The sequence below is a fragment of the Nycticebus coucang genome, chromosome 7 (genome assembly GCF_027406575.1).
Source record: "Nycticebus coucang isolate mNycCou1 chromosome 7, mNycCou1.pri, whole genome shotgun sequence".
Taxonomy (NCBI): domain Eukaryota; kingdom Metazoa; phylum Chordata; class Mammalia; order Primates; family Lorisidae; genus Nycticebus; species Nycticebus coucang.
In genome coordinates, this window is record NC_069786.1 from 71,127,202 (window position 1) to 71,413,004 (window position 285,803).

Consider the following 285,803-nt stretch of genomic DNA (forward strand, 5'->3'; position numbering starts at 1 on the left):
AAAAAAAAAATTGGGCGGCACCTGTGGCTCAGTGAGTAGGGCGCCAGCCCCATATACCGAGGGTGGCGGGTTCAAACCCGGCCCCGGCCAAATTGCAACCAAAAAATAGCCGGGCGTTGTGGCGGGCGCCTGTAGTCCCAGCTACTCGGGAGGCTGAGGCAAGAGAATCGCTTAAGCCCAGTAGCTGGAGGTTGCTGTGAGCTGTGTGATGCCACGGCACTCTACGGAGGGCCATAAAGTGAGACTCTGTCTCTACAAAAAAAAAAAAAAAAAATTAATAAGAAAAAAAGTATTGAGGACAAAGTCAGCCTTTAGGTCAGAAACTAGAAGGTGACTTTGAAGAGAGTGGGAGCTTCCCTTCAGCCAATTTTATTGACTGTATTTTCCTATTTTCTGTATTCTTGATATTCTAGCATTTGGGCCTTGGCCCTGGAGAGACTGCCACTCCCTGAGATAGCTAATTCCTAGATAAGGAAGAACATCCCATTGAGGGCACCTTGATACACAACCAATCTAGAGCCCACACCCCCATCTGTCTATCTTCTTTATCGAACTCTCACACACCAGCCATTATTCCCCCTGCCCTAAATCACCCCAGGGCCAGGTAGCATATAGCCCAGGGCCCACTGGACTTGTTCCAACTAGCCAATCCTAAGTGACTGTGCATTGCCACTGCCTCCCTACAGCCCCCTGTAAGGTGGTGGGCTGCACCCTACTCCCCTTCTGCCTCCTGACCGACCGGTCCTTGCCCACATGGCCCTGCCTAGCTGTGGTGCCTCCTGATTCTAGCATCTGAGTAGGAACTTCCTCCTTTGTGGCAGTCATCTCCGTGGCTGCTGTCTCACTGCATGCCTGATTAAAACAAATCCCATGAACATTTTAAGATACTAACAGGAAATGAAGCTGAACATAGTCAGCACAGTGGGGACCCATTAGCATCTGCCCCCAGAAGGGCTGACGGGTTTGGCCTGCAGCAAGGACTCAGGCGGTCAAGAAACACTGGGTCAGAGGTTTCCAAAGTGTGATTCTGGGACCAGCAGCAGCAACATCACAGGAAGCTTGGGAATGCACAGTCTCGGCCCCTCCCTGCTCTTCTTATTCAGAAATCCCAGAGGTGGGCCCTGCAAACTGCCTCATCGGTTCTCCAGGAGATTCTGAAAACAGCACTGAGCTACAGCAGGGTGGGCTCAGAGGAGCAGGGCCTGGGGCCTTTACTTTGCTGGCTTTGGTTCCTGCTGCTGGTTCCTGCTGCAGCCCAAGAGCTTCTTCTTGGGAAAGCTGGGACAAAAACACTGGTGCTGATTGTATTTGAACTTAACCTTCCTTCTATATGTTCGTATCGTCTCCTCCTCACATAAGTTTGGATGTAGTTTTTAAAAACTTGAAGAAATTGGCTTGGTGTCTGTAGCACAGTGGTTACGGTGCTGGCCATGTGCACCAGGCTGGTGGGTTTGAACCCAGCCTGGGCCTGGTAAACACAATGACAACTGCAACAAAAAAATAGCCGTGGGCAGTGCCTGTGGCTCAAAGGAGTAGGGCGCTAGCCCCATTTGCCGGAGGTGGTGGATTCAGACCCAGACCCGGCCAAAAACGGCAAAAAAAAAATAGCCAGGCATTGTGGCGGGCACCTTTAGTCCCAGCCACTTTGGGATGCTGAGGCAAGAGAGTCACTTAAGCCCAAGAGTTCGAGGTTGCTGTGAGCTGTGATGCTATAGTGCTCTACAGAGGGCGACACAGACTCTGTCTCAAAAAATAAAACTTGAAGAAATTATTCTCCACCATTATGTATTTTCCTTGGTAAGAATAAAACCTGTCTTAGGAAAATGTCATAGAGGGGCACTCAAATATCAGGCGGGGGCTTGATTATTTTGCACAGACAAGCTGAGGATTGTGTCTGTACTCACATCAGGTGAGACAAACTGGTGGAAGCTTGATCCAAGGGCAAGGGGTTTTTTGTTGTAAGAAATTTCCAACTTTATGGCATTTTACCTCTAGAAGACTCTTTTCCCTAATTTTCTCCACTGAGCCAATCTTTCAAACATTACCATTCTGCTTTTGTGTCTTGCCGTAGTGGCATAGGGAGCTAAGTGGTTATGCTTCAGAATTAGAAAAATGTCCTAAGATTTCTAGCTTCACATGCTGACATTTCCAGCTACAATGTGATTGTGAGTGGATCTGAAAACAATAAAATCCCCAGCTCTTCCGAGAGTTCACCAGAACTCCCAACCCCAGCTTGGCAACATGATGTTTGCACCCCTTGGTGGTGGTTTGTGCCACTGAGTTGCATAAGCCACAAAGGAAAACATTTATGTGTGAAACACCATGGCTAGAAAACTGTATTAAAATCTCTCGAGCAGAGAACAAGAAAACTCATAACTCGGGAATTCCTTACAATGAGTGGTGATGAACCATAATTTTTAAGCTTAGCTCTGTCTTAATTTGGTTTCAATATGTATAAACAGCAATTGAGTCAAGATCCCTGTATGAAATACAGAACTAGTGAAATGTAAATACTTTAAAAATTATTTAAGTATATGTTGAGAGGCGCTAATGATTTTCATAAGGCAGAAGAACAGTGCTGAAACCAACAAATGTTTGAATCTGTATAACAGTATTAATACAACTTTCATTAATAAAATTGCTAAGGGATTTGGTGATTTAGTTATAACTTAAGTCCTTGATTATGTACAAAATCATGGGAAAACAGCAAATTTAGGTTTTTTCCTTCATTACGATTTAGAAAATGTGAAGAGTGTTTAGATAATAGTGAGTGGGGTCTTTTTATTCACAACACCTCTGAAACGATGAAATGTATGAGAGTTTATCACATCAACTTCTCTGACTGTCCAGACACCAGCGGGGTGTCCTGTACGTCCAATTCTGACGTTATCTACCTGGAGTGTCAGATCCTACAATTACAGGACTCTGTCCCACAACACTGCCCGCATGTCAGTTCCAGTAAAAGTCCCTGGAGAACCACCCATACTTCTGATAGTCTCTACTGGGGACTCTACAACCTTCTCAGGTTTCATAATTTGCTACAGTGGTTCACAGAACTCAGAAAAATACTCAAGTTTACCAGTTTGTTATGAAGGATACAAGTCAGGAAGGGCAAAATACAGACACATGGGGCAAGGTGGGTGTGGGGAGATGCTCCACTGCCCGGTCTGGGTATGTGCTCCTCCCAGCACTTCCATTGATATATCCACCAACCCAAAAGCTCATGACCTTAATCTCCAGGCCTCTCCTCCCCTTCCCACAGGTCAGTGAGTGGGGCTAAAAGTTCCAACCTCTAATCATATGGTCTTTCCTACATCTGCCCCAAGCTGAGGCTATCTAGGGGTCCAACCCTAAGTCATCTCGTTAGCATAAATTCCGGTGTGATCCAAAGAAGTTCATTATGAATAACAAAAGATGCTACTATCACCCAGGAAATTTCAAGGGTTTTAGGAGCTTAATGCTCTGAGCTGGGGACAGAGACCAATACATTTCTTTAAACCACAGGAAGATTTTGAGCTGTGAGGTTGAGAACATCCCTTGTTTCAGAATGACCACCATCTGTGCATGGAATTGGTTAAAATGAGGGGAGATTTCAGGCTATAGTTGCACTGACAGCAGCACCACCTAGCCTCAGCTCACGGAGGGAAACGAGGGAGGGACCACGGGGTCCTTGGCAAAGGATGAGTGTGTAAAGAGCACTCCTACTTCAGCTCAGGGGAGGAAGGGCCTCCACAAAGACAGATGTGAATGCTATATGGCTGTCATAGGCAAGTCAAATTATAAAATCACTTAAGAGATTTCCACAAGAAGTTAACTTTCCAATGACTAAAATAGTTGGGAGAAGAGTTTTGGGTGCCCGGATTTTCCAAAGTGCATTTAAAAAACTTTTGGCTTTTTAAGATAACTCACCAATAATATCTAATGAGCTTTAGGATGATAAACTCTAAAATATTTTGTTTAAAATGATGACTAAAACCTTGAAGCTAATTTATTCAGAGGCTTTCCCTTGAGATCAAGTAACCAGAAACATTTTGATAATTATCCATTCTTCCAATTCTGGGAAGATGACTATCTTCCTCTGGTCAGACTGACGGTATCACTGGCATTTAAAAACTAACAAGGGGAGGGAGGGGGGAGGATAGGCGGAGGGAGGGTGATTGGTGGGATTACACCTGCGGTGCATCTTACAAGGGTGTGTGAAATTTAGTAAATGTAGAATGTAAATGTCTTAACACAGTAACTAAGAAAATGCCAGGAAGGCTATGTTAACCAGTGTGATGAAAATGTGTCAAACGGTCTATAAAACCAGTGTATAGTGCCCCATGATCGCATTAATGTACACAGCTATTATTTAATAATAAAAAAAATAAAAACAACGAAAAATGTGGGAAGGAAAAATCTTTGATTTCCTGATCTCTTTGAAACTGTATTCAGGAAATGGAGAAGACACAGACATTTGCATGCAGGGCAGAGCGTGTGCTGTGCTGCCAAGTCTGCGGGGATCGCCGAGGTTCAGGGGCCACTCCTTCCCCTGAGCTGTGGTAGGAATAGAAACCTCTGCCTCAGCATCAAAGGGCCTGACTTAAGAAATCTTCCATGGGTCTTAGAGAGATGTGTATAAAACATTCTGGTAAATTATAAGCAGAAGCCTTTCTGAGTGGGAACTGTTTCTTCATTTTGAGTAAGGGTCACCCAACAGACCAAGTGTGTTCCCAGATGAGGTAGCTCGGTTACTGGTATCTGCACATTCCAAGGATAAAAACATGCCAAGCATATTAACTCTCTTAAGAGCTGGTAAACAATTACCTTGTCTGAAGACACGCTTAGAACTTTCTCTAAAGATCTGCCTAGTATTTACTGAGACTGGGGGTGGCACTGGTGTTTCTGGAGACATTGCTTCTGCTGAGACCCGGCTCTAATTCTACTAAGTGCCTGCATTAACATAGCTGCTGCTTATAGGAACAAAAAAAAAGTGAATACATTTTAATAAAACATATTCCTTTGCAACTCAATTTCTCCTTTAAAAGTAAGACTTTGTAGAAAATGGACTTCAGCCGTGAACACAGCAGTTCAGTTTACTTAATCTAGGGATATGTTGATTTGTTTGACTAGATTTCTCAATAAATGTACTGTTATTTCATGGGTCAAAAGCCTGGCCTTAATGTTGAGTGCCTTTTAATAGCCTCCATTAAAAACAATTTCCATATTATATAAAGTGAGTTTCTGTATTTTATCAATCTATGTATTTGACCCTGAGTAGGGCCAGGGCACTTTTCATAGGAAACTTAAGAGTGCCGTGATGGAGTGTCTCCTGAATGACCACACTTTTCTCAATATAAAGATTAATGAGGCTCGGCGGCTTTAGCACAGTGGTTATGGTGCCAGCCACATACACCCAGGGTGGCGGGTTTGAACCCAGCCTGGGTCAGCTAGACAAACAGTGACAGCTGCAACAAAAAATAGCTGGGCATTGTGGTGGGCCCTGTAGTCCCAGCTATCTGGGAGGCTGAGGCAAGAGAATGGCTTAAGCCTAAGAGTCAGAGGTTGCTGTGAGCTGTGACGCCATGGCACTCTACCAAGGGCCTGATATAGACAGATATTGTCTCCCCCTCCCCCCAAAAGATTAATGAATGCATCTGTCGACTTGCTACTGTACCCTAGGGGCAAAACATGGAAAAAATTCCCCCTTTTCATCAGTTCTCAATATCAATGAGATAATCTTGGAAAGTTTGGAAATGTCTTCTATTATTATCTTACTTTTTAAAGCAGGATAGAATTTTATTTCTAAAAGGGTGCTTGTTTGACAGGCCAGGAAACAGGCTCTGGAAGATCATCCGGTCCAAGCTACACAGTGGCCAGTGACAGTGCTAGGCTCAGAACCTGGGCTCCTGGCATCCGGTTGCAACCCTCCTTCTTCTAGCCACCAGGCTGCTCTCTGGGACCCATCTCAGGCAGTGCTGTCAGCTCAAATTAAGTCAACACTGTACACTTCTGATAAACCAAATATTTAGAAAAAAACACCTTTTTTACTTAGCGTTTTTATTTCTGATAGCTCTAGAGCAGGGGTCCTCAAACTGCAGCCCGCGGGCCACATGCGCCCCGCAGAGGACATTTATCCGGCCCGTGGGGTGTTTTTGCCACAGCTGCCTGTCCTGCTTAGTAGCCGACTTGTCCTGCCCGGGCAGCAGTGCGCATGTGTGGAATGTGCGCCAACTCTCCGACTCTGTTTCTTCTGTCTTTCCCCTCCAGGTGTTATTGCCATCCTGGTTAGCAACCCACTGTCCAGGCCACAGTGCCCATGTGTGGAATGTGCCCCACACTCTCCAATTCCCCTCCTACTCTCCAACTCCACTCCTTCTCACACTCTCGACTCCTCATCTCAGTCTCTGGTGTAATGAGAGGTCACCAGGTCGCCTGTGCAGAGCCTGCTGCTGCCTAAGGACCGAGGTAAGAACAAGTTAGGATTATTATTTTTTTTAAGTTAGGAGGTCTTTTTTTTTTTTTTTCATTTTGCAGTTAGTAGGGCCTTTTTTTTTTTTTTTGCAGTTAAGGGGGGGGCTTTTTTTTCTGAAGTTAGAAGGTTTTTTTTTGCGCAGATAGGGGGCACCTTTTTTGAAGTTAGAAGAGCCTTTTTTTGAAGTTAGGAAAGCCTTTTTTTTATAAGTTGGTTAGTTGGTTGGGGGTAGTTTCTAGGGGGGTTGCATCACAGTGATAACACAAATAGCGCTCAGTGCTAATGCAAATTGTTAGTGCTCAGTGTTATTGCAAATTGTCAGTAGTCAGTGTTATTGCAAATGGTCAGTGCTCAATGTTATCGCATGGGGGCCCCAAACTGATAATCTGCCTAGCGCCCCATGGGAACTTAATCTGGCTCTGCAGACAGCCGAGGAGTCAGAAACCCAATTTAATTGCCAGTAAGTGCATTTATATTCTCATTGCTATTCAGTTGTGTATGATGTTGTATGTTGTGTGCCGTGTAAGCCCCAGTTCACACTGTTGTAATCTCTGAGCAGTACGAGTTCAACCATATGCTTGTATAGCTGAATTTGCATTAGATTTGGAAAAAAAAAGGTGTATGTGCCTTCTTTTTTTCTGCAGTGGAATCTGATCGCATGGGTCTTCTCACCCATGCGATCAGATTCCTCTGTGAGTTCACAGATTGCAGTGCGGTTTGCACAGGGTAGTGTGAACTGGAACGGTGGTGGAGGAACCGGCTCTGTAATCATGCCTGTTCCCGCACCACACCAGTGTGAGCCTGAGGTAAAAACGGAGTTCCACCATATGGGCACTGGCGAGGCTGAAATGATGTGGACTGCATTGATGGACACAAATCAGACTGCATTGATGGGCAGTGCAGTCTATATGTCTTTGTGTGGGCAAAGTTATTGCTGGTATATTGTTTTTGGAGCGCTGTGTATATATACTGGTATTTTACTAATAGCAATTTGGAATCTCTAGGAAACAATGATATCAAGAAAGAAAAAAATTGACTCGGAGTGTAGGATATTCAAAGAACAGTGGACTTATGATTACTTTTTCATACAGTACAAGGAAAGAGCTGTGTTTGATATGCCAGAATATAGCGTCTGTGTTGACATTATCAAACTCAACATAAAGATAAATATGATAGTTTGGTCGGAGAAGTGAGAAAAGATAAAATATTAAAACTGAAATATACATCGACAACTCAGCAAAATACTTTTGTGAAGCAGAAACAGCTAAATACTTCATCACTGTGAACAAGTTTTCAAGTTGCCAAGATAATAGCGTGCACTGGCAGACCATTCATGGAGGGAGAATTTGTTAAAGAATGCCTTCTTTCTGTTGCCAAAGAGATGTGTCCAGAGAAGGCCGATTTATTTAGTACAGTGAGTCTTTCAGGATCCTCAATTACACGAAGCATTGAAGAAATGGGAGACAATTTGCATCAGCATTTGCAAAACTCCACAAAAAAACCTTTCCTATTTTTCCTTGGCCCTTGACGAAAGTAATGTTCGTGATTCTGCACAACTTCTAATTTTTATTCGTGGTACGAATGACTATTTCAAAGTCACAGAAGAGCTTGCTGCACTGCAAAGCATCAAAGGAACAACTATAGGAGAGGATATTTATGAAAAGGTTTGCCAAACTGTGAATAGTTTGGAGCTGGATTGGGCAAAATTAGCCAGTGTGACAACTGATTGTGCTCCTAGCATGGTGGGGTCTAAGAAAGGAGTAATTGCTCACATTAACCAAGAGATGGACAAACATAACCATTCTCACCTAATAGCCATACACTGCCTCATCCACCAACAAGCGCTATGTAGTAAATCACTGAAGTGGGACTCTGTTATGAAAACTGTGGTATCTTGTGTTAACTTCATTAGAGGTAATACACTAAACCACAGACAATTTCAGGAATTTCTGTTTGAGCTAAATGTCGCCTGTGAAGATGTTCCATACCACACAGAAGTCCATTGGCTGAGTCAAGGAAGAATTTTGAAACATTTCTATGACCTACTTCCACAGATTACAGCTTTTCTGCTTTCAAAAAACAAGTACCAGAGCTCAATGATGCAGAATGGAAATGGCACCTTGCCTTTCTGATAGATGTAACAGAGCTACTCAACAATTTCAATGTGCAACTTCAAGGAAAGGGAAAACTCATCTGTGATATGCAATCACATGTGAAAGCATTTGAAGTAAAATTAGGCCTCCTCATCAAACAAGTGAAAGAGGAAAATTTCTGCCATCTCCACACAATTCAAAATCTGTTAGCGGAAAATCCATTGGTTGCATTCTCAAATAAAACATGTGTGGATTCACTGGAAAAGTTGCAAAAGGAGTTCCAATTTAGATTTAAAGAGCTTCATCTCCATGAACAGGACATACAACTTTTCTGTAACCCATTTTCTATTGACATTGAAAATGTGGATACGATTTACCAAATGGAACTGGCTGAACTGCAGAATTGCGACTCTCTGAAAGATGCATTCAAGTCAAGCAGCCTTCCTAATTTCTATGCATCTCTCCCCTCTGAGAGATATTCTAATCTCAGGAACCATGCACTCAAAATGGCAACCATCTTTGGTAGCACTTGTGTCTGTGAACAGACCTTTTCCAGAATAAAACATCTGAAATCTCCAACCAGATCTAGACTAACTGATGCACGCTTGCATCACTTGTCATGACTAGCAGTGACAAATATGGAACCGGACATTGACCATCTCATTAGCCAAAAGCAGGCCCATAGTTCCCATTGAAATACTGGTAAGTTTGTTGATTTAACTTTACTTGTTCTTCATTTTAAATATTGTATTTGTTCCCATTTTGTTTTTTTACTTCAAAATAAGATATGTGCAGTGTGCATAGGAATTTGTTCATAGTTTTTTTTTTTTTTTAAACTATAGTCTGGCCCTCCAATGGTCTAAGGGACAGTGATCTGGCCCCCTGTTTAAAAAGTTTGAGGACCCCTGCTCTAGAGGGAACTCCTACCCATCCCCCATTAAAAAACAAGTTGACAAAATATTTCAGATTTCTATCAGAGTAACATAGAAAGAAAAATGAATCTGATGAATGAATATTCTAATTTTAAATAGTTTTAAATTAGGCCAGCTGTGGTGGATCATGCCTGTAATCCTAGCCCTCTGGGAGGCCAAGGCTGGTGGACTGCTTGAGCTCACAAGTTCAAGACCAGCCTGAACAAGAGCGGGACTCTATCTCTACAGCCGGGTGTTTTGGTGGGTGCCTATAGTCCCAGCTACATGGGAGGATGAAGCAAGAGGATCACTTGAGCCTAAGAGTTTGAGGTTGCTGTGAGCTTTGTTGCTACGGCACTCTACCCGGGGTGACAAAAATAAATAAATAAATAAATAAATAAAAATAGTTTTAAGTTATTATTTTAGGAGGTTACCACAAAACTTTTAATAATAAACAAGAGGTTTTTCCCCCTCTTCAGAATGGTCCAGCATTTGACATAGTTTTACTGTTGTAGCCTTTCCTACAACACAGCCTCTAAAAAACCCAGGCTGTCCTGAACCTATGGTAAAGAACTGTTTACCTTTCCACCAAGGTTGAGAAGGCACCAAAACCTGCATGTAGGCATGTACCCAGGCAGACTCTGAGGGGTTCATGCTGTGAACCCTACAGTTCTTAATAGATCTAAAACAAAAAGTATGTCAGCAGGGCCTGTGGGGGTTCTGTGTGTGCTGAATGTGTGGGTGACAGGATCAACTGTGCCCTCCTAATCCAAGAGCAAAAATCACTGTGAAATGTTGAAGGAACAAGCACAGAGTCAGAAAGCTAAAAGCTGTTTTGAGTAATAAAAATTATAAGGCTTAAAAAAATAATAAACAAGACGTGAGAGAAAATAGCATTAAACAAATGGCCAAATACGTTGTTCCAAATATTCTCACTCATGAGAAAGAAGTTATCAATAACTTTGATTTCTAAAAGCCAAATTTAATAAATTAATAAATACATGCCAGATAAAAATACAAAATTACAACTGAAAACCAATAATGATTTAACAGAAAATGCTCTGTTGTACATTTTTATTGGTTTGGATAACTTATTAAGGTAACAAATTTGAGAACACATTTTGCTTTTGTTGGGGAGAAAGTACGATGTTAGAGAAGAACTAAGAGAGCAGAAACAAACCATTTGCTAACAGAAGGCGGATGAGCTAGCTCACGTGATGCCACAGCCAGAGGCGCTGTGCTATTCATTCGTGTGTGCAAGTTTGTACAAGCGTCAGAAACCAATGACAGAGACCCCCAGAGCAAAGTCACAACAGGCTTACTCTGTGAAACATGCTGGGTCACAACCACAGACTACCCGGGGTGCGGGGGCAGTGCAGGTGCAGGTTTGCCATTTCTTTTGAATGGGGTTTCCTTGCCAAGTAGGGGGCTAATCATGCAATAGCTTGAATTTTCCTTAACATGATAAACACCCAGTATTACTAGAACCGGAAAGCGTGTGTTCACTGTTTTACAAGGACAGCTGAGCGGTGCTACGAAAACAACAGAAAGTTCCTTCATTTTATCTGGTTAGATGCTCAAACCTCTAATCAAGAAATAATTCAGCTATAGGAGCCAATTAAATTACTGTAAAACATTCCTTCATCTGTAAAACATTTCTTTACCCCTCAAATTAAAAACTTAAAATAAAATGTCTTCATTTTTGATAAGCAGCTCCACCACCAGTCTCTGATATCGTATATCGTTCAATGCAGCCATGGCATCTAGTTCCGGAGATCTCATGAGGGTTGGGCCAAAGACAATGCCAAGGTTCTCTGCATTCATAAGGTTCTCCTTCTCATGGAGGGTCACTCTGAAAAATGCAAGTAAAGGAATAAAGGACTTCACGTAAACCCTGGGTCCTTCGCTGTGCTTGAACATTGAAACAAAGACAAGATTCACAAAAGTCTGTGTCCACTTACCAAATGTTTTGCTAGATTATTTCTCCATATTTCTTCTTAATTCCAACGTACTGATTTTCCTTAAAATACTGTTTATAAATAATTGATCACTGAGGCTGGGCCTGAGTTAGTGTGCTGGCCCGTATGGGTTCAGTTCTACTTGTGCATTCTTTTGCCTCAGCCTAGAGCCTACAGACACAAACCTACATTTGCAAATAGTAGCAAAGGGACTGGGTCGCCTTGACTATTCCGTCCACCCTCCCCCCACTTTGGCTATCTTGATTCCTACAGTGTTCTGCAAGCCAGGCAGTTTATTGTCTGAGGAGAGAATAGCAGCAATATAATAGGAAATGGCTCCGGGGAAGCAAGGCCATCGGGGAGTGTAAGTGTTTATATTGTCTTTACTACTACAGCAGTAACAGAGACTATAATTTGAGTTATTCCTTTGTTTTAGTGTGGAACACTTCATTACAGGCAAGCGCGAAGTAAATGACTTTATAAGTGAAGCTGTAAGCATATTAAACGAAGGTTTTTAACTCGAGAGGGAAAATATAAACATCTATGAATGACTAAAATATCATTTCTGGATAACTCATGCCTTCAGGCATTCAAAGTGCATTGTTTCTGGCTGGTTTCATATTTTGACCCCAAAACCAATAAAACTTAGTCATATAATTTTGAAAACTTTCCTTCCACTGGTAGAGACTAAGAGTGACTGGGCTGGGAAATGAAGCTGTGTCACCATCAATCACTGGAACACATCCCACCAGAACTAACTGCAGTAGTTTGTTTTCCACTCCTCCTTTTACCCCTTTATGCCATCACTTTTTATACAAGTTTTCAGTATTGGTAACATTAATTCAATAATCTAAAATCCCATCACCAAGTCTGAAGTGCTTATTTTGAAACAAGAAGATATAAAAGTGACGTGTTGGGGGCGGCGCCTGTGGCTCAGTGGGCAGGGCACTGGCCCCATACACAGAGGGTGGCGGGTTCAAACCCAGCCCCCGCCAAACTGCAACAAAAAAATAGCTGGGTGTTGTGGCGGGCGCCTGTAGTCCCAGCTACTTGGGAGGCTAAGGCAAGAGAATTGTCTAAGTCCAAGAGCCAGAGGTTGCTGTGAGTTGTGACGCCACAGCACTCTACTGAGGGCAACAAAGTGAGACTGTCTGTAAAAAGAAAAAAAAAAGCGATGTGCCATCCAAGGTGCTTTGCTTCTGCTTTATTATACTGGTATCTTTCCAGCACAACCTTTTCCCTTTCCACAAAATTGAACACGTCTGTAGTAGAATATTGTTATTTCTACCATATTTGTAAACACACTGGAATTGCAAATATATTTATGTAAGAATCAGAGCCACGTGTGGTGGCTCATGCCTGTAATCCCAGCACCTTTGCAGGCTGAAGTGGGAAGACTGCTTGAACCCAGGAGTTTGAGACTAGCCTGGGCCATACAGTCAGACTGCATCTCTACAAAAAGTTAGTCCAGCATGGTGGTGTATGCCTAGAGTTCCAGCTAATCAGGCGGTTAGGGCAGGAAGATCTCATGAACCCTGGCATTTGGGTTATAGTGAGCTGTGCAACAGAGACTCTGTCTCAAAAAAAAAAGTCTGCACTCAGCACTGTAGTGCAGAGTACTTTTAGCATTCCTTCTCAACTACTCAATGAATGCAATTTCATACAAGAAAACTATATCGCTATACATTTATTTACTCAATAGACCATCTGTCCATCCTTTCATCTTCTGTCCCACTTTATTGTTTTTTTTTTTTTTATTGAGACACAGTCTCACTTTGTCACCCTCAGCAGAATGCCGTAGCATCACAGCTCACAGCAACCTCAAACTCTTGAGCTTAAGTGATTCTCTTGCCTCAGCCACCCACCGCAACATCTGGATTTTTTTGTTTGTTTGTTTAGTAGGCCCAGGCTGGGTCTGAACCCACTAGCCCTGAAGCATGTGGCCAGTGCCCTAAACAATGAACTACAGACGCCCAACCACATCCCACTTTCTTCTTAAACTCTGAGTGCAATGCAAATGTGAGCCTCCAGGTCTATCACTTGCCTCTTTAGATGTGCCATGAGGTACCGGAGGGTCTCGCAGTGAGCAGGCGGCAGGAGCTTCAGGGCCTCATGAAGGTTTTCCAGTTGCTCATCAGGATCCATAATTTCTGAAATAGCAAGTTAAATACCAATGAAAAGAACATTAACAGGAAACTGGTACAAATGGTTCACGGAATTCTATTCTGTGGGAATCTTCTAAAGTTGGTAAGAAATGCTTTTTCACAGATCCCTGCCCACAGCTTTGGAAAATATTTTTGAGGTTCACGTTCCAGATTTCCAAAGGCTCTTCATTTCAATGTGGCAACACTATTCACAGGCAGTCTCTAGGTTTCAAATGACATAGGTTCTGTAGGCTTGTTCTTAAGTTGAATTTGTATATAAGTTTGAATAGGTGCATTTACCTATTTACCTGTGATAGCCTCCATTTCTAAGTGTGAATTGTACATAAGTTGGATATTTGTAACTTGGGGACTGCATGTACTTGGAGGTTTGAGAGGAGTGTCTATTTAATTTTCACTTGAGAGTCCTGGGGTCTGGCAACTTTGGGAACTGGACATTAGAATCACAGGATGTAACTATGAAGTCATTCAGACATACATGTAGACATATATAAGAAGTTACACATTCAAATGAAGTCATCTTAGAACGTAACAGATATACTTAACGGGATGGTGCACTGTCCAAAATATTTTGAAAACCCTCATTCGGCAATGGTATATAAGATACATCACACCATTGCCCTATTGCCCCATGCGGCCCCTGGCAAGATCCTACTGATACATTCTTTTTTCTTTTTAAACCAAGAAATGTATTACCCATTTATTTGCTTTATTCCTTAGACTTAGTTTTATATTACTTTGCGTCACATAAAAAAAAAAAAAATCAAACATATCCTCAAAGCACAAGCATGTTCTATGGCGACACGATCCCTGAAATAAATGTGACACTTCCAAAGGTGTAAAAGTTGAAGGCGACCATTTTCATTTGGTTATTTTAGTTCTGCTGTGTTGGCCAAAAACACCAGCACATTCCTTTGAGGTCAAATTGTGTTCAATTCATCAATCAATTCTATAATTAAAAACAATAGACATCTTTGGAATTCTGTGTTCTCAAAAAAAGAATACCACAGCACATTCCTGCTTCTCCCCAAATGTCAAGAAGACGGGGTGCCTTTAAATGTTCAGTTTTAGAGTTACGGCAATGCAGCCCCACACTGCCGAGTCCTAATTAGGACAGCAGCCTCACAATTCTGGGAAGACCAGAATGCAACATTTAAGACATCAGACCAAAAATCCTAGTCTTTCTACTTTATAAAACAAATCTGCTCAATTATCATGTATAGGAGTCAGGTAAAATTGGTATAAGATAAATGTGGAAAGTTTCTAGCACTGACAGAAGCAGCTTTGATGAATCTTTGTGAACAATGGTCAAGGCTTTTTAATACAAAGAAACTCTGACCATCTTACATCTCTGCCCAAAGCTTCTTCACAGTTCTTAGTTTATTTCTGAGTATGGAACATATCTGCTTTAGCCATGATAAATAATGTGTGGTCTCTGAACCTTGTGACCTTTAAAGAATGCCAATTCATAACACCAGTATCAGCTCAGATACTGAAATTCAATCATTTAATTTTTAGAATTAAGAGAAGATTCCATTCACTATGGAAAACTACCACTTAGTTTTTACCATGGAACTAGTTACTTTGAAACTACATGATTCTGGAAATTGGGAAAAAAGTAATTTAGTTTTCTTTTAACTTCAGTTAATCTTTGTAGGGTGAGAATGCAAAATTAGGGACAAGTGTTGGCGGCCTAGCAAACAAAATTCTCTGCTCATGGGAGCTAACTAATTTTCTCCTGTGGGTGACTGACAATGAACAATGAATACAACACTGTTTATTGGACATTAGAATGAGGGAAATGTTATGGAAAAAATGGGATAAGAAGTACTGGAAGTGTTGTGGGGTCATAATTTTAAGTGGGCGGTGAGGGCAGACTTCAATGAGAAAGGAGGTTTTGAGTAATGACCCTGAGGAGTGACGGGTGCGCTGTGTGAGATGAGGGGGAAGAAGGGTGTGGGCGGAGAAGCAGCGAGAGAAGACCTCGAGGGGAGAGGAGGCCTGCAGTATTTGGGGAAACACGGGGGAGCCAAACGTGGCTGCAGAGAGTGAGCAGGGAGGAAAGTCAGGGATGGAAGGCTCCTCTAAGGATTTAGCATTTACTGAGAGAAGTGTGAAAGTTACAAGGTGTCACCATCTGACACGTATTCTTCACAGGTATCTCTCCTGCAGCTACCCTATGGAAACAGACTATGGAAAGGCAAGAAAAAAAGCAGAAAGCCCATTCCAGTAATCATTACAAAAGTCTGTAGCTCAGCGGTTAGGGTGCCGGCCACAAACACTGAGGCTGGCGGGTTCGAACCCAGCCTGGGCCTGCCAAACAACGACAAGTACAACAACAACAAAAAATAGCCAGGCATTGTGGAAGGTGCCTGTAGTCCCAGCTACTTGGGAAGCTGAGGCAAGAGAATTGCTTAAGCCTGAGAGTTTGAGGTTGCTGTGAGCTGTGACACCATGGCACTCCACTGAGGGTAACATAATGAGACTCTGTCTCAAAAAAAAAAAAAAAAAGTCTAGGTGAAAAATGACAAGAGCTTGGAGTAGGTGGTGGCAGGGAAGGTGATAAGAAGTTGTTGGATTCTGGGTTTATTTTGAAGGTCACAGGATTCCTGATGTAGACATATGAGAAAGAAAAGAATCTGAGGCAACTGGGAGGCTGGAGGTCTGTTAACTGAGATGGGAGGGACTATGGGTGGAGGAGGCTGGTAGGGAAGATTAAGAGTTCCATCTGAGCTGCTCTCAGACGTCCCAGTGAGCAAGCATGCTGACTGTGGACTAATCTGGAGATAGAAATTTTGGAGGACAGGACAAAATACATTGAATATGTTGATACCAAATTGACAGAAATTCTTCCCTGGAACTCATTTCTCCTATTCTTTCACTTACAAAAGTACTACACCCATTGCCAATATTTTAGAGAACACAATTCTTTAGCCATAAGAAGCATAGTTTGAGGAAAACAGATAAAATGGAATGTATTCAGAGATAAACGAATGTCACCAGTTACTGTCAAATATTCGCCACACATGCATGTGGAAGAGCATGATGCCAAGACCACTGCCAATGGGAAGGAGATAAAAGCAGACAGATTTCTGCTGAACACCAGTAGGGCTTTGCAACCACTGCATTTGTGGGTATTTCAGAAGGATGCGTTACAGAAGGAAGTTTAGATCCCTTAGAATATCTGCGAACTCTAAGACGCTAGGGTTCTCAATATAAAATTATGTTTATTATTTATTCAACAAGTATTTACTGTACCTACTATGTACATAGGGGACTGTCACAGGCACTGTGGAAAAACAAACTATCCCCGCCTTTTAAGGGGATAGTAAGTAGGGAAGACAAAATATAACTATCACCTCCTGGCATGAAGTAAAGAGGCTACAAAGGGGTCCAGAGCACAGGTGGGATTAGAAGGCCTGGAAGGATCTGGAAAACATGGACAGTGTAGGGGCGGGAAATAAGCGCTCTGAATCTGTATTAAGAGCTCATTAAAAGCTTGTCTATGGTATGTCTTGTTCACTTTTTGTAGGGAACTCAAGTACAAGAAAAAACCTCAGCTAACCAAAAGGGATGACTCAGTGACAGAATTGAGGAAAACTTACCAAGTTCTCCTGCCGGGCTTCTCTTCAGAGAATTTTAAGTTGCTTTGGGACCAAGAACTCTGGGTTTTACTTGCGTTTGTCTGACTCACTCAAGGTTATACACTCAGTCATGTAGTTTTTCTAAGATCTTCGGGGAACAGAGGTTTCTACACTCATTCCCACCAAGAGCTCAACTGCTGTAGTGCTGTTCCCATCGTGAAAAGCATAAGTGAATGCCGGGTATTGGGGAGACCTGTGGGAAGCAGCTGTATTCTAGGCCTTTGTGTTCTAGGGCAGCAATGCCTTAATTGGTGGGGAGGGAAAGGGAGGAAGGGGTGGGTAGACTCAGATTTCATGTGGGTTCCTAAAGGAGTTTCCAGGGGGTACTGGAGGATTTAAGCCTTTACACGGGATGAACTTGGCTGCCTCCACCTGTCAGTTCGTTTGTCCTTTCCTGCAAATGACTCCCTACCAACTTTCAAGCTGCAGGTTCACCAAGGGAGGCTGCAACAGCAGAGCTGAAGTAGCTTCTGCAAAAATAAGTTTCAATATAAATTCTGATTTTTGTTGGCAAAGGATGCAAATAAATGGCAGAGGCATATTTAGAGGCTGCATTCGGAAGGGTCCTCTGACCCTGTCCTTCATTTGGAAGGGGTTTCTCCCCTTCCATCTTCCCTTGTATGAGCGAGGCAGAGTGGAGAGAGCAAAGGCTTTAACCTTAAGACAGATGTAGGTGTGAGTGTCACCTCGTCTAGGGAGTGATGTAACCTTGGACAATTTACTTATGCTTACAGATATAAAGTGCTTAGCATAATTCATGGTGCCTTGTAAAGGCGATATAAATGTTAATTTCTCTCACCTTTCTTTTAAGAGAATGGCTATATCTACATGTCCAAAGAATGAGACAGACTATACTGCTGGAAAAGACACATATAAGGACGCACCGTTCCTCAAACGACATCACCATCACACAGGCGCAGTGAACAGGAATGCTGGTTCAGAAACAAACCCTACAACAATAAATGGTTTCAAAGAATAACAAGGGGAGATTTTCCTCACCAGCTGGGATAGATGTGGGGAAAGGTGAGGTTAATTTGGAACTGTAGGGTCGAAGGCCTTGAAATCCAAGAAGAGGCTTGGTTTTACTACCTAGCAAAGGTGGTCTCATGGAGTTTAGAACTTGGGTTTGAATCGTGGCTTTATCCTCTGCTAATCAAATGTTCTTGGGTTGGGTACAGAGACGAATTTCAGCTCTAATTCCAGGCAACTCGGGATGGGCCACTCATCCGGGCCACTCCCAGTATTGTTCTGGGGATCACAGCAAACGGGTGACTGAGCGGCCCTTCACGATGTTAACTGTGTGTGAAGTGCTTCCAAATTAGTGGCGATCAGGCTTATCTGTCTGGTAAGGCAACTCTATCCCAAAGTGGTTTCAACTTTCATGGTCAGCAATGAGGCCATAAGAGGCCTAGAATCTTTCATGTTTTCCAATATAATTCTCAAAAAAAAAAAAAAAATCATTCTAATTCTTGTGGTTGCTCTCTACATGGGAGCTTGAGCTGACCCACAAGAAATCAGAGCTCCATGGAACTAACCACAAAAATTCTCAACAAAAGCTCTGAGGGAAAACTAAATATTAGAATAAAGAAAGTTTATACTTCATGATATTTCTAAGTCAAAAAGCAAATTAGTGTTACTAAGGAAGATGTTATCATTTAAAGATCAAGACAACATATGGTTTTAAAAAGAGAAAAGCAAAACAACAGAAATAGACTATCTTTTCTAAAAAAAAAAAACAAAAAAAAAACTAATGCCAACACTCAAAATTATCCGTTAAGAATTCCTTTCTTTGAAAAATGAAGTGTGAATTACAGGTATGATTTTTATAGAATAAATAAGATTTGGCAAATCTTTGCTTTTTCTCATTTTCTTTTTTTTTTTTTAATTTTTTTTTTTAACTTTTTTTTTTTTTTTGTAGAGACAGAGTCTCACTTTATTGCCCTCCGTAGAGTGCCATGGCGTCACACGGCTCACAGCAACCTCCAGCTCTTGGGCTTACATGATTCTCTTGCCTCAGCCTCCCGAGTAGCTGGGACTACAGGCGCCCGCCACAACGCCTGGCTATTTTTTTTTGTTGTTGCAGTTTGGCCGGGGCTGGGTTTGAACCCGCCACCCTCGGCATATGGGGCCGGCGCCCTACTCACTGAGCCACAGGCACCGCCCGCTTTTTCTCATTTTCATTTCAGGTAGAATTAAAAAAATAACTACTTGATTTAAAAATAACTATGATCTCCAGATCAGTGCCAGTTTATAAACTGTTAATGGTCTGTATTAACCTACACAGGATAAGTATAGAAGTTGAGAAACTTCTAAAGTATAGAATTTAGAAACTTTAATAGTGATCTGACAGTAATTTTTATGTTTGCTGAATCTAATGCCAAAGTAGTTGGTCTTGCTTTTTAATTTTATTTTTCTAGGTATTCATTTTAATTTTAATTTACAAAAGTGCTGGTCCACATCTAAGGAACACTGATAAAAGCATTTTTTTTTTTTTTTGGAAAATAAGGTTTAGCATAGAATGAAGAAGATTCTAATGGAAGTCATAATTGAACTATGTTAGAAAAGGACGCCAAATGCTTGTGAGCAGTTAACTATGCAGAGAGGAAAAATGACAAAAAATGCATTCAAAATTGCCTGAAAACCAGGAAAAATGATTACCAAGAGGAGGCAGTGTGTCAGTTTATTTGGAATACATGCATTCATACTTACTGGCAGAGTCTATAAACTTAGGGTAGGCATCGTATGTGATGAGTGGAATTGGCAAATCCCTGAAGTACAGTTTAAGCGCACCAGTGATAATGTTGATATCTTCATACATGTTCACAGAAATATCTGCTTTCTCACCATCTTTTAAGGATGTTAAAAGAAACAGAAGTAAATATCTGGATTCACAGCACTGTTTTAATAAATGACATTTTTGCATACAATCAGAATTTAAAGATTAGCAATGCTTCAGTTCTTAACATAAATTCAGTGTGTTACATGATCGATATTAATGATTGATTTTCAGTGAAAGAGCAAAATTAATACTTTTTGAATTGGGAAAGCAGGAGAGGACTGAAATCAACAGAAACATCTTGCAACTTTGTGCTATTTGAGACTCCCCAAGGGAATTTTCCTTTTTTAAAAGGAAAATTAGTTAGTTGCTGTGAAAACTAACAACAGAGGCACTCCCAGCTTACAGAAGACCCCTGGCTTGAAAGGTCCACTTTCATAATATTGGATCATGCCTCAGGGGTAAAGGAAGTAGTGAGAAGTAAAAAAGCAAAATAAAACAAAAATAACAAGAAGAAAAGAGATTATAAAATGGAGGAATATTCTAGAGGTGCTGGGCCCTAAGATTCTCAACCTAAGATTCTCTTCTTCAGAATGGCCTTTTCGTGCAGCAACTTGGATAGAACTGGAGGGTATTATCCTAAGGGAAGTAACCCAGGAGTAGAAAACCAAGTACCACATGTCCTCACTTACATGTGTGAGGTAAGCTATTGGTCTTCATGGTCATACAGATGACATGATAGACACTGGTGACTTGGGAGGAGGAGGAGAGGAGGGGGGTGAGGGATGAGGAATTACCTATTACGTACCAATAGAGTACAACGTACACTATTCTGGTGATAGATACACTAAAAAACCAGACTTTACCACTATATAATTCGTCCATGTAACAAAAAACCCACATGTATCTCCTAAATCTATTGAGATGATAATTTAAAAAGGCCTCTTCTGCACTTCCCTGCATTACGTACTTTACTTCGTTAAAATATCTAAATTTGCATTTACTGAAGATTTAATTATAGCCTACTCTGAGCTAGACCTTATACTAGATGGCTTTTATTCCACATGGTCTATGAACGATTTCTTTTTTTTTTTTTTTTGTAGAGACAGAGTCTCACTGTACCGCCCTTAGGTAGAGTGCCGTGGCATCACACGGCTCACAGCAACCTCTAACTCTTGGGCTTACGCGATTCTCTTGCCTTAGCCTCCCGAGCAGCTGGGACTACAGGCGCCCACCACAATGCCCGGCTATTTTTCTGTTGCAGTTTGGCCAGGGCTGGGTCCGAACCCGCCACCCTTGGCATATGGGGCCGGCGCCCTACTCACTGAGCCACAGGCACCACCCGTATGAACGATTTCTATGGATTAAGAATCAGCCTCTTCATGCACAGCTACTGGGATAGATGAAATGTAAAACACCAACTATATCGAATGCTGGCAAGGACATGGAGCACTAGGAACTCTCTTTCATTGCTGATTGGAATGCAAAGTGGTACAGTCACTTTGGAAGACAGGCAGTTTCTTACAAAGTTAAACATAGTCTTACCATAAAATCCAGCAATCAACTCCTGGTTATTTGCCAAAATGAGTTGAAAACTTATGTCCACATAAAAACCTGCCCACAATTGTTTATAGCAACTTTATTTATAACTGCCAAAATATTGGAAGCAACCAAAATATTCTTAAATGGGTGAATAAATTGTAGGATATCCATACTGTAGAATAATATCCAGAAATACAGAGAAATGAACTATTAAGTCATAAAAATATATGCAGTAACTTTAAATACATATTGCTAAGCAAAAGATGTTGGCTTCATAATATTAATTCCAACTGTGACATTCTGAAAAAGGCAAGCCTACTCTGGTGACAGTAAAAAGATCAGTGGTTGCTAAAAGTTTAGGGAGAAGAAGGGAGGGTTTATGAGCTAGAACACAGGGTAGTAAAACTATTCTGTATGATACCGTAATGGTAAATATATGACATTATGCATGTGTAAAAACCCGTAGAACTGTACACATACAGAGTGAACCCTAATGTAGTCAACCATGGATTTTAGTTAACAATAATGCATCACATCAGTTACAAGAAATGTATCCCACTAATGCATGATGTTAATAACAGGGGAGACTGGGGTGGAGGTGGGGTTATTATTAGAGATCTCTGTACTTTCTGCTCAACTCTTGTAAATCTAGAACTATTCCAAAGTCCACTAAAAGAATTCTCTTTTAAAATGTAAATAACTGTAAAAAAAACTATAAAATGTAAATAACTCGGCGATCAGTTGTGAAAGCGATCATCAGGGTCTGTCTTTCATACTTGGCTAAAATCACATGCAGTGGGAGCACAAACTGGGATAGATGGACTTCTGGAACAAAAAGGCAATGTAGATTCTTTCATTGGGAGGCTTTAGGGAAGTGTGGAGACGCCGATGACAAACTGACCTAGAGAAGGGGATGAGATCCAAATGGAAGGTAGAAGAATGACAAAGACAAGTATCCCCTCTATCAAAATTCTTACTCAGCAAAAAGAAAGACTAAGTTTCCCTTTCTTCTGCCACATGGCTCCTGTTTTCAATAGCTATTTGTTATTTTTCTGTTAGCACCCAGATTTCAAATATCCTGTTCCCACTATAGTTACACACCCAATCTTGGGTTTGGAAAATAAATAACTATAATTCTTATAGTTTAGCTATATATGGAATAAACAGAATTCATTTCAGGTAACTCTTTCTATGGTAAGTTGTGTTACTATCGTACCTCCTAGGGCCTTGGCAAGGTAAAGACTCAGGATCACTGCACAGACCTTGCTGTTGCCAAGGCCTTCAAGTAGCTGTCATTTTTTACTACTCATCCCATGTATAACTATTGTTCATCCTTTAAGATGTAGCATCAGTGCATAAATATTTCTTTCTTTCTTGCAGTTTATGGCTGGGGCTTGAACCCGCCACCTCCGGCATATGGGGCCAGCGCCCTACTCCTTTCAGCCTCAGGTGCTGCCCAGTGCATAAATATTTCCTCTGTGGGGAAGCCACTGCAGATCTCCAGTACCTCTTCGCCTTTCCCACTGAACCAGTTTAAGCTTCCCAGTTATTAATATTCCTCTCCACGACCTTTATTATAATAAAATAAATAATCATGATGTGATTATTATTTAATGTGAGCCCTCCACGAGTGCAAGGACCAAGAGTACATGGCTAACAATTTTTATGTAAAATAAAAACCATGGTGCCTGGCATATAGTAGCCGGTTAATATTTTTGAGTTACTGATTCAATAGAAAATAGATTTAAGCTAGAAGCCTAAAGTATCAACGCTCTGGGACTTAATATGTGTATTACTATTAATTTTTTTTTTTTCTATTCAGTAACCATCTCCTAAGCTAGGGAAGAATTTACCAAACCTGCCTGTTTGCCTTGCTGTTGAACTAAACGAGTGAATTCTAGCATTCTATGGGTCCTTATCTTTATTGGACTTCATTATTTGAGAATTAAGCCTCTCAGAAGTGATCACCCTTAATTACTTCACATCTACTTTGTTCTGTTTATTTGGTAGCATATTCCTTTGAATATTTCCAGGTTTGGGCAGCACTATGTAAAGAACTTATTTAAATGATCTGAGCCACTGGCTTCTTTCACAACCTTGTTAAAATTCCTTGTGTAATTCCTACAGATCCTGCAGGTGACTGCTGGTGCATATCCTTTGGGAGGTCAAAGACTGGCCTCCAAAGATGAGGCTATATGGAGCCAAGATAATGCTCATGAATTTAAAAATCTGTTATTGATGTTTTTGGGTCACAAAAAGGTTGTCTCATATTTTACGAGAGAGGAAACTGTGTCATTTGCTTTCTGGGGCTGAGGCTCAAGGGAACATTCAGTTTCTTTGTCAGTGTTGACTTATTTTCAAGAATCATGGCCAGAGGCTGGTAACTCAGTTGTTACCTTCCAGAGTAAAGAGAAGCCTCTTACCGTACAACCAGCACGGATTCAGGACTGCTGTTCTTGATGCTTACCTGGACCTAATACACCACTACTTCATCTCACCTTCTTTGCTCTTATCTTACACACTTTGGCTGCCCTAGATTTCTTCGTATCAGGTTGGTATTTAATAAGAGTTAACTTATTCTTGTCTTCTGCCTCAGTTGGCTGTAACAGGTTTGTAAATGGGAGAGGTTTGTGTGATAGAACTGGAATATATTATTTGCAAATAAAAGTGGCTCTTTGAAAGATCACTGAATTTGTATTCTTTTACTTCTTGTATTCAAGGCTACAGTTCTTTGGTACCATCTCATTCCTTAAAATACTTAAAGCAACAACAAATTAGGGAACCATGGAAACAAATCTTAATTTAAATATCAGTTTAAAAAAATTAGGCTCAACTGGGCTTTGCTTTTCTGGACCCTTTTGCAGAAGGTCCTCAGCCTCCCTCGGCTTTCTGGCCCTAATAAAGGAGCTGGCACTTGAGTCTCAGCTCAGTCAAGGATGGTGAAGAGGATGCCTGCAAGGCATGGTTGACAGGCAGAGCCAGGTGGGCTGACCTACGCCTGGCAAATCTGAGCTCTAGAAGGATTTAGGTTCTACACCCCTACTGTTTTCTCTATGGTGTTTGGTAAATTTAACTGCTCTGTATGTATTCTGGTGTACATAGATCAGCCCTGGATACTCAAATACAAACATTATGCTTCCTTCTCACTCTGAAATCTGACAGTTTTATATTTAAAACTAATGACAAAAATATATAAACTAAGTTTTTTTATTTGGTATAATAATCAATGATTTAGAAAAACAATATAAAAATATCATAAGAAATTGTGTTTTGGGAAAAAGAATCATTGTCCTAAGTTATTGAACATGCCAAAAAACATACCTCTGTCAAAAGCCATTTTGACATCTTCAATTAGGTCACTAAATCCTGATACTCGGTACAATCCTTCAGAATTAAGACCTGGAGAAATAAAGGTAATTAGTTTCTTCGTATAATAATTATGCCTTTTCTTGTTGTTAAATTTTAACAACTTCTCATACTTAGGCCAGAGAAGTAATGTGTCAGAAAGAATGATAATGTGTCAGAAAGAATGTGTCAGAAAGAATACACATTTAGAAAACTTTCACACTTTTAAAATAAAACCATTTCACTCACAGTTCTTCAACACTGACCTATTGTCACCTGAATATAATATAATCTGGCTCATCACTTTGTCTAAATGGGTCAAATATATTAAGTCTTAAGGGAAATAATTTATCACTCAATTACACCATAAATTTTTTACATAACAGAAGACTAAAAGATAAACTGTATTAATAGGCCTGTAGCAGTTTTTCCCAAGTGTAAACGAGTAATTAGGGTGCAGCTCTGTTTTTTGGCCTTGGATAGTTTCAACAGAGCATTTACACCTTTGCTTCTTGGACCTAAGAAAAAAATATAAAAACTAAAAATGAATTTGTCTCTACATGTCAGCTTTTTCAAAAGATGGAAGCATTATCTATAAATATTTTTATAGCGTACTTATTATTTTTTATACCTGGTTAAATATATCTTGAAATCAAGCTGTTTAAATACTTGTTAAATGAATTCATTTCAGACTTTGAAACCCTTTGACTTCTGAAACCAATCCTCTCCAAATCATAGAAAACAACTGCATTGTGCAATGAGGCAGCCAGAAAGGCCGTGGGACTGCCCTGTGATGAACGGAGACCAGCGCAGCCCCGCAGGGACGCCTCACCTCTAGACTCGATCTCTCTGACGCACATGTCCACCACCATGGGCCTCTTTGTGGTGTGTGCTTTCACAAGTGTCGTGAGGTCACAGCTGTACACCTTCTTAACATGCTTCAAGTCTGGCTTACAGTCATTTGGAACCATCTTGGAACACTGCTTATGAACATTCAAACCACAATCTAAGAAAGGAAAAATCCATTATGATTTTCAGAGTTTAAATTCTGTCTATAAGCCAGAAGACCAGAATTCTACCTCATGCTTCATTATTTACTTGCTATATAATCTCAGGAGGATATATAAGGAAAAATAATCAAAATTAATAATAAGGGTTTAACTAAATGTCTATAGAGTGTGTATTATGACAAATAGCCAACTAAAAAATTAACCTGTTTCTTTAGTGTTACATAAAAATTATATTTAATGTGGGATATAACTGTATTTTATACAGTAGAACCTCCATAGTTGACTCCCTACATTGACCAGCTCCTGGACATGCACCACATGTACGTATCAGTATAGCAGGCCTACTTCCTTATGTTGACCACCTCCATATGTTGACCAGTTTGTCACAGTATCCTTTGGTGGTCAACTTACCGAAGTTTTACTGTATTTGATATGAAGTGGAATTAGACCTCCAAAAGTAGGAGTATCTAGGGCTCTCTTAAGGTGGTGCTCATATTTATATCTGCTCATAATCCTTTCTATACGTGTGATAACTAATATATAATTCACCTAGTACACAGAGCTGAAAGTGGCTGTAACTATTATCTATTGCTCCTAATATCATCAGCTAACATTTATTGAGGGCTTACTAGTGCCAGGCACTGTTCCAAAGTGCTTTACATTTATTGTTTCATTTAAACTTACGAAGTTCTGTGAAATACTTTCTCTTTTCATTTTATAACTGAGAGAACCAAGGACATAGGTGTTAAGTAGTTTACTCAAGGTCATGTAGTACGTAGTGGAGCAGAATCTAAGCCTAAGAATGATTCTAGAGTCCGCATTTTTAAAAAAAGTTTACTGGAGCAATCACTCTGTGACTTCTCCCCATGCATATTGTAAATAAATCTTTTCTCTTGGAAAAAAAGTTTATTATTTTGTTATCAAGAAAGGTACTAAGAAAAGATACGGAAGAAGACCTCTGTAGGGTGAGTTATGGGGGAATGAATGTAGAATTTCCATGTAGTACCCTCCAGAAGCCCCCACAATAGCGTTCAGCTATCTAGAAGCTTCTGGAGTACACAATTTTAACTAATATACACATATTGCCTTTACTGAAGTTATTTCTTTGCTTTGCAATTTTACTGGATTTTAACTTCTTAGATGTTAGAATCCAAATATTTTCTAGCTAAATATTTTGAGATAATTATTTTTCAACAAGAAGAGTATAGGCGATGCCCATAGCTCAGTGGGTAAGGCACCGGCCACACACATCAAAGCTTGTGGGTTCGAACCCGGCCGGGGCCAGCTAAAACAACAATGACAACTGCAACAACAACAAAAAAGTAGCTGGGTGTTGTGGCAGGTACCTGTAGTCCCAGCTACTTGGGAGGCTAAGGCAAGAGAATTGCTTAAGCCCAGGAGTTTGAGGTTGCTGTGAGCTGTGACGCCATGGCACTCTACCCAGGGTGACAGCTTGAGACTCTGTCTCAAAAAAAAAAAAAAAAAAAGACTATAATGGCTGGGCATGGTGGCTCATGCCTTAATCCTAGCACTCTGGGAGGCGAGGCAAGAGGATCACTTGAGCTCAGAAGTTCAAGACCAGCCTGAGCAAGACAGAGTACCTATGTCTACTGAAAAAAAAAATTAGCCAGGCATTGTGGTGGGTACCTGTAGTCCCAATTACTTGGGAGGCTGAGGCAGGAGAATTACTAGAACCTAGGAGTTTGAGTCCATGAGATTCCAGCCTGGGGCAACAGAGTGAAACTCGGTTTCAAAAAATAAACAAACAATGCTGCACAGTAAAATTTTTAGAAGAAACAGAGAAGAATTAGACTGGAGAGTGATATACCACAGCTGAATAATTCAATTTAAATAAATGTCGGTCCAGGCACAGTGGCTCACGCCTGTAATTCATAGTACATTGGGAGGCCAAGGTGGGAGGATTCCTTGAGGTTAGGGGTTTGAGATCAGCCTTGAGGAAGAGTGAGACCCTGTTTCTACAAAAAAATAGGAAACTTAGGCGGGTATGGTAGAGTATGCCTATAGTCCCACCTACTTGGGTGGGGAGGCAGGAGATTATCTGAGGCTGGGTATTTGAGGTTGCAGGGATGATGTCACTGCACTCTAGCCAGGGAGACTGAAAGATAGTTTCTCAAAAAAGTCATCTTTATGTTTTAAAAACATAATCTGTTTGTTTTTAAGTCCATGAAAACTTGACGTTGACCTTTTAAAATCCAGTCCAAATGGGGTATATACAGTTTACAGCCATATCTCAATGAAACCAATTTAAAATCATACAATGCCATTTAGTTTGCTTGCTGTCTTCGGCAGAAAGGGAAGCATAATATTCACCTCACAAAATTGTTATGAGAATTAATGAACCAATGCATTCAGATGCTTTGCATGTTGTAAAATGCTAGACAGATGCTGGTGATCATTATTATGACTTTTGTCAAAGTTAGTAGCTGTGATCTAGTTATATATGGTGTAACAATTAACAGAGACAAGGAGAATTAGCCAAAACTGATAAATGAAACTGTTGTTTCATTAAATGTGTAGACACTGCCAAAATGAAGTAAAAAGTTAAGGCACGTGGCATCCTTCAGGAAGGAATTCATACATACTAGGCACATCCCATATGCAAAGAGGGGCGAGGTGTAGAGGGAAGCTGGGACAGCACTGAAGATGGCATCACAGGGCTGACAGCGTCCAAACATTATCACTACTAGAGAACAGCAGCGTCACTAATGACAGAAAGGCCTCCAGGGCAAAGAGCTCAGTCTAAACTATCTGAAGAAATGACCCAACACTATTCTGGATAAATTATGTCCAAATGACTTCATAACCAAAACCCAAATTCCTCTTTTCTTCTGTATTAGATAATTTATAAGATTTCTGACTCAAATACAGACAAATCAATAGCAAAACATCCACTTAAATAATACCTCCCGTCTTTGGGTAACTGCTGTACCTTGGAGTTCAGTCTAGAATCTATTAGTTGTGTGATTTTGAGTGAGTTGCTCAAACTTTCTGTGCATCAGTTATGTCAAATGGAAATAATAGTGTTTATTAAGATTCATGTGAGGCTTGAATGTTAATATATGTAAAGTGCTTACATGTAATAATTGTTTTCACCATGACTATGTTTTTATTTAGAAGAATGAAACATTTTGAGAGGCCTTTTGTATTTAGTATCCAAGACTGTCATAAACAGCTTAAAGTCAGAAGCTAAGTTGAAATCAAGGCCAAGTCTGTTTGTCAGATGTGAAAGCCAGCTCCCGAAAAGGACTAGAACAACTGGGATTATAGATGCTGTCACTTCCACACTCTTCTTCTTTTTTTTTAATTAAATCATAGCTGTGTACGTTAATTCTACACTGTTCTTAATGTATTTCATTTAAATAAAATTATCGCCAAGTAAGAAATGCATCAATTCTCTTTAACTGTTTTCACCACATTTGGAGAGTTTTCAGCTATCTTTTCAGCCTCTGTCTTTATCCTCTTCTGGGATTCCAAATCCTACATCTTTTGTTATTTATTGTCCCACACGTCTCTGAGCTTTGTTCACTTTTAAAAATCTGTTTCTTCGCTTTTGTTTGAACTGGATAATTTCTACTGCAACCACTTCAAATTCACCAACTCCTTCCTCAAGTGCTGTCTGTGCTGACATCGAGTCCATATTTCAGTCATTACATTTTTTTAGTTCTGAAACTTCTATCTGGTTCTTCTATATATTTCTTTTCTGATATTTCCAATTTTTTCATTTGTTTCGAGACTGTTCATAATTGGTTGTTGTAACGTTTTTATGATGCCTGCCTTTCTTATGTGGTTATTCCAAAATCTGTATCATCTTGATGTTGGTGTCTATCAATTGTCTTTTTTCACTGAGTTCAGATTTTCCTAGTTTTTGATATAATGAGTAATTTGACTGTTATCTTGAATATTTTGAGTGTTTATAAGATTGTGGTTCTCATTTAAATCTTCAAATGTAGCAGGTAGTTTAGATTTAGAATGAACTTTTGTAGACTGGTTCCAACGTCACCCTTGTTTACAAAGCCTTTATAATGCTACTGCAGTGCTATTTTGCTTGCCACAATTGTATGTTACCCAAATGGCAGGACTCCACTCCACATTCTCTGTGGCAATGGGTGGAGGGAGAGGGCCACCACCTAGGAATTGCAGTAGGGTGGAGGCTGGGGCTGTGTCCATACACTGTTTACATGCAATTGCAGGGCAGGCATGGAAGACAGAGTCTGATCATGGCCTCGGTTGCCCGATTACTGCAGGTCAGGGATAAAGACAGAGCTCTGCCCACAGACTTGGGTAGAGAAGTATTGCTTCTATGGTATGGTGCAGAAGAAAGTGAGGGTCCCCTCACAGGCTCAGCCACTTTCCTGCTGCAAGGTAGAGATGCTAGGGCTCCACTCATGGATTTGCAGGACAGGAACACACCTGTGCTACTGCAGGGTGGTGGGAAACAGGGCTGTACCTGGGGACTCTGCTGCTGCAATGTGGCTTTTTTCAAGGGGTTTATGTAGGGCAGTAGGGATGGCTGAAAGCTTTTTGTCCTGCTGGGCTGTCCTAAAGCCAGTGCCCTGGCTAGGGAAAGAAGGCTTTTGTTGGGATTATTTTGGGGTTTCTGCCTGTTGGCATTTATGGGTTATGGGCTGCTACAGTGCCCAGGTTGGGATACCTAGGATGTTAGAACAGACAAGAAGTACCACCAGAGAACTTGCTGCTGGGCTGTCCCTCAAGTCCTGAGTGTGCCTTCCCACTTTCAGAATATTCTAAAACTTGATGCATATATTTTGTTCAGGGCTTTTTGTTATAATTATTGGAAGGAATAAAATGAAACATATTTACCTGTCTTTCCAGAACTGGAAGAATTTTTTTTTTTGAGACAGAGTCGTACTCTGTTGCCCTTGGTAGAGTGCTATGGCATCACAGCTCACAGCAACCTCAAACTCTTGGGCTTAAGTGATTCTCTTGCCTCAGCCTCCCAAGTAGCTAGGACTACAGGAACCCGCCACAATGCCCGGCTATTTTCTCGTTGCAGTTGTCATTGTTGTTTAGCTGGCCCAGGCTGGGTTTGAACCCACCAGTCTCAGTGTACGTGGCTGGTGCCGTAACCACTGTGCTACCAGTGCCAAGCCAGAACTGGAAGAACTCTTACATAGTGTTTTAAAAAGTAAAAAATTCAGCAAAATTTTATAATCTAATAATAGTGCGGATGTACCTCATACTTTAGGTGTATAACATAGGTCACAGAGTGAGTGAGAAAGAGATCTTGGTAAAAACCTATCCCAATATCTTCATTTCAAGACGAAGACAACGAGGCTTAGGGAGGCTGAATGACTCATCCAAGTTGCTCCACCAGAAAGTGGCAGAACTGAGATTTAAGTCTGGATTGCTGATTCTCGGCCCAGGCTCTTCCCACTGAGTCAAACTGAGCACTTTCACCATGAACACCATATAGTACACCTTGTACTCTGAGCAAGTTTTTCAGCTGGAAGATGAATTTGCTATTTCATCTTTTCTCTAAAAATGTATACTTTACCCATTAGTAGTTATATACACTTGAGTTTAAAAAACACTGCTGTATTTTATCCAAATGATAAAATTAAGCAAACAAGTCGCTTAAAGATACCTGTATGTGACTGATCTGGTAGGACTTTTAAAAGCAGTAATAAAGCTTCTTTTGTCATATTCTTTCCTAATATATAAACTCTAACAAAAATCCAGTAGAAAGCAAAAGATTAAAATCTTTTGAATCACTCACATTAGACCTGAATGGCACTAACGGTCTGACATCAGCATTAACTGTTTTCCTTGAAATATTTGGAGTCACCTCCCATTTTGAACCTCAGCAGGCTTCTAAGCTTACTTGTGACTCAGTGAAAACTATATAAAGTGATGACTCAGCTCAGATTTAGGTATTTAAAGAAAAGGAAAATGTTTTCTAAACTGACATTCTCTCTTCTGTTTGAGTAAGAGAAAACTTACGGGAAAATACATTATGGTTAATTTTAGCAATATATCTCAAAGGCCAAACTTTTGGCAGGACTGGATATGAAGTCCTTTATAAGACCAAAGGATAGGGCAAAGTCATTAAATAAAATGTCTTTTCATATCTTTAAGTTCACAGGGCAAGACAAGCAGCCCTGAGCTTGCTATGAAAATTGCTGCTTCAGGGACTAGCAGTATATCAACATTTCGGTTTGCCATTAAGACTTTATTCGCTTTTCATACTTATTTATTAAAGTCATATAACTCCTATATAGTTTCATTTCTCCCAGGAAAACTATGTGCTACAAATAATCATAATAAAAAAGTCCATAAAAGATTTCATTTGTTGCGTCTCTTGCTTTGGTAGGTTACTTTTATGTTACGATTAAACCACATTTCCCCTTTCCAATTTCTCAAGTTAATAAGCATATGAAAGGAGAGATTAAAAATTCAAATCACATTTTACTCTGTCCTTTCACAATAAAATATTTCTATTACTTTAAGACTATTAACTTTAGGCTACTCTCACATTCTCTGAGACTCAATTTTGGTAAAACAAGTATAATTTGCATATAGAAAGTATATAAAAATCTGTTTTCTGAAACAGCTGATATTACTTACATTCTATTGGTAGGATTAAGGGTTACTATAATTATGCTATTATGTTTTGAAAATAAAGATAATCGTTCATTCTTTTCTAGGAGTGTTCATATTTTAAATAATTGCAAGTAAGTTTTGTTTTTAAACCTAACTCTTAGTTTTTTCCCCCAAGGAAAGTGTAGTAGCTTGCATTCTAATGTGCATCAGAGGTTGTTTCTTTTTTTTTTCTTTTAGAGACAGTCTCACTTTATCACCCTTGGTAGAGTGCCGTGGCGTCACAGCAACGTTCAACTCCTGGGCTTAGGTGATTCTCTTGCCTCAGCCTCCAGAGTAGCTGGGAGCCTGGCTATTTTTTGTTGCAGTTTGGCGGGGGCCGGGTTCGAACCCGCCACCCTTGGTATATGGGGCCGGGGCCCTACCCACTGAGCCACAGGTGCTGCGCAAGGCCATTTCTTTCATAAGCAAAATTAAGAAGGATATCTTGTACTTTAGATTACCGATGACAATATTACTTTCAATTAAAAGGGGTTCCATGAGACTTTAGAGCAAATTTTCCCAATTTCTCTCTGGGTTACAAGGACAAACATACTTTCAAGGTACACCCAATCAAAACAGAAATGAAAATAAAAGATATTACTTCCACTTCTTTTCTTCAACAGAAAACTTAAGTGCTTGTGTACTTGAAGTAACAAATGCCTGTATTTTATTATTAAGAAAGAAACTGCTGTCATTTCCTTTTGGAGGCAGCAATGATGATACCCTGGATATATGAAGACATTTTAATAAGCAACTAATATTAAACTGACATGTCTAATTTAAAATAATTATTAACCTTAACCTCTTAGAATATTCTGGTAAGGCTAAAATGAAAACAACTCAGGAATGCTGGTGAAATGATGCTCTTTTTTCTATGGAGGGATGTATGGCAATGTCAACGATTATATTATAAGAGATTAACTTATAAGCTTAAGTTTCATAAGAAAAAACTATTTGAAGATACTATATAAGTGAATAATGACCATCCTTTCCTTTGAATGTTACTTTTAAATCTTTCAGCAGGAAGAGAAGCAGTCCCAAGCTGCAGTTCGCTGTTCCCTTGCAGGATCACTTCCCTTATTTCTTAGAGGTTAGAGTCAGGGAGACTCTGGTGGATGTCCTAACCTTTTGCCTAGGATGTCCCCTGGACTGCCTGCTTCTGAATGGCTCCTGGAAGGTAATACCGGGCATTCTGGGATTGTCCCTGCTACTAGTCCTCTGCTGTTCCCGTTGGCGGTGGTGTGTCTAGCAGCAAGCTTTGTGCTTTTTGTCCTGAAGGGTAGCTTGCGTGGCATCAGCTGGATTGAGTCTGACTCCTACAGCAACACTGCCAGCCTGGTGTTTGGAACACCAGCACAGCAACTCATACTTTCACATGGTGTAAGAAAAAAGTAGGTTGGGAAGGATACAAAATTGCCACTTTGGGCAAACACTTAAACATTCTTGACAAGCTCTCTTCTGCCTGGGTGGATTTTTGAAAAAAGCAGCCAAAACAAAGCAAGCTGTCCTAGAGATCAAAAGCAGATAAATGTATCTTTTTTTTCTGACAGTCAGCCTGCCATTTTTCTTTGGAAATAATGTCTTTAAGGTTTAGTGGCTATTAGTCTACAGTTGCTGCTTGAAACTTGCAGCTTAACAGTGATTTATTATAGCACAGTTCTGGAGGTCAAAAATCCAAAATCAATTTCACTGGGTTAAAATCAAGATGTCAGCAGGTCTGCGTTCCTTCTGGAGGCTGCAGGAGAAAGGGCCACCTGCATTCCTCAGCTCGTGGCTGCTCCTCCATCTGCAGAGCCAGCAGTCATTCCTTCTGACTTCTGCTTCTGGCCTTACAATGACTTTTCGCTGACTCGATTTCCTGCCTCCCTTTTATAAAGAACCTTGTAATTGTGATTCATCTGAGTCCACCATGAGTATCTAGCGTAATCTCCCTGCTGTGGTTTGAAAGTGTTCTCTCCAAAATTCAGGGGTTGCCAATATGATAGTATCAAGAGATGGGGGCTTTAAGAGGTGATTAAGCCATGAGGGATTTTTTCCTCATGAATGTGACTTGGTGCTCTTATACGGGGCTTGACAGAGGGAGTTGGTCCCTTTCTTGCCCCTCTGCTTTCTGCCACATGAAGACACAGTGTTCCTCCTCTCCAGAGGACACAGCCTTTAAGGAGCCATCTTGGAAGTAGAGACTGAACCCTCCAACAGACAATGAACCTGCCAGCCCTCTAATCTTGGACTTTCTAGCCTCTAGAATTTTGAGATACATATTTCTGTTCTTCATAAGTTACTTAGTTCGTGGTATTTTGTTAAAACAGCCAAGACAACCCTCTCAATATCCATAATTTAACCACATCTGCAAAGTTCCTTGTGCTATGAAAGGCAACTAAACGCAGAGGTTCCAGGGATTAGAAAGTGGACATCTTTGTGGAGCTGCTAGTGTGAGCTCTTTAAATTCTTAATTCTTTGCATTCAAGTTTAGATAAAAGTGAATGTTAAAAGGCCAGATGAACTTTAGACCTAAGAATCCCACTGTCTGTATGCTTTAGCTGTTGTAGCCCTTGGTGTGCAGAAGCATTTTAGTTTAATCATATCCCATTCCTTTGTTTTTGGTGTTGCTGAGATATTTGCCTGCTATGAATCTAACAAAGGGCTGATAACGAGAATCTACTGAGAACTCAAACTAATCAATAAGAGCAAACGATCCCATCTATAACTAGATAAAAGATATGAACAGAACCTTCTCTGAAGACAAATGGCAAAAACAAACAAAAAAACGCACGAAAAAATGTTCATTGTCCCTAATCAGCAGAGAAATGAAAACCAAAACCACTCTCAGATATCATCTAACCCCAGTGAGAACAGCCTGAATCACAAAGTCCCTAAGGTGCAGATGCTGGCATGGATGTGGAGAGAAGAGAACATTTGTACACTGCTGATAGGAAAAAGGATGAAGAATCCTCAAAGAGCTAAAAGTAGACCTTCCATTTGATCCCTTAATCCCATTACTAGGTATCTATCCAGAAAAAAAAAAAAAAAATCATTGTGCCATAAGGACATTTGCACTACAATGTTCATCACAGCTCAATTCACAATTGCCAAGATGTGGAATCAACCCAAATGCCCATCAACTCATGGATGAATAAAGAGTGGTATATGTACACCATGGAATACCATTCAGCCGTAAGAAAGATGGAGACTTTACATCTTTTGTATTTACCTGGTTGAAGAACATTCTTCTTAGTAAAGCATCACAGGAGTGGAAAAGCAAGTATCCAGTGTATGCAACACTAATATGAAGCCAACAGATAAACAACTACAGCTCCACATGAGAAAAACACAATTAAATTCAAATGGAATTGGTAGGCTCTCACCTAATGGGCACAATGTAGAACATCCCCTGGGTGAAGGGCCCAACTACAACTCGAACTTTACCTAATAAACACAAAGTACGTAACCTAATGATTTGTTTTGTTAGGCTGAATCCCATTATTAATCCAAATGTAATTAGCTGCCACAGAAAACAGAACTAATTTGAACCCCAACTTTATACATTTTTCAAATGGGTTGGCTTATGCTTATATCACATACATTAACATGGTTCAAGTAATATAGAGCATAATGCTTTTAAGGATAAGATATAATAAAAAATGAAATATCTCCTGGCTTTTCTTTCAGTTCCTGACCTTTACTCATCACCAGAGGTGGGGCTCTCTGTAGGTGGCCACAGGGACACAGGGAACAGTTTTCTTTTTCCTTTGTTCCATATTACACCAGTAAATGTTCCAAAACATTTCTTTCAAATGTAGACTGTAGCATATTAAGATTATTCAACAACACAGGTGTTGTACCTATACTCTGTTTAATAGCTGAATTCATATGGAAGATGTTCTTTACTCTTTCAAAATGAATGATACCACATATCATTACTCTCTTAAAGAAAAACTTTTAAGTCAGTTTAGTTTCATAAAATGTTTAAGAAACTGTTTCAGTGTCAGCTGGTCAAGATCGTCTCATTAATGGAAACCAGGCTTATTGATACCATTATTTTTGAGCAGGTAATTTGTGCTCTGGAGAGAGTATCCTTTTGACTTTGAAAAGGCACAATGTAGACTGTCTTCATGCCCCTATCAATACTTTCCATCCCACCTTGTTCCCTTCCAGTTCAAAGGCACAACTACAACCTTTTTTATTTTAATTTTATTTGAGACAGAGTTTCACTATGTCACCCTGGGTAGAGTGCTGTGGTGTCACAGCTCAGAGCAACCTCAAACTCTTAGGCTTACGTGATTCTCTTGCCTCAGCCTCCTAAATATCTGGGACTACAGGTACCTGCCAGAATGCCCAGCTATTATGTTGTTGTTATTGTTGTTGCAGTTGTCATTGTTGTATTTTAGCTGGCCTGGGCTGGGCTCAAACCTGCCAGCCTTGTTGCATGTGGCCAGTACCCCACCCACGGAGCTACTGTCACCGCCAACTACAACCTTCTTAATGACGGTTCCTCACCCTGACTCTGCATAATCACCAGCCATAACAAAAATGTTTTCTTCATTTACTCAGACTGCACTCTGAGCTCAGCCTCTCCTTGACAAACACCTCTGCATAGTTCAAGGCCCATAGTTGTGAATTATTATTCCACTTCCTGCAGCAGGAAGGTCCTTGAATAGTGATATATGCTTGGAAACTTATTATACCTTAATGATATATGGAAAGGAAGGTAAGGAAATAATGGTGAAAGAAAATGACTTGGAACATTCCCATGGGATGTGTATTGTATCCTGCTATTAAAAAAAATGCAATTTAGAAATAAGAAAAATCAGACCCCAGAAATTTCTGCGCATAATGGACAACAAAAATATTCCATTTAAAATCAAAATCATGCCACAAAAGAAATGAGAATGTTTACAGTGATAAATTTGACAGTTACTATAGTTACCATTTTGAAATACTTTCCCTTAGAATACATTTTTAGTGTAAAGCTTCATGCTAAAAGACATGTAAGAAGACATTTTTAAGTTTCATAACTTAAACAGCAGAAAGAATCTTTCATGACCAAATACTATACAATCAGAATTTAGATAATTATTTTTAAGTGCATGCCAGAATTTAGAGTCGTTTGAATAGGTGGTCAGTACTCAGTACAGTTGTTCTATGTGGTTTCACATGATAAGTCTTATTTATTTCATAAAGTATCTCAGTAAATCCCCGTTATTTCATTATGTGTAAATCTTAAAGTTTCTAAATATCGTGGTCATATTTTACAAAAAGAATTTGGTACGTTCAAAGTTTCAAAAATTCACAAAAAATATTAGTGACTAAGTGGTTTTTTTCAGAATTGATAACAATCTTTGAAGATAAATTCACAAATCTTTAAAGCTTCAATATGATTTCGCAAAAATTTAGTAAGGACAATCCAGCTTAACAAGTTGTCTTTAAAATTCAGTTTCCAAGGCAACAATCATAGGTCCCTGTACATTGCTTTTTTTTAAAAAAATCATTTTATAAATTTAGTTACTGAAACATCAAAGGCAAGTATTAAATATAACTTCCTTACTTTTATCTCCTTTTATCAGACTTTTTGAAAAAGCTGATTCTTTCTTTTCACTGGATTAATGCCAGATCCCTGGTCTGCTGCCCTTCAAGTCCAAGAAGGTTAAGGGCAGATAAAATATCATTTCCAAAGCAACTGCTTGAAAATTCAGCCTACTGCATGTGCACAGAGCAAACTAGGATCCAGCCTACTGCACAAACACGGCAGCAAACCTCCTTACACCATATTCCTAACAGCTTCATGACTGACTCACTCAGGGGACGGGGGAAGAACGCTTACCTGCACATTTCACTCCCTGAGCAATGAGACCCCACATGAAGTTGGCACAGTACTCACACCAGTGTGGCCCTCTGAACGTGTGGACCTGGTAGAAACAGGGGCAAAGTGGGGACAGGGGAAACAAATGAATGAGATTATTCCACATCAAGGTACTAACATAAAAGCCACAGTTAGAAGTGGCGAGGCATATGGCTACATTTAGAAGAAAGTTGGTTAAGTGGAAGTGACAAACTGCCAACATTTTTTTCAGAATTTGATTTCTTTTTTGTTTTAACAGTGATAAATCAAACCAATATTCTGCGATTTACTATTGAAAACCATTCCTTCAGTGGAGTTTTCCCAGGATATCCCCAGGTGCAAGCAGCCTTATCAGTGTGTTACACAAATCCTGGCATTTCTACATGAAATGGAGATAAGGAAAGTATTACCACACGAAAAAGGATAAGAAGCAACACAGAGTCTATATTGGGCCTGTAAGGAGTTTTTCAGATAATCCACCTTTGGTGACCAGAGGTAGATGTTAAAGGTGACACTTATGGTCAAAACGGGATCACCAAAAGGGCCAATTTCTGTGCAAAACATTTGATACTTATTATCTTAGAAAAGAGAATTAATGTATTTTAGAACCTGCAGAAGCTGTAAGTAATTGGAAACCATGTTTGAATATAGTAAGCAAAGTATTCACTAAGCATTCTAGCTCGTTAATAGGCTTTATAGCATTTAATTCCTTCTTCCCTGAGAAAGGGAAAGGGACCTGCAAAGAAGAAAGGATTTAGATGCAAAGAGCCCATGACTTTTATATACATAGGAAAGAGAAAATACTCTCGCTTAACTCAAATAAAAACATACTGGTAGAACACAGATGCAATGAATCCAAACCCCAAATGTTAAAGAATAAAAGAAGGAAAACTTTTACTCTTAACAATAATAATTTAAGATTTCTGGGGAAATACTGGCTGAAGATACACTTAAGAAATGAGTTAAAAAGGTAGAAGGTATTAGGAAGGCATTGCTCTCTATCAAATTAGACTTACTTGAGATTATTTCTTATATATATGATTTTGTCTTACAGAAACCATAAAACAAAAGTGAAAACTATAAACTGTCACAATTTGATGCCAACACAAATACCCTCTTAACAGAAGCAATTAATGAAATTCACATCTAAGATTATAATTTTGAGAATTGCTATATTAATGTATTACTAGGTCTTAGAAACCAAGTACATTTTTAAGATATACATATAAAACTTCTTCATATTTAAGATGCATTAATGTAAGACATACCATTATAAATGGTCCATTTAGAAAAACCATGCCACAGCTTATCATCAAAAAAGTCATACATCATGATCAAGTAGGTTTCATCCCAGGGATGCAAGGCTGGTTTAACATATGCAAGTCCATAAATGTTATCCACCATATTAACAGAAGCAAAAATAAAGACCATATGATACTCTCAATAGATGTAGAAAGAGCATTCGATAAAATCCAGCATCCTTTTCTAATTAGAACACTGAAGAGTATAGGCATAGGTGGCACATTTCTGAAAATGATTGACGCTACCTATGACAAACCCACAGCTAATATTTTAGTGAATGGAGTAAAACTGAAAGCCTTTCCTCTTAAAACTGGAACCAGACAAGGTTGTCCTCTGTCACCTTTACTTTTCAACATAGTGCTGGAAATTCTAGCCAATACAATTAGGCAAGACAAGGAAATAAAGGGAATCCAAATGGGAGCAGAGGAGGTCAAACTCTCCCTCTTTGCTGACAACATGATCTTATACTTAGAAAACCCCAAAGACTCAACCACAAGACTCCTAGAAGTCATCAAAAAATACAGTAATGTCTCAGGATATAAAATCAATGTCCATAAGTCAGTTGCCTTTGTATAAGCCAATAACAGTCAAGATGAGAAGCTAATTAAGGACACAACTCCCTTCACCATAGCTTCAAAGAAAATGAAATACCTAAGAATATATCTAACGAAGGAGGTGAAGGACCTCTATAAAGAAAATGATGAAATCCTAAGAAAGGAAATAGCAGAGGATATTAACAAATGAAGAACATACCATGCTCATGGATGGGAAGAATCAACATTGTTAAAATGTCTATACTTCCAAGACATGATTGCAAGAGGGACTTTACCTAACAATTGCAATCAGTGTAACCTGGCTTATTGTACCCTCAATGAATCCCCAACAATAAAAAAAAAAAAAAAAGTCTATACTTCGCAAAGCAATCTACTGATTCAATGCCATTCCTATTAAAATACCAACATCGTACTTTCAAGATTTGGAAAAATGGATTGTGCATTTTGTATGGAACCAGAAAAGCCCCCGTATAGCTAAGGCAGTTCTTAGTAATAAAAACAAAGCTGGTGGCATCACCATACCAGATTTTAGGCTGTACTACAAAGCCATAGTGGTTAAGACAGCATGGTACTGGCACAAAAATAGAGACATAGCCATTTGGAATTGAACAGAAAACCAGGAAATGAAACTAACATCTTACAACCACCTAATCTTCAATAAACCAAATAAGAACTTACCTTGGGAGAAAGAGTCCCTATTCAATAAATGGTGCTGGGAGAACTGGATATCCACATGTAAAAGACTGAAACTGAACCCACACCTTTCTCCACTCACAAAAATTAATTCAAGATGGATAAAGGACTTAAATTTAAGGCATGAAACAATAAAAATCCTCAAAGAAAGCATAGGAAAAACACTGGAAGATATTGGCCTGGGGAAATACTTCACGAAGACTGCCTTGGCAACTGCAACAACAACAAAAATAAACAAATGGGACTCAATTAAACTGAAAAGCTTCCGTACAGCTAAGGAGACAACTAAAGCTAACAGACAACCTACACAATGGGAAAGGATATTTGCATATTTTGAATGAGACAAAAGCTTGATAACTAGAATCTAAAGAGAACTCAAATTAATCCATGTGAGAAAAGCCAACAATCCCATATATCAATGGGCAAGAGACATGAATAGAACCTTCTCTAAAGAAGACAGATGAATGACTAACAAACATACGAATAAATGCTCATCATCCATATTTATTAGACAAATGCAAATCAAAACCACCCTGAGATACCATCTAACCCCAGCGAGAATGGCCCACGTCACAATATCTCAAAACTTCAGATGCTAGTGTGGATGTGGAGAGAAGGGAACACTTTTACACTGCTGGTGGGACTGCAAACTAGTACAACCTTTCTGGAAGGAAGTATGGAGAAACCTCAAAGCACTCAAGCTAGACCTCCCATTTGATCCTGCAATCCCATTACTGGGCATCTACCCAGAAGGCAAAAAAATCCTTTTATCATAAGGACACTTGTACTAGACTGTTTATTGCAGCTCAATTTTACAATCGCCAAAATGTGGAAACTGCCTAAATGCCCACCAACCCAGGAATGGATTAACAAGCTGTGGTATATGTACACCATGGAATACTATTCAGCCATTTTAAAAAAATAGAGACTTTACATCCCTTTGTATTAACCTGGATGGAAGTGGAAGACATTATTCTTAGTGAAGCATCACAAGAATGGAGAAGCATGAATCCTACATACTCGATTTTGATATAAGGACAATTGATGACAATTAAGGATGCGGTGGGGGTGGGGGAAGGGGAGAGCAGAGAGAGAAATAAGGAGGGAGGGGTGGAGAAAGGAAGAGCAGAGAGAGGGAAGGAGGGAGGGGGTGGGGCTTTGGTGTGTGCCACACCTTTCGGGGGCAAGACACAATTGTAAGAGGGACTTTACCTAACAAATGCAATCAGTGTAACCTGGTTTCTTGTACCCTCAATGAATTCCCAACAATTAAAAAAAAAAAAAAAGTAAGAAAAACCATGCCAATTTAGTTACGATAAGCCATTGACTGTAAACCCCAAGAGACATTAAAATACAAAATAAAATGTACATTTAGGAATCAATGAAATATGGTATGTAAGAATTCAAAATATTAAATTGGCCAAAATAGCCAAGCTGCAACGGGCCCAGGGTTTATTCAAAGTAGGTATGCGCTTGTGACTCTTGGTTGTTGCCAAGGGAGCTTGAGCACAAAATTTTATGTTGATTTTGAAAACCAGGCCACAATCCCTGCTATGTCTTTATGGAAAAGGGTCAGGAATGCAGACACAGTTGTTTCTGGGTTATTAAAGATGTTCAGAGCCTGTAAATTGAAAGCATTTCCTGAAGTTGCTGAAGCAGAGCCCAAGATCAACATTCAGACATTCTGTGACATCCTTGTGTTCCTCAGAGTGAAGAAAATGGGATGAAGTATGTGATCTTGCTTTGCTCTGATGGGAACAAGTGAAATACTGTGTAGATGGCACTGATTCATAAAGAAAAGTATATAATCATGAATTGTGAAGTTACTTTTAGAGAAAAGTATATAATCATGAATTGTGAAGTTACTTTTAGAGAAAAGTCTCTGCACACAAACTGGCTAATCAGTTGCCAGAGATCAGGATAACCAGTACTACTTACTTGGTAAAGTGAATAAAAATGGAACGAAAGTATAAAGTAAGTCTCAGAAATTATTTGGTACCCACCAGTTATCTCATGAAAAAGTGTTTGAAAATTACATTGGGAAAACAAAAACAGAGTGGATGATGTTTAGTTTGTTATTAAACAAAAACTCAGGGCAAACAGCACTGAGTACTGAGATATTACAATAGAACCAATCCTTTCCTCACCTTCCTAAAAGCAGCAGCAAATGTGCTTTGATAGGCCTGGGGCATTGCTTCCTATTACATGTGCCAAAGAGGGAGCTGCAACTGTCCAAGCAGGCCCCATGTGCTCCAATTAAAGGATCACACATATACCTCAGAAAGCAGTCTTTAGGAAACTGTTATTTACATATTTCATTCTTGGACAGCTTTTTTTATAAAAACATCCTGAGCCATTTGGGGCTTTAAAAAAATCATTTAGAAGGTAGCTTATATGGCTCTCCACGAAACTGCTCTAGAAATAGGCCTTGCAGCACCAACAGCTTACTAAACTTCTATTTGTGTAACAGGGTTTAACTGAATTCCCTTTTGAATTTTTAGATCTAAAATTCATATTTCTTAAATTTCCTTTGCTCTGTGACCTCAGACTCCGTAATATTGGATTGCGTTTGTAAAAAAGGTGATTATCGCAGCCTTTTGGTCTTTTATAGTCCTCTAGAGGTCATCAAAAACGAACATTGATTTTATTCATTACTTAATCATTTTTATTTACTCATAAAACATTTGTTAAATGATGATGTATACAGATTGAAAGGACACGAATTGCAGGAATTCATGGTGGAATGAAGTCTCCTATTAAACAGGTGGAGATGCTCTAATGACAGTGTTTGGGAAGTGTGAGGGAAGCTGCGGGGCAGCTTGAGATGCACCCCATGAGCCAAGTCCTCAGCCTGGGGAGCGGATCAGGCTTGTGGGGCAGAGTGGGTGAGTGTGGGGCCGGGGTGTGGGGAACAGAGTGCATCGGAAACGCTGTTCCAAGAATATCAAAGGCACAAGGCCTGAGAGAAATAATGTGGTGTTCAGAGAATGGCAGGGTAGACAGATCAGCCTGAGCTGGCCTGGCAGGAGACAGGAGAGAGGCAGACAGGACCTTTTTCCATGCTTATAAATTTACACCCTTCGTGGTGAGCAGTGCAGGGCCACTGTAGATTGTTAAGGAACGTGACACTGTCAACGGGGCAAGACTGGAGGAAGACAGACTAGGTAGGATACTATGGCAGAAGCCCAGGTAACAACGTGGATCTGAACAGGGACAAACTAGAGTTATTTTCGGGGGCAGAAATCAACAGGGCTTCGTAATTAACTGAATCAAAGGTAAAGAACCTGGTCTGTCAGGGTTTGGGATCAGGTAATGGTGCGGGGAGGAGAACTGCATTCACAGGCTGCAAAAGCAGAGTAGTCGGTTTGGAAGTGAGGTGGAGTGGGAAGCAGCGGAAGGGAGCGGAAGGGCTGATTCGTGGGGAAGAGGAGTCCCTGGTGGCAGCTCCAAGGGGCCAAATGGAGACAGAAGCCAAGGAAGATCAGCTGTCTGTGAACAAGAGGAAAATCGCTTTTCTCCCCGCCTGAGCTGGGAGAGAAGAGGGTAAGGGGGACAGGATGGTTGTGCAGGAGTGTATCTGGGATCAGAAGCTAAGGGAGTTCAGCTATGAAGCACATCAGCAGTGTAGAGAAGTGGAGAATAGGAACGGAGCTGGCCAGGAATTCAGAGAAGAGCTGCTGGACTTGAAGGCACGTTTCTTTCCTAGATGACACTAAAATCAGACAATACCAGCTAGTGTCAACCACACTAATAAAAAGTGATTACATTTAAATGAGTGATTGTGCTATGTTTTACAATATCAGTGATGTTTATATCAAATACTTCACCAATTCAGAAAAAGACATCTTTAAAAAACCAATTGTACTCAGGAGTTCGAGACCAGCCTGAGCAAGAGGGAGACCCTGTCTCTACTAAAAATAGAAAAACTAGCTGGGCATGGTCGTGCACACCTATAGTCCCAGCTACTAGGGAGGCTGAGGAAAGAGGATTGCTTGAACCCAGGAGTTTGAGATTGCTGTGAGCTACGATGATGCCACAGCACGCTATCCCTGGTGTCAGAGCAAGACTCGGTCTCAGAAAATACAAAAAAACAATTATAGAAATTATGCAACCTAGAATAGCTCTACAGTTGTACTGCTCCATCGAGGCTGATGGATATAGGTGCTGCTTCCTGCAGACAAGACCTAGCAGGCACTGACATCTGTAGACAGTTTTGTTACCTAGATATGTTTATATTTTAATTATCTGTTTAAAAATGATTAAATAAGAATGCAATGGACATTCAAAACATAATTAAAAGGTCAGAAGATCTAACGTGAAGAGTCTTTCTGCTCAGGAGGATGCCAAAAAAGAACTAGGTGGAATAAAGAGGAAAGGAGGCCTGGAGTGGTCACAAGGGGTCCAGCCAGGGGCCTAGGACAGAGCCCTGCATTGTTGTAACAGAGCAACTTTTGCCTGGAGTACCCTGCACGTAGTACATTCCCTTGGAGATCTGCGATGGATTCTCGTGGGAATGGCGTTTTCGTAAGACACAATGCTAAAGAGCAATCAGCTTCCGCATGTAACATCATTTGTGAAGTCAGAGATGGTCCCAAGAAGAGCAACCTTTTTAAGAGGGCCACAGATACTTTTTCTAGGCCACCTCCAAAACTTTTAGTCCATCTTGACAATGAAAGTGACAGAGTGCATGGCATGAATTACTTAATGAACAAAGGACATAATCACCTAGCTTTCAAGCCCTCTTCTCTTTTGCAACCTGAAAAAAGACAACTATATTGCCATGGCATTTAGGATTGGTTTTAACCTGTGAGGAACTCCTTTCCCATTAATTTGTTAAAGCAAAGATGACTGACTGGATTAATGAATGGACTTCCTCCCACTAGGTAGGATACTATGGCAGAAGCCCAGGTAACAACGTGGATGTGTAATGTGGTGAGCACAGCTGGTCAGAAGCAGGCTGAAAAGGGACACACAGGGCAGGGGATAATAAAGGGCCCATGGGGTGCAGGCCAAGTATCATGTATCTCCCGGACACTGAACAGAGGTAAAAACGAAAACCATTCTCAGTGGGGCCTGGCAGTATATGGCATAGAAGCCCGGCTACTGGAAGGAAACAAACATGCCTGCTTCTCATCATGCTCACAGCATTCACATCTCCAGTTCACTGGTAATATAAACAGTGGAAAATAAACCCATGCTATGGGAAGGTAAAAATTCACCATTATCTTCATAATCCTTTCCGAACCAAAATGCTACCTTTAGAAATAAGCATGAATGCCAACAGCCAAGGAGCATGCCCGCAAAGCCTACTGCAAATGTAAACCATGTTGGAGGTGGTAAGAACATTAAGGGAAATGAAATTTTGCTTGGGAAAGTGAAGATGATATTTTAGCTACAGCTTTTCATTTAAGAGGCTGTGATGAGTCAGTTCTCCAGTATGGTACTGGGTGATGAGGGGACAGAACAGATGATCAAAATCAAAATGAAAGGAAGGTAGGCAGGCAAGCAGCTGGGCAGGAAAGGCTTTTTCTCCTTTTTTTGGTGTTTTTTTTTTTTGCATTTTTTAGCTTTAGAGCAATTAGAATGTACTCTTTTGAGTGACCAATGTTGGTCTCACCAAGAAGATGTTCTTAAACTTTTTGATTTCTATGATACAAAATTTAGAATGTTAGCCCTAATTTTAGCACCTCAGTTAAAGGACCTTGCTTTATACTATGAAGCCATGAAAAGAATGCATAACACTGTATATGATCATTAGCAGTAAATACATAAAATCATGCCGTGGTTCCCTGCAATGAAAGGCGGGGAGAGGTGCTTAAAACAAGAGTAGAGGATCAAGGCAACCCACCTGCCTTTTGTTCAGTTAAATCTAGTCAAAACTACTGACTACTCTGTAACTTGTGAGGAAAAATCTATAGCCAGTAGTGAGTTGTGGGTATAGGTAAGCCAGAAACATGGTCAGTAAGCTGGCCATTTCTAGTCTTCTTGTCCAGATGGAAAGGATGTGTAATGTGGTGAGCACAGCAGAAAAGGCAGAAGAAACACACCAGGCACTTGCTGAAGCATAGCTTTAAGCAATGGCTGGAGCTGGTAAGTGCCTGGAATAGGAGCGGCCTGCCCACTGGCCAGCAGCAGACGGAAGTGCAGGAGGCACCGCATGGCTGCTTAAGGGGGCCAGGTGCTAACAGCCTCTGCATCTAGCTGTTACATAAGATGATCACATGGGGGTGAATTTTTAGGGCCACTGAGAGGCACAGCTTAACCACACAAGCAGTTAATATAGTCTGAAACATCCCTTTGAATAGAAAGACCAATGACAGAATACTGGTGACCTAATTTCAAAACTATTCAAAATTGAGGGAAATACCATTAAAGCCTACTAGACACACATCGACTATGCCACAAATAAATGATTTCCCTTTACATATGAGCAATAAGTACAGGAAAAAGCTGATGTAATATGGGCAGATTATAACCACACTAGGACAATTACTAGGCAGGGGTGGGGGACCTGTGGCCTTCTAGGTCCTAAAGTATGGCCTTTTGACTGAGTCCAAATTTTATTTATTTATTTACAAACCCTTTTATTTTTTTTAAATACATTTTGTTCATCTTTTATATTTTTATTTTTATTAATATATTTAAAATACCAAAGAATTAAATTAAGTTTCAACAAAATAATCTTCCCAGATTGACCAGCAGAATTAGAATATTATTAGTAAGTCGTAAGGACTAAACTGGTGGCTGCTACGCTCATGATTTAGTTCTAACTTCCCTTGTCTTACTTGTGCCACTATTGTGCCTTGTATGAGGCTGTTTGGTGAGAGTTCATGGTGGCCAAGGAGGCCAGTCTGTTACCAGCTCTTGACAATGGTGCATTGTGTTTCTGTTTTAGGTGGAATTTGTGAACAGTTGTATAGTTCGACATTTATTTTTTAATTCTGTCTGCTTACCAGCCCATGATGTCAAAGAAGACCAAAAGAACACTAACGGAAGAAAACAGACTTTTAAATGAGGACTGGGAATTGGATTATCTTGTTTTTGCTAAAGATAAACTCATTTGGAAATTCAATGCTCACCAGCATTGTAACCTTCATAAGGATCACAAGTATTCTAAATTAGATGGAGAGGCACAAAAGGTTGTATTGCAGAAATTAAAAGATGAGAAGTAAAAGCAAAGACAATTGTGTCAAGTAGCAATAAGACCTGGGAACAATGACACTTACAGCAACTTACAAAGTAGCGTACATAACTCAGGAAAAAAGGGAAGCCATTCAGTGATAAAGAAATTACGAAGAATGCATTGTCAAAGTTGTAGGATGCTTAGACCCCAATAACATCTCAAAGTACAAACAATTGCCTCTTTCCAGGAGAACCACAACTGATGAGCAGCATGAATTACCCTTCAATTTAACAGAACAACTTCATGCGATACTTACAGGAAAATACATATTATCCAATTGCTTTTGATCAATCAACTGATACCATGGACCTGGTGCAGGATTTAAAATCCATTCGGGTCAGAGCAGAAGATTTTCTTTTCTATGAAGAGTTACTCGTTTTAGGCACTCTTATGAACAGACACTGGGAATAAATATCTTCAACAACTTTCAAGATAAATGTCATGAAGTTAGACTGAATTTGGCAACTACAGACAGTGTTCCTTCCATGACAGGAAAATACAAAGGGTTTGTTGTGCAGATAAAAAAGTATTAACAGATCCAGATGCTCTCATTTCTTTTCATTATTATCTTGCATCAGGAAAATATCTGTGCTAAAGCTACTATTCAAGTTGACACTTTGCAACAAGTTACAAGTATTGTTAACTTGTATTATACTCCTGCAAATGCAACGTGACATGTCATTTTCCTAACAAACTAAAGTGGAATGATGAGGTATTTAGCGTGGATGTGCCGTACCATTCTGAAGTGTGTTGGCTATCCTGGATATCATAGGGACAAGTGCTAGCCAAAATTTTATCTCTGTGAGAATGAAAATTAAATGTTACGAAAAACAGAATCAGCAATGTGAATTATTAAAAGAATTCTATAGGAATGTAGCATTTCTGTGTGGTATCATGTCAAATCAAAATGACTTGAATATTTCTTTGCAAGGTGAAAACTAAGTCTATATATGATAAGTACATATCTGTCAAAAAAAAATCCAAGCATTTTGAAAAAAGATATCTTTTTCAAAGCATTTCTTCAAAATAAATTTTGGATGAATATTTTGCCCAGTTTGCAAAGGTCACTGGTGAGCAGGATAATATATGCAAACCATTTGAAGATTATGCAGCTGTTACAGACCTATTAACTGGAGGTTAGTGAAAGGATCACTTCTTCTTTTCTTTTTTTTGGAGAAAAAGTCTCATTCTGTTGCCCAGGCTAGAGTGCCATGGCATCAGTCCAGCTCATAGCAACCTTTAACTCCTGGGTTCAAGTGATCCTCCTGCCTCAGCCTCCAGAGTAGCTGAGACTATAGGCACCTGGCATAACACCTGGCTAATTTTTTGTATTTTTAGTAGAGATGGGGGGCTCTTTCCTCCTCAGGGTGGTCTTGAATTCCTGAGCTTAAGGAAGCCACCCACCTCGGCCTCCCAGAGTGCTAGGATTGTAAGTGTGAGCCCCTGCGCCCACCACAGTTCACTTCTTTTGAGAATCATGACATCACACTCAAGTTACCATTATAGCCTCACCTAGTTGGTATCACCAAGGTACTTAAAAACTAGATGGAATTGATTGAGCTCCCAGTAGGTGACATTTTAAACTCATTGTTGATGCTAAGAAAAATCCAATTAAAGTATAGAAAAACGAGTAGAGTACAGCTTTAGCAACAGGCCCGAAAGATGCTTTCTTACTTTTGACATTCTTCTACTTAACCCAAATCAAGACACCCTTAAGGTTGGGAATGACCAATAACACATCTAGAGTATTAACTCAAACTGCAGAACTCTATGCTTCAACCAAACACAGCAGAAGCTCCGTAGCTGACCTCTTCCCTACACTGACCACCCTCTGAAGTTGACCTCATTTTCATAGACCAGACACAAGTCACATTTAGGTGTCAGTACAGTAGGCCTAATTCCTAACGTTGGCCACTTCCATGTGTTGACCAGTTTATTACAGTTCCTTGGATGGTCAGCTTACAGTGGTTTTACTGTATTCAAATGCTTTCCAACAAAAAGTAGACACAAAGTCATTAGAAGGTTAACTTTAAAATAAACAGTTTTCATTTATTAATACTGTTAAGTTACAATAGTTAGAGTTTTACAAAACAGTGTACATTTTAAGTACATCTCATTGAGGTTTCTTGAATGTAGCCGTATTTGATTACAGCTACATTAATGTGGCCTTCCAACATGAAAAGGTTCCCCACTTCTGTACTAGGGAAATATAGTAATTTAGCTCTGTTCACATATTTAGAACATTATAAAAATGGTTTTTATTAATTTGTGTACAAAATAATACTTTCAACATGTGCATAAAATATAATGAATTATTATCAGTTCCACTCATAAAAATACATTTGCTATAATTCACTTTAGGGCCTTATTAAAAAAGTTTAAATTTCTTTCTTTTTTTTTTTTTTGTGGTTTTTGGCCGGGGCTGGGTTTGAATCTGCCACCTCCGGCATATTGAGCCATGGGCGCCACCCAAGAGTTTAAATTTCTTCATGGCTTTCCTCAAGATCTCTACCCATTCCCACCCAATCACAACTATGCCTCTGAGTGGTAAATACCTCTAAAGTCACATCTGAGTTAACACAGAACTTGCATGGAATCATATACAACCAGATTAATGATAGAACACAAACACAATTTCTGGTGTCAACATTCTAGTCTAAGCAAAAGAGTGGCCCCTTAGAACCATCAGTTTGAAACCCAGGAAGCAGTAAGTAGAAATATCAAAGTTCTCAAAGCAATTCTTTTATTTGTTGATCATGCTAAACAGTATAGATTGTATCAATATAATAAATAAAAATATTATAATTCAAATACATTTTCCATTTCAAAATATGGATAAGCTATCATAAAACTTAAAATTTTAGTCTTTTTAAGCTTCAGAAATGTTAAATGAAAAACCTGAAACAAATTAAACTGAACAGAGTTTAATTGAGGAAAGAATGATTCATGAATCGGGCAGCCCTACCACCAGAATAGGTTTGGAGAGATCCCAGTGCTTCCACATGTTTGAAGATTTATGGACAGAAAAAGTAACGAAACAGACAGAAAATGAAAGTGAGGTACAGAAACAGCCAGATTGGTTATAGCCCAGCATTTGCCTTATTTGAACACAGTTTGAACAGCTGGGTGCCTCTGATTGGCCAAAACTCGGTGATTGGCACAAGAGTAGGTTAGTGTCTGTTTACACATCCAGGTAGGTTACAGTTCACTGTGCACAGAGATACCTGTAGGCTAAACGTAAAATAACTAAGGAGACAGCTTTAGACCAAATTTAACAGAAGCAATTTTCTTTTTAATTTCATTTCCGCTGATAACTGTCTCTCTAAACTGAATCATGCTAAGGATTAAAAAGTGTCAAATGCCATAACCTAAAGCACTTCTTTTGAAAGTTAGCTTCATTACTTTAGATGAATGAATTTGCATCCAAATGTCAGTAGTGAAAAAAAACAACAGTGAATTAGTACTTCAAAATATCAGTCTCCGCAAGTTATATTATATAGGTATAATAGGAAAAGAAAATAAATGAACCAATTAGGTTGGGCAATAAAAACCACTTACAATCGATTACTGAGTGACAGAAAACTCTCTATATCCACATTGTATATAGGTAAGCTGACAGTGAGACAAAAATCCTTAGACCAGTCCATGTGATCTTGTAATCCACAAATTCCTTGAAGCCAAATCTGCAGTAATGTAACATTTCCATACAAGTAGGTTTCAATTTCTCTTTGGCTTGGTTGTCAGAGTGTCATTTAAAGGAGTATTATTAACGCTCACTACAATGTAAGTGGAAGCATTCCTATAGTATACTAGGAAAAAGGTTTCACTAAAAGGCACAGGAAGCTGTTAAACTATTTGGCTAAAATCTTTTTTTTTTGAAGCTAGAGTCTCACTATGCAGCCCTCGGTAGAGTGCTGTGGCGTCGCAGCTCACAGCAACATCGATTGATTCTTTTGCCTCAGCCTCCCAAGCAGCTGAGACTACAGGCACCCTCCACAATGCCCAGCTGTTTTTTGTTGCAGTTGTCATTGTTGTTTAGCTGGCCCAGACTGGGTTTGAACCTACCAGCCTAGGTGTATGTGGCTGATGCCGTAACCACTGTGCTATGGGTGCCGAGCCTAAAACCTCTTTTAAAGCCCTGATTGCCACTCTTAACTTTAATATTGCCTCCCTTCTAGTATTTGGTCTGACTAGATCTTCTTTTTCTTGTTTTTTTTTTTTTTTTTTAAGGGGAAAGCCTACTTTGTTAATTTAAGACCACCCCCATACCCTTCTTAAATATATGCATTTAATGGAATTAATGTCCCTATAATCACTAATATTGACCACATTCCATGAATTTTGGTATGCTGTATTTTTCAAAATATTCAAAGTATTTTCTAATGTATCTTGTGATTTCTTCTTTAATGCATGAATTATTTAGCATTATGTTGTTTAATTTCTAAGTATTGTGAGAAATTTTTCAGATGTGTTACTGATTTCAAATTTAACTGTTATAGTAAGAGGATATGCTTTGTATGATTTCAACTCTTTCACATTTACTGATACAGCTATGCGCCACTTAACAACTATGAGTAGGCAAACATTAGAGTATATTACACAAATCCAGATTGTATGGGCCTACCACAAACCTAGGCTGTATGTATGTCCTATTGCTCCTGGGCTATACCTGTACATTATGTTACTGTACTGAATAACATATGTAATTGTAACATAGTGGTATTTGTTATTTCACAAACATAGAAAAAGCACAGTAAAAATACAGTATTGTATTGTTACGGGACCACCGTCACAAATGCATATTGGTTGACTGAAATGTAGTTATGTTGTGTGTAGCTGAACTTGTTTTCTGGCCTAAAATATTGTCTATTTTGGTAAATCTTCCATGTTCACTTAAAAAGTATCAATATTCTGCTGTTGTTGAGTGGAGTACTCTATAAATCTCAATTAGGTCAAATCTAATTGATAACTATTGTTCAAGTCTATTATACCCTTTCCTATTCATTCTATCACTGAGAGAGAAGGGTTGAAACCTCTAACTTTAACACTAAATTTATGTTTCACTTTCAGTTCAGTTATTGCTTTATGTATTTTGAACCTGTTATTAAGTACATATCAATTTTAAATTGTTTTGTCCTCTTGATGAATTTTACCCTTTTATATTTTTATTAAATCATAGCTGTGTACAATAATGCAATGATGAGGTACAATGTACTGATTCCATATGAATTTTACCCTTTTTATTCCCAATATGTATTCCTTGTTCTGAAAACTACTATGTTTAACTCTTAATTTCTTTGAAGTACTGTCTGCACGGTATATCTTTTTCTTTTTATTTCTTTCTACACTTTATATCTAAGGTGGATTTCCTATGGATAGCATATAATTGAATCTTGCTTTTAAATGAAATGTTTGGGCCCTTTCCATTTAATGTAGCTATCAATATGGTTGGGCTTAAATCTGCCTTCTTGCTGTTTGTTTTCCATATATTCCATTTGCCCTTTATTCCTTTTTTCTTTTTTGTAGAGACAGAGTCTCACTTTATGGCCCTCAGTAGAGTGCCGTGGCGTCACATGGCTCACAGAAACCTCCAACTCCTGGGCTTAAGCGATTCTCTTGCCTCAGCCTCCCGAGTAGCTGGGACTACAGGCGCCCACCACAACGCCCAGCTATTTTTTTGGTTGCAGTTCAGCTGGGGCCAGGTTTGAACCCGCCACCCTCGGTATATGGGGCCGGTGCCTTACCGACTGAGCCACAGGCGCCGCCCACCTTTTTTCTTTTTTCTTACATGTTCCGGTTAAGTGCATACTTTTTTGATTCCATTTTGTCTCCCTTGTTAGCATGTTAACTATACTTACTTCATTTTTTAGAATTTGCTCTAAGGTCTACCATATACATCTTGAACTTAAGCCTACCTTCAAATGATATTACCATTTCACATACAGCAAAAGAATCCTCTGGTAGTAGGACTTCTACTCCTCTACCCCACATTCTGTGTTACGGGCATAAAATATGATTGTACAGACTTCATAATACATCATTATCATTTTCCTTCTGACCGAAAAACCTCCTTTAATGTTCTTGTAGTATAGGTCTCCTGGTAATGAATTCACTCAGCCTTTAATTGTTTAAAAAACAATCTTTATTTCGTCTTCATCTGTAAAAGATACACTGCCCTCTATATAATTATAAGTGGATGTATTTCTTTTTGGTCAGGCCTTAGAAGATGTCATTCCACTGTCTTGCATAGTTTCTGATAAGAATTTTGCTGTCATTTTTTATTCATCTTTATGTAATATGTATTCTTATCAGCTGCTTTTTTTAATTAAAAAAACTGTAAGATATAATGAAAGTAAAAAAGGAAAATAACTTTTGTTCTAAGATGACATATTTGTCCTACTCTGAAATAATATTCAAAGATATTAATAAAGAAAATCATAGTATAAACATTATTTCTTTTGCTTTTTAAAAAAAAACCTACATTGTATTCCTGGTGTGAGCATGCATATTTAAGATCCTATGAAACCATAAAACTACAAACACATAAAGATAAAATGTGAAGATAAAATATAAGAGAAACAGAACATACTTTTTTTCTAGATCCTAGGGACATCCTCCAAACATTATGTGAGGGATGAACAAAATCATTTTTCAGGTTCAAGCAAGATACAGATTCTCTTCTGACTTATGACAGGGTTACATCCCAATAAACCCAGTGTTAAGCCAAAAGTATTGTGGTGGTGAAAGTGTTTTCTACTTATGATACTTCCAATTTACAAGGGGTTTATCTGGATGTAACCCAATCGTAAATCAAGGAATGTGCCAAATACGTATCACCTACATATCCTCATAAAGTCAAAACCTTGTAAACCAAACAATATAAGTCGAGAATCATCTGCACCACTTTAGGGTGAAAACTATTCTTTCCCCTAACTGGATTTTCTCTCTGGTTGCTTTCACAATTTTCTCTTTAACACTGGTTTTCAGCAGTTTGATTATTTTGTGCCTTGATGTTCTATTTTTTTTTCAATGTTAAGTGTTCACTAAACTTTCAGAATTTGTGGATTTTCATCAAATTTATAAATGTTTTGGTCATTACAGCTTGAAATAAACTTTCTGTCTCCTGATCTCCCTGTACTGTTACTTCCGTGACTTGAATTGCACTTTTCTTAGATTACTTGATGTTCCATTTGTCACTGATGCTCGTGTTCACATTTTCGTTAACTCTCTGTCCTTCATTTTGGATATTTTCTATTGCTGTATCTTCTGTTTTACTAATCTTTTCTTCTGTAGTGTCTGATACACCTTATTTTTTATTTTTAGAGACAGAGTCTCTTTATCACCCTCAGTAAAGTGCCGTGGCGTCACAGCTCACAGCAACCTCTAACTTCTGGGCTTAGGGGATTCTCTTGCTTCAGCCTCCCGAGCAGCCGGGACTACAGGTGCCCACCACACGCCTGGCTATTTTTTTGTTGCAGTTTGGCCGGGACCGGGTTTGAACCTGCCACCCTCAGTATATGGGGCCGGCGCTCTACCCACTGAGCCACAGGTGCCACCTGTGATATGCTTTTCATATAATGCAGTGTATTTTTCATTTCAGATATATTTTTCATCACTAGAGATTCAATTTGGATTTATTTATTTATTTAGGGACAGGGTTTCACTCTGTTTCCTGGTATAGAGTAAAGAGGAGTTATCACAGCAGACTGTAACATCAACTCTTGGGTTCAGGTGGTCCTCCTGCCTCAGACTCCCAAAGTTATAGGATTACAGGTAGGGGCCACTGCACTTGGACTCACTTTGGATTCTTTTAAACAGAGTCCATGTTTTTCTTCACTGTAGGCTTTAGTCTACTGTTAATTTTGGTCACTCTACTATGATGATACCCTCTTGAGGACTCTTAGCCAATGCTACATGTTTTATGAAGTCTTTCTGCTCCTACCAGTGGGCAGAATGAGTCACAGCCTTCACTGTGTTTCAGCCACTGTTGAGCAATTGCTTTTTCCTGGTTTCCTGATAGTTTCCTTTCATACATGTGCAGATAAATCCTCTGCAAAACACTCTTTCACGAAGACTCCTCTGCAGACCTCCAGAGTACTTCCTGGGTGCAGCTCTGTCTCTCGGGTACTCTGACTACACATTTGAGCTGTTTTGCCTCCCCAAACTCCAATTTCCTTGTCCTCAACTAATGCAAACAACTGGACTCTTCTAAGATTGCACCTCCATGTACTGTGGCTTGGAAACTGCCTCTAGGTAGTGAGCTAGAGCCACTTGCTTCTTTCAGCTATTACAGTCCTGTACTGCCTATAGCGCAATGTCTGTTGTTTTATGTGCTTTTTCTGGTTTGCTAGTTTTTTATGATGGGAAGGTAAATCTCATTCTCCTGTCATGGCTGAAAGGAGACATTCAGTTTTTGTTTTTGGTTCTACTCATTTGATCTTTCATGTGAGCTTGAACCAGGGACCTCTCCAGGTTTCAAATTCTACACATGTAAAATACCATTAACTTAATCAGTAATTCTGAACATCCTTCATACAGATTGAACTGTTTCAGGATTCTTCTGCCATCTATGTCCTATAAGCACATTTCATCTAGCAAAGTGTTCTATTAGCGTTGTTGTATTCAGTAGATTGTATACCAGGATCTTGCAATTGGTGGTTTTGTCATTTAATGTTGTGGGATGCATTTCTTATTTTGTAGCCACGTAGAATAAATTTGTTTTTAGATAACAACCCTCAATCCATGTGAATTATATGGAGCTCACCTCATCCTCAGCTCCAGGGGAGAGTAAGCCAATCAGCACAGTCCATTCTCCTGACTAGAGCTACTGGTGCAGAGATGAGCATATGAAGGTCAGACAGTGAAGTTCAAGAGCTCATCCCAGGGCTTGGCACCTGTAGCTCACAGGCTAAGGCAGCAGCCATCTATACTGGGGCTGGCGGGTTAGAACCTGGCCTGGGCCTGCCAAACAGCAATAACAACAACAAAATAGCTAGGTGTTGTGGCAGGCACCTGTAGTCCCAGCTACCTGGGAGGCTGAGGCAAGAGAATTGCTTAAGCCCAATAGTTTGAGGTAGCTGTGAGCTGTGATACCACAGCATTCTACCAAGGGTGATTTAGTGCTTTGTCTCAAAAAAAAAAAAAAAAAAAAGGCGGCACCTGTTGCTCAGTGAGTAGGGCGCCGGCCCCCATACCGAGGGTGGTAGGTTTGAACCCGGCCCTGGCCAAACTGCAACAAAAAATATCCAGGCGTTGTAGTGGGCGCCTGTAGTCCCAGCTACTCGGGAGGCTGAGGCAAGAGAATTGCCTAAGCCCAAGAGCTGAAGGTAGTTGTGAGCTGTGACGCCATCACATTCTACTGAAAGTGACAAAGTGAGACTCTGTCTCAAAAAAAAAAAACAACAAACAAAACTCAACCTAGAAAAAGTGCTACACATCTCATTTTTGAATAATCACCTTCAAAGTACTCCCCTTGGGAAGCTATGCACTGATGCCAGGGCCTAGTCCACCTTTCCAAGTAATTTTGAAACTCTTTTTCTGGAATGAGAGCTTTCATTGCATGAGGTTTGACAATTAAGTTTACAAACTTGCCACCATGCTTACCATCATTAGTAACACTGTACAACTTGGTAAGGTTTCATAACCTTGGTAAATCAGTGTCTCACAGTGTGTCTGCATTAATGTGTGGTGGTGTCTGGCTGAGTCATTATTGTTTTTACATGTTTTTGTGTGCTGCAGGATGACAGCTCTGATGATCATTCCAGAAAAAGTATTTTAAAATTGTTTTTAAAGGTAGACTAGGTGCTGGCATCAGTGCATAGTTTCCCAAGGGGACTACTTCAAAGATGATTGTAGTGATATTGAGCAATGAGATAAGTAGCACTTTTTCTGGGATGAGTTCATGAACTTAATTGTCAGATCCTGTACAACCAATGAATGACTTCTATGTCTAGACCCTTTGTCCAGGCTCTTTGCAGCTGACTAGAATCTGGAAACACAGTAAGTTGGAACCTCTGCCAGCCATTTTAGTATAGAGGAGCCTAAAAATGAAGACAGAGTTGGGAGGCAGGGTTCTGGTGGCAGTTAGAGCCCTTTGGTCAAACAGTATTTTAATTAATTCTGGGCTTTTTCAACTATGTAAAAAAGTAGATTTCCTATTTGCCTCAACCTGTGTGGGTTGGGCTTTCTGATACTGATACTTACTGATACTAACTGTCTACAAACTGTTTCATCAAGTGGTAAATATATTCATAGGATCCAAATGGAGTTTAAAAAAAACAATGAAGTAATACAATTATGGACTAATGAGCTATAACAGTAGCCATCAAAGTAAACTATTAAAGGCCATTAAATATGAAGTGTCTGATATCAAATAAAAAATTCAGTTTATTTTATCTCAAGCAAGCAGTACAATGAATGAAAGTATGTACCCGAACTATCAACACAGTTTTGACATTTTAATGGTAGTTTGCTTATACCAGCAGCAAAAACGCCAAGGGAGTCAATGGTGATGAAATCAAGAAAGTCACTTTATACAGGTTGTTGAGAATTGAATATTTTTCCCTGTGAGAAGTGGCCCAAAGCTTGGAAGCGGCAGTCAGTTGGTGTAAGGTCTCTTGAACATGGTAAATGACAAAGAGTTCCCAAGTCTAGCCTCTATAATTTGAGCAGTGATGTTTGTGCAACATGTGGTCGACCACTGCTCTTCCAAGAGGACTGGCCTGTCTCTATTGACCAATCATGGCTGCTTAATCACAAGTATCCTCGACATTGTGTGCAATGGTTGTAGTAGACATCCGCTATAATCAGTTGACCAGGTTTCATGAAGCTGAACCACCCAATAGATATAATTATCTTTTTTTTTTGACGAATATTTGGTATTGGACTATGACTCAGCACTTCATCTTTACCCAACCATTGTGCTGAATGCTTGCAATTGTCAAAAAGGACCCATTTTCTTTATCATATGTAACTATATGGTATAGAAAAGGTTTGTCTTTATGTCATGACAGCAAAGACAGGCAACCTTCAAGATGATTTCTCTTCTGATGGTTGTTTAATTCATGTGGAATCCATCCATCCAGCTGATTTGTTTCAAATGGCCCTGTGTTGTTGGAATAGTAATGCCAAATCTTGCTGCTAATTCACATGTAGGTTGAAATGGAGTCACTTCCACTACAGATTTTAGCTCATCATTATCCACGTTGGTCTCAGGTTGCGCATGTAGCTCATTTTCAAGATTAAAATCACCCGAGTGGAACTTTCTCAAACCATCAACATACTGGGCATTCATTAGCCATATCCTTCCCAAATATGTCATTGATATTTTGAGCTGTCTGCGCTGCACTGGTTCCATTACAGAATACATATTTGAAAAGAACATGAATTTTTTTACTTACAAATTTTTTTCATAAAAATTGCTCTAAAACTTTTTTTGAAAGGTAATCAAAAGCCAAAACTTTCTCTTGAAAGAATGAGGATGTACCTTCACAATAAAAATAAAACAATAAGTGTCAAAGTGAAATTGCAGAGATACCAACTGTTAAACTTAGTACTTAAGGAAAGCAGACATTTCATACTTAAAAACCTAAGCCATGCCTAGCAGGCCTCTTATCTCTGTATAAACAAGAGTATGTGTACCATGTGGACCCATAAGTAGAGATCAGGGCTGTGCCATAAGTAACAGGTAGACCTCCAAAGAAAGATATTATTATTATTTTTTTTTTGAAACAAAGTCTTTAGCTGTCACCCTGGGTAGAGTGCCATGGCATCATCATAGCTCACAGCAACCTCCAACTCTTGGGCTCAAGCAATCCTCTGGCCTCAGTTTTTCTATTTTTAGTATAGACAGGGTCTCTTTCTTGCTCAGGCTGGTCTCGAACTCATGAGCTCAAGCCTAGGCTTCCCAGCAGGCTAGAATTACAGGCATGAGCCACAGTGCCTGGCCTAAACAGAGGTATTTTACAAAAGAGAAAGAGTGAATATGACTTCTAGGCCTGATTTGGGCAAATCCATTCACAGGGATAGCCAAAATGTCATTTCTAATACAATAGACTGGAGAATATCACCCAGTATGACAATATTACCTCTGACTCCCATGATCTAAAAATAGATAAAATTCTTTTTATTTTCCTGAGATGGGCTTTCACTCTGTTGCCCAGGCTGGAATGCAATGGTTTGATCACCATTCACTGTAGGCTCAAACTCCTGGGCTCAAGTCATTCTCCCCCCTCAGGCTCCCAACTCTCTGGGACTACAGATGGATGACACCATGCCCAGTTAATGTTTTTATTTTTGGTAGAGATGAGGTCTCACTATGTTGTCCAGGCTAGAGGCAAACTCTTGGTCTGCATAATACCTCCTAAAATACACCAGTTTTAGTTTTGCTCCCAGAACTTCAAAATATAGAAAATAAGTAGCTGACCGTGTTCTTCAGAAGTATAGCACTGCTGGCCTGTTGGCCTTCCCCTTTATAGTTCTCCTACTTTGCAACTAGAAGAATCTTAAGATAAGTTAAGAAGGAGAATTTGAAAACCTGAAAAAAATATATTGGTATGGTGCTTATAAAAAACATAATTTATAGTTTTTTTTTCCAGCTACCAGCAGTTCTTCTGTGGTAAACTATTTAAAAAAGAAAACTCATTATTTTTGCATGTATTCTCATTTAGTTTTTAACCTGTATTCTACTTCCTTTGGTGTAGATGCATGACTTTTTCTTATCTCTGCCTTTCATGAAGGCAGTAATATTTTTGTGTCGTGTACTATAACATAAAAAATGATGAATGCCAACTAACAATGATAATAAATTTACTGGGATGTAGGAAACCTGATGATACAGACAACAGCTAAGGTAAGGCGTTATGGAATGTGTATGTTTTTCAGGCATATGCTTTGACCAACTTATTAAAGAAACATGCTAAGCCTCACTCCTAATAAGACTCAGGGTCGCTACGTCATGTTGACATAATAAGTCACAAAAAAGATGAATTATGACAGTATAATCTGTTCATCAAACAAGGTCTGAAAATAGAGATGTGAAATATTACGTATGTATTTCCCTCACTAACTTACTTAACACCTTTCAAGTACCAACACGTGCCAAACGTGGGGGAAAAAACAATCCCTGAAGATTATTGTGTGGACACGTAAACTAAAGTATTCAGAAAGCATAATTCTAGAAGAGGTGATTTTTAAAAAATTGATTCAATTATAGACAAATAAAAATTATATTGTATACAACATGATGTTTTGAAATATACATTGTGGAATGGTTAAATTGAGCTAATTTACATACATTTTACCACTTTGTGGTGAGAACACTTTAAATCTGCCCTCAGAGAGTTTAAGAATACAGCACATTGTTATTAGCTATAGGAAGTGCCTTTTAAAAAATTGTGTCTTCTTCCTATGGGTTTACATCCTTAACTTGTCATATGTTAGAAGTCACATGCCAGGCTTGTTCTCTAATTTGGGATAAATTGTGGAGACACTAAATTTTCTAAAATGTCAAGTCAGCAGATGGACACAGATGCTATAAATTCATCAATACTGTATTAGATGTAGTTGTGTGCCAGAGGGTCTCCAATTAGGATCCTGGGAACAAGAATCAGGATTGCTTCTGCTGACAGAGAGCCAAGCTTCCTTTTAAGGTGTTTAAAAGTGGCAACGCTACATCTTGTTTTCAAAGGCAGCCCTGATGTTCTTTCTCCCTCAAGTGTTTGCTTTGTTTTCTAGTTCTATAAAACAAATAGGACATTAATAAGTTCCACTAACAGTCTCCTAGTAAGAAAGACAAGCATGCAAATCTCTGCCCAATCTTTAAAGCAACAAAAGCAAAAATAGGTGGAACGACACCAAATTAAAAAACTTCTGCATAGCAAGGAAACAGACTGAAAAGGCACCTACAGAATGGGAGAAAAGATTTGCAAGGCATATATGTGAGAAGGGGTTAATATCCAAAACATATAGGCCACTCCTACAACTCAACAGCAGAAAGTCCAAATGCCCCTTGGGCAAAGAACTTGAATAAACATTTCTCCAAAAATGATATACAAATGGCCAACCACTATATGAAACAACTAGTCATCATCACCCACTAGTCATCAGAGAAATGCAAATAAAACCCTAACAGTATATCATCTCATACTTAGAAAGGGTATTATCAAAAAACAAAAGATGGCCAGGCGTGGTGGATCACCTGTAATCCTAGCACTCTGGGAGGCTGAGGCTGGTGGACTGCCTGAGCTCAAGAGTTTGGGACCAGCCTGAGCAAAAGTGAGATCCCTGTCTCTCCTAAAATTAAAAAAAAAAAAAAGGAAGAGAAAAGAAAAACTTGTGGTTGCCTGTAGTCCCAGCTACTTGGGAAGCTAAAGCAAAAGGTTCACTTGAGTCCAAGAGTTTGAGGTTGCTGTGAGCTATGACACCTCAACACTCTACCCAGGGCAACAGAGTGAAACAAAACAAAACAATAACAGAAAAGATAAATGTGGTAAAACTGGAATCAGAGTAAACTGTGGGAACAATACAGCTGCTATGGAAAACAGCATGGAGGTGTCTCAAAAATTTGAAACAGAAACTACCATAGCATCCAGGAATCCCACTTCTGGGCATTCAGTATATCCAAAATAACTTAAATCAGGATCTTGAAGAAGTATCTGCATTTCTATGTTTATTGCAACATTATTCATAATAGCCAAGATATGGAAAGAACCTAAATGTTCACTGATACATTAATAAGGTGTGGTATATGCCTACAACAGAAAATTTGGCTTTATAAAACAAAAAAAATTGTGCCGTATGTGACAACCTGGATAAATCCAGAAGACATGATGTTAAGTGAAAAAGCCAGGCACACAAGGACAAATGCTGCATGATTCCATTATAAAAGCTATCTAAAATAGTCAAACTCACAGAAACAGAGAGTAGTTGTCAGGCTGAGGAAGAGAAGTAATGAGGATTAACTGCTCAACTTGCATAAAGTTTCAGTTACATAAAATGAGTAAGTTCTAGAGCTAGGCTATGCGACGTGGTATCTTTAGTTAACAATGCTGCGTTGTACACTTAACATGAGATCTACTCTCTTAAACTAAGTGTTCTATCACACACAAAAGATCTCTCCCTAGATTTTAACCTACTCTATTATTTCAAATTATGCTTTGGTGTCAAGCTATTTTAGGTAGAGATGTCATTTTACATAACCCCTTCACATATTTACATACACGATATAGAATCACGAGGAATATGGCATCATTATACATGACACATAAAAGAATTTTAATTGCCACTGCTCGCGCATAAAACCCTTCTTACATTCTCATCCTTCTCATACTGACATATGCTTTCTTTCAATTAATATATATACATCCAAAGTCAAGGATCATATATAGAACTGTATCCCTTCCGTGTGTAAGAGTGGTGTGCACGTAATTGTTGCTTAATACATACTTCAGGGATGAGTGATGGGGAAATGTACACATAGAAGTGAGGAAACCCTAAATAGCCTTGGTTTAGATTAGAGAAATAATGTGGTCAAGATGTTTCAACACTATTAATGGTGCAATTTTTTTCTTTGAAAAGATTTAGTTAGTTCACCAGTAACTTATCACACATGTATTAAAAGAACCAGTCTTTTCTGGGCCCACATGAAGACACAGTGGGGACGTCTACTAAAGACCAAGAGGCTGGAAAGGGAGCTGTTTCCCAGACATGACTCCGCCACTCAAAACATTTTTAAAATGATATACTAAAGAACTTGAATGGAAGAAATTGAATATAGTTTCAGAAATGATAATTTGTATCAGAGGCAGTATAACAGAGAGAAGCAACATTCTGGAATTTTAGGAATAAAGACAAATCATCAAACGTCTTGAGAATAAAGGGTCATGGTCTATGAGAATAATATACCATGGGTTTCTCTTGAATTAAGTGTAGCAATTTAAATTCCATAGCCTCATGAAATGGCTTTGGAGAAGTATATGCAACTATGTGCAAAACAACAAGAACACTGAAATGTTTCTTTCAGTAATGGCAGGCAGTAACCTTTCCAATGACTCTAATGATCTAGATTTGCACTCAAGGTATAACAAGTTCCAGGCTCAGCATTACAAACTGTAAGCAGAGCGGGCAGGGTAAGGTTGAGAGGCCACCACCGCGCTGAGGGCAGTGCAGAGCCCAGGGGAGCGTGCAGTCTCCAAGGTCCTCCTTGCCATCGGCAGAGGCAGAAGTAAAAAGCAGAGTGCTGGCTGACGTTTCTGGCTTTCACAGGCTCTGATGAGTACCACACCAGTTTACAGCGACCTTAGAGACGGTCTTGTCCAATCGCCAGTTTTTCCTCAGTCTTCTCCATGTCTGACTGTACGAGGCAGAGAGAACCCAAGCTACGCACTGAGCTTTGCTATTTTTGTCTTCTCTTGCCAGTGGCCCACATTCAGAACTGCAGGAAGAGTGTGTGTGTGCACGCGCATAAGAAAAAAATATATAATTCCGTTTACTCTCTTACTTGGATAAAAACATTATTATTCCTGTAAAATGTTTATGTTGGATAATCCATGTTCATATCCATAGGAAAAACGAAGATAAGCCACGTTACTGTACAAACTCAGTAAGGCATTCCAGGTCGCTGTTCTATTTTGTCATGTCGGATTTACCTTCATTTACATTACTGTTAGTTCAAAGTATATTCAAATTCCTGAGCATTTAAAATGTGTACACAGTATCCCTAGTCCCACAGAGATAACATGACATCTTAGGTTTTATTTCATTTTTAAAACTTAGGTAAATCTGATTAAAAGAAACACTGTTAAAATACAGATCTTGAGGTCATCAGAAGAAACTATTTTTGTGTTGAAATTTTCTGCTGTCATGTTTGAAACTAACAAAAGGTCCCCCATGTCATACTGTGTACACATTTATTTAATCATTTAACAAAGCCTTCTGGAGCATCAGCGTGTTACAGGCATTTTACTAGCCACGGGGCCAGGGAAAGAAGGGAGGGAGGCTGGTGTTGTGAAGGTTGGTGGGCATAACACAAAAGTGGCGACTAGGTAGTGTCTTTGAATATCACATTTTTAACTAGTTTTAAAAAATATTCTTTCACGTATAGCTAATTTTAGTTCCTTTTTAAATCAACATAATGAAAATTTACATGGACTTCAATAACAACATTTTAATAATGAAAAAAGAGAACATCATAATAATAATCTAATGCTTTTCAATACAGTATAATTCAATCAGAGAATTTTAGATCATGTAGTTCCTCTAAAACTGTATTTGTTGGTTCATTTTGTATTTATTCTCAAGTGTGAATCAAATGAAAGACTAGAGGAGGCCTGGATTTGCCAGCGTCCTTGGAAGGAAAGGACAGACCACCGTCAGCAGGTGGGCCAGGCACTGCCACTCTTCAGTTCACCAAGCGGCAGGACTGCTAGGGTCCCTATTATCTTTTTGACTCAGTAATTTCATTAAATAATCTAAGGTCCATGTAATAGTGTTATTTTTATTATGGTATTGATTCACATTTCAGAATTTATTGCTTGCATATTATTTTAGCAACATATAACCTATTAATATCCCATATCTTTCCTTTGTATGAAGAATGCAAGTATCTGAAACTAAAATCAACCACTCACCACTTCAAGGCCATCTTAAAAGAGAACTAAACTCATATTTTAAAGTATCTACTTAGTCTAATTCTTAATGTTGTTTTAATTACTTAATTTACTATAATGTTATATCTAATCTTGATTTTATTTTATAGAGTTACCTGAATTAAACAACAAGGCACATGAAACATTTAGTAGTTTAAGGAGTAAAAGAAAAATAGAGGATTTCGCTGTATTCTAAATGCAACTACTCTTATGTAACATCTAACTCTGCCTGGGAGCTAAGAAAGAAGCAAGAGCTTTCTTTAGTCCCCACAATCATGCTAAGGTTCTCAATTGAATCATGACCTCTGCAACTGGGCAAGAAAAACAAGATTCAGATGAACATTTAAGTATAAATAAATGTCTTGGTAAAGACTCAGAAAAGTACCCATGTAGGGGTAATTTTTAATAACAAAAATAGTGGTTAACTCAAATTCAATTTTTCTGATGTAGAAACAGAACATTAGCGAGATTAAGCAAGCTCCTAAGGGCAACAGGTGGGTTGTATTTTTCATGCCTTCTGGACAGTCTCAGAATGTAGGATGCGGTCATTCCTGGTGGGGTGCCTGTATTTTAATTTTAATGTTTGAGTTTATTTCCCCTTCTCTTGCTGTATTGCATTAGGATGGGGAAGTTCTTGAAATGAGAGGTGGAGCTAGGGAACAGTTAAAATTATTTCTACTCTAATTTATGTTAATTTGTAGGATAATTGTTTTTAAAGAATGTAGTGCATTTATCTCTAAAATGATAACCTCCCTAAGAGATATAACTATCCTTCTTGTGATAGATTCTTTATCAAATTCTTGTAAGTAACAACAAGAAAAAAGAGAGACCATGTTACATAACACAGCAAAATGGAAGCCCTTCTGTTTTATTCTATTAAAATAAGTAAATAAAAAGCTCACAAAACAAACAAACAAAAAACCTGTGTGTAGTCAGGCCCTCTTGATTTGTCTGGCTTTCCCCAAAGGTAGGGGCACTTACTTTTGCTTCCTCCTCTGAAATGACATGTGACAGCTGTTCAACACCACAGAGCAGTATTACATAACAAGGCAGTTCACGAAACAAAAAAGAAAACTATACTGAAAATGGGGCTTTGGTGAGTGGGCTTGGAGTTGGACAGTATATACTTTTACCACCACAGAAAACAGTCAATGGCAAGGACATGGCAATGATTACCACCACTGAAATGCTCAGTTTTCCCCACAGTAAATTTCTGAATCATACATACCGTACATACATACATATGTATGTCTCAAGCAGTGACATGCTACGTGAGTGTCTGTGTGGGAGAGAACTGCCCTTACCACAGAGTCTGAATTCTTTTGGGAGAATGTTCTTAGAAGTCAAGTATGATTCCTCCCCCGCTTCTTTCTTTTCTCTCTTTTTTTAATAATGCCACCCCAATGGAAACATTTTTTAAATAACAAAGTAATTTCAATTACTTTGAAAAGGTCAATTCTGAGACTTCTGATCTTATTAGCAACTATAAAAAATATGTAATGCAACTCACTCAGATGAGCTTAACTTTCTTGAGCTTAAATATGTTTTTTTAAAGAGCAAGTCCAAGCTGGATTTGACTTCTTAGCTCCAGAGAAGAAAGAAACTTTCTACTTTTTTACAGGCTTCAAAAATAAAAAACAAAATAGGTATCTTTAAGGCAGATCAATCACAACTGATCCCACAGTCAGCGCTTTTTGGTTGTACAGAATTTGTTCATTAAAGTCATGTTAGAATTGAGAAATAAGTGGAAGATACAAACAAGAAAAAAAGAAAAAGAATATGCTTGTTTATGCAAATCCTTGAGCAGACCTACTATTTGGTTTCAATTAATATTGATAAAAAAGCAGGAACAATGAACTTGAACTTGACTCAAATGGCATTCTTAATAGGTCAATTTGTTTCTCCTGAACAAGTCAGAGGCATCTTTGGAGATATTAGTTTAAAATCTCAGCCATTTCTAAATAGTGTGCATCTAATTTCTTGTTGAGAATCTACATGGCTATTTTTGTAACCTAATTTTATATATGCAAAAGGTTTCATTTGGTATCATTTTCCTGTTAAAAAATTCTGTAAGACCTTGGGCGGCGCCTGTAGCTAAAGGGGAAGGGCACCGGTCCCATATGCCGGAGGTGGTGGGTTCAAACCTGGCCCCGGCCAAAAACCAAAAAAAAAAAAAAAAAAATTCTGTAAGACCAGTTGTACATCATGCAGAAAAGAAACTGAGGCCTAGGAACCTGCATGGATTCTTCAGGTCTGTAAATTGAGGATGTGGTTAAAACTAGATGCATGTATGATTTCTGTTTTCAAGGGGGGTGGGGTGGGAGGGATTGCCTCTGTTTCATTTTAAATCAAAGATATTGTTTAAAAGGTAAGGTCCTTAATATGTGTAAAGAAAAAGACGAAAATGCTAATTTGCCTTGAACAATTAGCAATCTTTATAAAGCTCATATATCTTAGAAGCATATTTTTACTAAGTAATTTCTCTTTTATCCCAAAATGATCTGAAGATCACAAAAATCTAATTCTTACTATGGAAAATGCACAGTATAGTAGGGCTTGGCTTTAGCATTTGAGTAAAATACTGCTGTTAAAAAATCAGGAAGAACTGCAAATTTGAAATGAAATTACCTAGTATAGAACCTGGTGCCTTCTATGCTGAGCAAATAAATAAATAAACGTAGAGTAAACTAATAAATAAATGGAAGGTCAGGGTATCTAGCTTCATCACCTTTTGAAACCAAATCATTGTCTAATAATATTTTCTCTAAACTAAAAATATTCATGTCTCAAGAACTGTCTGTATCGTAAAGTTGTCTAACTATTGAGAAGTTACCACAGAAATACCAATGCATCTGCCTATTACATGTAACTGGTTCTCCTATGACTGACCTCACGTTGTTTAGTGAATTAGATTGCAAAGGACAGAACTTGAAGGCCTTATATCATGGTATGGAAAGATCTACATATAGCCCAAATGAACACACCTTATCATCTCGAAAGAAGATTCAAGTACAGCTGATAAACCATATTAACACAATTAAAAACTACCTACATACACATACAAGGTGAAAGCAAACACTCAGGAAGTGGAGAGAAGCTGCTAGTGTCAGCAGCATTGACAGTGCCAGGGTAGCCACCCTCCTTCCATCATGGTCAATTCATTAACAGAGGAGAAAAGACAGAAACTATGGGAAATGCAGACCAGCTGCTTGATCCAGATGCAACAGCACAAGCCTTTATATCCAAAGCTTTTTAACAGGGATAATATCTAATCCTCTCATAAAATATCCAACAAAGGTACTTAGACATATTTGCATCACAAATAAAAATAATGCCAAAATCATTATTAAATGAGATCTTTTTAGTGTAAGTCAAGAATTTTACCAGTTAGTACACAATGATTAAACAGAATATTATAACAGCACTAGAGAAAATAGGGTTGGACTTCCTTCCATTAGCTTTATTCAGCTATTCCTTAAATAAAATCAGATATAAAACATAAAAATATCTTAAGTAGCAAGAACATTTTAGTCAAGTCATCCTAGTTTTAAAAAGTCATCAGAAAATACTCCTTTAACATTGTATACTTCAAGTAATGTGCATTTCTCATAAGAAAAGGCTAAAAACAGATATTCTTACCTTGAAATTATGAACCTTTTCATATTTTGGAATTTGCTCGTTTTCTTTCAGAGTTGCTCTTCTAACAAGTGATGTCAACTGCGAATAAGCAAAGAGTTTCAGAGGTTGCCAGATTGTTACAGACGACTTTGGAGAACCCAGTTTCATTCCCAAGGCTGCAATCAATAAATCTTGCTGACGGCCCTCTTGTTTTGATTTGTGAACTGCAGCTCTATTAGTTTTCCTCCCCGACCAAGACTCTTTGGATGGCATTTTGGAATTCACAGGAAAGAAAGAAAACCTGTATTGATCTCTGTCTGTTGATGTAGTCTATTCAGCTAACACACGAGCATTCTGCCAGGCAGCACAGAACCCCTAACCTACAGAGAGCTGCAGAGAAACACCACGGAGAGGTGGAGGAGGAGGATGAAGCTCTTCATAAACAGAGGTTGGCTAACCAGGAAAATTCTTCTTTCTTCTTTTTTTTTCTTAAAGGGATCTATATTTAAGCTTCCAAAAACTTGAGTCTGAACAGAAATAAAAAGAGTCGATGCTAACGTACAAAACACTTGGCATCTCTCTTTATCCCTCTTTAAAAGCCATGCAATTTTGACAAATGATACATTTCTAAAAGCTTTATTCTCTGTTCAATATATTAATGTCCATTCTGAATGAAAGATGCCTACATACTGCCTGCAATCAGTTTCCAGCAGCAATCTGTGAAGCCCCTAGCAGGGAGGGTGGAGGAGAGGAGGGATCTGACAGGGAAGGCTGGATTAGACTGGCCACTGTAAAAAAGGAGATAGCCAATGAAAATCAAGCAACAGTATTTAAGAACTGTATTCCTCAATTCACTGTCTCTCTGTTTCTCCCTCCTCTCATCTAAGATTTTCTTGCTAGCTCAAGACAAAAAAAAAAAAACAAAAAACAGTGAGAAGATAATGAGCAATGAATGAGTCATGCATTATTACAAAATGGAATTTTTTTAAACCTATTAAAAGCAGAGGAAAATTAACATACAGCACTAGGTTTTCAGGGTAATGAGCCACTGCCAGTAAATTACAAAAGGCTGATCTGTATGTATCCTTTGCATATGATGGACTGAAGTTAGTTAACCAAAACCCAATTTTATTAAATATAGCAAAACCTGTTAAGTATTTTGATGAAAAAGAAAGGAGTTTAGCTATCATACTATTTTCATGTGGAACAAGGAGCATGTATACAACATTGCTAATACCGCAGAATGGCCAGTTTTGTCTAGGTCCTATGAGGAGTTTTGTTGTGGATCACACTTTAATAACGAAACCATTATTTAAATTCTCTACTCTTGAGATTTTTTTCTTGAGATTCTTCCAGTTGGGAATAATTTCTCATTTATATCATTTCCAGATACAATTGTGCTCCAGGACCCTTGGATATGTATGTGTATATATACAAAGGGGGCTGCTAGATAAGAGACTCAAACGTGCTCTATTTAGGGCAGTTGCTGCATTTTTTGGTAAGGTACTGTAAGAGGCTTAAGTTTCTCATTTTGTTCCCTAACAATCTCCCTTCTGTTTCTTCATGCTAAGGTAATTAAGTGTAGTCCATTATGATTCTAATGCTACACTGTATTTAAGGAATCCAAAATTAGGTGGTTTCAGTACATTTGCTGGTGTAAATAATTAATCTCAGATTTCATCATCAATAGGGGCTATTTGCCCTGTAAATATTCTAGTTTAGTTAGGGCACAAACTGGTTGTGACCCTATGCCAGATATTGGAAATAATGATTGATTGATTTTCTATACATTCCCAAATTATTTCTATTTACTTGAGTCTATAGTCCCCTTTATTCTTTTAAAAACATTTCTAAAAAAAAAACACCAAGTTATAGTTTTAACTACAGAAGTTTTAATTTCATAAATTCATACTGTTAGTTAGTACAGACATAAAATGCTCCCATTTCAAGGGAGACTGCAATGGTAAAAAGCTTTCTTGCCTAACCTCAATTACTTTTTGGTTTACACCTACATATTTTGTCATGTGATGACTAAAAATATAAAGGCCAATCAATGCTTCAGACATGTACAGCCTAAAATAAAGTTTATCCAGTTCTCGGCAGTCACTAGAAAAAACAACAAGACTCAAAAGGCAAGTTGAACAGCAATTTTTTTCTTCACCAATGTTTAACACCAAGTTACTAAAGAAAACAATCACATGTGCAACCCAGGTAGCATTTTTTTCCTGGGTATTTTTGATCAAGGTGTTATACTGAAATTCAACCAAGGATGAAAATATTCATGGTAGTTATTCAGAAAATTTACGGCTGGGTAAAAGTGAACATTCTCTTACTGAGAGTGAAAGTCTACTGTTGACTCTGCAGAATTTTATAATCTTTCCTGAGTAATTATTCTATGTAATCAAGAAACACCGGATTAACTGCAATTTGGGCAGCTAACTAGGGCAGCAAGGAAATAGAAAACAACTTAGTATTAAAAAGGTCTTAATTACTTTCAAATAGCTAGGATTTGGTCACCATTATGCTTTCAACCTGGTAGCAACAGAACTTTGGCATTAATTTTGGGGAAGAGCTTGCAAGTCACAAAAACTACTAACTCCAAAATTAAGAACCAATACCAATGTCCTAATGTTTCAGACAAATGTACATCACTCCTTACATACCTAGTTATCAAATCTATTAATTATGACCATGATTTATTATAGAGTACTTATATTCCAGGAACCCAGCTTAGCACTTTATACAAAGAATCCCATCAAATCCACAGATAAGCCCTCTGAGGCATTATTAAAATTATCCTAATTTTATAGCTGAGAGAACCAAGGCCACAGAAATTAACTACTCCCCCAAATGGCACAGCTATTAGGTGGTGAGGCTGGGCTCTCAAACACCATGCTACATCCACACAGGTGATAAAATGAGAAAAAACAATGGAATCTAGGGGTACCTGTTTCTTCTCTTTGGTTCTATTCAAATGGTTTCTCTAGTTACTATTTCCTTTCAATTCTGAAGAGAAGCAATAGATTGTAAGATGGAGCAACACTCAGATGCACCTGGTAGTTTCTGCCAATCCTCCAGATCCCCTTGGCGAGTCTTCAAACAGTCAAACACAGGGAGGAACTGGCATGCAGGAACAGGCACCTACACAGGCAGACGTCTAAGACAAGGTCTGGATATTGAAATGTGCTTGTGGACCTCAGGAAGAGAGGAATTTACCCAATGCATACAGATGTCTTTTTCAGTGTAAGAATAACTCCAGAAAGCCAGAGATGCTTGCTTTCCAGTGGAAGAAATCAAACATGGGAACTGCAATTCAGTCACCTACAGCCAGTTTAATGCACACCAAGAACCAACAGTATCCCCAGGAATCCAGTCATATGGATTCCTTTTTTAACTTTCAGTCTTCTGTACTAGTTCATGTTATAGCCCTAGTGTACATATATGAAAGGGGATGGAGGCAGGGAACACTTGAACCTATACTCTAAGTCCTACCTTACTAGAGAAAAAAGAGCCCTCGTTCTCATCCCAATTTTATTATCAGCAGCCATAGCTGGATCTGTGGCACTTGGTGCTACCTCACTAGCCTTAAAAGACAGTAATTTTAGGGCAGCACCTGTGGCTCAAAGGAGTAGGGTGCCAGCCTCATATGCTGGGGGTGGTGGGTTCAAACCCAGCTCCGGCAAAAAAAAAAAAAGTAAGTTTAAATATCTCAGCAACAGGGTGCTGGAGATTTAGGATTGTTAGAAAGTTCTATTTCTTGCTTAAAAAACTAACTAAACTCCTTAGTTGAAGTAGTTTTATAGAACTGCAGAGGCCTAGACTGCCTCTTCGTGAAAGAAGGAGGGCTATGTGCAGCCCTAGGAGAAAATTGCTGCTTCTATGGAAATCAATTTAGAGAAACTCCTTCCTTAGTCTGTAAAGATTTAAAAAATACATATTACCATCAAGAAGAGCAGCAAATTGGTACAAATCTCTCTTTTCCTGGTCACCATGCCTTACAACCTTAATTAGTGCCATAGCAGGACCCCTCATCCTTTTTATTATCTTCTTAACTATGGGACCCTAAATTTTAAATCAAATCACAGTTTGTGTTTAAAAAAAAGGGACAAGTGCTGTCAAACATATGACAGTCAAACGTCAGTATGACCCTCTTCCCACTAAGGAGTCACTGATGAAACTCCCGCAGAAAGTTTGTTAAGGTGATCTTCATGCCATCTGTATATCATGTATGAATGGTATAAGAGCAAGTTTGACTCCAGTTTACTGTTTACTCCTTTTCTGTTATGTTCCATTACCTTCAAAACTGGTTCCTCTTATTTGCCCTCCCATTATATAACTGTGAATGCATTCAACTAAAATTGTTAGTGATGTAAGTTACTGACTGCACTCATGACTATATCCTTGGTGATTATCACTTTTTATGATCATGTTGTTTCTGACCCTCACCAGCCTTTCCTACTCCCTACATCACCTTAGGAGATTGTAGATTGTATTTGTTTTGTGAAAATGAATTACTAAGTGCTCTTGTGATCATAGCCTTATAAACTGACTAAGCCATAAGAAACAAACAAACAAACAAAAAAAGATGGAACAACAAAGGACAGTAAGAAAAGGTAATACAGCAGTAACTAATATCTGAAGAGCTCAAGCATGAAGTACATGTAGCAGGAAATGCGGACCCCAAGGCTCAGTTCAAATACCCCTCTTTCATGAAGGCTTTGAGGATCTGTGCCAATTAGATGTGATCTTGCTGACCTATGAAACTTCAGAGTCTTTTACTGGTTCATTAATTATGAGACATATCGTGTTCTACCTCATATCAGTTACCTATGTAGCTGGTTATACAGAATTGGGTTTCATACATCTTTGTATAAACCTTGAATCTGAAATAGTAGCTTAAACAAATAAAGGTTCAATATATATTTGGTTAAAAAAAATGAAACCAAATGAAAGTAGCTATTTTTATTGGAGGGCAGTGTGGTATAATAAACGAGATTTGAAATCAGAGAAAGTAATGTTTGAATATTGACCTTGAGAAATTTGGTTGGTGCCTCAATTACCGTTTTTATATAATACCTACCTTATAGATTACTGGGAAGTTTAAAGAAGATGACACATAAAGAGATGAAAAGATTGTCTGCAGACAGTAAATGCTCCATGAATGATAACATTATAAGGGTGCTCTACCAAATATTAGCTGACAGGTGTACTGTGTAAGTATAAGGCACAGGTTCTGGTCTTTAAGGAGTCTGTAATCTGCTTTTAGTCAATACCACATGAGCATGCCTGGAGACTCTTGCCTTTCCTTTTGTATTATGGCCTCTACTCAATTTCATACATTCTGGCTCTCATCTAATTTTCAAAAGTCATATAATGACATGCATGTTAACTGAGGAAACAGGGTTGGGAGGGAAGTGAAGAGTGGCAAGGAAAGGGGATTCTCCTTACTTGTTAAGGAGCCAGGAATGCCGTTTGACATTTCACACAATTGTCCTATGTGTTGTTCACTACCATCCTGGGAGGTATGCTGCATAACATCACTTTATAGACAAAAAACTGGGGCTCACACAGTGACTTGCTCAAGGTCACACAGTCAGGAAGTGGAAAGTCGGAGATCAGAATCCCTATCTTTTGTCTCCAGAGCCTGACAACAACTCTTTCTGCTACTTTATGAGCAGATAAACACTAGGTGTCAAGGACAAAGTGCCTTTCACATTCTGGCTCTACAAAACAGACAAAAATGGCGAAACCAGGTGGGGCTATAAATTGGCAGGGCACATATCCTACAAGGTCGGCAGAAACACCAGTGGGATCCAGCTTTTTATTTTGACTGGCAATCTATGGCTTGTCTTCAATCATGACTCTGCCCATCCTCGACACTGATGTTATTTCCATAGGTTCATATGAATGAAGGAGACTGGCCTGGAAACAGAGAAGGGCAGTGGGCGGATTCCCCAGTCCTCTGGGTATCTACCTTTGTCCATACCATCTACAACAGAGGACTAGATAAATGGTCGGGGTGGGGCAGTGAGGTGTGACGAGTAAGGAGGTGAAATAAGTGACCTTGAAAAAGAATAGTCACTCTTTTTCAAATAAAGAAATTCCCACTGACCCTACTACTCTGTTGTTTGTTCGGTAATAATACTAGATTTGTGCTGAACCAGGCTCTCATTTTCACCAAGTACAGTAAAACAGGACATTTGGGCTCTGGGGCCTGAAAAAAGTGCTTCCTTTAACCCTTTCATTTATTAGCTGTGAGATGTCTTTAGTCAAGTTACTATTTTAGTCTTTGTTTATGTGTAAAATGGATTAAAATACTACATAGATTTATTAAGAATTCAGTGAGATAATGTGCAGCAAATGTTTTGCATTTTTTCTAGCACAGAAAATATGAAAGTTTCCCCTCCTTTCCTTTTGTATCCAAGGACCTGTATTTGCAAGATCAGGGTTAGTGTAATGTGTGACTATAATATGGATTAAAGACCCTAAAACACTATCTTTTGCAATGTGAGCTTCAGATCAGATTATAACCCATTGTTTAGACACATTGTAAGCATCACTGTTCTGCAATTCTTGCCTTATGCTGTTCATGGAATTTTATAGTTAAGAGAACTTCTATGCTCAAACTGAGCATCAAATCTAGTTTACAAAAAAGGATCTTACCAAGCTATTCAAAATGACTGATTATCAGTTCTTTGCTGTAAGGTATACTATAGGACCAAGACTTAAGCCAAAGGAATAAATCTCCAACTACTGAATATAAGGACTTATTTATAGAAAGAGGGTTCTCTAGGCAACTGGAAGTACCTCATGTAACATGAACAGCCGTCTCCTTTGCAACATTATGGTGATACCATGGACTCATTACCATAACGCTCTGGTTAACTAAACTAAGTCAACAGTCTTTCCAAAAAGTACTACAGAGGAATATGCTGGCTGGCATGGCCTGGAGGTTTGGGAAGGTACTGAATAACAAAATTTACTCCTGGGTAATTAGGGTTTCTAGTTCAGGTTTAGTGAAATCTGCAATTTCTATATAAAATTCAGGTAAAAGCAACATAGATTTCCGGAAATATCCAGGACCAAGCTATAACGTAAAGGTTTGTGAATTCAAGCAAACCTTACTCTTTGTCCCCTGACTTATAATTTGTAACCTAATTATTCTCCTTTACAGCCAACAGTGGAATATACCCATTAACTAACTGACAACTGCATGGCATTGCAATACTAAATGCTTTACATGTATAAGCTGTCAAAAACAAATAAGGTAGATACATAATTCTCCCTTTATAGATGAAGAAACAGCAGCTCAGAGAAATTAAGTATCTTGCCTAAATGGTTACCTAACTAATATCTGGTGAAAATAGGACTTAAACCTAGGTCTACCCAACTTCAAAATCTGTATCTTTCTTTTAGACTATTCTGCCTCTCATATTATCTATTGTTAACATGCAACTGTGAAAGCTTATCATTTGAATCAATTCCTGGATCATTTATATTCTAATACCCCTCAGATCACTAGGCCTTTTAGTACTGCTATGTTTGAATTTATATTTGAAATAAAATTTCAAATGCATTTTAAGTCAAACATAAAAGACTTCTGTATCAGAACTCTATAAATTCCTTACGTTATAATGGGATAAATAAACTTTTATGTTGCATAGAAAATGCTTAACATTCTGCCAGGGCTATAAATTTTTATGCTACTGACAACAAACACATCATAATGCCTAACTCAGTCTTTAATACATAGCTTTTCTAATATTATATAATATCTATCTAAGCAGTTAACAATAGGCACATCAATGCATTCACTTCAGTGCATAATAAATTTAAATTACACTATACTAACATTGTCATTACCAAATGTTGTACACTCTAATATGTTCCCTAACAGACTCCCGTGTAATAATACTTGAACATAGGACATCTGAAAACACAATGCAAACAAAAGATCCTCATTTCTGTCATGAAACAACAGAAATCTGAGAGATTCTCCAGGAGCCAGTTGTGAGACACTTCTTCACTCTCCATGAAGAACACCCAGGCCCAGAGAGGAGGCGGTGGTGTGGCACACAGCCTGGCTTCCAAGCCTGGTTCTTACTGACATCAGCCAAGTTACTCAACTTTTCTAAATCTCAGCTACACTAAATGAACTCTATGGTTTTCTCAATATTTTTAATAGAAATTCACAAGGAAAGAGGGATGTGCTGATAAATTGAGGATCACTACACGGGAAAGTCCTGCATTTTGAGATATCTTCACACAGTTATCTCTAGAAACAAAAATAAAAAAATCAGAAAGTTGGTAAGAATGGAATCAAAGTAAGTAGAATGAATTAGATGAACTGAATATTTAAGGCACTGAGTTAAGACATCTGCTGCTTCCTCCGCAGTTAGGTCACCTTGCCAATACTCAGTGTCACTTAGTGGGGCTACCTTCCCTTAGGTCAGTGCTTGGATGAACCTAAGAACTTCTACCTCTTTGAGTCTCCTTTTTAGGCGTTTTTCTTTATGATTTTGCATGTCTCTACCCAGATATCTTAGGTGATGATCTTAAAGTTAATTCATAAAACAGTCTTATTTTTTTATTTACAAGTTCTTAAGAGGGTGGTAGATTCTAGCCCTGATGTACTGATAACAATTTATAGAATAAGTGCTTTAGGGAGAAAATAAAATAAATGAAAGATGTTCCTATTCTGAATTATGTAACCACATTAACATAAAGTTACATAACAAGAGTAAAATATCCTAATCTAACACTCTCCAATATGTGGCCACTGGCAGTGATGACTGTATAGTGATAATTGTAACAGTCTTAAGCCTGGCTCTTCCTAATGTAAAGCTGAAATTTCATCTTAATCTGCCCATCTCCACCCCTGCTATTAACCTGAGGGGCTACTTGGGGAAATGTATCATTATATTTTAATTTTTAATACCTATTAACCTGCAAAACTTAAACAATATTATTGTTCTCTAATAGAGAAGGTAAAATTAGAGAAGCTCAAATACTTTATCAACAATTGAAGACTTTAAATCCAGTGCAGCCTCTTGAATCATCAATGTTTTCACTTTTTCAAAATGTTTTTAGATGTAATATACATAAAGAAAATACCACACACAACTAAAAAGCAGATTCATGTTGTCATCATTAGAAGTGTTTATAGATTTTAAACTGTCACATGAGGTGATCTCCAGTTACTGCACCTCAGTGAACATTCTGTACTAGGGGTCCTCAAACTTTTTAAACAGGGGGCCAGATCACTGTTCCTCAGACCTTTGGAGGGCCGGACTATAGTTTAAAAAAGAAAACTATGAACAAATTCCTATGCACATTGCACATATCTTATTTTGAATTAAAAAAACAAAACGGGAACAAATACAATATTTAAAATGAAGAACAACTAAAGTTAAATCAACAAACTTACCAGTATTTCAATGGGAACTATGGACCTGCTTTTGGCTAATGAGATGGTCAATGTCTGGTTCCATACTTGTCACTGCTAGTCGTAACAAGTGATGCAAATGTGTATCAGTTAGTCCTCAGACTGAAAGGAAGAGTTGAGAGACAGAGAGAAAGAGGGGACGGAGGGTGAGGCGCACATTCCACACATGCGCACTGTAGCAGGACAGGCAGCGGTGGCAAAAACACCCTGAGGGCCGGATCAATGTCCTCGTGGGCCGCATGTGGCCCGTGGGCTGTAGTTTGAGGACCCCTGCTCTGTACTTTCTAATTTAACAGAGGCAATACAGCATATGAGAATGAAAGCTAAGTGTTGCATTTTTAGTTTTCTCATTCTTCTTCTAGTGACTTCTGTTGATTAAGCTAGGATGAAGCCTGAGTTATTTTAAAAAGGCCCTATTATAGGCTTAAACTTCCTAAAAACAGGAAAAAAAAATCCTACAGTTTGATTAGAATATTTCGATTGTTATTTATACAAAAATATTCATTTTAAGACTCAATAAAGGTAAATGTTAATTCATAGCATGAAGTAGATTTGTGATTTCTGATGTTCAAATATACTTCTGAAAACCTGTTTTCTTTCTTTTTTTTTTTTGGTTGCAGTTTTTGGCTGGGGCTGGGTTTGAACCCACCACCTCTGGTATATGGGGCTGGCACCCTTCTCCTTGAGCCATAGGCACCACCCTGAAAGCCTGTTTTCTTATTTGAAAATGACAATAGTGGCCTGAAGGCAGAAGATTTAACTTTCACAAGTAATTGCCCTGGGAAGACGTGTAAGCATGAACATAGTTCACAGATGTGTTAATTGACCATGTCACTGTTATACATTAGGGTTTTTTTTGTAATGACATTGCTACATTGCAGGTTTTACAAGATAATGATGTTAAAAAAGTAAAAATATCTTGTCTGTAGGCATTTTATAAAGCTTTTGGTATCATGTCCATATTAATTCATTTTATGAAATTCCTGTTAGTTCAAAGGATCCTAATGAAATTAATAGAGAACTTCAACAACCTCTAACTTGGATACTCTTCAGATAAGAGATAATCATTAAAGCCTTATTTTTATGAATACTATGTGCCATGTGGAACTTGATATCTTAAAGAGTGATCTGAGGCATCTAGATAAGGCCCGCAATTGATCGATATGTCGGAAAAAAAAAAGAAAACACAACCCACAGAAAGTCAGAATGCAACAACTGGCTCTTATGAGGATGAAGGAAAGATTAAAGGATGATTTATTTTCTTTTAGCGACATTCTCATTGAGAGAGAAGAATCTACCCCACTGATTTCCTCCTCCACAAAGGAAAGGTTAAAGGGAGACAGCCTAACAAAGCAACTGAAGATGTGTGAGGTAACTGGCTTAAGAATCCTCTTCTAATCTTATTTTAATTGTTACAGTCTGACAATCTGGTTAAAAAAAAAAATCCAGGCCTGCTTTTACACTGCCTCCCAATCAGCAGCACTTACACAGAGCTTCAGATTCTGCAGAGTGCTTTGTCATATATTCTGCTTCACTGCATCTTCACATCTTTTTCTTTTTTCAGAAAAGAAATTCACTCATGGTAAGCAAGGCGTTTGCTCAGGGCACATAGTCGGTGAGCAAAGCAGCCATGATGGACCTCCTGACTTCAGACCCTGCCCTCTCTCCACTCTGCTGTGCTTCCCTGGGACCTGAAGACATGAAAATGCAACATGTCATGACACTCAAGTGTCACAAAGACCCAGAACCATTAGAAAGCAGAAATACCCAATAATCACCCCAGATTCAGTCTCAAGCCTCACAACTGGTTTGCAACATACAGAGAAGTAAGGTCAGCCTTGCTGATTAAACTCTAGTATTTAAAAAAATAATTTCTAAAACAATGGGCAAGCAACATGAACACAACCTTTTCCCAAGAAGACAAATGGCCAACAAATACATGAAATGATGCTCATCGTCCCTAATCAGAGAAATGTAAATCAAAACCACTTTGAGATACTACCTAATAGCAGTGAGAATAGCCCACATCACAACATCCCAAAGCTGCAGATGCTGGTGAGGGTATGAAGAGAGGGGTACACTTATGCACTGTTGGTGGGATTGTAAACTAGTACAGTATTTTGAAAAGAAGTATGGAAAATCCTAAAAGAACTAACAGTAGACCTCCCATTTAATCCCTCAATGCAACATTCAATACATTTAATTCACAATTGCAAAGATGTGTAAGTGTCCATCACCCCATGAATGGATTAATAAACTATGGTATACACACACACACACACACACACACACACACACACACATATATATACATACACTCACATGGAATACCATTCAGCCATAAAAAAAAAAAAGGTGGACACTGCATCTTTTGTATTTATGGATTTGGAGAACATTCTCCTAAGCAAAGTATCCCAAGAATGGAAAAGCAAGCATTCCATGTACTCAGTACTAATCTGAAAATAGCAGATCAACAACTATAGGTCCACAGGAGAGAAAAACACAATTAAATTCAAGAGGGTGGGAAGGAAGCAGTTTGGTAAGTTTCCATCTATCAGGTACAATGAAGGGGTATATGGTATATTTCCTACCTGAAGGGCTCAACTATAACTCAGACTTTGGACTTTACCTTGCAAATGTAAATAATGTAACCTAAGCGTATGTACCCTCATATTAGCCTCCCAAATCTTTTCCATTATTCTGATAGTGGTGAGTAAAATGCTATGTTGATCTTCCTTAGATACATTCGGTATCTTTGTCAGCTCTCTATCGGGGCTTCAAGGAGAGTTATTGAGCTACGTGCCTTTTTTTGTTTCTGTTTTTGCAAGAGCCTTTTCTGTTCCTTAAGTAAAAACCAATCAACAAAACTACCTCCAAACCAATGAGTTGAGAGTAGTCTCTTAAGCAACTAATTGAGCTGTCTTTAGAAATAGGTAATTAAGCTTTCCATCAAAATCCACCAAATAGACAGACATAATTTATAATATGGAATGGAAAGCCATTCTAATCTCCTACACACAGTATAATACAGAGGTCCCCCCAAAATCTATACTTAAGAAAGGAAAAAACTGTATTAAAATTGTAACATTTAGTATATATTGATATTATTTGTTACCTTGTATATTGTATCTTTTGTATTTGCAGAAGTCAAACATGAACTGAATATCACAATTTTAATGAGTATACATCTTTTTGCACCCTGCATGCTTGTGTGTGTGTATTTACCCATGAAAAACATATATAATTAAATAAGTCTTACAACAGAGAGTCCAGATTGGCCAATACAGTAACTATATAATTGGAAAGCATTTTATCTTTACGTGAATATAACAAAAAAAAAGGATTTTCGGGCACTGGACATGTGGTCTGAGAAAATGTAAATACTTCATATACCCTACACATTTATTAAATGAAAAAAACTGAAAAGCTTAAAGTATATATCTATAACAGTAAGCTTTCACAATTTTCAACTCAACATTCTATTGAGTATCTACTGTGTGCTAGGCACTAAAGAAACTATGGTAACACCAGAGAATAGGACTCTATGGTATTTTAAGAGGACCAGCTATTAAAGAAATACATGAACATTTAATGAATAAATTATAATTGGGTAGTATTGGGTTTTTCATCCTGCTTGAGTCCCATAATCACATTTCTAACAAAGGTTTGATTTATCCTTGAAATCTATGATTGTAACCCTACTTCCAAGCTGCTCCCTTTTCTGATGGGCCTCTGAGCCTCTAACAGGTAACTTCTCAGATCTCGCTCCCTCCTCCCAATACATAAATGCCTTCAAAAGCCCTCTCAGGCCCAAGCCGCAGGGTAGATTGTGATTACCTCATTCATATAAGTCCTTTCATCAGAAATAATGCAGACAGGGAGGTGTAGTTTATAAACTCTCCTCCCTCAATCTGCCTAATCACCCCTTCCATAAAGAGTTAAAAATAACTAAATTCTTTAAATCTAAGTTCAGTGTTATCTATAGTTAAGTGATTAAAAGTGTGCTGTAAAAGAATCTCAGCTCCATTTATTAGTCATGGGGTTTTAGGTAAATCTCAGTTTCCTTAGTTGTAAAATTGGAACTATAATGCCTATGCTTTATGGAAGGTTGGAAGGATGAGGTAAAGTAGACAGAACACACAGAATGCACGCAAAGCGTGTCGTTTCAGTACCTAGCATGCAGGTTACTCTCAGAGATTACGTGAGGTTGGTGATATTGATACTGTTATCATTGTTAGCATCAGTTGTATCCCCTCGCACAATGCTTAGGACAAAGTCGCTGTCAAGTAAATGTTGAAAGAATGAGCAGGCAAAGCTCACAGCACATTCTAAGTCTCACTGAATCCTTCAGACTCAGATGAGGGTCCAGCCTCTTGCCCTTAGACTGTTAGAATAGATTTAACACAAAGAAAATACATAAATTTTGGGTCTTATAAGCTAGGCATTCGAAAAGGAACAGCTGGTCAGAGGTGCTAAGAAGAAAAAGGCATTTTAAACATTGTTTCCTCATTTTTTATCAAAAATACATGTAAAATATAAACTAAAAACATGTTAGGAAGAAAATCTGTGATCACACATGTATCTTAGCAACACAGCCTACTAAAGCATTTGTTGTGCTAAGAGAACATGAGCTACCTGAAATAATACAGAAGCTTAGGATTCATGAGCTCGTTTTCAATTTTAAAGATTGCTGAATCACTGTAGTTTAAATTAGTTTTGCAGGATTAAAAAAAATGCAAAGTGTCATGAAAAATTGTGGATGGATAAAAACCTTCTGCAGGTTTGGCACCCGTACCACAGTGGTTACGGCAGCAGCCACATACACCGAGGGTTATGGGTTCAAACCCCGCCTGGGCCAGCTAAACAACAATGGCAAATGCAACCAAAAATAGCCGAGTGTTGTGGTGGGTGCCTGTAGGCCCAGCTGCTTTGGAGGCTGAGGCAAGAGAATCACTTAAGTCCAAGAGTCGGAGGTTGCTGTGTTGCCAAGGTGACAGCTTGAGAGTCTGTCTCAAAAACAAAAGCAAAACCTGCAAAGACAAGTTCTAGGAAAATGTTAGAAGAAAAAGAAAGTTGGGCCATTATCTATCACTAATTAGCCTAGTTCCAAGTATGATTATTTTTCTTTCTATGATCTCAAACCCATAACTTGCTTTAAAATCACAAGATGAAATTATTTTCATTATTTTCAAATGCATGTCTTAATAAGGAAGACATTAAAATAAGTATCTTATTTACAAAAAAATTCCAAACATCTCTTCCTGTGGGATCAGCTATAGAAAGGTTTGTAAATGTATGCCTTTAAAAACATTTTTCAGAGTCAAAATATCAAACCACGTGATCAGGCTGAATAAGTTTTTTTTGTTTTCATTTTTCAAAATCTTGGAGATATTAAGAATAGAATTTAATACATAATGTTATACCAATGTTATACTGCTTTTAATGAATAGTAGCATATAAAATTAGTTATTGTGGGTCATGGTCAGCCAGGTACTTCTTTTAACTATCTCCTCTTTTATAAATTATATTAAATTTCACACTTTCATATTTAAAAAATTACCTAAAAGAGTTTCTTGTACCCTCAATGAATCCTCAACAATGGAAAAAAAAATTACCAAAATGAAAGCGCCTCATGCCAAATGAAATAAAAGGTGTCTCTGGGTCCCCTTTATATATCATTATCTTGAGGAAAAGTATTATTTGAGCTGAGAGCTGAGCTAGCTCCTTTTCCCATGGAATATCATTTTCTTTTTTGTAGAGACAGAGTCTCACTGTACCGCCCTCAGGTAGAGTGCCGTGGCGTCACACGGCTCACAGCAACCTCTAACTCTTGGGCTTAAGCGATTCTCTTGCCTCAGCCTCCCGAGCAGCTGGGACTACAGGCGCCCGCCACAACGCTCAGCTATTTTTTTGTTGCAGTTTGGCCGGGGCTGGGTTTGAACTTGCCACCCTCGTCATATGGGGCCGGCGCCCTACTCACTGAGCCACAGGAGCTGCCAGGAATATCATTTTTTACTTGAAAGAAAGAGTATATTTTGACTTGGGTGTTTTGCATTTGCTAAAAATATGAACACAGTTCTTCTGCTACCTCAAGGAAAACAACTAGTAGTAATAAAATTTGAACTTTCAAGTGAAAATTAAAATTATAGAAAATTTTTATCTGCTACCCTGAACGTGATACTACTTAAATGACTTTTCTGAGATAAATGATATTAACAAATATGAGTTTTTGATATTGTATGAAATGTATAAACACTTGGAAGACCTACATAACTCAATGACCCAGTATTTTCCAAATGGTAATGCATGAAGTTACAGAATCATGCATAGTTGAAATATCTATTTAAAGTCCAAGACAGATCAGTGGAGTTCAAAGTAACAGAGTAAGAAATGATTATTGACAAGATTTCAGATTCCTCGTCTCAAGTAACCTTTAGGGAATTACTATTTGTCTAGTTTTGGTATAGTATCAAAGTGGAATATCCAAAAATTTCTGAAAGGCAAGTAAAACATTCTTTTCCTTCTCAACTGCCTATTTATACAAGCCCATCTTTTCTTCATAGACTAACCAGAACAACCTGTTTCCACAGATTGAGTGCAGAAGCATTATGAGAATCCATTTTTGTCATATGAAGTTATACATTAAAGAGATTTGCAGAAATATAAAACAATGCCATTCTTCTAAATTTGTTTCGAACATTTTTTAATAATAGTGTCGTTATGTTAACATGTAATTTTTATTATATCTGAAATCAATGAAAGATTTTTTAGAAAACTATTTTAATTTCAAATATAATAAATATCCATAGATATAACCCACATAAATAAAAGCTCTTTAAAGTCTTCAGTGATTTTAAAAATGTCAAGAGGTCCTGAGTCCAAAAATCTTGAGAACCACACATCTAATTCTTTGGTTATAAACTTTACTTTGCAACAGAATCTTATACAGACATGCATATAAACCAAGATAAATGTATACATGTATACATGTATAAATGTATACATATGTCCGGGCTCCAGGTTAATTACATGGAATAAAACTTCTGCAGACATCTCTTACATAAGGTTTCATTGGTGAGACCACTGGTCTGACTTAGTGCTTTAATGAAAAACTACTTATCACTGCATGGAACTTCCCCAAATTTATTTTATGTTAAAGGCTTTTTTCATTCTCTTTATTTCTTATTTCTCAAAAGTACTATCTTTAGTAATAATATCTTTAACTTTTTTCTTTTCCAATTATGAAATGTTAGTCCTTCACTGTTACTGATTTCCGCGCTTCTGAGAGATAAAACAGAACATAGTAACTGCCAAACCATGTGAAAAATCCGAGGTTTTTGTTTGCTTCTATTTTCTCTTTCTTTTTTCCTTCTAAATTATGATAAACTCTCTACGGTTTAAATTTTATGTATAGTCTCTAAATTTTATGTAGAGTATTGATTTGAAAAGGATTTCAACTGTCTTAAAAATCTTATTTATTTGGGAATGACTGCCAAATTAGAGGTCTTTTGTCAGTTTCAAAGAGCTAGGTAAGCTTCAACTTTGACAATGAAATGTTAATAAGTGCTTTGAAGGCTAAAGTGATGAAAACCTGAAGCTGTCAACTTGCATTTAAGGCAACTCTTGAAACATAAAAGTGTGCTGGGTTATCTTAAATATGATTAATGTAAAATGCTTTATTATAAAATGCATTATCAATAGATTTCACTAAGAAAGTTAATTATATTAATCCTTAATATGGCTCAATTATTAAAATTTTAAGGAAATTCACCCAGATCTCATTGTACTAAGTATACTGTTATTTCAAATTCACATGTTGAATTATTGTCAAATTATGTGTAATTTACACTATCATATAAGTATAAATCCCTTCTTATTTATTTATTGTTGTTCCTATGAAAGGAAAAAAACTATTTCAATGTGTACATTTCTATGACACGTAAAGAAAGCAGGACAGCTCTTATTTAAGCAAACATCAGAGAACGAAGCTACATTAAATGATCTTTTATTTTTCTATACTACAAAATTCAATATCATGGGTTTTTTATTCAATAAATTGGAATTTTTTATTCTTTTAACTTTTTTTATTTTGAGACAGAGTCAGTAGAGCACTGTGATGTCACAGCACACAGCGACCTCAAACTCTTGGGCTCAAGCGGTTCTCTTGCCTTCATCTCTCAAGTAGCTGAGACTGCAGATGCCCATCACAACACCTGGCTGTTTTAAGACACTTAGAGATGAGGTCTTGCTCTGGCTCAGGCTGGTCTCAGACTCCTGAGCTCAGGCAATCCACCTGCCTCAGCCTCCTAGAGTGCTAGGATTATAGGTGTGAGCTACTGCGCCTGGTCTCTTTTAACATTTGATAAAAGTTTACTTTGAAAATAGATCATAAGAATTGCAATTCTAGAACGACATGCCTCAGTGGGTCAAGGGCCCCCTCTGAACCATGCTTCAACTTCCTTTGGGCAGTTCTGGGGCCCTAACTTCCTCCAGTGATCCATTTAATCTTTGTTCACTCCAATGTTCATTGTCTACAATGACACCAATGAGCATTTAGTGGAAGGGTCTAGCTCTCCTCTGTGATTTCATTCTCAAAAGTAAAGCCTGAAGTGTTAAAACACACACTCCTAGAATCCCTTGATAACTCACCATAAACCTATTATCCCCAATGATAAACATGTTGTTTTAATACTTGTCCTTAAAAGATTACCATAAAGATTAAAGGAGAAAATCTGGTGAAATACTCAGCACAGTTTCTGATACACAATGGCTCAATAATTATTAGTTCTATTATTATTCTTAGCTTTATAATCCTTACATACATATACTAGGGAGTTAGAAGAGACGCTGTATAGTTTCCTGAGGCCAGAGGAATCCTAGTTAGCAGCACAGCCAAGTCTATGCTTCAATCTGTGTGTCTTCAATCTTTTCTCCCTCTTAGAATAATAATAATAATTCCTCAGAAGTACAGAATCTTTTTTTTTTTTTGGCTGGGGCTGGGTTTGAACCCGCCACCTCCAGCATATGAGATGGGCGCCCTACTCCTTGAGCCACAGGCACTGCCCAAATCTTTTTTTTTTGAGACAAAGCCTCAAGCTGTCACCCCGGGTAGAGTGCTGTGGCATCACAGCTCACAGCAACCTCCAACTCCTGGGCTCAAGCAATTCTCCTACCTCCGCCTCCCAAGTAGCTGGGACTATAGGCACCTGCCACAATGCCCAGATATTTTTTGATTGTAGTCGTCATTGTTGTTCGGCAGGCCCGGGGTGGATTTGAACCCACTAGCTCAGATGTATGTGGCTGGTGCCTTAGCTGCTTGAGCCATAGGCGCCGAGCCAGAAGTACAGAATCTTAAGTCTGAAAAATCTAGCGAAAAAAATTTAGGCAGAAAATCATGACAGCTAGAAGAGACCTTGTGGTTATCTATCGATGAAGCTGGCTGGGTCCTTCATTTTACTACTGAGGCTTAGAGAGGTTAATGCCACCCTTAAAGCAACATTGTTAGTTAAAGTCACCTACTAGGATTCAAATCTCTTTTTCTAAAGATAGACCCACTGAAATAATTGGTTGGATTTTTTGTGTGGGGGGAAGGCTGCTGAGTAAACAGGATATAATATGATAACCAAAGCTCTTTTCGAAGTATTTCTGTTTGAGAAGTAAAGGTAGATCTTTGTAGAAAGCAAATCTCAAAAAGTAAGGAATTAGGAGAGGAAAGGAACAGCAGAAAGAGAAAGCTTGAACCAGATACTGTGGATCACTCCAAACTATGACCAAGCACTAGCATATCAGTCTACAGAAAATTTTTTATGAGTCAAAATGTTAAAGGTTCATTAAGTATTCTGTTCTAGAGAGAAAAAATAATTTTTTCTTTTAAAAAAATTTATATGAAATTAAAATTATATTTAAAACATCTGTTTATAATCTAATATCATTGTCATATTAAAAAAATAAAATATATGGGAAAAAAACCCACCTGCTTAGAGTAACCCTGATTCTAAACAAAAGCATTTTCATATTCATTAATTGGGGCGGGGAGCTTTATCTGTAAGGGGACAGAGAGAATTCACTGTTCACATTGAAATGTGTGGTAATTAGAATGTTGTAACCATAAAATAGCAAAATAGTTGTTTAAATAACAGTTTCAGTTCTGCCCCCCTCCCTGTGCATTGAGAAATTATAAAAAAAAAATTAGAAAAAAAATTTTTTTTGAAACAGAGTCTTTCTTTGTCACTCTGGGTGGAATGCCATAGTGTCATAGCTCACAGCAACCTCAGACACTTGGGCTCAAACAATCCTCTTGCCTCAGTCTCCCTAGTATCTGGGACTACACGTATTCATTCAACAACACCTGGCTATTTTTTAGAGACTGGGTCTTGCTCTTGCTCAGGGTGGTCTCTAACTCCTGAGCTCAAGCAATCTGCTGGCGTTGGCCTCTCAGAGTGCTAGGATTAAAGGTATGAGCCACATGGCACCTGGCCTTGAGAATTCTGTCCTCTCAAAATACTTCATTAATTTAGAATGGGCAACTACAAAGTGTAGAGAAGTTTGACTATGATTACATACAAAGTAAAGTACAAACTTTCTATATTCAATAAACTCAGAAAAATCTGGCCAGGTGCAGTGGTTCACACCTATAATCCTACCACTCTGGGAGGCTAAGGTGGTGGACAGCTTGAGCTCAGGAGTTTGAGATCAGCCTGAGTAAGTGCAAGAACTATCCCCCACCCCCGCCCCTGTTGTCTCTACTAAAAACAGAAATATTAAAAAACTAGCCAGGCATTGTGGCACATGCCTACAATGTGCCTACAAACCCAGCTATTTGGGAGGCTGAGGCCAGAGCATTGCTTGAGCCCAAGAGTTTAAGGTTACAGTGAGCTATGATGATGCCATGGCACTCAACCCCAGGTGGCAGAGTAAGAATCTGTCAAAAAAAAAAAAAAGGAAAAGAAAATTCTTTCATCTAAAAGTTTTGTACATTTTTTTTTTTTTTTTGTAGAGACAGAGTCTCACTGTACCGCCCTCTGGTAGAGTGCCGTGGCGTCACACGGCTCACAGCAACCTCTAACTCTTGGGCTTAAGCGATTCTCTTGCCTCAGCCTCCCAAGCAGCTGGGACTAAAGTTTTGTACATTTTAATGATACAAACTACTCCAAAAAAAGCACAACTGCATAATTGTAATTATCCCTAAACTTAATTTATAAACTTCAATTTTTTATTAGTTACCCTTATTTCTAAAGAAATGTTTTTAGAGCATTAAATATTCTGGAAATGGGGTGAGGGGTTGTTTATTTGTTTAAAAGGAAAAAGCCATTTTTTGCAATAAATAAGATTCAGAATTTACAAAGTCTATTAAAATGATTCTAGCCCAATCCTAATAGGAACTAAGCAAAAGAATGCTTAATTTTTTTTTTTTTTTTTTAAGATTATTTAAGGAAGATTTTTTCAAACATAGGCAGAATGCCAGAAAAAGAGCACTGGTTACCATCACTAAAGAACAAGATGTCCTGGCAAAAAGAATTTCTTTCTATACTATAGTTTCTTAATTTTTTTTAAAAATGAGAATAATCTTCAAGTTTCTTTTTTATAATCTGGGTATGGAAGGCAAAAGTTAGCTTCATGAGAAGATCCATGATTGTCTTGTTCAGTACTGGGCACAATAGTCCAATTTAGCTACTCAATAAAAATTGGCAGGGGTTCCAACCTTTTGGCTTCCCTGAGCCACTTTAGAAGAAGAGGAGTTAAATTGGGCCACACATTAAATACACAAACCTTAAAGAAAACCAATGAGCAAAATAAAGATCTGTGTGTAATTTTTCATGATATCTACCACCACAGATAAGCAAAATGGGCTGCAAATAATCCACATGCAGCACATGGGCCACAGGTTGGACACCCATGAAAGCATCAATAAATTAAAAAAAATTAAGGGACTGGCTAAGTCATTATTGGCTATAAACACAATGGAATATTATATAGACATTTAAAATGATAAAGCATATATATTTACATGGAAAGAGTACTGATAACCCCCTAATACTCAATAAAGCAATTAAAAAGTAGTGTATATAAAAGAGACATTCCCTGTCCTCCAAGAGTATGCATTTCTTTAATACTAGGGAAAAAAAATCTCAAATTTATTAAATAATGTTCACATTTTAATTTAAGCACAGTTTTAGGTAATATGATTGGACTTGCTAACAAGTATCACCTATATGTTGGTATAACATGATGAGTTCATCAGTACAGATGAAACATTTCTGTAATTTTCTACTACTTTGACACTCTGTTCTCTCCCCACCACTACTCCCAGTCTTACTAGCCTTGAGAAACACTACATTTCCAGAAAGTAGTCAATAAACCATTCAGAGTTCTAAAATTAAATCATTAAAAAGACTGTTGAGCCTCTGAGGACTGCTAGTTCAGAGAGCAATTCCAGACCACTAGAGGGCCTATACAAGGTACATCAAAATCAGTTACTAAAATTAATATGTACACGATTCCATCATTCCTTAAAACATTAAGTGAAGTCAAGGTTCTATCCATATTGATATTCCTCAATCACTTATTCCAATAGGGTTTTCTAAGGGCAACAGGAGAAAAGTTATAACCATTTCTACAGAAATTTTATACAAGCAATAATCCACCCATGTGAGGCTGCTACATAAGAGAACATTACTCTTCACCTGGCACTGGGCAGAGAACTCTAGTCTATAGGACTGTAGAGTGGGATGCACCTACATGGTTTTAAGAAATCTAGGGAGAGAAATCAAAATGCTGAAATGCTGTTGCATAAGGAATTCTGGAATCATATCATTGCCACAATTTTCCCATTTGAGTGAGACTGGGAAAAGGCAGAAGCAGAAATGGTAGTTCTTCTCACTGGGGTACCTGGTACCATGTGATATAGTTCACACTCAGAGAGTACAGGATACTCTACTTTCCCCCAACCGTGACCACAAGACCTATTCCAGGCCAGGTAGGAAGGATACAGCGGGTGTAGCCAATGATTAAAAGAGGGCAGACTGCCTTCTGGCTGGCTGAGTGCTTTTGGCTCAGGACCAAGATCCCAGCAGAGCAAAATGGCTCTTCCTCCAGGTATCTGGGAATCCTCCCTCATTGTGTACTCAAATTTATTAAGGCACTTATTATTAATTAAAAGGTAAAGAGTTCCGAATGACAGGTTTGAAACCCTTAACAAGTTACATTGTCTTGCAATCACTACTATATATCTATAATTCCTTTGTTGTTCATATTTCCCAAAGAAGCATGACTTGAGAAATTTTACATTAAAAAATCAGATAAGGGAAGTAGATATTTAAAGATAATTAGAGTATATATTTATAATAAACAAAAAGAAGAAAGATAAAGGGAAGGAGTATGCCAAATGTGAAAAAGTAAAACATTAAATAAGATGTCACCTGTCATACAAGCAATTAAAAAAATTTCCGTCCTGATAGAATCTAATTAATGGCTACCCTGGGGACAGGGGTTGGGGGGATTTTCTACAAAGGAAAACAGGGGAACTTTCTGGGGTAATAAAACGTTCTATTTTTTTCATTGTAGTCTTGGTTACATAGGCATATGCATTTGTCAAAACTCATTGAACTGTACATGGAACTGTGTGCATTTTATTATATGTAGATTACACCTGAATAAAGTTGACTTTTTAAAAATTCTTGGAAATGTGAAGCTATGGGCTCATTTGTAGAGTTTCAACATATAAGGAAAAAAGAGGCTCAGTGCCTATACCTCAAGCAGCTAAGGCACCGGCCATATACACCAGAGCTGGCGGATTCAAACACAGCTGGGGCCTGCCAAACAACAATGACAACTACAACCAAAAAATAGCTGGGCCTTGTGGTGGGCGCCTGTAGTCCCAGCTACTTGGGAGGCTGAGGCAAGAGAATTGCTTAAGCCCAGGAGTTGGAGCTTGCTGTGAGCTGTGATGTCACAGCACTCACTCTTTTGGGGCCTCCTTTAGGTTACTACAACTAGTCAAAAATGTTCAGACCTAAACATTATATCGCAATAATTAGATTCTTTGAACAAGAAGTTATAGACGTCTGTGATGGCCAGGGTGATAGCTTGAGGCTCTGTCTAAAAAAAAAAAAAAAAAAAAAAAAAAACCAAAAACCACATACAAGGAAAACAGAGAACTTTCTCAAAGGAAAGAGGACTACAGCTTTTTTCTTACTATGAATTTGGGAAGGAACCCAAAGCCATTCTAAAGTTAATAAACAAACTACACCCAGAACAAGGATCCCTTCCTGTTGAGTGGGTGAAAGAGAGGTGTAAATCTATCAAGAAGGTGCTAAACAATCTGCTGCTTATATAAACGCTGCTATTTCTGGAGGGAAATTTTACAGTAAAGATGACCTTTTACCAAATATTGCTGGTAAATAAGGACAAGGTGCAGTAACTTAGAAATTATCAAGGAAAATGTTTCAGTTGGCTGAGATGTAAAATTTAAGAATGTAAATTAGGTCATCAGCAAACCTATAGCATTTAGTGTATTTTTCCCTGAATGGTTTTAGAATCTAAGAAAATACAGGACAATAGGGCTGATTCGTTTAAGTTGCTGATGCAGCGGCACACGTAAAAGGAGACACACTAACAAGGGCATCAGTGGCCATCACAGATGTCTGTAACTTCTTGTTCAAAGAATCTAATTATTGCAATATAATGTTTAGGTCTGAACATTTTTGACTAGTAGTAATAACCTGAAGGAAGCCCCAAAAGAATGGAGGACTAATTTATAAGGCTATATAAAAATAATTATGTCCTCTTAACTTATAGGGACATGGCTGTGCCTCTCTAATCCCTGAGGGGTACAAATATTAGGGAAAAAGAGAAAAGGCTCCAAATGAAAAGGAAAATACTATGTGGAGCAAAAAGTACAGGATGGAAATTATAGATCCTAATATTTAAGCATGAAGAGGAGGCAGAGCAAGACATCCGGACAGAAACCTTCAGCAACTGTCCCTCTGCATCAATACCAAATCCACAACACTCAAAGCCAACCAGCACCTTCAGAAGAACCAAAAAATCAGGCGAGTGATTCATACTACCTGGTTTTAACATTATATTAATGAAAGAGGCACTGAAGAGGACAGAAAGAACAGTCTTGCATTGCCTACACCACCCCTCCCCCAAGCCATACCAGAAGGCTGAGTGGAGAGAAAATCTGTGTGTCCACAGGAGGGAGAGTGAAACAATTGTGGCACTTTGCATTGAAACTCAGGGCCGTCCTGGCCCAGGGGAACACAGCACAAGGAAGAATTCTGCCGGTTCCCACAGAGGGAACATTTAGACCAGCCCAGCAAGAGAGAAATCTTGTGCCCCCAAATCAGTTCCAGTCAACTCTACCATAGGCAGAAGAATAACAACCTGGTGCTTGGACTAAATTTGAAAGATAGGCCACAAGGGCTATAGTACTTGGGTAATTTCTGTGGCTGTGCACATGACTCTTGAGAAACCACTGGTGGTGGCCAAGCCAGTACCTATGTTACCCTACTTCTCCCTAACTGAAGGTAATGTGGCTCAGGGAGTCTTCTTCCATTTGGGGAAAGGAAGGGAAAGAGTTCAGAGGATTCTGTTTTGCAACTTGGGTACCAGTTCAGCCAACAGTAAAATAAATTATCAAGCAGACTCCTGAAGCCATAAAGACCCCAGGCCTTAGTTTGTGGATGACATTTCTGGACCCACCCTAGGCCAAAAGGAAACATGTGGTCTTGAATTCAGGGAAGGACACAGTTGTGGCAGGATTCACCATCTGCTCACTAAAGATCCCTTGGCCGCTGAATAAACATCAGAGGTAGCCAGGCAACAGTAAGCACAGGCTTTGGGTGAGACTAGGCTGGCTTCAGGGCTCACGTGGTACTGGTGGGCCACAGAATAGTATCCATGTCACTTCTCCCCAAACTCCAGCAACTTAGCACAGAGAGTGAGAGACTCTGCCTGATAATCTAGGCAATTCTCCCATGACTTACCCAAATCCACCAAGAGCCACTGGGCTCGGGGTACACTCAGTGCTGATACAGCTGTTGTGACCAAAGACTTAGATCACAACACCCAATTCCTTTTGTTCCTTTTTTATATCTGAAAGCCTTCTCAAGAACGGCAGGTTCAAACAAGCCTAGACTGTGAAAATTAAAGTAGGAACCTATTCTTCAATTTCTAAATACTGAAAAAGCATCAGGAACATCAAGGAAAACACGAACTAAATAAGGTACCTACAGTGACAGAAATGTGAACCGTTTAGACAAAGAATTCAAAATAGCTGTGCTGAAGGAAGCTCAATGAACTCAAGACAACAAAGAGAAGGAATTCAGAAGCCTATCAAAGAAATTTAACAGAGAGACTGAAATAACAAAAAACAAAATTCAAGCAGAAATTTTGGAGCTTAATATAATTCAATTGGAAAATGTATCAGAATCTTTTAAAAGAAGAAATGACCAAGCAGAAGAAAGAATAAGTGAGCCTGAAGATAGGCTATTTGAAAATACACAAGGTGGGTGGGGGGGAAGAGTAAAGAAGAATGAAGCATGCCTACAAGATCTAGGAAATATCCTCAAAGGGAAAATGTAAGTTATTGCCCCAAAGAGAAGGTAGAGGCAGAGACTGGGGTCAAAAGTTTATTTTAAGAAATAGTAACAGAGATTTTCTAAACCTAGAGAAGGATCACTATTCAGGTATGAGAATATCATAGTACACCAAGCAGATTTTAACCTAAATGACCCTATCTTAAGGCATTTACTAATCAAGCTGCCAAAGGTCATGGATAAAGAAAAGGTCCTAGAGAGGAAAGAAAAAAGAAAAAAGAATACACGTAAGGGTACTCTGATACATCTTGCATCAGGCTTCTCAGTGGAAACCTGGCCAGGAGAGAGATGAATCACATAGAATGCTGAAGGAAAATAAACCTTAACCCTAGAATATTGTATCCCACAAAAATATTCTTCAAACATGGAGAAAATATTCTTTCAAACAGGAGAAATAAAGATTTTCCCAAACAAAAGCTGAGGGATTTCATCAACACCATACCTGTCGTACAAGAAATATTAAAAAGAGTTCTTCAATTTTGAAGAAAAGGACATTAATGAATGATAAGAAATCATCTGCAGGTATACACCTCACTGGTAACAGTAAGTACATAAATACAGAATACCCTATTGCTGTAACTGCAGAGGGTACATAAACAACTTATATCTTAAGTAGAAAGACTAAAAGACAAATCTACCAAAAGTAACTACAACAATTTTTTGAGAGACATAGTATAAAAAGATATGCATGGAACAACAAAAAGTAAAAAGCATGGGGCATGGAGTTCAAGGGTAGATTTCTGGTGGATTTCCTCTTTGTTTATTTGTAAGCAGAGTTGTCATATGTTTAAAATAATTGGTTATGTTTTTTTTGCAAGCCTCATGGTAATCTCAAATAAAAAAACCTACAACAAACACACAAAGAATAAAAGGCAAGAAATTAAAACACAATACCAGATAAAATCAATTTTAACAAAGGTAGAGAGGAAGAAAGTAAGAGAAGACCACAAAACAACCAGAAATCAAATAGTAACATGTCAGTAGTACATCCTTCCCTATCAATAACACCGAATCTAAGACTAAGCTCTACAATCAAAAGACATAAAGTGAATGAATGGATTAAAAAAAAAAAAAAAAAGAGCTAACTATATGTTATCTTTAAGAAACCCACTTCACCTAAAAGGCACACATAGACTGAAATAAAGGGATGGAAAAAAGATACTCTACACAAATGGAAACCAAAAAGGAGCAGGATTAGCTATACTTCTATCAGATAAAACAGATTTCAAGACAAAAACTATAAAAAGAGACAAAGAAGGTCATTACATGAAAGTCACTATAAACATTTTGAGATTGTATTATGGTCCATTATTTCACTTCCAAGAAACCTAGTTGACAGTGTCCTTTCTCATTCACTTGTGCAAGTTCAACTTGCTTGACTTATTAGTGTTGCTGGGAAGGCTTCATGCAGATTTTACGTTTCTTGATTTTTTTTTTTTTTTGAGACAGAGTCTCAAGCTGTCGCCCTGGGTAGAGTGCCGTGGCATCACAGCTCACAGCAACCTCCAACTCTTGGGCTTAAGTGATTCTCTTGCTTTAGCCTCCCAAGTAGCTGGGACTAAAGGTGCCCACCAAAACGCCTGGCTATTTTTTGGTTGTAGTTGTCATTGTTGTTTGGCAGGCCGGGGCTGGATTTGAACCCACCTGCTTTGGTGTATGTAGCTAGTGCCTTAGCCTCTTGAGCTACAGGTGCCGAGCCCATTTCTTGATTTTTTATATATCTCAAAACTTTCATAATGGCTCACATATAATGATACAGGGGTTAATTCAGCAAGAAGATATAACAATTTTAAATACACCCAACAGGGGCTGGGTGTGGTAGTTCTCTCCTGTAATCCTAGCACTCTGGAAGGCCGAGGTGGGTGGACTGCCTGAACTCAGGAGTTTGATACCAGCCTGAGCAACAGCCAGACCCCATCTCTACTAAAAATAGAAAATAACCCAGCCGGGTATTGTGGCAGATGCCTGTAGTCCCAGCTACTTGGGAGACTGAGGCAAGAGGATTGCTTGAACCCAAGAGTTTGAGGTTGCTGTGAGCTATGATGCCATGGCATTCTACCCAGGGCAACAATGCGAGGTTCTGTCTTCCCCCACAAAAAATAAACAAAACAAAGTAAAATAAAAAATAAATACATACACACATACACTCAACGCTAGAGCACCAAGCTATATAAAGCAAATATTATCAGAGCTAAAGAAGAGAGCGATGGACTCCAATACAAAAGCCATTACAAAAACTCCAATACAAAAACCTCACCATTCCACTTTCCTCTCTAGACAGATCATGTGAACAGACAATCAACAAAGAAATATTGAATTTACTCTGCACTATAGACCAAATGGACCTAACAGATGTATATTTTTTCTTTTTCTAACAGATATTTTTAGAAAGTTCATCCAACAGCTGCAGAATATACATTCTTCTCCTTAGCTCATGGATCATTCTCAAGGATAGACCATATGTTAGGCCACAAAAAAAGTCTTAAAAACTTCAAAAAAAGCTGAAGTCATATCAGGCATTTTCTCTGAGCACAATGGAATAAAACTAGAAATCAGTAACAAAAGGAATACTGTAAAATATAATCACAGAGATCTAATATAAGGATTTATACAACTGGAGAGGTGATTCTTTCAGAGTTGCCCACAAAGTTTGTGAACAACATGGCCTAGGCCATATTAATTGCTTGATAGTCTCCTCTTACTTTATACCCCCAAATGGCGTTATCCTCCTCAAGCTACCAGAGTTGATTCCTGTTTCAAAAGGTTAAATGGATGGAAATTTTGCCACCAGTGATCATTTTCCTACCAAAATACTAAAGACTCTGAAATAGTGAAAGAATTTCTAATAGCTTCCTTTCCAAACCTCAAATCAGTAATTTAAATGATTTTATTTGTTTAAATGGCCCACATACAAGAAATCTTCCAAAATTGCAGCTGGCTTGGAAAATTACGAGTTGGTCTTCTGTTGGCCTGTTCCTTTGAGATGAGAAACTGGTGTTTATCTTCCATCTTCCTTTTTTCCATCTGGTTTTCCCTAATGGGTTTCAATTACTAACCTTTTCTGTGGGCGATAAGATGGAAGGACAGATGAAATTCACACAAATAATTTCCTGGGTTTCATTAGGATTTTGTTTGATCATTACAGCATGGGATTCCCTGGTGGGGTCTAAATGGTCCCAAAACACAACGACAGCCATGAGCTTGGGAAGATAGCACTTGCCACTGTGGCTTCTTTGAACGTATCCTAAAACTATTTCATAACATAAAGACACTTTTAAAAATAAACCTCAGATGATTTAACTGTGGAATGAAGCATGGCTCTGCCTACCTCATGGGGAAGTTGTAAGGATTCTGAGTTCTTAAAGGGAAATATATATAGTAGCAAATCAAGCTGAATTATAATTTTCATTTTTAGTTTTAGGACTTATTTCTAATAGGCCTTTGGATTTGGCTGAACTCATAAAATATACTCATTTATTCACTTACTTGGTCAGTTAACAATTGTTTATATAAAGCTCATGGTGCTGAATTGGAAGCAGAACAATACTAAGAGCTTAAAGCCCTGACACTGGGGTGGAATGCTAGAATGTCATATTAATTTCTCATCTACAATTCTGAAAAAGACTATTTTCTTATCTATAAAAGTATTTTCTGTGATCTGAAAACTCAATTCTAAATGAGTCTAACTTAATATTTACTGAGCTCCTGTGATATCATACAGATGATACAGGTAGCTTGCCTTTTACTCTCAAGATGCTAAGCATTATTAAACAGGTAAAAATAATGAAACATTAAAATGTAAGTTCTTTGAAGTATGGCTTAAATTTTGGGTATCTTTTCTTCTTTCCAGAGCCCAGCCTGTTTCCTTGCAAAAAGGAAGCATGTAATAAATGCTGAATTAAATACAGTTTTGACATTTGACAGGAGATTAGTTAGGTCGGGAGACTAAAGAAATAATGGGAACGTTATTCCTGTCTTGCTCTTAAAACTTGTTGAAATTCCAATGTAACTTTTGAACATCGAGAAGAAATTGTTTATTGAGATGATTCATGGAAGACTATTAAGAAAATGAAGTATGAAGATACTAAGGTCAAAGCAAAGAGAGGGTTTTCCTGCTGAGAGTCAAGAAAATAGATAAACTTAGGAGAAATCGGAGATAACTTAATGGGCTGAACATGGAGTGCAGGTTCAATAAATGTTCACTGGCAGGCACTTTATACTAAAATGTAAATGTAACAAGAAAATAATACATTTCGTTATTAACAGTCATTAGAACATTAATGAACAAAGATGCATGCTTCCTGATTAGAGATAAATACAACTATCATTGTATTATTAACAGAGAAACTCTACTTTCTTGATGAAGCAATTAGGAGCCTTTTGATGTTATCTTGTGAACTTAAAAGGGCAGTTCAAGCATTAAAAAGATGGATCTTAAAGAGAAACCTGAAGATGCTGCTTGTAGTAAAAGCTAAAAGAACAGTACTCAGACAAGCGAAGGAGCATCTGGTTGGTGGCCGCTCTGATCCCAGACAGCAGTGAGTCTTCATTCTTTACAAGGAAGGCTACATTATGCAATCTCACTGATACTCATACCCACCAGTGCAACGGCATCTATAATCCACATTTTAGAGAAGGGGGTAAACTAAGACTTAGGAAGATTAAGAGCTTGCTCAAGACCACACAGACTAAAGAACGTATACACCGAACATATAGGCTTTTTTATTTTTTAACTTTACTTGATTTCTTAAGGAGAATGTTAACAGAGGATAAGCCCACTATGAGAGTTCTGTGCAGAAATTGTAGTCTTCCTCATAAATTACTAACTGGCTTTTTAATGCACATCAGTGGACCCTGGCTCTTTTGGCAATTCTTTAAGGGCCTGTTCGTCACTGAAACAACTGATCTTAACCTTCAATGAGCTATTGGGGAAACCTGAGTATGTAAACTTGACTGGGGGAAGAGAAGAAGAAAGTGGATAAAGGGCTAAGGAAAAGAAAAGATGAACACAGCTTGAGCACGAATGGGGAATGACAAAAAAAGCCCAAAATACTCAGAAGGCACAAAAATCATGAAATCAACACAGTTTTCTGCAGACTGCTTCTGCCACCCAATCCTCTGGTATTGTTGCTTTTATTTATAATTAAGTTTAGGTGTGGCCTTCTTACTGATTTTTACATTGAAATTATGTAGTGGATACAGATAATATTATACATTTTTAAAAGTAAAGTAAAAACATTTTGCTTTGTGAAAGACTAAGCCAATTAACAAACCAGACTGGCATTGCCCCTTTTGCTATTCCAGGGGACAAAGACTCCTGTCATTTTGTACAGGTACCCAGAGAATTCCAGTAGTTATGGCAGTTTTGGGCAGACACCAGTTACATTTCAATTTTAAATTTCACAAACCTTTTCAATATATATGCAGTCTGGTGATCCCAAAGAAGTCTTTAAAAATGGGATTTAAATATGAAAGGAATTCCTTTAAAATAAATTAATAGGACAATACATTAAGCATTGCATTCATTTCAAACTACAGGGGAAGAAAAAATATGTACACACATAGACACCCATAGTTATAGCATGAAGTTCTATAAAACCAAAAAGTTCATTTTGCACACCCTTGCCATCCCAGGCATCCTTACATGAGAGACAGATTTAGAACTCAGATAATTAAATCTAGAAGTAAAGAGAGTCTGCCTAGATTCAGAGTTCTGGCCCAGAGTATTGCTTCTGACATGCAAATATCACATATATATATAAAACATAAACTACCAAATATAGTTTGATATATATATATTTGAACTATCATATCTGATACATATATTTGATAGAATATATTATTTACATATATATTTGATAGTTTATATTATTAATAGTTATATGAGACATTTCTAAAGCATGGTTTTAGAAGATTAAAATTATATTATGTACTATTAAATGTAAAATTGTCATAAAAACTATTGTATTCACCCTTAGGGCCAGTATCTGTTGAAGTAAACATATTCACTACTTGGAATAAGAAACTATTCAAATATAGCTCCAAGATGAATAAAAAGAAATAACTAATAAAAGTTGGGCTCTTGGCCAGTACGGATGGCTAAATTAAACCATTTTAGAAGAGAAGGAAGTCTGGCTTCTCAACATACTATAATTTCATGATTAAATGTATCTCAATGTTTAAAAAAAAAACTTAAGTTTCCAATTGATAGGTCAAGCTGAGAAGCAATTTAAACAGTTAATGAGAAAAATTACATAGCTATCACTTGGAAAAAATATTTCCTCCCACGACAGGCCTCCAGACTTCCTGTGGCAAACACCTTCATTGCCACAAAACCATCTGGCATCTTTCACAAAGCTCAGATGCATAACTTACACCTTAAGGATTAACAAAAAACAAACGAATAAATAAAAACACCTGGATTTTTCATCTTTCAATTTTAAAACAAATACTATATGCCTTAAGAGATTATTTGTTTTAAAATTTCCCAAAGTGGGTTTCATTAAACATTACTTTTCAAAAATTGTTAATAATGGTAGGTTAATCCCAGTAAGTTTGGGAGAACTTTTGGAGAGTCATAATCACATTAGGTCATTAATGACAGTTAAAAGGCCTGTCTTTAAAAAGAAACAGGCTTTAAAACAACTTTACTTTCATCAAACCTATTTGACCATAGAATCCTTTTCTCAGTATTTCTTAAAATCCTCGGAAATTAATATTTTTGTAGAAAAACTCCTTATCTTGTATGAAGAAACTCAAGTCTAGGCAGACTAGGTGATTGTCCCAAGGTCATACAATTGTGGGTGGGTAAGTTGGGTGTTCTGCTCAGTACCATGTTCTCTCTCCTATAACACCTATTACATTCCTTGAAGGAGCAGACTACCCCATCTTGGAGACCACCTAGTATAAAATCTTCCTAAAAGCATGGGGAAATAGTCTCAGAAAAGTGAATCAGTTCGCCTGAAGTGACACAAAATCCATTCTCATAGTAGAAGCAGAATCTAGCTCTCAACTCCAACACTAGTCTCTTTTCTGTAACAGCACACTAATTCCTCCAAAGCCAACACTACTTGCCTTTAAGGTAAATGAGTCATGGACCTGCTGTTAAGGATCCATTAAATATTTATTAAAACATACTTGTGTCATAGGCATTTTAAATCAATGAAATATGATTGTCTTTACTTACAAATGTCATCCACTGTGACAGGGAATCAATGTTTCAAGCTGTTGAACAGGTCATCAACCCTGTCCTGTTGGATGACACCTGTAAATAAAACAAATCTATTTTTGAGTGAGTAGATTCTAAGCCAACTAGATTTAAGATACATGCAGTTTAAAGTGAAGAGTTACTTTTAAATGATTCTTAATTATGTACTACTGGAAAGAGATACTTCCCAGTGCCAGCTATTTCACTTGAAGAGCTATCACTGGCCATCAGCAGAGGACCATCCAGGATATTCAACATGTAATGTTGATAGAATATATAGGGATCATGGCCCCTAGAGCTGAAAGGGTCCTCTAGGCATTATCTACCTCAGTTTCTTGCTTTTGTGAATACTATTTCCACTTTGTAGGAGGGACAACCAAGATCTTGTGAAGTTAAAATGACTAGCCTAATGTTACATAGCTAAGCGTCTTTAACTAAAGTTGCTTGATGTTGAGAAGTAAACACAGAACGCATTAGCAAAGGTTACCATTAGGGTGACCAACTTGGAAAGACACACATGTACATATTTTTAAATAATTCACAAATGTTGACTTGGAATATTCTAGCACATCTGAAAAGAATATAATGTCAACATTAGATATTTAAATGCAAGCATTACTGAAAAATGCCATGGATGGAAAAATCAACCGACAGTGAGAAAATGCGAACTAGACAATGAAAAGAACAACATTAAATACAGCATGTCTTTAGGATTTTAAATTCTGGCTACTTCCAAACAAGATTTTCGATTCCTAGCAAATATGAGCATATGGAAATACATTTTTTCTGGTTTTTCTACAGTCTATACTTGGAAATACTGGTTTCTTTGTAGTTACAAAATGCTAACGTAAGATCTGCCAGAAAGTAAAATTTGGACTGGACAATAAACACTTTAAATTTCCATCCTGCATCTAAATACACCCAGATAAGTGGAAAGATTTTAGGATGTTAACTTGAGGTAATACTGCTGTTATATATAATCATTGCCACCAAGCACATATGTTGTGCCTACTGTGTGCAAGCACTGTTCAAGTATTTTATACATACTACCCTACTCCATCTTCACAACTACTTGACTTGGTTATTATTGTAATTTTACAAATACAGCAATCAAAACACAAAGAAATTAAGTAACTTGCACACAAATCTATTTGGTGACAGAATCCAAGCTCAAAACCTACTGCATTTCTTTAATCGAGCAACCAAAGAGTCTTGAAAATATAAAAACGAATTTTAACATGATTCTAATTAGACTATATAAAATTTCCTCAATTAAATCTCACATAAGATAAAATATCAGGAAAATCTTTTACTTTTTTCTTTAAGGAGGCTGGGGACAACTTTCAAAAGTAAAATAAACTTAATGCTAAGAAATTAAAACTTTTTTTTTTTAGAGACAGAGTCTTACTTTGTTGCCCTCGGTAGAGTGCCGTGGCATCACAGCTGACAGCAACCTCCAGTTCTTGGGCTTACGCGATTCTCTTGCCCTTACCTCAGCCTCCTGAGTAGCTGGGACCACAGGCACCCGCCACAATGCCTGGCTATTTTTTGTTGAAGTTTGGCCAGGGCTGAGTTCAAACCCGCCACCCTCGGTATATGGGGCCAGTGCCCTACTCAGTGAGCCACAGGTGCCACCCCAAAGTTAAAACTTTCAAAGACAATCTAAAATATATCATAATTAAAATATAACTGAAAAAAATAATTATAAAGGACAACTTGCCTTTCATAATTAAAGAAAGTTTTCCTGATTCAATTATTTAATAGTTCACAAAGAAACAAATCCTCCTCCTACTCAAGAATGACTGATTCCCCAAAAATATATTTTTAATATGTTTTATAATGTGAATTATCTTTAAGGAAAACAAAAAAGTAATTCTGATAGATAATGTGGCCCCTTCAATTACTCATGAAATAAGTAAAAGTTCCTTGTCCATTAAGTTATGCTTCTCACCAATCCCCTGACTTTTTTCACTAGGGCCATTTTTCCAACATTTTTAAAAACTATGAAACTGATAAAATAGAAAACAATCAGGAGTACAAAAGTATACCTGACATTTTAACTGAACAAGAATTAAATATATGCAAAGCTTAGCACCACTGAAATTAGACATTAAGAAAAATGCATATACTTTTCAAAGCACTGTAGAAAAAGCAATCTCTTTTGGCTTTCTTAAAAGAACCCCAAACAGAAAAAGATAAAGTGTGGTTTCACGGTAGCTTACCCTTTTCTCTGACACCCCATCCTGGCCTGCTGGCTCTCTCTCGTCATGTGTCTCTTTCAGGACTGGCATATGTTTTTTGTATGCTGGCTCTCTGTTTAAGGTTGTGTATCCTATGTGCTCATAAATTGGGTTTATCGTCATCTTGGCAATGTATTCTGCTGCCTTGGTTTCAATATAGAGAGTAATCAAGCCATCAGTCACCAGATCGTGGATGGACTCAAAGCGTTTCTCCCCAACAAAGTGTTTTCCATCGTAGTAGAGCCTGAAGTTTCTGGTTTGACTTCCAAATCTGCCTCAATGAAATGGGAAAGATGTTTTTAAGAAAAATAAGCAAGTGAATTCTTTCTGAAAGGAAAAAAAAAAAACCCTACTGCTTTGTTTGTGTTTGTCTTCCTTGTTCGTTTAAATAAGCTATGGGTAATCTCTGTGAATCATTTGGAACATATAAAATTAAACTTTTGAACATAAAGAATGAACTTGAATTAACCAGGGATAGACAGCAAAAGGCATACCTACCCTAGAAGAAAGAATTTGTTCCTATTTATCTTTTTAAGCCACTTCATTATGCCTGGAGGAAAATAAACCTCACACTCTGTTATGCCAGGTTAATATTATTTAGTATTCACGTGGCCATGCCATACTACATGATATTTCTATGTTCACAGTCAAGTTGATGAATAAAAATACACAATGTACTTCAGACCTCAGCATTCATGCCTTTTAATATGAAAGCTCCACTGAATATGATGCCAGCAATCATTTAAAGTAGAGCTGACCCCAGAATCTGAGCCATAGCACAGAAACACACTTTGGCTATTTCTGGCCACAGGCTAAGACCATGTTCTTCCCTTTCTACAGTCATTCTGCTGTGTCTGCTGCTTAAGCCTGTTCAAGAAACATTTGCAATATACAGGGCATACAAGTCATACACTATCACCCTATAGAAGTTCTGGTTTCAGTTTAAAATCATGTTTTGACGCCACGCTTTAACAACTGGAGAAGAGTAGTTTTCTTTTATGATTATTTTGGTATTTTGGTTCCTGCAGCAAATCTCAGAAAAGGATCCAAGTTAACACGATCACCATCAGTGTCTTTGCAGGAAGACAGATAAAGGCAAGCAAATTCACTGACTTTAATCAAAAGGCACCAAGATCTGCCAGTAGCACAGTCTCCTAAAGGCAACCCTGAGTAAGGCTAATTAAAAAATAAACACGACAGGAAGAATTTAATTTCATTTTTGAAAGTACACAGAACAGAGATGAACTAAAATACTAAAATAATCATTGCTTAAGTCAAGTGTTAAATGGGACTAAAAAGTTGTTATACAACAATATTATTCTGATATAGGTTATATTCCAAATGGAAAGGAGTTAGAAACATCTTAATGTGCTCTTAAAAAAGGAAACAATATTTTTTTATAATGGCCTGAGGTATCTCTGTTTCTATGGCTCAAATGAAACTTTAATAATTATTTAATCTAGAATCCAACATACTATTCATTTGGCCATTCCAATGTATATGTATAATTTATCCATCTTTAGGTTCTTTAAAAGCAATCAAATTTTACACTAAAGTAAATTATCTATAACTGTCCTTTCCTGTTCTCCATTTTCCTCTAATGTTGAAGACATATTTCTCCCAGGTAAGTCTAAAAATTAGGAAAGTAAAACTCCTACTTTGAAGTTTAAATATATAATAGTTTTTCAATTTAATATACTGCTTTTATCATTTCCTTTTTTCTGGTATAAATTATCTCTTTATTACAAATAAACATCGAAGGTCATTTCACAATTTTTATAAGGCTATGAACAATAAACACACAAAGTATTGTTTATCATTAAGTTCCTTTATTTTTCAGTTGTATCATAGGCATTTCAGGGGGGCTCAGATCGCTTTACTCCTGCTGGTGCTTATGATTCTATGGCAGGCATTTCTACTCTGGATATGGCTTTTAAAGACAATTCAAGCAATGGTGTTGAAATCTGAGTAGAGGGACATGATGGGAAGATGGCTGAAAGGCCTCACAGGGCTGAGAATGGTTTGATTGAAAGAGTAGAAGTCTAGGTTCGATTCCTAGCACTTCACAAAGGGGAAGGAGAGGAGAGGATTCAAGGAGAGGATTTCTGGCTACCCGTAGGGTATCATCCAAAAAAAGATCATTTGTCCTTTTCTCTTTCTCAATATAGTGATTTTAAGAGATGATTTCCAGTTCCTCCACAGCCTTCCAGTCCAATCAAACTTTCAGATATGAAGGAGCTGATCAGAAAACTAAACTACTCATAATGTGATTTGATTAAAATTGAGCCCCAAAGGACAAGAAAATGAATTTCTATTTTGGAATTATGATTGATTTTTCAAAGAAATATTACATTATTTTTACTGACAGAACTGCCAAGGTTTCCTTGTCTAATCTGAACTATTCTCTTTTACTTAGGAAGTTATATAACAACACAGACCATCAGAGATTCTCCGCTTTCTTGATCTGATCTGAAAGGCATGTTGTACTTTGAGGGATGAGAAACAGAAAAAGGTCAGAAAATCTTTGAGACAGGTGGAGGATGGATATGTCTATTTTACATAAGAAGAGCCATAAAAAGGAAGATGTTAAATCTAAAGGCAAAGAAAGAATCCTTCCTTATAAAAACTTACTGCTGGCAGATAATCATTTATTCAAGGAATAATTAACAAAACACCCAGGAACTCTGTTAAGTATTAGGTAGTTCATAATAAAGTTCCTGTCCCCTTGGAACCTCAACGGAAAATAGATGAACCTAAAAATAGGTCAATACAAAGACATGAAATGCTAAATTTTAAAAAGTTTACCTTCAAATTGATTTTTTAAATGACTATGAAAATGTATATAATCTTTCACTTACATAGAAAGTTATATTTCTGTAAAGTGATTCATAAAACCAAGTGACTCTAATTATCTTTCTCATACTATAAAAACCAAGAACTTCACTGCCTAATAAGATCTCAGAGCACGACAGTTAAGCTTACATAAGAGCTCAGAGGTACCACTTATGTCCAAGTGTAAAAGCACTCTCATAGTCTTGAAATAGGGTTTGGCCAGGGGCAGGAAAAGTGTGGGTCCTAAGTGTTTAACAGAAAACATAGGCTTTGGCATGAGACAGATGTAAGATGTAAATCCTGAGTCTGCTACTTCCAAGCTGTGTGACTTTGGGAAAATCACTCGTCAGATTCTGGATCGAAAAAATAGAAATAACATTACCCTACCCCATATGATCACGAAGATATTTAAGTCAAAGCTAAATATATAATAGGCTCAATGAAGGGTAGCTTCTCTTCTTCTCTGTTAGCAAAGAATGACAGAATGAGTTACCAAACAATCAAGTAAAACAGAAAAGCTATTCAACAGATACGTGTGGGAGATGACTAAAAAATAACTGGCAACATTGGCTGGATATGACTGACTTATTTTGCAACCAACAAAAGGCAAGGAGGAACTCTTTGTGAAATTTTTCTTCTGGACATCCCTGAGTAAGTTCATATATACACTTGGTTAAACAGAATGAGACTGTAACAGACTGCAAGGTGTGGGGGAGAAGGAGCAAGTGAAGAAGGTCTTTCCACTGTGCCCTGGATTCAAAGGAGAAAGGTCAGGAGATATATTCATATTGAAGCAGGACATGTTAAATGGATCTAGTGACACTATTAGACTCCAAACTACAGAGTACCAAATTATAAAAACTATTCAGCTAAGTCATTCCTCCTCTACTTTTTACAGAATTTTCTCTCCATCTTTTCCTATAGCTTCTGACCTTAATAGCTACTTACTCCCTTGTGAATGTGCTTGAAACTGTACAAGCGCAATTCTCACCTGGATAGAGTTCAACAAGATGAAAATTCATTTTCTCCAAAGTGGTACTGTAGTAAACAAATAGAAATGAAAGACAGGGACAATATGCTTTAAACTGCTACTATTTTACATAATTGCCACTTTCTAGAAAGAGTGTCTTTTTCTACAGTGATTGTAGGTTTTGGGGTTTTATATTTTTAAAAGTTGTTTAATGCTGTGCCCAGTTTCATTGAGATGAATTTCAAAATATACAATTCTGACATCTAGCTTTTAAACAATGAAAATATCATCCTGCTTTCAAGTCAGTGAATCATATTGATAAAAAATTTAATCTAAAAGAACAAAATGATGAAAGTATGTACAAAGAATAGCCTTTGGAATTTTACTTTACTTTTTTCTAAAACCAAGAGTTTAGTTCTGATTTGAGGCTGAAGTTATGGAAGTATCTCTTCAAAGGGAAGCTAACAGATGCCTTCTGTTAACAGACAGAAAACAAAACATATACAACACTTGTCTAAGCTGTTAGAAGTATTTCCAGTAGCCAAAAAGAAAACCAGCTTTATTTATCATAAATGTATGTGTGCTGTTTATCAGAATCAAAGAAGCTAATCTAATGGTAAAATAAAAATATTTCATAAATTCTTCCAATCATAAATATGCCCTTGGAAGGAAAGTTAAAACAGAAATAAGAATAGAATGAAGCATTCAATTAAATACTAAAAGATAAATTTAGATGGATTCTATGAATTAAGAGACACTAAGGAAGAGAGAGCATAGTTCTACATGACTATGCTTTCTCCATCTAAATCTTTGTTGGGCTGTAACTTTTGTCTATCTTATTATACAAATGTAGATAGAAAATGGGGCAAAGTATTAAAATATGTCAACTCATGATATTTAATTGGCCGAATAAATAATTTTCAGTGAAGAAATAATCCAATTTGCCTAACTAAACTACCAAAGATGGCACCAAAAAGCCATCTTCCGGAAAGTGTCAATTATAGAGAAGGATTAGCTCAAAGTTTTTTTTTTTTTTTTTTGCAGTTTCTGGCTGGGGCTGGGTTTGAACCCACCACCTCCAGCATACAGGGCCGGTGCCCTACTCCTTTGAGCCACAGGCGTCGCCCTAGCTCAAAGTTTGTTTAGGAAGCAGTTAGACTTATTCCTCCTACCTTCCTCTGATCCTGTCCCTAGTGTTACCCCTTCCCCACTATGGCAGACAAGTTCTGCTCTCCAGATAGGATAAAACAGTGAGGGTGTGAAATGAGGAAGACCAGGCAGAGTTGAAGGCAAAGGTATCATCCCAAGAACTAAACCTAAATTATAAATACTGAAGATTGAGACCTCCATTTCTTTTCACCACTAGGTTCTGAGAAGGCTTATACTTTTCCTGACAGGAGACCGGAAGATTCTTCTCTGGGAAATCTGGTTAACCCAAGTGAAAAGACTTAAGAAAAGAGACCATCATCCTGTAATTGCCAAGCTCTTAGAACTACCAGTCAGCTTTTTAGCACCACTTAAAGATGTGTATGGGCAGTCAGCCAAGGACCACCTGATATCTGGAGAAAATTTCTCTCATGAAACACAGAGACTGATAAACAGAAAATGAAGACTTGAAGACAATGAAATCATGCACAGAAATGAAAAAATTTTCTGATTATTAGTATGCTAAAAAAATTCCTGTTCCTGCTTTTGAATAGAATTTAACCAAGAACCATTAGAATCCTGGAAAAAAGGGAACACAGAATACTTAGAAAAATAAGTAGAGAGAGGAAGAGAGCAAAAAGAAAAACTTTAAATTAGAAATTAAAGATAAAATTGAGAAAATTCTCAAGAAAAGCAAAAAGATGAAAAGATGGAAAAAAGAAGAGAAAAAAGTAAGGTTGAGAATCAATCCAGATATCTATAGAAGGATGGAGTCGAAGAAATGGAAGGAATCAAAGAGATAATTCAAAACAATTTATTACGACAGAATACAAGTTTATACAATGGACAAAAAAAAGGCCCCTATCAAGATAGTAAACAGGAACAAGTATTCAAAGAATAGTCCAGAAATCACAAATAAATTTTCAGACTGGCAAAATTTAACAAGTCTGACAGTATTAAGTACAAACAAGAATACAGAGCATCTAATATAAGCAGCACCTGGTATATTGCTTAACAAAGAGGTTTTATATTATTTAGTAAAGCTGAATATATATACACACCCTGTAACAGCAACCCAGTGCTTATGTGCACCAAGAGATATATACACAGAAGTGTGACGTATGCATTACTTTTTGAAGTTTAATTGAATTACAGTAACAACGTGTAGCATGATGTTTGTTCAAAAGATGGCATTAATCAAATGAATGTTAGTGTCACCATGTAACAGGCATGAATAAAATAGCTTTTTCTCTTGAATTTGTACACATTTTTTGGCACCCACTGTATATATTTATGACAGCAATGCCCGTAAGTGACTGAACCTGGAAACTATACGAATTCCCAGTAAAATAGAAAAATTATGGTACACATACTGTGACTGTTAATTTTTTGTCTTTGAAAGATTCTTTTACATCATTTTGCCCTCTTGGAATTGTTAATTGTTCACTACTGCCTAGAAGAAGTCCAAACACTTTAGCAAGCTATAAGTCCTTGAGAATAAGTTATTAGCTCTATTTATGTTAAAGCACCAGGGACTGACATAGTACTTGTCATATATTATGCTCTAAGTAAGTGGCTGTTGAATAGAATTAAAAGAGTATCATTATTACTTTTCCTTAAATTGGCCAGTGACAAGTAATGATAAAAAGTATTTTTTAAAAGACATGAGAATTACATAGAACTGCCAAAATATAATCAGATTACTAGAGTTTTGTTGGGCATACTTTAAAAAGAAGTGATAATTACCATGATACAATGTTTTGTCATTTGCAGAGATACAATGTTCTGGGTGTGATAACCTATATAATATGAAGCTGCTTCCCATGTCGACAATTGGGAGTATACAAATAATAAGAATGTATTGAATCAATTACAATAATTTGTTACCCATTATTTTTCATCTTACTAAACCAGAGAAACAACCCTACACATTTTGTTTGGCCATTATATAGATTTATGCTTTTACTTACAGAAAAGTTTTATACCCATTCCAATCTTTTAAAAGGCAGAGTAGGCCTAGAAATGATAACTTTTGTACAATTAATAACAGATTTGGCTTATTCAAGAGTTGGTGATCAGTCCTGCTAAAAACTTTTTGCAATTGGGCTACTACATCAGGATAAAACTTCACACAAGTCTACAAAATGATGGAGTTACATGTGTGCAAATTCTTGTAGAGTTTTATACCTGTACAAGTGTGAGTTTGTCTAAGTGTGAGTTTGTAGACAAATACAAATCTACACATTCATACATGTTTTTCTGTTAAATACATAAATTTTTATTTAATCACTTCAGTATAAATTACACCATTCTTAATACCATATATGAATATAATTTAATATTTTTGTTGATGACTTGGGCTCATTTACATATTATTTTAGTGTTTGAATACAGAAATATCCCCAAGACTATAATAATATACTGAGTTGCCTTTCCTTGATCTAAACTGCTCCCAATTATTGAACTTTCAGTTCTTGGATCTAGTTTTATTAAATTTTTAAATGCTCTTTGTGGGTTATCAACTGTGTTCACTTTTCAATTTGCTATGGGTAATCTTGAAAAAGACAAAACTATGTAATATTTTATATTAAAACTGTATTGAACAGACTCAAATGTGGATTACTAAGCAATGCTTTGCAATAAACACAAGGGCTCTGAGACAGCTACTGAGTCACCATAGGCATTTCCATTTATTTCTAGCTTCGGGGCCATATTTTGGAAGCCTGGCATTGCCAACAGTCTGACTTCCAGGTAGGAGGATGCTACAATAGATGAGCAGACACATTCGTAAATTTGGTCAAGCAGGTACTTTTTAATGTCTAGTGTTCTAACAAGTAGCAAAAGATTATATTTTACTCATAAAAATGTCTTACTTTTAAAAAGTCAATTTATTAAGGTATAATTTACATAGAATAATGCATCCATTTAAAGTGCACAATTCAATGACTTTTGACAAATGCCAATGTCACAGTTAAGATTCAGAACATTTCCAACAACTTCAAAGGTTTCCTGATGTCCTTTTGCAGTCTCGTCCCTTGTCCTACTCAATAACTTATCACTATAATTTTCTGTTTCTATAAATGGAATTATAGAACATATATTCTTTTATGTTTGGATACCTACGTTTTTAACATAAATATTTACTTTAAATGAATGAATATTGTTTTCATCAGATTTTAAACTAGACTAGGATTTCTGACTGTGGAAAAACAATAAACTATATTTGTATTTGCTACTTTTTTCCTGGGGTCATGTTTCAATTTGCCTCTTATCTCTCATAAAGACATGAAGCATTGAATATAATCAACGTGTTAGATGAAAAAAGGAATTATCAACATAAAAATGTTTGCCACTTACTGACTTACAATGGTAAAAGGCTTAACATGTAATGTAGAATGTATCTTTGTATGTTTATTTTAATAATACTAATTAATACCTTTTGAGTGTTATCTGCTAGGCACTAGGTGTGCATTATCCCAAATCACCTCTCCAATAACTTTATGAGGCATTATTATTACATCCTTATTTTGTAGATAAGGAAAATGAGCCTTAAGGAGATTAAGTAACCTGCCCAAAGGCACACAAAAATGTAGGAACCACTAAGAGTTTGAATCCAGCACTGTCTGACTGCAAAGCCATATCCTAAATCATTGACCACTTACATTGATTTAAAATCACATGTAGATTTGAAACCCCAGGGCCAAAAAAGATAATCGGCTATATAATAGGCTATAATTAGGCTATATATCTTTTAGAGCAACATAGCAAAAAAAATCATGAGTATTTGTCCACTTAAGAGATCATTATATAATAGTGGTAAATAGAATAAAAAATGGTGTGGTGCCTGTGGCTCAAAGGGGTAGGGCGCTGGCCCCATATGCCAGAGGTGGTGGGTTCAAACCCAGCCTCGGCCAAAAAATGCAAAAAAAAAGAATACAAAATGGCCTTCTGAAGCTTTTTATTTATACAAAGAACTGTAGCACAAGTATTCTGAATCGGAAAATTTACTACTAAATGCAATTCTATTGAATAAGCCTAGAACACATGTGTACCAAGCACCAGAATGAAAGAAGCCCAAATGAATAAGACTTTGCTTTTGCCCTAGAGGACCTCAGTTCACTTTTAAAGACAGACAGACGGGGCAGCGCCTGTGGCTCAGTGAGTAGGGCGCCGGCCCCATATGCCGAGGGTGGCGGGTTCAAACCCAACCCCGGCCAAACTGCAACAAAAAAAATAGCCGGGCGTTGTGGCAGGCGCCTGTCGTCCCAGCTGCTCGGGAGGCTGAGGCAAGAGAATCAGGTAAGCTCAAGAGTTAGAGGTTGCTGTGAGCCGTCTGACGCCACGGCACTCTACCCAGGGCGGTACAGTGAGACTCTGTCTCTACAAAAAAAAAAAAAAAAAAAAAAAGACAGACAGACATATACATATTTATTATGGGTAGTTCCTATATCTAGATATATTTAAGGACCATGTAAAGATCTTCTCAGAAAATAAATTAATAACTATATGATCAAAAATACTAGGCCTAACCATATTCAACACAAACTCAAATATAACCTGGCATATTAGGTACCATCCTAAATATCAAAACACCTGAGTCATCAGTAGATTTCTAAGGGAAACTAAAAATCTGCCAGGAAGTAGCTACTGGAATTCTGCCCCAAAATTTTGAAAGCCCTAGCAGGAGGGTTCAATCTGTAGCCTGGAGAATGACCTCAATTGAGAACAGAAGTAGAGCCCAAAGCTAACACATTGTCTGAAACAAGAGCAGATGGGAAGCAGGAGGAGTAAGGAACACTCTCAGGAAGATGACAAGAACCATAACATAGCTATTTAAGCCTGAGGATAACATGAGGCAGTCATAGGATACCTGTTCTACTACACTCAACAAAGAAAGAACAATACGGGGAGAGAGGCAGACAAAACAAATCAAAGGAAACATTCAGTGTATTTAATAAGAGCAATGTATCAATATATGAACCAAAATACCCTTATGAGGACTTCAGATATCAGTTAAGAAGTTGCAGTACTTTAGGGAAGGGCAAAGCCCAGAAGAGCTGCATTAATAGGGTAAGAAGAGTCATTTTACTTTATCCACAATAACCCGTTCCCAAATGTAGTACAGTTGTCAACTCTGCTTGTGGCTTCTGGGTGGAGGTATGGGAGTTGAAGGAAAAAGAGTAAAACATGTACTCAACATTTTTGCTTTCTGGAGGTCTTCCTGGGGACTGGTTTTTCTCTCCCTTGACTTAGAGTGCTAATGGAACTGGCATCATGAGGATGGCTTGATGCAGCAACAGAGGCCTGTGATGCCACAGACAGAGGCCAGCCAGCTTGATGCAAAGCCACCAAAGTCGCTCAACTCATGGCTTCTTCCTCAGAAAGGAAGAAGAGTAAGTGCATATATGGTATTCACCCTTTCAGAGAACTACTCAGGGACTAGTATCTCACCTGAATCAGGAAGCTTAAGGGAGCTGGTATACTTTGGATGGCTGAAGCCTTCTGAGAACAAAGCAGAGAGGGGCAACTTGCTGCTGCGGACCACAAAATATATAATAGGCAGACACCAGAGGGAGTAAGAGATTATGAGCTCCTGGAAAAGAAACTAGCAAACCTCTCTAATTGGGATGAACAAGCCCAGAGAAATGACAAGCTCCCCGAAATGTTTCAGAGTGCCCCACAATCTCTAGACAGGCTGATTGTACCTTGTACAATCAAGTGTATAAAGGGTGGGCAAGGCAGCTGTTTTTTAAAATGCATAAAACTTAGGTAATGACAACAAACTTACAAAGCACACAAAGAAACAGGGCAACAGAACAATCGATGGAATAAAATGAATCTGAAACCAATCTCCCCAAATGGGTATCTATAAATCACCTGGCAAATTCAAAATAAATCTCTAAAATAAGCTCAATCATCTATAAGACAACACAGATAAACAACTAAACATTAGAAAAAATATGCCTGAAAAAATACTATGAACAAAGATAGAAACTATAAAAAAGAAACAAATTCTGACAGTGCCCGTAGCTCAGTGGGTATAGCGCCGGCCACATATATCAAGCTGGCAGGTTCAAACCCAGCCCTGAATTTTTCTGGATTGCTGAATATTTCTGCAAGTCTGAGCAAAGAAAAGGAAGATCCAGACTGAAGAAGCTCAAAGGACTCTAACCAGGATAAACCCAAAGAGGGCCACACAAAGATGCCTTATAGTCAAACTCTCAAAAGTAGAAAACAAAGAGAAAATCTTGAAAGCAGTCAGAGAAAAAGGAAGTTATGTACAAGGGAGTTGTGTTTGTGGAAAAAAGAATTCAGAGAAAATGTTGAGTAGTATGTATTTATATAGGAGAGGAAAAATTGGGAGGAGGAATAAACATGAATAGAAAGACATCAGAAACAAGAAACCTTAAGACAAAAAAGTACAAAGGATCTCCAATTATATTAAAATCAGATTGCTCAGCAGAAACTTTGCAGGTTGGAGGAGAGTGGGATGAAATATTCAAACTGTTAAAAGAAACTAACAACCAAGAGTACTATATCTAGCAAATTGTTCTTCAAAATGAAAGGGAACCAAAGTCTTTCCCAGACAAGGCAAAAATGGCTACTCTCATTGCTATTCAATCATAGTGCTGAAAATAATGATAGGCCAGTACAACTCATAGGAAAAAGACCTGCAGATATCACTACACTGAAGTCCAAATTTGTATATATCATATTCATCCTACCTATTTGCAAAGTAACTGAGTAAACCCAGTTTAATGGCTATGTTAAACGTGTATGTAAATGTCAATGGTGTTGGTGCTTTTAGCTTTCTTGTTTCCAACATCACTGCACTTGATTCAATATATCTTCAAAATTTATATTTGTTGGTCAAGTATTAGAATCAACCAGTTAAATTTTAATATTTACCAACAATCATTTTTAGGGTGACCATAAAGTTTGTGTGCAATTTAAAATAGAACTTTATGATCACCCTGTACATAGTATACACTCATCATCTAATGGTATAAATTAACATTTTTATCTACACTGTGAATGTCGTATCAACACTGAAATCATATACAAATTTTAGTGAAATGGCTTATGACTAAGTGTAAAAAAGTAGAGGGAGGATGAAGAAAGAAGGGTTTTCTTTTCTCACCTTTTACGGATATACTCTGGCAAATTATAAAATTTAGTATGTTCTGAAAACTGTGTGTTTTGGCAAAATCCAGCTACCAAAGACCAGGTAATCATTTGTTCTTTTTTGGCATAAATATTCCATTTTCTGAAATCCACTGAATTTAAAGACTAAAAAGATGATTATTATTGAAATAATCACTTTGTACATTTACTAAGTTTTATTATTTTGCATATTATAATCTAAAAAAAAAAATTCACTCTTCTGTATTTTGGCAGAGCAGAAGCCTGTCCTTGAATGGATGGCAGCACAAATATATGACAAAAGATTGGTATCTGTTTTCAGAGAAAACAAATCTGTACGTTTGTCTGTGTTCTATATATACATACATATAGAGGTATTTTGTTGAGCTATTTCTAAGGTATGTTAGTTCTATTGGCAGGATAATAAAAAAAAAATTAAAATGCTCCAAAGTTTAGTTCCATGTAGTTAAGTATTATCCCTATCACGTATTAGTTTCTAAAAGCAATATAAAGTTTCATCAGCCAATCTCGTGGCTAGTTAAACTACATATGTATGTGTGTATTTTTATTGAGGAAACAAACTCATAATTTGATAGAAAACACAAAAATAAGTACAATGGAACTAAAAACTCGCTAAACAAGGTAGTTCTGACAATCCGGAAAGAACAGGCTCTTTGGAAATGATTCATAATTTATCCTCTTCTGGGACTATCATTTAAAAAAGAAGGTGTGTGGTGAAAAAAGGAGGAGGAAGGAAAGAATTACCTTCTAGTTTCCCCAAAATGAATGACCTGCCTCTAAATTATGGCAAAATCTGACAGAAATCCATCTTTCCTTCTGCAGCAGGACTGCTGATAGCCTCCCAATATCCATTCCCTTTTTCCTCAATAAGAGAATCCCTTGTTTTCAAGTGTGACTGTGGCTCCTTACACTAAAGACTACATTTGTCAGTTTCCCTTGTCTTGCTGGTAGAAGTGGAAAATTACAATCCTACCATCTTATTAACTGAAATGTGGATATGAAGTTTGGTGCTCTGCAGCCATCATGAGAGAAACCTCGAAGTCACACACAGGAAAGCAACAAAATGGAAGTACGGGCCTCTCACCTTGTGGAGAGCCACATGAGCCTTGAACTATCTCCCAAGTTCTGAAACATGGGAGAAAAATAGCCATCTATTTTGTGTAAGAAACTCTTAACTTTTTATTTAGTTATCTGTAGTCAAAGCTAATCCCAATTCTCATTCCATACTGTAAAGACAGAATAGTTCTGTTACTTTGAGACTTTCTTCTACGATATCATGTCTTTCTGGGTATAGAGCTACAAAATTTTTCAAAAGTGATCCATGGCACTAGCTAGCCTTGTTTAACAATGCTATGATAATAAAAAAAACAAATGAAACAAAAAAATGTATATGCAGAAGTCCCTAAGCCAGTGGTTCTCAACTTTTCTAATGCCGCGGCCCTTTAATACAGATCCTGAGGGTCATGACCCACAGGTTGAGAACCACTGCCCTAAACTATTCTCCATTACCTACCATCACCACCAAATATCCTTTTGTATATCTCTAATAATAAAGAAGAAAAATCAAGAGCATAATTTTAGTTATTTTTATGGGAATTGGCCTTGTTTGGAAAACTTTCAGAAAACCCTTTTAAAATTTCTTGAAATGGGATAGGGGCGGAGCAAGATGGCAGTGTAACAGCTTCCTTGCATCTGGGCACCGTGAGTCTGGGGAGATAGGACTCCAGGCATCTCTGGCTGCTGGGATCTGCCTATCATCACCCCTGAGAGGATATAGGGAGTCAGCGAGAGACTTCTGGACCCCAAGAGGAGGACTAAAACAGTGGAAAACCGGCAAGTGGTCGCGTGTGTTCAATCTGTCTAAACCCGCCCGCAACTGTAAGTTCAGTAGCAGCGAGACTGCAAACCAGAAAGGCCTTACCTGTGAACTGCTTTGGTGTCTTTGGACTTGGCACTCAGCTGAACTGCCTTGGGGAGAGCCTGAGCGGGAGTGCGGAGAACTTTGGCCTTTGTCTAGGGCCCCAGTCTGAGCGGCTGAGCCAGACGGAGCTAATAGTGTTTGGCTCTGGGTCACAGGCAGCCATTGTGAGCGATCTGCCCCCAGCAACCTTAGCCCTCAGGGTCGCAGAGCTAGAATTGGGTGGGAGCTGGTAACCCAGTGACCAAGTAGCCTAAAGGCGGGATCTGAGCCGCCTTGCAGCCCTAACCCTCGGGGGCAGAGGGAGACCAGTTTTGGCACACAGGGTAAGTGGATAGCCACTTCAACAGTGATTCCAGCGACAAGCACTTCCCTGGGAAAGCTTCTGCTCAGCAAGTGAACAAGTTCAAAGAGCCCTTTAAGTGGGCTGAAGAGAGATTTAGTGTCTACCTGCTGGGGTTTCAGAAACTAGCAGCCTCCAGTCGTATCAGAACTGTGATTAACATCTCATACCCCAGAAGACCACGTGTTGCCCAGACAATATTCAATAACATATACATACTGCTTTGTTTTGGGTTGTGTTTTTTTTTTTTTTTTGGTTTGGTTGTGTTTTTTTGTTTATTTTCATATTGTAGATTGTTGTTTTGTTTTTTAAGTTCAACCTTTTCCATACAGATCATTTTTGTTTCTCAATTTTTCTAGTTTAATTATAATTTCCCATTGCTGCCTATTTCAATAATTAGAACTTCATTTTTGTTACGATTTCTACCACTATTATTTGTTTTTCCACCCAATTTTATCCCGTAAAGTTTTCTGTTTGCTTGTTTTGGTTTGATTTATAGCATTTCTGTCTTCCCTCTCTACTTGCTGGAGGTGGGGTACTGTGTCTGATCAGGTTAGCAAAGAGCTGCTGACCTCAAGGGAACCACCCAATTGGGCACCCCCAGAAGGTAGTTCATTTTTTTTAAGGTTGTATCAAAGTACCCTACTGTACACCTATATTGCTCCGTCTCCCTCTTTCTGTGCCTCTCTTCTTTTTGTCAATATTCCTTTTACCCACCCCCTCTCCTTTCTCTATTTTTCTTTTTTTTTCTTATCACTCGGTACTCCTTTCTTTCATCCCTTTTTTGCTCTTCAACCTTCTCACTCTTCGGGTCCTGTAACCCTTAGTCCACAGGCACGAGAACTTAAAGAGCAAGAGGAAGTGAAAGGAAAATTAGGGCAAGGAAACAGATAAAAGAAATCACTCATGAGGAAGAATCAGCAGAAAACTCCAGGAAACATGAAGAACCAGTCCAGAACAACCCCACCAAGGGACCATGAGGTAGCTACTGCAGAGGATTCCACCTATAAAGAAATGTTAGGAATGACAGAAAGGGAATTTAGAATACACATGTTGAAAACAATGAAAGAAATGATGGAAACAATGAAGGAAACTGCTAATAAAGTGGAAAATAACCAAAAGGAAATTCAAAAACAGAATCAAATAAGAGATGAACGATATGAAGAATATAAAAAGGATATAGGAGAGCTGAAGGAACTGAAACAGTCAATTAGGGAACTTAAAGATGCAATGGAAAGTATCAGCAACAGGTTAGACCATGCAGAAGAAAGAATTTCAGAGGTAGAAGACAAAGTTCTTGAGATAACTCAGATAGTAAAAGAGGCAGAAAAGAAGAGAGAGAAAGCAGAACGTTCCCGGTCAGAATTATGGGATTTTATGAAGCGTTCCAACATACGAGTTATAGGAATTCCAGAAGGGGAAGAAGAATGCCCCAGAGGAATGGAAGCCATAATAGAGAATACTATAAAAGAAAATTTCCCAAATATCACCAAAGATTCTGACACACTGCTTTCAGACGGCTATCAGACCCCAGGTCGCCTCAACTCTAACCGAGCTTCTCCAAGACACATTGTGATGAACCTGTCCAAAGTCAAGACAAAAGAAAAGATTCTGCAAGCTGCCAGGAGTAAGTGCCAGTTGACCTACAGGGGCAAATCCATCAGAGTGACCACAGACTTCTCTAATGAAACTTTCCAAGAAAGAATACAATGGTCATCTACCTTTAATCTACTTAAACAGAACAATTTCCAGCCCAGAATTCTGTACCCTGCTAAGCTAAGCTTCAAAATTGATGGAGAAATCAAATCATTTACGGATATACAAACACTGAGGAAATTTGCCACAACAAGACCAGCCCTACAGGAAATACTTCAACCTGTTCTGCACACTGACCACCACAATGGATCAGCAGCAAAGTAAGAACTCAGAAATTAAAGGACAGAACCTAAACTCCACACTGATGCAAAAGATAAAACTAAGCAATGGACTCTCACAAAATAAGACGAATAGAATACTACCACACTTATCAATTATCTCAATAAATGTTAATGGCTTGAATTCTTCACTGAAGAGACATAGATTGGTTGACTGGATTAAAAAACACAAGCCATCCATTTGCTGTCTGCAAGAAACACACCTGGCTTCAAAAGACAAATTAAAGCTCCAAGTCAAGGGTTGGAAGACAATTTTTCAGGCAAATGGAATTCAGTAGAAAAGAGGAGTTGCAATCTTATTTTCAGATACATGTGTCAAAACAGACAAAGATGGTCACTTTATATTGGTCAAGGGAAAAATACAACAAGAAGACAGTTCAATTCTAAATATTTATGCACCCAATTTAAATGCTCCCAGATTCTTGAAACAGACCTTACTCAGTCTGAGCAATATGGTATCTGATAATACCATAATAACAGGGGACCTTAACACTCCTCTTACAGAGCTGGACAGATCCTCTAAACAGAAATTAAACAAGGATATAAGAGATTTAAATGAGACCCTAGAACAACTGTGCTTGATAGACGCATATAGAACACTCCATCCCAAAGATAAAGAGTATACATTCTTCTCATCACCCCATGGAACATTCTCCAAAATTGATCATATCCTGGGACACAAAACAAATATCAACAGAATCAAAAGAATTGAAATTTTACCTTGTATCTTCTCAGACCATAGGGCACTAAAGGTGGAACTCAACTCTAACAAAAATGCTCAACCCCACCCAAAGGCATGGAAATTAAACAATCTTCTGTTGAATAACAGATGGGTGCAGGAAGAAATAAAACAGGAAATCATTAACTTCCTTGAGCATAACAACAATGAAGACACAAGCTACCAAAACCTGTGGGATACTGCAAAAGCAGTTCTGAGAGGAAAATTCATCACTTTAGATGCCTACATTCGAAAAACAGAAAGAGAGCACATCAACAATCTTACAAGAGATCTTATGGAATTGGAAAAAGAAGAACAATCTAAGCTTAAACTCAGTAGAAGAAAAGAAATCTCCAAAATCAAATCAGAGATCAATGAAATTGAAAACAAAAGAATCATTCAGAAAATTAATGAAACAAGGAGTTGGTTTTTTGAAAAAATAAATAAAATAGATAAACCACTGGCCAGACTAACGAGGAATAGAAAAGTAAAATCTCTAGTAACCTCAATCAGAAATGATAAAGGGGAAATAACAACTGATCCCACAGAGATACAAGAGATCATCTCTGAATACTACCAGAAACTTTATGCCCAGAAATTTGACAATGTGAAGGAAATGGATCAATATTTGGAATCATACCCTCTCCCTAGACTCAGCCAGGAAGAAATAGAGCTCCTGAACAGACCAATTTCAAGCACTGAAATCAAAGAAACAATAAAAAATCTTCCAACCAAAAAATGCCCTGGTCCAGATGGCTTCACTCCAGAATTCTATCAAACCTTCAAGGAAGAGCTTATTCCTGTACTGCAGAAATTATTCCAAAAGATTGAGGAAGAAGGAATCTTCCCCAACACATTCTATGAAGCAAACATCACCCTGATACCAAAACCAGGAAAAGACCCAAACAAAAAGGAGAATTTTAGACCAATGTCACTCATGAACATAGACGCAAAAATTCTCAACAAAATCCTAGCCAATAGATTACAGCTTATCATCAAAAAAGTCATTCATCATGATCAAGCAGGCTTCATCCCAGGGATGCAAGGCTGGTTTAACATACGCAAGTCCATAAACATTATCCACCATATCAACAGAGGCAAAAATAAAGATCACATGATCCTCTCAATAGATGCAGAAAAAGCATTTGATAAAATCCAGCATCCTTTTCTAATTAGAACACTGAAGAGTATAGGCATAGGTGGCACATTTCTAAAACTGATTGAAGGTATCTATGACAAACCCACAGCCAATATTTTACTGAATGGAGTAAAACTGAAAGCTTTTCCTCTTAGAACTGGAACCAGACAAGGTTGTCCTCTGTCACCTTTACTATTCAACGTAGTGCTGGAAGTTCTAGCCAATACAATTAGGCAAGACAAGGAAATAAAGGGAATCCAAATGGGAGCAGAGGAGGTCAAACTCTCCCTCTTTGCTGACGACATGATCTTATACTTAGAGAACCCCAAAGGCTCAACCACAAGACTCCTAGAAGTCATCAAAAAATACAGTAATGTTTCAGGATATAAAATCAATGTCCACAAGTCAGTAGCCTTTGTGTACACCAATAACAGTCAAGATGAGAAGCTAATTAAGGACACAACTCCCTTCACCATAGTCTCAAAGAGAATGAAATACCTAGGAATATACCTAACGAAGGAGGTGAAGGACCTCTATAAAGAAAACTATGAAATCCTCAGAAAGGAAATAGCAGAGGATATTAACAAATGGAAGAACATACCATGCTCATGGATGGGAAGAATCAACATTGTTAAAATGTCTATACTTCCCAAAGCAATCTACCTATTCAATGCCATTCCTATCAAAATACCAACATCGTACTTTCAAGATTTGGAAAAAATGATTCTGCGTTTTGTATGGCACCGGAAAAAACCCTGTATAGCTAAGGCAGTTCTCTGTAACAAAAATAAAGCTGGGGGCATCAGCATACCAGATTTTAGTCTGTACTACAAAGCCATAGTGGTCAAGACAGCATGGTACTGGCACAAAAACAGAGACATAGACACTTGGAATCGAATTGAAAACCAAGAAATGAAACTAACATCTTACAACCACCTAATCTTTGATAAACCAAACAAGAACATACCTTGGGGGAAAGACTCCCTATCCAATAAATGGTGTTGGGAGAACTGGATGTCTACATGTAAAAGACTGAAACTGGACCCACACCTTTCTCCACTCACAAAAATTGATTCAAGATGGATAAAGGACTTAAATTTAAGGCATGAAACAATAAAAATCCTCAAAGAAAGCATAGGAAAAACACTGGAAGATATTGGCCTGGGGAAAGACTTCACGAAGAAGACTGCCATGGCAATTGCAACAACAACAAAAATAAACAAATGGGACTTCATTAAACTGAAAAGCTTCTGTACAGCTAAGGAGACAATAACCAAAGCAAAGAGACAACCTACACAATGGGAAAGGATATTTGCATATTTTCAATCAGACAAAAGCTTGAGAACTAGGATCTATAGAGAACTCAAATTAATCCACATGAAAAAAAGCCAACAATCCCATATATCAATGGGCAAGAGACATGAATAGAACTTTCTCTAAAGACGACAGACGAATGTCCAACAAACACATGAAAAAATGTTCATCATCTCTATATATTAGAGAAATGCAAATCAAAACAACCCTGAGGTATCATCTAACCCCAGTGAGAATGGCCCACATCACAAAATCTCAAAACTGCAGATGCTGGCGTGGATGTGGAGAGAAGGGAACACTTTTACACTGCTGGTGGGACTGCAAACTAGTACAACCTTTCTGGAAGGAAGTATGGAGAAACCTCAAAGCACTCAAGCTAGACCTCCCATTTGATCCTGCAATCCCTTTACTGGGCATCTACCCAGAAGGAAAAAAATCCTTTTATCATAAGGACACTTGTACTAGACTGTTTATTGCAGCTCAATTTACAATCGCCAAAATGTGGAAACAGCCTAAATGCCCACCAACCCAGGAATGGATTAACAAGCTGTGGTATATGTATACCATGGAATACTATTCAGCCATTAAAAAAAATGGAGACTTTACATCCTTCGTATTAACCTGGATGGACGTGGAAGACATTATTCTTAGTAAAGCATCACAAGAATGGAGAAGCATGAATCCTATGTACTCAATTTTGATATGAGGACAATTAATGACAATTATGGTTATGGGGGGGGAACAGAAAGAGGGAAGGAGGGAGGGGGGTGGGGCCTTGGTGTATGTCACACTTTATGGGGGCAAGACATGATTGTAAGAGGGACTTTACCTAACAATTGCAATCAGTGTAACCTGGCTTATTGTACCCTCAATGAATCCCCAACAATAAAAAAAAAAAAAAAAGTTAAAAAAAATAAATAAAATTCTATACACTTTTTCTCTGAAAAAAAAAAAAAAATTTCTTGAAATGGGACAGGATCCCATACCACTCTGGCACCTTTTAAATTCCTTTTAAATGTGCATATAAGCCAATAGAATCTTTCTGAATAAAAAGCATTATAAGATGTCTGATAGTGGAAAGATTTTGGTAACTGAAAATATAGGGCACTTGGGTTTAGACAGATAAGATAAATAAAAATTGAAAAGAGAAATGGTATAGGTAAGTTTTTAAATCATTGATAAAAAATTATAGCAATTATATTTGAACAACAAAAGCAAAGTGAAAATAAAAACATTAACATTTGGTAACTACCTTCTTGTCCTTGATTCAGTATGAAACTAAACTCTAATAAAGGTCAAAGATTTGCCAAATATAGTATTAATAACACAGTGGTCTATATCAGGGGTTGTTAAACTACAGCTCGAGGGTTGAATCTAGACCACTGTCTATTTTTGTACTACCAATAAGCTAAACAAGGATTTTATTTTACTTTTTTGTCCTATAGATTCAGGAATTCTTTCTAAACATGGATTTTAAATTTTTAAATGGCTATATCACCACCTATACCACATAATACACATATTCTCAATTGGTCTACAATGTCTAAAATATTTACTATTAGATCTTTTACACTACAGAAAAGGTTTGCCAACACCTAATTTATTTGACTACATCTTTGTGACTAGGATTAAGGACAGGAAAAATAAACATAACCTCAATTTTGAGAAGTTTGTCAAATTCCACAGTACAGTCAATAGCAGTAAAATGGTAAGAATAATCCCCAACAATTCAGAAAGAAAGGACTACCCAGATTGACTCCAAAGCACTGGTTAGCTATTAACAAATACATCTATTTAGGATTATATCTATGGTATTCTGTGAGGCATTTATATGTAGTATCTGTGGTCTAAAAAGTTTAGAGAAATGCTTATTATAAAAAGGTGAACAAACTATCAGTTTTTGTGTGTATATGCGTGTTCATTTTGTTTTACTTCGAGACTTTTCAGAACCTTTAAAAATATCCCCAGAAGAGGGATATGGTGCAACAACTCCCAAATTCATTTTATCTTACTTTGGTGGCACCTATTAATATACTGAATAAAGTATTCCATAGAATAGTTTGGGAAATATATCTATCTCATATAATATCAAAATTAATTCATGGAAGTTTAAAAAGTTAAATGTATAAAACACACCACAAAATCTGGAAGAAAATCAATGTAACTATCAAATTTCCAGTAGGGGTGGTGCTTTCTAGGCTAAAGAAATAAGGAATAAATCACTTTAAAAGATTCCCTAAAAGCGGAACCATGTAAAATTAAAAGACCAAGAAAACCAGATAAAACATGCACAGTAGATATTGAAATGGCTGCATAGATAGTGTACACAAAATATATACGGCAATGGACACAAACAGGTTCCTAAGAAAAAATGTAACAAGTAATTTTCTGTGCACATCTATTATTGGTATCCTTTGGCTGTTTTCCCTATTGAAACCAAAAGGATTTTCAAACTTGGGTCATGTCACAACCCAGCTCTTAGGATAAAGAGCAAAGTTCTTAACACGGCCTACAGGAAGCATATGGTGCTGCCTCACTCTCCCCGTCCAGCTCACTGAGCCCCGCAACACTCGGTCTCTCAGTTTGGCATTACAGCCCTCACACAGACATGCTGGTCTGCCCGCCAGGCTTACTCTCTTCTTCGTCCTCTTACTCACCCTCCTCCCATAGATCACTCTCACACAGCCTTCAGCTCTCAAATCAAACTTCCTTTCTCAGAAAAACCTTCCTTGACTGCAATGTAAAGATTTAGAGTGAAACTGTGACTTAGATCAGACCCCCCCTTTATACAGTGATAGCTACTATGTTTTCTTTCCACAGCACTCACATGCTGCTTTTAGCTTTGTATTTATGGGACAATTTCATTAGTCTAATCCTCTCTCTACCTGATAAACTATCAAGCTCCATAAGGCCAAGTACCTTGACTGTAGGGTTGATCCTTGTATCCCCAGCATTTGTTATCTTCCAAAAACAAAGGAGTATAAAAAGAAAAATATTTTTTTAATCCCCAAAACAGTATTAGTATTTGTATATTAATCAGTGAGATTATAGGTAATATTTTCCTTTCCCTACTTTTCAGCATTTTATATATATTCAATAATGCACATGTTAATAAAAATCAGGAGTTCATGGACAGAGCTAAATTTAAATAAGTAAATATAACCAGAAAATCTGAGTTTAAAAAAATGGGAAGTGAAACTTGACCTTATAAAGAAAGAATGGAAACAGCAAATTTCCCATGCACACATAGATGTAGAAAATATTCATGATACCCAGCCAACTGAAAAAAAGCATACCATAAGTACCTGGAATAAAGTCGTTTCTGCATAACTCAGGAAAATACTAGAACTTCATACACAATTTTAACAGTGATTTCTCTGGGTAGTGGGAGTCAAGTGATTTCTTGCTTTTATTTGTGCTTTCCTACAGTTTTAATGTTTTCTGTATCATATATACGTTAGGGAAAAAATAATCTCTTTAAGTAGCTATCTTCTCTTGTGCATTTCCAATATTGTTCAAATTGCAGTACTTTTTCAAGAACACTTCTATTTTCTTAAGTAAAGGATGCCTTATGTTCAATTATCCACTCCTCACTGTGTCGTATCAATTACTTTCTAGAATTTGTTGTATTAAAGCACAGCTAATCAAGGTACCTCATGTAAACTAGAATTACCTTACCAATGTTTTCTTTTTAAAAAGCTTATAGCACTGATAACATGTTATATTTTTAAATAAATTATGCTATCCTTTTTATCAATATCAATTTTCTGACATTATAGGATTATTAAATTCTGTCATCATGTATGTTATCACCTACTTTCATACCTAGAAAATCTCCCATGAAGTGATTGATAATCATAACTAAGTAAAGCAGAAAAATATTTTTTGAAAATTTATTCTGCAGAACATTATTTTCCACTTATTCCAAATAGCACAACAAGAAGGTTTGCAGGAAAAGAAATGAAACCATGGCAACCAGCTAAACCTATCATAAGCTATCAGATCAAAAGAACACACAGTACATTACACATCAACGCCTACTAGCAGCATAATCCTTCCCCAGTTCCTTTTGATCCTTCTTCTTAAAGATGAAAAAAGCTTTCAACCAATTTTTATATTTTAAAAGTGAAAAAGCCCCTTTACCAATATCTACCAGGATTCTTTGGTTTCACTCAGGAACTCTTTGGCCAAGTTCACTTAAAAGTCAGTCTAATAATCTGAGATTCAATTAGGAATTAATTGTTGATTCTTTTCATCATTAGCAAAATTACATTCTTTATTTCAATACATTTTGCCACTTTCTAATATAGTAGCAAGTTTCTTCATGCTAAATCTTCAGAACTATAAAGATTAAATAACTTTTTCACAGGAATCCCCTGTTTAATGGAATCTTATCAGCATTTGAAGCACAAAGGCATAATAGATTAAATCACAATTCCATTTATAGACTACAAAAGAGTCCTATTTTACCATCTGGGTGTCCACTCTATCACCAGTCATCAAACTTCATCATAAGCACTGAAGCCAAACTCACAGAATCTGGCTCAACATGTTCATAAATTGCCAATCATCAGCTAAAACTAAATAAACAGAGTAATGATGACTTTTGTCAGGCATTAGATGTTTATCACACAACCATGGAGTAAGGCAGACAACAGGGCAAACCTCTGCAGTGACTAGAGATCATCTTTGCTATTATGATTAGCTACCCTTTAGCAATTATCATTTAATATAAAATAGAATATACATACATGCCATAAAAAGATAGTGCATATTTTACGCATGACCAACTTCTGAAAAGATAAACAAATAATTGTGAATGGTGTTATCTCTAGGGAGTGAAACTAATTTATCATCATAAATACTCTTCTCCTATTTGAAATTTTTTTTACCATATCTATGTGTCGTTTTCACATAGTGTTTAGTTACATGAATTCAAATATGCTTATTTTTATAGAGAATTACTACCGTTTTTCTTTAATAAGTTATCCAGACTTATAAAAATTTTTATAAGTACAAATTATCAATAAATGATCTTATAATGAAATTTTGGTTTAAATTATTAAACTTCAAATCTACTTAATTTGTTTTTTTCCTTTAGGGGTGGGGAATGGAAATTTAACCCTTGAGAATTAGTTGAAACAAATCTCTTTAAAGGCATTCAAAAAAGGTTTATCTGCTTTATAAAAGTGGTAATGTGTTAATAACTTTAAAATCTTAATTACTAAAAAGGCATTGACTTTAAAACCTAAGTTTACTCTCGTGTCCCACCCCTTGTCTACTTAAAACAAAGGGCCACATGTTTTAGGACTGTTTTTTGATATTTTTAACAAGTTATATTTTTGAGTTTCTCTGTATTTTGTTCTTAAGCAAGTTAAGCCTTGGTTTTCTCATCTGTAAAATGCAGAAAGTAACAGTATGTACCACACTGGTTTATTTGGTAGATAAAACTGAGTTTTCCAACCTATTCCCATGGACAGAGGTTACAGGTTAGGAGATATCAAAACTGGTTCAGCCCATTTAGAGGCCAGAGAGGGGCTGACTCACTGAAATCCTTGGGCCAGTCACAGATCAGGCCACGATCAGCCTTGTGTACTTATCTCAATGAACCAGACAACAATATCTTCAATGGGTGCCACAATACGAAAAAGACTGGGAAATCTGAAAAATGATTCATATATTTACCATAATGCCTGGAAGAGTAAATATCTGGTAAACATTAGCTATCATTATATTTATAAAACTGTTAAGTCCATTAATAAAATATTTGGATATACCAAGTCACTCACAGAAAAGGAATCACATTATCAACACATTCTGGGGCTATATCTGGTTTCTAAAAACCAGATCTTAAAAGAATCTGGTATGTCTCCTCCTGCACCTTAAGGTACACACACAAGTCAGATCCTAGTTTGCTTTTGCAAAGTACATAATCTCACAGTTGGAGAGTAATACTCTGGCAAGGTTCCTATTGATTAGCTCAAAAATGTACTTGAAATTCAACTTCCTCCTAAATGAAAGGTTCAGTGGAAATTGCCTTATGCCATACCTTAAAAATAAAAAACTCAAACATACCCTGACATCATTTTTTTGTCTTTATCTACCATTGCCATGTATGCACACTTTAGAGAGAACTGAAACCTGAATAGACAGAATATTACTGAATAAAAACCAGTGATGAGGCTCTGCACCCTGTGGCTCAAGCAGCTAAGGCGCTGGCCACATACACCTGAGCTGACGGGTTCGAATCCAGCCCAGGCCCACCGAACAACAATGACAGCTGCAACCAAAAAATAGCCAGGTGTTGTGGCAGGCGCCTGTAGTCCCAGCTACCTGGGAGGTGGAGGCAGGAGAATCGCTTGAGCCCAGGAGTTGGGAGGTTGCTATGAGCTGTGATGCCACAGCGCTCTACCCAGAGCGACAGCTTGAGGCTCTGTCTCAACAACAACAACAAAAAAACCCACCACTGATGATAATAAAAATCTGAGAAATGAAGTACCATTTTTATTACAAATCAATCTGCAATAAGATACCACTTCACACACACTTGGGTATCCATGTTCAAAAAGAAATAAGTGCTGACAAAGTGTGCTGACAAAGATGTAGGAAAACTGGAACTTTAATACACTGCCAGTGGGATTGCAATTTGGGAAACCTTTTGAGGAACTGTCAAATTGTAAAGGTTACTTTTGGGGCGGCACCTGTGGCTCAGTGAGTAGGGCGCTGGCCCCGTGTGCCGAGGGTGGCGGGTTCGGACCCAGCCCCGGCCAAACTGCAACAAAAAAATAGCCGGGCGTTGTGGCAGGCGCCTGTAGTCCCAGCTGCTCAGGAGGCTGAGGCAAGAGAATCACGTAAGCCCAAGCGTTAGAGGTTGCTGTGAGCTGTGTGACGCCACGGCACTCTACTGAGGGCGGTACAGTGAAGACTCTGTCTCTAAAAAAAAAGGTTACTTTTGGCCAGGCATAGTGGCTTACACCGTAATCACATGACTCCAGGAGGCCAAGGCAGGAGGACCACTTGATGCTAAGAGGGAGACAGAGACCAGCTTAGGAAACACCGTGAGACCCTGTCTCTATACAAAAAAAAAAAAAAAAAAAAAATTCAGATACAGGCATGTGCCTGTAATCCTAGCTACGTGGAAGGCTGAGCCAGGAGGATTGCTTGAGCCTAGGAATTGGGAGTTGCAGTGAACTGTGATCATCCCACTGCACTCCAGTCTAGGAGACAGAGTGAGACTGACTCTCTCACACACAGACACACAGACACACAGACACACACACACGGTTACTTCTGAGTTACATCAGGACACAGCAATTTTACTCCTAGTTATATACCCAAGAGAAATGCAAACTATATCTATACAAAAATTTGTACACAGCATTATTCATAATAGCCAAAACGTGGAAAAACAACCCAAATGTCCATCAATTGATTAATAAACAAAATATGGTGTCCATACATTGGCATATTTCTCTCATATTATTCACTAATAAAAAGGAATAAAATACTGATACATGTTACAACATGGAGGAACCAAACATGATGCTAAGGAAAAGATGACAGTCACAAAAGATAACATTTCATTTATTTTAAGTGTCCAAGATATACTCAACTATAGACACAGAAGTAGACTGGCCCTGCTTGGCTAGGGCTTCAGAGAGCTGAGGAGAAACGGAAAGTGAGTGCAAATGGGTAGAGTTTCTTTTTAGGGTGATGAAATGTTCTAGAATTGCTTATGTTGCATAACTTTGTGGATGTGCTAAAAACCACAGAATTGTACACTTCAAATGGATGAATTGCTGTATTAATTATAATTCAAAAAACTATTTTAAAAAATGAGTAAGCTACAAGAACAAGCAAAAGCCATGCTAGCAAAAGAGTTAGACAAAAAGGTGCACTTTTGTAATCCATCGAAACAGTGCTTGGTTGTCGTAGGCAGAAGTTTCATAATACTCTGGATGGGAGGCAAGTCTCTCCTGGTCCAGAAAACAGGAAGAGAAAGAATCAGTGAGGCAAATTCAGGTGATCAGTCCTTAAACATTTTTTCCTATCAAATTAACACTTTAGCAAACAGTCTTTTAAGTTCATTAATCAAAAAAAAAAGGGTATAGGAAATACAGGGTAAAAAAATGAGAGGGAAGGTATACATTTATCTGAATTTGCCAAACAGAAGAAATGCGTTTGCTTCCTTCTTTTTCTCCCTCTACCCCCAGCATTTAGTCTTAACTTGTTAATCAAAAATGAGAAATAACTCAAAGGCCCTCAATACTCAGCTTATATATTTTAAGTTTTCTCTCCCATCTAGACAGACTGCATGGGAAGCCATTTATCAGAAGGTTGCTTGGTGAGCGTGGAGTCCAGAGCAAGAGGAAGTGAGCGATCACAGTCTAATGAAACGTTCTCAAAGTGTGCTCCTCTGAGAGATCCCGTGAAAAGAAGGTCTCATGAGCAACTGAGTCTGGGAAATGCAGCCCAGTCCTGTTAACAATACCCACAGGCCCTGAGAAGTACTGCAGGAAAAACATCTAATTGATGATGCTTAATGGCAGGCAGACCCTTCGCTGGCAGAATGGGCTGAGACTTCTCTCCTGCCCGGGTAAACACAGGCCCTTGTGCCTTCTTTATGTATTGCCTTGGGGCTAATGAATCCTGCTTCTGAGGAATTAGCTAAATAAGTTGATAACTTCTGTTCATAATCAACTCTTTAGAAATTTAGAAAGTATTGTCTTTCCTTTTGACCTACGTGTACAGCTAATGTCTTCATTTCTTCTCAAAATAAAAATAGCTCTACTGAGTTATTTTTCTGTGAAATGATATATGTGCACTGTAAAAACAAGCAACTCAAAAGATAAGAAGAACTAAAAATCACCTTTAAGTTCAGCACTTAAAAGATATATACTAAACATTTTGGTAACCATTCTTTTAGACACCTCTCTCTACTTACAAATATACCTATAGAAACAAAATTTTACTGAAGTAGTATATCATACATATTGTTCTGTATATTTTATTTTTCAGATTGATATAGTCTATGTTTCAGAATTTATCAAATAAGAATATGACATATTTTAAAAGAAAATGTAATTTGTCCAAACATTGTTTTTTCAGTGTTTACATTTTCATTTGTTCTCAATTATTTACAGTTTTTCCAGGCTGTGAATAGTGGCTCACGCCTGTAATCCTAGCACTGTGGGAGGCAGAGGCAGGTGGATTGCTTGAGCTCAAGAGTTCAAGACCAGCCTGAGCAACAGCCAGACCCTGTCTCTACTAAAAATAAAAAAATTGGCCAGGTGTTGTAGTGAACATCTATAATCCCAGCTACTCAGGAGGCTGAGGCCAGAGGATCGCTTGAGCCCAGGAGATTAAGGTTGCTGTGACCAACACCACGGCACTCTACGCAGGACAACAGAGGGAGACTGTCTGAAAAAAAAAAAAAAATTTTTTTCCAAATAATTCTTATTTTGATGTTCAGCATAAAATCAACAGGAAAGAGACAAGTATTTTATAGATAGGTATAAAGCATTCTCTAGAATAAGTCCAAATAGTCCCAGAATACCCAGAAACAGGATTTGGTGATCATCAAGACTTTTGTTGATCTCTCAATTTACAGAAACTAACGTAAGTCAGATTAACAAAAAGTCCATGGACCTACCAAATTTGGACTTAACATTACTCCTCAAAATGAACCTTTAAAATCCATAAGGTATCAAGAAACCTTTTCAAATATCAGTTCTCCATAGGCAAAGAAAAACTGCTCACTAAATTAATTATCTAAAAAATTCCAGTAAATTTAGTTCCCACCACTCTTTCCATCATTCTTATTGCTCCAACAATGACCTTTCTAAATTCCAAGTGCACCCACATTGTCTTCCCACTTCCTATAGATAAAGTCTAAATTCTTAAACATAAAATCCCAGGCTCTCCTAGAACACATACTAAAACTTCCTGCACCCACTCCTCCATCCCAGCAGCTTGTCACACATTAAAGACTCCATTCTGTTCTATATATTCCTGCTGTGGCCAATTGTTCTTCCCAAAATGCTCGTTTTTCATCATAAACTGGCACTTCTACCCAATGAACTTCTAGAGTATCTTTAAGAGCCTGTTAAAATGCCTTCTTTCTGTGTTTCTTTTTTATTTCAGGTTACTGTCAGGATACCATCAACCAAATCACAGTATTTGAATCTGTTAGGTAGAGTCTCTCTTATAGCTATGTCCTGCATGAAAAGGTATGCCACACATCCCTATACTGTGCCATTCAGTGGGAGCACCCCAATCCCCTTTTCCTCTCCCCCCTCATTCGTTCCCCCACCCCTCGACTTGACTTGAATTGAGTTTTCCTCCTTTGTGGGTGTGAATTAGATCATCTACTGGCTTCATATTGGTATTGAGTACATTGGAAATTTGCTTTTCCATTCTTGGGATACTTTACTGAAAAGAATGTGTTTCAGCCCCATCCAGGTTAATACAAAAGCGGTCCTCCTTGATCCACTTCAACAGTACTTGGCTGCAAGAAATGCTGCTGCTTTGATTATTCAGTTCTCAGGAGAATTATTTTAATTATCCATTTTAAACATGAAGACTAAACCTCTGATTTCCATAAAAGGCCTTGACATACTAGGGATAAATATTTTAAGGTATCTATTAGTCAAAAGTGCTATAGATTTCACTATGCTAAAATTATTAACATAATTGAGTTTTCCATTAACCTTTAAAATATTTTAAATTCAATTTGGAAAATATTTCAAATCAAGTTTTGAAAATACTACAGGCAAAAGAACATCATCATAGCACAACTTACAGAACTTTGATGTCTGTCCTCACATAAACTTTCTTTGGAATTCACATCTGATTTTCTTACTACAGTAGTTACTGAAACTAAAATTAGACATACTACTTTAATAAGAGATTGGCCAGAGTGAAAAATGAAAAGATTTCACAAATTACAGCATGGGTTGATTGCCTAAGAAGGAAACTATCTTAATGAGTACAGCCTGTAACACTGCTAGCTATGACTGTCTAACTTGTATCTATTTTCCTTCTCTCCCTCCAAAGTTCTTCCTTCATTTAAAAGAAGAAAAGAAAACCAGATTTTGTTTGGTCAGTCTTCCTCCCAAAGCCTCATCTTCCAGAAGAAGTGGACCCAGTTCCCAGCTCTAGAAGCAGGTGTCAATGAGACATGCCATCAGTACACACATTTCCCCGTAGATGTTGATGGGCCCGGGGTAGGGAGAGCCTCGTCAACCTGAAGGAAAGGATGATTGCTGCATGAGAAAGAAGAGCTTCCCTTATACTCTCCTGCTAGCCATAAACAAGAAAGCCTAAAGCTCTGGTTGCTGGGCAGCTTCCTTTTGACTGTTAGGAATACTAGCCTTAGACTAAAACTGATGCTTTGAACGCTCATGAACAGAAACAGAAAGATCTCAAATTCTTCATAACATCGCCAGGATACCGATCATCTATACCAGGGGTCCTCAAACTGCAACCCGCGGGCCACATGAGGTGGTGTGATTGTATTTGTTCCTGTTTTGTTTTTTTACTTCAAAATAAGATATGTGCAGTGTGCACAGGAATTTGTTCATAGTTTTTTTTTTTTTTTAAACTATAGTCTGGCCCTCCAACGGTCTGAGGGACAGTGAACTGGCCCCCTGTTTAAAAAGTTTGAGGATGCCTGATCTATAATATGGTTACATTTCTGAATTTCTCTTTAAATAATTTATGTTTTTTTATTTTAAGTCAGTAGAGTTTATTTGAATATTACATAACACAGTTGAAAGCATGTCAATGGATAGATAATATGATTCTTAAAAGTGGGATGCTGCTAATAACTGACTTTAACAAGTTATCTTTTGAGTTTTACTGGGATGATTACTCCATTTTACAATTAGAAAACTAAATCTTGAAAAGGTTAAATATAACCTCTATATAAAATAAGGTTTATATTAAATATAACCTTAAATAAAATAAGGTTAGGCAACTAGAACTCAGGTTTGTCTTACTCTAAAATCTATACTGCAATTTCATTTCAAAATCCTAACAGAGTAGATAAGGCAATTATTTTGTGATAGGTTTTAAAAAATATTCACTAGCTCAAGGCATTTTATATCAAAGGCAATCAATGTTGACGGTGAGCCCAATAATACATCAAAGTAATAGTGAACCCAATAATACATCAAAGTAATAGATATCTTTAGTCTTAAGAGATATTAAATGTGCAACACTGCTATAAAGAAATGTTTTTTATATTTCCAAGAAAACTCTTGGACAAAATTCAAGCAAGTGCGTCCTATGTTAAACGGACGACTTAGGAGAAACAATAGTGAGATCTTAATATTAACCTATAGTTATATTTAGGTTAATATTAACCTACTTTTATATTTTAGTTAAGGGAGGAAAAAGTAAACAGCCAATAGGCTGAAAACGTCACTTACAAATTTGTTTAATTAGTGAAGGCCTTTTTGCATTCACAGCAATCTCATTTAAAAAAAAAATGAAATGTTAAGATAAAAACAGACAAAAACAAAACAAAACAGTTATGAATGGTTTATAACTGCACTTATACCCAGAAATAGTTTAGATTTTTATTTGGTATTATGGTGACATACATGTGAAATATTTAGAAGGTCATTTAATATGATCACTCATATTAGCCCTCCTCTAGTTTTTTAACCTCCTATTTCACTATTTCCAAGAAGCAAATGAAAATTATCTGACATTAGAAACTCAATAGATGGGTTTAACAGCAGAAGCAGATCAGAAATAGCAGAAGTCAGGGCTAGTAAACTGGAAATCAGGCCAATTAAAAATGTCCAAACTGAACCTAATAATTTTTTTTCAGTGAGAAAAATTATATAATGCCTTATAAAATATATCTTTTAAAGAATTCTTTCTAAAACTATGAAAACCATAAAGAAAACATTTTCAACAAAAACTATTTTAGGCTACATGTAATTGATATCTGCTATGATATCTCATTAAACTATCACTAATCTAGTACCTTGTCAAAATCAACATACTGAAAACCTCAAAGTTACTTTGAAACACTTCATGAGTCATAACCCAGTGCCCAGTCTAGCATCTTCTTCTCAATGACACACTCCAAACATGTGAATGCCTACCTATGTGCTCCCTGTGTATAACAAACTCTCCGTGAGTGATATCGTTTTTCCTGAATTAAGGAATGAACACGAGCAGAGACAGAAAACTCAGGTAAAAAGGCCTGGCCTAGAATTCAGGCTGAGCTGGGGTGTGAGGAGATGCACCTGAAGAGGGGAAAGATCTCATCCAGAGAACACCTGACATGCCGAGCAGTGAGGCTCTCGTTTCTCACTGTGTGAAATCAGTAGGACAGCATACATGGGATACAGACACCCGTGAAGAGCACCTTACGGCACACACACAGCTCATCCCGGGGAGCCAGGCCCTGCAAGCACGGGGTGGGGGGATGCCGGTGACAGTGAGAAGGAAGTTATTTCAAACTGTGTCCTATTTAACCCAATAACCTTGCTGATCATCCCATCAGGTTTTAAGACGAATTATTTATGACACTGTGGGAGACACATTAGAAGGGACAAGGCTGGACACTTGGAGATTAGGCAGTTATTAAACTAGTTCAGGAAGTGGCTTAAAGTTGAAAAGGAAAAATTTTGAGAAATACTTAAGAAATAAGATTGTTGATTTTGACTGTGTGAGATAAGCAAAAAGAAAAAGTCCTCTTGGGCTTGGCGCCTGTGGCTCAAGCACCAGCCACATACACTTGAGCTGGCGGGTTCGAATCCGCCCAGGTCCACCAAACAAGGACAGCTGCAACCAAAAAATAGCCAGGCGTTGTGGTGGGTGCCTGTAGTCCCAGCTACTTGGGAGACAGAGGCAAGAGAATCACTGGAGCCCAGGAGTTGGAGGTTGCTATGAGCTGTGACAACAACGCACTCTACCCAGGGCAATAGCTTGAGGCTCTGTCTCAAAAAAAAAAAGAAAAAAGAAAAAGTCCTCTTGGGTGGTGGCTGTGGCTCAAAGGAGTAGGGCGCTGGCCCCATATACTGGAGGTGGCGGGTTCAAACCCAGCCCCAGCCAAAAACTGCAAAAAAAAAAAAAAAAAAAAAAAAAAAAGAAAGAAAAGAAAATAAAGTCCTTTTAACCATTAGATAGGACTAATGGTTAAGCATAGGACTTTCCAGGGTCTATGAAAAAGTATGAAATATAAGGAGAAAGATATGGCTTCAAAATACAAAACGAAAACTACAACAAAATTAAAGTTAATTCCAAAAGCAATTTATGTTAAAAAAAACTTAATGCAGGGCGGCGCCTGTGGCTCAGTGAGTAGGGCGCCGGCCCCATATACCGAGGGTGGCGGGTTCAAACCCAGCCCCGGCCAAACTGCAACCAAAAAATAGCCGGGCGTTGTGGCGGGCGCCTGTAGTCCCAGCTGCTCGGGAAGCTGAGGCAAGAGAATCGCGTAAGCCCAAGACTTAGAGGTTGCTGTGAGCCGTGTGACGCCACGGCACTCTACCAAGGGCGGTACAGTGAGACTCTGTCTCTACAAAAAAATAAAAAAATAAAAAATAAAATAAAAAACTTACGCAATTTTAACAGCAAAAAAGTATACAATTACTATGAATGGTGCCAGGGTCTACATCTTAAAATGACCTAAGGGGAAAAAAAGAAAAAGGATTTCTTGGTTTCTGTCTTCTGGAATGGACTGAAAAATAATGTCACTAAATAGGAAAATAAATGTAAAAATTATAACAAATTTGGGAGGAAAAGTGGTGAGTTCAGTTTTGGACATACTGAGATTGAGAAGCCTACTGAATTCAAGGACTTATTCCTAATATCAGAGCCTTCGGTTAACATAGTAAATGCATAATGAACACTATGGCTCTAAACTAGACAAACTGACTACCCCAAAATGGCTCATGAATTACATCAAAAACAAAACAAATTGATATGAATCGGATGATCAGCTGAAAATGGAAGTGTTGGATAAGAACACATTATTCTTATCCAACAATATAGTCTCCAAGTATGCAGCTGATTCAGAATTCAGCATGAAGTAATAAGTTATATTGTTTATTAGAAAGATTAATATTAAATCTGTAGACAGGAATAAGAGTAGGTCTTGCTCACTCACAATACTACAAGTCACTGGAAAGGAGTTAGACATGTCAGTCCTAAATATTAACATTATCTTTCTAGCCTCTATTTGTGGCCACCAAAAGAAATGTCACGTCTTTGACCTCCTTCTTTGAGAGTTGCTACTTTTAAGCCTTTTCCAAAGAGTAGATGAATATATAGACGAATAAATACATAAAGGAATGAACAAAGACAATGGATAATTATTGTAAGCCTTTGGAGAGACAGCAGTGTAGAGAGATTAAGAGCACAGCCTGTGAAGCCAGGCGGTTTCGGTTTAAATACCAGCTGCACAGCTTCTTAAATGTGTGGCCTTCACCAAGTCGTTCAGCCTCTAGGTCCTCCCTCTCCTCATCTGTAAACTGGGGGTAATAACTGTACACAAATATGTTGTGAAGATTAAACAAGGTTAGAGGACCAGCATGAGGTAAATCGATGGATAAGCATGCTATTTTATTACTGTTCTTATTACAAAGTTAATAGAAATATCTGTATCTAGCGACGAAGCATAGTTCAGTTGATAGGGAAGAGACAAGAGCTCCCAAGAAAAGAGCTGCTTCAGCCAAAAGCCAACCTAAGAGAAATTACATTGGCTTTAGCTTTATGAGTTATAAAGGTTTTTTATTTTTTTAAGTGCCTTTCCTTATTCAAGAAATCCAAGGAAGCCAACACTGCAAGACAGGGAAAGAAGGGGTAGGATGGAATGGAAGGAAGTAGCTACCCCAAAAATGGCTTTAAAAACTCACTTAATTACTGAGTGCTACCATTCATGAGGAGTTTTTAAAGGGTCTCAAAGCTATTAAAATGGTAATCGGGTCCCAAGAAAACAAGAACCAATTCAATTACATGCTGGATGCTATTAAAAGGGCTTTAAATAAAGCACAGTTGTAACTGCAGGCCCATGACCAACCTTAAAGCCAAAGTGTATGTCCCAGGCTGACGCTGGCTCTCCCGGATGAGGTAGCTCCCCTCAGCCACACTCAAGAGCTGGTCTGCGGCTTCTCTGGAGATCATGCCGTGAAACCTAAGACACAAAGTCAATTCAGAAACTGCATGCTTTCTACAATTTTCAATGAAACAAAAGCCCCCACCTCCTCCTGTTGTTGTTTTCTAAACAAAGTACTGCATATAATGGAAGGCGAACAGTTGGGTTTAACTATGCTTGTGTTTCTCTGGGCTGGACTGTGGCCAGCTTCTCTGTGGCAGTAAGAACAGCACCAAAGTAGGGATCCAATCCAGTTAGCAACGATGGAATCCAAATTCACATCCATCTAAAGGAAGATCAACCACCTCTCTCGAGAGGACAATTTCTTTCTTATATAGCCATTTAAGCATACGGACTTGCTAAAAAAGTATACAGAAACGTGTCCCATTTCCTTTCTCTCCATTAGTAACACTGCTCAAAAATTTTGGCTCTGAGTCGTCTACATTGGCAATTTTCCAGGACCCTGGGTTGTCCTTAATTGGCATGATTGAACAATAATGTGCATAATCTGCATTACTGAATATTCAAACCCAAAGCAAACAACTATAATACTTGCTTTCACTCTCTGTTAGGACCTTATCTTTGATTAACATGGAAAAAAACAGAAATAATAAACACAACACATTCTTTACACAAACACAGTAGATTCATCTATAACAATATGATATAAACACTGAAAAGGAAAAAAAATGTCAGTGGTGACATATTAAAAAAATAAAACTATCTTATATTTGTATGGTGATTTATAAATAACTTACAAATACATAGTATATTATGTCTTTTCAGTAACTCAAAGGTAATGAAGGAATCCAGGACGTGTTACCCCCAACACTACTTTGGTGTACAGTTATTCTGAGCTGGTCTTGAAAAGTAGCAAATGGGGAGAAGTTTTCTTTGAACTCCTCTTCCCTATCTAAAGACAGGTCCTCCAAAAGGAACTCACTGCTATCAATCCCCTCCTATTACTTTCATCAATGAAGACCTGCTCCTATCGCAGGACAGGAGACTAAATTGCAACATCAGGCCCAGACAAACTGCCACAAACTGGCATAACTCCCATCTATTCTTCTATGAGCCCAAACATCTTTCCTAAAAGTCATTTACTCTCCCCTAAATGGCCTGTAACTCCCCTTCCCTGTCACTACATTTGTCCCTCTCAAATCTTGCTTTTTTGATGTGTTCGCTTTATTTGGTCTATGATGCTGCTGAACATTAAAAATTGATAAATCTGTATACCTTGTTTCCTGTTAACCTTTCTGTTGTTAGTTTATTTCATAGACCAACCTATGAAACAGAGGGAAACTATTTCCTCTCCTATAATAACTGCATTGACCCGGTGCTTAAAAGAAACTTCACAGCTTTCACTGGTACAAAAAAACCCCACCATAGTCTCCTCTTTTTATTTTTTTTGAAAAAGAGCCTCAAGCCGTCACCCTGGGTAGAGTGCCATGGTGTCATAGCTCACAGCAACCTCCAATTCTTGGGTTCATGTGAGCCTCTTGCCTCAGTTTTTCTATTTTTAGTAGAGATAGGGGGTTGCCCTTGCTTAAGCTGGTCTTGAACCTGTGAGTTCAGGGTAATCCACCCGCCTCGGCCTCCCAGAGTGTTAGGATTACAGGAGTGAGCCACCACATCTGGCCCACAATAGTCTCTTGAATTTGGAATGATATAAGTGGTATTTAAAAGGTCCTAAAATGGCACTTTAATAATTTAGAAATTTTACTAGGGGCAAGTGGCAACTTTTTAGAGTTCTACCTCATAGGAATGGTTCAGTCTCTCTCAATTCAATTTCATGGTAGGTATATTCAAATCATAATCTTAACAGCCAGGTTTACAATGGGCTCCTGAATTTCTCATCTTAATAAATTTCTCAATCTCTGAAACCAGGTTCATAGGCTAACACTCAGAATCTGCTAGAAGCAAGAAGATGGTAACCTATCCAGTGTAGTAACATACACCATTAGATTAACATATTAGTATAAATTTTTAGTTTACATGACATCAATTAATAAAGTTAGTAAAATATAGCATGTATCTGTTAAAAAATTCAATTAACTCAAAAGAAAATCAAACTCAAGGAAACAAATTGTGGAATAAAACTTGACAATGATATTTGAAGAACTTTAAAACTATTCATACCAGTTGACCCCAAATTTCTGATACCCATAAAACCTTAGGTACTGAGATTTTCCTTACGGTGCTACTTCTAATAGTACAGTTAAAGCAACCCAAATGTCAAAAGCAGAAGAAAGACTATATAAATTACAGTACAATTGCAAAGAATGCCAGTGTTTTCCACTTTGGAATCGTCTTCCCCTTGTCTCATAGGTAGATACCTGCGATTCATTTACAAGAGTATTAAAAATTTATATGGAATTTTTAAACAATTTAAAATATTTGCTACATACACTATTGGTTATCTGATATGATCTCTAGTCATAAAACAAATGTTTTATTTTGGAAATGATGGATCGTAAGTGATTTTTATTCTTTTCTCCAAAGAGCTACATTTCTGTTTTGCAGTAATCAGAAAATTAAGGACTTTAAAAATTATTGCATTTTTCACAAAACAGAAAAATGCTCATTATTAATATTTAGTGTAAAATCAGGCCACAAAATTGTATGTATAATATCTCGATTTTCTAAAAAGAAATTAGGAAAACAGATTTTCAGAAGGTAATACTTCAGAAGGTAATACTGGGGATAAAAAAATTTAAAAAGGTAGGCTTGGTGCCTGTAGCATAGTGGTTACGGCACCAGCCACCTAGGCTAGCAGGTTTGAATCCAGCCTGGGCCAACTAAGCAACAATGACAACTGCAACAGAAAAATAGCCAGGCCTTGTAGCAGGCACCTGTTGTCCCAGCTACTTGAGTGGCTGAGGCCAAAGAATTGCTTCAGCCCAAGAGTTTGAGGTTGCTGTCAGCTGTGACACCACAGCACTCTACCGAGGGCAACACAGTGAGATTTTGTCTCAAAAAAAAAAAAAAAAAAAAAAATTAAAAAAGGCAATATTTAAAAATGTTAACATTTGTTGTTTTGAATAGCATGAATTATATTTTTTTATAAAGAGAATACCTACTACTTATACAAATTTGAAAAACAAAGGTATAATATAGAATAAATCATCCAGATCCCACTATATGTATACATATACATGTGTACACCCAGATGCCTAATATACATACCTATGCACACACACAATCAAATATACACATCTTCCTCATGCACATCTAGGATTATTCATTTACTGACATGGCTTGCCTCTTTCACATACTGCACACACGTTTGCCATATTTTTTTCTTTCTACATGTTGTTGCCCTGTGATTAGAACTTGTAATTATTTTCTATTCTTTTCACTAATTAGAATTACATTTATAATTAGGAAAAAGAAAATTCAACTTCACCAAACTTGAATATTTCCTTCATCTTGCTTTTATTTTTACTAAAGCATTCATTTACCTGTCTCTTTTACGCATGCCAATCTATAAAATATTTTCTTATAATCCGTACTTACTCTCTTCCATAATACTTTGGTCTGTTTTCTACCTATAGGAAAAGGAGAAGAAAAGTTTATTTGTGAAAATGAACATGTGCAGAACATAACATTTTATGCATGTGACAAACTAAATAAAGCATATACTTTTAAGAAAGAACTTGAATAAGATTAGAGATCAAGGCTAGACCCTCAGTTCTACCGGCAGTTTATTTGTTGCCATTTGAACAGGTCACTTCACCTCTCTAGACTTGTTTCTTATCTATAAAATATTTGCTGAGTATGTAAAACATTGGACTAGACTATTAAATATCTTTCATCCAAAAATTTAATGAACTGAAAAAAAAAATCTACATCTCTTTTCTCAAAGAGTAAATTAAAACACCCAAAACCTTAATGCCACAATTACCACGACAGATGGTAGCTTTTTCTCCCTCCTCCCCACTACCGTTCTCCCTTCCTGTGACTCCAGAGTCTTCATTCCGTTCTGTTAACCCTCCATATCAACTTGCCATCCCTGTTCTCCCATTAGCTCTTCCCTAATGACAGTTTACCTTCCCCTGACTTTTCTGGGAAGGCAGGCTGGCAATACCTAAGGGAAGACCCGCTAAGACAGATTCTGAAGAACAGACCGAATATCGAGACAGCATTCGCCCCATACAATTAAGAATCATTTGTTGAACTGCAAATATGTCAAGGCATTTTCTTCCTTCTGCAGGGGACATATTACTGAATAAGATCAAAATTGTCATCATTCTTTTGGAACTTAACATTCTAATAGTTAGAGACAGACAATAAAGAAAAAGTTTAAAAAAGAAAAGAGAGCTAACAAATGCAATCAGTTGTAACCTGGTTTCTTGTACCCTCAATGAATCCCCAACAATAAATTAAAAAAAAAAAAAAGAGACAGAGAGAGAGAGGCTTGGCACCCATAGCACAGTGGTTAAGGCACCAGGCACATACACTGAGGCTGACGGGTTTGAAACCGGCCCGGGCCAGCTAAACAACAATGACAACTACAACAAAAAATAGCCCGGCTTTGTGGCGGGTGCCTGTAGTCTCAGCTATTTGGGAGGCTAAGAATTGCTTAACCCCAAGAGTTGGAGGTTGCTGTGAGCTGTGACACCATAGCACCCTACCGAGGGCAATATAATGAGACTCCATCTCAAAAAAAAAAAAAAAGAGGGGAGCGGAGGAGAAGTGGTAAGTTCCATAATGAAAATAAGAATGGGTAACAACAGGGAGAACTAGTGAGGTATTTCAGGTGGGTGGTCAGGATAGGCCTCTTTGAAAAGAGGACATTTAAACTGAGTTCTGAAAGACATGAAGCCTGCTCTAACTGCAAAACCACAGGAATGAAAAAAAAACCAAAAACCTTTCGTTAGGGAAGTACCTTGGGGACACCATGGACTATACCGAACTCTTGCTATGGGTTATATATTTTACTCATGTTTAAAAATCATTTAATTCTCACAATAAGATAGGCATTATTCTATTTAATCCTCTTAAGATAGTATTATTCTCATTTTATTTATTTTTCTTGAAGTTTAACTTTTATTTATAACTAACAAAAATTACATACATATTATGGTCCAAAGCACAATGTTTTGATAAATAACATGTATACATTATGAAATAGCTAAAACAAGCTAATTAACATAAATATTATCACCTACTTTTTTATAGTCAGAACACTTAAAATCTACTCTCAGCCATTTTTGAGCATATTTAATACTTTGTTATTAACAATAGTCATCATATTGTATAGTAAATCTTTCGAACTTACTCCTCCTGCCTAACTGAAACTTTTTTTTTATCCTTTAACCAATATCTCCCCAACTCCCATCCCACCTCTCACACGCTGGTAACCACCATTCTATTCTGTTTCTATGAATTTAACATTGTTAGATTCCACATGTGAGATAATGTAACATTTGTACCTGGTCTATTTTATCAATATAATATCCTTCTGGTCCATTCTTATTGCAAATGACAAGATTTCCTTTTTTTCTAAGGCTATATTCCATTTGAAATATATAGTATTCCACTGTGTATTAGAAGGGAATATACAGCATTCCACTTTTCCTTACCCATTCATTCAGTGATAAGCACTTAGGCTGATTCCATATCTTGGCTATTGTGAATAATGCTGCGAGACCAGAGATGCAGACATTTATTCAACATTGTGTTTTCATTTCCTCTGGACAAATATCCAAAAGTAGAATTGTTGTATAATGTGGCAGCAAAGAAATCGAGTATCAGAGAGATTAGGTGTCTTGCTCAAGGTTACTTACACAAATGGTAGAGCTCGAAGCAAAACAGATTCCTACTCAGAAATAGCAAAAAGGGACTAAACCCTCTGCCTGCTTGACACTGACCCATCTGAATTAGGTGAAATACGGCAGTTCCCAAAGCTTGTTGTCTTAGTGATTATCTCCCTTAGTCCCCCACATAATCTGGCTACCAAGTCTGATACTTGATAGAGTAAAATGGAGGGACTGCCTGAATAGAACCGACCCCCCCCAGGAAGAAATGAGTACATGAATGTCCCACCCAGGAAAGAGTAATGTACCAACCCCAACCCTTCTGACCCTTTAAAATCCCATCCACCTCAACCCACCTGCTGACTTCCTTCTCGAACTCAGCTCACCCACACTGGGTGGGAATAAAGGCCGCTGTTGCCCTCCCAGAACCTGGACTCCATTTCCTTTTGTTCACGTTTTGGAATACTCTTTTATTTTCGACCTTTGTCCTCTCAATACTGTTTTCAGCAATCTTGAGGTACTTATTCACGGCACAGGAAAAAAATTCGTGTTTCAACGACAAACTATGTGTTATCTGTAGTATATCTTACTGACTGATCCAACTGTAGCACTATACACTGTCTCTGAACTATTTTGAAATTAAGGTATAGGTAACTGGTATTGAAATTTTTTCCTATGGTAGTGGTGGTTTAATTGACTTCTTCCCCACCCCACCCCAAGTGGAAAATCTAGTTTTGTCCCCATGTGCAATTATCTCAATATTCCTTGACTCCATACAAATCTGTGCTTCTGACTTTTCTTTTCAATTGATTATAACATCTGCCTGGTACTCTCATACCTTATAAGTAAAATAAAAAATTTTTATTTGTATTAATTTTTCATCTGCAGTAGAGTCATGATTTTACTTATTCATAAAAGGTTAGATTTAACATTCAAAAAAAATTAGACTTAAACAATACTTTACCCCTTCTGAATCTTTTGTTGTTTGGTGAGTTTGTAGTTAGGTTACTCACTATCTTCCCCGAGTGAATTCCACCTGGTTCTCTACAGCTACAGATGATGCTATTTTTCGGTCCAGGGCTTAAAGTACAGGGTGGGATCATGCATCTGCTTAAGAACAAACCTCTGCTTCTGAGAGGAAAATTCAATGTTCAGGTTTTTAAAAATTAATTTAACTTTCTATGATAGTATATGATAGAACGTTCTTGAGAAGAACCATTTAGAAATGTCCGTTCCAATTAAAAATGTGCAAATGCTCATTATTTACTCTAGAGAACACTTGCACATGTATACATGAAAACATGTATAAAAATGTTCACTTGAGCACTGCTCAGTCATTTAAAAATGGAAATACATGCCAATAGGAGAATAACTGAACTGCTTTGTAGTATAAATAACATGCACGGTTTGAAGGAATGATGACAGGGAAGAACATGGACCAATCAAACAACTGAATACAAATATAAATTATGTAATACTAATACAGTATGACGCCACTTAGGAGAAGCACATGCACATGCTGTAATATGTGTTTATAACACAGAGAAAGATCTGGAAGTGCACATACTAAATGCAAATAGTTACTGCTAGGAAAAAGAGGGGAGAAATGATATGGGAAAGGCATAAAAGAAACTTAAATCTTACCTGTAAAATCGTAATTTTTAAAGGGGAATGTAGTCATGTGTTAAGGTTGCTAAAATCACCTTTTAAAAATGGAAATCAAGATCAACTTTTGTGTAACCTAATATTGGCATTTTGGACACATGTGAATGGGGTCTTCTAAGGTTGTGAGAGGAAGAGATCATGGCCTTTCCTTCACATCATGAGACCCGCACATATGGCCGAAGGCAAAGCCTACGGCAGTGAGATAGAAGGAAAGCAGAGTTTTTGAATACATTACTCACTAATGAAAATCACAAAGAAGTAGTAGTGACAGTAGTGAGACTGGGGCTGCACATGATATGGCAGCCCATTACATTTCCCATCCAAGGCAAGTACGGAGTATTTAATAGTCTGTATTAAATCCAAGATCATTTTCATTAATTGTATAAGTAATCATCTTCACAAAATAGTTTATGTGGACTTTATATTGCTAAATAAATATTTTGCTTACCCCTCAAAAAATCCTGAATTAAAAGAAATTAGGTACACATTTAAGATTAATACATTAGTGTTATATATATAATAAGCAATGTAGCTAAAATAAAATTCATACACCAATTTCATCTTTATTTTTATAATTGATATGTCACACATGACAAATTGAAACTAATTATTTTTCTCTGTTGTGTAGACAGTGAAGGAGATCAGAATATGTCACCCCAATAGAGGCCACTTTGGTATAAGGATTATTTTGAATTTTAGGCAATTAAAAAGCATCAAACATGACCAGCCTGAGCAAGAGCAAGACCCCTGTCTCTAATAAAAATAGAAAAATTATCCAGGTGATGTAGCACGAGCCTGTAGTCTCAATTACTCGGAGGCTGAGGCAGGATTCCTTGCGCCAGGAGTCTGACGTTGCACTGAGCTACAATGATGCCACTGCAATCTACCAGGACCACTAAGTAAGACTCTGTCGCAAACAAACAAAAAAAAAAAATCAAACTGTTTATTTATGCCCTTCCCTTTTCTGCCTAAAAACAGAATTTATAAAATTTCCTTTTTAAAAAATTTACATTTGAAAAGGAAATTTCCATATATAAAAGTATACTCCTCTCTCATACCAAGAAGAAATGACTTGAGTATGTTAACAATAAAAATCCTTATTTACGGTCGGCGCCTATAGCTGGGCGGCTAGGGCCCCGGCCATATACACCAGGGTTGGCGTGTTCAAACCTGGCCCAGGCCTACCAAACAACAATGACAACTACAACAAAAAAATAGCCGGGCATTGTGGCAGGCGTCTGTAGTCCCAGCTACTTGGGAGGCTGAGGCAAAAGAATCATTTAAGCCTAAGAGTTGGAGCCTGTGAGCTGTGACGCCACGGCACTTTATCCAGGGCAACATAGTGAGACTCTGTCTCAAAAAAAAAAAAAAAATATTCTTATTTACCATACATTTCCTTCCTACAATTTACCACCAGCCCCCCACAAGCCCAAACTACTATTCTTCACCTTATTACCCTTCATTAAAATGGTATAGAAGGCCTAAGTCTAACTTCTCCCTTTCATCTCGCTTCTATTATGGTAACTTCTCTCCTCTCTGAATGCATATGAAATAAACCTTTTCTATTAATCTGCCTTTGGTGGGTTTAATTCCAAGGCTCCAAATATTAATTCTAGGAAAGTAGAAAAGTTTTTCTTCCCCACAAATAGTATTTTGATGACTTGGTGATGTTTAAGATATTATTACTTAAGCAGTAATTGGAAATAGTCTTCAAACTCGAAGACAATATAACATTATTCAGATAATCAAAGAGTTACTGAGCAATATGAAAATGATTACTAATGATCCCAAATTAATTTACTTGCAAATTCATCAGACTAGTATTTTAAATGTACTAGCAATAGCAAACATAAATTTATGCTTACACACTTATAAATTCAGAATAATAGTCAAGAGACTTTTTATAGACTAAAACTGGTTGAAGTCAATGTGACTAAGAAAGACATGGCTTAAAATGTGTACTTGTGTTGAATTATATGCTTTGCTTTCTCAAATTTTCTTTATTTAGTAGTTAACATTTACTCATGATACTGTACCATCGGTAGAAAAAATGGGAACTTTGGAAAACAAAAAAGATGTCTAACTAAAAATAAAAATACTCATAAAATGTTTTACAGCACAGATTGCATAAATTCTATATGCCATTCAACTAGGAAAAAACTTTTTAAAAAAAATTTTTTAAATCATAACTTTGTACATTGATGCATTTATGGGGTTCAGGGTACTGCTTCAATATACACTGTGAAATGTTTACACTGAACTAAGTAACACATCCATCACAATTATACTCATTTCTTAATAGTTTTGAAATGTACCATTGCATCATGTACATTAGGTGAAGTCGCCCCAAATACCCTCCCTCCTCCCACGTCCCCCCTCACCTCCCCTCTCTCTCCTCTTCCCTTCTACTTTCTGGACTATAGTTATGTTTTGCCATTTGTATGAGTATTTGGGTGGTTACATATTGATTTAACAGTAGTATTGAAACATTGGATACTTTTTTCCCCCTACTTGAGATACTTTACTAAGAAGAGTATGTTCCAGCTCCATCCAGGTAAACATAAAAGATGTCAAGTCTCCATCCTTTTTATGGCTGTATAGTATTCCACGGTGTACATATACCTCAGTTTGTTAATCCATTCATGGGTCAATGGGCACTTGGGCTGTTTCCATGTCTTGGCTATTATGAATTGGGCTGTAATAAACATTCTGGTGTAAATGTCTTTGGTGTAAAATAATTTTTGTTCATCTGGGTATATACCTAGTAGAGGAATTGCAGGATCGAACGGTAGGTCTACTTTTAGTTCCTAGAGTGTTCTCCAAACTTCTTTCTAAAAAGGTCGTATTAGCTTGCATTCCCACCAGCAGTGTAGAAGTGCTCCCTTCTCTCCACATCCATGCCAACATCTGTAGTTTTGGGATTTTGTGATGTGGGCTAATCTTACTGGAGTTAGATGATATCTCAAAGTGGTTTTGATTTGCATTTCTCTGATGATTAAGGATGGTGAGCATTTTTTTTTTTTTTTTTATAGAGACAGAGTCTCACTTCATGGCCCTTGGTAGAAGGGCCGTGGCCTCACACCGCTCACAGCAACCTCCAACTCCTGGGCTTAAGCGATTCTCTTGCCTCAGCCTCCCGAGTAGCTGGGACTACAGGCATCCGCCACAACGCCCGGCTATTTTTTGGTTGCAGTTTGGCTGGGGCCGGGTTCGAACCCGCCACCCTCGGTATATGGGGCCGGCGCCTTACCGACTAAGCCATAGGCCCCGCCCTGGTGAGCATTTTTTTTATGTGTTTGTAGGCCATGCGCCTGTCTTCATCAGAGAAGTTTCTGTTCAAGTCTCTTGCCCATATAGAAATGGGGTTATTTATTATTTTTTTATTGATTAGTTTGAGTTCTCTGTAGAGTCTAGTTATCAGACCTTTGTTGGAAGCATAACCTGCAAAAATCTTCTCCCATTCTGAAGGTTTTCTGTTTGCTTTACTTACAGTGCTCTTGGCTGTGCAAAAGCTTTTTAGTTTGATCAGATCCCAGTAATGGATTTTTGGTGTTGCTTCAATTGCCCAGTGGGTCCTCCTCATAAAATATTCTTCCAGGCCAATTTCTTCAAGTGTTTCCCCCGTACTCTCTTCTAGTATTTTTATAGTTTCATGTCTTAAGTTTAAATCTTTTATCCAGTAGGAATCAATTTTTGTTAATGGTGAAAGGTGGGGGTTCAGTTTTAGTCTTCTGTAGGTTGCCATCCAGTTCACCCAGCACTATTTGTTAAATAGGGAGTCTTTCCCCCGCTGAGTATTTTTGATAGGCTTGTCAAAGATCAAATGACAATAAGTAGCTAGGTTAATCTCTTCATTCTCTATTCTGTTCCATAAATCTACCTCTCTGTTTTTGTGTAAGTACCATGATGTTTTGATCATACAGATTTATAGCATAGCCTGAAGTCTGATAACATGATACCTCCTGATTTGTTCTTATTTCTGAGTCATGTATTTGCTATTCAAGGTTTTTTCTGATTCCATATAAAACAAAGTACTTAAAATTTAAGTAAAGTACTTAAATACTTTGAAGAATTTAAAAATTTTTTAAAGTATGACAATGGTTTTTTCTGATTCCATATAAAACAAACTACTTAAAATTTAAGTAAAGTACTTAAATACTTTAAAGAATTAAAAAAAATTTTGATATGATATTGGCTGTGGGTCTGCTGTAGATGGTCTCTATCAGTTTAAGAAATGTCCCTTCTATGCCTATTTTCTTAAGAATTCTGATCATGAAAGGATGCTGGATATTATCAAACACTTTTTCTGAATCAATTGAGAGAATCATATGGTCTTTTTTATTTTATTGATGTGATGTATTATATTTATAGATTTGTGTATGTTGAACCAACCCTGTAACCCTGGAATAAAACCAGCTTGATCATGGTGTATAATTTTTTTGATGTTTGTTGAATTCTGTTTGCTAAGATCTGATTCAATATTTTTGCATCATTATTAATGATATTGGTCGATAATTTTCTTTGTTGGATCGTTTCCTGGTTTGGGAATCAGGGTGATATCTGCTTCATAGAATGTGTTGGGTAGTCTTCCTTCTTTTTCTACATTAGGAACAGGTTGAGTAATATAGGTACTAGTTCCTCTCTAAAGGTTTGGTAGAATTCTGACGTGAAGCCATCTGGTCCTGGACTCTTCTTTTTGGGGAGATTTCATATAGTTGATTCTATTTCAGTACTTGATATACACCTGTTCAGCATTTCCAATTCTTTCTGATTAAGTTTAGGAAGTTGGCATGCTTCCAAGTATTGGTCAATTTCTTTCAGATTTTCATATTTCTAAGAATAAAGTTTTTTGTAGTATTCCTTAAGGATTTTTTGAATTTCTGAGTTGTCTGTTGTTATTTCACCTTTGTCATTTCTGATTAATGATATTATAGACTTTAATTTTCTTTTTGGCTAGGTTGGCCAAAGGTTTATCATGTTACATACATGAAATATAAGAAATAATATGATTACTTTGGCCAACTATCACTATTTTGCAGGTAATGATCTTAACATACGGGTATCCAACCTTTTTTGTCTCCGCCGCACAATAGAATAAGACTTATCTTGGGCTATACATGAAATACACTAACAAAACACTAACAAAAGTCGACTAGGGATAGGGGGAGGTCTGTGTATACTTTTCATGACACCCAGGACCACAGACAAGCGAAAAAAGCCCTCACAAAATCAGCATGAAGCCTATAGGTTGAACACCCCTGCAAGAGGCTATGTAAATAAAGACTATACACAAAAAATAAAAACTTTCAAGTGTCAAGATTTTCTTCTGTTTTTCAAAATGGCTCAGTTATCTGGAGGTGGAAGAAAAAAAAAATATATGTACATTTGATACCTGCTTCCTACAGTGGTATATTCTGAATTAAAGCCTAGTGAATCAGTCAGCATTCAGCTCTAGCTTCGGATCTTCAAGGGAGGAGGAGGAAGCAGCAGAAGCTGCTGCCATTGCCTCATGGCTTTGGGAAACAGTCACATTATTGTTAAATATACTACTAGCACATTTTAAATCAAAGTTAGAAACTGAATGGCAAATCTTACAAGATGCTCATAAATTATTTATCAGTATGTTAAGGTAAATACATTTATATTCAAGTGAAAAAAATCAAAGTATGGGCTCTGATGTTAAAAGACAATTTAACAACAAAACAAAAAGATCATGACTTATACAAAATATAAATACATGTTAAAGATTTGTATTAAAGATAAATATAAGTAAGTTTGTTCTTTACCTCTTGTCATTAATTACTAATCAGTGAGGGGATTTGGCAGATGTTATAACCAGTTCAAAAGATGATCTGGAGAATAGATATATTTATATATCTGGAATTTTGAAATGAATGTACAAACAGGGGAAAAACTAGTTTTTCCACAGATAAAATACCCGGGGAAAGGATATAACTGAACTTTACAGGACAGGACAAAATCTGCATCTCCATACGTAGATTATCACCAGCTATCTACAAGTGACTGGGCTGTAAAATAGGTCAAAAACAGTAACAGACTAGAGGCCTGCCACATGCAGACCACGCAGTCTTCCACTGAAGCACACATTTTCATCACATTTTCCAATTTTTTTTCTCATTACAGATTACACTGTAGGAAATATCAATATGGATAACTGCTGTGCTCCAAAAAACCCACAAAGATTATCCTTATGAAAACTTTGAGAAAAAACTGAGGGCCCACAGTAAGGACAAATACTTATCAAAGACCTACAGAGAGCCAGGGGCGACTTGTAGGGGAAAGATGAGGAAAAAGTGAGTCAGAAATGTTATGAAACTTACACAGATTGCTTAACTTCCAATCTTCTATTAAGATAAACTTTCTTCCTCAATTCTACAGAATTCTATTGACAAGTACTAAGACTGTCACTTATGCTTTTGACTTTCTCCAGGAAAACCAGTAATCTGCAGCATGCCAACCAAGTTTGTTCTCTACTTACTGTTAAATTTTACTAATTCAATAAAGAATATTTATAGAGGTTTTCATACTCTGTAATACTACTCAATACGGTGCTAAAAATCAGTTACTCAGCTTCTTGAGATTAGTTCTTTAGTTTATGTTGTGTTTTGATTTCTAATCCGTAGACCTCATTGGAAGAAGATGATAGGCAAATTTTGTAAAACAAATTTATTTGTGTTCACTGTTTTCTCAACTTAGATTCAAGTAACCTCTAGGAAGTAGTAGTTAAGAGGAGGAAATTACCAAACTGTTTATTTAACAGTTAACTGGTAAAGGGGTTCTTTTTGGAATTGTGGTTGTGCTCTCTAACTTCACAAACGTGTGCCCATATTAAGGTATTACAGTCTTGAGAGCTCTCCATGGAGAGTGGCTGCACATTCTAGCCCTACCCTGGCAGGACTCCAAGGCAGGAGGCTGTGGATGTTCACAGTGTGTCTTCCAAGGGGTATGTTTTTATTCTGGGGGTTGACCTAATATCTAAGTGTATGACTTGAGACCAGGTATCCCTCTCAGAGGAAACTTGTTTATATAGGAAGAGTCCCTTGGTAGCTCTTTTGTGATCTGTGTCCAGTTTATTCCTGCCAGGACAGCCACTCTCTAGGAGAGCCCTAACCAGGAAAAGAATTAGATTTGGATATGTCAGTCAGGTGAGAACGGAGAAGGCAGCACAATAACACATGAAGTAACATAAGCAGTTATTACTTACAGATTCCAAAGAGAAGAGGATGCCACTCCTCAAAGTGCCAACGAGAGGGGGGAACCTCCTGGCACAAGCACCCTCAACCAGCAAGTGGAGGTCAAGAGAGAGGAGGTCAAGAGAGAGGAGGAGGGACCTGTTGGCCAAATCTATCATTAGGGTCCAGAGGGTTACTACTTCAGCAGGTTTTTCCAAGGGGAGTTCTTACTGGTGGGTTCACGGCAAGCAGGTGTGAGCTCTGCTGAGCCCTTTGACTGAGATCCAAGCAGGGCATGAAAGTTCATTGTTGAGGGGGGGCAGTCATGTAGTTGTACCTAGCTGTCCCACAGGAAGGTGGTCATCAGATACATGTATCTACAACCTGGGAAGACAGGGAACTGGAAACAGTCAAAGGTGACTACACACTGTTGGTAGTATGAGAAAGTTCATCAAAATGACGCTGAGGCAACATACAATTGTAGGAATTCACTATATCTGGATTTTAAATAGTAGCAAGAGGTGGCACTAAAAGCATGTCAGAAGTAAAATATGGTGAAAATAGGCTTTGGAGTAAGAGGATGAGTTAAAAATAAATAGTCAGTTTTAATAATTCAAATCTACCACTCAGCATTCATAAAAAAATGCTTTCCATCTGTGAAGCATATTATAATTCTAAATAACAGATCATCATTACATGCGAGATACACAAATGAACATGGTAATCCTTACTTTTACAGAACCCAAAGTTGAGCTATAGGCTGTGTCAGCACATAGCAGCTATCAACAAGAAAAGCAACCGTCAGTTAAGAGTGCTTTCTTCCTATTCCTGGGCAAACTCTAACACTCCCACTTAGCAGAATGCATCCTCTAAAAGAGAATAATTATAAAGCAAGCACTTTGTATCTCCTATTAATTCCCTTAAGCCTTCATTAAGCACCTTCTATGTGTTAAGCACTGTTCAAGGCACCTGGAAATACTGGTAAACAAAACAGACGAAGATCCCTATCCTCATGAAACTTTCTTCTATGAAAGTTAGGAAAACTTGCTAATGAATAAGCAAGTAGACTTATGTTTTAACAGTATGTTACAAAATGAAAAGTGTCACGGAGACAAGTAGAAGAACAGGAAAGGATTGAGAACCCTGGGGGAGGGTGATAAAGAAAGTTTGTGTATTCATTTTTAGAGGTAAAGTCTCATTGTGACCCCCTGGCTGAAGTGCTGTGGTGTGATCATAGCTTACTGCAGCCTCAAACTCCTGGGCTCAAGAGATCCTCCTGCCTTGGCCTCCCAAAGGGCTGAGATTACAGGGGTGAGCTACTGTGCCCAGACCTGTGTAATTTTAAACAAGGTAGTCACCACTATATAATTTATCCATGTAATAAAACTCCTGTATGCCCTAAATCTATTAATTTTTTTTTTTTTAAGAAATGGGAGAAATAATAGGATGGTTATGGGCTGATGAAAATGATCTTATAAAAGATAATGATGAGGGCTGGGTGCAGTGGCTCACACCTTTAATCCCAGCACTCTGGGTGTATCATTTGAGCTTGTGAGTTCGAGACCAGCCTGAGCAAGAGTGAGACCCTGTCTCTAAAAAATCGCTGGGCATTGTGGCGGGTGCCTGTAGTCTCCAGCTACCCAGGAGGCTGAGGCAAGAGAATCGCTTAAACCCAAGAGTTTGAGGTTACTATGAGCTATGATGCCACAATACTCTACCAGGGGCAAGAAAATGAGACCCTGTCTCAAAAAAAAAAAAAGTCATAATGGAGGAAAAAGATCATTAAATGATCTTAATGATGGAAGAGAGGGGAAATTTGCTAAGATTTTCTCCTTATAGATGAGAGGAAACAGAATCTATTGTAGTGGAGAGCTGTCTATCATCGATAATAATAAGCAAGAATGGAGGATATGTGAATGCAAATGCTGATGGTTAGGAATACGTGGTAGTGGAAGTTTGCAGAAATGCCCTTCTTCACTAACGAGGAGAAGAGATTATGAGTTGATAACTAGGAGAGGGAAAAGATATTGGAGGATTGAGAGGAGAGAAAAGGGGTGGGATGAATAAGGAATTAAGTACCAACTTCAAGCTCACAAACTTTTGTTTTTACCCAACTATGCATTAAGTTACCTAGACATTTTAGAGACAAAAGTGTGCAGAATAAACAGTTACGGGTTTGTCAAGCACGTATGACATGAGAGAAGAGCAGAAGAGTTAACTGTTTTCCTCAAACCTGCTGGACTTCTCCCTCCAGTAGTCACAGGCATAACTATCTTGTCACCATGTCCTGTAGACTCTAAGTATTCCCCTTTCCTGTCTCTCTTGCCTATTCACAGATAAAGCATGCCTAAATAATTAGTTGCCACCTAGACATCTTCTCCACAGAAAAAGGATTATCCATATCTGAATTTCAAAATTTGTGTTAGCAATAGCTTTTAATATAAAATCTTTTACATTTTATCATTTTTAAAAGCAACTGGCAAGACTTTCTGGAATTAGAAAAAAAAACTAGTAGTTATAATTTGATTATAACTGTTATAATCTGTCAAATTACTTCTTACTGTTACATATTTTAAGTCAAAGTTCTGTCCCTAATAATTTATGATTGTTTTAACAGTTGATAACTCACATTTTAAAATAAGGCGCTGCATATATTTATCTTGGTCTCAAGAATGCCAACAGGAATTCAGCTAAGAACAAGACATGGAGTTTATCACCAAAATGAAGAATAGATCACCAGAGAAAGGTCACTTGCATTGCTCGTCACCAAATATCTGTTCCCTTTAGGCCTGGCATAACTCCTCGGTCTCTGAGTTGACAATCTGTGATACAATGCCAAGATTCAAAGAAAAAGGAATGGAAATGTGCACGCATAAACAGGATCAGCTCTTCCTTTCCTATGAGGAAGGGAAATTTCAATAGTAGGGAAAGACAAAGTGATTTGATACATTTTAAAAATATAATTAGCACTCACAGATAATAACTATTACTTTAAAAAGACCTATCAAAAGTTTTTTCTTCACTGAAATGTGAAGAAAAATAGCAGCCCCAATCCAATTCCTCAGTTAAATATTTGAGACTGAATATCACCTGGTACTTCAGTAACTTTCTATCCTTAGCATTCACCATTCCAGTAAGACCCAGTTCCTCCAAACCACACACTTACTATTTAATCAAGGCTAACACTGAATTTTTCCCCCAAGAAGTATTTTTAGGTTAGTTCCATTGCACTCTACTTAATCCTTTACTTTCATTTCAAACGACTCTCTAAGTTATTTGTTATCTAAAAAAATTAACTTGATAGAATAAGCAAACCATTAGCACTGGTGGCTTATAAATGCATTCAATACCTTACTTGTAAACCTAATCATTACAATAACACAGAGTATGAATATCATTTCTATAAAAGAAAGTCCATTTATTCCTATTTAGTAATAGACCTTTAATTACTTTGGGAAAACAGGTGACTTGAGTAACATAAAGATTGGTCAAATACATATAGAAACAAGCTATCATTGCTAATTTCCAAAATAAAGATACATATTTATTTTATGCACACATATTTAATCTTTATTAAACAGTCTAATATAAGTGCCTATACAGTGTAAGTTTTGAATATGTGAGAACAGCTACAATGTACAAGAGCCCAACCACAGTAAATCTTTTTACACACTGAATGACCTTCTTTGCCACCAATTTGCCACTAGAACATGATTACTAATTTTTCATGGAAGAATATTTAACCAGAGTGAAAATGATGGACAGATTGGGCAATTTAAGAAATAAAAGGTCAACTGTACAATTTGCTTTTCTAGTTTCCCAATGCTTAAATGCCTGCCTTTAATCAATAGAACAGAATGGTCCATTTCCTCAGGGGATGACAGCATTCAGTCAGTCATGTAGCAAAAGTAAATCAAAAGGACTCTGTCACTCACTCCTCCAGTACTGGATTCTATGTTGTGTTTTTGCATCAGGGTTGCAAGTATTATCAAAGCTTGTTAATACTTGGACCACATGTTATTTCTTTTTTTTTTTTTTTTATTGTTGGGGATTCACTGAGGGTACAATAAGCCAGGTTATCCTGATTGCAATTGTTAAGTAAAGTCCCTCTTGCTATCATGTCTTGCCCCCACAAAGTGTGACACACACCAAGGCCCCACCCCCCTCCCTCCATCCCTCTTTCTGCTTCCCCCACCCATAACCTTAATTGTCATTAATCGTCCTCATATCAAAATTGAGTACATAGGATTCATCCTTCTCCATTCTTGTGATGCTTTACTAAGAATAATGTCTTCCACTTCCATCCAGGTTAATACGAAGGATGTAAAGTCTCCATTTTCTTTAATGGCTGAATAGTATTCCATGGTATACATATACCACAGCTTGTTAATCCATTCCTGGGTTGGTGGGCATTTAGGCTGTTTCCACATTTTGGCGATTGTAAATTGAGCTGCAATAAACAGTCTAGTACAAGTGTCCTTATGATAAAAGGATTTTTTTTCCTTCTGGGTAGATGCCCAGTAATGGGATTGCAGGATCAAATGGGAGGTCTAGCTTGAGTGCTTTGAGGTTTCTCCATACTTCCTTCCAGAAAGGTTGTACTAGTTTGCAGTCCCACCAGCAGTGTAAAAGTGTTCCCTTCTCTCCACATCCACGCCAGCATCTGCAGTTTTGAGATTTTGTGATGTGGGCCATTCTCACTGGGGTTAGATGATATCTCAGGGTTGTTTTGATTTGCATTTCTCTAATATATAGAGATGATGAACATTTTTTCATGTGTTTGTTAGCCATTCATCTATCGTCTTTAGAGAAAGTTCTATTCATGTCTCTTGCCCATTGATATATGAGATTGTTGGCTTTTTTCATGTGGATTAATTTGAGTTCTCTATAGATCCTAGTTATCAAGCTTTTGTCTGATTGAAAATATGCAAATATCCTTTCCCATTGTGTAGGTTGTCTCTTTGCTTTGGTTATTGTCTCCTTAGCTGTACAGAAGCTTTTCAGTTTAAGGAAGTCCCATTTGTTTATTTTTGTTGTTGTTGCAATTGCCATGGCAGTCTTCTTCATGAAGTCTTTCCCCAGGCCAATATCTTCCAGTGTTTTTCCTATGCTTTCCTGGAGGATTTTTATTGTTTCATGCCTTAAGTTTAAGTCCTTTATCCATCTTGAATCAATTTTTGTGAGTGGGGAAAGGTGTGGGTCCAGTTTCAGTCTTTTACATGTAGACATCCAGTTCTCCCAACACCATTTATTGAATAGGGAGTCTTTCCCCAAAGGTATGTTCTTGTTTGTTTTATCAAAGATTAGGTGGTTGTAAGATGTTAGTTTCATTTCTTGGTTTTCAATTCGATTCCAAGTGTCTATGTCTCTGTTTTTGTGCCAGTACCATGCTGTCTTGAGCACTATGGCTTTGTAGTACAGACTAAAATCTGGTATGCTGATGCCCCCAGCTTTATTTTTGTTACAAAGAACTGCCTTAGCTATACGGGTTTTTTTCCGGTTCCATACAAAACACAGAATCATTTTTTCCAAATCTTGAAAGTACGATGTTGGTATTTTGATAGGAATGGTATTGAATAGGTAGATTGCTTTGGGAAGTATAGACATTTTAACAATGTTGATTCTTCCCACCCATGAGCATGGTATGTTCTTCCATTTGTTAATATCCTCTGCTATTTCCTTTCTGAGGATTTCATAGTTTTCTTTATAGAGGTCCTTCACCTCCTTTGTTAGGTATACTCCTAGGTATTTCATTTTCTTTGAGACTATGGTGAAGGGAGTTGTGTCCTTAATTAGCTTCTCATCTTGACTGTTATTGGTGTACACAAAGGCTACTGACTTGTGGACATTGATTTTATATCCTGAAACATTACTGTATTTTTTGATGACTTCTAGGAGTCTTGTGGTTGAGTCTTTGGGGTTCTCTAAGTATAAGATCATGTCGTCAGCAAAGAGGGAGAGTTTGACCTCCTCTGCTCCCATTTGGATTCCCTTTATTTCCTTGTCTTGCCTAATTGTATTGGCTAGAACTTCCAGCACTACGTTGAATAGTAAAGGTGACAGAGGACAACCTTGTCTGGTTCCAGTTCTAAGAGGAAAAGCTTTCAGTTTTACTCCATTCAGTAAAATATTGGCAGTGGGTTTGTCATAGATAGCTTCAATCAGTTTTAGAAATGTGCCACCTATGCCTATACTCTTCAGTGTTCTAATTAGAAAAGGATGCTGGATTTTATCAAATGCTTTTCCTGCATCTATTGAGAGGGTCATCTGATCTTTATTTTTCCCTCTGTTAATATGGTGAATAACGTTTACGGACTTCCATATGTTAAACCAGCCTTGCATCCCTGGGATGAAGCCTACTTGATCATGATGAATGACTTTTTTTTTTTTTTCTTTTTTGGCCGGGGCTGGGTTTGACCCCACCACCTCCGGCATATGGGACCAGCGCCCCACTCCTTGAGCCACAGGCGCCGCCCGATGAATGACTTTTTTGATGATAAGCTGTAATCTGTTGGCTAGGATTTTGTTGAGAATTTTTGCATCTATATTCATGAGTGAGATTGGTCTGAAATTCTCCTTTTTGTTTGGGTCTTTTCCTGGTTTTGGTATCAGGGTGATGTTTGCTTCATACAATGTGTTGGGGAAGATTCCTTCTTCCTCAATTTTTTGGAATCATTTCTGCAGTACAAGAATAAGCTCTTCCTTGAAGGTTTGATAGAATTCTGGAGTGAAGCCATCTGGACCAGGGCATTTTTTGGTTGGAAGATTTTTTTATTGTTTCTTTGATCTCAGTGCTTGAAATTGGTCTGTTCAGGAGCTCTATTTCTTCCTGGCTGAGTCTAGGGAGAGGGTGTGATTCCAAATATTGATCCATTTCCTTCACATTGTCAAATTTCTGTGCATAGAGTTTCCGGTAGTATTCAGAGATGATCTTTTGTATCTCTGTGGGATCAGTTGTTATTTCCCCTTTATCATTTCTGATTGAGGTTACTAGAGATTTTACTTTTCTATTTCTCGTTAGTCTGGCCAATGGTTTATCTATTTTATTTATTTTTTCAAAAAACCAACTCCTTGTTTCGTTAATTTTCTGAATGATTCTTTTGTTTTCAATTTCATTGATCTCTGATTTGATTTTGGAGATTTCTTTTCTTCTACTGAGTTTAGGCTTAGATTGTTCTTCTTTTTCCAATTCTATAAGATCTCTTGTGAGATTGTTGATGCGCTCTCTTTCTGTTTTTCAAATGTAGGCATCTAAAGCGATGAATTTTCCTCTCAAAACTGCTTTTGCAGTATCCCACAGGTTTTGGTAGCTTGTGTCTTCATTGTTGTTATGCTCAAGGAAGTTAATGATTTCCTGTTTTATTTTTTCCTGCACCCATCTGTTATTCAACAGAAGATTGTTTAATTTCCATGCCTTTCGGTGGGGTTGAGCATTTTTGTTAGAGTTGAGTTCCACCTTTAGTGCCCTATGGTCTGAGAAGATAGAAGGTAAAATTTCAATTCTTTTGATTCTGTTGATATTTGTTTTGTGTCCCAGGATATGATCAATTTTGGAGAATGTTCCATGGGGTGATGAGAAGAATGTATATTCTTTATCTTTGGGGTGGAGTGTTCTATACGCGTCTATCAAGCACAGTTGTTCTAGGGTCTCATTTAAATCTCTTATATCTTTGTTTAATTTCTGTTTAGAGGATCTGTCCAGCTCTGTAAGAGGAGTGTTAAAGTCCCCCGTTATGATGGTATTATCAGATATCATATTGCTCATACTGAGTAAGGTCTGTTTCAAGATTCTGGGAGCATTTAAATTGGGTTCATAGATATTTAGAATTGAACTGTCTTCTTGTTGTATTTTTCCCTTGACCAATATAAAGTGACCATCTTTGTCTGTTTTGACTTTAGTTGCTTTAAATCCACATGTATCTGAAAATAAGATTGCAACTCCTCTTTTCTTCTGAATGCCATTTGCCTGAAAAATTGTCTTCCAACCCTTGACTCGGAGCTTTAATTTGTCTTTTGAAGCCAGGTGTGTTTCTTGCAGAGAGCAAATGGATGGCTTGCGTTTTTTAATCCAGTCAACCAATCTATGTCTCTTCAGTGGGGAATTCAAGCCATTAACATTTATTGAGATAATTGATAAGTGTGGTAGTATTCTATTCGTCTTATTTGGTGAGAGTCCATTGCTTAGTTTTATCTTTTGCATCAGTGTGGAGGTTAGGTTCTGTCCTTTAATTTCTGAGTTCTTACTTTGCTGCTGATCCATTGTGGTGGTCAGTGTGCAGAACAGGTTGAAGTATTTCCTGTAGAGCTGGTCTTGTTGTGGCGAATTTCCTCAATGTTTGTACATCCGTAAATGATTTGATTTCTCGGTCAATTTTGAAGCTTAGCTTAGCAGGGTACAGAATTCTGGGCTGAAAATTGTTCTGTTTAAGTAGATTAAAGGTAGATGACCATTGTCTTCTTGCTTGGAAAGTTTCATTAGAGAAGTCTGCGGTCACTCTGATGGATTTGCCCCTGTAGGTCAACTGGCGCTTACTCCTGGCAGCTTGCAGAATCTTTTCTTTTGTCTTGACTTTGGACAGGTTCATCACAATGTGTCTTGGAGAAGCTCGGTTAGAGTTGAGGCGACCTGGCGTCCGATATCCCTCTGAAAGCAGTGTGTCAGAATCTTTGGTGATATTTGGGAAATTTTCTTTTATAATATTCTCTAGTATGGCTTCCATTCCATTGGGGCATTCTTCTTCTCCTTCTGGAATTCCTGTAACTCGTATGTTGGAACGCTTCATAAAGTCCCATAATTCTGACAGGGAACGTTCTGCTTTCTCTCTCTTTTTTTCTGCCTCTTTTACTGTCTGAGTTATCTCAAGAACTTTGTCTTCTACCTCTGAAATTCTTTCTTCTGCATGGTCTAACCTGTTGCTGATACTTTCCATTGCATCTTTAAGTTCCCTAACTGACTGTTTCAGTTCCTTCAGCTCTGCTATATCCTTTTTATATTCTTTATATCGTTCATCTCTTATTTGATTCTGTTTTTGAATTTCCTTTTGGTTATTTTCCACTTTATTAGCAGTTTCCTTCATTGTTTCCATCATTTCTTTCATTGTTTTCAACATGTGTATTCTAAATTCCCTTTCTGTCATTCCTAACATTTCTTTATAGGTGGAATCCTCTGCAGTAGCTACCTCATGGTCCCTTGGCGGGGTTGTTCTGGACTGGTTCTTCATGTTGCCTGGAGTTTTCTGCTGATTCTTCCTCATGAGTGATTTCTTTTATCTGTTTCCTTGCCCTAATTTTCCTTTCACTTCCTCTTGCTCTTTAAGTTCTCGTGCCTGTGGAAGTTGTGGGCGGGTTTGGACGGATTGAACACACGCGACCACTTGCCGTTTTTCAACTGTTTTAATCCTCCTCTTGGGGTCCAGAAGTCTCTCACTGACTCCCTGTATCCTCGCAGGGGCGATGATAGGCAGATCTCACCAGCCAGAGACGCCTGGAGTCCTATCTCCCCAGACTCACGGTGCCCAAATGCAAGGCTGCTGTTACTCGGCCGCCATCTTGCTCCGCCTCCCCACATTATTTCTTAATATGCCAAATGAATTCTTAAGAAAGAATTTAATTCAGAAAAAAACTGAATCATACTAGCTGTTCTCTTAAGACTTACATAGTTTATTACTGTAAAACACTTCACACAATTACACAAATCCTCAATCAGCACCGCAATCAACTAAAATTTTGTTTTTATTCTCTCAATTTTTTTTACTCCTTTTATTATGTTCTCATTTGTGTGGTCTCAAATTCTTTTGACAAAAGCATGTATAGCTATTTCTAAATAAAGATCATTGTTTTACTAAGAAATACTTCAGGATAATCCACAGAACTACTGCCAATATCTTACTTTGAGTTAAAAGTTTAAAAAGTTATGTCTGGACAGAACATGGAAAAAAATGGAAAATGTTATTAAATGGCATTGCTAAAATTCCCACTACCTATGAATTATTTAATCATTCTTCATCGTGGCACAGCAGTAATAACATGTAATCATCAAGTACTACGCACTCACTCTATGTTTATATAATGCAGACTGGACAGCAACATATATCTAACCTGCAACTTGACATTCAAAACGTAATCTTATGAAATTCCCACCTAATTTTATCAACTAGTTCCCTTTGTAATTAACTATAGACTTTCAAAGCTACAGTGTTTTTTAAGCCAGATGTCACACGGTGAAATCCATTTTGATATAATGTGCCACATATATGTATATTTTATATCTGGAAATTTTTTCTTATCAGCTCATAGAAATCTTCCTTATTCTTTTTAGTATTCTATTCAATCAGTAAGAAAGTTACTGTGACTCCATATTCTCTATTACGTAATATAATTCATATTCAAATGTTCAAATTTCTCCAATTGCCCCCCAAATTTATAGCTTTCAAATGTATATGTAAATTCGGGACACAGTCACGGTGTACACGTTCGATGTGATTGCCATGTCTTTTCAGTCTCCTCTAATTTTCTGTGGCCCCACTGTTTTTGTCTACTATGACAATGACACTATTTATAAACCTAGAGCAGATGTCTTTTTTTTTTTTTTTTGTAGAGACAGAGTCTCACTTTATGGCCCTCGGTAGAGTGCCGTAGCCTCATACAGCTCACAGCAACCTCCAACTCCTGGGCTTAGGCGATTCTCTGGCCTCAGCCTCCAGAGTAGCTGGGACTACAGGAGCCCGCCACAACGCCCGGCTATTTTTTTGGTGGTAGTTTGGCCAGGGCCGGGCTTGAACCCGCCACCCTCGGTATATGGGGCCGGCGCCTTACTGAGCAACAGGCGCCGCCCCAGATGTCTTATAGAATGTACACATTCTGGATTGGTCTGACTCATGTCTGTGATTAGATTTAACTATTTTTGGCAGGAATACTATTCAGGTGACATTGTGTGTCCTACCATGTCCCTTTAGGAGGCACATGTCAGTTTGTCTATTACAGGTAATGCTAAATTTGATCATCCAGTTAAGGGTGTAACTGCTAGCTCTCTCCACTATAAAGGTGTTATTTTGCTTTTTGCAAATAATAAATAATTACTGGGATGACAACTTGACACCATAAAAACATCCTATTCACCTACAGCCTTTCGTGCAATGGTTTTAACATCTCATGATGATCCTTGCCTGCATTTATTAGCATAAATTAGTAATTTTATAATTTTATCATTCCACATTTTAACTCTTTAGCTCTTCTGTAAAGAACGACTTCACATTTCCCCCTTTTATCTCTTTACACTGGGGTGAGTTTTTTAAATTTAAATTTTAAAGTATCATTATGTACTCTTTAACCCTCTTTCATCCAATGTATTATAATCTATTACTATTATTATTTTAGATGTTCCAATCGTCCTAAATTTTGCCTGCAGAAAACCTTCAAGCAGGCTCTTGCATCTTTTTGATATGTTCTTATCAGTTCTTGAGCCTTTTCTTGGTTTATGACACAAGATGTTCCGAGACCTCTCTGTCCCACATTTTGAAATCATGCATTTTTTTAAGGATTCTGAGCTCCTTTTAGTAGGATGACAGTATTTGGAAAACAAAATCTAGGCACTGGGTATACTTATTCTTACGGGGACACTACTGCTGCTAAACCCATGGATGAAGATAGGAAAAAAACTCTTTCAAAATCTATGCCTTCACATAATACCTCCATTCAAAATTAATTACCCAAGTGTCTCTCCCAATTTTGCACCATTCTTTATTTATATGTCCTAAAATCCCTGGTTCCCCCAAATACAATATAATCCCTCATTTGCTCTATCCTACATTATAAACAAAATAATTTCAGGGCAACTACACAGGTACCACTGCCAAAAACAAGTCTACTAAGTACAGTTAAAGACCTTTTTGCTTTTTTTGTTCCCAGAATATGTCCCTCTAGGTTCATACAGTCAGAAAAATATGTTTAAAAGCTACTTAGGCCAAAGAGTATATGAAAAAAATTCAGTACCACTAATCATCAGGGAAATGCAAGACTTAATGAAGGGCCATCTCACCCTGGTCAGAATGGCTTATTATCAAAAAGATAAAAAATAACAAATGCTGGCAAAGGAAAAGAGAAAAGGAAACTCTCATATACTGCTGGTGGGAATGCAAATTAGTACAGTCATTATGGAAAATAGTATCTAAAAATAGAACTACCATATGATCCAGCAATCTCTGGGGATATATCAAAAGGAAAGGAAATCAGTATGTTCACGAGGTATCTGCACTCCCATGTCTATCTGCAGCACTGTTCACAACAGTCAAAATAGGGAATCAACCTAAGTGTCCATCAACAGATACATAAAGAAAATACAGTATTTATACCTAAGAGAATACCAGGTATTCTCTGCCATAAATAAAAAAAAAGAAATCCTGTCATTCGAGGCAACATGGATGAGTATGGAAGACATTATATTAAGTGAAATAAGCCAGGCACAAAAAGATGAATATTGCACATTCTCATTCATATGTGGAAGCTAAAAAAAAAAAATTGATCTCATAGTAGTAGAGAGTAGAGAGGCAAGGGTAATGGAGAGGGGGGTAGTGAATAGATACAAAATTATCCTAGAGAGGAGGAATAATTCCTACTGTCTACAGCACTATAAAGTGACTAAAGTGGACAAAAAATGTGTTTTTTTGAATAGCTAGTAGACAGGATTTGCATGTTCCAAACACAAAGAAATGATAAATGTTTGAAGTGATGGATATGCTAATTACTCTGATTTGATCATTACATTAATTTATCAAAATATCACTACTCTGTACCTGTAAATATATATAATTATTATATGTCAAGTTTTTTAAAAAGCTACTTAATTTTGTGGTGATTATGTTCAAGTGTGTTAGGTTCATTTGTATTCAATTTTAGGGATTGCTTTTATATCATTTTTAATTTTTTTTTTTTTTTTTTTTTGCAGTTTTTGTCTAGGGCTGGGTTTGAACCCTCCACCTCTGGTATATGGGTCCAGTGCCCTACTCCTTGAGCCACAGGCACTGTCCCCACCATTTTAAAATTTTAATCCTTCCTATGTTTCTCTTTTGCAAAATTAAACTAGTTTTCTTTTTCATTTTTCCATTCTAATAAAAAAAAGATCTACTTACCATATATATGTATATTTTATACCTGAAAATTTTTTCATATCAGCTCATAGAAATCTTCCTTATTCTTTTTAGTATTCTATTCAATCAGTCTCCTATGGATAGACATTAAAGATTTTTTCTTTTTCTTTTTTTTGAGACAGAGTCTCACTATGTCGCCCTCACAGTAGAGTGCGGTGATGTCACAGCTCACAGCAACCTCCAACTCTCAAGCTTAAGCGATTCTCTTGCCTCAGCCTCCCAAGTAGCTGGGACTACAGCTGCCCGCCACCACACCCAGCTATTTTTTGTTGCAGCTGTAATTGTTGTTTTAGCAGGCCTGGGCCAGCTTTGAACCCAGCAGGCTTGGTGTATGTGGCTAGAACCGTAACCACTGTGCTATGGGTGCTGAGCCAGGATTTTTTCTAACATTCAGCTATTCCTAATAATCCTCCAAAAAAAATTTCAAATTATCGCATATTTGTATAGGTAATTTAGCAGGGACAATCCCTAGAATTTAAACTGGTAAGGTGAAGGGTGGATGCGGGGATAGTTTTGTTATATATTACAAAATTCTCATAGTGCTGTACAATGTCACATTTCCATCAGCAATGTTCAAGAGTGCCTGTTTCTTCATAGGCTTGCCAACTAAGAATATGCTAAACTTTTGAAGGCCAATCTGCAAGGTGAAAATGGACTCTGTATTTTATTTGTCATTTTCCTAATCTCAGTGATTTCAACATGTTTACATATATTGTCTTAAGTCATACCTCTTTTTTTTGGTGAGTTATACATGTCTTTTGCTCTCTTTGTAAATCATTATTTAAATCTTTCAATGGAAAAATATAATTCAATAACCCCATTATACAACAATACAACAATACAAGACATAAGTCATCTGGGAAACAGATGACCTCAAGAGGCATTTTGTTGTAAGTTTCATCACACCCACCTCACAAGTACAGGTAATCCTTCGAGGATGAGGAGCTTCCTGTTGCAGCTGATATACTGTGAGAAGGCACAAACAAAAGGTTTCAGTTTCCTTTACATAGAACTTATAAATATATTAGGAATAACAAATTGGCTGCATTTTATGTTCAAAAGAAAACTGGTATAATCTTATTTGTTATTAAATTAAAATCTGCTATGAACAAAACAAAGAAAGTAAACTAAATTTAGTGAAAGGCCAGGAGCAAGCACAAACAGAAAAATCATAGTCCACACAAGTATCTTTTTTACCTTATAACAAGTCAAGGCTGGATATGTAGGTGACTGAAATTAATATATAAAATTTTTTATAATAACATTTGATTACCAGGATTCATCTTGAGTTCATCACTAAGATGAAACGTCTGGATGATGCTATAATTTAAAAGCAACTGAGAAGATTCAAATTCACCATCTTAAAAAAAAAATCAAAAAGCAAAGCACTTCCTCAGTAATGTTTGAAATTCTGAGAGAAATACATCTTTGCCTTTCTGGTTGCAAGCAAAAAACCCTAAGAGAAGTAATACATTAAAATAGTTTTAGGCTGTGTACAGGGGCTCACACTTGTAATCTCAGCACTTTGGGAGGCTGAGGCAGGAGGATCACTTGAATGTAGGAGTTCTACACCAATTTGAGCAGCATAGTGAGACCCTATCTCTCAAAAAAAAAAAAAATTTAGCTGGGCATAGTGGTATGTGCCTGAGGCAGAAAGATCACCTGAGCCTGGGAGTCTGAGGTTACAGTTTGTTATGATCATGCCACTGGGCGACAGTATGAGACCCCCATCTCTACAAAAAAAGGTAGTTTTAGATACCCATATTTCATTGTGAGAACTAGCTTATTAAAAATGTTCCAGGGAATACAGTTGTACAGGTTAAAGAGATGATGTGAAGGGAGTTAATTCTGAGACAGAGAAGGGAAGAAAGAGTTCCGAAGTCAAATTTGGCCCTGACAGTGAGCATACATGATGTGTATTGCCCAAAGTACCTGTAAACTGCCATGCTCTTTAAAAGCTTAAAGGCAGCCCAAACATGATTTGTAAGAAAAGAGGATTCTTCAGGCCCATTCCTCCATATGGGCATATATATGCATATATACTCTGTAACTATAAGGTGAAAATTCAGTTTACTTTGATCAGTAATTCTCAGTAGATTGTTTTCCTCTGTCAAGAAAATGCTCTGGAAAGTATTGCCACCTTGAAAACACAATTTTAAGGTCTGAATGCTAGTCAAAAAAAAAAAAATTAAAAGTTACTAGAGAAATGAAAATGTTGGTTTTGATTCAAAGCACAAATATTGTAGTACCTGTTCATCATCAGTAAGCATTTACCTATTTAGCAAGCGACCATTAAGATAAGCCAATATGAAAGGGAGGGCTGATAAAACATCACATGAAAACGGATCTAGGTTTCACCCTTTGTTTTCATCAGAGTTCCAAAGGTATAGTGTTTTTTCCCTTCATATTAAATCACATAAGACTATTTTCAAATTTTTTTAGTTCTTGCCTCAAAGGGTATAGTTCTGTTTCACGAAAAGGAGATTTTAGACAGGTGGTTCTCAACCTTCCTAATGCTGTGACCCTTTAACACTGTTCCTCATGTTGTGAAGACCCCCAACCATAAAATTATTTTCATTGCTACTTCGCTAATTTTGTGGTTGGGGGTCACCACAACATGAGGAACTGTATTAAAGGGTTGCGGCATTAGGAAGGTTGAGAACCCCTGTTTTAGACAAATGCCTCCTGATTGGGCACCAAAGGTTAGTCTGTCTTTAAGACTTATTTATAGTTAATAAATAATACCTACAGGGGGAAATATCTACATATTTTACAGCCAAATATAACAAAATTGATTCAAGAAACACCTATCAAAATGATCATTAAAAAATTATACATAGGGAGTGGGCACAGTGGCTCGCACCTATCATCCCAGCACTTTGGGAGGCCCAGGTAAGAGGATCACTTGAGGCCAGGAGTTTGAGTCCAGCCTAGGCAACATAGTGAGGCCTCATCTTCCCGAAAATTTAAACAAGAACTGCTGGGCATGGTGGTGCTTGCTTATGGTCCTACCTACTGAAAAGGCAAGAAGATTGCTTGAGGCCAGGAGGTTGAGGTTGCAGTGAACTACTTAAGTGCTACTGCACTCCAGCCCAAGTGACACAGCAAGATCCCACCTCAAAAACAATAGTAAAAAAATTATATACCATATTTAAGAATTAATTAATCAGGTCCATCTCCCTCAGTTTAAAATTTTTGATAATCTGAATTGGAATCCAGCTGCATTTAAATGGGCATCATCATTAAACCATTTGCCAAAAATCAATAGCTAAATTCAAGATGAAAGGATATATCATTAAAGTACTTAACATATTTTCAATCACCTTAAAAGTGTCAATACTAATATAGTCATTAATGAAAATCTCAGTCCCTAAAGACGATACATTATTAATCGATTCAGAAATCACAAATTGGTACCCTAACATCCAAACTGAGACACATGTATTTTGTTTGCTGTAATTTTTTAATTTTAAATCTAAAAAAGTAAGAGATTAAATTTTAACAACTAAAGCAAAAGAGAATTTCAGCTTCTCTCGAAAACTCAGAAGGTCTGGTAACACTAACCACTGAATCTTATATGATAATAAAAGGGAGCTAACACTGAGCGCCTCTCTACAGGCGAGGTATTCAGGGTCTACTTTCTTACAGTCCCTACCTGGTTGCTCCTTGCCTGTCTCATTTATTACATGTAAAACTGGGTTGTCCAACTAGCAGCCAACGGCTGCATGCTGATTTTGTGAGCATCTTTTTTGCCTATCTGTGGTGCAGAATATCATGAAAAGTATGCCTGGTCCTGATTTATTCTTTGGGGATGGGGGCTAATCAGCTTTTGTTAGTGTTTGTGTGTTTAATGTAGGGCCCCAGGCAATTCTTATATGTGCAAGCTGAAAAAAAAAAAAAAAAAAAAGGTTGACTATCCCCGATAGTTAAGGTTTCTTATTTAATTAAAACAACACATATCAAAAAGCAATAAAACCATGTTTGTTTTAAAGGAGCCCAGCAACAGAAGCATACATAAAACAGGTTTCTTACAGAATCAAACTTGAAAAGCTGTCCAGACCCCAACATGACAAGACAGGAAAAAACCCTAACATGTAACAATGTTAATATTAAATTGTCCCCTTTAAGTTTTATAGATCTAATACAGAATAAAAGTAAACAGTTAGGACTTCTTGAATGGTTTTCATTCCATGTATATAAATTGACATAACTGATAATTTTTAAAAACTCACTTTGAAAGATTTTTTCATAACTAAACTTAGCTAGTATCACAGAGAAGATGCTGAAGCATTACAGTTTGTTAGTTCCAAAGACTGTCAGTAGAATTACTGTCAGTTATAAATTTCAAACCAGTTATACATACACATGTATGTACTCATATATATACACAAACATACGTATACAGCCTAAGAAAATCATTATGGCTCAAGTACTGAGGGTAATAGAAAAGGCTAGCCCTCAGTTATTTAAAATTCCAATCTTTATTGATGAAATAAAGACATAGCAGGTTTGTCAACCTTTGAAACTTTTGCTATGAAAAGACTACTCTACTGGACAGATGAGAAGTCCTCAAGGTATTACTATTATTATTATCATTTTTGAAACAGAGTCTCAAGCTATCGCCCTGGTTAGAGTGCCATGGCATCATAGCTCACAGCAACCTCCGACTCGGGCCTCAGTTTTTCTATTTTTTAGTAGAGACAGGGTCTTGCTTTTGCTCAAGTGGGTCTCCAACTAGTGAGCTCAAGCAATACACCCGCATCAGCCTCCCAGAGTGCTAGGAATATAGGCCTGGGCTAACACACCCGACCCCCTCAAGGTATTATTAATAAATGCCTTATTGGAGATTATTTATTGCTGCTGTAAAAACTATAGAACTGTCTGAGAACAGCAAAGACAGAACAAACAAAAAGATTCAACCTGATCACAGTTTTTTCTAGTATCATAATTTTCACAAACACATTTAACAATCTTTATGATCATGTAATAACAATTCATTAGAATACAATTTTTGTTTTCTCATAGGTTACAATTTATACATATTTAAATCTTAGAAGATCAATATTATGATTTTATAAGCAAATTTCATATGACCAATAAAAGAAAAAGGATCTTTCCACTTGGCTTTAACAGTTTCATTACAAAATTTCCTTGAATCACAAATTTTTTATTTGATGGTTAGAAAAAAAAAATCTCTTCTAATAATTCCTTACATATTTTTACTATTAAAAAGATGGTAGGGAGTTTAGGCATTGAGAAACTATAAAACTCAGTAACAGAATTATAACCAAAAAAAAAAAAAAGCCAAAAAAGGAAGAATAGAAAAAAAATACCAATTTTTAAGTGCCCATCGATCAACAAATGGATTAATAAATTGTGGTATATGTACACCATGGAATATTATGCAGCCTTAAAGAACGATGGAGACTTTACCTCTTTTATGTTTACATGGATGGAGCTGGAACATATTCTTCTTAGTAAAGTATCTCAAGAATGGGAGAAAAAGTATCCAGTGTATTCAGCCCTACTATGAAACTAATTTATGGCTTTCATATGAAAGCTATAACCCAGTTATAACCTAAGACTATGGGGGAGAGAGAGAGGGAGGGGAGGGAGGGGGAAGGATGAGTGGAGGGAGAGTGATTGGTGGGATTATACCTGCGGTGCATCTTACAAGGGTACATGTGAAACTTAGTAAATGTAGAATATAAATGTCTTAACACAGTAACTAAGAAAATGCCAGAAAGGCTATGTTAACCAGTGTCATGAAAATATGTCAAATGGTCTATAAAACCAGTGTGTGGTGCCCCATGATCGCATTAATGTACACAGCTATGATTTAATAATAAAAAAAAAGAAAGAAAAAGAGTTGCTTAGACATGAAATAAAAAAAAATGTCAATTGCATATACTAATTTACTAATCAATATTCTTTGGGGAAAAAAAAATCACCACAAACTCAGTAAGGGTGTGAGGCTTCATCCATGTTCTCACATCACAAGTCACACTAAAGGGTATGGGTAATAAAGATAAACTGAAAACCAGAAAATGCAGAGAAGGATTTTAAATAGGCTTCTAGCCAGTGAGATTATGAGACAAAATCTTAGAGGTAAAGAACATTAGTCATTTTTACACATTTTTAGAATGATACCTCTCGGGGGGAGAAAAAAACCCAGTAAGTTATCTATGGCAATATTTTTAGGCACTGGTCATAGTTTACTTATTTCAGATTAGCTGAAATTTATAACCCATTAAAATAAAACTATCTGTTGTTCTGGGAACATAAAACCAAAGAGAATGTATGTTGCTGTTCCCTCAGTCAGCAAATTTTAGAAGATTACAAACATCAAAATTTAAAATAAACTTCAACATTTTACAAAGATGCTAATAATCTATATTTAAAGTATAGGTATCTTAGGCTGCTTGTTTGATTCTATAGCCAAGAAACAAAAATACGTTTCTGGAATAGTGCCTTCATATATTTTTAAAAACTAATATAACGCTATTTCTACTCTTAAAAAATCTAAAATATTCACTTGATGAAATCATATTCTCTAGCGAACAAGAAAGGGAAAATACAGGACTAAATACCTAGGCTTCATTGAAGAAATATTTATTCTAATGCAAAATTTAAAGAGCAATATAGAAATCAAATATTACTCTTTTATATTGTGAGAATATAATTATTGGCTGGGTACAATGGTACACCTAAAATCCTAGAACTCTGGGAGGCTGAGGTGGGAGGATGCTTATTAAAAATTTAAAAACTCAGCCAGGCATTGTGGCGGGCACTGTAGTCCCAGCTCCTCAGGAGGATAAGGCAAGAGGATTGCTTGAGCCCAGGAGTTTGAGGTCGCTGTGAGTTAGGCTGATGCCATGGCACTCTAGCCTGGGACAACACGGTGAGACTCTGTCTCAAAAACAAAAAAATACATGATTAAAAAGATGAAACAATTATCTAAAAATATTTTAAATTACTTTTGCTTCTTTTACTCATTCTTCCTATTAAGAAAGTCTCCTAGAGGCTGTACTCCATAGCCTGGGTGTAGATGGCTATACTGTCTGGGTGTGCGTGAGCACACTCTATGATGTTCACGCAACCATCAGATCACTAACTACACATTTCTCAGAATGTACTCCTGTAGTTAAGCCATGCGGGACCATATTTTGTTTCGCCTCCTCAATCACCTTATGAAAGTTTTCCCTATTCGCCCCTCTCTGTAGAGCCCAAACTGCTGGTAGTGCCCAATTCATAATCTGCTCAAAAAAACTCTACCATTTCAAAAAAAAAAAAAAAAAGAAAGTCTCCTGGTTTATCATGATTCATATATTCCCTTTACCACATAAAGAGTCAGGATCTGAGAATAATTAGATTGCTTGAATTCTTAGTTAGTATCTCTCTTTTTTTTTTTTTTTTTTTTTTTGAGACAGAGCCTCAAGCTGTCACCCTGGATAGAGTGTTGTGGCATCATAGCACACAGCAACCTCCAACTCCTGGGCTTCAGTGATTCTCTTGCCTCAGCCTCCCAAGTAGCTGGGACTACAGGTGCCCACCACAACGCCTGGCTATTTTTTGGTTGTAGTTGTCATTGTTGTTTGGCAGGCAGGGGCTGGATTCGAACCTGCCAGTTCTGGTGTATGCAGCTGGCACCTTAGCCACTTGAGCTACAGGTGCCGAGCCAGCATCTCCTTACCTTAGATTTACCAACCATTTTTAACCAGTGGCCTCAAGTTCCACTACATGGACTATGTGCAAGCTCAAAGGCATGAGACGCGACCAGACATGCAAATCACATACTGCACAGAATTTAATCCTAATTACTTCCATGCTACTCACAAACTTTGCTGTAAATTAGTTTTTCAATGGTAAGTACAAAACGGAATGTATCTTTGTATCTAATGGTGTCAATATTTTTATATTACTTATAAAGCACTATAGCCCACTATAACGATAACAATAAATTTGTGTACTTACAGTAAGATTTCCAAACAGGAGGTCTATATTCATCTGTATCTGAAAGAATAAACATCAAATTAATATTATCAAATATTTATATTTTAATAAGATATTTAATCATTAATTTGTTTAATACATATTTGTTAAGATCTATTTGTCCTAAGCACTGTGCTAGGCATTCAAGGCATTCAAAATGGTCTTTTAGTCTTCATCCTTACTTTCTTAAGTACAATTTTACAAAGATGTTCAAAGAAAGTTACTGTATTTATTCAACTGCTTATCATGTAAAAATACGTTAATTTTACTGCTGGCACTTATTTCTCACAGAAACTAAGTAACAGTCAATGAGGTGCTTGTTTCTTTGGACTTAATAATTGTTTCACTGAAAATCCCTAAAATCACTAGAATTTTTCTTCTGCATTCAAATTGACCAGACAGTAATTTTAATCTCCAGAAATGCTGAGCCTCTCTGTATTTCCCCCCATTACATCTGGGGGATTCCAGCCTAATGGGCTTTCCTCAGATGAAGAGAGAAGAGCCGCAAGGGGCCCTAAGTCCTCACACATCCTGGACAGTCCAACCTGGAAATGAGAAACGCATCAGTGGAAGACAGTGCCTCTACAGCAGCACCGAGAACATGAGGGGAGCGTCTGCTCTCCGAGTCCTTCTCCCTCACGTGGCGAGAGTGCAGGTAGATGTAGGAGACAGCGTGAAGAGGCCGTGGACAAGATGGAAATACAAACGCGTGAGAGAGACAGAGTAATTAGAAAAGAAGGGGCCAGTGTGGCCTGCCTTCTCATCAGCAAGGCTTAGCTGAAGAGTAATTTTCACAGCCAAATACACTCCTGCAAGACTCTGGTAGCCAAAACAGCAGACATATGGGGTAGGAGGTAAGAAAGGTGTGGCCCACCGCATCATCTGGCTCTGCTAACATCCAAGATGAACACATTAGGCATCTGATGATCCTAAAAATCTTGGTCTCAAAGGAAGCAAGAAAATGCCTGGAAAGTTTATTGAGAAGACTGAATTTGTAGCTCAAGTAAAACAGTCACAGACTCAAAACATTCAGCCCCCAATTCCTGACCTTTAAATGTACTCTGACACTTCATTTATGATGTGTTATCATGAACCACACAAAATGCTTTGTGTCTGAGAGCTACAGCAAGACTATTAGTAAATGGGCATACAGACAAAAAAGGGAAACTTGAAGTCATGTAGAAATTCCTTGGTGCCCAGTAGACGCGTTAAATATGTTTATGTAAAGCACAGATAAAAGATTACATGAATAAATGAATAATGAATAAAGCAATGCAGCAAACAGGGTTGATTCTCTGTATTCATAGTAGTTGTACTCCATGAAATGACCTCAAACGCTGTAGCAAACACTGAACCATTCTTCCTAGGTTTAGGTTCCTGTACAGCTTTGGTCATAACATTTTCATCAACCAATAAATACATAATAATCTTGTTTTATGTATGTATCTCTTTAAAGACACCTTATTTAGTATATACGGTTGATTCATTAACATTGAACTCACAGCAATAGTTGTATAACTCATGCCTGTAAGAAGCTTAGATCTAACACATGTATTTTCTCCTTCAGATACATCACAGCCTTTCTGAGCTTAGGAACACGTCTAGACAACACTTCAATACTAGGCTCCGGGGTCATTTTAAACAGCAAAATCACTAACTAAAAACCCCACAAAAATGAAACAAACGTGGCACTAAACAGACCATGAAAAAGATACTTGTTTGCAGTATGAGAGCTGAAACAAGAAGGCAGAGCAGCGCCCTGACCACAGCTGGGGACGTGAAGGTCACGGGACTCAAACTTTCTACTCCTCTGCGAATATTTGCAAATGCCAGCAAAAGTGTCACCTGTATTTATTTTAGGGTTACAAATAAATGTAAGTGGGCAAATTTGTAAATACAGAATCCATGAATAATGAAGACCAAGTAATAAGCAATTATTTGGGAAAACTGCTTGCTCAAGTGAACTTACTTAGCAATAGGAAAAAGTTAGGATAAAACATGATCTTAACGCAGTGTAATATAGAGACACACATATTTCCTTTGCTGGGGGGAGATGTGTGTGTGTGAACATGCATTTGGGGGGGTTAATTATATTGAAATTTGTTTTATATGTAAACCATTATTCAAATGCATTTTCTCTATACTAGAAAAATTTTGCCTATAAGTATTTAAGTCATTTTATGATTTCATTGATGAGCTATAAATACTATTATGTTACATTATTATTCAATCCCAAGGAGTATGACGCAAAGTAAGTTTAGGGTTTATAACGGAAGAAGGTAAATTTACTCTCATGATGCTCCCCCATATTCCATGCAAGCACGTCTCAGCCTCTTTGTCTGACGCTGAACCAGAAGCTGCAGTGAGTGACCAGGTGTCTCGTGATCTACTATGTGGTACTAGGAAAGGAGTGGGCACTCAATCAAACCAGGACCCTGATGGTAAAGAATTTCCTGGTGTCCTAGAAGAGGGCTGGCCTTTGCCCTCAACTCCTAGGAGATAGAGAGTAACAATGTGAACGCCAAGACTTGAGAGCGCTTCTCCGGTTAGAAATATGCCATTTGTATTGTTACAGAGAAATGCACCAAGAGTGTGTGCCCTGACGCCAAAGAGAGAGGACAATGGAAGCGCCACATTCACTATTTCTCCTGGATTCTGCCCCATGTGCTTCTTACCTCAGCTGGTTTACATCTGTATTTTTTTCCCAGTAAGAAACCAGGACTATGAGTAGAACAGTGTTTAATTCTACATTCAGTTCTGTTGAGTCCTTCTCGTAAATTATAGACCCTGAGGTGACCTGGGGACTTTCCCTGCCCCAAGATGCAGTTGGGTGTCAGAAGTGAGGGAAGTCTCAGAGACTGTGCCCTCTAACTCTGCCGTTGGTCCTAACTCCTCACATACCCTGTGCAAAGCCTGAACTGTGAGCAGTGAGGGCCTCCTGGAGATGATTGACTTTGGAGGAAGAGACAAAGTCTCAAAGTTCTGACTCTGAGGAACTGTGTACTTAGTGCTAGGAGGGGCTTTCCTAAGAGAATATTAACTTCTACTTGCTGTGAGAATTTAGGAAATTTACTACCTCTCTGAACCTTAATCTTTTTATCTATAAATGGAATTAACAATATCATCTAAACTGGAAATAGTAATAGCAAAAGTTTGTTATGAGAATTAAATCAGATATAATAAATAAAGCACCTTCCACTTAGAAAGCCTTATAGAAAATAGGTACCCTCTCCTGCCTTCACCAAAGTAAATTTGAAAACACAATATTAACATATTAGCTTCAAGTCACTGTTAATGATTTCAGCCAATTATTCTCTTCTTCCTATTCTATTATAGAAGACATTGTTTAAGATGCTATGTATCAGAATCATGTGGACAAATAAAATTAGTATTCTGCAAAAAAAAACACAAGAAATAACAACTCTACTTAGTAATATTTAAAAACATTGATTGGGTTTTAAGTCTTTTCCTAACAATCTATTTCTTGCTGGTAGGAATGTAAACTGGTATAACCACTGTAAAGAGCAGTTGGTGACGTGATGGCAAGTCTTTCGAGGTATCTGTTGAGGCAGGGGTTAACTGAGATGTTCTCTGAAGAACACTTAAAAATTGTGACAACCTTTTTTATGTTTATAGGTAGAGATCTTAGATCACCCTGGCATATAACTTTTTGTTGAGATCAGAGTTGCTTTAGGCAAAGGGAGCCACTGTCTTCAGGATAGTGGAGAGAGGACATTGAGAGGAAAAGTTAAGGAAAGAGTGCCTCAACTTCTTGTATACAGAACTAAAATATGGTTGATATACAGAACTAAACTTTGGTTGCCAAAGTCGGGGAGACCAATTTTTTAGGACATAAATCCTTCTGGAAAGGAAAAATCATTGCTTCAATCTTTAATTCCTGAGATTCGAAATTAAAGAGTTTCGTCACAGAAGACATTTATTGCCAAAACCAAGTCTGACTGGCAAGAGGCAGAGATACTCCTGAAATAAAATAGCCTTGCAAAAGAACTAACTGAAACTGGTGATCTAAGGTCACACAAAAAGCTTCTGGATTTATTACTGAGGACAGATTCTGGCACAGCCTATGGGGACTGGTGGTGGAAATCTCTGACGTCAGTCTCCCTGGCATACTAAACCGCTGAATAAAAGAGAGTGAACTTAAAAACAACAACAAAGAAACAAAACTACAATCTTGACACTCAGAAGGGGTAATTGCTGTGGTCTGGGCCATCGTCTGACCAGAAATGGTATCTTAGCAAGCAACTATCAGCAAACAGTGCAGAACTGGTCTTCAACACTAACAGAAAAGGAGAAGGGGAAAGGAAGTGCACTATCAGACAAAAAGTTCCCTTTCTGGCACTTGGAAGAGGATGGGCCTGCTCTGAAACTGAGTAAACCTCCTGGAGTTCAAACTTGAGGCAGGAGAAGATTAAGTAAAGAGGAAGTACCACATTTCCTGCTAAAGAGGGCACTGACCAACAGACAAAATATGGGAGCATATCTGGTCCCTAAATTGAAGTAACCAGTCATGCGAGTTCCTTCTGCATAACTTTTGACCCAGCAATTCTTTTTCTGGGAATTTATTGTAAAATAATTAAAGATGTTTGGTCAGGTGAGGTGGCTCACGCCCATAATCCTAAGGCTGAGGTGGGAGGATCACTTGAGCTCAGGATATCAGAATGTCCTGAGCAAGAGTAGAGACCCATCTCTACTAAAAATAGTAAAAATTATCCAAGGGTGGTGGAAGGTGTCCACAGTCCTGGCTCCTTGGGAGGCTGAGGCAGGAGGATAACCAAGAGTTTGAGGTTACAGTGAACTATGATGACATTGCATTCTAGTCAGGGTGACACAGTGTGACTGTCTCAAAAAATAAAAGTTTAAAAATATTAATATAAAAGCATATTATCATTATATGCAATACTATAATACTTAAAAACCAAAAACTGGATTCAACCTAAATGTCCAACAATTGGAAACTGATAAAATCAATTATGATACACAGTATCCAGTTTGAAGATACCCTGACTACGTGAAAGGATTTCACCTTTTAATCTGTTAGAAAGTCTGTTCTCTTTAAATATTTTAGAGCTTATGAACAAATGGCTATCAAACTTTCTGGTCTGAGAAATCAGGATTCTAAAGAGCTTTTAATATTTAGTGATATTAACCATATTAGGAGTAAAAAATAACAATTTTAAAAAGACAAATTATTTTTGTAAGTTTACTTAAAACTTATAAACCCATTACATTTTAACATTTTTATAAGAAATAACTATTTTTCAGAAATTGGTTTTACATTTTGCAAATCTCTTCAATGTCTAGCCAAACACCAGATAACTGGATTTTCAAATCTATACCTGTTGTTATATTACATGTCAAGTACCTTCTGGAAGATTCAACAAAAGAATGAGTGTGAAAAAGTGAAATAATGTCTCAACACTATTATGAAAAGTTTTGATCTAATAGAAACTCTGAAAAACTTGGAGGCACTAAAGGGATCTGACTCTAGTAATCTCTAGATTGGCCTTTCTCATCCAAGTGTCTAAACCACAGAACACAGATAATGTTTTGAGAGACAATGATCTCAGTTCTCCCATTTTTGTTTGTCTGGTTTTATGGCAGATAACAGACTCTTTCTAGAAATACAGGAGAGCGATGACTTATTACATATAATAGGTGCCATGTGGCCGTGGGGTATTCCTTCCCAGAACCAGGAGGAAAAAGGCTTCTCCAGATGATGATTCTTTTACTTTTTTAAAGTATCTACCTATACTTTAAAAATTAAACAATGAATATATTACATTTGTGTTAAAAGAAAAAAAATTATTAAAAAGAAAAAGGTGAGGCCAGGCATAGTGGCTCATACCTGTAATCCTAGCATACTGGGAGGTCGGGGCGGGAGGATCCCTCGAGCTCAGGAGGCATTTGAAACCAGCATGAGCAAGAGCGACACCCCGTCTCTACTAAAAATAGACAAATGAGCCAGGATGGGTGGTGCCCATCTGTAATCCCAGTTACTTGGGAGGCTGAGGCAGGAACATTGCTTAAGCTCAGGAGTTTGAAGTTGCTATGAGTTAGTCTGATGCCACAGTGCTGAAGCCTAAGCAACAGAGTGAGACTCTCTCTCAAAAAAGAAAAGAAAAAAGAAAAGGAGAAAGTGTAAATAAACTATTTGTAAGATAAAGAAAACATGGAAACTGATTGAAATAGAAGAGTGTTTTTCAACCTTTTTTTTTTTTTTTAACCTCATGGCACACCTAAACCTACAGTTAAACTTCCCTGGCACAACTAAATTATGTTGGTAGAGCAAAAAAATACACTTACTGTGCTTTAAACTCCTTTCAAAAATAATTTAATTAATGATCTATAGAGATTTTCATAGCACACTTAAGACCTTCTCACGGCATATTGGTTTAAAAAAAATCACTGAATCACCTTGGCGCCTGTGGCTCAAGCAGCTAAGGCGCCAGCCACATACACCTGAGCTGTAGGGTTCGAATCCAGCCCAGGCCCGCCAAACAACAATGATGGCTGCAACCAAAAAATAGCCGGGTGTTGTAGTGGGTACCTATAGTCCCAGCTACTTGGGAGGCAGAGGCAGGAAAATCGCTTGAGCCTGGGAGTTGGAGGTTGCTGTGAGCTGTGATGCCACGGCACTCTACCCAGGGCGACAGCTTGAGGCTCTGTCTCAAAAAAAAAAAAGAAAAGAAAAGACAAATCACTGAGATAGAGAAAAGTCTTCTCTAACAAATTCCACAAGAGGTTCTAATTGCTTTGAGTGGGCTTTTTTTTCTTTTTTTTTTGAGACAGTGTCTCACTTTGTCACCCAAAGTAGAGTGCCGTGTCATTACAGCTCACAGCAACCTCAAATTCCTGGACTCGTGGGATTCTCTTGCTACATGTGCCCACCACAGTGTCCAGCTATTTTTAGAGACAGGGTCTTGCTCTTGCTCAGGTTGGTCGTGAACTCCTGAGCTCAGGCAATCCATCCTCTTCAGCCTCCCCAAGTGCTAGGATTATAGGTATGAACCACCACACCTGGTGAGTGTGAAATGAATGAAATGAATATACTACCAGAGAAACCCAGCAAAATTTAATTCTTCATTAAATTTCCTGTCACTTTTGGTTAATTGCTAGAATTACGATTTAAGAAAATCTTACCTAGCCAGGTATGGTGGCTCACACCTGCAATCAAGACAAGACGACTGCTTGTGCTCAGGAATTCCCAACCAGCCTGAACTAGACCAAGACCACGTATCTACAAAAAATTTTTTAAAAATTGGCCAGGTGTGGTGGCACACACCTACAGTCCCATCTACTCAGGAAGCTGAGTGAGGCAGAAGGACTGCAGGAGCCCCAGAGATGAAGCTGCAGTGAGCTACGGTCATGCCACCATACTCCACCAGGGCCACAGAGCAAAGACGCTATCACAAAAAAAAGTGTTTTTTTTTTTTTTTTTTATTGTTGGGGATTCATTAAAAAAAAGTTTTTTAATCTAAACATATTTTTATATATTCTATCATGTTTATGAAAAATGATTCCAATTGTTCTTGTTTCTTAAACTCAAAGGTACAAATTTTAAGCAAGATGTAGTATAAAATTCATTGTTGCCATAATCTTTTGTGCTTTTTCTCTAAATAGTAATATTTTCAGGATATTAATTTTCTTTAAATATTAAAAATTTCAAGATATTTATCTGCACATTTAGGCAGTGATAAAAAAATATATCCCCAGTAAAATCTAAGACAGTATCTTTGACATACAGGTAGTCCCCAGGTTACAGAGGAAATAGGTTCTGGGTGGTGCCTGTGGATTAAAGGAGTAAGGCGCTGGTCCCACATACCAGAGGTGGTGGGTTCAAACCTGGCCCCCAGCCAAAAACTGCAAAAAAAAAAAAAAAAAGAAAGAAAACAAAAGAGATAGGTTCTACAGGTTTTTCCCTAAGTTGAATTTGTAAGTTGGAGCAAGTGCGGTTACCTATTACCTCTACCCTGTTTTCCTGAAAATAAGACAGTGTCTTATTTTAAGGTGTGCTCCCAAAGATGCGCTAGGTCTTATTTTCAGGGGACGTCTTATCTTTCCTGTAAGTAGGTCTTATTTTCGGAGGATGTCTTATTTTCGGGAAAACAGGGTAATAGTCTTCATTCACAAGTGTGAGTTAGTCAGCCGGATGTTTGTAACTCAGAATTTAAAACGTTAGGGCTATCTAAGAGGTACTCAAAAGTATTCATTTACTGATAGAATTAAATCTACTTATACACACCCTAACATCCTAATTTTTTAGATTAACTTAAAATGTTATATAACTGATTAAATTCTTTATGCTTTAATTAGATCTTATTTACATTCAGTAAATCTACGGAGGTTGTTAAAAATGATTACCCTTTGAAAATTAGAAAAAAATTATTTCATTCTTTGTATTACATATAGTTTTCTGTATCATTATATATTTATGTCATGCATTCTTTGGTTTAACACGATATTTTTCTGTTGAAGTTTAAAACTGCTTATTTTTTTATTGTAAAAGTTAAATAGTTCACTCTTGAACAGACCAGAATGTTAAAATTTAAGCTATTTATTGTTCTAGGCTCAAACCAAAGGCTTTAACAACTTTTATACAATATGATGAATTTTCTCAAAAGGACTATGATTGTAATTTATATGAGATTTAGACTAAGGACTTATAAACACTCAAAAGCTGTTTGATGTTTTAAAGCATTTTCATTTCAGATTGTCTTTGGTTTAAAAATTAACAATTTTGAATCGTATAAAACAGAATGACATTTACTGAAGAGAAAGAACATTTCTTCCCTTCAAATGAAGAATCACCTTTCAACCAACTGGTGAGATTCTTTGTACTACTTTAATCCAAAAATGCAAAACATTAATGATGAATCTCCACCTGTTGCTATTTTATTTCTGTACCAAATTTAGAAAACACCAAAATGATAATATGCTTATGACCACAAAACTTTTACTTTACTATAAAGTGATCTTTTAAAAGAGCAAAGGAATAAACAATAAATATTAAACAAGTACTACTATTAATATTGGAAAGAGTCACAAGGAAAACAACCAAGCTCCTTTACAGAAATGCTTCATGGAAAACAAAACTTCACAGTAAAAATTAAACAGCTCACAATAGTATACACAATTTTAAACTAAAGAAGAAACAAAAATGAGCTTTGCTGGGTTTCTAGATACCTCATATCCTGACTAAACTTCTTTCCCAGAAAATACTTCAACATGTGGAAAGAAGGCATTTCAGCTAAGATAATTGAAATTCACCCTGCAAAGTCATGGCCAAATGAGGTCAGTTAAACTCACCCTTAGAAGTGACAATGTCATTTAAAACTGTTCCAAGTTGAAAACTGACGTGTCATAATTCAACTCTGACAGAAATAAACTATTTTTACAAGCAAAGATAATTATTTTTAATTCTTCAGAGAATAGTGACCTAGAACTGTTAATACATGGAAAGAAAATTTCTGAATCTGTGCAGCTACAGTGCACACACGTAACTTCATCAAAGGTCTCCAGAAACAAATATTCTGCTATTGAGTATTCAATTCTTCACCACAGACCCATGGCCTGGGCAAACAAGGCCTCCTAAATGAAATGTGAAGCAAACTTGGAAACTTCTCCTTTCTAAAACTCAAACTTGGCCTTTTATTAAAGGCCTTACCAAAGTTTTCTCCAACCAGCTTGGCAGACCTAGCAAACAGATTATATAAACAAAGCCCTTCTGCTTACTCAAATCTTTTCACTATACTCTTGGAAACAAAAAATGGTACACAGGAAGTGGGTCATTCAATTCAATCCAAAGGTAAGGGGTGTCACTTTTCAACTACTAGTTTTTCTAGAAAAGTCACACATCTGAGGTTTTCTTCTTGAAGTATTTGGTAATTTCTGATAGTGTTTCTTCTAACATGTTGACATATTTATAGAAAGTCATCAAATAGAGACCTATTTACCCACATGGTTTCTCAAAGGGAACTTCAAGATGAAATTTAGCTTCTGCTAAGTCTCTCAATAACACCTCAATATTCCCACCTGACTCTCATTTGGATTTTGTTGGGTAAGTTAAAAAAAAAAAATCACCTATATAAATATGATGCACATGCACTTCTGAAACCTTCTATCCCAGAATATAAATAGAATAGAAAATAAATTTATCTACTCAGTTTTCTCAACAATGCCTCTCCTATTTTAGAGGAAAGAGAATAAAATAGTACTTATTCTATTTTCTCAACATTGGCAATGAAGTATACCTTTCTACTTCTCTGCATCTCACATCTAAAATTACAAAGCAATAAATTTACGAAGTCACTGTAATTCATCCTTAAAAGAATACATCATATATGATGCATGTTTTACTATAATAAAAGTATATTTATATCTGATGAACATTTTCTTACAAACCCAAGAAGTTAAGACTTTTCGTTCCACTTGAATTTCCACATATTAAAATGTAACCATATGAACAGTCTTTGCAAAACTTTTACTTTTTGTCATACAAATTCTGGCAAATAACCAACTAAAACTATACTTTTCATAAGGATGTTCCTAGTCAGTTACTTCAGTTGTCTAACATTCCCTCACCTCCTTCAACAGACATGGTTTATATCCTCTTGATCTTTCCTCATGGGAAAAATCACAATGTTTTTCTCCTTGTTAATATTTCGTCATTTGGGGGAAGTGATGTCTAATCCTTGCTTTTCTCATACTACAATACAGTTTTGTAGTAATGACCCACTTGGATCCCTGCCCTTGGAAAAGAAATCAATCATCATATTCTCTGGTCTAGGGAGTATGCAAAACAATGCATTTATTAGAATGTGCATTATTCTTTGACATAGATCCATAGTTAGGATTCCCCAATGATGAAAGTCAATATGTTATTTTGCCAGCAAGCATTAAAACAGTAGCCTTTCTTTTTTTCTTTTTTTGTGGTTTTTGGCCCGGGCTAGGTTTGAACCCGCCACCTCCGGCATATGGGACCGGCACCCTACTCCTTGAGCCACAGGCATCGCCCAAAACAGTAGCCTTTCAAAGTCTTCCTTACATCTGTGCAAGCTTTATCAAGAGGACAGTTGTAGACTGGACATGGTGGCTCACACTTCTAATCCCTGCACTTGAGAGGCTGAGGTGGGTGGATCACCTGAGCGTACAAGTTTGAGACCAGCCTGAGCAAGAGCAAGAGCAAGACCCCGTCTTTAAAAAATAGCCGGGTGTTGTGCTGGCTACTCTAGTCCCAGCTACTTGGGAGGCTGAAGCAAGAGGATTGCCTGAGCCCAAGAATTTGAGGTTGCTGTGAGCTAAGACACCACAGCACTCTACCAAGGGTGATCAAGTGAGACTCTGTTTCAAAAAAAAACACAAAAAACAGTTGTTCAGAAAATAAGATATTCTAATCCTTTTTTTTTTTGTAGAGACAGAGTCTCACTTGATTGCCCTCGGTAGAGTGCTGTGGCATCACACAGCTTACAGCAACCTCCAACTCTTGGGCTTAGGTGATTCTCTTGCCTCAGCCTCCTGACTAGCTGGGACTACAGGCACCCGCCACAACGCCCGGCTATTTTTTTGTTGCAGTTTGGCCGGGTCCGGGTTTGAACCCACCACCCTCGGCATGTGGGGCCGGTGCCCTACCCGCTGAGCCACAGGCGCCGCCCAATATTCTAACCCTTAAACAAATAGCTATAGGGAAAAGAGACACAAAGGTCGTATGATTAATAATTTAACACTGCAAGTAACTGAGATGGGAAAAGATCACAACATTCTTCGTCTTGTCATGATAATTTCCAAATGCATTTCTTTTAAACTGGACGTCTCTGGGAAAACCACTTAGTCACTAAGGGGGGAAAAATGTGGATTCTGAGGAATACAGAAACATTTGCTTTGGATTACAAACTGCAGAGCTAAATGTAGAATAAGGCAGCTCATAGCTGGAGGGAAGAAAGCAAAATCAGAGATGGAAGTAATACGTGTCGACCACAAATGAGCAGAGTTGAATAGTTCTAAGCACATGCCAACTATCCCAAAGTATAATAAAATGCTCAGCATCTTTTCATTAACTATGCTTTGACTGTATACGTGACAGTATAGGCTGCCAAGATCCAAAAACTTCAGAACTAAGAACTTGTGTTCCAAATTGATAGGTACTTGTTTTCTTCCTGAGAGCAGAACTAGGGCATGAAAGATCTGGCGTTGTGGTGTCTTTTGCCTGCACTTACATTCGACAAATCCTAAACTGAACATGATGAACTGGACCAATTGTCTGAAAAAGTTCCTGCAGTGGGGCGGCGCCTGTGGCTCAAGGAGTAGGACACCGGCCCCATATATCAGAGGTGGTGGGTTTGAACCCAGACCCTGCCAAAAACTGCAAAAAAACAAAAAAGTTCCTGCAGTGTGTGGATATGAGGAGCAATTAACTGAAAGTATAACAGCAACAAAGGTCTATGTTTTCTCAATTATAAAATCAAATGCTTTGGAAAATAAAGCTATTTTTATAACTCATTTGGCAGCAAATTCTGGTCTGACTTGAACCTGGAAGTATTTTAATAACTCCTTATAACTCATTAGGTAGCAAAAATCTCATCTGAATAATATGAGAATATTTAGTCTTCCTTTATCCAATTGAGTGCGACTACTAATGTGTGATTAAAGAGTAATGCTACAGACACTATCAGGGGTGTTATAAAATATACTATATAGATGAACTGCATTACCTTCCTAAAATCTGAAAAATTCTGAATTCTTTCATACATCTGGTCCCAGAGGTTTTGGATAAGGAATTATAGACCTGCTACTGTTATTAATATTTATGACTGATCATGTTAAACATAAGTCAGAACATGTCACACTTCTGCTGGGTTCTCTCCAACGGCTTCCTGTGTCACTCAGAATAAAAGCCAAACTCTTTATAAGTGCCTACAAAGAAAGCTATTCTAAGAGGACCACAGTTTGTTGGAAGTGCAGAATTACAGAACTCCCATCCATGAATCAGAATCTGCATACTCACAAGACCAGTCATGTGCATAACATCAATTTTTCAGAACCACTGACCTACAAGACCCCAGATGATATGGCCTCCTTATCTCACGGAGTTCATCTACTTCACTCCCCCACATCACTCTCCTCCAGCCTCTCGTTTACTTGCCTCTCTCCAGACATAGGAGACATGCTTCCACCCAGCGGCTTAAGAAATATTCCCCCCAGGTATTGCTATGGTTTGCTCCCTCATCTGCTTCTTTACTCCTTGAGGTGCTCCCTGTTATATTCCTAAAATGTTCAAAAACCCTCATACTTCATATTCTCCTTTTTTCCTAGTACTTATTACTACCTAAAATACTACACATTTCACCAACTTATAATGGTTTTGATTATTATACGTACTAGAATGTAAATTTGCTGAGGGCAAGGATTCTTTTGTCTGTTTTTTAAGACTGCTGCATCCTTAGAACCTAGAAGTAAATTCTCAATGTGGCCTGTGGATACTTGTGGGTTTCTGGTGGGTCCATAAAGCCAAAACTATTTTCATAATCATATTAAGAAGTAACTGGCCTTTTTTGCTGTACTGACATTTGCACTGGTGGTACAAACACTATGGTGGGTAAAACTGCACAAAACAAAAACAAAGCAGAGGCAACAAACTATATTAGTTGTCATTGTACTCTTTACAGTCACACACTCTTGTAAAAAAAAAAAAAAAAAATTAGTTTCACCTGGGAATGTCCTGGCTGAAGCAGTTTAAAAAGTATTAAATTGGGCGGTGCCTGTGGCTCAGTGAGTAGGGCGCCGGCCCCATATGCTGAGGGTGGCGGATTCAAACCCAGCCCTGGCCAAACTGCAACCAAAAAATAGCCGGGCGTTGTGGCGAGCGCCTGTAGTCTCAGCTGCTCGGGAGACTGAGGCAAGAGAATCGCGTAAGCCCAAGAGTTAGAGGATGCTGTGAGCCGTGTGACGCCACGGCACTCTACCCGAGGGCGGTACGGTGAGACTCTGTCTCTACAAAAAAAAAAAAAAAAAAAAGTATTAAATTTATGGAACCTTAACCCTGAGTCTGTTGTAAAAATGGGAAGTTTGCATAAAGCACACTTGAAAGAATGACGGACAAGGGCACGGTGGCTCACGCCTGGAATCCTAGCACTCTGGGAGGCCGCGGTGGGTGGATGGCTTGAGCTCACAAGTTTGAGACCAGCCTGAGCAAAAGCAGGACCCCATCTCTACTAAAAATAGAAAAACTGGGGTGGCGCCTGTGGCTCAAGGAGTAGGGCGCCGGTCCCATATGCTGGAGGTGGTGGGTTCAAACCCAGCCCCGGCCAAAAACCAAAAAAAAAAAAAAAAAAAATAGAAAAACTGAGACAAGAGAATTGCTTGAGCCCAAGATGGAGGGAAGTTGCTGTGAGCTATGACACTACAGCACTCTACCCAGGACAACAGCTTGAGACTCTGTCTCAAAAAAAAAAAAAAAAAAAAAAAAATGACAAACTATGATTAATCAGACTTGGGTATCTGATAGCTATTTTCTCAAAAATGAACAAAATGAGCTTGTCACTTCAATAAAAATTAACTGAAAGTATTTATGCTATTCATAAAATTCAAGCTTTCAAGTGAAAATCAGAATTTGGGAAGACTTGTATCCACTACTAATGAGCTTGATAGATTGGTATTATCTGAAGACTTTTCCAGATTTAGATAACTCAATGAACTTACTTTTTTTTTTTTTTTTTTGGAGACAGAGTCTTACTCTGTCACCCTGGTAGAATGCTGTAGTGTCCCAGCTCACAGCAACCTCCAACTCTTGGGCTTAAGTGATTCTCTCGCCTCAGCCTCCTGAGTAGGTAGGACTACAGGTGCCCACCACAATACCTGGCTAATTTTTGTTGCAGTTGCCACTGCTGTTTTTTTTTGTTAGCTGGCCAAAGCTGGGTTCAAACCTGCCAACCTGTGTATATGGGGGCAGTTCCCTACCCACTGAGCCACAGGTACCACCCATTGAAATGACAAATGCATAATACAGTATCAAGCATGGTCATAAAAAGTTCAGTGAAATACAAAATATGCCAATGGATTTTAATTTAACGGAGTACAAAATGTTCACTAATATGGATGGCTTCAGAGTCTACATGGCAAGTGACTTTTAAGAAACAACCACCTATCAAATTTTAGTGCAGTATTAAAGAATATCCGAAACTATTTGGAAAGATTATTATTAAAGTACTTCCTTCTTTTCCAATTGTACATCTGTATAAGGCCAGCTTTTCTTCGTGTATCCCAATCAAAACAATATATAAGGGCTGTCCAGAAAGTATCCAGCCATGTACCATGAAAAATAGAAACATACATAGCTGGCTACTTTTGGGACAGCCCTTCTATTGCAAAAGATGACTGCAGACATGAGAATCCACAGATGTTTTCTAAGCCAGACATTAAAGAGTTTGCAAAGAGGCCAGGCATAGTAGCTCACACCTATAATCCTGAAGTGGGTGGATTGTCTGAGCTCACAGGTTTGAGACCAGCCTGAGCAAGAGCAAAACCCCATCTCTAAAAATAGGCGGGTTTTGTGGCAGGTGCCTGTAGTCCCAGCTACTTGGGAGGCTGAGGCAAGAGAATTGCTTGAGCCCAAGAGTTTGAGGTTGCTGTGAGCTATGATGCCATGGCACTCTACCAAAGGTGACAAAGTGAGACTCTGCCTAAAAAAACAACAAGAAAAAACCAGTTTGTAAAAGTGTAAAAGAATACACCACTTCTTACTGTTGGGGGGGCCTAATGAGCCCACACATGAACTCTTTCCCCTCCTTCTCCTAAGACAAAGATACAAAGAATTAGACTAGCCCCCCCACCGGAAGTTCCTGCCAAAGACCCCTCAACTCCCACAAGCTATAGAATTTGCCCACACCCCTACAACCTCATACAAAAGGGGTCTCTAACAGCCCCCCAGCATACACCACCTCTGCCCTGCCCAGGTGGGTCACCCTCCCCTTTCAATAAACCTGGCCTAAACCTGGTCTCATCTCTGGAAGCCACCATTTACAACTTTCACTCACTACTTTTTTTTTGAGACAGAATCTCACATTTTTGCCCCTGGTAGAGTGCTATGGCATCATAGCTCACAGTAACCTCAGATTCAGGCTCAAGCAATTTTCTTGTCTCAGCCTCCGAGTATCTGGGACTACAGGAACCCAACACAACCCCCAGCTATTTTTAGAGATTTTAGGTCTCTAGCTCAGGCTGGTTTCCAGCTGGTGAGCGCAGGTGATCTGCATGCCTCAACCTCCCAGAGAATTAGGATTATAGGTGTGAGCCACCGTGCCTAGCCCAGTCACTACTTTTAAAAATAGTTATTTTTCTTAAAATATGTTAAAATGAAATGGTTGAATGTTATTTTAAAACTGATATTAATTTTTTAAACTGATATTAATATTTTTAAAATTTCTCAATTTTAATTTCAAATATAGTAAATGGCAATACATATAACCCACATAAACAAATGTACCTTAGGGTTCTCAATATATTACATTTAAGAGTGTAAATGGGTTCTGAATCAAAAAGTTTGAAAATCACTGGCCTACTAAATTATTTGTACATACTAGTAGTAGTAAATTTTGTTGTGCTGAACACTTACAATGTGTCAGGCTCTTGCTAAATGCATTTATACTTTATTTTATTTATACAAACTTATAAAGTAGGTATTATCACTATTACCACTTTATAGATAAGAAAACCAGTACCTGAAAAAGATCATAGACCTGTTTAAAGTCACAAGCCCCAGAGCTAATACTTAAACCAAAATATATCCCTCCATCTCCCATGCTCCTAACTTTCACTCATGCAGATAATAAAGGGATGCTAGGTTAGAAACAAGGCAAACAGTGCCAAGCCAGGCGACTATATCTAAAATATCAAGGCAATAAACAGCAGCCAAAACACAAAGCCAAATGAGTGGGGACTGAAGGGAGATAATCCAATCAAGTTCATGTTGAACAGAAGAAAGGCCAAGACAACTTTTCAGAGGCAAAGGCAAATGCAAATGCTTGAGGAAATACTTCAAGTACAGTCCATGAGAGCCCAACAAATTTGGCTAAAGAATGGACAATAATAACCCTGAAATATCTAGCTTCAAGACCAGCTCCCAAGGACAGCAGAAAGAAGTCAGTACCCCTTATGGTCAGGCACATTCATGATGCTATTAAAGTCTTCTTACTGTTGTTGTTTTTCCTGTAGCTAACCTAAAAAGTCCTGCTAGAATATGCATATATACTTTCTGCAATCCTGAATTTTCCATTGCTTGTAATATTTAACCTATGGATCACTTTTATTGGGGATGATTAAAAAATGAGTGATTGAGGATGTGAAGAAAAAAAGGTGAAGTGGGTGGCAGAGCAGCAGTCATAGTTTCACTAATGCAGCGTTCAGACAAACAATGGAAGCTGGGGTAAAGAAATTAAAGTGAGATTTGGAACTCTCCTCCTCACTCTATTAGGAGGGCAGGAGGGAGGCCATAAAGTCAGGTTATTAGGGTATTCATCTATGTGTAATGTATTTAGTGCCAAGGCTGGGGTTAAGGAATTAAGTTACAGGCCCCCATCACAGACAGAGTGAAAAATTCTGACTCAGCTATGCATAGGGAAGACCAGACATAGAAAGATATGCTTATCTGCACAATGAATATATATATATATATATATATATTAGCTTTTTCTCAAAATTCTCTCAAAAAAACAAGAGAGCTTCTGTAAAGTTCCTAATATAATCACTGATATTCTCTTTCTTTAGTATTCCATCTTCATTTTGTATCAGTGAATATAGAAAGAAAATTATAAGGGCTTTCACAGCTCTCCTAGTGACACAGGACCACTCTAATACTTTTTTTTTTTTGCCTTGAACCCTTCAGTTCTTCAACCCCAAATTCTTCTACATGGGGTCATTAAAGTAAACATACCACGGTTAGAAAGAGAATGCTGGATAACAATGATTGTGCTCCCTGGCATTTCCACAGTTGAGTAGGCTACTGTCCAATCTTCACGCCTCCTTCCTACCACAGCCCATGCTTCACCGTATGGTGCGCAGAACCACAGTGACTCAACATTTTGCCAGATCACAAACCAGAAAACACACCTATAAAAAACAGTTAAGCATTTTAGATTCCATTCCACAGAGCACTACAGTCTTCTTGTAGTGGACCAGCTCAGGCCACTGGAAACCCAGTCACAAAACACTTTTCTTAGAAGGGCAGAAAAGTCTGGAGCAGAAGGTGACAAAAGACACATGAAGGTCAGGGACTAATGACCACAAGTTCTGGAATATTTCCCTATGAACACAGAAAACAAATGAAGATGACAATGAAGAGCAACAACAAGCAAATACAAGCACAAGACAAAGAACGTCTGAGCACTTTACTGCCTGGCAGTTGGTGGGGAAAGGAGTTACACGTTTTCTGCCAGGCTGATTGTGTGTTTGGACTTGCCTTACTCTGCACTGCAGGCTTTGACAGTGCAGGGCAGTGGGGTTTGGAAATCTGCCTTTACTAGCAATTATTAATTTAGAGTCTGACATTGGGTATGTCAACTGGACAAATGAATAGTAGCTATTATTAGTATTACCACAAAAAGGTTTTTAATTTGATTCCTGAAGTACCTGACATTAAAGAAATTTCCAGGAAAACAAATATAGACATCACTGGAAAAGATTTTCATACGCAGTCTTCAGAACATTTGTGATGCCATAATTTGAGCTATTACGGAGTAATATTCCTTTTTGTCATTTTGCAATGAGCATTTCCTAAGCTACTAAAGATTTTTTGAGGGATGAATGGCAAACAGAGTAAACAGCTTAACAAAAAGCTCTGAGGTAGAGCCAAAGTTGCTCAATTTCACTCCAACCAACATTTGTCTGACATGATTTTAACGGCCATGCACATAACAATCATGTTTTTTAAAATCAAGCATGGGATACAGTGGAGAAATGAGCACTGGTTAAAACCATATGAAGAAATGTGTAAGTTAAAGTAGTGCAACGGGTCTCTTATATAAACATATTAAAACAGAATATCTAGCTGTTTCTAGATACTACATTTTAAGTAATTTTTTAAAATGTTCTTATTTTGAAGATATCATTTTTTTTTACCCACTTCTACTTTAGGACTCAGAATACCGTGCCAATGCCAAACATACTTCACACATGAAATGTTAAAGTCCAAAATGTTTACCAACATGAAAACATGGATAATCAGTTTATTTTTAAGTATCTAAATAGAGTCTTCTTATGTTTAATTCCAGAGATGATATAGCTTTCTAGCTAAGCAATATTGTTATTCAAAAAGCAGCCTGAATGATTTATGCCATGCAGCTGTGAACAAGCATTTTGTTTAAAATACTGTCTGCATGCTTTACTGCGCTAACATGTTGGAATGCCCTCAAGGATGCTGAATACTACGGACTGAAAAACAAAAGGTGACTGTGACTGGAAAATGAAAAAAGAGTTATCTGATTCAAACTAAGCACAGAGAAATGACAGGAATGGAAAATCATTTTCATCTACCTGTCAGTCTGTTAAAGAGAATTATTTATCCATAATAAGTCTTTCAAGAGTTTTACAATACAGCATAACAAAAATAAATAAATTTTTATAGTTCACAAGTGACAATTAGATCAAATTCTGTTTTCTCATAAATTTTTACACATTTTGTATACTTATCAAAGTCAGTGCAAATATACTAGTAGTAAATGTTTTCCCAGTAGCAACGAAATGCTCAAAAATAAAGGTAAGAGTAATACATTTTATTCATATCATTAATAAACACAAACATGAGACTGATTTCTTTCATGTACATACACCTTACAGGAAATAAACAGTTAAGAAAACTTGAGTTCCAATACATATGCCTATAATTTTAAAGAAAAGACTCTTGATTTTTCTGTGTGAACAGGTCATAACAAATGATAAAAACACAGGAACACACTGACACAAACTGAATCACTCACTGAGGTTAACTATTCTGGCCATCTTTTGCCCAACAGACAAAGGAAATAATTTATGCATTTTGTTGCTAAATGTAGTATTTTCTGAAAGCCTAAGAAGTTTGGAGAAAAACCCTGGTGGCAAATGAATGCATGTTAATAATTTTACTATTTTATTCCGCTACTGCTCAATAGCAAAAAGCTAATACAATCATAAGTAGGCTAACCTAATAATTTATAAATATATATCTATAGTATAAAAGCAAGTATTCCCTCTAAAAGGAATGTGTACAGGAGAAGGGGTAAGATAGCTTTTTTTCATCTGTTTGAGAGCCAAATTTTCACGATTTATTTTATTTTTTTTGTAGAGACAGAGTCTCACTTCTTTACTGCCCTTGGTAGAGTGCCGTGGCGTCACACGGCTCACAGCAGCCTCCAGTTCTTGGGCTTACATGATTCTCTTGCCTCAGCCTCCTGAGTAGCTGGGACTACAGGCGCCCGCCACAACACCCGGCTATTTTTTTTTGTTGTTGCAGTTTGGCCGGGGCTGGGTTTGAACCTGCCACCCTCGGTATATGGGGCCGGCGCCCTACTTACTGAGCCACAGGCGCCACCCAATTTTCACGATTTAAAAAAATTTTTAAGTTTGAAAATATTCAAACCTACAAAAACGCTGAAAGAATAGCATAGGAATATCAGTTTATCTTTTAGCTAAATTCACTAATTGTTAACATTTTACTCAGTGGCTCAGTGGCTAGAGTGCCAGCCACATACACTGGGGCTGGCGGGTACAAACCCGGTAAAACAATGACAACTGCAACAAAAACAGCCAGATGTTGTGGCAGGCGCCTGTAGTCCCAGCTACTTGGGAGGCTGAGGCAAGAGAATCACTTAAGCCCAAGAGTCTGAAGTTGCTGTGAGCTGTGATGCCACGGTACTCTACCGAGGAGGGGCATAGTGAGACTCTGTCTCAAAAAAAAAAAAAAAATTTCGTCCCATTTGTTAACCACCTCTTCAATGCCCTCTGTTACCACCCCCACCAACTATTTCAAAGTAAGTCACAGGCATGCAACATTTCACCTTTAAACAGCACAACACGTATGTGCTAAAAAAAAAAAAAAGTACATATATATATATTCTCCTATACAACCACAAAAAATGTTATCATACCCAAGAAATTAATCCTGTGTCACAAAAATCATCACCATTTATCATCCACATCCATGAACTATTTTTTCTATAAATTTATTTTATAAATAATTTGCAGATGTAAGAAAAGGGCAGTGAAAAACATAGTAGAAATTTTAATAAAAATTTAAACTTTAAAGCCCAAATTTTACACCGTACCTTTTTTGTTTTAAAGATACACACCCCAAATGGACAGCATTCTTTGAATGCTCATTAATTGTCTGTCTTGCACGAACCTGGGACACACCCATTTTATAAATATTGATTCCCGGTTTTAAATACATTTAGCTCGTAGCAAATAGATTCTAGCTTTACGCTGCTTCTGATTCTTCTTGCCCTTGGCACTGCCAAAATATAATCAAGATTCCAGCCTTCAAAAGCATCTTTATTAAGTTCTGGTTTTTCTGTTACTTCTGCTTCTCCCTCTTGCACTTGCATCTTCAAAACAGAACACTTTTAAAAAGTAAGATGGCTTATAATCTTGTTGAAGGAAGGAGAGCCACCTTCTTTCCTCCATGTGGCAAAACATTTTCTTTTCTTTTTTTTTTTTAATTATTAAATCATAGCTGTGTACATTAATGCGATCATGGGGCACCATACACTGGTTTTATACACAGTTTGACACATTTTCATCACATTGGTTGACAAAGTCTTCCTGGCATTTTCTTAGTTACTGTGTTAAGACAATTATATTCTACATTTACTAAGTTTCACATGTACCCTTGTAAGATGCACTGCAGGTATAATCCCACCAATCACTCTCCCTCTGCCCATCCTCCCCCGTCCCTCCCCTCCCTCTCCCACTTCCCCATATTCTTAGGTTATAACCGGGTTATAGCTTTCATACGAAAGCCATAAATCAGTTTCATACCAGGGCTGAGTACATTGGATACTTTTTCTTCCACTCTTTTTTTTTTTATTAAATCATAACTGTGTACATTTAATGCGATCATGGGGCACCATACGTTTTATAGACCGTTTGACACATTTTCATCACACTGGTTAACATAGCCTCCCTGGAATTTTCTTAGTTACTGTGTTAAGACATTAACATTCTACATTTACCAAGTTTCACATATACCCTTGTAAGATGCACTGCAGGTGTAATCCCACCAATCACCCTCCCTCCGCCCATCCTCTCCCCTCTCTCTTCCCCTTCCCCCTATTCTTAGGTTATAACTGGGTGATAGCTTTCATGTGAAAGCCATAAATTAGTTTCATAGTAGGGCTGAGTACATTGGATACTTTTTCTTCCATTCTTGAGATATTTTACTAAGAAGAATATGTTCCAGCTCCATCCATGTAAACATGAAAGAGGTAAAGTCTCCATCTTTCTTTAAGGCTGCATAATACTCCATGGTGTACATACATAGACCACAGTTTATTAATCCATTCGTGGATCGATGGGCACTTGGGCTTTTTCCATGACTTAGCAATTAGGAGTTGGGCTGCAATAAACATTCTGGTACAAATATCTTTGTTATAATGTGATTTTTGGTCTTCTGGGTATATACCTAGTAGAGAAATTATAGGATTGAATGGCAGGTCTATTTTTAGATCTCTAAGTGTTCTACAAACATCTTTCCAAAAGGAATGTATTAATTTGCATTCCGACCAGCAGTGCAGAAGTGTTCCCTTTTCTCCACATCCACGCCAACATCTCTGGTCTTGGGATTTTGTGATATGGGCTAATCTTACTGGAGTCAGATGGTATCTCAAGGTAGTTTTGATTTGCATTTCTCTGATGGTTAAAGATGATGAGCATTTTTTCATATGTCTGTAGGCCGTGCGCCTGTTTTCTTCAGAGAAGTTTCCCTTCAAGTCCCTTGCCCAGCCTGCGATGGGATCACTTATTCTTTTCTTGCTTATACGTTTGAGTTCTCTGTGGATTCTGGTTATTAAACCTTTGTAGGACACATAAACTGCAAATATCTTCTCCCATTCTGAGGGCTGTCTGCTTGCTTTACTTACTGTGTTCTTGGCTGTGCAGAAGCCTTTTAGTTTGATTAGGTCCCAGTAGTGTATTTTTGAAGCTGCTTCAATTGCCCGGGGGGTCCTCCTCATAAAATACTGGCCCAGACTGATTTCTTCAAGGGTTTTCCCTGCACTCTCTTCTAGTATTTTTATAGTTTCATGTCTTAAGTTTAAATCTTTAATCCAGTGAGAGTGTATCCTAGTTAATGGTGAAAGGTGTGGGTCCAGTTTCAGTCTACTACAGGTCACCAGCCAGTTCACCCAGCACCATTTGTTAAATAAGGAATCTTTTCCACACTGAATGTTTTTAATTGACTTGTCAAAGATCAGATAACAATAAGTAGCTGGATTCATCTCTTGGTTCTCTATTCTGTTCCAGACATCTACTTCTCTGTTTTTGTGCCTTGGTACCATGCTGTTTTGATCACTATCGATTTATAGTACAGTCTCAGGTCTGGTAGCATGATTCCTCCTGCTTTGTTTTTATTTCTGAGTAATGTCTTGGCTATTTGAGGTTTTTTCTGATTCATATAAAACGAAGTATTATTTTTTCAAGATCTTTAAAGTATGACAGTGGAGCTTTAATAAGGATTGCATTAAAATTGTATATTACTTTGGGTAGTATGAACATTTTAACAATGTTGATTCTTCCCAGCCGTGAGCATGGTATGTTTTTCCATTTGTTAACGTTTTCAGCTATTTCTTTTCTTAAGAGTTTCATAGTTCTCTTTATATAGATCTTCCACGTCTTTTGTTAGATAAACTCCCAAATATTTCATCTTCTTTGGCACTACTGTGAATGGAATAGAGTCCTTAACTGTTTTTTCAGCTTGACTATTGTTGGTATATATAAAGGCTACCGATTTATGAATGTTGATTTTGTAACCTGAGACGCTGCTATATTCTTTGATCACTTCTAAGAGTTTTGTAGTAGAATCCCTGGTGTTTTCCAGATATACAATCATATCAATTGCGAAGAGTGAAAGTTTGATCTCTTCTGACCCTACATGGATACCCTTGATCGCCTTTTCTTCCCTAATTGCAATGGCTAAAAGGCAAAACATTTTCATTGTTAGATTCATAAAAGCCAATCAGAATAATCATCCAATAAATGTGTTCATTTCTGTATCATCTACTTCCTTCCAGTCACTTCTGAACACATACCTGTTTTGGCAACTGTCCGCTAAATAACGGCATCAAGTATATTTTGGTGCACAAACATCATAAAAGGAGGAAAAACGCAGGGAACTGTCCTAATAGCAAAACAGGATGGTCCGGATTCGTACTGCAATAAAATCCTTCCTGTGGAATGACTAAGTGTATTTGAGTATCATATCCCTTTTTTATCCTTAGATACTTATTGTTCACTGTCAATTTCTGAGTTTGATAAAATTCACGTAAGACTGCAGGTTAGCAAACTGCTTTGGTAAATTATCAGAAAGTAAACATTTTAGCCTTGGCCAAACAAACCATCTCTGTCTCAACTACTGAACTCAGCCTCTGTGGTGGAAACACAGCCACAGATGACATGTAAGTGAGTAGGCATGACTTTTCCCAGTAAAACTGTGGCCAGGCTGTCAACCCTGAACCTAGCATATCATCATCTGATAATTTATACTGAGATTTATTCTATGTAATAAATTTACCCATCATCATTAGAGTCTAGAACGCTATGACCTGTTTCTCTGATTTATCTAATAATTATGAAAAGTCTCTGTCACAGTATTTCTCTTTGCTGTTTCAGGCTTAAAGTAAATGATCCTAAGTTTCCAGATGTGTTCAACAAAGTATATTCAATGAAAATGTCACAGAACAACAAAATTCAAGTCTCCAGGCTGCCTTTATACCTTCTTGTAGATGTTGCAATACTTCGTGCAACTCAATCGGAAAACTGAAGGAAGACACAATAACGGTCGTGTCAACTGGGACACTCTTTTGTTTTCTTACTCTTTTAGTCTTTTTTCTCTTGCATAATTGGAAATAACTGATAAGCAATGATCAAATAATTCATAGGATAATGGAGTGGCAAAATGTTTCAAGATACAGAAAAACTAAGATCACTAAAATCCCTTAATTTGTAATTTATAAAGGGACCCATGTAGTTAACTGTAAAATAAAATGACTTTTGTTCAATTAGAAAAATAACTAAAAGCCAGGCATGATGGCTCATGCTTATAATCCTAGCACTCTGGGAGGCTGAAAAGGGTGGATTGCCTGAGCTCAGGAGTTCCAGACCACGCTGAGAAAGAGTGAGACCCGGTCTCTAAAAATAGCTGGGTTTTGTGGCAGCAGCCTCTCATCTAGCTACTTGGGAGGCTGATTCAAGAGGGTGTCTTGAGTCCAAGAGTTTAAGGCTGCTGTGAGCTATGATGCCATGACACTCTACCAAGAGCAACAAAGTGAGACTTTGTCTCAAAAAACATGAATGAATGAATGAATGAATGAATAAATAAAATTTAAATAAATTGTTTCTTTCTTCTTTGGAAGACTTCTAAAAGATAACAAATACCAAACCTTACAAATAGTTAAATCTACTCAAAAGTGAAGTTCAAAAATTAATATTGTGGCCAGGAGCAGTGGTTTATACCTGTAATCCTAGCACTCTGGGAGACTGAGGCAGGAGGATCCCTTGAGCTCAGGAGTTCAAGACCAGCTTGAGCCAGAGCAAGACCACCTTCTTTACTAAAAATAGAAAAATTAGCTGGGCATGGTGACTCTCACCTGTAGTCCCAGCTACTTGGGAAGCTGAGGCAGGAAGACTGCCTGAGCACAGAAGCTTGAGGTTGCTATGAGCTAGGCTGTGGCCACAGTACTCTACCACAGGTAATAGAGCAAGACTCTCAGGAAAAATTAAATAAATAAATAACACTGGGTAGAAAAAGACCCTGATGGTATACCAAGATTTAAACATATCATCAAACATTTCCAAATTATGTGAAAAATGTCCTTTTGTTATGTTTAACCCAGGATCCAATCAAGGCTTATGCATTGCTTTTGGTTGCCATGTCTCCTTAGTGTTTATAAACCTAGAACATTTTCTGTTCCTCTACATTTTAAAAACATCTTTCATGGTGACAACATTTTTTTTTAAATATCTGGACCAGTTGTTTTATAGCATGTCAACATTCTGTCTTTCTGTGATTATTTTCCCACAATTCAAATCAGGACCTACTATATAATTTGCAAACTTTGTTCAAAAACTACTAAGAATTTCAAGATAGCAGCAGAGCATTAAGCCAAGAACAAGGTTCTCCTGAGTGTAGGGCCCTGAATGACTGCACGGGCCACATGCTCATGGAGCCAATCATGATTCAACAAGCCTCCTACTCAGGTGATGACTCATGCTTCCCACCTCATCACGTTATCCGTTTTGTAAATACCAATTCCAGGCTTCAAATGTATCTCTAATCAATTCTAGTTTGTTATTACTTCTGGTTCTTTTTGCACTGATGTTTGTCAAAATGCAATAAAGATTCTAGAATTCAAATACATCTTTAATAAATTGTGATAAGTGAAATGTAGTTAATGATATGAGATCATGTTAAACTGTGTTTAGCATGCAATCCCTTAACCTTCCAGACTGGCCAAGCCAATAATAAAAAAGATATGCATTCAAAATACCCTAGAAATCAAAATGATTGCCAAACCTTTAGTGAGTGATTCAAGAGAAAAAAGATCTGGCTCAGCATCAATCAGATAAAAGCTCATTCATTCATCCCAATAAGGCTGGGAATGGTGGCTCATGCCCATAATCCCAGAACTTTAGGAGGCCAAACAAGAAGGATCACATGAGGCCAGGAGTTTGAGACCAGCCTGAGCAACACAGTGAGACCCTGTCTCTACAAAAAATAGAAAAATGAGCCAGGCATGGTGTTGTATTCCTGTCGTCCCAGCTATTTGGGAGGCTGAGTGAGGAGGATCCCTTGAGCCCAGCCCAGGAGTTTGAGGTTGAAGGGAGCTATCCTGATGCCACTGATCTCTAGCCCTAGCAACAGAGCAAGACTCTATTTCAGAACAAAACAAAAAACACACAAATACATGTATGAAGTACCAATTAGGGAAAAATTATACAGGAGTAAATATGACAATGTGTCACATCTCACTTCTGACACCACCTGTCAGGGTCCAAGACTGGCCAGGTCTCGGGCCTGGCTTAACTAGGTTCCGGACGCGGACCACTAAGTTACCTTGCTCAGGTCCCTTAGGTGCCTGAGGGCTATCTACTTTAGCTGGAAAGAGAGAGTGTCTTAGAGAGAGTAAAGCAGTCTTCTTAGAAAGACAGATCTTAGTCTCTAACAGAGCTTAGTGATCTTTAGCAGAGAGATGCCGTGCTGGTATTCTGCAGGCAGGAGAGGAGACAGAGTCAGAGCAAGCAAGTCTGTGATAGAATGCGCATGCTCCCAACTGCCTTCTCTGCCAGCCTAATATAAGGCTGACCTCGTGCCTCTCAACACCACAGGTATAGAGACTGCCAATTCACCACTGCTCTCATCTTGCGAGCTCTCATGCTTACTAGGAGAGCTAAATCCCTCTCCATGCTCTTTCCACCAAGGTGTCCCATTATTGAGCTATACAGGTATTTCTTAGAACTCTCACTCCTCCTAGCCATAGGCTATACGGGCTGCTACACAATGGAGTTGCTAACAGATACCATAAAGAAGCCAATTCCAAGTCTAGGGTTCACCATATACTACATTTTATGAATACCCAGCATGTTTTACATGGGATCCAGTGGGATGGGCACTTTGGAAACCAAATTATTAATATAGAAAAATAAGAAGCATTATCTCTATCAACCATAATAACCTGTTTTTGAAATTTTCACAGAGAATTATTTAATTTGATAAAATACGCATAAGAAATGGAAGGTTTCTTGGATTTACACTACTTATTTTAAAAGAAGGAAGATCAATTTATTAATATGACTTACACAAGAATCTCAGCCCAGGAAAAGTTGCCTATTGGCAGGCTCTGGTTATGTGTAACCCAAGGGATACAGAGCAATATTTAGGATATATACAAGATTAGTATGAACAATTTTAGAGCAATTTTCTTCCAAGATTTAAAATTTTTAATTTTTGTACTCACCATCTGACTCTTGTACATGTATGAGGGGAGAGGAGGTTGTGAAAACTCTAAGAATAGAAATGCTTCTGTACAAAAAATAATTAGAACTGTTGGCATTTTTATGTTATTAGGGTATTCTTTTTGTTAAGTCTAAGCAAACAATAAAAGCTAATGCTCTGAAAAAAAAGAGAGGTAAGTAACAGTAACCAAACACAACTTCTGCTATCTTCATTTCATCAAGAAGGGAAAAGGACCTAAAAGAAAAATTTAGAAGAAGAAAACAGTTTTAGCTGCATGAACAATGTTTTGTTTGTTTGCCTGTTTACTTGGAAAAAAAAAAAAAACCTACTTCACAAACACAAACCCCCACATATCAGTTCGAATTCCTACTATAATTGCATTTGATCAAGCATTTGGTTTATAAATACTGTATTATTTAGTTCTACTTCAATGCCATTGTGAGCTCCCCAGAACATAAAAATACCCAGAGTTCTGTTTTTATATTTCGAATTTTGTCTTTTTGCCTTTTAAAAATTATGATCTTAAGATCAGGCAGGGTAGCTCCTGCCTGTAATCACTCTGGAGGCCAAAGCAGTAGGGTCTGCCTGGGCTCTGGAGTTCAAGACTAGCCTGAGCAAGAGCAGGCCCTGTATCTACTAAAAACAGAAAAATTAGCTGGGCATGGTGGCCTAGGCCTGTAGTCCCTGTAACTCAGGAGGCTGAACCAAGGATGATCCCTTGAGCCTAGGAGTTTGAGGTTGCAAAGAGCTATTATGATGCCATGGATCCACCCACCTTGGCCTCCCAGAGAGAAATTATGATCTTAAAACTGTTTCTAAGTCAGAGCATGCATCATTGGTTAAAAATAAAGTTTGAAGAATTAAGCTTACAATTAGAAACACAAATAATTTTAAAAAAAGAAATTAAGGTGAGATATGCCTAGTTTACTAACAGAGGATATGATGTGTTCCCTCAACTACAACTAACCAGTCAGTAATAATTAGCAGTAGTCATCTAAAAAGCACAGTATGTCATTTTTTAAATGGATAGATTGTTGTAAACTTACAAATAAAACTAAAACTTGATATCTGTATATGAAAAACACCTAAGTGAAAACTACAATGAAACTATCAGTCTTCCAGTCATTTGTAATCATCTAATTCTTTTTTTTTTTTTTTTTAAGAGACAGAGTCTTATTCTGTCACTCTCGGTAGAGTGCCATGGCATCACAGCTCACAGCAACCTCCAGCTCTTAGGCTTAGGCGATTTTCTTGCCTCCACCTCCGGAGTAGTTGGGACTACAGGCACCCGCCACAACGCCCGGCTAATTTTGTTTTTGTTGTAGTTTGGCCAGGGCCAGGTTCGAACCCGCCACCCTTGGTATATGGGGCTGGCACCCTACTCACTGAACCACAGGCACTGCCCAATAATCATCTAATTCTTGAAGGAAAAACTATGATATTTTGCAACTAAACAGACAATATGTCTCAGCTAGTAACAATAAAGCAAGACGCTCAAGCTAACTTGCAAATTTAAAAATCGCTTAAGCTTCCATAAAGGTCAGTTTGATTATTACCTTAGATGTAAAATTTTGCCAAATTTTGTCCTGTATACATAGCCTAATCCACATCTGGCAAAAAGGAAAGCAAATTAGAGAAAGATACCATCATCAAATGATATCTTTTTTTTTCAAGACAGAGTCTCAAGCTGTCATCCTGGGTAGAGTGCGGTGGCGTCACAGCTCACAGCAACCTCAAACTCTTGGGCCTAATCAATTCTCTTGCCTCAGCCTCCCAAGTAGCTGGGACTACAGGCGACCACCGCAACACCTGGCTATTTTTTTGTTGTTGTTGTTGCAGTTGTCATTGTTGTTTTAGCTGGCCTGGGCCAAGTTCAAACCCGCCAACCTCGGTGTATGCAACCGGTGTTCTACCCACCGAGCTATTGGCACCACTCAAATGATATCTTTTAATGTACTCAAAAGATCTATTTAAGTAAATGATTGAGGGAGTTAACCTGGCTGTTTCATTTCAAGTTGGATAATTAGGTCTTCATATATTTATAAAAACAGTATCTATGTAGATACGTCATTTTGTAAAGTGCTTGATCATAAACCAAGAGATGTGAGATCAACTAAAAAATTCATCAGCTTGGGCTAAAAAAAAAAAAAAAAGCAGTCAGCATGAAGGCCACTGAGCACCCCAGAAGCCACTGTATCATTCATAAGACCATTACCTTTAGTCACTGAAAACATTCCTTTAACAAATGCTTTTTGATTCAATTAACAGATGCTAACTTCTGAAAAGCAACTTTCAGTTTCCTGAATAACAAAGTGATCTATTTTCTCCACATATGACACACCTACGGAAATTCCCACTAAGTAAAGCACAAAAACACTCTCCAAACTATCCCTCGTGATGACTGCCTCACATACATCACAAACCAATAAAATAAATTCTTCTTGTTTGTGTTAACAGACTTACACAAGTGCAGTGTTCTGTGAGTGACAGCTGAGTTAACCACCATTTTGTCCACTAACTTAGGAAAACAATACTAATATGATATGAAATAACATTATTAAAAATGGATAAATTATGAACCAGGCACGATGGCTCACACCTGTGATCCTAGCACTCTGGAAGGCCAAAGGGAGAGGATCACTTGAGGTCCGGAGGTTAAGGCCACCATGAGCAAGAGCAAGAACCCATATCTATCAAAAATAGAATAAGCATGGCTTGGTGCCTATGGCTCAAGCAGCTAAGGCGCCAGCCACATATACCTGAGCTGGCGGGTTCAAATCCAGCCCGGGCCTACCAAACAACAATGACGGCTGCAACCAAAAAAAAAAAAAAAAAAAAAAAATAGCCAGGTGTTGTGGCAGGTGCCTATAGTCCCAGCTACTTGGGAGGCGGAGGCAGGAGAATCACTTGAGCCCAGGAATTGGAGGTTGTTGTGAGCTGTGATGCCACAGCACTCTATCCAGGGCAATAGCTTGAGGCTCTGTCTCAAAAAAAAAAAAACAAAACAAAAAAAACATAGAATAAGCAAACAATACTTAGCTGTATGTACTGGCCCACACCTGTAGTCTCAGCTACTTGGGAGGCCGAAGCAGGAGACTGCTGGAGCTCAGGAGTTTGAGGTTATGGTGAGCAGTAATGACACTATTCATTTTTAACATGTATCATTTAGTTCACAGAAATTTCATACTTCCAGTTCTATCAGCTTGTAACCCAGCAATACCTAGGCCCATCCATTTACTATCTTCTGTCTTTGCCAGCAAGTATAAAAACATATGTAAGGGCAAGTTGCTGTATGTCTCTTTTTCTGTAGGCACTTGTTACTGTTAGATTTCAGTAGTTTAAAAAAATAGTTACATACCAGGAAATACCAAAGGACTTTTTAAATTTAAAATTAAAAATATATTTTAAAAAATATATGTAGTTGTCCCTCACATGTATAGTCCCATCAATGAGATTCCAAAGATTAAATTGGATTCAAATAAAGATACTGGTATTTAAAAAAAATCTCATATCCACCACCAATGAGAAAAAGATATTAAAAAAAAAACAACACAGGGAAAACTAATCTACAGTGTCAGGATAGATGTCAGGATAGTGAAAAACTTTGGGGAGGAAGAAAGGAGTATAAGACTGGGAGGAGTTTCAAGGGTCTGTTTAGGATGCTGATAAAGCTCTATCTCTTGACTCGTACTTACGTCAGTGTGTTCATTTGGAAATACTATGGAATTTATGCTTTCTGCATTTTTTTATTTATTTGCATATTTAACTTAAATACACTTAAACATTGTGTATTTTAGGTATATACTTTAATTAGAAAAAAAAATCACTCCTTACATATTCACTGTTGTTAACTAGTATCAATAGTTCCACTGGACCAAGGGTAAGGAGAATTCAATAATTATCTCAAATAGTTGCTTGCTATGGACCAAAAAAACTAAGGGAGGTCTGACACACAAATTTTAACAGGACAACAGTTAGAGATCAGAAAAAGAAATGCGCAAAATGCATGTGAGTAAAGGATGAAACTTGAGAACACAGACATTCAGTCAACAAGTTAGTCAATCAGCTAGTCAAGTGAAAAGACAAATCCTTTTCTTGGCAATTGTGTACTTGTCTGTATTTTCACAAGAGATGATGGGAAAGACAAAGAACAAAACTCAGCTTGAGCTACTTGATTTTCACTCCGTCTCAAACGTGGACTATAAATCTAAACACAAAAGAGACAAGAAATATCTATTACTTGAAGTGAATGTTTTCTTTTTACACTTACAATTCAATTCTTACAAGTTTCCTAGAATTTAATTCTAGGAAAAAACAACTAGATATGGGCCATTTGCTAGCCCCATCTTCATTTTGTCAGTGGAAAAACAATCAAGGCACTTTAAAATGAGATGTTAACATCTTCTCATCCAAAAATGCCAGTGTATGGATCAGCCCTGTGTCCTACGTATACACCCTCCTTATATCTGTTCCTATACATGTTTCTCTGACCAGTATTTCCTAAGAACTTCCTTAGTTCTGAAATTGATTTATAGATCAACTGTGGTATAAGAGAAAGAAAAAAAGAAATTAATTTAGAAAGAAGTCAATTCAATGAAAATTACTGAACTTTAAAGAGATTGTGTTTTATAGGCTTTTAAAAAGAAATCCTGTGCAAAACAGTATGATGTAAATGATGGTAACCTGAAACTAAACACTAAACCCCTGATAAAGGAAAGGGCAAGCTAACCAAAGAATACTTTGAATGTGCAGCCCACCCACAGGACACTCATTGTACAAGCTTAGCAGCTGGTACACACAAAATTGTTTTTTTAAAAAAAACTTTCCATGGTCTTTTTCTTCATATATAATAGATTCTTTCTTCATAAACTTTCATAAGAATGGTAAAAAAAAAAAAAAAAGAGTATTTTCACAACTCTCTAAAGTGTGGTTATAAGCTTAAACTTAGATCTTTCGAAGTCTGACTTAGTTTTCAAAAGCAAAGTTCCTTTTACTTTTCTTATTCTGTGATATGCCTTTGATTCTATTGCTTGACTATAGTTATGACGAGGCTAAGAAAAATTAGAATGCTATAGACCTAAATGTGTATATAGTTTTTTCCACTGAAATCATTGACAAGATTTCACAAAACAATAAACAACCTTCCCTACCAACCTTAACATAATTCCAACATCGCTCCCTTCCCTAACAACATTAACGTAAATAGTAAACATGTAAAGCAGTATTAATTAAATGTTACCTAGACAAGAGTAAAAAGAAAGACTAAGGTAATTCACATTGTGATTGGGTAGATTCCTGTGGTCTTTCATTACGTGTCATTTCCCTTATTAAATTTCATTCATAATTAGAAATTCCAAACTATATTCCAACTACATCTTCTTGTTTTTAAAGATAAAAAAAACACAATTACTTCAGAACAATTACTAACGGTCACTATTCCTAAAAATGTCAACATCTTAAGATGTCTAAAGAGTAGGCATATAGGCTGTTCATAAATCAGACATATTCTTCTAAAAGTCAGCGCATGAGGGCAGCCCTTTCTGTTAACAACCTTAAGATTTTCAACAAAAGATCTTGGCTCCTACACTCAAAATAAACACTGTACAAAAATGTAAAGCTCATCAATTTTAAAGAGTCCTGACTCAAGCCTCTGGAAATCTAAACTTTAGCATTTTAAGTACATAAATATTTAGATGTTCCTTCTTAAATTTTGCTGACTTTCCCTTAAGCTAAGGAGAACAGAGAAACAGGTTGGCAAGTGCCATCTTGTGGATTTCCTAGAAAATGTTTTCACTCCATTTATCAACACAGTTCCAGAATCAAATCATTGCAATTGTTCAATACAATATTCCCAATATCCAAAATGTTACTTTAATTTAAATCAAGTAATTAATTTTGCAAGATCCAAATATCAGTAACTGTAATGAACTACATTTGTAGAACTGAAGTAAGATCTTTCAAAAATACTTGAAATAGTTATATTCAAACCATCACATTTGATGCTTACATTGTCCTCAGGAGATACACTATGCAGTAAAGCTTGAGACTTGATATACTAGAGAAATTTAAAATGCACCTATCAGTGGAGAAGCTACAGTGTTTTTAAGTCTGTAGCACAGCAAAGAAGGCCATAAAATAGTACATCTCACAGAAAACAAAAACAAATTTAAAAAACAAGGCTTTTGTTTTTCATAAAAACTAAATGAAAAATTCTAAAAAACAGTGCAACTAATGAATAGATACATAGATCCACTGTGTCTGCACATGTGCGTGTGTGTGTGTGTGTGTGTGTCTAATAAGCAAAAGTTTATGGATTAAGAGTTAAGGCACATAGAATTAAAGTCGGAAAAAAAAAAAAACTAATAGGAAAGAAAATACCCAAAATCACAATGTTAACACAGCTCTCTTCAACCTCAAGAAATATAGGTCAGGAGTAGCAGCTTATGCCTATAATCCCAGCATCTTGGGAGGCCAATGCAGGAAGACTGCTTGAAACCAGGAGTTCAAAACCAGCCTAGACAACACTGCAAGACTCCCCTCTCTACAAAAAAAGTTAGCTGGGTGTGGTGGTGTGTGCCTGTAGTTCTAGCTACCTGAGGATCACTTCAGCCCAGGAGTCTGCAGTTGCAGTGAGCTATGATTATGTCTCTAGCTTAAGAGACAGAGTAAGAGCCTGTCTCTAAATAATATAAAAAAAAAAAAAAGAAGGAAGGAAAGGGGAATGGAAAGGAAGAGGACAGGATAGGAAAGGAAAGGAGACAGGTGACCCTTGAACAACATGCCTTTAAACTGCACAGGCCGACGTAGGTGATTTCCTATCACCTCTGCCACCTCTGAGATAGCAAACTCAATCCCTTTTCCTCCTGCTCCTCTGCTTCCTCCTCAGCCTACTCAATGTGAAGATGAGGAAGACGAAGATCTTTATTTTGTTGTTGTTGTTGTTGTTGGGGATTCACTGAGGGTACAAAGAACCCAGGTTACACTGATTGCATTTGTTAGGTAAGGTCCCCCTTATAACTGTGTAAGATGAAGACCTTTATAATAATCCGCTTCCACTTAATAGTAAATACATTTTCTCTCCCTTATGACATTCTTAATAACATTTTCTTTTTCCTAGCCTACTTTATTGTAAGAATATAGTATATACTACATATAAAATACAAAATATGTGTTAATAACCCATGTTATCATTAAGCCCAGGAGTTTGAGGTTGCTATAAGCTGTGACGCCGTGGCATTCTACCGAGGGTGACATAGTGAGACTCTATCTCTATAAATAAATAAATAATAAATTATTTTCAAAAGAGTTCAAAGCACATTTTTGCTTTACTCTTTTTTTTTTTTAACCAACATAATTTAGGTGTGTCGCGGAAGTTTAACTACAAGTTCAAGTGTGCCGTGAGATAAAAAAGGTTGAAAAACACTGCCCTAAGGATTATTGTTAAATGCAGTTTAATTATATTACCAGAAGACTGTTTATATTTTAAAATAAGAGAAAATTAAATGTCAACTTTAAAATTAGAAATGAGGGCAGCTGAAAATACAGAGTAAGTAAACAACATATTAAAGTTACATATTTATTTTAAATGTATCCTTACCAATAAAAAAACGACTTTGGGACAGATCTTTTTACAAATAGTCTAACATTAGGGTGGCGCCTGTGGCTCAGTGAGCAGGGCGCCGGCCCCACATGCCGAGGGTGGTGGGTTCAAACCCAGCCCCAGCCAAGCTGCAACAAAAAAATAGCCAGGTGTTGTGGCGGGCGCCTGTAGTCCCAGCTGCTCGGGAGGCTGAGGCAGGAGAATCGCCTAAGCCCAGGAGCTGGAGGTTGCTGTGAGCTGTGTGAGGCCATGGCACTCTACCGAGGGCCATAAAGTGAAACTCTGTCTCTACAAAAAAAAAAAAAAAGTCTAACATTAATATGCTTACATATATTAATTTTCTCTCTTTCCCTGGTAATAGACACTGGACATTTGCTACTGAGATTTTTTTCAACTTTTAATTAACTAAAAACTGTATCAAAAATGGTTTTTAAAAATGTTCAAATATCTTTTCTATAAGGTCAATTAAAACATTTTCTTTTCCTTTTTTTTTTTTTAATAAGAAAAGTTTTGATTATAAGAGTGATGTCAGAAGTAATCTTGAGCTGAATGACATCTCAACCCCTTCCCAAAAAAGTCCTGGAACCTAGTATGTAATTCATGGTTCCCTGTTCCCTCCCACCTGCCTCTCCAAACATCGCAGGTGGGAGAAGGAAGGAAGGGAGGAAGAAAAGGAGGAAGGAAGGGAGGGAGAGAGGGAGGGAGGGAGGGAGGGAGAGAGAGAGAGAGAGATAAGAGAGAGAGAAAGATAGAAAGGAAGGAAGGGAAAGAGGGAGGGAGGGAGGGAGAAAGAGAGAGAGAAAGATAGAAAGAAAGGAAGGGAAAGAGGGAGGGAGGGAGGGAGAAAGAGAGAGAGAAAGAAAGAAAGGAAGGGAAAGAGGGAGGGAGGGAGGGAGGGAGAATAGAGGGTGGGGAGAAAGAAAGACATGCTTAAAGAGAGAGAGCAAGAGCTCCCCTGTCTGGAGAGACCCAGGAACAAAAGGGGGGCGGGGGGAAGAGAGTGCAAGAAAGAGGCTAGTGGCTCTCTGGACAAGTGCAGAGCCACCTGTCTGCAAAACTCACGACAATAGGCCTCTAAGAATTCTGCAAGTCTCCCTACTAAATGGCAACAACATGTTTCCTTCTTTCTTTTTATTACTATATTAATCCATCTTGTACTTTCTCTTGTCCTTTTGAAATAATTTATCCTTTTAACTTCAACTAAGAATGAACTGAAAGGCCCAGAGAATCATTTTTCATTCAAGGAATATAACTTTAAAATCTCTGGTTAATTTTTAAACATTATGATGAAGAAAAAGAAACAAGAATAGTGCCTTTATGGCTCTCATCTTTACATATTCTGTATACATATATAATGATCATCTTTATAACACCCAAATTAGAAATCCAAACCTGAGAATATTAAAATGCCATCCAGAGATGTAAATGGCAACATCACCAAAAACAACTTGTAGGAGTAGCACAATTTCATAAAATATTTTTTCACAATAAAATATTGTAAGCATCATGTGAAAAGTCTTATAAACTAGTGACTTTGTCTTTCTTTAGAGGTTACAGTTTAACATATTCCAGCACAGCCTGAAAAACAATCATTAGCATGAACTTTTTGGTCCCTTCGCTGCTCAGTGAACTCTGCAGAGCAACTTTAAAAACACTCACCAGGAGGTGCCCATAGCTCAGTGGGTAGGGCGTCAGCCACATACACTGAGGCTGGCAGATTTGCACCCGAGCCCGGCCTGCTAAACAACAATGACAACTACAAAAAAAAAAAAAAATAGCTGTGAGCCTGTAGTCTCAGCTACTTGAGAGGCTGAGGCAAGAAAATCGCTTAAGCCCAAGAGTTTCAGGTTGTTGCAAGCTGTGACGTCATGGTACTCTACCAAGGGCAACCTAGTGAGACTCTGTCTCAAAAAAAAAAACCACTCACCAGGTCTCATGTATGGCCCCCTCTTGGGGATGGGACACAATCATAAGAGGGATTTTATCTAACAAATGTAATCAGTGTAACCTAATTCTTTATGCCCTCAATGAATCCTAAATGATACAAAAAAATAAAAATAAAAACAAAAAACAAAAAAAATGACTCATCAGACATAGTGGCATCTACCTAGAGCCCCAGCTACTTGAAAGGCTGAGGTGGGAGAATTACTGGAGCCCAGGAATTAGAATCTAGCCTAGCAATGTAGCAAGACTCTGTCTTCAGAAACAAACAAACAAACAAACAATAACAACAAAAACACTTATAAGCCAATTTTTAAGTGTTGGACTAATCGGCAAATGTCCTAGGAATTTAGCTAACCCACTAAGGTCTGAAAAGGAGATCTAAACAGAGGGCTTCCCCCCTTCACCAGTGCCTTGCTAACAGCCCGGAAAAGTTTAAAAGAACAGAAAATACCTGTCAAACCAGAAGCACTCATCATTTTTCTCACCTCAGCAAGGATATCACTGTGTTCTTACTGCTGGGGACCATCCCAGCCACATGGCTTTACACAATCATCAGGAACTTTAGAAAAAAGTTAAACTTTTTCAAACAGAAAAGCAAAAGCAGTCAATCCTGAGGGAAATGATAATCTGCCCTTGACATAAAACATTGCACAAATATGCATATTTCTTCCTTTAAAGACTGAAAATAAGTGAACAAAAATAATTCATGAGAAATTTTAGTAAGTTACCTATTGGTAACTTCATTAAAGTACTATAAAATAATAAAATAACTTAAAAAATACTTTCTATTGCTACCCCAGAAATAGTTAAACTACAGAAGCACCGTGCTTTGAAAGCTGTTATATTCATTTAAGAAATATCTGAGCACCTACTGTGTGCTAAGCACTCTAAGGAATACAGAAATGAGCAAGAAATTACTCTTACCTTAGAGGAACTGTCAGTCTAGAAAACACAATGACAAAGAAAAGATGCGTAACTATTAGGAAAGGAACTTATTAACAAACGTCATGGGAGATTTGCAGATAAAATGATAAAGAATTCAGAAGAGGAAGAGATTCCTTTTGATGAGTGGGGGGGGGAGGGAGGGGTGGCAGTACTGAAAAAGGAGGTACAGAGCAGCAGGGTTGGAAAATACAGAGAAAGGAGCAGGTATGAAAGCCGCCGCAAAGACCAATCTGCAAGAGTCAGCAGCTGCCTGGGCATCAGAGGCAGAGGAAAAACGGGGGAAGAAGGGACAGGAAGGACTGGGAATGGAGCATGTGGAGCCTGAGGGGTCTGTATATAGAAAACCCCTGCAGAGAGCTGGAGTGCAGGGAAGCACAAGGCGGCAGACAGACTTGGGAGTCTCTACCACAGTGCTTGTTGCTGAGACCCACATACTTCCAGGAGAGGAAGGAAGGTCAGCTCTTGAAAAGCATTGACTTTTAGGGAACAAACAGAGGAAATAAGGAATAGTGAAAGGGAGGAAAAAGAGTAGAAGCACAACACAGTGTCTTGAAAGACAAAAGGCACCTAAAGCAAAATAACTTTCAAGCCTAGCTCCTGTATCCAGCTGAACTGAGTTTCATTTATAATGAAGAAATTAAATACTTTAATGACATTCATATGTTGAAGAAAGTTGCCATAACCAAACCAGCTCTTCAGGATATTCTCAGACCTATCCTCCATAATGACCAACCCAATCCTCTTACCACAAAAGTAAACTCACTCAGAAACTTTTGTTCAAACTCCAACTTCCACAGTGGCGAAAGAATTAAAAATGTCCACTGGACTATGGAAAAACTCCATACCCAAAATTTTACCAGACTTATCAATATTCTCCACTAATGTGAACGGCTTAAACTGTCCTCTAAAGACGCACAGGTTAGCTGACTGGATACAAAAACTCAGGCCAGATATTTGCTGCATACAAGAGTCACATCTTACCTTAAAAGATAAATATAGACTCAGGGTGAAAGGATGGTCATCCATATTTCAGGCAAATGCTAAACAGAAAACAGCAGGTGTCGCAATTCTATTTGCAGACACAATAGGCTTTAAACCAACAAAAGTAAGGAAGGATAAGAATGGTCACTTCATATTTGTTAAGGGTAATACTCAATATGACGAGATTTCAATTATTAATATCTATGCACCCAACCAGAATGCACCTCACTTTATAAGAGAAACTCTAACAGACATGAGCAACTTGATTTCCTCCACCTCCATAATAGTCAGAGATTTCAGCACTCCTTTGCCAGGGTTGGATAGATCCTCCAATAAGAGGCTGAGCAAAGAAATTTTAGATTTCAACGTAACCATCCAACATTTGGATTTAGCAGACATCTACAGAACATTTCATTCCAACAAAACTGAATACACATACTTCTCATCAGCCCACGGAACATACTCCAAAATTGATCAATCTTAGGTCACAAGTCTAACCTCAGCAAATTTAAAGGAATAGAAATTATTCCTTGCATCTTCTCGGACCACCATGGAATAAAAGTTGAAGTCAGTAACAACAGGAATCCGCATACTCACACAAAAACATGAAAGTTAAATAACCTTATGCTGAATGATAGCTGGATCAGAGATGAGATTAAGAAGGAAATTGCCAAATTTTTGGAACAAAACGACAATGAAGACACGAATCAGCAGAACCGCTGGGATACCGCAAAGGCAGTCCTAAGAGGGAAATTTATAGCACTGCAAGCCTCCCTCAAGAGAACGGAAAGAGGGGAAGTTAACAACTTAATGGGACATCTCAAGCAACTGGAAAAGGAAGAACATTCCAACCCCAAATCCAGTAGAAGAAAAGAAATAACCAATATCAGAGCAGAATTAAATGAAATTGAAAACAAAAGAATTATACAACAGATCAATAAATCAAAAAGTTGGTTTTTTGAAAAGGTCAATAAAATAGATAAACCTTTGGCTAACCTAACCACGAAAAAAAAAAAAAAGAATAAAATCTCTAATCTCATCAATCAGAAACGACAAAGACGAAATAACAATAGACTCCTCAGAAATTCAAAAAATCCTTAATGAATATTACAAGAAACTTTATTCTCAGAAATATGAAAATCTGAAGGAAATTGACCAATACTTGGAAGCACGTCACCTTCCAAGACTTAGCCAGAGTCAAGTGGAAATGTTGAACAGGCCCGTATCAAGTTCTGAAATAGCATCAACCATACAAAATCTCCCTAAAAAGAAAAGCCTGGGACCAGATGGCTTCACGTCAGAATTCTACCAAACCTTTAAAGAGGAACTAGTACCTATATTACTCAACTGTTCCAAAAGGTAGAAAAAGAAGGAAGACTACCCAACACATTCTATGAAGCAAACATCACCCTGATCCCCAAACCAGGAAAAGACCCAACAAGAAAAGAAAATTATAGACCAGTATCACTAATGAATATAGATGCAAAAATATTCAACAAGATCCTAACAAACAGAATCCAGCAACACATCAAACAAATTATACATCATGACCAAGTCGGTTTTATCCCAGGGTCTCAAGGCTGGTTCAATATCCGTAAATCTATAAGTATAATTCAGCACATAAACAAATTAAAAAACAAAGACCATAGGATTCTCTCAATTGATGCAGAAAAAGCTTCCGATAATAGCCAGCATCCCTTCATGATCACAACACTTAAGAAAATTGGTATAGAAGGGACATTTCTTAAACTGATAGGGGCCATCTATAGCAACCCCATAGCCAATATCGTATTGAATGGAGTTAAACTGAAATCATTTCCACTCAGATCAGGAACCAGACAAGACTGCCCATTGTCTCCACTGCTCTTTAACATTGTAATGGAAGTTTTAGCCATCGCAATTAGGGAAGAAAAGGTGATCAATGGTATCCATATAGGGTCCGAAGATATCAAACTTTAGTTTTTTGCAGATGATATGATTGTATATCTGGAAAACACTAGGGATTCTACTACAAAACTCTTAGAAGTGATCAAGGAATACAGCAGCATCTCGGGTTACAAAATTAACATTCACAAATCGGTAGCCTTTATATATACCAACAATAGTCAAGCTGAAAAAAACAGGTAAGGACTCTATACCATTCACAGTAGTGCCAAAGAAGATGAAACATTGGGGAGTTTATCTAACAAAGAATGTGAAAGATCTCTATAAAGAGAACTATGAAACTCTAAGAAAAGAAATAGCTGAAAATGCTAACAAATGGAAAAACATACCATGCTCATGGCTGGGAAGAATCAACATTGTTAAAATGTCCATACTACCCAAAGCAATATACAATTTTAACACAATCCCTATTAAAGCTCCACTGTCATACTTTAAAGATCTTGAAAAAATAATACTTAGTTTTATATGGAACCAGAAAAAACCTCGAATAGCCAAGACATTACTCAGAAATAAAAACAAAACAGGAGGAATTACGCTTCCAGACCTCAGACTATACTATAAATCGATAGTGATCAAAACAGCATGGTACTGGCTCAAAAACAGAGAGGTAGATATATGGAATAGAATAGAGAACCAAGAGATGAATCCAGCTACTTACCGTTATTTGTTCTTTGACAAGCCAATTAAAAACATTCAGTGGGAAAAAGATTCCCTATTTAACAAATGGTGTTGGGTGAACTGGCTGGCAACCTGTAGAAGACTGAAACTGGACCCACACCTTTCACCATTAACTAAGATAGACTCTCACTGGATTAAAGATTTAAACTTAAGACATGAAACTATAAAAATACTAGAAGAGAGTGCAGGGAAAACCCTTGAAGAAATCAGTCTGGGCAAGTATTTTATGAGGAGGACCCCCCGGGCAATTGAAGCAGCTTCAAAAATACACTACTGGGACCTGATCAAACTAAAAGGCTTCTGCACAGCCAAAAACACAGTAAGTAAAGCAAGCAGACAGCCCTCAGAATGGGAGAAGATATTTGCAGGTTATGCCTCCAAAGGTTTAATAACCAGAATCCACAGAGAACTCAAACGTATAAGCAAGAAAAGAACAAGTGATCCCATCGCAGGCTGGGCAAGGGACTTGAAGAGAAACTTCTCTGAAGAAAACAGGCGCACGGCCTACAGACATATGAAAAAATGCTCATCATCTTTAATCATCAGAGAAATGCAAATCAAAACTACTTTGAGATATCATCTAACCCCATATCACAAAATCCCAAGACCAGAGATGTTGGCATGGATATGAAGAAAAGGGAACACTTCTACATTGCTGGTGGGAATGCAAATTAATACATTCCTTTTGGAAAGATATGTGGAGAACACTGAGAGATCTAAAAATAGATCTGCCATTCAATCCTATAATTCCTTTACTAGGTATATACCCAGAAGACTAAAAATCACATTATAACAAAGATATTTGTACCAGAATGTTTACTGCAGCCCAATTTATAATTGCTAAGTCATGGAAACAGCCCAAGTGCCCATTGATCCACAAATGGATTAATAAATTGCGGTATATGTACACCATGGAATATTATGCAACCTTAAAGAAAGATGGAGACTTTACCTCTTTCATGTTTACATGGATGGAGCTGGAACATATTCTTCTTAGTAAAGTATCTCAATAATGGAAGAAAAAGTATCCAATGTACTCAGCCCTACTATGAAACTAATTTATGGCTTTCACATGAAAGCTATAACCCAGTTATAACCTAAGAATAGGGGGAAGGGGGAGAGGGCGGGGAGGGAGGGGGGAGGATTGGCGGAGGGAGGGTGATTGGTGGGATTACACCTGCAGTGCATCTTACAAGGGTACATGTGAAACTTAGTAAATGTAGAATATAAATGTCTTAACACAATAACTAAGAAAATGCCAGGAAGGCTATGTTAACCAGTGTGATGAAAATGTGTCAAACGGTCTATAAAACAGTGTACGGTGCCCCCTGATGGCGTTAATGTACACAGCTATGATTTAATAATAAAAAAGGCAGTTTCCAGGAGAAAGGACCAAAGACTTGAAACAGTGCAGAAAGATAAGGACTGAGAAAAAGCCATGGGACACTGGCTATAATTGATAAAGCACTTCCAGTTGATCAGAAGCAAAATGTCAGGTGACTGTTGTGACAAGATGCTCTCCCTGACCAAGCTTTATCAGGGTCCTCGCAGCCCTCTTCTCAAGTAGGCCTCAACCGCCGCCCAGGCCCTTGCCAGGTTTTAGGAAGAAGCCTGCTAAGTCAGTTTAGAGAGAATCCTTCCACCTTTGATATCTGATATTCTTTGATAGCTAAATCAAATTCCTAGTCCCCTACCTTTGACATCTGATCACCCGGGACTGCCCTCAACAAGAATCCTGTTAGGTCAGTTTAGCAAAAATTCCTCTCTACCCTTGATATCTAATCTTAGTAACTTCCCATCCATCACGCCTACAACCTGCTCTGTATAAATTCCAACTTGTTCTTGTTCTATTCAGAGTTGAACCCAATCTCTCTCTCTCCCCCTCCCCCATTGCAATAGTCTTGACACCTCTCCCTCACAATCTTCTTTTTTTTTAGAGACAGAGTCTTACTGTGTCGCCCTCGGTAGAGTACTGTGGTGTCACAGCTCACAGCAACCTCCAGCTCTTGGGCTTAGGTGATTAGCTAGGACTACAGGCGCCCACCACAATGCCAGGCTATTTTTTTGTTGCAGTTTGGTCTGGGCCAGTTTCGAACCTGCCACCCTCGGTATGGCGCTGGCACCCTACTCACTGAGCCACAGGCGCCACCCATCCTCTCACAATCTTAAATAAAATCTTCCTTGCTGTTTTAGAAAGTATCAGAAAAATTTTTTTCTTTTTACAAGACTGGGTCTTGTTCTGTCACTTCCACTGCAGTACAGTCGTGCCATCATAGCTCACCACACCTTCCAACTCCTTGGCTCAATCCGCCTGCCTCAGCCTCCTGAGTATAGCTGGGATTACACGTGCGCACCACAATGCCCGGCTAATTTTTTAAATTTTTTTGCAGAGATGGGGTTTGGCTATGTTACTCAGGCTGATCTCAAACTCCTAGCCTCAACTGATACTGCCTTGGCCTCCCAAAGTGCTGGGGTTATAGGCAGCATAACTTCTATAACAGTTGTCAACCCTTCTTTTCACTATCAATGAGTGACATTCACAAACATTTCATAACTAATTATGATAAAATACTTCTCTGTGGGACACTGGTTGGGAACAGATGAAAGTAGCCTAGGGTTCGAGAATAGGCTGGCACACAGAAAGTGGAGGTAGGGTGTACAGATAGCTCTTTTTTCCTTTCCTTTTTTTTTTTTTTGAGACAGAGTCTCAAGCTGTCGCCCTGTGTAGAGTGCTATGGCGTCACAGCTCACAGCAACCTCCAACTCTTGGGCTTAAGCAATTCTCTTGCCTGAGCCTCCCAAGTAGCTGGGACTACAGGCACCCACCACAAGGGCTGGCTATTTTATTGTTGTAGTTGTTATTGTTGTCTTAGCTGGCCGAGCCAGACTTCCAGTAACAGGAGGGACTAAAAAGTCATGACAGTGTTTGACAGGGAACCAAAGTTAAGGAAAGGCTTTATCACACAGAACAGCAAAGCACAGTTGTAATCAGAGGGAAACAATCCAGGGAAAAGAAGAAATTAATGACATAAGACATATAAAAACAGATAAAAACTAATTCCCAAGATTACTATTTTAAATCTTCTTGTACTGTAATTTTTTATAAATCACCTCAAATTTGTCCTAGAAAAATGATAGGCATTAATAAATAATATGAAAGTTTTCTTTTATCCATTTAAAAATATAAATGTTTAGCAGGGCAGGAGGCGCCTGTGGCTCAAAGGAGTAGGGCGCCAGCCCCATATGCCGGAGGTGGCGGGTTCAAACCCAGCCCCAGCCAGAAAATAAATAAATAAATGTTTAGCTGGGCATGGTGGTTCAAGCCTGCACTCAGGGAAGCTGAGGCAGAAGGATTGCTTGAGCTCAAGAGTTTGAGACTTGTCTGAGCAAGTGAGACCTTATCTCCAAAAAATAAAAAAAGCCCAGCTGGATTGACGTCATGATACATGCCTGTAGTCCCAGCTACTTGGGAGGCTTCGGTAAGAGGATCCCTGGAATCTAGGCATCTGAGGTTGCTGTGAGCTATGATGACACCACTGCACTCTACTCAGGGTGACAGAGTGAGATTTTGCCTCACCAAAAATAAATATTTAAATTGTTGTTTATGGGTGGCACCTGGGGCTCAGTGGGTAGGGCACTGGCCCCATATACTGAGGGTGGGGGGTTTGAGCCCAGCCCCGGCCAAACTGCAACAAAAAAAATAGCCGGGTGTTGTGGTGGGCACCTGTAGTCCCAGCTACTTGGGAGGCTGAGGCAAGAGAATTGCCAAACCCAGGAGTTGGAGGTTGCTGTGAGCTGTGATGCCACAGCTCTCTACCAAGGGCAATAGAGTGAGACAGTTAAACTGTCAAAAAATAAATAAATAAATTGTTGTTTACATCTATTCCTCCAATAACTATATGAAAACTAATAAGAATGTTCACAGAGCACACAAATTTATTACTATAAAAGATTATATTGTTTTTATTTTCATACCTCTAAAGGTTATATTAGCCATTTTCACATTGAATTCCTATTCAATTTGATTATGTTTCCTACTGTGAGGGTAAAACATGAACAAACCAAGCTAATTTATGTGCAATTCCTTTGTACTATTGAAAGGAAAATGAACGAAAGTTTAATGAAGTGAAATTTGCTATCTAATTATGCCAAATAATTTCAAAACATCTGCTGATGGTTATTAACACTACAGTTAAAACTCAAAGAATTTGGGTCCTGAGAGATTTCTGTTTTATTCAAGCTTTTGTGAGCCTGCAATTGGGAATCCACATTAGAGTATGGAGCCAAGAAGAGACAGAATGGCTCATTGACTGAAGTTTTTCAAAATGCACAAAACATAATGAAAGGAAAATGGAGGTGTATGTCATAGGGATTTGGCCCTTACAACCACTCCCAAATTAAACGGACTCCATGACATCCAAAGCTTACAAAGTAGCTGGTATGCAGCAGACATTCCTGTTAAGGGTATAAAGAAAAAACCGTAGCTTTCCCAGTAAGGATTTTACCTAATAAAGGAAGGGGTACAGAATACACAAACTGTTATATAACCACAGGATAAGTGCTATTAGGCCAGAGATATGTGGTACAGGGCACTATGAGTGCAAAAAAGGGGTAACTCACAGAAGAAGGCTTCACAGACGAGATGACTATGCTTGTTGAGTTTTGCAAGCTATGAACAGGCAAGTGAAGGCCAAGAAGGGCTAGGGAAGTGATGGTGCCACCAAGGCACACTGGGTAAATTCCTTCTGGAGAGTAGTTCAGTACAGCTGAAGCACAGTCTCTAAAGGCAGACAAGACAATCAGGGTTCCTGCCCTAACAGCTTCATATGCAAGCTAGGAAATTTGGACCTGATGGTGATCGGGAACCCCTGGAAGAGTCTATGTCACCCTCGGTAGAATGCCATGGTGTCACAGCTCACAGCAACCTCAAACTCTTGGGCTTAAGCAATTCTCTTGCCTCCCAAGTAGCTAGGACTACAGGTGCCTACCACAACGCCCCGCTATTTTTTTTTTTTTTGCTGTAGTTGGTCATTGTTGTTTAGCTGGCCCAGGCCGGGTTTGAACCTGCCAGCCTAAATATATGTGGCTGGCTCCCTACCCACTGAGCTACGGGCGCTGCCACCACTGGAAGATTTTAAATTGGGAAGTAAATTATTATTTTTTTTAATTATTATTTAATCAACTTTTGGGGGGGAAGTAAATTATTAAAGTAACCAATTTCTTTCTTTCTTAAGAGAGAAAGTCTTGCTCTATTGCCCAGGCTGGAGTGTAGTGGCACGATCATACTTCGCTGTAACCTCAAACTCCCGTCCTCAAGTGATCTTCCCATCTCCAGACCTGCCTAATTTTTTTTATGTTTTGGAGAGACAAGGTCTCGCTATGTTGTCCAGGCTGGCCTCAAACTCTGAGCCTCAAGCAATCATCCCACCTTGCCCTCCCCAAGTGCTGGAATTACAGATGCAACCCATTGTGCCCAGTCTAAACTAACCAATTTTTAAGAAGCAAATTTAGGTTTCCAATTATTGGCTCTCACATAATAAGGAAAATATAAAATAGTAAAAGAGGAAAAAAAGACAAAAGTGAATGTTTAGACCGATTCAAGATTGTTCACCAGTTACACATACAGAGTGAGAGTCCATTGTTACATGTTTAGTCTTTGGTCCTTCTTTATTCACTCACAAACTTGGACTGAGTGCCTGCTTTGTGCCAGACATTGAGTTTACAGATATATTGATATTGAGGGCTCTTTGGTCCTTCTTTATTCACTCACAAACTTGGACTGAGTGCCTGCTTTGTGCCAGACATTGAGTTTATTGATATATTTTAAGTTCCATTAGGGCAAGGGCTAGATCTAATTACAGTAATCCTTATCTACAGTTTCACTGTGCATGGTTTTGGCTTCCAAAGTCAATTGTAGTCAAAAAATATTAAATGAAAGTTCAAGAAACAAACAATTCACAAGTTTAAATTGCACACCATTTTCCGAGCAGCATTATGAAATCTCCCCCCACCCAGCTCCATCCCAGCCAGGACATGAATCATCCTTTTGTCCAGTATAACCTTGCTGTTGGTGCTACCCACTCATGGGTCAATTAGTAGCCGTCTCCATTGTCTTAGCTGTCTCAGTTATCAGATCTGCTGTCAAGAGTATCACAATGATTGTGTTCAAATAACCTTTATTTTATTTAATAACAGTCATAAAGCACAAGAATAGCAATGCTGTTATATTGTTATAATTGTTCTATTTTATTATTAGTTGTTAATCTTCCTGTTCCTAATTTATAAATTAAATTTTATCATAGATATATATATATATATATATATACACACAAGAGAAAATGTATATCTAGGATTCAGTATTATCCATGGTGTCAGGCATCTTCTGAGGGTCTTGGAACATATTCCCCAAAGACAAAGCGAGAATACTATATAGTCTGGGGTTACGTCCCAAAGGACAAGCAGGCATGGCCTGTTGGCCGGCGTATTTTTTGCATTTTCAAAACACAACAAGAAGTGTCACAGTGGCCAGCAGTATCACAGAAGTCTATCTAACTTTGTTGTACTTGAGAATAGAACATACAGCTGATTTTGGCAGAAAAAATGATTAAATGCAGATCTCTTGCTCCAAAACTCAAATGCCTAAAACGGGCTATTAATTCATATCTCCAATTGTGTAAAAGTTAAGTGAGATTAGGTATGTAAGGCCTTGGCAGATGGTTAAAGATACACAGTAGTCAGAGGATACCCAGCTCAGCTGTACCATCCTCCTGAGCTTCCCATCTTTGAGTAAACTCTCAAGTCCATACCATGGTTTACGGAGCCCTTGAAATTCTGTGACCTCCATTATCTGCTATCCCCAGGTATCTCTTTATCTCCTACTAAGTTCCCCTCGCTTACTCCACTCCAGCCATCCTGTCCCTTCTCTTACTCTAACTGCCCAGCACAGCCCTGCCTCAAATCTGCTCCATCAGGCGATTCCTTCAAGCCTCTGACCACAGTCACCAACCAACCTGAGAGGCCTTCCTGACCACTCTGAGACACAGGTAGTCCCATACCATCACCCTGCTCTATTAATTGTATTTGCTCCCTGGCACATTATATATTTTTCCTTATTGTCTGTTCTCCCTCCACTGCAAATACAAATTCCTTGAGGGCAGAACTAATACATACCTGGTACATATTAAGCACTGATAACTACTCACAGAATAGACGAGTAGACAAAACACAAACCAGGAAAACAGAACCCAAACCTCAGATTATTTACGTCTCAGAAAATGATGAAAGGCGCTCTTGTTTCTGCTCCCTTCTCTCACTTAATAATATCATCCATTCCCTAGCATACTTGCAACTGTCCTTTGCTTTTTCACAATTTCACTTATTGTACCATCTCCTGCAATACCTTCTTAGCAAAGCCCCACCCTCTAATTATTTCATGCTATAGGAAGATATGTACCTATATTTAGCATATTATTTCTCACAGGTAAAACATGCTACAAAATCATGTCTTACCTTTAATACAGGGTGACCACAAAGTTCACGTGCAATTTAAAATAGTTGTCTATTTTATTTATTTTTTTATTAAATCATAGCTGTGTACATTGATATGATCATGGGGCATCATTCACTAGCTTCACAGACCGTTTACCAAGTTTCAAGTCTATTTTAAATGTATAAAATTCATTTACCATGAGAGGTATGAAGAGAAAAATATTTAAGTCAAGCAGAGGTTCCTACATCTTTCTCCACCATTCACCTGCAGTCCATCTTACCTAGCACGAGTGACTTAAAATCCTAAAATCATCTTTGCCAAAGAAATTCCATAGCCATTAAAGAGCTAGAGAACAATGACAAAGTTCTACAGAAAGGTACCAGACAGAAAGAACACAAGCGCTGAAGGCATGTTTTGGTGGCAGAAATGAAGAAATGAGGAGCATAAAGAGTCTCAAAGACCCATCCAGTTTTTGAAATGTCAAGTCTGTGATCATAACAATTTATTCAAGTAGAGATGTGTTTCTTTGACTACATCTTTTTTCTGCTTGCTTCCCAGGTATCCAAATTTGTTTTTTCTCTGCTGCACATTGGAAGAATAGCTGTATGGGCCATACATTAAATACACAAACACTAGTGAGAGCTGATAGAAAAAAAAAAAAAGATCCACGCATACTTTTTGTGATATCCAACACCACAGATAAGCAAAAACAGTCCTCACAAAATCAGCATGCAGCCCACTGGCCACAGGTTGGACACTTACACCACATAATATATACAATCCAGTGTCATTCAAAGGTAAAAAGCCAGAGTGGAAAGAGAGAGGGACAACTTTCAGTGCAGCTGGATAAAGAACAATGAGGTGCCCCTCCCAGGCCACCGAGTAGCTGGTGACAGGCCCGGCCTGCCTCATCTTCCCTTCTTCCACAAATGACTCCACTGTTGGCATTAACTCTTTACAAGAAGTACTTACTTTCTTAAAAACAACCATTCAAAATGGATAGGAGCATTTTTACCTATAAATTTTTAATTTTTTTGTTCTTTGGGGAAGAAAAGGCAAAAAACAAAACAACAAAAAAAAACACACCACCTTTCTAATAATGTAAAAAGCTCCAAAAGGTTCTTAGAACTCATTGTTGTCTGGACATGGTATGGTGTGGTTCATGCCCAATCCTAGCACCCTGGAAGGCCAAGGCGGGAGAAGTTAGAGGAGTTTGAGACCAGCCTGAGAAGCAGAGTGAGACCCCATCTCTACGAAAAATAGAAAAAGTAGCTAGGTGTAGTGGAGCATGCCTATTCCCAGCTACCCAAGAGGCTAAAACAGGAGGATCACTTGAGCCCAGGAGTTCAAGGTTGCAGTGATCTATAATGACACCAATGCACTCAAACCAGGGTGACAAAGTGATACCCTGTCTCAGAAATAGAAAAGATTTAACATACAAAACTAAAAATAAAATAAGATCTTTTTTCTTCTATTTAATCCTTTCTTTAAGCACAGGTAATTTTTTACTAAGATATAATTCACACAGCATAAAATTCACTCTTTTAAAAAAATGTGAAATGTAGGGCGGCGCCTGTGGCTCAAGAAGGGCGCCCCGTATGCCGGAGGTGGTGGGTTCAAACTCAGCCCTGGCCAAAAACTGCAAGAAAAAAAAAATGTGAAATGTAATTGTTTTTTAGTATTTTCATAAAATATGCACTCTTTCAAAAAATCAGGAACCAAACTAAGAATGTACACTTATAACTTTACTTTGTCAGACGTGATTTATTTAATATGACTCTTCAATGTAAAGGGTGGTCATGCTATGCTCTGTCTTCTAAGTCTCATCCTACCCGCTTTTTTAGGATAATAGGACTATATTAATCAATAAAAATCAAATTTTCATGTAAAAATGGCTTATTGCTGGTAATCTGGTTAGAAAGCTAGGCTGAAGTACTTCTCTTGAGTTTGCACAGGAAGTTCAGAGATTTCATTGGGTTTACATACTGCAGATAAATCATTTTCTAAAGATGCTATTATTGGTACTTTTATATAAGACTGAGAAAACATCAATTAGCTACATCAAAGGATATTATTATTATTAAAGGGACTTTTGAGAAAATCTATACCCTTACTAGGTATTCTTTGTTATGGCTGATCTCAAGATGATAGAAAGTTCCTAAGTTAAGCCAATCTAACAAAAAAGGTATAACTTATTATAGCTTTAGAACTACTATTATAACATATAAAGCATTACTGAACAGTATTTCTCTGCCTAATTCTCTTATGACTGCTTTAAAGTAGTCTAAAACATGTATTCTCAATGATGAGGCTGGGGTAAAAAAAAAAAACATACTTTGTATGCATAAATCAGATACATACATGTCATAAACAGAGATACAGTATATCCCTGGTAATAAATTTTCATAGGGAGAACAATTAGGAAAAAATGTCTAAAAGGCTGGGGCAGAAGTGAAAAAAGGGTGAGAAAAATTGATCTACAAGAAACTAAAACTCTTTTCTTAATAAGAATGTCAAATTTTTATAATTATACATGTCACTATCTTTAATTTCAAGTATCAGGCTGCTTACAGGAAGACTATCTACAGAGACAGCTGTGACTCAAAAGACTACATCACTAATATTCCTTTATGCTGTACACAGATGGTAACTTAAGAGTTGTAACAGCTAAAATTCTTTTATCTCTCTTACATAGTATCAGCTCCTCCACACATTAAAAGATAAAATTTAAAGCTGAAATATTATGGAAATATATATAACATTATAAGTATAATTTAAAATACATATATTATAAATATAATTTTAATATATATATATATATATATATATTTTTTTTTTTTTTTTAAGAGATGGAGGTCTCATTGTATTGCCCAGGCTGGAAGGTACTGGCTACTCACAGATGCAATCATGGCACAATACAGCCTTGAACTCCTGGCCTCAAGTGACCCTCCAGCCTCAGCCTCCCAAGGAGCTGGGACTACAGGTACCCAGATGAAATACAGTATTAAATGTTGAAACCAGTAAGAAAAGGAATATGGATAATTATTTCAACAAAAATGTCGACTTTAATAACAGCTGAAAATATAAAACATTCTGAGAGAAAACAAGAAGGGTTCTCACCACTGGACTACCCTCTCATATTCTTTGAAACACCTGAAAAAGAAAAATGTGAGCAAAGAGTGTAGTCATGTGGGAGTTTCCTATAAAATTAGCTTTTTTTTCAAATAAATTATATTGAAAATGTTCAGCTGACTTGTCTTTTTAAAAATAAATTTTAATTTCAGTCATATGGGAAATCACAAAATTTTTTCACTGCATCACAAAGAGTATGCCATCACCGTTCGCCTGCTCCAAAGGCTCTCTACACAGATGTCCATAGGTAGGAGTGCCAGGGTAGTGACGGATGCCGAATAAAGATAACGGAGGCTTCCATGGCAGAACAGACTGAGCAAAGATGGTAAGAAATTACAGCAAAATTGTAAGCATTAGAAGGGACAAAGGTGAGTAAATGGCAACAAGAGCAAACAGAAAATAAAGGGAGGAGCAACACCGCCAGATCTAACTCTGTCCAGATAGAGAAGAGCATTATTCAAGGTTCAGCCAGCCCAGCTGGATCATAACAGAGTTCCCAATCTCATCGGTCGGTCTGGGCTATAAACCACAGCCCCATTAAGCTATAAATGACAGAAAGTTCTGCCAAGGCACGAGCTGGCAGAATGCTTATTCACCCAGCTCTGCCAACTAGGACTCCATTGGTGTGGCCAATCAGTACATTCTATCAGATATACCGGCTAAAAAGTCCTAAATTAGACGATCTGAAAGTTTCTTTTTATCATAGCAATTACCAGAGAACACATGCTCTCTGGCAAAGTTCTAACAAAGCCTACATGGAATGGTGTGTAGTTAGATGCCACTAACTATAAGGAATTAGGTAATTAGTGAATGACGTGCATTCCCGATAGTTCTGGAAGACTCTGGAGTGCCACTAGAATATAAGCTCTAAGGAGACAAGGACTATGTCTCTTGTACATCGTGATAGAAGTTTGCTGAAAAAATGAGCAAGGTAAGTGAGAGCAGAGTCTGAACTACAATTGAATAATTTTTGACATGTGGGCATTTTAAAACTATATACATAGCTTAGTATATAGTTTTAAATATAATATATTTTATATATAGTTTTAAATATATAAGTTTTACACATATATAAAACTTGATGTGTGTGTGTGTATATATACATACATATATATCTCAAGGCTAATACTAAGATGTAGGTTTATTTGTAAGGTGAAGAAAAATGTTTGCGAATCCTTAAACTTTCAAAGAACATTTTTAAGTCTGACATGAGATTGTAAAATCGTGAAAGACTGGAGTCTGGGGTCAGCTCCTCACCTGTAGCTCAGCAGCCAGGGCTCCAGCCACATACACCAGAGCTGGCGGGTTCGAATCCAGCCTGGGCCTGCCTAACAACAATGACAACTACAACACCAAAATAGCCAGGCCTGTAGTCCCAGCTACTTGGGAGGCTGAGGCAAGAGAATCACTTAAGCCCAAGAGTTTGAGGCTGCTGTGAGCTATGTCACCATGGCATTCTACCCAAGGCAACAGCTTGAGACTCTGTCTCAAACAAAAAAAAAAAAAAAAAAAAAAAGACTGGGTTCTGGATCTTTTATCCTAGAATTTAAAAATCTGCATAAAAAATCCTTTAAACAGCAAAGATGATTAATAGCAAGGACAAGAGAGATGTTCTTCACTCTTCAGCTTAATTAACAAGTATTTTAGTTCCTACAATGTTCATACTTACAAGGGAAAAAAAGTAAATGTATAAAATGTAAAATTCTATTAGGTCATTTTAGAGACTCTCACTTTTTAAAAACTAAGCTAATTTTCACTAACTTCCTATAAAAAAATATTCCTTGCATTTATAAAAAGCCTGAATGGAAACGTAAAACAAAAAGTGAGTAACTGGACTAAACTCTGGTTGGACAAAGCTAACTAATATAACCATGATACACAGGCTAAGGTCCTGGCAGTGCTGACTCTGGAGAGGCTAAGGGAGACCCCTCTTGAGCTCTGACTTGGTGACTGACGGGAGTCCAGGTGCTTGGCTTTACCTCTTGTCACCACCATCTTACAGAACTTTATTACTTCATGCTCTTTGGTTCTAAGTTGGTCATTAAGAATAAACATAGTCAGATATGAGGCACTTCCAACTAAGACCACCTAGTTATGTGATAGTAAAACCTGAAATAAAATCCATTTCTTCTAACGCTTGGATAATTCTCTTAATACATACAAAAAGCTTTTTTGAATTGGATAAGTTTGATCAAATCTCCTAGTATTAGTCCTCAATACAATGGTTCTCAAATTTGAGTATGCATAACAATCACAGAGGGAGTCCCTTTAAAAATCCCCTCCCCCCTAGTCTCCAGGCAAAGGAATCTACATTTTTTTAACAGACATCTTGGGTGATTGATGATGAGTGGTCTACATTAAAACACTTTTTAAAATAGCTACTGGCTCAGCACCCCCTAGCACAGTGGTTATGGTGGCGCCAGCCAGGTACACCAAGGCTGGTGGGTTCAAACCCAGCCCCGGCCAGTTAAACAATGATGATGACAACCTCAACAAAAAATAGCCAGGCGTTGTGGCAGGCACCTGTAGTCCCAGCTACTTGGGAGGCTGAAGCAAGAGAATCGCTTAAGCCCAAGAGTTTGAGGTTGCTGTGAGCTGTGACGTCACAGCACTCTACGAAGGTGACATAGTGAGACTCCATCTCAAAAAAAAAATTGCTGTTGTATCACTGCTTAAAAAATAGCTTCTGTAAGCAATTGTACTTTGCTTTATGATACAGAAATGTTCACAATTCAACAAATTGAATATTATGGGCTAAATCTACTTTGCCACAAGTGGACTTTAAAATTTTAAAAATACGACTCATTCTGAGAGGTAGATGTAGTTTCTCATACTTTCTGCTACAGGTTGAATTCCATGCTGCTCCCATCCTCATCTTCATCTCAGTAGTTAAAAGATTTGTACTTAGGAATCTTTTTAAGAGAGCATTTTCTCCCCAATTTACCCCTTTTTACTTGTCAGGAATGTCAGTATTCTAAAAGTAGATGACCTATAAATCTTAGTTTTAAAAACAAACCTGGAAAATGCAGAATAAGAATATTTCTTTAGGAAGGAAAAGGTATTTAGTCAGAAATAGTTTTAAAGAGGAACCTACTTCTGGAAATCTTTTTTTTTTTTTTTGTAGAGACAGAGTCTCACTTTATGGCCCTCGGTAGAGTGCCATGGCATCACACAGCGCACAGCAACCTCCAACTCCTGGGCTTAAGTGATTCTCTTGCCTCAGCCTCCCAAGTAGCTGGGACTACAGGCGCCCGCCACAACGCCCAGCTATTTTTTTTTTTTTGGTTGCAGTTCAGCCGCAGCCGGGCTTGAACCCGCCACCCTCGGTATATGGGCCGGTGCCCTACGGACTGAGCCACAGGCACCGCCCTGTATCTTAATATGTAACAGTACTTCTGGAAATCTTACTGTTACATATTAAGATACAACAGCTTCTTCAAAGAAAAATATCAGCTATGGTAGAGCCTTCCAACATTAACTTTGTATCAAAAAAAGTCCACATTTAAGGAAAATGCTTATATTAAATCATGTAGATTGGGTATAAGGTATTGGGGAAAAATGAGATTTTTACTATTTTTCAAGAAAAAGAATCAAATGTTCTTTGGAAGTACTTACAGAGAACCAACACTAAGTAAGAAATACCACTTCTAGTAGTGTATTTAGCATAGTAAACATAGTCCCAGAGTGAAGCCTGGCAAAATGTATTCTAGGCTCAGTTTTGCTATGCAAGAGCCATGTGGCCTTGGGAAATAACTTCTTAGGATCTATGTTTAATATATAAAATAAGATGGCTATATAAGTAACACTTCGGTACCAGAAGCTTAATTCACTTTGAGGTATTTACAATCAAAAAACATTTGAGGTATATGACACCTCTAATGTGCTTGACCAAAAGACCTAATTAAAACTCAACTGGAAACTTGATACTATGAATAACTTAGGGTATTTACAGCTATCAATTACATATCATTGTGCTTTGCTTCTCCGAAAAGTTGAGTACTTTGAACACCTTAATTTTCACATAAGAGTTTTCTTTAAGTGGGATACAGGTGTGCACCACAGCCTGGTTTTGAAAAAACAATGTATCTTTTCAGTCCTTCCCAACTCATCATCACTGCAGACTCAGGAGGAAAAGACACCTTGAAGTCTAACCCAGAAACTACAGTGTTGCAGTAATTACATCAGAAAAATATCATTTTTTCCCTAATGAATACTCAAAGATATTCTCCTGAGATTACAGTTATCCTCCAGTAATCAACTTTCTTCTGTCTCCTCTCATTCGTTAGCTCAAACATTTCCAATTTTAACCAATATTAAGTTCAGAATTCATTCTTGTTCCCAACGGATCATACTGAGTCCAAAAAAAATCCCCCTACAATCCAACAGGAAGCAACACACACATTGGGCAATTCCAAAAAGGTTGGAGATGCACAGATATCGCGTTCAAAATAAATAAACTTTCCAAGAACCTTATTTACCGACTTGGGAAAGGTAGGTCTGGAAACAACCTGCCAACTTCGCTCCCTAGTTGGCATCTTAGAGAACTGTCTTGCGTTTTGAAAACACCCAGGACCTCAGAGCCGCCCAGCCCAGAACTGGCCAGGGGAGCACACGCCCATCGGCCCTGCCTGGAGAGGAAACAATGGGAGAGGCACGAGGGAGCCAGCCCGGCGCCCGGGGCGCCCCGACTGCCCAGCCCCGGACCTGCGCCCGACACGGAGCGCCGCGCCCCCTGCCAGGCGCCCGGGCCCGCAGCCCCCGCCCCCGAGCCCCAGGGCGCGGCCCACCTGCGGCGACGCGGGGAGACCGCAGCACTTACCGAACAGGGTCAGGGCCATTGTAACGGCGCTGTCTGCCCGCTCGTCGCCGGCCGCCAGTCCGCGCGCTGCTCCAGGCAGCCCGAGATCACCGCATCGGCCCGACGCGCACGCACCTCAGAGGGAGTGGGGGGCCGGAGGGGCGTGGCGGGAGCGCCGGCGCCGGGGGAGGCTGCAGGCCGGGGTGCAGGGGGCGCTGCAAGAAAAAGTTATTCACGCGTTAGTGTCGGGCGCACCCTGCCCGGGAGCCCCGCTAGCCCGGTGCTAGCCGGCACTTGTCGCTGCCATCTGGCTACAGCCAGGAGCGTGCGCGCAAGCGGCGGTACCTGCGAGGCAGGAGGGTTGGCGGCGGCGCAATCGCAGGCGCAGAGGCGGCGCCGCAGCGGCGGCGGCGGCGGCGGGGAAAGGAGCAGCCTCGCGGAGCTCCCGGAGGGGAGCGCTCACTCTGCACCCGGCGGCCGCGCAGACGCCATCTTGCGATAGCGTCTCCCACGAGCTCGGCCGCCCAGCCGCCTCCCGCCTCTCCCTCGGGCGGCCCGGCGGAGTGCGTTCCCATGGCAACGGGCGCGCGCGGGGGCGCGGGGGCGCGGGGCGCGCCCTCCCTGGCCGGCGGGGGGAAGGGGCGGCGGTCCTGAGCGGAGGCAGGATGGGGCGGAGGCGGCGTGCGTTTTCGTTTAAATCCCAGGCTTTTTCTTGAATGGGATTTGGGGAGGCGCGGAGAGGAGAACATTGAGCTGTTGCTTCAAAAAGGAAGAGTCATGGGAGGACTCTTGGATGTGATTACCGTGAATACCGCACCCAGGCGGGGTCGTCTGGGGGCCGGGTGCGTTTTAGGGTGTATCGTCCTGGCGCCCTCGGGGTCAACCGGGACTGGAGCTGCGACCTGAAGCTGCGGGATTCGGGCAGGGCGCCTGGAGAGGACCGGAGGCACGAGGTGTTGCTTTCTTACCAAGGGGACTTAGCGCTGCTAGTAGTTCTGATCGGATTGTCATATATATGTATGCAAACAGGAGTCATTTAAGCATCTGGGATTGCTTTCAATAATTTGATAAAAGGTCGATGCTTAATTTTCTTCCCTTCACATTTTACCTCTTTAGTATTGTCTCAGGAAAAAAAAATAAAGCATTTCCATAGAAGATTGTTCTCCTGAGCTTTTCGTATTTATGTGATAATCACTGGCAACATCGTTCTGTGATGTTCTCGCCTGACCTGGTCTTTGCCTGACCTGGTCTTTGCCTTAGGAATCATAACGCCTGGAGATTATCAACCAAAAAATGTTATTGAAAAACTCAATTATGATGGTTTTCGTTATTTTCATTTAATGTATTCAAAAAGTCATTATTCTTTACTTGCTATATTAGTTCCCTGTTTAAGGAATTTCTTCTCTTTTCTTCTTTCTCTGCTTAGGGATGTGACACTATTTTGGTAGCTAATCGTGTAGATCTTCTCTTTGGTTTCCATTTCTTTCTACATTCATCCATCCTCTTTTAGTTCCTCAGGTTCCCTACTGTCATTTTCCTCTTTCTAATTTTCAACTAATTCTTAATAATATTATATAAATAACTTCTAATGTATAGAGATTAAATTGTTACAAAAATGAGAATTATTACTGTTCTCCAGATAGAACACAGTTAATTCATCATCATTATTTCACAGCTGACTCAAGCATCAGAAGAAGAAAAGCTGGCTGGAAGGAGGAGCCAAGCCTTTTGTTTCAAGTCAGTTAATTCAAGAAGAAACAAATATTAAAATAATTCAACATGAATGGACAAATAAATCTTTGACGGTACATGTTTGAAATTTTCTAACGTAAAATAGCTCTCCTTTAGCCACTAATATAAAAATAAATTTTGAAATCTGCAAAATTTTAAATCTTTAATGAAAAAGGACTCTTGATTTTGAACAGCCTTTTTGCTCATGAAAAATTACAGACAGCTCATGAAGATAAATGAGAAACTCAAGGCGGCTTTGTGGGACAGATATTATAAGCATGTAAAGATTGCTCCTAATCTGCTGGGCAGTCAGATAAATCAGAAACTGATTTATCCATATACTGTCTCAACAGTGGTCTTCAGTATTTGGGGGGACCTAATTTCCCTTTTCCTGGTGTAGTGCTTACGTACATATACACACCAAAAATTTTTCACACACTTTCAAGGAGATTAGGACTAATACGAGGCCCTATGTTAGTCCCCAGTATCCTTTGGAATCTCAAAGTTTTTACCTCTATAATTTAAAAGAAAAAAATTTACCTTTCACATAGACTCATCAAATTTCAAACAGGAAGCTACCAAACTTCCTCAATTTACAGATAAGAAAATTGGCCAGTGGTTAAAAGATTTCCCCAAATGTGTGCACCTATTTACTGGCAGAACTGATAGGAAAATCTTACACTTATTCCCACCACCTCCCCCACCCTCCATCCCCCATCAAGTTAGAGGTTGCATGGTTTGAATTTAAAAAGAAAAATCTGTTTAGTATTAGAAGCAGAGTAGCAAGGAGAGTATTTTGTCCTGAGCCATTTTGCATTTGAGGGGCTTCTTAGAGTTTGGGAAGTTGTATTTTTGTTCCCAGAAGTCTTTATTAACATGCCCTTCTACTCAGAACTATGTCTCCAATCCATCTGAGAGGAAAAGTGCCTTTCTTCTTTGTTAAGCTTTATTAGAGCAGAGCAATGCTGCAGCTAAGCTTGTTAGTACTTCTCGGTGCCTTGATGGGTTATCCTGGAGATGAATCAGAGGGAAATTATCTGCCTGGTGTTTACATGCACCCTCCCATGTTACAGCCAGGCTTTGGTTGCTGGACCAGCTGTGCACCCTCTAGGCCAGACACAGCTGAATCCTAGTGATAGGCTCAGCGCAAACTCCTCCTCCTCTCCCAAGTCCTTGTAGAGGACTTCTCTACAAGCCTTGGTACGTACACAGCTGTTTTTAGGGTACTATTCGGAACAATGCTGTGTGAATGTTGCCTTGTTTTGCTTTAAAACATCTGGCTTTCTACAAGTCATTCCTCTCAACTGACTTCCAAAGGGTTTGATACTCCAACAAAATGCTCTCTATACTTGATCAAACTTCCTGTCCCGAAAGTATTATTGCTTTTTATTATAGCACATTTCTTCAGTGATGAATAGATTGTGCTTCTTTTCTCACTTGGCTGAAAATAAAGCAAGAGCCTTTCAGCTACAGATTCAATGTAAGGAAGGGCGTCAACAACTTGGAGGTGATTATTATGGGTGGTGACTTAGATTGTGTATAAAAAAGGACGAAGAATGAATTGACTTTTCAAAACATGTTTTCATTCAAAGATTTAATTCTGTACTTAACAGGAAAGCACATAGAAGGGCTAGATTTGTTTGCTCATTACTAACTAGTTGTTAGATTTTTAGACAAACATTTTTCCCTTGCTAGTTCTTACCTTCCTCCATTATAAAAGGAAAAGGATGATACTAAGTTGTCTCTAATGTCCTTTTTAGGTTTATCTGCCATTCTGTGATTTTAAAATCTTACCTGAATTATGTTAAAATGGATGGTGTTTTTATTTAAATCTTCAATGTATTTAAGGTGCTGATAAATACCTAATGCAATGAAGAAGTCATATTTTATTAAAGCATTAGTTCTGCTATTTCATTTCTAGTATGTTATAGTAATATGATGTATTTATCATAAAAAAGCAACATTTTCAAATTTAAGAGGATTAAAATTAGAAGTATGCACTGAACAGTCCATTTTAAATCTACTAAAACAGTTTCTTGTTTTTATTTAAGTTTCGTTGACTAAACACAGCCCTTTAAAATTGTTTTTCTGTGTTTTAAACTAATGACTTACCACAAGTGTTTTGGGTTTTGTTTTTGTTACCCATTTAGCTTCACTCCCATTGGTAAACATTGATTTGTTCTTCAGTGTTGAATGAAGCAGAAATGAATGAGGCAGTCTTTGCTTCAGAATAACAAGTTAAAATTATAGCACTTTATCATGTCGACACAGCTTTAAACACTAGGAACACCAGTGCTATTAGCACAATTCCCAAAATAGTATAGAGTTTTGCTTTTGAAGGAAAAAATAGCCTATTTCTGCTAATGTGACGAAAACACTTTCTACTCCTGAGTTATACTGATTAAAGATAGTAAAATTATTTAAATATTCACAATATGTGGCATTGTCTTTATCCTATATTTATGTTACCAGTTGAAGTATTTTTTTCCATTGTGTGAATTTGTTCAAAGTGTATTTGGTCTGTTTTTAATAATGTTTTCCTTAATCCAGGTGAGTTTTGTTTCCTCCCTCCCTTTTATCTCAGACTTTCTGAATTAATACCTTACCTGATATTGGTGTATTTCATGATTTGTAAATAGCACTTTCACAAGACAAAGCCGGATGCACACAAGTGACGAAGGCAACATTTTTCTTTGTTTTTTTTTTTTGCAGTTTTTGGCCGGGGCCAGGTTTGAACCCACCACCTCCAGTATATGGGGCTGGCACCCTACTCCTTGAGCCACAGGCGCCGCCCAGAATTTTTCTCCAGCATGAGAATTCAGACAATAAAACTATACATATATAAAAGAATATGTCACGAACCATAAAATTGGCCTTTAAGCTTAAATAACTCAAACTAATGTTGAGGATAATTGTGTTCTATTGACCACCAGAGGGTGCCTAAATTATATTTATAGAAGTAATATCAGGCCTTAAAAATGACGTAAAACTCAATTTGAAAAATATATAAGAAACCTTCTTTAAATATCAGAAACTTAATCAGTTCTCCTACACAGTTCTTGCTATAGTAGCAAAAGATACTTGGACCAAAATTATGATACAAGGGAAGGTGGCCGTCTGGTTAGGCACAGAATTAGGAATTGCATATTGCTGAGGAAACACTGCTCAGTCCTTATTAGATCACTTCAAAAGTGAAAAGAAATTATGTTTGTAGAAGCTCTGGGGTGGGGGGTGTTGATGTGAAGGGAAGAGCAAGTGGAATTTAAAATTGGAATGAGAAGAAGGTTTTTCCATCCTTGTTCCAGGACAAAAGGATTTTTGTTAATTGCTCAGCACCCAGAGGAAATCTTAGTTCAATAGGCAGTAGAGGCTTAGCACCTGTGGCTCAAGCAGCTAAGGCGCCAGCCACATACACCTGAGCTGGTGGGTTCGAATCCAGCCCTGGCCCACCAAACAACAATGAAGGCTGCAACCAAAAAATAGGCTGGGTGTTGTGGCTGGTGTCTGTAGTCCCAGCTACCTGGGAGGCAGAGGCAGGAGAATTGCTAGAGCCCAGGAGTTGGAGGTTGCCGTGAGCTTTGATGTCACAGCACTCTGCTGAGGGTGACAGCTTGAGGCTCTGTCTCAAAAACAAGTCAGTAGCACCATAGGTATTACTGTGAAACCTAGGTTAAAGTCTTCCAAAACCCACACTTATGTTTTTTAAATTTTGTGATAAAATTTATTTTGACATAATGTCAAAATGACCACTCATTTGGAGTAGCCAACCAAGTTGGGGGGTTGGGGTGGTAAAAGAAATTCTTTTGAATTTGTTTTAAATACATATTTTAATAGAATACTTATGTCCTGGCAAGAAAAATAGCAGATATTTTTAAAGTATTTTTTATAGACTGAAAGTCAAATACATTTTTAAATACACATTAAATAAAAGTACAATGATTATAGGTGCTTTCAAGTAAAAGTTTTTGTTCTGAACTATAATCATATTATAGTACTTTAAGCCAGCATTTTTATTCAAGTGTATTTTTCTGAGGTCACCAGGCATATCTAATGCACAGTGTGAATAAATGTCTATTTAACTTGAGCTTTTGGATTTCTGCCAGATGTAGTTTTCAAGAGGGTTAAGGGGATTTGGCTACAAATCAAATCCCCCTAACATGGCCACGGTTTTTCTGTTGATGTGGGTGTCCACAATAAGGATGACTTATTCAAGTTGATTACATTGTGAGTTATAAATCAGCCAAATAGCTATGGATTCTGGGTGAGAATTACACAATTAAGTAACATGGCTGAAAAGAAGTGAATTTCCATGATTAAAATCACAATCTAGGCTCAAAATGTGTCTACTGCTATGTCATAAAGCTCCTTTGTTTCCTGCTATATAACAGGACCCACATCAGACATTTGGGACAATGCATAAATTATAATTCATCCAGCCTTCATCTATTCAGCAAATATTTGCTGTGTACCTATGATAGACCAGGCATCATGCTAGATTTTGGCGAAGGGGACAAAGATGAATCAAACGTATTCCAATCTAAAAAAAATTTGCAGTCCCTGGGGGTAGATCAGACTTACAAATAAAACAATGACAAAGTCCACAGGAGGCCACCAATTGCATATTGTGGGAGTTCAGAGAAGTTATTTCTAGCTGATGAAATGAATGAAGACTTCATGATGGATGAAGCTGTGCTTTGAGGTCTGAACAGGAATAAGGCAAACATAGAAGGGGACAGAGAGGTGGAGTTTAAATAAGAGGGAAGGGCATAGAGGTGGGAGATCATGAGAGAATTGCAGGCAGGATAGTTTGGTAGTAGAAGAGGCTTGGCAGGAAGCCTCTTCAAGACTGGTAAGTTTGGGGACAGATGTAGAAGGTCATGCTGCTGAGTTGATGCTTATTATGTTATCTGTAACCTGATTGCTTTCTTGAGGCAACTAGGAATTTGGATTCAGGGCAGCACCTATGGCTCAGTGGGTAGGGCGCCAGCCCCATATACCAAGGGTGGCAGGTTCAAACCCAGCCCCAGCCAAACCACAACAAAAAAATAGCCGGGCATTGTGGCAGGCGCCTATAGTCCCAGCTACTTGGGAGACTGAAGCAAGAGAATTGCCTAAGCCCAGGAGTTGGAGGTTGCTGTGAACTGTGTGACACCACGGCACTCTACCAAGGGTGATAAAGTGAGACTCTGTCTCTACCAAAAAAAAAAAAAGGAATTTGGATTCATTATGTAAAACTCTGGCCTCACATTTTATTAAATTGCCCTGTTTTCCAGTAAAAAATGTTTGAGTTACTAGAAAATTGTTGAGTACATTCTCATTCTCTCTCTCTTTCACACACACACACACACACACACACACACGCACACACACACACACACACACACACTTGTGATAAGCTAATGAGACACATTTTACTCTTAAAGTGAAGCTCATCCTTATCATCTGTTACCTTCTACAATGCCACAGAACATCATTAAAAAGCACTGGTCAGAAAGACCTGGATTCCAATTTGGCTTCACCTCTCACTACCTGTGTGATTTGGGGCAGGTTTAAATCTTTCTGGATTTCAGTTTCTTCTGTAAAATGGAGGTACCTGCTGTATCCGTTAGTTGGCAACCTTTTAGTTGCAATTGTCAGAAAACTTAAGTTAAATTGGCTTAAACAAAGAGAATGTATTTACTCTGCAATGGAAAAGCCTAGAGTCAGGGTGTGTTTCAGCAAAGGCTGATCCAACAGCACCAAGAGTGTCCCCCCAAGAACCTTGTCTCTCCATTTCTCTGATCACCGGACTTTTGCCTTTGAGTAACAAAATGGCCGCAGAACTTCTGTACATCATTCCGCCTCTCCCTCTAAGAGAAGAGAGAGAATCTTCCAGGATTCCAGACCCTTGGAACTCTCTTTCTCGTTGGTCTGAATTGCGTTATATACCTACCCCCAACTCATCAGTGTTGCTGGAGGAGGGGATTGGTGCAAGCCAATCATGGTTACCCTAAACCTGGGTGGATTAATATTCTCAAACCTCATAGCTGAGGAGAATTTCCCGTAGAAAAACCAGGCTACACCTGAAGGAGGAGAGAGGGGAGGGCAACTAGCACATGTCTGCCTGTTAGGGTCATCCTGAGGACTAAATAAAGAACGGAGTGGACGTTTCATCAAATGTTTTTCTTCCCTTCTGTGGGTTGACGTCCTCCATATTCAGTAAAAATCAGTTTTGTCTGGAGACAGGGACCCAGGCCTTGTGCCAAGTTCTCTTTTTATGAAACAATCTCTTCTCAAACGTCAGGGTAATGTCCACCTCTTTTAACCTCATATTTGCCTCCCAGATTATTTGCAGTCATGGTGGCATCACCAACATAACCTGTCTAAAATAGTAATAAATTGCTTAATAAAATGTGTTTGTCTACTGTGCAATGCCAAACAAGCAATTGGATTTTTTTCATTAAATGAGACATTTGTTTTGCCCTATTTTTCAATTTCAAAATAATTGAAATCTCTTTCGAAAATGTAATTGGTACATGGATACATCAGGCAAATTATTTTGTATATATGTTTTAGAATTTCCAGTTGAGCTTCAAATGAAATTCCCAGTTTGGTTGTATGTGAAGTAGGCTTTATAAAAGGACTCTTACATAAATTGATATACATGGATGGGCAAGTATTAATTATGTCAACAACTGGCTAATAACTATAATTTACCATAAAATCAATAGAATGCCAGACCTTACATGGCCTAGTCTCTGCGTAGAGTTGCATTCTGAACAAAAGTCCATCTGGCAAAAGTAATTTAAAAAGAATTGTAGCCTTTACTTTGCATTTCACAAAGAATGTTATAGGGGGGCAGCGCCTGTGGCTCAAAGGAGTAGGGCGCCACCCCCATATACCAGAGGTGGAGGGTTCAAACCCGGCCCTGGCCAAAAACTGCAAAGCAAATAAAAAGAATGTTATTGGGTATCCAAGTTAGGCTGCACATGAAATCTTCTTACAACGCCTTCCTTCCTTCTGCCGTACCCCACAGTTGTGGAGCAAGGCGCTCTCAAACCCTCCACGTTTTCTCCCATACCTATGTGGCTTTCCTCATTTCTCCTCCATTCCTATTTCTTGTTTTGTAAATTGGTCTCCTAGTTTCTGTTTCTATTCTTTAACCTTCAAATATTACCTAAATTCTTCGCTATAAAGGGGATCCAGGAAGCAGCACAGCAAGAATATTCCTGTCTTCCTGCCTCTCAAATCCATTCTCTCTCTGCCCCCCATCTATGTCAATTCTATACTGTCACCAAAGCTGAGAAATCTGCCTTGTTGTTAAATTAGAGAGTAAAATAGCAAGAAATATGACCCAAACAATATTCTAATAAATTTTGTCCCCTGCTGAAAATGAATGCTAGAAAATGTGTGAAATGCTTTGCATACAATCTTTCATCCGAACCTCACAGCAACCTCAGAGGGTAGATCTTGGAATCCCAGACTTCCAACTCTCCTGCACACTATCTTTCTGCAGAAAAAGATGTAGTCAAAGACAAATTCTTATCATTGGGATATTCCTGTACATTGGGATAGTTTGCTCATTGAGTATCCTTTATTATAAAGGTTAGCCTAATACCATAAATATTTGGCTATTAAAAAATTGAGTTTAGAGTTGATGCTCTGATTTGATTTCAATTTAGAAATTTAACATTTATATTCACTTGACAAAACATTTGTTGATGTTAATATACCAAAAGTTCAGACATACAAAAAAGATGAAATATAAGGAAAAAAGCAAACAACCCATATTTACAAAATACTTGTGAACACAGCATTTTGCAAAGTGCTTTGACATAAAATTTTTACATATGTTATGAACAGACCAATTGAAAGAAACAGTATGTAATTAGAATACAATGAAATTTAAAATGCTGAAGGAGAGTCAACCTGCAGCTCTTGCCTGGAAAGCTCTCTGGATGATGGTCACAGGCGGGAGACACTGGCTAAACAGAGAGAGGGAGAGAAAGAAGGCAAGGGAGTCCTTAGAACCTGCCTGTCACTGGACCACCTGTGCCATAGGAACACGCAGACATTGCCTCCCAGGAATTACAAGATAATAGATTCTTTAGCACATGAGTGATAGGATGACATTTATTTTACTGAAGAATAAGGTTTGAAACTTCCAATCTAAGGTGGAATAAACAACATCCTGTTGAGTGTTTATTGTGTCCATGAGTGACTAAAGAACACTCCTTTCATTCTGAGCTTGGTTCAATCATATTCATAGGCTTTAAAAATGATTGAAGTGCCCAGTACCTCTTGAGCTGTGAAGGGAAGCAGCTGTCTTAGAGAATGTCTTCCTGTGTTTCCTGTGTTTCTTCTGAGGAACAATGCAAATTAGGAAAAGATAACCTCCAGAGACAGGGAGAAATACCCTGCTAGCCCCAACCAAAAGAAGAAAACATCAGATGAGAAAAGGCTTCTCTTGGCATGGCAATGCCTCTGTTCTCCGCCCTTTTTCTGTCCTCGGTGTATTAAGTTTGTCCCTCCACATTCCTTAGTTCAAAAAGCCTTTTCCCCCATCCCAACTATACTGGGAAACAATGTGTTTTCTACCATTTGACATACATTATTATCTCGTTACTTGATGAAACAGTTAATTCATTTTTCCAGCTTATTTCTTTGTGCAGGACAACTTCCTTTAGAAAAGCACTGGCATTTGTTTGTTTTGGGGGATCCAGGTCAGACCAGGGCATCTGTTAGAGTAAGGGAATCAGCCTTGACAGCATTCACTGTCTACAGTCCTTTCCAGTCTCCCAGATCCCCAGGGCCTTAAAACTCTACCCTGCTTTTCCCTCTCCCAAAGTTATGACTTAGAGTTTTATTTAATTGAAAATTCTGAATATTAGGGGCTGGATATCGTGGCTCACAACTGTAATCCCAGCACTCTGGGAGGCTGAGGTAGGTAGATTGCCTGAGTTTAGGAGATCGAGACCATCCTGAGCAAGAGCAAGACAACATCTCTACTAAAAATAGAATAAGTAGCTGGATGTTGTGGCCAGAGCCCGTAGTTCCAGTTACTGGGGAGGCTGAGACAAGAGGATTGCTTGAGTCAGAGAGCTTGAGGTTGCTGTGAACTATGATGCCATGACACTCTACCCAGGGTGACAGAGTAAAACTCTGTCTCCAAATAAAAAAAAAAGGAAAGAAAAAAGAAAATATTTAATACCAGATCTGTAGGGCCTCCTTTTCCATTTCAAGCCTGTGTAGCCTGTGACAGTATAGGTCATAAGAAGTTAATGCTGATGCTTAGTTAAAACTCCTTTTTTCTAGATATATAAAATATATAATATATTTATCATGATATTGTTCAACTGAGACTTCATTTAAACTGAAATTTTCCGTAAAGCCACCCCGCCCAGAAGTAACTCATCCTTTTTATTTTACTAACTCCCAGAGGACTCTTCAAGTATGGATCTTAATGCATTTTACATTGTATATATTTTATTATAACTAATATATGTGCTAAAATGTATTTTATACATATGCCCACATGCACATTCTATCATTGCTCCTACTGGCTCCTTAGCACATTTAGAGTGTGGTTCTGCTGTGTTTCTCTTTCTATTTCCCAGCCTGGAGGGGCTCAGCAAACCTGCATTGAGCGAATGGTTGAATACGCTCCTGTAAATGTGAACACTGACACAGGGATTGCAAGCAGACTGCTGCTGTGCCGCACCTCCCGGTGGGGCGCACACTAGGATATCGATGACATTCTGGTCAATGGTTCACATTGCCCTGTTTTGAACTACATTTTGACAAAAGCGAAATGGATGGTTTTGTTAGAAGTGTGTACTTACTGCGTGGTCTCATGATAGAGGATTAAGGAGCGCCAGGATGTAGGAAGGTTAATTATAACAGATGAGCATTTGACTTTTCATTGTTTAGTTTGTTTGCAGTTCAGGGGAATAAGATTTGCAAAGTCAAGTCAGATTATTTTTTTATACCGGTTCCCAGAACATTTCCTTAATAGAAATAGTCTTTCTATAATCTATAACTAGTGGCCCTTTTTATGCAAAATACCAGACTACATAAAAAAAAGAACCTGTTAGATATTACTAAAATATTCTTATTCTACATAGAAAAATTACAAGGATATATATGCAAAACAAAAAAGAGGAAAGAGAAAACTATTGTTAATTTCTCTACCAAAAATTAACCACTGTTAACATTTTACTTTATAAGCTTTGACATTTTTTCTCTGACTTTAATAGATATGGCACAGCCAAGCACAGGTTTGCCCCCTCCCTTTTTTTTTTTACCTCCGACAAGTGATCACAACAGATGTCACCATGTTTTTTTTTTTTTTTTATTGTTGGGGATTCATTGAGGGTACAATAAGCCAGTTACACTGATTGCAATTGTTAGGTAAAGTCCCTCTTGCAATCATGTCTTGCCCCCATAAAGTGTGACACACACTAAGGCCCCACCCCCTCCCTCCATCCCTCTTTCTGCTTCCCCCCCCCATAACCTTAATTGTCATTAATTGTCCTCATATCAAGATTGAGTACATAGGATTCATGCTTCTCCATTCTTGTGATGCTTTACTAAGAATAATGTCTTCCACTTCCATCCAGGTTAATACGAAGGATGTAAAGTCTCCATTTTTTTTAATGGCTGAATAGTATTCCATGGTATACATATACCACAGCTTGTTGATCCATTCCTGGGTTGGTGGGCATTTAGGCTGTTTCCACATTTTGGCGATTGTAAATTGAGCTGCAATAAACAGTCTAGTAAAAGTGTCCTTATGATAAAAGGATTTTTTTCCTTTTGGGTAGATGCCCAGTAATGGGATTGCAGGATCGAATGGGAGGTCTAGGTTGAGTGCTTTGAGGTTTCTCCATACTTCCTTCCAGAAAGGTTGTACTAGTTTGCAGTCCCACCAGCAGTGTAAAAGTGTTCCCTTCTCTCCACATCCACGCCAGCATCTGTAGTTTTGAGATTTTGTGATGTGGGCCATTCTCACTGGGGTTAGATGATATCTCAGGGATGTTTTGATTTGCATTTCTCTAATATATAGAGATGATGAACATTTTTTCATGTGTTTGTTAGCCATTCGTCTGTCGTCTTTAGAGAAAGTTCTATTCATGTCTCTTGCCCATTGATATAAGGGATTGTTGGCTTTTTTCATGTGGATTAATTTGAGTTCTCTATAGATCCTGGTTATCAAGCTTTTGTCTGATTGAAAATATGCAAATATCCTTTCCCATTGTGTGGGTTGTCTCTTTGCTTTGGTTATTGTGTCCTTAGCTGTACAGAAGCTTTTCAGTTTAATGAAGTCCCATTTGTTTCTTTTTGTTGTTGTTGCAATTGCAATGGCAGTCTTCTTCATGAAGTCTTCCCCCAGGCCAATATCTTCCAGTGTTTTTCCTATGCTTTCTTTGAGGATTTTTATTGTTTCATGCCTTAAATTTAAGTCCTTTATCCATCTTGAATCAATTTTTGTGAGTGGGGAAAGGTGTGGGTCCAGTTTCAGTCTTTTACATGTAGACATCCAATTCTCCCAACACCATTTATTGAATAGGGAGTCTTTCCCCCAAGGTAAGTTCTTGTTTGGTTTTTCGAAGATTAGGTGGTTGTAAGATGTTAGTTTCATTTCTTGGTGTTCAATTCGATTCCAAGTGTCTATGTCTCTGTTTTTGTGCCAGTACCATGCTGTCTTGACCACTATGGCTTTGTAGTACAGACTAAAATCTGGTATGCTGATGCCCCCAGCTTTATTTTTGTTACAGAGAACTGCCTTAGCTATACGGGGTTTTTGCCGGTTCCATACAAAACGCAGAATCATTTTTTCCAAATCTTGAAAGTACGATGTAGGTACTTTGATAGGAATGGCATTGAATAGGTAGATTGCTTTGGGAAGTATAGACATTTTAACAATGTTGATTCTTCCCATCCATGAGCATGGTATGTTCTTCCATTTGTTAATATCCTCTGCTATTTCCTTTCTGAGGATTTCATAGTTTTCTTTATAGAGGTCCTTCACCTCCTTCGTTAGGTATATTCCTAGGTATTTCATTTTCTTTGAAACTATGGTGAAGGGAGTTGTGTCCTTAATTATCTTCTCATCTTGACTGATATTGGTGTACACAAAGGCTACTGACTTGTGGACATTGATTTTATATCCTGAAACATTACTGTATTTTTTGATGACTTCTAGGAGTCTTGTGGTTGAGTCTTTGGGGTTCTCTAAGTATAAGATCATGTCGTCAGCAAAGAGGGAGAGTTTGACCTCCTCTGCTCCCATTTGGATTCCCTTTATTTCCTTGTCTTGCCTAATTGTATTGGCTAGAACTTCCAGCACTATGTTGAATAGTAAAAGTGACAGAGGACAACCTTGTCTGGTTCCAGTTCTAAGAGGAAAAGCTTTCAGTTTTACTCCATTCAGTAAAATATTGGCAGTGGGTTTGTCATAGATAGCTTCAATCAGTTTTAGAAATGTGCCACCTATGCCTATACTCTTCAGTGTTCTAATTAGAAAAGGATGCTGGATTTTATCAAATGCTTTTTCTGCATCTATTGAGAGGATCATGTGATCTTTATTTTTGCCTCTGTTAATATGGTGGATAACGTTTATGGACCTGCGTATGTTAAACCAGCCTTGCATCCCTGGGATGAAGCCTACTTGATCATGATGAATGACTTTTTTGATGATAAGCTGTAATCTATTGGCTAGGATTTTGTTGAGAATTTTTCCATCTATATTCATGAGTGAGATTGGTCTGAAATTCTCCTTTTTGGTTGGGTCTTTTCCTGGTTTTGGTATCAGGGTGATGTTTGCTTCATAGAATGTGTTGGGGAGGATTCCTTCTTCCTCAATCTTTTGGAATAATTTCTGCAGTACAGGAATAAGCTCTTCCTTGAAGGTTTGATAGAATTCTGGAGTGAAGCCATCTGGACCAGGGCATTTTTTAGTTGGAAGCTTTTTTATTGTTTCTTTGATCTCAGTGCTTGAAATTGGTCTGTTCAGGGGGTCTATTTCTTCCTGGCTAAGTCTAGGGAGAGGGTGTGATTCCAAATATTGATCCATTTCTTTCACACTGTCAAATTTCTGGGCATAGAGTTTCTGGTAGTATTCAGAGATGATCTCTTGTATCTCTGTGGGATCAGTTGTTATTTCCCCTTTATCGTTTCTGATTGAGGTTACTAGAGATTTTACTTTTCTATTTCTAGTTAGTCTGGCCAATGGTTTATCTATTTTATTTATTTTTTCAAAAAACCAACTCCTTGTTTCATTAATTTTCTGAATGATTCTTTTGTTTTCAATTTCATTGATCTCTGATTTGATTTTGGAGATTTCTTTTCTTCTACTGAGTTTAGGCTTAGATTGTTCTTCTTTTTCCAATTCCATAAGATCTCTTGTGAGATTGTTGATGTGCTCTCTTTCTGTTTTTCGAATGTAGGCATCTAAAGCGATGAATTTTCCTCTCAAAACTGCTTTTGCAGTATCCCACAGATTTTGGTAGCTTGTGTCTTCATTGTTGTTATGCTCAAGGAAGTTAATGATTTCCTGTTTTATTTATTCCTGCACCCATCTGTTATTCAACAGAAGATTGTTTAATTTCCATGCCTTTGGGTGGGGTCGAGCATTTTTGTTAGAGTTGAGTTCCACCTTTAATGCCTTATGGTCTGAAAAGATACAAGGTAAAATTTCAATTCTTTTGATTCTGTTGATATTTGTTTTGTGTCCCAGGATATGATCAATTTTGGAGAATGTTCCATGGGGTGATGAGAAGAATGTATATTCTTTATCTTTGGGGTGGAGTGTTATATATGCATCTATCAAGCATAGTTGTTCTAGGGTCTCATTTAAGTCTCTTATATCTTTGTTTAATTTCTGTTTAGAGGATCTGTCCAGCTCTGTAAGAGGTGTGTTAAAGTCCCCTGTTATGATGGTATTATCAGATATATTGCTCAGACTGAGTAAGGTCTGCTTCAAGAATCTGGGAGCATTTAAATTGGGTGCATAAATATTTAGAATTGAAACGTCTTCTTGTTGTATTTTTCCCTGGACCAATATAAAGTGACCATCTTTGTCTTTTTTGACTTTAGTTGCTTTAAATCCACATGTATCTGAAAATAAGATCGCAACTCCTCTTTTCTTCTGAATTCCATTTACCTGAAAAATTGTCTTCCAACCCTTGACTCGGAGCTTTAATTTGTTTTTTGAAGCCAGGTGTGTTTCTTGCAGACAGCAAATGGATGGCTTGTGTTTTTTAATCCAGTCAACCAATCTATGTATCTTCAGTGGGGAATTCAAGCCATTAACATTTATTGAGATAATTGATAAGTGCGGTAGTATTCTATTCGTCTTATTTGGTGAGAGTCCATTGCTTAGTTTTATCTTTTGCATCAGTGTGGAGGTTAGGTTCTGTCCTTTGATTTCTGAGTTCTTACTTTGCTGCTGATCCATTGTGGTGGTCAGTGTGCAGAACAGGTTGAAGTATTTCCTGTAGAGCTGGTCTTGTTGTGGCGAATTTCTTCAATGTTTGTATATCTGTAAATGATTTGATTTCTCCGTCAATTTTGAAGCTTAGCTTAGCAGGGTACAGAATTCTGGGCTGAAAATTGTTCTGTTTAAGTAGATTAAAGGTAGATGACCATTGTCTTCTTGCTTGGAAAGTGTCATTAGAGAAGTCTGCGGTCACTCTGATGGATTTGCCCCTGTAGGTCAACTGGCGCTTACTCCTGGCAGCTTGCAGAATCTTTTCTTTGTCTTGACTTTGGACAGGTTCATCACAATGTGTCTTGGAGAAGCTCGGTTAGAGTTGAGGCGACCTGGGGTCCGATATCCCTCTGAAAGCAGTGTGTCAGAATCTTTGGTGATGTTTGGGAAATTTTCTTTTATAATATTCTCTAGTATGGCTTCCATTCCTCTGGGGCATTCTTCCTCCCCTTCTGGAATTCCTATAACTCGTATGTTGGAACGCTTCATAAAGTCCCATAATTCTGACAGTAAACGTTCTGCTTTCTCTCTCTTCTTTTCTGCCTCTTTTACTATCTGAGTTTTCTCAAAAACTTTGTCTTCTACCTCTGAAATTCTTTCTTCTGCATGGTCTAACCTGTTGCTGATACTTTCCATTGCATCTTTAAGTTCCCTGATTGACTGTTTCATTTCCTTCAGCTCTGCTATATCCTTTTTATATTCTTCATATCGTTCATCTCTGATTTGATTCTGTTTTTGGATTTCCTTTTGGTTATTTTCCACTTTATTAGCAGTTTCCTTCATTGTTTCCATCATTTCTTTCATTGTTTTCAACATGTGTATTCTAAATTCCCTTTCTGTCATTCCTAACATTTCTGTATAAGTGTAATCCTCTGCGGTAGCTACCTCATGGTCCCTGGCGGGGTTGTTCTGGACTGGTTCTTCATGTTGCCTGGAGTTTTCTGCTGATTCTTCCTCATGAGTGATTTCTTTTATCTGTTTCCTTGCCCTAATTTTCCTTTCACTTCCTCTTGCTCTTTAAGTTCTTGTGCCTGTGGACTAAGGGTTACAGGACCAGAAGGATGAGAAGGTTGAAGAGCAAAAAAGGGATGAAAGAAAGGAAGACCGAGTGATAATAAAAAAAAGAAAGATAGAGAAAGGAGAGTGGGTGGGGATAAGGAATATTGACAAAAAGAAGAGAGGCACAGAAAGAGGGAGACAGGGCAATATAGGTGTACAGTAGGGTACTTTGACACAACCTTAAAAAACCCCACCTTCTGGGGATGCCCAGTTGGGTGGTTCCCTTGAGGTCAGCAGCTCTTTGCTAACCTGATCAGACACAGTACCCCACCTCCACCAAGTAGAGAGAAAAGATAAAAATGCTATAAGTCAAACCAAAACAAGCAAACAGAAAACTTTACAGGGATAAAATTGGGTGAAAAACCAAATGATAGCGGTAGAAACACTAGCAAAAATGAAGTTGTAGTTATTGAAATAGGCAGCAATGGGAAATTATAATTAAACTAGAAAAATTGAGAAAGAAAAAGGGATCTGTATGGAAAAGATTGATATTAAAAAACAAAAGAACATAAACAACGTCAAAATAAACAAAAAGAAAACAACCAAACAAAAAAAAAGAAAAAAATACACAACCAAAAACAAAGCAGTTTGTATATGTTATTGAATATTGTCTGGGCAACACGTGGTCTTCTGGGGTATGAGATGTTAGTCACAGTTCTGAGACGACTGGAGGCTGCTGATTTCTCAAACCCCAGCAGGTAGACACCCTAAATCTCTCTTCAGCCCACTTAAAAGGCACTTTGAACTTGTTCACTTGCTGAGCAGAAGCTTTCCCAGCTTTCTCGCTGGAATCACTGCTGAAGTGGCTATCCACTTACCCAGTGTGCCAAAACCGGTCTCACTCTGCCCCTGAGGGTTAGGGCTGCAAGGCGGCTCAGACCCCACCCTTAGGCTACTTGGTTGCTGGGTTACCAGCTCCCACCCATTTCTAGCTCTGCGACCCTGAGGGCGGAGCTTGCCGGGGCAGATCACTGACAATGGTTCCGTGTGACCCACCGCCAAACACTATTAGCTCCGTCTGGCTCAGCGGCTCAGACTGGGGCCCTAGACAAGGCCAAAGTTCTCCGCACTCCCGCTCAGGCCTTCCCCAAGACAGTTCAACTCAGTGCCAAGTCCAAGGACATCAAAACAGTTCACAGGTAAGGCCTTTCTGGTTTGCAGTCTTGCTGCTACTGAACTTACAGTTGTAGGCGGGTTTAGATGGATTGAACACACGCGACCACTTGCCGGTTTTCCACTGTTTTAGACCTCCTCTTGGGGTCCAGAAGTCTCTCGCTGACTCCCTGTATCCTCATAGGAGTGATGATAGGCAGTTCCCACCAGCCAGAGATGCCTGGAGTCCTATCTCCCCAGACTCACGGTGCCCAGATGCAAGGAAGCTGTTACTCGGCTGCCATCTTGCTCCGCCTCCCTGTCACCATGTTAATACCACGTAACTTCCCCCTCTACTAGAGTTGTCTGGCAGGTCCATGGATGGACAGTGACCCAAGCAGGACTATTCAGTTACCCTGTGTCTGAGGATGAAGCTGAATGTTTAAGTTGGGGTTGATGGAAATAAGCTTTGACCACGTGGAATAAGAAACTTAGGAAGTAGTCCAGACTGAGAGAGGAGTGCCAGGATGATGAGCAAGAGCCCTGACAGCATCCAGATGTCTCTTTCCAATTATTCTAAGCCCTGAAGGAAACTAAACTTTTGGATCTGCAGAGGGCCCCCTTTCACAACCAAAGTACCTTTTCCCCCAGACGTGCTTGTTACTGGTGGCTCATAGCTAAGTCTCTTGCTAGGACTTGCCCTTGGACTAAAGAAGCCTCTTGAATCAATGTCACATACCCTTTCCAGAGGCAACCTATATCCAATGATTGGTATTATGTGAGTATAAATGTCTGGGCTCCTTGCCTCAGTAGAGAAGAAAACCAGAGCTCTCCATGGGATTGCTGTGGCATTGACTATAGCTGTATCCCAGGCCAATCCTGTACCCCCTTGCCCAATCCTGCTTCCCTCAGTCTCTTAAAGTAATGATTCAAAGAACACTGTCCAGTAAACTTTCTGCATGCAAATCTCTATCTCCATCTGTTTCCCTGTAAGACTGACTTAAAACAGCGGGTGTAGTAGAGCTGTCTAAATGCCCCACGTAATGCATTCTTCCTTTCTTTCTTTGTAATATGGCTTAGGATGTAGCATAATAAATCACTGCACCATTATTACTTAAGCTAGCTCAAGTGGCTTCTTGTTATTTGCAACCAAAGTGTTCTAACTAATATACTTATGATAAATTTCTCAAAGTAAAATTGATGTTACACAAGAGCTATACATTTTAAGACTTCAATCCCTATTGCCACGTTATCCTTTAGAAATATTGCACCAATTTACATTCTCAATAGTATGTGAAAGTAACTATTTCCCAGACTCTGCCCAACAATGATTCTATCCTGTTTTCATTCCTTCATTCAACAAACGCTTATTGAGTGCCTGCTGTGTGCCTGGCTATGTACTCAGGTCTGGGTATAAGTCTCTGCCCTTGTGGAGCTTGTATTCTATGTGTGATGAGACAGACAATAAACAAAATAAGCTGTGTTGTCCACTAGAAGTTGGTAAATGCTATGGACACACATGAAACAAGATGGGCAGCAGGGGAGTGAGGGGCCTTCATTTTAAGTGCATTTTAACCATTTTAAGTGGTTAGGGAAGGCCTCCCCAAGAAAGTGACTTTTCAGTAAAGACTGGAAGGAGGTAAAGGGAAAAGGCATGAAAATGCCAGGGGGAAGATCATTTCTGGCAGAGAAAACATCAGGGGTAGAGCTCTGGAGCTAGAAGCACACTTGTGTGTACAAGCAACAGCAACCAGGCAGGACTGAAGAGGCTGGAGCAGGGGAGTTGAGGGCCGAGAAAGTGGAAGTAAGTTTAGTGCTGCAATGGGGTCTGTTGCACCATCCTGAGGATTGTACCTTTCTCTGGGTGAGACAGAGAGCTACTGAGGGGATTTGAGTAGAGGAGTGATGTGTCTCCACATTTGATTTTAAAGGTACCCCTGTCTGCTGCATTAAGAAAAAACCACAGGCCAGGCCTGGTGGCCCACACCAGTAATCTTAACATTTTAGGAGCGTGAGGTGGTAGGATTGCTTGTGGGCAGTAGGTTTTTTTTTTTTTTAATTATTATTATTTTTATTATTAATTATTATTAAATCATAGCTGTGTACATTAATGTGATCATGGGGCATCATACACTGGTTTTATAGACCGTCTGACACATTTTCATGACACTGGTTAACATAGCCTTCCTGGCATTTTCTTAGTTATTGTGTTAAGACATTTACATTCTACATTTACTAAGTTTCACATGTACCCTTGTAAGATGCACCGCTGGTGTAATCCCACCAATCACCGTCCCTCCACCCATCCTCCCACCTCCCTCCCCGCCCTCTCCCCCTTCCCCATATTCTTAGGATATAACTGGGTTATAGCTTTCATATGAAAGCCATAAATTAGTTTCATAGTAGGGCTGAGTACATTGGATACTTTTTCTTCCATTCTTGAGATACTTTACTAAGAAGAATATGTTCCAGCTCCATCCATGTAAACATGAAAGAGGTAAAGTCTCCATCTTTCTTTAAGGCTGCATAATATTCCATGGTGTACATGTACCACAGTTTATTAATCCATTCATGGATTGATGGGCACTTAGGCTTTTTCCATGACTTAAAAATTATGAATTGGGCTGCAATAAACATTCTGGTACAAATATCTTTGTTATAATGTGATATTTGGTCTTCGGGGTATTTACCTAGTAGAGGAATTATAGGATTGAATGGCAGATCTATTTTTAGATCTCTAAGTGTTCTCCAAACATCTTTCCAAAAGGAATGTATTAATTTTCATTCCCACCAGCAGTGTAGAAGTGTTCCCTTTTGTCCACATCCACGCCAACATCTCTGGTCTTGGGATTTTGTGATACGGGCTAATCTTACTGGATTTAGATGATATCTCCAAGTAGTTTTGATTTGCATTTCTCTGATGATTAAAGATGATGAGCATTTTTTCATATTGCTGTAGGCTGTGCACCTGTCTTCTTCAGAGAAATTTCTCTTCAAGTCCCTTGCCCAGCCTGCGATGGGATCACTTGTTCTTTTCTTGCTTATACGTTTGAGTTCTCTGTGGATTCTGGTTATTAAACCTTTGTTGGAGGCATAACCTGCAAATATCTTCTCTCATTCTGAGGGCTGTCTGCTTGCTTTACTTGCTGTGTTCTTGGCTATGCAGAAGCTTTTTAGTTTGATCAGGTCCCAGTAGTGCATTTTTGAAGCTGCTTCAATTGCCCAGGGGGTCCTCCTCATAAAATACTTGCCCAGACTGATTTCTTCAAGGGTTTTCCCTGCACTCTCTTCTGGCATTTTTATAATTTCATGTCTTAAGTTTAAATCTTTAATCCAGTGAGAGTCTATCTTGTTAATGGTGAAAAGTGTGGGTCCAGTTTCAGTCTTCTACAGGTTGCCAGCCAGTTCACCCAGCACCGTTGTTAAACCTTAACCTCTATTAGTTTAAGGGAATCTTTTCCCCACTGAATGTTTTTAATTGGCTTGTCAAAGATCAAATAACAGTAATTAGCTAGAGTCATCTCTTGGTTCTCTATTCTGTTCCAAACATCTACTTCTCTGTTTTTCTGCCAGTAGCATGCTGTTTTGATCACTATCAATTTATAGTATACTCTGAGGTCCAGTGATTCCTCCTGCTTTGTTTTTATTTCTGAGTAATGTCTTGGCTATTCAAGGTTTTTTCTGATTCCATATAAAACAAAGTATTATGTTTTCAAGATCTTTAAAGTATGACAGTGAGCTTTAATAGGGATTGCATTAAAATTGCATATTGCTTTGGGTAGTATGGATATTTTAACAATGTTGATTCTTCCCAGCCAGGAGCATGGTATGTTTTTCCATTTGTTGACATTTTCAGCTATTTCTTTTCTGAGAGTTTCATAGTTCTCTTTATAGAGATCTTTCACATCCTTTGTTAGATAAACTCCCAAATATTTCATCTTCTTTGGCACTACTGTGAATGAAATCGATTCCTTAACTGTTTTCTCAGCGTGACTATTGTTGGTATATATAAAGGCTACCGATTTATGAATGTTGATTTTGTAACCTGAGACACTGCTGTATTCCTTGATCACTTCTAAGAGTTTTGTAGTAGAATCCCTGGTGTTTTCCAGATATACAATCATATCATCTGCGAAGAGCGAAAGTTTGATCTCTTCTGACCCTATATGGATACCATTGATCACCTTTTCTTCCGTAATTGTGATGGCTAAAACTTCCATTACAATGTTAAAGAGCAGTGGAGACAATGGGCAGCCTTGTCTGGTTCCTGATCTGAGTGGAAATGATTTCAGTTTAACTCCATTCAATACGATATTGGCTGTGGGTTTGCTGTAGATGGCTTCTATTAGTTTAAGAAATGTCCCTTCTATACCAATTTTCTTAAGTGTTGTGATCATGAAGGGATGCTGGCTATTATCGGAAGCTTTTTCTGCATCAATTGAGAGAATCCTATGGTCTTTGTTTTTTAATTTGTTTATGTGCTGAATTATACTTATAGATTTACGTATATTGAACCAGCCTTGAGACCCTGGGATAAAACCGACTTGGTCATGATGTATAATTTGTTTGATGTGTTGCTGGATTCTGTTTGTTAGGATCTTGTTGAATATTTTTGCATCTATATTCATTAGTGATATTGGTCTATAATTTTCTTTTCTTGTTGGGTCTTTTCCTGGTTTGAGGATCAGGGTGATGTTTGCTTCATAGAACGTGTTGGGTAGTCTTCCTTCTTTTTCTACATTAGGAACAGGTTGAGTAATATAGGTACTAGTTCCTCTCTAAAGGTTTGGTAGAATTCTGACGTGAAGCCATCTGGTCCTGGGCTTTTCTTTTTAGGGAGATTTTATATGGTTGATGCTATTTCAGAACTTGATATTGAACTGTTCAACATTTCCACTTGATTCTGGCTAAGTCTCGGAAGGTGACGTGCTTCCAAGTATTGGTCAATTTCCTTCAGATTTTCATATTTCTGAGAATAAATAGAATTGCAACACCTGCTTTTTTCTGATTAGCATTTGCCTGAAATATGGATGACCATCCTTTCACCCTGATTCTATATTTATCTTTTGAGGTAAGATGTGATTGTTGTATGCAGCAACTATCTGGCCTGAGATTTTGTATCCAGTCAGCCATCCTGTGCCTCGTTAGAGGACAGTTTAAGCCGTCACATTAATGGAGAATATTGATAAGTCTGGTAAAATTTTGGGTATCGAGTTTTTTGAAAGTCCAGTGGACATTTCTCATCCTTTTGCCACTGTGGAAGTTGGAGTTTGATTAAAAGTATCTGAGTGAGTTTTACTTTTGTGGTAGAGGATTGTGCTGGTCATTATGGAGGATAGGTCTGAGAATATCCTGAAAAGGTGGTTTGGGTATGGCAAATTTCTTCAATGTATGAATGTCATTAAAGTATTTAATTTCTCCATCATAAATGAAACTCAGTTTAGCTGGATACAGGATCCGGGGTTGAAAGCTATTTTGTTTTAGGAGATTAAAAGTCGATGACCACCCTCTTCTGGCTTGAAAAGTTTCAGCAGAGAGATCTGCAGTCCTTCTAATATTTTTCCCTTTGTAGGTAATGATTTTTTACATCTGGCTGCTTTCAGAATTTTCTCCTTCATATTAACTTTAGTGAAGTTAATTATGATATGCCTGGGGGATGTCTTATTCAGATTGAGTTGTGCTGGGGTTCTGAAACTGTCTGCTATCCCAATTTCAGAATCTCTTGGATTGTCTGAAAAATTCTCTTTCATAATTTCATGGAGAAGGGCCTCTGTGCCTTGCAAGGCCACCTCATCACTTTCAGGGATTCCAATGAGGCAGATATTAGCCTTTTTTGAATTATCCCAGAGCTCTCTGAGAGAATGATCTATTTTTGCTCTCCATTTGTCTTCCTCCTTGAGAGTTTGGGAGCATTCAAAAGCTTTGTCTTCAATGTCGGAAATCCTTTCTTCTGCTTGTTCCACTCTGTTACTGAGGGAGTCTACTGTATGTTTCAGATCTTTGAGGGATGCAAATTCTTACTTCAGTGCTTCAAAATCTTTGGTGGTTTTGTCTTTAAATTCATTAAATTCTTGAGACAACTTTTGAATTTCTCCTCGAATTTCTAATCCCCACTTTTGAATTGCTCCTCGAATTTCTAATTCCAAGTTTTCCTCCATTCTATTAATCTTGTTTGCAATCCAAATTCTGAATTCGATTTCTGACATCTCAGCAGCTGTTTATGAATGGGATCTTCAGTTACATCTGCCATATCTTTCCTTGGGGGGGTTGATCTATTCTGGTTATTCATGTTACCGAAGTTTTTCTGCTAATTCCACCCTATGATTGTTTTACACCATTTGATTTTTCCCTCGAGCTTTGTTGAGGACCCGTACAGTGCTACGGCCTGAGAAACTGGGGACCTGTTTGGTGTGGTGGGGCTAAGTGGTTCTTCTTGTTTTCAGCTGGTCTCTGTCTGACCCTAGTGAGACAGTTACTCTAGGTTGAAGTCTCAGCTGTGAAGAAATACCAGTAATTAATTCACCCCACCCTCCAAAGGCAACAATTGGAAAAGGAAAATCAAACCTTCCTACAAGCACACACCCAGGGCACCACCTGGATAGTCCTTGGGTGATTGGCTCAGTTCAAAAGATCCAAATCAATTGTCTGAGTCAGCACCTGTCTGAGGTGGGACAGTTTAAAAGGTCTCTGGCAACTAGATCACAGGGTTCTGGTGACAACTCAGATATGACTTGCTCCAGTGCTCCGTGAAGTCAGGGGGATCCACCCAGCAAATAGATTAGTCTGGGAAGGTTGATGCCTCCTTGTTCCCCCTGCACCTCTGTCACACCCAGTCACTGATAGCGCCACAGGGCTGTGACCCCATTGCCTCCAGTGAGCAGATACTCCAGGGGTTTGCAGCTGCCTGAATCACAAGGAAATCTATATCTGCTCAGCCAGGCTGCTGCTCTCTGCCTCTATCCAGCAGGGGGAGGTGAGGCCTGACAACCTTGGGCGCTTGATGGATGCTGGGGGGTGTTCACCCAGTTCCAGCCCTGCCCCTGATGATGTTACTGACAGAACAGAACAACTTTGCGGGAATTTGTTTCTGTTTCTGCTAAATTCCCCTGCAGAAGAGAAGCTGTTTTGAGTTACCAGAACTTGCGCCTCAGGCCCTGTCTTTGCTCCTGCAGGTTTGTATTCGGTTAGCTGTCAGTTCTAGCCTCCTGCCTTCCTTTGTCTATAGGCTGATGATCCCCTGAGGGCCAGGTGCATCTTAGGCTCAGTAAAGTGGTCCTCTGGGTCAGCTGCACCCTGGGAATTTCCCGGCTCTGCGCATGCATTTTCTAGTCCCCGCGCTACACCCAGGCCGGTATCGCCTCAGGCAAACCCTTTACTCACGGGGCCTGTGTTTTCCGTTCCAGATCTGTTCTGTGGTGGTTGCCACCTGAGAAGATGCCTGGCCTCCTCTGGTTGCCCAGAGAGACACAGGGTGTGGGTTTGGAATATCCGGGAGTGAGCCCTATTGTTGCCAAAAAATGGCTGCTGCTCTGTGCCTTGGGGCACTGCCGCTCCAGCGTGGTTCCCTCTCAGCCGACCGTCCTCTCCTCACTCCCGTGCCGCAGAATCAGCACTGACCAGCTGCAGTTTAGGCACTGTCCACACCCCTCGAGAAATCACCAAAGAATCTGGACTCCTGTGGGCCAGGCCTCCAGACCTCAGAGTGAGAGTGGAGGGGAGTGCTAGGAGCTCAGAGTTGCAGGTAGAGAATATATACAGTTTTGTATATTTTTATGCCTGGCAGGAGAATGCCATGGCACCCTAGTAGGGGAGATATGTTCAGTTTTTAGAGGGTCTCTCCTGTGGAGTGTAGTGGGAGGACCTTTGAACTCTGCTCATTTATTTGTGGGGCATTCCAAGCCATTCTCATGGGGGAGGTCACTCCCGTCTGCTTGGTGATGGATTTCGTACCTTTTGTTTGTATCCTTTGGGTCACAGCTTGCCTCAGCAGGGTTGATGTGTGTTCTTCAAACTTCTCTCTTGGTGCAGCTCTAACTCACCAGGTTACTTGCTAAATTTCTGTCCTTTAACTCTCCTTCTGGATGGGAGCCTCTGTGGAAAGCTGGCGTCAGTCAGCCAGCTTGTCTTCACCCCGCAGATTCTGGGCAGTAGTTTTGATACCCGCCTGAGCACGAACAAGACCCCCAGCTCTACAAAAAATAGAGATATTAGCCATACATACTCTGGAGGCTGGGCAGGAGGATTCCTTGAACCTGGGAGTTTGAATGAGCTATGATGATGCCAAACAGTCTGGCTCAAGAGACAAAGTAAGAACCTATCTGGAAAAATAGGGGGGTCGGGCAGGCATGGTGGCTCATGCCTATAATCCTAACACTCTGGAGGGATGAGGCAGGTGGATAGCTTGAGCTCATGGGTTCAAGACCAGCCTGAGCAAAAAGTGAGACCACGTCTCTACTAAAAAAAAAAAAAAAAAAAATAGAAAAAGTGAGGCAAGATCACTTGAGCCCAAGAATTGGAGGTTGCTGTGAGCTATGACACCATAGCACTCTACCCAGAGCAACAGCTTGAGACTCTGTCTCAAAAAAAAAAAAAAAAAAAAGTAAGACTAGTCATATGTCATTTAATGAAAGGGATACATTCTAAGAAATGTGTCCTTAGTGACTTTGCTGTGTTGGGAACCCCACGGAGTATGCTTACACAACCCTGGACTGGTGTAGCCTACTACACGCCTAGGCAATATGATGTAACCTAGTGCTCCTAGGCCACAGCCTGTATAGCATGTCACTATTCTGAATACTGCAGACAATTCTAACACCATGGTGTTTGTGTATCTAAACATAACTAAAGATAGAAAAGATAGAGTAAAAATACAGTATTAGAATCTTAGGGGACCACTGTACTAGAAGGGGCTCTCATTGATCAAAACGTTTTTATGTAATTGCTTTGTTGTTTATCTTGCACCTGAACATTTTGCATACATATAAATTGGTTGTTTGCATTTCTTCTATTGGGAATGGCCTATTTAAGACCTTTGCTGATTTTTCCATTAGATGAGATCAGGCACATTCAGGATGGTATGTCTAGAGGAGAATTTTTCTGTGAGAATACTTACGTTTTCTTATGGATTTTCAATGATATTAAGAACTCAGCTCTTTGTCATATCTATTCTCTGTCCCCAATTGTTTTTTTAGGTTAATGCTGTTTATGACTTTTTAAGTAAATAATTTTTTTTTTTTTTTGAGACAGAGTCTCACTATGACTCCCTTGGTAGAGTGCTGTGGTGTCACAGCTCACAGCAACCTCAAACTCTTGGGCTGAGGTAAGAGTACCTCAGCCTCCGTAGTAGCTGGGACTATAGGTGCCCACCATAATGCCCACTATTTTGTTGTTGTTGTTGTAGTTGTCATTGTTGTTTGGCAGGCCCAGGCCAGATTCAAACCCACCAGCCCTGGTGAATGTGGCCGGTGCCCTAACCACTGAGCTACAAGTGCCAAGCCATGTAAGTAAATTTTTAATTTTATGAGGACAGATATTTCTAAAAATTTTCCTTCAGGGATTTTACTTATAATATCATACTTAGAAAGTATTTTGCCAAAATTATTTCTTCCATCTAGACTTTTTTTTATTTGCAAGCAATAAAAGTTGGCATAAAAATGGAGAAATGCAGCCAGATGGTGGCTCATGCCTGTAACCCCAGCTCTCTGGGAGGCCGAGGTGGGTGATACGCCTGAGCTCAGGAGTTCAAGACCAGCCTGAACAAGAGCAGGAACCCGTCTCTAAAAAATAACCAGGTGTTGTGGTGGGCACCTATAGTCCCACCTACATGGGAGGCTGAGGCAAGAGAATCTCTTGAGCCCAAAAGTTTGAGGTTGCTGTGAGCTATGATGCCACAGCACTCTACCAAGGGTGACAAAATGAAACTCTGTCTCAAAAAAAAAAAAAAGAAAGAAAGAAAAAGAAAAAGGAAAAAAAGGAGAAGTGCATTATAGTACATGTGATTTAAACTAGAACCTGGGCTGCATGAGATGTTGAAATGGAGAAATGTAACATTGTCCAGAATCAAAGCAGCTTCTTTATCCATCTCTCTGAGCTGGCTTGCTCTTTCCTTTCTGCTTCTCTGTAAGCAACTGCTTCATTCTTCTTTCTTGTTCTCTGATAAATTGTTTATCCTACTCATGTCCACTATAGTTCCAATACCACTGACAAGTGGACTAGCATCTCCGTGCTCCAATTTCAACTTGTGGGGAAAAATGCTAACTCACACTGTCCATCTAGTAAATTGGCTAATCCAGGATAAAAATACACATCCCCTCCCAACCTCTTCCTAAAGGGGTGTGTAGAGAAAGGGCTGTTATCAAAGGAATAAAGGGTATTCATTGAGCATATGCCATGAAAGAATATAACCCTGTATTCTAGTACTTTCGTGGTTTTAATCTGAAATCAATTTCGTGTAAGGTATGCTTTAGAACTCTCTTTAGAACTTTTACAAAAGGTTAGCCAGTTGTCCCAAAAATTTAATAGAAAAAAAGTTGAACTTTTGCCCAAACTGCTATTGAAATGAACACAGGTATCTTATTATTTAGATTGCTTAAAATACTTTGACAATTATTTACTGTTTAAAAAATGATTATCTGATTGTTGGAAATTCTTGGTTGTATGTTTTGTTGCTTTTCCTTACCGGTTAAAAAGCAAGTGGAAGAATAGAACCAGACAAACACAATTACTCTCATGGTTTATTAATGCCAGGAGGATGGGAGCCACCATGGAGCAACCAGGTTTAGGACGTCATGGACCTGAACTTGGTGAAGAAACAGCTGTTGGTGGCGGTGACTGTGGCTCAAAGGAGTAGGGCGCCGGCCCCATATGCCGGAGGTGGCGGGTTTAAACCCAGCCCTGGCCAAAAACTGCATAAAAAAAAAAGAAAGAAAGAAACAGCTGTTGGTCAAAGGACACAAACTTTCTATAATAAGATGAACAAGTTCTGTGTATCTAAAGTGCAGCATGGGTGGAGGTGGGTGTGTTATTTAATTTGATTTTTGGTAATCATTACATAATGTATCCATATGTCAAAACACCATGTTGTATACCTTAAATTTATACAAACTTTGTTAGATCAATATTCTTTAAATCACCCAGAAAGTTTTTAAAATAAAGGCTTCCCATACTCAAGAAAGAAAGAAAAGAAATAAAAAGGCACCATCAAAGAAGTGATGAGCTTTTCTTGCCCATCTTTTTTTCCCTGTGAGAAACAGTGTCTCTAGAATGGATAAATCACATATTGTAGAAGTAGAAACTACCCAAACAAACAAAAACATCTGACAAGATTGTTGTTGGGATTTATTTCGAGGGAATGTGTCATTGGCCAACAAGATAATTTTTTAATTAGTTGTATCATAATTTTTCTTTTTTTTTTTTTTTTTTAATTTTTTTATTAAATCATAACTGTATACAATGATATGATTATGGGGCATCATACACTCACTTCATAAACCATTTGACACATTTTTATCACAGTGGTTAACATAGCCTTTCCGGCGTTATCTCAGTTACTGTGCCAAAACATTTATATTCTACATTTACCAAGTTTCGCAAATACCCCTGTAATATGCACCACAGGTGTGATCCCACCGATTAGTGCTCCAGTGGCACAATTGGTTAGCGCACGTGGTACTGACAAAGTATCATAATTTTTCAAAAAAAGAAAAAATCTAGCCAATAACTGTAGACTAAATGTCATAATTGAACTAGATGATTTCTAATGTTCTTATAAACATAAAAATTCTTATTTATTTGGGCGGCGCCTGTGGCTCAGTCGGTAAGGCGCCGGCCCCATATACCGAGGGTGGCGGGTTCAAATCCGGCCCCGGCCAAACTGCAACCAAAAAATAGCCGGGCGTTGTGGCGGGCGCCTGTAGTCCCAGCTGCTCGGGAGGCTGAGGCAAGAGAATCACTTAAGCCCAGGAGTTGGAGGTTGCTGTGAGCTGTGTGAGGCCATGGCACTCTACCGAGGGCCATAAAGTGAGACTCTGTCTCTACAAAAAAAAAAAAAAAATTCTTATTTATTTATTTATACTAGTTTCCCTTGTGAGAATGTGTTGGGTTGTGCATAGATGAAACCATTAACAAAATGCTATATACCCCAAAGGCATTTATTTATTTTTATTTATTTTGAGACAGAGTCACATTCTGTTGCCCCAGGCTAGAGAGCTGTGGCATTATAGCTCACAGCAACCACAAACTCTTGGGCTCAAGTGATCCTCTTGTCTCAGCCTCCCAAGTAGCAGGACTATAGGCACCCATCACCCAGCTAGCTTTTCTATTTTTAGTAGAGACAGGTGATGGATCTCGCTCTTGCTCAGGCTGATCTCAATTCCTCAGCTCAAGCAATCCACTCACCTCAGCCTCCCAGAATGCTAGGATCAAAGGCGTGAGCACCACCCCTGGCCATAATCTTTTTTGTCTGGCTTCTTTCATTCAGCGTTTGACACCTGTCCATGTCATTCTATGGGTCAGTAGTTCACATCTTTTTATTGCTGAGTAGTATCTTGTATGAATATACTACAGGGTGTCCCCAAAGTCACCCCACATAGGGAAACTGGGAAATTGTACTAAATGTACCTTTATTTACAAAATGTTCATTACAAAATTTTACAAAGAGCTGGCCACACATGGAGGATATTTTGTAAATATTTTGTAAAATATTGTAATAAGTATTTTGTAAATAAAAGTTACTTAGCTATAATTTCCCATTTTTCTCTGTATGGTGATGTTGGAGGCAACTTTTGGAACACACGGTCGCTTATACATTCACCTTCTCAAGGGCATTTTGGTTGTTTGTGGTTCAGGGCTATTACGAACAAAGTGCTATGAACATTCATGCACAAGTCTTAGTATGCACACTTGTGTCCATTTCTCCCGCACAAATACCTACTAGTAGAATGGTTGAGTCAGATAATAGATTCATCTCTAATCTTTTAAGAAACAACTAAGCTGTTTCGCAAAATGGTTGTACAATTTTACATTTCCATCAATGGTGTATGATGGTTTGAGTTTGTTCAGTTGTTTTAATTGTAGCTATTCTAATAAGAGTGCTGTGGTCTTTCACTAATCTTGAGTGGAGGAAAACAAGGAGAGAAAAAAATGATTAGTGTTTCTTCATTCTAGCAAAGTGGCCTATGAGTTAATCTCATGCTCCTTGGATCCCTATAGCTGCCCTGCTTTTGTCCTGGTGAGCTTGGTGAGCTTAGCCCTTCTGCTGATTTTATGGCTTTATGAAAGGCAGGCTTTCTATTGTCTTCTACTGGTTACAAATCCCACCCATCTCCCTTCCACAGTGTCTTTGGTTCTAGAGCTTATTGCCTCTGAACCAAAATTTGTTCCTTATTTTAGACACGAGCCAATAAATCCTCCTTTTGGCTTAATCTAGTTTGAATCCTATTTCTGTCGCTTGTAAATGAAATTGCTTTATGCCCAACCTTCCCATCATCTGTGCTGTGTGTTTGTACACAATGTCAAATGTAAGTCCTGAGAATCAGAGATGCTACCTAAATAAACTACTATCCTCTGAAAAATAAAAGAAGTTTTTATGAAATCCATAGATTACAGAAAACTGGAAATGTTGCTTCGAGAGACATAATTTGAGTATACCTCTTCTGAGATCAGACTGACTGGACTTAAATCCCAGTTCTGCCATCTATCAGCTGTGCAATCTCTGGCATGTTGTTAACTTCTTTGTGTCTCAATGTTTTTACCCTAAAATGTGGATGATCATAGGATTTGCCTTAGAAAGTTCTTGAGATTACCTGAATTAATTTACAAAAATCACTTAATAGGTGGCTCCCGTAGCTCAGTGGGTAGAGTGCTGGCTATATAGACCCAGGCTCATGGGTTCGAACCCGGCCCAGGCCAGCTAAAACAACAATGACAACTGCAACCAAAATTAGCTGGGCATTGTGGCAGGTGCTTATAGACTCAGCTACTTGGGAGGCTGAGGCAAGAGAATCACTTAAGCCCAAGAGTTTGAGGTTGCTGTGAGCTATGACAGCACAATACTCTACCAAGGGTGACATAGTGAGACTCTGTCTCAAAAAAAAAAAAGCACTTAATAATACCTGATACGTGCAAGTGTCTTTTTGATTTTTGTTTTGTTTTTATACTAATAATTTTTCAAATATCATTTTTGAATGATAGAGTTGGGATCAAAATAGACTGGAATAGACTATCAAGGAATGACGTGCTAAAAGCTCAGTTACTCAGTTGCTAGGTGAAATGCCTCCCTTCCCTGAGAAATAGCTTTTTTACTATTTAACCAGTAAACTCAAAGTCCTGTACTCTGGCTCAAATAATGGGACATAAGATGGTTTTACAGAAGTTCATGTAACAAAGACCCTGAGTTTGGGGTGGAGTTAGCTTGACCGCAAGTTCATTTTGAGCTAGTAGAATGGCAAACTATCGTAACACTTGCAAGGCTAGACTGCACTGCTGGAAATAATGTGTCTTAATTCAGGAAGATCACAGTCCTTGAGTCCTCTCCTCAGCACCTCATCAAGTAAAGAGCACATCTGCGGCACTTGGACAGGCCGGAGGGCCACTAGAGGAGGGTGAGGAGAAGGTGAGGGGCGTTGCAACCATGTCATTTGAGGAACAGTTGAGAGCCTTCAGAATGCGTGTTCTGAATAACACAAGACACGAGGCCCACAGAACAACGCTCTTCAAATCCCTGAAGTGGTGTCCTGTGGAAGAGGAATGGGCTTCATCCGAAATGCTCCCGAAGCCCTGAGGGAAGGGTGCAGACCCCTGCTCTGTGCGCGGACATGCTCTTTACCAGTGACCCCTGGCTGGTGATGCAGCGGGCGCTTCCCAAAGCTGCAAGCTCCTGACCCCGAGAGGAGAGGGGTGAATGTCAGTTGGGGGGACACATTAACAAGGAATCTCAAATGGGGGGCAGATGGATCTACAGGCCTGCTCTGTTTTGTTTTATTCTAAAAATACGTGACTTTTTTTTGAGATTTTGTTTAGATTTAAAGGAGGATAACCAAACACTTGACTGATGAGTTGCTATTTTTAAACAATAGAAAGCAGCTGTTTTTTGCCTTTTGCCCTGCGGGCCCTGTGGGAATGAAAGAAGCACCACCAGCTTCGAGGACAGATTGTCCGCAAGTGTTGCTATCTTCAGGACTGTGCCCACGTAGTTAGGGTTGAGCCTACTCTCACTATTGCCAATACCTGTTGCCACAACCAGGGAAAGACCCAGGAGAAGCACTGGTCCTGCCCCTGTATAAGATGAAGACTGCGGAATCCATCTGGTTGTAGTTTTTCATTTTGGTCACTTCCCCTCAGGCCTGGAAACATAGAAGATGGAGCTGACCGTGCAAAGCCATCTGCAAGTGCGTTTTCTTTCTAAAGAAAGAGCGGCCACTGGCTAGACAAGCCTACACTAAATAAACACACCGGAATTAAAATGAATCAGGGGGATCAGAATGTAGTGTATTTATTCTACAATGAAAGTGGTTTACTTTCATTTTAAAAGCAAAAGCAAGCTGGCGGGTTAGCTCAGTTGGTTAGAATGTGGTGCTAATAAAAGCTAAAGCACTTTGTTCTCCAAAGCTGCTCCTCCTCCATGCTGCTTTTAAAAAAGGAAAAAATTTATTTATATAAAAAGAGAGTATATTAAAATCTATTTCTTGGACATTATAGATTCAAATAACAGTGAAAAATAGCCCATGGACACTTTGATATACAGTATAAGCTGTATAAGTTGACCACCCGAAGGACTGTCACAAACTGATCAACATATAGGTATTCAACATGAGGAACTAGGCCTACTGTGAAAATTAGGTCAACTTAAGGAGGTGGTCAATGTAGGGAGGTGGTCAACTATGGAGCTTCCACTCTATATATGTTTACAGTGGAAAAAAAAGTAATCTTGTAATACATAAAATCTAAATTAAATATGATTTGTTTAACCAAACAGAGGCAGCTTTTTTTTATTGTAAAAGCTACCTCATTAATCCCCCTTCTGCGGATCACAGAGCAATTTACCCATACACTTTTAGGACTGTGAAAAGGGTATAATGAGTCTTCCAGTCTTTAAAAGCATATTGATCTTTTCAAGCTCTCTGGGTACTCAGCACTGATTAACTCGCTGGAAAGTGGTCTCAGAAAGGCAATGTACTGATCCACTCCATGCTTATAACTTTATTGACTACTTTCTTGGCAACAGAGACCTGGTCAAAAGATTCTGGGTGAGACAATTGAAGGCCAGAATTTAAAGACCCTCCGTTAAGTATGTGACTCAATGATTTTTATTAAAATTGTTCTACTAATGGGCTTTCTTTCTTTGTATGATTATAAATAGGAGGCAGCCTAACTAATGCTTGCTGGCAATCGGAGCTCTGGGATTCTGTAAGTGTAGTCCCTGAACCGGCAGCATCAGTGTCACTTGGGAACAGCAATCTGTTTTTAACAAGCCCTCTAGGTGATTCTGATGCACACTAAAGTTTGAGAATGACTGGTCTCCCCAAACTTGGAAATCAGCTCTAACTGATTCACATTCTCAAACCCCAATTACAGATATATCTGTGGAGGTGGATACATCTTAAATAGAGAGGTTGGAGAATTTTTGTGGAGGTATGTGCCCATATAACCACCACTAATTCTCCAACCTCTATATTTAAGATCTGTGCCATTTGCTAAATTTAATTAAACCTAAAACTATGTTTCTAAGAAAGGTGGTTGGGACTCAGATTGTCCCTTTGAATGAAGTTGGTCACACTCAGGGGCCAAGGCCACAGCATCACTGTTCTCTAATTAGCAACCTCTAACCTGTCAGAGTGTGCCCTGCCACGGTACTGACAGCTAAGGAGATCTGTGTGTAGCAACCCCAAAGGGATTTATTGATGTTTTTAGCAATGATCTAATCCCCAAGCAATAACCTCAAACTGTTTGACATCATCCTGGGTATATTGTGGAGATACGAGGCACAGCCACAGGAAGCCCGGATATGACACCACCAGGAACAGGTAGGGGAAAGTGCTGGTCCTTTAAGCTGGGGAAGGAAGCATGAGACATCTAGGAAGCAGAAATTAAGCTCAGCAGATCCAGTGGCCTGTGTAAGTCTGGGGCAAGAGAGGAGCCCTAGTGGAAGGCCGTGACAGCCACAGCAGCGAGCACAGAGCTGCCCAGGCAGGCTCTCCTCTGTCCACAGGGTCCATGAAGGCGGATCAAGAGAAAGAGGGAGGAAGGACGCAAGGGCCACAGAGGGGCCACAGCTCAACCAGGCGTCTACCCATTGTTTTGGCTGTGAGGGTGAGGCAAAGGGCCCCAAGGGCCATCGTGTCCTATAACCACAGAAATTCACTACCTCAGTGCTGAAGCATCTTGTGTCCTTAACAAATGGAAAAAAGCATTCACGGAGCTTCTAGGCTCTCATCCCCACCCACCAAGAACTGCCTTCATGATTAATCTTCCTCTCTTCCACTTTTACTCAGAAAACCCACATTTGATTTTGCCTCTGGGCCCATCTTTGGAAACGTGAGCCATCCACAGTGAATAATCAGTGAAACAGAAGCTGAAGAAAAACTGCACCAGCAGGTGGACCCAGAGTCCAAACTATACTGGGCTCCAATGCACAGCTGCCTGGCAGCGTCTCCCAGCCTGTTCCTAAGTCTTTTTTTTCATTTACAAACTCCCTACAAGGTGTTTTCCAGGGCTATCCTGCCCAGCTGAAATGTGAACAAATTTGAAACCATTTCTCTCTAACTCAGTAACATCCCCCTGACTCCTAAGTCAGTGCAGTGGGGGAAGGAGTGCTAGGCATGGGTTCAGCTTCTCCTCAGTTTTGATTCTGAGGCTTCAGTTTCACGTTTCACTGTGGTGGGTACTTGTTAGTTCCTAAAAATTTTCCTGCAGGACAATGTCTCTTTAGTGCTTTGGCCCAATCTCTATCTTTGGCTCTCAGCTATAGACTGGATCGGGTTCTAACCCTGTGTTCCTCGGTCTCCGGTCTCTGTCTGAGATACACAAACTGGGCCTGGCGCAGCATCAGAGCACGTGAATCAAAAGGTAATAAGAGTGCAGTAAGTTTGGCTTTGTTTTCAGTAATGCCCCCAATATAAATTATTAAAATAGTTTAGAATACTTTGTCTTTTAGTCTTGATTTTTTTTTTAATTTAATTCAATTTTCTTTTCTTTTTTTTTTTTTTTTTGAGACAGGGTCTCACTCTGTCACCCAGGAGTGCAGTGGCCCAATCAAAGCTCACTGTAGCCTCTACTCTGGGCTCAAGTGATCATTCCACATCAATTCACAAGTTTCTGGGCCTATAAGCACACCCTAGCACTCTGGCTAACTTTTTTTTTTTTTTGTATAGACAGGTGTTTCACTATGCTGCCTGGCCTAGTTTTGAACTCCTAACTATAAGCAACCTTCTTGCCTTGGCCTCCCAAAGTGCTAGGATTCTGGGCATGAGTGCTGCACTGGCAAAGTATTCTAAGTCAAAGAAATGTGATCACATTTAAAATTTAACCTGGAATAGAAGGAAAGACTTAAAAAGACTACTCTGAGTAAAAAAAGAAAGGGCTTCTATAAGTTAAATGTATAAAATTTCTAAAATATGCAAAATAGTGCAATTCCTGGAATGTTAAAACTGGTAGAATAGGCTGGATACATTGGCTCACACCCGTACTCCCAGTATTTTAGGAGGCCAAGGCGGGAGGAATGCTTGAGGCCAGGAGTTCAAGACTAGTCTAAGGAACATAGCAAGGCTCCCATCTCTACATATAAAGAAAAAAAAATTTAAAAATTAGCCAGGCATAATGGCACAAGCCTATAGTCCTAGCTACTTGAGAGGCTGAGGCAGGAGTATCTCTCTCTCTCTTTTCTTTTTATTTTGAAACAAGGGTCTCTTGAGTCTAGGAATTTGAGGTTGCAGTGAGCTATAATCAGGCCACTGAACTTCAGCTTGGGCAATAGAGCAAAACCCTGCCTCTCAAAAAAAAAGAAAGAAAGAAAGAAGAAAATAGGAAAATAGTAGGATTAGTTTATAAAAGCAGTCAATTCTTTGTCTATTCTATTTCTGGTGATCTATATTTGTAAGTTCTTACCACATAATGCTCAGTTAATGTTATAGTTACCACCTACTTTGCTGAGTTACCTTAACTAGTTAACTAGTTACCTTAACTAATTAATACTCAAAACAATTCTCCAACAAAAAGATTTATTTTACCCATTTTATAATTGAGGAAATTTCTAAGTGATTTAAATCTTGTGTTGGCAGCAGAGCTAATGATTTTTCTATAGCAACCTAGTGCATAATAGTCTTGCTATATTCTGCCTGAATTTACCTTTTGACCTATATTTTCTAAATTTAGTTCTGAGGGTTAAACTGCAAAACAGAAATAATAGAATATTAATGCATGTTAGGACCCCCATCTCTATGAAGGTGAATTTTATGACTTATCAGACAATAGTTTTAGCATTATTTACATATTCTGATTTTCAACACAATTCTTTTGGCTTATTATTATCCAGGAAAATCTTTGCAAAAATTATAAAGTAAATCCATTCCCATACTTTTATCCTTTGGGTAGATATTCAATTAGCTCCAAGGAGAAAGTTTTTTTTTTTTTTTTTGCAGAATGGGCCATCTCACTCAAAATCCCTTTCAAAGAAGGCAAAAGTCTGCTCTCAGCCCCTGCCCCACTCCAAGACTCTGCTAGCTTCAGCATGCCAGAGGCGTGATCAACATTTGACAGAAATGCATGAAACAGTCTGTATCACACCAACTCCCCTAGCACAGGGCTGGAGATGTCCTGAGGAACAAGCTAATTTGGAGGGTAGGATGGGACTCACAGAAGGAGCTCAGAACACTGACTTCTGCTTTGTCAGAAAAGACAATAGTTTGCTTTAGAAAAAGCTATTCTGGCTAGAATATCTGAAATGGAGTCTCAAGCAGTCACCCTGGGTAGAGTACCGTGGTGTCAAAGCTCTCAGCAATAGATTGCTTTAGACAAAGCTATTCTGCCCAGAATATCTGAGACAGAGTCTCAAGCATTCGCCCTGCGTAGAGTGCTGTGCTGTCATAGCTCACAGCAACTTCCAACTCTTCGGCTCAAGTGATCCTCTTGTTTCAGTTTTTCTATTTTTAGTTGAGACGGGGGTCTTGATTTTTGCTCAGACTGGTCTCAAACTTGTGAGCTCAAGCAATCCACCCACCTCAGCCTCCCAGAGTGCTAGGATTAAAGGCATGCGCCACAGCACCCGGCCTCTGTCACCTTTTTGGCAGATCTTACATAAAGGAAAAAATTCTGTAAAGGATAAATTAAGCCATTTAATTAGCAAGTTGCAATGATCCTAAAGTAGGAGAAATGCCTTTAATGACTTCACATGGTGGATTTATAGAACATACTACGTAACACAAATTTAGATCCTGTTACTTTACCCCAACTTGACACCACTACTCCCAAATATCTATCAAACCCTATTAATGTTGAATAAAGTTTTTTTTTTTTTAAAAGCAGCCAGGGATACTTTCGGCCAGGGTTTTCTCAATGTCAGCACTATTGAGCTGGTTAATTCTTCGCTTGGGGTGAAGGGGACATCCTGCGCATTGTTAGATGTTTAGCTGTGGCCCTGACTTCTGTCTAGTAGCGGCCAGTAGCAACACCCCCTATATTAAACAGCTAATTTTCTAAGATGTTTTATACTTTTTCCTAATATTATGAAGCAAATATGTGGAGTATCATTGAGCTGTTTCTTTATGGCCCTGAGTTGTTTCTGGAAACATGAAGAGTGATGCTGCTCTGTGATGCAGTGAATGATCTCTCAGTCCGCTGAAGGGCGTAAAGCGGCTCATCTCAGTGGCTAAGTGGCCCCAGGTCCCTATGCTGCTTAGATTCTATGTCTACTTGTTGTTGATTGTCCATATCGCTCCTTTCCCCAGGCAGTCAGATTCTCTCTCTCCCCCTCCTTCACTCCGTTCCTCTTTTTAATTTATATAGAGTCTTCCTACCACTTAGAGTGTGTCTGACCCAGTCTGTCATGTCCTTCTCGTCTAATCATCATTCTGAACCTGGTATTGACCTATTAACCAGATTTGTGGTTCAAGTCCACTCCATTCTTTGTGCCTGCACAGGTATCTCCTCCCTTCCTAGTTCTTTGTCATCTTCTGGATAGTTGAGGTTTCTATACAGCCAAGTTCAATAAAGGGAATGCTCTACTAGTATATAAAACTGGTAATTAGAATGATCCCAAGTCATCGAGAAAAACTGAGTGGATTTCATCTTGTAACCAAACTATTAAAGAATTTTTGGCAGGAAAGTGACATGATCAGGTGTCACTCTGGCAACAGCATGGCAGTGTCCCAAGGCAAGTGTGAAGTTTGATAAGCGTGGTCACTGTCATCTTACATGTGATCTGCCCAGAATTATGTGCTGTGTAGTGGGTAATATAATTTTAGAGCATAAGAAAAGGTGAGTTTTATTCAGGGTTTATTTTCACTTTGGGGAGAAAATCAATAATGGCTGATTTATAGAGGGCAGAAAGGCTTCACTGTAAGAGCAGTATATACGTGGGGCAGGGAGTAGTTGTTTGTACCATACGGAGATACTGGAAGGGAAACCTCCCTATTAGCTAGCTAGCCAGAGAGAGCATGGCAGGGGATACGACACACACACACACACACAACACGAGGAGAAAACCATGAATCTCCTGATCTACCAACTCTGCTGAAAAGTTGTTAGCTGAGGCTGACTGACTATGAGCCCATGGCTCAGGCTCTAATTTACAAAGAGGGTCAGTTCTGAAGGAACTGACATACTCCTAACAGAAAAGCCAGTGGGGGAAGTTATTGTATACTAATACTGCACCTCCTAAAGATGGGCATTTATAATCACTATGTGGAACTAAATAAAATCATATATAATGAGCTGTAAGGCAGCTAGTTTTTTAGATTCTATATTCATATTTTGATCATATTTATTTATTCCATTCTGCAAATACTGACTGAGGTCATACTATGTGTTAGGTCTATAGACTATAAAAATAAATCACATATACAGAAGTTAATAGAAATAATCCATGATTCATAGAGTTTATGGAGTAATGGAAAAAGTAGGCAATTAAAATAGTGTGATAGGTACTGTGAATGGATGTATGTTTAGGGTGCTATGAGACCCCCACGGGGTGGGGGGCGGGTAGAAGGTGAGGGGAAAGGTAGAAAAAAAGCAAGGAGAGTATAGTGACCTGGACATCAAAAGAAGAGATGGTCTTAAGAAGGAAAGGCTGGCTCGGCATACGTAGTTCAGTGGTTAGGGTGCTGGCCACATACACTGGGGCTGGTGAGTTCGAAACCAGCCCAGGCCTGCTAAACAATAATGATAACTGCAACAAAAAAATAGCCAGGCATTGTGGTGGATGCCTGTAGTCCCTACTTGGGAGGCTGAGGCAAGAGAATTACTTAAGCCCAAGAGTTGGAGGTTGCTGTGAGCTGTGACGCCATAGCACTCTATCGAGGGTGTCTTAGTAAGACTCTGTCTCAAAAAAAAAAAAAGAGGGAAGGTCAATGGTATGAAATGCTCCCAGTAAGGCAAGTGCAATAAAGGAGAACGTTCTTTGGATTTGGCAACATTAGGGCTGTCAGAAATCATTCAATGAGGGGGTTGGGGAAAGGCCACCTTAGGGTGGGCTCGTGACTAAAGGGCAAGAGAATGGGAGGCAGCAGAGTCGACCACTTTAAAATGCTTGACTAAGAAGAGAAGAAGTAAATAGGGTGGTAGCTAGACAGGGACATGAAGTCAGGAAGGGCTTTTGTTATGAAAGGAGAGACTAGGAATGATTTAAATCATTATAGGCTGGAGGGAGGTGGGACGGAAGATGTCACTGAGCAGCGAGCTCGTGCTGGTGTGCGTGGAGTCACAGGAGTGCCGACCTTCTCTGTGTGTGGCTCTGGTTGTGCTCCTCAGGCTGGGCTGAAGCACAGAGAGGTGGGCAGGCAAAGGGAGTGTGAAGGGTTGGGGTTCCTCTGGGAAGGTGCAGCAGAAGTTTAGAGGGCACCTGAGTTTAGAATCTTGGAAAGAGTGTGACAGAGTGATGCTCCATGGCCTCTCAGCTGGATAGAGGAGATGATGAAAACAGAGGGGGAGGAGCTGATAGAAAATAAGAAAGGGGACCCCTCTCAGGTGGACTGATGGTGAAGTGTGGGGGAACATGAGTTTAGGGCCAGAGGGAGGAATGTTCGAACGCAAGCCTTCCAAAGTGGGGCCGTTTTAGTGAGGATGGCCTGCAGTGTGGCCGTGGAGAGTAGGCTGAACTCTCAAGATGAAGGTCATTCCCCCAGTTACCTCACCTGCACTTTGGGATCAGAGACAGGAGAGACCTCCGGGTCCTTCCTGGGCACATAATAAAAAGACAAGACAGCCTGTTGCATTCAGACCCAGCAATGTCCTAGGTCTGGAAGAGGTACTGTCGCGGGTTGAACTGTGTCCTGCTCAAATTCATACATTGAAGTCGTAGTCCCCAGGACCTCAGAATGTGACCTATTTGGTAATCAGGTTAAAATGAGGTCCTTAGGGCATGCCATTATTCAACATAACTGGTTTCCTAAAAAATGGAAGTTTAGACACAAACGTGTTTCTGGCTAACACCTATGAACATGAACATGAAGATGGCCATCTAGAACCCAGGACATGAACTTGGAACAGATTCTTCCTCCCAAACCCTCAGAAGAAACGAAGCTGCTGAAATCTTCATTTCAGACTGGTAGGCCCCAGAACTAGAAGACAGTAAATTTCTGTTGTGTAAGCCCCCCCTCCCCATTTGTGGAACTGTTAATGGGAGCCCCAGCAAAGAAATGCAGATGCTATTCCCATACTCTCCTAGGACCTCTTTTGAGCCATTGCTTTATGGGTTATTGGACAGAATCCAGTCCTTGACTAAACCAATCCCTGGTAAAGGGCCTGAGATTACAGTGAGTGGCTTAGGCTGAGTTGAGATAAGTTCCTGGAAGCACTTGCAAGCTTGATTCCTGACCAAAGAAAGGGCTGAATAAACAAAGAAAAGGGGAGGGGATGCTAGTGGGTAGACAACCACAGTGTCTGCTGCACCCCCTGAGGGGTCTCTCCGTATGACTCTGGAGGCCAGTTTCTGTACTGTTCTTATCACTCAGGTTCCTTGGGGTTCTGAGGAAAATGCACTCACATATTCTTAATATTGATGAAAAATTTAATAAAGATGCACAGAACATAAGCGAGGCGAGGAACTTGGCATTCTAGGGCGGAACTCGATGGACACTAAAGAAGGATCAGCCCTTCTACTTTTACTTTAACCCTGGCAATTTAATTATTGCTCCAGAAATGCTCAGCAGAGACAAACCCTCACAAGGGTTTCCAATTAATTAGCTCTTTTTTTTCTTTTCTTTTTTAGAGACAAAGTCTCACTCTGTTGCCCTGGGTAGAGTGCCATGGTGTTATCAGAGCTCACAGTAACCTCAAACTCTTAGGCTTGAGCAATCTTCTTGCCTACTTAGCCTCCTGAGAAGCTGGGGCTATTAGTGCCCACCACCACACCCAGCTAGTTTTTTCTATTTTTAGGAGAGACAGGAGTGTTGCTCTTACTCAGACTGATCTTAAACTCCTGAGCTAAAGCTAAATCCTCCTGCCACAGCCTCCCAGAGTATTAGGCTTACAGGCGTGAGCCACCACGCCTGGCCCTAATTAGCTCTTAAACTTTAATACAACTAACTTCATTTCTTCCCCAAAAGCATTCTTGATCCTCAGTCTCCCAAAGAGTAAAATGAGGAAGAAGCAAAAATAATATGAACAGGAGTGTCCTTGTCCCACTGCAAATGTACGTTCATTCGGAAAGTTGGCCTTCAAGCTCACTGTGACAGGTCATTCCAAGGGACAAAGCAAAAAAACAAAGACAGCTCTAGAGGACATGTGACATGGGGGATTATTCCCTAACCTGGGAGTTCCGTGCCTGGAATTTCTTCTTACTCTCTCCTAAATCTCTGCCTCCGGAGCACCTGTCTCGCTAAGTTTCCCAGGTTCCTTTGGCACGATTGATCCCTCATTCAGGGGATTTGCTCTTCCCCCCCATCTGCTCGTCTTCCCAAGTGATGTACTGGCTCAGAGGGAACCTCAGATTACATAATGGCAATGAGGAAGGATGGCTCAGTCTCTGAGCTGTCATCCTGTCTCTGCTGGAATTCCCTGAGGTCTTTTCCTCCTGCGACCTGGAGCCACCTGGTCTTTGATCACTGTACACAGGCTTCTGTGCTGCCTGAGTGTCTGGCTGTGAGCTCAAGTTTCTGTGTTGATCGTCCTGACCCTATGACTCTTCCAGGCTCCTAAGTCTCTCAGCACTTTCGTGCCCTCCCCCATGGGGTTTGGGATCTCTTAGCTGCACCCCCTGCCCCCTTCTGGAGGGTCTGGGCCTCTAGGAAGCTACCCTGGGGCAATCCTCCCAAACAGTTCCCTCATCCATGCCAATGCCAGTGTTGTCCTGACACCGTTCCAAACACAGAACATCTCTAGGAAGTTGGCAACTCTTTCTAAACCATGCCCTTGTTTCTTCAAACCCTCATTTGAAGTGATGCCAGCCCTCATCACTCCTTTATATAAGAACGAGGGCCCCAAAGTGGGGGGTCAAGGAACCTGCCCACACATGTGTCAAATACTCATTTCCCCAAGTTCCTCTCCAAGCTAAGAAGCGTGACTTGGTTGCCTCTTCTCAGTGGTTCACGGAACCCTCTGTGATTAATTTTCCAAGCTTACTTTTCAGAGTTTGGAGGTACAGCAAAACCTTTTTTGTCACTCAAGGACTTAGTTCTTGCAGCAGAGAGGTTTCTCATTACTATTTTTTTCTGCCATAGCCTTTACAATATTTATTTTAAAAAAATAAATAAAATGAAGTCAATAAAATATTGGCTTAGAAAGTAAAAATTGAACAATAACTTCTTTGATTTGTTTCCATCATTCCTCTGTAGGTCATGTAGTCATAGAAAACTATTACTGGGGTGGTGCTTGTGGCTCAAAGGAGTAGGGCACTGGCCCCATATGCCAGAGGTGGCGGGTTCAAACCCAGCCCCGGCCAAAAACTGCAAAAAAAAAAAAAAAAACTATTACTGCTTGATGGCTGGAATAAGGGGTAGAGTAAAAGCACGAAAATTATAAAATGTAATTTAAAACAGTACCTCATTACAGACTCCTACTTCTTTTATTCTGTGTGACCTTGGGAAAATTACGTATTTGCTCCAAGCCTTAGTGTTGTCATTTACAAAATAAAAGATACAATTAGAACCTGCTTTGTGAATTTGATGTGAGGGTTAAATGAGATAACTCACGTGAGTTTTCAGTGTAATAGGCAGCACACACTTCTTGCTTTTGCAGGCACACGGTTGCACCTCAATCCCATTTTGCAACAAGTTGGGGTATAAATGAACAATCAAAGGAATCTAAATAAATATTTTGAGCAACAATGAGGTGGGTGTATTTGTGGCAAGCGATAATGGGCTGTAGACTCCTCTAGTAAACTAAGCCATGGGAGTGGATAAAATATCCAGGGAGAACGTGTGAGAGCTGAGGGCCATCTCCAAGGCAAGCCAGCATTTCAAGGGTAGCAGAAGAGGAAATGTCAAAGAAGGTGAGAGTGGTGAAGGAAACCGGGAAAGTGTGATGTCATAGAAGTCAAGGGACAAAATCACATCAGCAAGGAATGGATGACCGCTTGAGGCAAATGCTGTAGGGTGACATTAAGAGTCCAGATTCCTAGGGCCAGGCCATAGCTGTGGCTCATGCCTGTAATCCCAACAGTCTTGGAGGCTGAGACGGGTGGATCTCTTGAGCTCAGGAGTTTGAGACCAGCCTGAGCAAGAGCAAGAACCCCGTCTCTAATAAACAGCTGGGCATTGTGGTGGGCGTCTGTAGTCCCAGCTACTCGAGAGGCTGAGGCAAAAGAATTGCTTGAGCCCAAGAGTTTGAGATTGCTGTGAACTATGACACCACAGCACTCTACCAAGGGTGACATAGTGAGGCTCTGTCTCAAAAAAAAAAAAAATAGTGAGTAAGAGTCCATATTCCTTGTGGTTAAAGGATGAATGCCATATAAAGAGTTGGGGATGACAAGAGGCTTGCTATAAAAAGAGGCTGGCTATAAAAAGAATAACAGGGGCCTGGGTGTGGTGGCTCATGGCTGTAATCCTAGCACTCTTGGGAGGCTGAGGCAGGAGGATCACTTAAGGTCAGGAGTCCAAGACCAGCCTGAGGAGGAGTGAGACCTCCCATCTCTTACAAAAAATAGGAAAATTTGCCAGGTATGGTGGTGTGTGCCTGTAGTCCCAGTTACTTGGGAGACTGAGATAGGAGGATCACTTCAGCACCAGAGTTTGAGGTTGCTGTGAGCTATGATGATGCCAACTCATTCTAGCTTGGGAAACGGAGTAAGACCCCGACTCAAAAAAAAAAAAAAAAAAAAAAGGACTGAGTCCCTGAATCAATTTGAAGTTTTTCCAATTTTAGGATGAGAGATACATCCCATTTTCATGAGGCCAGGAAGGAAAGAAGGAAGATATAGGGACCTGGAAGTGGTCGATAGAAGAACACCCTGAGGCGCCTAAGGAGTGACAGCAGGTTCAGACAGAAGCATCAGGGTGCAGCTCACACAGGAAGCAGGTCCTCGTCTATCCTAACAAAAGGGGAGGAAAGAAGATTGATCCAGATGTGAAGTTAGTGTATGAATTCTGGGGTGGAAGTTGAGTGAGCTCCCATCTGATGACTCCTCTTGTCTCTGAGAAGCAACAGGCAGAGCTGTCTCCTTCAGGAGGCAGGGGCACAACACAGCTTGGAGAAACATGGAGGTGTCTACTGGGGCTGTCCAGAGAAAGGGACACTGCAGGAGTCACAGTTATGCTTCATAAAGTAAATTATCATCATATTCTGGTTCTGAAAATGAAAAATCTGAAATTTGAGAGAGAGATTTTTCTGAGCTTCAAAGTACAGACAATGTACTGGCTATGTACATTGGATTGGAGAAAGTGGATAATAAAAAGGAGTATTAGGCGGTGCCTGTGGCTCACTGAGTAGGGCGCTGGCCCCATATACCGAGGGTGGTGGGTTCAAACCTGGCCCCGGCCAAACTGCAACAAAAAATAGCCAGGCATTGTGGTGGGCACCTGTGGTCCCAGCTACTCTGGAGGTTGAGGCAAGAGAATCGCCTAAGCCCAAGAGCTGAAGTTTGCTGTGAGCTGTGACGCCATCGCACTCTACCAAGGGCAACAAAGTGAGACTCTGTTTCTTTTTTTTTTTTTTTTGTAGAGACAGAGTCTCACTGTACTGCCCTCGGTTAGAGTGCCCTGGCGTCACACAGCTCACAACAACCTCTAACTTTTGGGCTTACGCGATTCTCTTGCCTCAGACTCCCGAGCAGCTGGGACTACAGGCGCCCGCCACAACACCCGGCTATTTTTTTGTTGCAGTTTGGCCGGGGCTGGGTTTGAACCCGCCACCCTCGGCATATGGGGCCGGCGCCCTACTCACTGAGCCACAGGCGCCTCCCCGAGACTCTGTTTCTTCAAAAAAAAAAAAAGAAGAAGAAGAAAGAAAGGAGTATTAAATGACATTTGATGCAACAGGATTTTATCTGCCCAACTATTTATAAGTATAGCCCCAAACCCAACATTTCTATGAGAAACCGAAGTTATTTATTTATTTTAGAGATGGGGTCTCACTCTGTCACCCAGGCCAGAATACAAAGGCACAATCATAGCTCATTCCTGGCTAGAAGGATTCTCCTGCCTCAGTCTCTCAAAGTGCTGGGATAAATAAACCACTGCCCCACCTCCTCTTTTCATTTTTAAAGTATTTGCAACTACCACTAGGCGGTGTTTTGTTCCATTGATTCAAGAATAAAAGTTTGTTTTGACTCCTTTTGCAGATGGAAATATACTGAAAAGTAAGCATGTTACCTGCTGCATTTCAGTCTTAATCTTTATTTTCTGACTAATTCCAATTTTCGAGATCAATTATAGTACAAATGAAAACTTTGCTTTTCTTAGATGTTGCACCTGTTTTATCTGTCTTTAAAGGCAGTGGAAATAAGTGTGTGTGTGTTTCTTCCTCTAAAAAGACTAGGAGAATAAAACAGTGTTGGAGGCAAGCTTTATGAGAAGTATGCATGTATACATGTCTTCCTGGGAAGCCATTTTGTATTTGTAATTCTCATACACTTCTTTTAAAATAAAAATGCCATGCTTTCAAAAAATCAAATTATTTAAAAAATAGAAAATCGAATTATCTTTTAAATTAGAGGTTCTTACTAGCCTTTGTATCTCCTTATTTAGTAGTTTCTACGAGTTCTATACTGGATGTTGTCTTCAATCAAATGCTTTTTCTGCATCTGTTAAAATTGTCGTATGGTTTTTGTCTACCTTTCTGTTACCGTGGTAATAGCACATTTATTGATTTGTGTATGTTAAACCATCCTTGCATACTTGGGATGATTCCCATTTACTGTAATGCATAATCTTTTTAATGTGGTGTTGAAGTTGGTTTGCTAATATCTTCTTTAAAATTTAAGCATCTATGTTCGTTGGGATATTGGTCTGTAATTTTCTTTTTTGTTGTATCCTCGTCTGGTTTTAGAATTAGGGTAACGATGGCCTTGTAAAATGAGTTTGGAAGTATTCTCTATTCCCTATTTTTTGGAATAGTTTAAGGAGAATTGGTATTTATTTTCCTTTAAATATTTGGTAGAACTAAGCAGTGAAGACATCATGTCCTAGGCTTTTCTTTGATGGGAGACTTTTTAATACTGATTCAATCTTCTTACTTGTTATTAGTGTGTACGGATTTTCTTTTACTTCATAACTTAGTATTGGTAGATTGCTTATGTCCAGGAATGTATCAATTTCTTCTGTATTATCAAAATGTTGGCATGTAGTTGTTCAAAATAATCTCTTATGAGCCTTTGTATTTCTGTGGTATTAATTATAATGTCTCCTTTTTCCACTTCTGATTTTGAGTTTTCGATCTCTTTCCTAGTCTAGCTTAAGATTTGTTTATTTTGTTTACCTTTTAAAAAACCAATTATTAGTTTTGTTGATCTTTTGTTGACCTATTCCATTTATTTATGTTGAGCTTTATTTTTTCCTTCTATCAATTTTGAAGTTAGTTTGTTTTTGACTTTCTAGTTCTTTGAGTTGTCTTATCAGGTTGATCATTCAAAATCTTTCTTCTTTTTTTGATGTAGGCATTTATTGCATAAACATCCCTCTTGAAACTGCTTTTGCTATGTCCCATAGGTTTTGGTAAGATGTTTATTCATTCTCATTTGTCTCGAGAAAATTTTTAATTTCCCTTTTAATTTCTTCATTGGTTCATTTGTTGTTTAGAAGTATGTTGTTTAATTGCCATTTGTTTGTATAATTGAAGTTTTTCTTGGTGATTTTTAGCTTTATGGCATTACAGTTATAAAAGATAACTTGGTATGATATCTACATTCTTAAATTTGTTAAGACCTGTTTTGCGGCCTAAAATGTGATCAATGAGAATGTTAGACAGGGTGGCTACAAAGTTCATGTGCAGTTTAAAATTGCACATTATTTTAAATTGCACATGACCTTTGTGCCCACCCTGAATATACAATTGAGAAGAATACACACTGTTGGAGGCAATGTGCATTCTACACCTGTTGGGTGGAATATTCTATAAATGTCTGTTAGGTCTCTAGTGCAGCTTAAGTCTGATATTTCTTTGTTGATTTTTTTATCTACATGATCTGTTCGTTGTTGAAAGTGGGGTTTTGAAGTCCTCCACTATTATATAGTGGAGTCTCTTTCTCTGTCCAGGTTTCATAATATTTGCTTTATATGTCTGAAAACTCTGTTTTCCAATGTGTACCAATTATATGGTACACATATAATTGTTATATCCCTTTTCTAAATTTTACAAAGAGGTGGCCAACTTGTAGAGAATATTTTGTAAATATATTATAAAATGTTGTGATGAATATTTTATGAATAAAAGCATATTTAGCCACAATTTCCCCTATGTATAGTAATATTACATTAATTTTTGTGTTATAGTAATTCTCCCTCTGATATGTCCATCATGCAAAAATTTGTGTACCTAATGGTGTCTCATAAGTTCCAAAGGCCTTTTCCATTTTTAAAAATTCTTATTTCTCCCCTCCACCCAACTGGGTTGTTTCCAAAGACCTGTCTTCAAGCTCAGAAATTCTTTCTTCTGCTTGATCTAATCTCTTGTTGAAGGTCTTACTGTATTTTTTCATTTACTGAATTCTTTAGCCCTAAGACTTGTTTGGTTCTTTTTTATAATATCTATCTCTTTGTTGAATTTATCATTCAGATCACAAATTGCTTTCCTGATTCCACTGAATTGTTTGTCTTTTATCTCTTGTGTTTTGCTGAGTTTCCCTAAAATCATTATATGAACTGCTTTTCAAGCATTTCGTAAATGTCTTTTCTTTGGAGTCTGTTATTTACTGGAGACTTATTGTGTTCCTTTTGGGGTGCTATGTTTCTTCGCTTTTTCACATTTCTTATGTCCTTATATTGATATTAGCACATCTAGTGGAACAATCTCTTTTTCTAATTCTATAGAGTAGGTTTTGTAGGAAGATACTCTTTTCTATAGCTGGGTCCTAGGGTGTCAGTTGAGTATGGTACATTAACTCTAATTCTGGGTAGACTTTATATTGTGGTCTCCATGCGGTTTCTTTGGCTGTAATCCTCATCAGTGATGTCTGTGGTTGCCTCTGCAGCCTGGGCTATGGGAGTTTATGATGTCAGTGGTGCAGTTTTCTTGAGGTAGGGATACTGGGATGGTTTTTTGGACAGGAGCAGTTGCAGAGGGCTGTGGGCTATCCGGAAGGCTCTCTGAGGAGGCAGTAGTATCTCCAAGCTGGCTGTGAGGCTGGGATCTGGCATGAGTACAATTAGCTGGGCAATTGTGTGGCTGTCTACTGGGGGAGGCAAGGCCTCCTCTGGACTGGTTGTTGGGCCAGGTATGAGGTGCAGTAGGGTTGCTGCAGGATTGGCTGTCAGGCCAGGTATAGGTACAGGTATAGCAGGGCCAGACAACTCTGAAGTAGTCTGTTTGGGGTGGGGGTGGGGGTATGACATGGGACTGGCTGCCACATGTACTCAGCAGGCTGACTGGCTGTGGATCATGGGTGTACATGGCAAGGGAGCTTTCAGTCTGTTCAGAAGCTTCCCTGCTACTAACATTCACCTGTTGTTCTCTGGGGAAAGAAGGTGTGTCTCATGGTTTGGACTCTGTGGTCTTGGTTCCAGGCAGCTGGGATTACAGTGCTGCATGGACCCATATGGATGTGGTAGAATGATGGCAGGGCCAAAGGGATGGAGAAAGACAGCTACTACTGCCCCTCACCCCCAGAGCAGGACATATTCTAGTAGTAGGTCTGGTTTTAAGATGGTGCCAAACTGTAGCAGCTTAGGTCATGGGGGTGGGGGCATGCTCAAGGTGGCTCCTACTCTGAGGCTATATAGCTGCATGAATTCTCAGCTACTCTCCAAATGGGATTCAGGACCTGTGAGGACTGGGGGTGTCTCCTGTAGCAAGGATTGCTGAAGATTTTTGTAGCAATGGGGTTCTCCAGGGATCTTTAGCTTCCCTTTTTCCTATAAGAAATTTCCCCCGATTCTGAGCTGATCCCAATGGGGGACACAGTGTGGAACTCCTCTCTCTGTGGGGCTATTCTGGGCTGCAGTGCTCCACGGGGATTTTTGCTCCCCAGTGTACTTCCTCAGTAACATTAGTCAAATTATAATTGTTTATTTGTTGTTTTTGTCCTTTTTGTGGAGGGGCATGAACCAGGTAACTCTGGTCAGCCATCTTGCTGATGTTACCCTCAAGAAGCCTATTTAAGTTTCTTCATCAATGTGTGGTGACTTTGTGGCTTTAGGGATCCATGCTGTAGGTCACTATGGCTCCCACCATCAGCATGCCTGCCAGATGAAAGGGAGAAGAGATGGGGAGGGATCACTCTTTCCTTTGAGCATGACCCAACAATTTACACATGTCATTTCCACTCATTCACTGAGCTGGAATTTAGTCACCAGCCTGTACCAGTGATGGGGAGGCTGGAAAATGTAATTGTGTGAGTTAAGCTATGGTCTTCAGATCCATTTCTACCTAGCTGTGGTTTGGTTTCTGACGCTGTGATTGGGGTTCTGCAAACTAAGGTTGACCCTTGAACAATGCAGGGGGTTAGGATGCCCATTCTCCTTCATACAGTAGAAAATCTGAGTATCACTTTTGACTTCCTCAAAACTTAACTACTCATAGATTCCCATTGACCAAAAGCCTTACCGAAAACATAAACATTCTTAACCCATAATTTGTGTGTTATATGTATCATTCTACGTATACTGCATTCTTACAATAAGTAAGCTAGAGAAAAGAAAATGTTATTAAAAAATCATAAAAAAGATAAAAGATATTTACTGTTCATTGAGTGGAAGTGGGTCCTCATGAAGGTCTTCCTTCTCATCTCCACATGGAGCTGT

The 285,803-nt window shown here is 38.4% G+C and overlaps 1 protein-coding gene across 4 annotated transcripts; it reads right to left on the reverse strand.

Annotated features, from left to right (window-relative positions):
- Positions 1-10,423: 10,423 nt before the first annotated feature.
- CHN1 (chimerin 1) lies at positions 10,424-234,422 on the reverse strand. 4 transcript variants are annotated; one of them, XM_053598107.1, is made up of 14 exons: positions 234,255-234,422; positions 233,931-234,124; positions 176,171-176,209; positions 169,107-169,162; positions 143,951-143,982; positions 140,360-140,473; positions 104,826-105,114; positions 69,372-69,449; positions 38,338-38,422; positions 25,718-25,891; positions 24,862-24,939; positions 19,932-20,069; positions 13,461-13,566; positions 10,424-11,310 (listed from the first exon to the last, which is right to left on the reverse strand). In XM_053598107.1, the coding sequence occupies exons 2-14, from the start codon at positions 233,947-233,949 to the stop codon at positions 11,139-11,141; spliced, it is 1,380 nt and encodes a 459-aa protein (XP_053454082.1). In that variant the 5' UTR covers positions 233,950-234,124; positions 234,255-234,422; the 3' UTR covers positions 10,424-11,138. The 4 variants fall into 4 exon arrangements, with proteins under 4 accessions (XP_053454082.1, XP_053454083.1, XP_053454080.1 ...); XM_053598108.1 differs by lacking the exon at positions 234,255-234,422 and adding an exon at positions 194,133-194,308 and having other exon boundaries at positions 233,931-234,009; XM_053598105.1 differs by having other exon boundaries at positions 233,931-234,397.
- Between the last annotated feature and the right edge of the window lie 51,381 nt (positions 234,423-285,803).

Excerpts from the sequence above, each read along its gene's own strand:
- CHN1 (XM_053598108.1), bottom strand. The coding sequence starts at position 194,181 with ATGCCAGGGAGCACAATCATTGTTATCCAGCATTCTCTTTCTAACCGT. Across the intron at positions 143,983-169,106 it reads GGATTACCTGTACTTGTGAG|GTAGAAAACAGACCAAAGTA; the intron begins GTGGGTGTGATG and ends CTTTTCCTATAG. Across the intron at positions 140,474-143,950 it reads CCAAAGTATTATGGAAGAGA|GTTTCACGGCATGATCTCCA; the intron begins GTAAGTACGGAT and ends TTTGTGTCTTAG.